Genomic DNA, 288,358 nt, shown 5'->3' with positions numbered 1-288,358 from the left:
CATCTATGTATCTTTCAAACATTCTTAAGGTTCCATGCACCTTAGTGGGCTCCAAACACCAATCCTAACAAACAGACCTAATGAGGGCTCTTCTTTGTAGCTTATCTTGGGTTTTTTAAGCAAGAAATCAAAAAATTTCAAAAAAACTAACAAAACTAAAGGGGGATTCAAATACCCAATACTAAGCTCTACTAAGCTTCAAAATCTTAGGTTTTCAACTATTCATTAAGGCATTCAAATTGCAAGCACTAATCTAGACTAATAGGCCTAAAGGCACACTCAACCCACAAAATCACAAAACTCTCAAAGAAATTGGACAAATGAACTTGCCTACAAATTTACCTTATCAAGAGTGTCCAAACTTCTGACTTTTGGGCACCTAGCTAATGTGGAGATAACTGAACATTCAAACCCTAGCCTTAATAAGGGTTTCATTTCTATTTTAAGAAACTAATTCAAACCTCCATTATCTTGGTTGCCTAACCCTTTCAATGGATTCTTCAGCATCCTATGAATGGTTGTAACCCTCCAAACACCATGCAACTTATACACAAGCCTCTGTCACATTTCTTGAATGTTGATACCTTTTATTCTTAATGCAACAACAAGTGTCTTATAGACTCTCGACCAACTCCATTATAAAGAGTAGGGGTATGTTATCAACCTACAATATGGTAACCTAAAATAAAAAATAAAATCTTTCAAGCTTTCCTAACTTTATACCATGAGAACATGCAGCCACTGTGGTACTTTACCCTGAAAACACATGCAATTTATTGTCCAACTAGTGGTTAAAGAGAACTATACAAATAACTAATGAGGTTAGGCACACAATTACTATTAGTATTGATTCTAGGATCCATTAAACTTGGTAGAAAGGTTTTGATCTATTACATATACAGGGTGAAACCTTTTCCCATCTATACTCCATATCCCACGATGTACTTGTTGTCTAGTGTGGAGCCTGATCAGTCCCCAAGTGGGAGATTGTTAGCTTGTGGTGACTAATCAGGAAATTAATGTACATACTTCATAAATTCTTTGGAAAAAAAAAATTTGGGCTACTATTTTCTATTCACCAATGGCACAAAATTTTGGGCTACTATTCACCAATTGGCTAATGTTTATATTCACCAATCTATGGCCGACATGTTGTAACTAATTTTAACCCTAGAGTAGGAAAAATACTTGTATAAAAGGGCTTAGGGTTAGGGATTTTTCAATAAGGTAATGCAAAAATTGGTCCTTGCAGTGGCATTGAGCTGTAAGGGATTATAGATTGTAATCATGTTGTAATCACTAGATCGTAATAATATTGAACTTTTTGTTTGGTGGATGTAGCCTAGGAATTGGGTGAACCATGTTAATTCTTGGTGTCTCATGTTCTTTTCTATGTGATCTATTATTTTATGATATTGTTTATATTTGCATGTATTTTTTATTTCTATCTATAGTTTAATCCTAACAAGTGGTATCAGAGCGAGGTTGTTTTTTAGTTATCCTCTACAAGAAAGTCTCATAGTTGAATGGGAGTCTCACGGTTGAGTGAGAGTCTCACGGTTGAGTGGGAGAAATGGTAGACAAGGGTAAGCTGAGGGTTGAAAATTTTAATGGGCAAAACTTTTAGTTATGGAAAATGCAAATGGAAGACTATCTTTATCAGAAGGATTTATGGAAGCCATTGGAAGGCAAAACCAAGAATCGAGGATCTATGTCAAATGATGACTAGGATCTTTTGGATAGAAAGGAACTTGGAAGCATTCAATTATGCATGGCACTATCAGTGGCATTTAATATTACAAAAGTGAAGACAACAAAAGAGTTGATGCAAACCCTAGCGAAATTGTATGAAAAGCCCTCCACTTCAAACAAGATATTTCTCATGAAGCATTTGTTTAATATGAAAATGTTAAAAGGTGGATCTATTGCAGATTATTTAAATGAATTTCATACTATTACTAGTCAATTATTTTCTATGGGTATCAATTTTGATGAAAAAATTAGGGCTCTCTTGATTTTGTGTTCTTTGCCTGAAAGTTGGAATGGCTTGGTAATTACTGTGAGTAATTCTATTCTTGGATCTAGTACCCTAAAATATGATGATGTGATCGGTGTTATTTTGAGTGAGGAAACTTGTAGGAAAACCTAAGATGGATCTACATTGGGAAGTGATTTGAATGCACAAAGTCAAGGCATGAGAGAGGAAGTAATTCCAGAAATCATGGGAAATCAAGAGGAAAGTCAAAGGAGAGGAGGTCTTAATCGAGAGGATCGAATGACTACTGGTACTATGGGAAACCAGGGCATAAAAAGAAAGATTGTTCAACTTAAAAGAAAAATGAAAGAGATAAACTAGATGGAGACAAGTAGGCAAATGTGGTAAGTAATAAATCTGAAGAGGATGCTTTGCTTCTGTCTTTAGAAAGTGTTGACGATTCATGGGTTTTAGATTTTGGTGCTTCATTTCATGCTACACCTCATAGAGGTTATTTCATTGATTATGTCCAAGAGGATTTTGGACTTGTTTATTTGGAGGATAATGAACCCTTTCAGATTGTTGGAAAGGGAAAAGTTAAGATTGAGTTACAGAATGGGAATCATTGGCTACTACATGAGGTAAGACATGTTCCAAGATTGAGTAGGAATTTAATTTCAGCAGGGCAACTTGGTGATGAGGGTTGTGTAGTTACTTTTAATGATAAAAATTGGAAGGTTTCAAAAAGTTCCCTTATAGTAGAAAAATGTGTTAAAGTAGGCACCTTATATCTTTGTATAGGTCATATTGTTCCTTCTACTTTAATTCTTTCAGAGAAAAATGAATGTTCAGGAATAGTTGTTATAGTTGAGTAGGGAGAACAAATAACTATTGTAGATTTTGATACAATAGACTTGGGCACATGAGTGAGAAAGGTATGGAATTACTTCATTCAAATTAAATTTTACAAGATCTAAAATGTGTTAATATGGATTTCTATGAAAGTTGTGTATATGAAAAACAAAAGAAAGTGAGTTTTGTGAAGACTGGGAAGGAAAATAAAAGGGAGAAATTAGAGCTTGTACATACAAATGTATGGGGACCAACTCAGGTATCTTCCCTTGGGGGTTCTCATTATTATGTTACCTTTATTGATGATGCAACTAGAAAAATATGAGTTCATTTCCTTAGACAAAAATCTGATATGTTTCAAACTTTTAAGAAATGGAAATGCTTTGTTGAAAATGAGACTAGTAAGAAATTAAAATGTCTCAAATCTAATAATGGTGGTGAGTATTGCAGTAATGAATTTGAAGACTATTGCTCCACTAATGGTATTTGTAGATAGACAACTATTCCAAGGACTCCATAGGAAAATGGAGTGGTTGAATGCATGAACAGGACTATAATAGAGCATGCAAGGAGCATGAGGTTGCATGTTGGGTCACCCTTACACATGTGGGTGGAGGCTATAAATACTACTATATATTTAATTAATAGAGGTCCCTCTACTACTTTGAGCTATGGTATTCTAGAGGAAGCATGGATTGGTAAGAAACTAAGTTATTCTTTTCTTAAAACCTTCGGTTATGAAGCATTTGCTCATATAGATTTTGAAAATAGAACCAAGCTAGAAGTTGAGTTAAAGAAATGTGTATTTTTTGGATATGGCATTAATAAATTTGGTTATAAGCTTTGGGATTTTGAAAATCATAAAATTGTAAGCAAGGATGTTATATTCAATGAGAAAGTGTTATACAAAGATTTTTTGCAGCAACATGAGAAGAAAGAAGATGATTATGTAGTGTTGGATGATACTCCAAAAGATGATATTCCAACAATTCCTCATGATGTGCAACAACCACAACAAAAAATAACACACACACCAATGAATGTTAGATGGTCAACAAGGCTAATTCAAGCTCTAGAAATATTTTCTCCCTCTTTGTATTCTATTTTACTAACAGATGTTGGTGAACTTGAATGTTATGATGAAGCTATGCAGGTGGATACTAAGATTCGGTGGGAGTCTGCAATGAAAGATGAAATGGACTCTTTGATGAAAAATAGGACATGGGATTTATGCAAGTTTCTTATAGGTAAAAGGGCTTTACAAACTAAGTGAATTTGTAGGTTAAAAGAGGAGGATGGAGGTAAGAAAATATTTAAAGCCAGTTTAGTTGTAAAAGGATTTGCATAGAAAAAGGGCATTGATTTTGATGAGATATTTTCTCCTATTGTTAAGATGACTTCTATCCATACTATTTTAATTATTGTGACTAATGAAGATTTGAATTTAGATTAGTTTGACATTAAAAAAACCTTCCTTCATGGTGATTTGGATGAAGAGATATATATGGCTCAGCCACAGGGATTTGAAGTCAAAGGTAAGGAGAACTCAGTGTGCAAATTGAAGAAAAGTTTATATGGCTTGAAGCAAGCACCTCAGCAATGATATTTGAAATTTGACTATTTTATGCATGAGCATGGATATAGTAGGTGTCATTCAAATCATTTTGTTTATTTTAAAAGGTTGGATGATGATAGCTACATTATTTTATGTTTATATGTTGATGATATGCTTGTAGCTGGGTCTAACATGGATCAAGTTAAGAGGTTGAAATGCCAGTTAGCACATGAATTTTCTATGAGGGATTTGGGGGCAACAAAATAAATCCTTGGTATGAAGATTTATAGAGATAGGAAGAACAAGAAATTGATATTATCTCAAGTTAATTATGTTGAGAAGGTGTTGCAATGTTTCTCTATAAAGAATGCTAAAGCTATTAGCACACTTTTACCTGGTCATTTGAAGTTGACTAAGGAGATGTGTCCCAAGATACAAGAAGAGGAGGATAAGATGTCCAAGGTACCCTATGCTTCAGCTATAGGAAGTTTGATGGATGTTATGGTATGTACAAGTCCAGATATTGCACATGGAGTGGGAGTCGTTAGCAAGTCTATAAGTCATCCAAGAATTGAGCATTAGAAAGCAGTAAAATGGATTCTCATATATTTGAGAGGAACATCTAGTAAGTGTTTACACTTTGGGGGCTCTACTACTGACTTACAGGGCCATGTTGAATCAGATTTGGTAGGGGATATTGATACTAGGTGGAGTACTATAGGTTATGTATTTACTGTTGGTGGGGCAGTCGTGAGCTGGGTTTCTAGGTTACATTAGGTTAATGCTTTATCCACTATAGAGGTAGAGTATGTTGTTGCTACAAAGGTAGCTAAGGAGATGATATGGCTTCAGTTCTTCTTGGAAGAATTGAGACGCCCTCAAAGGGATAATTATTTGTTTATAGATAGCTAGAGTATCATTCATCTTGTGAAGAATTATGCTTTGCATTCAAAGATAAAACACTCACAGTTATAGTACCATTTCATTTGGTCAATTTTGGATGATGGATAGTTAAAGTTAGACAAGATACATACAGATGACAATCTAGTGAATATGTTTACAAAGGTAGTAACAAGGGAGAAGTTGAACTCCTCTTCAGCTTTGGTTAGTCTTTTAGATCGAAGATGAATAAAAGAACAACAAAGTCCAGGGTGGTTTGATCCAGTGGGAGCCTCATGGAGTAGTGGCATAGCTATAGGATTAGTCTCTAAGTGGGAGATTGTTGTCTAGTGTGGAGTCTAATTAGTCCCCAAGTGGGAGATTGTTAGTTTGTGGTGACTAATCAGGAAAGTACTATACATACTTCAAAAATTCTTTAGAAAAAAATTTTGGGCTTCTATTCGCCAATAGCACAAAAATTTGGGCTACTATTCGCCAATCGGCTATTCTTTATATTCACCAATGTATGGCTAACATATTGTGACTAATTTTAACCCTAAAGTAGGAAAAATACTTGTATAAAAGGGCTTAGGGTTAGGGATTGTTCCATAAGGTGATGCAAAAATTGGTTCTTGTGGTGGTATTGAATTGTAAGTAATTGCAAATTGTAATCAGGTTGTAATCACTGGATTGTAATAATATTGGACTTGTTGTTTGGTGGACGTAGCCCAGATTGGTGTCTTATGTTCTTTTCTGTGTGATCTATTATTTTTGATATTGTTTATATTTGCATGTAATTGTTATTTTTGTCTATGGTTTAATCTTAATAGTACTAATAGTCAATTACTTCTATCCTTCACACACTTTTTACAAATATGATTTATTTATGAATTCACTTGGCTTATTAATTAATGATGACACAAATTCCTCAGTCTTTGTCATTATTTTTAGATTAGTTCATTTAACTTAGGTATTGCCTAAAGTCTTTTCGATGCATATGTATTTGGTACTTAAATTAGGACTTGAACAAAACCAATGATAAAAAAAAGCCCATATTCCAAAATCCAAATAATAAAACAATAAAACTCACTCAACCCATGCTAATTAACTTAGCTCAAGATCTTGCACAAAAATAATGCAAACCAAGAAAAATGGGAAAGAAATTTTAGAAAAACATATCATAGTAGATATTTTTAGAAAGAAACAAGTCATAACCTAGTTAAATTGGTCTAGTTACTGATTAGCTAGGTTGATTACAAATTCTTGAAGAACAACCATCAAATTAGGTACAATAAAACAAATAATTAGTTATTCCTAGCTAGCAGGATCAAATACAATTTTCCAAGGTGATAAAATTGCATATGCAAATGTATGTGTGTATGTATGTATATGTATGTATGTGTATATATATGTATGTATGTATATTTTTATGTATGTATATATGTATATATAGATAGATCTTGTGGATTGTGGAGATCAGTGGAGATCTAAGATTTCATTGTCATGCCCTTATAATCGTTGCATTTCATTGTCATGCCCTTGTAATCTCTACATCTTGTTGCCATTTCATTGTGATCTTTGTATGTGTATGTATCTATGTGTGTTGCATAAAAATGTAACTAAGGAAATAACACTAAGAAACTAATGCACATTCCTACATTATCATGCAAAACCTCAAAATATGAAAGAAAACAATGTAAAATAAAGATAACATGAACATAAAAATAGCACTATGCAAACCTCATGAAACCATCAAGTCTAGATGATTTCATTGCCCATGGGATGTGGTTGCTCACAAGTCCAGCAGCATAACAATAAGGTAGATAGTGCTTCTTTGAAAATGAGGAGAGGGCTCTCCATTTATACGAAAATGGATGCAACGGACGGCTAAGATTGAATGCAAAATGGAGGGCTAGGATCTCTCAGGATTGATGAGGTGTCAATGAGGTGGAGGACAAGTAGACTCCACATGGATTAGGGTTTTGACCATTCAAAGGGGGCAATATGCTCATGCATGTGTGAGCAACCTCTGATGGTGACATGATCAATGAGGTGTGAGAAGCATGGCTTCTCACACATGTGAGAGACAACTTGATTCTCATGCAAGAGGACAAGTGTGCAAGAGGTGTGAGAAGGCATGGCTTCTCATACATGTGTGAGACACCTTGACTCTCATGCAAGAGGACAAGTGTGCAAGAGACATGCAAGATATGAGGGATGAGAAAAGTGTGAACATCTCTCACACATGTGTGAGCACACACTTAGGATTAAGAGGGGATTAGCTAGGATGATTAGGAAAAGAAAGCATGATTAGGAAGTGAGTTGGTTTAGCATGATGGGTTAGGTTAGGGAAGTGAGGTTAGGTGAGGGGTTAAAGGTAGGAGCCATGTGCTCAAATAGGATTAAATTTAATATTTAATTCCAAGTGGGATTAGTAGGGAATTAATTAAGTAAATGACATACTTAATTAAAGTGAATGGGTTAGGATTTAAATAAACCTTAGTTTATTTAAATCAAGGAAAGGCTAGGATTTAGATAAACCTTAGTTTAACTAAATCAAGGTAAGGCGAACATAATTAAATAAATGTAAAATTTATTTAATTAAGGTAGGGGAATTAAATAAATAATAAATATTTATTTAATTGGTCACGAAATGGGTTTTGGACAAATTTAGGTGTCTACACTATGTATGTGTGTATATACATATGTGTGTGTGTGTGTGTGTGTGTGTTTATGTATGTATGTATGTATATAAATAGAGAGATCTTGGCACAACAGAAAAATAATAAAACTCACTCAATAGATGGCATGGCCATGGGAATAGTCACAAGATTTTAAAAATATCTATATAAGGATTGAGTTAGGACATATATAGGTTAACCTTACTTAAACTGTAAACTACAATACAAAGGTTGCACCAGGGTATTACAGTATTGTAATTATAGAAAACTATCTTATTTGCCTGAGTGGGTGTATGATGATGAAGAGTTGTATTAGGTGAGTAAATCTCACCAATGGTTATAAGAATACAAATACATCAAAATAATTAGAAACTAGAACAACACATTTGTTAGAGTGAGTAGTTCAAGGGTCTGGATCTCATGGATATGGGTATGTACGCAGTTTGGTAGGAAGAGTATGCCTCTAATATGCAAAAATCTTGGACATAGTTAGGTAGAACTTAACTATCTTAAGACATTATATGCTAACTCACGGGGCTTATATTTTAAGACATTATATGTACCTAGTGTACCTAGCTTTTGAAAATAGAAGGCTAAACTTTGCATTTCAGCATTAACTTGACTAGTCTATTTAGACCCATTGATATTTGTCACAAGATTTTAAACATAACTATATAAGGAGTGAGTAGGATGTATATAGGTTAACCTTACATTAACTGTAAACTACAACACAATGGTTGCACTAGGGTTTTATAGTATTGTAATTATAGAAAATTGCTTGATTTGCCCGAGTAGGTGTATGATGGTGAAGAGTTGTATTAGGTGAGTATAGATCACCAATGGTTATAGGAATGCAGCTACATCAAAACAATTAGAAACTAGAACTACATATTTGCTAGAGTGAGTAGTTCAAGGGTCTTGATCCCATGGATACAAGTATGTAGGCAGCTTGGTAGGGAAAGTATGCCTCCAGTGTGCAAACACCTTGGACATAGTTAGGTAGCACTTAACCATGTATGTATGTATGTATGGATGGATGGATGTAACTATACTCTACTTAATAGTGCTATCCACATGGGGGGGGGAGGGGGCGTGGGTAGGTGAGCTTGCACCTTCTGTAATACTTCATTTTCATTATTTACGCTCTCTAAATCAAAGGTATATTGCTTTATCACTTGTAATTGTAATTTTAAAATAGTACAAACCACAATAATTTCTTATAATTCTATGGTTCTCTTTTTAATTTTATAAAATTGAAGTTTAAAAATTAATTACATTTATATACATCTTTTTCAAGTTTGATATTTCTCTTTTTACTGACTCACGGTCCAAAAATAATTTTTCAAAACACATACTCACCAGTTGGAGACTGAGCCAAATTTTTTTAAGAATGATTATGCCAAAAGAGCTAAAACATATGATTGGTGCACGATAATCATCTTTTTACGCTCTTTTTGGCACAGTTGTTCTTACATTTTGTTGTGATTTCACAATGCATGCCCCATTTCTTCCATAAATGGGGACCACCTAGTAATTTTTTTGCTTTCCCAAACCCCTAGTCCAAGGTCTGAATCATTTTTGGGGCTCTACCTAGAGTCTAGGTCTTACCCAGTCCTCTACCTAAGAAACCCACTTGTCAAATTTGAGATATTTGGACCAGAAAGGTGATTAAGAGGTTAAGTTTCATGCTAGCACATGTACCGCACATGCACACCTATCATGGGTGCACAAGTGCACTAGATGTGGAAGAGTGCATGTGCACCCTTTGGAACTACGCACCTACACACATCCCAAAGGTGGGCATGGTCCCGGGTCTATAAATGCCCAAGACCACCCCCTCCCCTCATTCATTATTTTCCTTCAAGTATTTGTGAGTGCACCTCCATACCTACAGAGGTGCACCAAACATCCGCTCACCTACACACAAGACACTAAGTCAACAAACATAAAGGTGTGCACATGCGCACCTATTCAAGGAACACAAGTGTGTATGTTTATTCACATTTAAAACCTAATGTAAACCTAAGGAAAAGGTGGGCATATGTACACCTTGTAATGGTGCGAATATGTGCACCATTTTTTACCCTTTAACCTCAACACAAGTAAGGGTACCCTTGACCTTGCAAACCCTTTGCATCCCTCACATTGCACATTACAATGTGCACAGTAGTGCACATGCACATGTGCATACTCCACAAGGATGTGCACTTGCGCGAGTGCACCACTGTGCAATTAATAACCTTGTACAGGTTATTTAGCACACCTAGCACACCTATCAAGGTGCACAAGGTGCACTAAACTACATAAACAAAGCAAAAAGGGGGATTTGACTAGTTTTGTGAGGGTTTTAGGGTTATGGGTCTAGTTTTTTAGTAATTAGGGTTTAATTTTCACCCCTTCAAACTATGTGTGTATGTTTTATGTAGATTAAATGGCTTCCTTCTCATCCTCAGTCATAGAGAAGATGGCTTCAAAACTAGTGGTTTTCAAATTTCAAGGGGCACCTAAGAAATCATGTTTTTAGGATGAAGATTTAGAGATTAGAGATATGAAATTGGGACATATAGATTGGAATGTGTTCCTAGTACTTTGCAACAAGCCTAAGGCAATGACTTCGATAGTCTCAACACTTTTAAGATCGGGCTTGGTTAATGTAGCCTCACATCCCACATCAATGCAATCTTTAGATTTGGTCATGACCTTGATAGAGAATTATGTGTCAGAAGAAAGAGTTGTAAAGAGTATAACAAGGGAGATAGTCCTAGATTTAAGACTAGGGAATATTGAAAAAGTCTTCCATCTTCTAAGAGCATATCAATATGTGAAAATTACTTATCATCAAGCTAAAAGATGGTATAGTGAAAATGAAAAGGAAGCTAAAGAGATCATACAATCATCATTCTTGATTGAGAGAACACTAGCGGGAAGAAGAGAAAGCAAGGTAGATATGACTACAAGATACATGAAGGATGACATTGAATACTCCATTGTGCTTCTGAGTAGGGTTATGAGTTTATTGGTAGCTAGGCACCTGAATATTTGGATGGTACATTTCATTGAGACCGTCAAAAAAATAAAATGCTAATTGGTTGGGCCACAATACTAAGTGAAAACTTAGATGAGAAGTTGGTAGGAGTCAAAGGTGACCCCAGGTTTTACATGATATCATACTTGGTGTATTTACTAGCAGCAAGGACAACTGACTATCTAGGATTTTATAAGAAGGGAAGCATGCCAGATGTCTAGTAAGGAAGAAGCTCTCAAATCAGAGCAAAGAATACATAATAGTCAATGATGCTTTCATTTTTGTAATCATCTGATTCTTTGAAGGTGATTATGACAAGAGGATATTAGTAAAGGTAGCAGAAAGGATTGTAGAGATGGGTGCTTATTACATCTAGTTCAAGACATTCACCTACCTAGGGGTAGCAAGCACAATTGTGAATCCAAGGAAAATCTCAAGATATCGATCAGATAGGCTCATTTTATTGGAGATTGCAAGACAACTCACATTACATATGATAGAGTGAGGAAACAACATAAGAAGATCTAGGTATGGCCAATCACTATAGATCCATTTCAAGTTAAACATAAATAGGATATCATGACCTTTGATGTAGAATGGAATCAATATCCCCTGGAAGATTACAACTCTCCTCATCCATTTTTTGATAATATTGGCAAAGTTCAACTTTTGGCAAGAAAACAATTTGTTCATGAAGATGTAGTAGAAGATCATTGGATGAACATGATAGATGAATAGGATATCCATATGAGGGATTATTATAGGATGACTCTATATCTAGTAGGTAGCACCTTGAAGATAAAGATCTTACTTAAGGTTGTCCAACAAGACACTCAAGAGGTCTTGGATTCCTTGCACAATTGTGACAAGATATTTGATATGCCAATCATGAATGCAGAGGTTGATAGGGAAGAGAATGCATATATCAATCACAGGGAAAGACATATAATCCAATTAAAAAAGGGAAAGACATATATCAATCACATAGAATCTCTTTAAGCTGGAACCAATTCCTCATACTGTGATCTTTCATGCCACAACATGCCCAGTTAAGGGAAAAGGTGCAAAACTAACAGTACCAACTTTCCTTATGCAATCTCTAATCAGACTGAAAATGGTATATAAGCATGAAAGGGAATTTGGTTATTTTAGGGTGGACAAAAGGAATAATAAGAGAAAAAGAGCTTCTCCAAAGCAAGTTGAACCTAAAGCTAAAGAACCTCAACAAGAAGAGGTGACTCAAGCTCAAGAGGTAGCCTAAGTACCTAAGAACCAAGAGCCTCAAAATGTAGAGGCAACTCAAACTTAGGATATTCCACAAGTGCCTCCACTAGAACAAGAACATGAACAAGCCCTAGAACAAGAAGCATAGGAGGTATCCCTACCTACACAAGAGGAACAAGCCTCTCCTTCACCTACTAAGAAATCTAGAGTTGGACCTACTATCCAAAGGACTAGGAGGCATAAGATACAAAGATAGGTTACACCCATTCCTCTAGTCACATAAACCATCCCTAAAGAGGATGAAGAGGATAAATAATACAATCTCCCATTAAGTCAAAGGACACAATTGACAAGGGTTTCCCAAGAAGAGGGAAGGAGGAGCTCCACCATTATGCTACCATCTATTCCCAGGCAACCTATTGAGGTTACAAATTCAAAGGATGAGCAACAATAGTGGATAGGTAAGTAAGAGGGGCAAGGAACATATATCTTTAAAATATATGATTTCAACTTTACACCAGTAGGGACTGAAATTGTGGGTGAAAAAATATGAGATACAGTCACGAACCAACCCTTGGAAGAGGATTGGAATCAAATGCCACCTCTGCCACAAGGATCTTTGGGAACCTCAACACCACCATTTTAGGATTTGTCATTTTTGGACAAAGAATCAACCACATCCCTCCCTCCTATCACTAAAGAAGAGAGAGAAGTGTGTGATGAAGTATCTAACGAAGGACAAATACGTGAAGAACCTCAACAAACTCCTCAAGATATAGAGGCTAGGACTTTTGATACAATAGATGCAGGGACACCAAGTGATGAAGATTATAGATAAATTCAATAGAAAACATCCAAACATCACTCTGGTATAAAGGAGAAGAAAACCCAAAAGCTAGAAATTCATTTTTGACAATTGGGAAAATTTTGGATTTTTGAACCTGCACAGGTGTGCTATTCCAAAGGTGCACTGGAAATTTTGAAGAAGTCAGAGATGCATTGAAAGTTAATTGCTAGTTCCAAATTTAGAGCTTTCCATGCACTAGGAATGCATTCTAACGATAGTTTAACTCCTAGAAATGTTTAGAGAAGGCCAAGCTTCCATTTTTAGAGCTTTCAGTGACTCACAGATCCTCTTATAGCTTCCTTCTTCTTATCTACTGCTTCTTTCTTTATTTTAAGACATGTAAAGCCTCATGCACCCATCAATTGATATATACAAGGGTGGAGTCCTATTTTAGCACCATTTAGAGAGTTAGTTTGTACATAATTAGATTTTTTTTATTAGTTTTAAGCATATATTTGCATGAAGAGATCTCTCACTCTCAACACAAATTGAGAAGATGATTTCTTATAAATTGAGGAATGTAACATGTATTATAGGTCGTTACTTTGATGCAATAATAAATGTTATTAGTGCTCTCATTATGAGTATAGGTATTCTTGTCGAAGTGTGTTATTTTTGTGGATTCTTGTTCATGATAATAATGGAGCCAATAGTTTTGTTCTATTGATTTGATTGTGTGATATTTTAGTTCTAGTGTTCACCGTGTGTTGACAAATTTTGTTGATGTACCGATTTGGAGAAGAGATCACCCTATTGTTCCTACATAGCTTCTCATCTCGCATGAGCACAGTTTCCATGGCCTTGCAATTTGATAAGAAGTGAAACATCTTCCAATTTTACTAAATTCCCATCGACAATTTCATCAATAGATTTGAGGAAGTGTTGCTCCTATTTTTATTCATTTCCTACCTGATCTTTTCAATAATTTAACTTGCAAATGTATTATAACCATGGTTTATATCCATTAGGAATTTTCCTTTCATGTTATTTGCTTTCATTTCTCATTACCTTATCTTCGTTATTTGCTTTGTTGACCCTTGGTTAAATTAGGAATTCATATAATTGCATTGTTAGATTGCATTCATTTAAAGTAGAAAATACCAAAAATATATCTTTTTTGTATTTAATTTTGAAACAACAAGCAAATTGATCATCTTATCCAAAATTGGTTCAAACCAGCAAAAGCCTCTTTGTGAACAAAAACATTTATCTTCAATTAAGCAGATTTTAATAGGTTGCAAGATCACCCAGAACCTTAGAGTTGATCCCGAATCAGCTTTTCAAGAGAGGAGTTCAAAAGGATTCCTACTATTAAGCATCATGCAACATGATAGCTCAACACATTTTATGATTTTTGGTGAGAATAAAATTTGAAACTAATCGGGTAGGTGATCCAAAATTAAATCATAATTGGTTAAGGCATGTTTAAATACCTTATTTAACATATTATTGAATGTCATGTGTTTATGTGCTACTGTTAATGAATGTTAAAGGATGAAGTAATGTTAGATGTTAGCTTTTGACATTATGATATTATTTTGTGGATGCTCATGATTTTTTTAAACTTCATGTGATAATGAATGAATGCTATATTTTATTAATGAATGAATGTGAGATCCATCTATTCTTAGGTACTCTTTCTAGGCTATTGTATAATGAAAGAACATTGTTTTAAGTAATTATCTATGAATGTTGTGTATTAATATTGATTTTTATGTAATGTTAATGAATATTTTTGTACATGCATAGATTTTATGCAGATTATAGGTACCAAGTATCGACTTCCTTGAATTGCTAGGATGAGTGTACCCTATCGCAATATCTCAATGGTAAGAGAGGGGAGATAACTCTTGATTTTGAATCCTATCCTTAAATCATTTGTCCTAAAAAGTAGGACAAGAATCTAAGTTTTCTACCTTCTAAATTCATCATATGACATAAACTTGTGATTATAACCCTTGAGTTTGATCTAGTATGTTGTATTTTATGATGGGTTTTCATAGTTCATCTTGTGGGTCTATGGTGATTTCTCTGTTAATTAAATCAAATTTAAAAGAATATTTAATGATTTAATTTAATGGAAAATTATTAAGATAATTCAATATTTAATAATATTTAACTAATTAAGAAATTAATTAAATTAAAGAAATAAATTTAAAGATAAAGTTATAGTTCTAATTTTGGAGCGTAATAATACTTATTCAATTTATTAATATTATATTTAGGAGATCATTTTTAATAAATGCTAAATATTATTATTATGTAAGCTAATAAATATTTTTATAAAAAAACACTTTGAAAATTAATTAAAGAGAGAAAGAGAAATTAATTTAATAAAGATATTTTAAATTGCAAAAAGTGTGCATGAATATTTAAAAAGTAATAAAATATTAAAAGATATTGATTAACGAGTTTCCTCTCATGATTGCACAATCAGATGTTGGAAATACAAATGGGAAATGTATACTTTTGAGAGGGGGGGGTGAATTAGAAGTACTAAACTCTAACCAATAAAATTTTTAATCTTCACAACAATTGCATGCATAAACATATAGAAATAGCATGTAAAGTAAATGCATCCACATACACACTTGGCACCAGATATGATTACCTAGAAACCCTCCAATGAGAAGGTAAAAGTGGGGTGGGGATGACACCCACAATTCTTCACTACTGCAGCAATAAAGTTCACCTGTTAAGGTTACATGATTTGACCATTTTCATGATTTTCCCTATGAAAGGCCTGCCCTGTTAAATGCTTACAAAGGATTGTTAGATCCTATCCTATTAAAGGATTTTAACACCTTGTTAAAAGTGTTCCTGGCTAAAGGATTTTAGAGCACTCACTTGGAATGTCACCCTGTTAAAGGATTTCTCAATGATTGTTAAGTCAACTTGAATACAAAGGATTTCATCCTACTGATACAGTTGTTAGAAAGTATAGTAGAATGTTTGATCTAATACACTTAAAATTTGATATTATTGATTTTAGATCTCAACTTAGTCCTTCTTAATCCTTCCTAATTTGATATGGAATTGTTGTATCCTCGATCCTCTATTCTGAAAACTAATTCTGCAATTTTGTCCTTCTTCTAAGTCACCTTGAATGTATGTTGATCACTTCACCCCTTTCACTGCTATCATCACCTTCTCACATGCATTCTCTAATGATCTCTCTTTCTCACTAAATTATGGGGCTTCATCTCCCTTTAAATAGACTTTGGTGGCTTAGGGTTAGGTATGAATCTACATTTGAGATTCATCCATTTTTCTCGCTTAATTCCTTCCATTTTTCTGATTGGTTGCATGTTGATCACATAGGGAATCCAAATAGATTTGATCTTATCTTCAAACCTTCAAGATCTATCCATATGTCAACTCAGAAATGGTTTACATAGTTGTTTGTGCCATCACAAACAACTAGGTCAATTTTGTGTTACTCAACACTTGTTGATACTGATGCTCAACACATGCTATAATTCTATCTGCCTCAGCACTTGAACTTGCTTGGCATCATCTGTTCACTTAGCACTTGAAGTGCTTCAGCATATGTTACTAGCTTGGCATGAACTTAGTAAATTTCTTAAGTGTGTTGACACTCAATTGTCAAAACCAATCTGAGATCAAAGATCTCCCCTTTTGACATGAGTGGCAAAAATACTTAACTATACAAGATGAATCTAATCTCCTTGAATATAATATACATCCAATTTGGCATATATACAAGACTTCAAAATTGTTCAAAATTTTGTAAAGAACTATATACCTCATAAAAAAATTAACTCCCCTTGAGTTAACATGTCTTTTCTGTATCCAAAATCTCTCTTAGTAAATTGATTTGCCTCTGCTATTCCTCTTTGACTTCAATCATTCTAATCGGATACTCTTTATCTGATATGTTCTGATATGTCATGTTTCTAATTTCTTGTTGTTTTTCTTTTCTCTATTTATTTTGTAACTCCCCTTTTTACATGTCTCCCCCTTGCATATATCTCTCTCCTTTAATATTTCTCCCCCTTTTTTGACATTGATGTCAAAGGGTTTATACACTAAGTGTGTATTTATCTAGGAAGTTCTTATTTACTTCCATTACAATCTTGAGAGTAGCATCCCAGTTGTCTATTACAACATCTAGCGATTTAATTTGGATGGTTATCTCTACTACAAGGTCAACTAAGCCATCCAATGTTGAAAGATTAGGATCTTTTTGAGTACAGTCTCTGCATAGGCTAGTTCTTTCTATAGGATTTCCATGTGTGGGGTTAGGGAGGCTTGAATTTGGACTAACTTGGCTCTTTTATTAGCCTCTTCTACTTTTAATACAGCTAGTTCCTTCTATATGTGAAGCGTGGAATGAGAGTGCTTCTCACTTTGAGCTAGGTTTTGTGGTAACTGCATACCAGGTATTTTCAAGTTTCTCTCTAGACTCAAAATCCTTTGGCTCATTTCTTGTGTGAAGAGTGTGGGGTCACAAAATTTAGTGTACAATGAGAATATATTCTCAAGTACCTTCTTCAATTTTTCTATTTTTTTAGCCAATTCCACTTGTGACAGTGCTATTCTACTTGATATCTTCTCATTTACCTTTCCTTGAAACTTCTTTTCAAACCATTCCATGAGTTTTGCATTGGTTTCCTAGTCTTCATTTGTCACCTATTCAACAATATCTGACAATTGTTCCAATGTTGGCATGGTTTCAATAGGTGTTTGCAAGTTGAATGCATCTAAAAAGATTTCTTTTATCTCATGAAGTGTTTGCCTTTGCTTATACTCCTTTATGAGTATTTCTTGGTTCTTCTTCCTTTCCAATGCCTCCTACATCTCAATGATCTATTCAAGGTTAATGGTTGTATAATCATACTTTGGTATAACAATTTCCTCATCTAATGTTGGGTCTCCATAGTAAAGTACCCTTGCAACCTTTGTGGAACTCGAGCCTGGTGCAAAAATTTGAAGTGGCATTGCATTTGTGCTCAGCTTCTAAAGGATTTTTGTAGGAGTGCCAGTAGTTGGTAAATTAACCAATGTTTGAATTGCTTCCTACTCCTTTTCTTTTGGAATTTCCTTCTCTTCTTATTTTCTTCCTTGATCAATCACAATTATTTGAGGTGCACCTTGTGTTTGTGTAGTAGGAATGGATACCTTTGTCTGTCCTATTTGTTCCTTTGTGGGCTCCTCGACAGTTTGAGTTTGTTGTTTAGTCATGACAACTTTAACTATGGTATCAACCTTAGCTGGTGTATCTTTAGATGCTTGCTCTTGAGTTTTTCCACTGGTAGCTATAGGGATTGTAGAAGGTGGTTCTTGTGTTTTCATCTTATCCCTAGTTAGGTCAACTACTACTTTTTGCAACTCATCCACACTGACCACCACTTGATTATCACACAACTTTTCCTATAATGTTAATTGGTCAAGGATCTTCTTTAGATCCTCTGCAGTGAGTGGGTTGATGTTCTAAGCTAAGCTGTTAGGAACATCCTTTACTTTTACTATCTCTGCGGGTGTGTTTGTGTCATACGGAGGGCTTAATGGTGGCAACTATGTGTCTTGCACACTTTGATCTATTTGTAGCTCCTCAGAGTTGCCATTTCATCTCCCTTTTGTTGTGCCTCCTCCACTATACTATCTTCCTTTTCTTTCTCTATTTCACCTTCTTTTTCATTTTCTTCCTCTTCTCCATTATTCCTTCCCTCAAAGGGATCCTCCTTTCCTTCCTTAATAGTGGTCAACCCATATATCAACTTCCACATTGGAGTTGATTTCTTGACAACATCTTCAATCTTGTTTCGAAGTATGTTGAAGGCCCTGTACTTGGGTGCAAATTTCCTCCCATGTTTCTTGTTTGCCTTTGTTATTTGGCCTTTTGATAATTTTGGCATCACTTGTGCCAATGTGGACTCTCTTATTTCCTTTTCCATGTTTAGACAATAATGCCATTTATTCTCAACAATGGAATATAAATCCTTGGGCATTGTAGTGTCAAATTCAAGTGGGGTATTCTTGAATTTTTTCATCATGGCATACACTAATTCTTCAACCTTATTTTGATCTTTTATGTTTAATTTATTGAATTCAATAGTTTTCAAACCAGTTAAGTCTACATTATCCCTAATACTATCACAAAAAATTTCAACATTAGACTTGGGTGCATGACTTACCACATTGAACTAGCTTGTATCATCTAACTTGGTCCTCTCTTCATCAGATTCAAGTTGTGCAACATATTTCCTCCTTATTTTCTTTTGCATTGGACCTAGTTGCTCAATAGCCTCATTCTTCTCTTTTATTTTCTCCTTAGCATTCTAAGTGGTGACCCTTGTGGTTGCTCTTGCGACTGGAGCAATAGGCTTGGCAGGGCTAGGTTTTGCAATCTTCTTACCCTTGGGCTGAGCTGTAGGTTGTGTCTTAGCCTTTCTCTTCTTTGGCTCTTGTTCAGCTAATGCTTCCTCGGCTTGTTCCTCCTCAGCACCTTCTTCTTCATCTTCACCCATGCCTTGGGTTACGGAAAGAGGTTCTTGGCCCTACTCTTGTTCCTCTTCTTCCTCTCCATCATCATCTTCATTATCACCTTCAGCTCCTTCACCAAATTTTGCTTTAAGCTTATTAACCATTTTATCTTTCTTTTTGAGAGTTGAGGTATTTTTCAACTCCATTTCAACCTTGGATTTGACAACATCATAATTTCCAAAGATTTTTGTTGATTTATCAACTTGCTCTACAAGTAATGGAGTGGTGGCTGTTGATGCTTCATCTATATTGATTTCATACCCCAAAGGCCTTAGCCATCTTACTCTGGGTACTGTAGCCTGGATAAAAGTGTAGTCAATATCTACTAAGAAACATATGTCATTGTAGTACTTTTCCACCAGGGAAACTATGATTCTTAGTCTTTGTTTCATGGATTGCTTGAAATCCTCAAAGTAGCTAGTCATTACAGACTCAAAATTATCTCCCATTTCTTCAATATATTCATTTATTTGCACAACTATAGACCTATTGGTCTTCCATCCTACCTTACCAAAAGATGGAAACTCATTTAGAACATAGAAAAATATACATATCAAAATTGAACCAAATTTGCATTGAGCACTTTTGGATCTCCTTGTTGTTATCCATGATTTGCTGCAACTATAGCTCTACAAGATCATAAGTATGATCTTTCTTCACAATCTTGTATAATACATCAACTACAATACATGGCACACTATTTAGTTGGCTTGACTAATAGAATTTGTGAGATATGACCCTCACTGCAAATTCAAGAAGTGGATCCTTGATGGTATCAATGGTTATTCCTCTCTTATTCCACTTTGCCCCTGTATTTTTCTCAATTATTTCTTTTGAGTCGCTCCTTAGGGTTTTGGGCCATTCTAGGGTTGAATATCCTATAACCCTATGCACAATCCTTTTTGACAATTTGATGGGTCCTCCTTCCAACCATAGGCATCTGTCATGGATTCTGCTCAAGACAATTTGTATCCATTCAATCTTAAAGATAGTATGGAAATCTAGGGCATGGGTTAAGCCCTTCCTCTCAAAAATTTAAAATTCTTCTTTCAATACTCCATTTTCACACAATTTGTCATATGCCTAACAAATTTCCATGTCTCCTATCCCTCCAACCTTGTAGTTGTAACACTTTCTTACATCTTGAACCATTACGACCTTAGGTGGAATCATTGATATTGCATTTTCCAGGTCGTTCTTATATGTAACTTCAGGAATAGCTCTAAAATTTGGTTGCTTAACCTCATTTCTAACCAACTAAACTTCAAAAGGTTCTTTTTCCTTAGGATTTCTAGAGCTAGAGGTCATTTTACAAGCTAGGGTTTTAATAGATATTAAACTGCATAACTATGTAACTTGACATGTGAGGAATACCTTTAGATTAATGGAATGATGCTTGATCTTGTCTAGAATTTCCCCAAATGCTTTAATCTTTACTCACAAATCACTTCATTTCTCTACTTTCTCTTGCTTTGCATTTGTAATATGAAAAGTGGGTGAAAATCTACCTTATACCCTTTCAAAATATAGCATTTAATGCATGGTGCTTGTACAGCTATAAATTTGACTTCTATGCAATTTCTACTCTACTCGGCATCGATTGATTTTCCATCACTTGGTAGCTATTAGAATTACCCTTACTCGGCTTCAATAGGAATTACTTTCACTCAGCAAATACTACTGACTCAACTTCAACTGACTTTGGCTGACAACTCGACATACAGTAGAATTTACTTGATAATTGAAGAAAACTTTCTCACTCAGTAGTAAGATGAAAACTTAAAATTTTGACCTTGGTTTTTCCTTGTTGACTTGCATCTTTGTTCATGCTAGTTTATCCTTTTTCAAAAATAAACTTATCTTGGAACTGATGTATGATGAAACATTTAAATACTAGTCCCACATACCTCCTTTTTCTTAGTTTGATGAAGTGTGATCACTTCACCTTTCAAGTGAAGTGATCCCTTCATTTGATGTGTTGCATCCATCTTTCTTTTTCCATGTCTTGTTCATCTCTCCTCTAATGTTCTCAACATCTACCTTACCTTTTCCTTTGTTGAACTCTAAGTTAGGTGCCTTTGTCCTTGTTGGGCAATGCTTGCTAATATGACCAGTCTTCAAACAACTAAAGCATGTAGTTTGCCTCAACCATCTGTTGTAGCTACCACTGAAATGTGTTCTTATGCAATTCTTAGGAATGTGTCCATACTCTTGACAATAATGAAAGCTATTTCTTGTATTTTAATCCCAATCATAGGAATTTACATGGCTTCTTCCCTTGTTTGATGACCATGTGGACTTGGATCTGCATTCAAAGGCTTTGTGTCCAAACTTCTGATAATTATAGCAACATCCTTCAAATTTTGGTGCATGCTTGGTCTTTGTTCTGCATTAATGTGCCTGATGACCTTTTTTGTTACATTTGTAACAATGAATCATGTTCTTTGGCTTGGCATTCTGACTACCATTCTTGTTCCTACAAACATTAGTTGTGTGTCCTTTCTTTTCACAATGATGAACAAGTAGGTTTAGAGTTCTTACCTTTATTGTTTCTTTCCTCAGCAACTTTGGATGTTTCTCCTTTTTCAGCACTTGTGTAGCCCAATCTTAATGTGTCTTTACTAGATCTAGGGGATTTCAATAGTGGTTCAAAGTACTTGATGGGTTCATTTGGCTTGTTGAAACTTTTAGCAAACTCCTTCTCTTGTTTTAGGTTATTCTGCAATTGCTCATTCTGCAACTTTAATGTAGTTATATCAATGTCCTTGGCATTCAACTCATGATGGGTATTCATCATTTCACTTAAGGTGTCCAACTGAACGTTTGAGATCCTAGATAGCTCTGTTGATTTTTCTTCCAATCTATTTGCCAAATTTTTTTTGTCTTCTTCAATCATGGATTTGTCTTCTATGGCTTCCTTCTTTTGCTCAATCACCTCACATAACAATATTGCTTGTTATTCTTACTCCAACTTGAGATTTCTGATCTCCTTAGCTTGTGCTCTGTTCTTGTCCATGATATCTACAATTGTTACATCAAATTCATAGGAGTTACCATTTGCAAATAGCTTTGTGGTGTCAATCTCTTTGTATTGAGTGTCATTTTCAGCTAGAGCAATCTCTTTCCTTCTCTTTAGTGAACTTCTCAAGGCATTTCTGGCATCGTCCAGTTGTTGTAGTAAGAGATGTATCTCAATCTCCTAATTCTCAATGGTCTTTCCCAACTTGTAAACTTCCATCTCAAGATATTTTCTCCAAGTTGTAAGACTTCTCCTAATGAGAACTTGGCTCTGATACCAATTGTTGAAAATATAAATTGAAAATGTATACTTCTGAGGGGGGGGTGTGAATCAAAAGTACTAAACTCTAACCAATAAAACTTTTAATCTTTAAAAAAATTTCATGCACAAACATATAGAAATAACATGTAAAGTAAATGCATCCACATATACACTTGACACTAGATATGATTACCCAAAAACTCTCCAATGAGAAGGTAAAACTAGGGTGGGGATGACACCCACAATTCTTCACTATTGCAGCAATAAAGTTCACCTATTAAGGTTACATAATTTGACCATTCTCATGATCTGCCTTGTGAAAGGCTTGCCCTGTTAAAGACTTACAAAAGATTGTTAGATCCTACCCTGTTAAAAGTGTGCCTAGCTAAAGGACTTTAGAACACTCACTTGGAATGTCACCCTGTTAAAGGATTTCTCAATGATTGTTAAGTCAACCTTAATACAAAGGATTTCATCCTGCTGATACAGTTGTTAGAAAGTACAGTAGAATGTTTGATCTGATACACTTACAATCTGATATTGCTGATTTTAGATCTCAATTCAATCCTTAATCCTTTATGATCTAATATGGAATTGTTGTATCCTCGATCCTCTTTTCTAAAAATTAATTCTACAATTATGTCCTTCTTCTAAGTCACCTTGAATGTATATTGATCAATTTCACTACTATCATCACCTTCTCACATGCATTCTCTAATGCTCTCTCTCTCACTAAATTATGGGGCTTCATCTCCCTTTAAAAAGACTTTGGTGGCTTACGGTTAGGTATGAATCTACGATTGAGATTCATCCTTTTTTCCTGCTCAATTCCTTCCATTTTTATGATTGGTTGCATGTTGATCACATAGGGAATCCAAATAGATTTGATCTTATCTTCAAAGCTTCTAGATCTATCCATATGTCGGCTCAAAAATGGTTTGCATAGTTTTTTGTGCCATCACAAACAACTAGGTCAATTCTGTGTTACTCAACACTTGTTGATACTGATTCTCAGCACATACTATAATTTTGTCTAGTTCGACACTTGAACTTGCTTAGCATCGTCTATCCACTCGGCACTTGAACTGCTCAGCACTTACTATTTTCTCGACACTTGATTTACTCGACAAATTAGTGACTTGGCACTCATTACAACTCAACATCTAAATACATTATACTTGGCACATGTTATTAGCTAAGCATGAACTTAGTAAATTTCTTAAGTGTGTTGACACTCATTTGTCAAAACCAATCTAAGATCAACATTAGAGCCCCGAATTTAGGGGAGAACTCTTTATCAGAGAGGGAGAGTTCATTTTTAAAGGATCGAGGTTTTGAAGGAGCAATTTTGGGGAAGAAGAGTTTCAAAAGAAAGATAATTTCTCTTGTGCTTTGTGAGTTTGTGTATTAGCATCAGATTGAAGTAGAATCTTGTGGCTTATTAGCACAGTGATTTCTATTCTTTGAATTCATGTCTTCTTCATGTCTAAAAATTTGTTTTTAGAGTTTTATTTAAGATGAATCTTTCATTGTATATTTTTATTGATATTTGTATCAAATTTATCTATATTTGAGAAATGAGTTTTTAGAATCCTCGTTCTGTGAATTTTAATCAATTGGGTATTTTAATTCGATAGGATTTTGAAAAGAAATTGAAAAATAGCATGCAAATTCAATTGATTCATTGGGTTTTCCCTATCAGAGTAATTGATCACATTTTTTTAATTATAAAATAAAAAATAATTAAGGGGGGCATTTGTTTTGTTTTTTATACAATACAAAAAAATATAATATATGTTTTTGGGTGGGTGGGGCTACCAACCCCTCACCCACCCACTTCTCCCTACATGACGCCACATGGGGATTGTCATGGTAGTCCTGCTGTGACAGCAATAGGTATTGCTTAAGCAAGACCTACTGCAACTGTAACAGGGCCTGCTACGGAAGTAACGTCTACAAAAGCAAGCTAGCGGGCCTTAAAACATGCCATCTTTATTTGATTAAAATTTTATTTAAAATTTAAAAGTATGTAAATTTTAATATATTTAAATTTTAGTTTACTTAAATTTTAAGTTATTTAAGTTTTTAATTTATTTAAAATTTATGAGTAATTTATTTTATTAATAAGTTTTCTTTAATTATTAAAGTATTTTATTATTATTAAGTATTTTCTTTAGAAGAATTAAGCTATTAATAATTAAATTTATTAATTTAATTATTAATTAATTAATTTGTTGATAGGACATTAGAAGGAGATTAGTTAATGTAATTCATTTTATTATTTAATAATTTAAATAACTACCAATTAATTATTATTTAAGATATGATTTTAATAGAGACAATAATTTGTAAGTTAATGGTAATTGGGCGCTCAAATTTAAAAGTGAATATGGGTTCAATTATATGGGGATTTAATGAACTTTATCAAATCAAAAACTTACATCGAAAACTTTCATTGAAAGGAAAACTTGAACCTTACTATAAACTCAAACTGTGTGTTTTCAAAATCAAACAAAACTATGAAACTACACTGTCAATTGTATGTTTTCTTATGTTTTGGGTTTGGGGTTGACTTAGAGTATTGGCTGGTTTAGGACATCTACCAGAGAACGGGAGTTATTACTTTGATGATTACATATGATGACATGATTTGGTTTATGTATACTTTATTGGATCAGTCCTGTTAGGATGATTGTATTAGTGATGTTGTACTTTGACCAGTGATTTCAGTACTTGTCAGTTGCTTGTTTAAGAACTAGTGTATGGTGTGTGGTCTTTTGAGATCTTTTTGCTCTACTGAGCTTAGGGTAGGTTATCTGTATGTAATGTGGAGAAGTGGCTTGAAATGGAGGTTGGAGCCCAAAGATGCTGCCTAGGTAACCAATTGTAGGTTGTTTAAATAAGTGATAACATTACACTAAATGAGAGTAAAATGAATTAACAAGAGTCATTTTATTTCCTTTCCCATGCCTCAAGTTCCAGTACAGACTAGGATGGGAGTAGAAATGATGCTTGGTTGTGACCTTGCTTCATTAGTATACCTTATCATACGAAAGTATACTAGTGTCACATAGAGTCACTAGGCGCCCAGAGTCTAGTCAGGCTGCCAAGGTAACCTTGGAGTTGACTCATGTGATGATAGTTGCCCACTTACATAGTAGATATCCTACAAGTCATTGTTGCCTCTAGGTTTAGATGTCACTTGTGTCTTGGTACCCTGAGTTAGATTGCTTTCAGGTTTTCCCTTGACCTAGATATTACTTTTGACTTTTGGGATTGTTATCCTATTTGGGACTCGAGGCTATCTCCTTAGCACAGTGGGAGTGGACCCTTTTTAGGTTACCACAAGGTCAGGCAGGAGTGCTTTTTACATTTACCATTAAGATCTATCAGTTCGATGTCGTGGCTAGAGCTTCTTGTTCTGCATTTTCTTTCATTCTATCTTTGTGTACTATGATGGATGGTCAAACCTATTGTATGTATTTTCTATCATGGATCTTAAAGAGATGATGTAATATATTTTATGATGTATATTCTTTCAGCCTTTCATACCCTATGACCTATATAGTAGAATTTAAACTATTATGTATATCTATTTCACACTAAAAACTTGAACTAGTTAAATTGAAATGAAACTTGAATTGTCATATATATCTATTTCAAACTGAAAACTTCAACTAGTTGAACTGAAACAAAACTTTAACTATTAGTTGTATATTCTCAAACTTAAACACTTAAACTTCAAGACTGAAATATACTTAAACCTAAATTAGGAAAAACAAAAAAATAAACTTATACTATTTTCAAAACATGTGTCTTTTATGTATGCCTTATAGTAATAGGTCTTATGGTTAATATAACATCTTGTTATCTTGGATATTAATGTAGGATGGTATCTGGGATGAGATCTTCAGCTACACGGGTAGGTCCCAGAGAATGTTCTCAATGGAATCATATCCTCCTACAGGGGGAAAGGGTCCAATGGGACCTGCACAGTGAGTTCTTTAGTTTAACCATTCTTGTAGGCTTCCAAAAGCAAGCCTAAGTCTAGGAGGGGTGGATGTAGTGCCTGCCCCTAGTTTACATTTAGTTATTATTGCCAAACTCTTTTAGGCTAGTTTATGTTTATGCTTGACAATTAGTAGCAATGCTCTCCAGATTATTGGATATTGCTTTCATACTCAGTTGATTTTATGATGAGACTACTTTGGTACTAGTTACTTCATGTATGCATGATTATACTTTGATGATGATTATTTATAGTGATTTTAGTTATTTGATTATGTTAGTTAGATAGATTATTTGATGTCTTATATGGATACTTACCCCATACTATATGTGTATGGTGTTCGTGTATGTTTTCCTTATGTATGGCATTTCTGATGTGGTTAAGGAAGGGAGTCGTAATCACCTACTAGTTAGGATCTACACGATGCACCCACTTCCTGCCATTGCCTATTTAGTTTAGAATATATGTGTTTGTACATGTGTGGATTTTATGTAGATTGCAAGTACCGAGTATCGACTTCCCTGAATTGCTAGGATGAGCGTACCCTATCGCAATATCTCAATGGTAAGAGAGGGGACATAAATTCTTGAGTATAAATCCTAACCTTTAAACCAATTATCCTAGAAAATTAGGACAAGTATCTAAAATTATTACCCTTTTGACTTTGTTGTATGATGTAAATTCGTGATTATAACCCTTGAGTTTGATCTTGTATGTGGTATTCTATGACAAGTTTCCATATTTCATCTTATAAGTCTTTGGTGATTTTTCTATTAATTAAGTCAAATTAAAAGATTAATTAATGACTTAATTTAATGGAAAATTATTAAGATATTTTCAATATTTAATTAATTGGGAAATTAATTAAATAAAAGAATTAAATTTTAAAGAGAAAATTATAGCTCTAATTTTAGAGCGTACTAATATTTATTTGATTTAACAATAATATATTTAGGAGATCATTTTTAAATGAATACTAAATATTATTATTACTTAAGTTAATAAATATTATATTAAAAATGCTTTGAAAATTAATAAGAGAGAGTAAGCAATTATTTAATAAATTTAATTTTAATTAAATTGCATAAAGCTTATGCATGAGATTAAAATGTAATAAATTAATTAAAAAGAGAAAGTAAATAAATTTAATTAAGATATTTTTATATTACAAAAAAGTGTGCATGAAAATGTAAAAGATAAGTAAATAAAGAGTTAAAGGATTGTGAACAACCAGTTCCCTCGGTGATTGCACAATTAGTGCCCCGAATTTAAGAGTGCACTCCATATTAGAGATTGAGAGTTCTTTTCATAGGGACTAGGGATTTTTGGAGAAGAGAAATTTTTAGAGAGAAGGTTTTGAGAGAAAAGAGAATTCTATCACAATCTTTAGGTGGTTGTGTATTAGCATTAGACTCGGGTAGGGTCTTGTGTTTTATTTGCATAATGAATTATGTAATTTAATATTCTTCTCTACATCGTGCTTGTTGAACCTATCTTCTAGAATTCATATATGAGGAATCTTTCATTGTGATTTACTGATATTCATATCTAATTTCTATCTGTATATGAGGAAGGAAAATTAGAAAACCCTTGTTATGTAGATTAAAAAGTTATTAATTTAATTGAGAAGGGTTTGAAAAGAAATGGAAATTTTAGAATATAAATTTGGCTGGTTTGTTGTAGTTTCCCTATCAGGTTAAATTTGCAATGTTTATATAAAAATAAAAATTTAAAAAATGTTATTGGGAGGGGGGCTTGTTTCATTTTTTAAACAAATTTTTTTTAATATTATATTGAGGTGGGGGCAGGGCCATTAATTCCCCACACCCCAACCTCCCTGTCACGACCATTAAAGCCTGTGTGCAGCAAGTGGTACTGCTGCCTGCGGTAGGAGTAACACCTACGGCTGCAGGGGTCAAAGGGCAATGGGCCTTTTTAAAATAAACGCGTTCTTTTTTTTGTATTTGATTTTTTTAATTAAATTATTTAAAAGTTTTAAATTATATTATAATTTATTTATTAAAATTAAAATTTAATTTAGTTTAAATATGATTTAATTAAACATTAATTTTTATAAGATTTTATTAATGAATTTATTAATTATTTATTTTATTTTTTTGATCGGTAAGAGGTAGAAGTCGTGATTAATTATTATTATGTGTTGTTATTAATTATTATTATTTATTAAGCTTGAATAGAATCGAACCTAAGACTTGCCAAATAAGAGGCTCACAATTTACCATTGTGTTGTAGGCTCTTGCCTGAATTTATTAATTATTTATTAATATATGATAAATAAATTAAAAAGAATTATTATTGAAATATAGTTATAAACAATTACTTTAATTAATTTAATTATTAATTAATTAATTGTCGATAGAATGTTATAAATTGGTAATGGGGATTCTCTATTTAAAATCTAATAACATTAAATAAGTTGCCAACTAATTATGTAATAATTATTATTTAAAATTTAAGAAAGTCTTTATAGAGATAATGCTCATTTTAAGAGCTTATGGTAATAAGGCGTTCATATTTAAATGTGAAAATGGGTTGAGTTATACGAGATTATAGTAAACTTTATTAGACCAAAAATGTACAATGGAATGGAAACTCAAACTGTGTGTCTTCAAAATCAAATAAAATTGTGAATTACACTAGTTGTTAAGTGTTTTCTTGTATGTCATATTTTGGGTATGGACTAGAGTGTTGACCAATCAGGTTGTGTTACCAGAGACTCGAGAGCTCTATGTTTGTGATGTCATGATGATGATTTGATCTTGATCTTTTAAACTTAACCATGGCAATGTGTTTGGTATGCTCTACGATGAGTTTGGATTTATTGTTTGATATTGCTTTCAATGTCCTTGTGTGAAACTGAGATGAATGTTATGACATATTTGACTTAACCTTTGAGTCTTTGATCAGTTATTTTTTATGCTTTCTATTCACTTGTATAGGACTAAGATGAAAACTATGATTCTTTGATTTGTACTTTAATGAGCCTAGGGTAGCTAATATGTATGTTAAGTTGGGAAGTGGCTTTTAATGGAATTCGAGGCCCAAAGTGGCTGCCAAAGTAACTCATTGTAAGTATTTAATAAGTGAAAACACTACACTAAATGAGAGTAAAATGAACCTAATAAGAGTCTTGTCTTTCCTCGCCCATGCCTCGAGTGCTAGTACAAAATAGGATGGGAGTAGAGAGCATGCTTGGTTGCGACCATCCATCATTAGTATGCCTTGTCAATACAAAAGGATACTAGTGCCACATACAATCACTAAGGGGCCAAAGGATTAAAAGACTAGCTAAGTAACCCTAGAGTTGGTTCCTATGATGACACTTGCCCATTAGCAATATAGATTTCTTATGTGTCTATGTTTTGCCTCTAGGTCTAGATGTCGTATTATCTTGGAACCTTTGAGTTAGATCACTTTTAGGGTTTTCCTCAACCTAGATATTAATTTTGATTTTTGGGATTGATATCCTATTTGGAACTTGAGACTATCTCCTTAGTGTGGTGGGAGTGGACTTTTTTGGGTTACCACGAGGTTGGCTGGTAGTGCTTTTTACTTTTACTATTGAGATTATTTCGTAGATGTTGTGACTAGAGTTCCTTGTCTGCATTTCCTTTCATTCTATCTTTGTGTATTATGATGGATGATGTTATTTATTGTCTTTTACTTGTTTCATGGATCTGAAAGGGATGATGTAATTTATTTTATAAATGTATATTCTTTCAACCTTTCATACCATATGACATTTACAGTGGATGATTGTGCATTCTGAATTTTATTGCCATGTGGCATTTGAAACAAACATATATTATTTAAATGGACTTGGACTTGTAATTATTCTTTTATGTGGATGTGTTATTTATTTGACTTAGTATTAATTAAAATTTAAATGTAACTCAACATCTTGGGATCCTTAAGGAATGTAATCTATTATTGTTGCTTATGTATGATTGTATGTTATTGCTTCCGCTACTTTATGATTGTTGTACATGTTATTCTTTATAAAAAAAAAATGTTTGGCAAACTTAGTAAAACTTTAAGTTAGTTCTTTTGGATCCCTTAGTGGGGCGGTACAGTTGGTAGAGGTCACAAGAGAAGAGGGAGTGCTAATGAGAGGAATGATGCAAAAGATTGCAAGCTAGTGAATGATGGTAGAGGTTGAAAGAAGGCAACAATGTCCAATGCAGTAAGTTCCTAAATTTTATCTATTTATTAAAGTTTATAGTAGTATGTACATGATGGTTGATGAAGGCATATATGGTCTTGTAGAGAAACTAGGCAGGTAACTTGACACACCAAAAATAAAATTCACTTGTCTAATAGCAAGTTATCTTGTCTCCATAGAATTTACAAGATCATCTTCCTTTATTGTGGAAGTTGTCTAAGGGCATTTCTATAACATATTTGTCTTTTTATTTCTCAATGACCATGGAGAAGCCATTTGGGGCCAATTGTTATAACACCATATTTTTTTATTATAGATTACAACTACTTTGCATACACATCTTGAAGATAGTTAACACAGTTAAAGATAATTAGCTATGCATCCTAGCACTGGGATGAAATTTCTTAGAGCAATCTATATTCTTGTAATTGTCTTTGTATCTTGGGAATTATGGCATATTTAAACTAATTCAATGTTTGGTCTATTTATTAGAATTCTTTAGAATAACTTAGAGGGGGGGTGAATCAGTTATCCAAGGTCTTATAATGTCCAATTCTTACTTTTTGTCAAATCCTTCATGGCATATAATTGAAATTATCATGCCTGCAATTAAACATTAAACAATCATGAAAAGTAAACATGCATCACACCATATAACACAAAAGATTTTGATGACCCATAAACCCTCCAAGAATAAGAAGGTAAAACTGGGGTGGGCTGACACCCACAAAATAACTATGCAATTGATTTCAACCACTTCTGATAGTCTGCCCTGTTAAAGGCCTGCCCTGTTAAAGGCCTGCCTTGTTAAAGGCTTTATGCACTGTAAGATGTGACCCTATTAAAGGATTTCTACACCCTATTAGGAGTGTGCCCTATTAGAGGACTTAAGAGCATTCAACTTAGAATTCCACCCTGTTAAAGAATTTACATAGAGTTGTTAGGCCCACCCAAGTCCATGGGATTTATAGTCACCTTCTCAAAAGAATCTTTTATCCCTCTCTAAGGATCTCCTATCCTTATCCTAAGGATCTCTTATCCTTCTCTTGTGGATCTTCTATCATTTTCCTAAGGCTTATCCACCTAGTTGTTAAGCTAACCTAGCAATGTAGAATTTTAATGTCTAATACAATGGTAAGAAAGTATTAGAAAGGTTTTGACCTGATAAATATTGCAACCCTAACCTTGCAGATTTCAGATCACTCTTCAGTTCCTTTCTTTGCTTGGCTTTTCTTCCTTGCAGTGCTGACAGCTTGTTCACCCTTCAAGATCTATCTCCTTGAGTCCTTCCACTCGTTATGCCAATGCACTCTATGGTCACTTGATCAACTCAGAGTCTTGATGCTCTGTTCTTAGTCCTCACTGTGTCCTCTTCTTAACACTTCACACTAGCCTTCTCTTGGCTTCTTCACACGACAACTCTTCTGACCAACTCCCTCTCACACATACACTTGATCTCTGACCTGTAACTCCTTATAAAGAAGTTTTGTTCTTCATTTTTCGCTCATCAATTTGATTTGATCTTGAGAAAACCGTATTATTTTCCCTCCAAATTGTTTCTTCCAGAAACTTCATGATAAATCCACTAGCATTCGCCTTGAATTGGTTTCCATGGTTTACATAAAATTCTGTGACATCTACTCATCATCCTTATCATCCAACTAATTCACAAAATTTGATGTAACAAACTTATCGTCACTGATCTAGCAAATCTTTTGACTTAACAAATAATGCAGCAATTAGGCATTATTAGTTTACTGATGCTCGGCTCCTGTGTTACTCAACTTCTATTGTTGTTTTACCGACGCTCAGCACCTATAGCATTTCTACTTTTCTTGGCACTTGAAGACTTACTTGAAATTCATTACCTTTTTCTGATGCTCGACACTTGAAAAATTATGTGTTACTCGGCACCTGAAGGATTGCTCGGCACACACTAAAGTTGAACTTGCTCAGCTTCAACTAAGAATTTTCTCAGCACTAACTAGCTAACTCAGCTCTCTCAAATGAACTTAGTTAGGCTTTACAAATGACTTAGTTAAACCTTACATCTTTGATGTGTCTTAGTGTGTCCATTCTCTATATCTTAGAGTATGTCATCAATACACTATTTCATCAATGGCTTAGTTTATACTTATACTTCTTTACAACATCATAACTTCAACCTTTCTCTAGGTACTCTAGTTACATCTTATTGATTGCCTCCTCCTTGTCAATCAACCAATTGATAGTATTTGGATCACTTAAGCAATTGTCATTCCTCCAAGTAGCAAGTTTGACATCAATGAAAAAATAATGATTGAAAACATTCTTTACCAGTTCCATTATTCTTTATTCATGATCTTTTCAATAATTTCGAACAATCTGCCTCTTTGGCATTGATGGTAAACCAAACTGATCAATTGATTGAGCTGATCAACTTAGTTACCACCAAAATTATATACGTTTTATGTTTGGTATATAACTCCCTCTTTTGTTGATACAAATTGAATCCTTTGTTCTGCTTCTCCCTCTTTACTACTGCATCCTTACTCTATATTCCTGATCCTTCATAGCTGCTTGCTGATCAATTTCTTATCTCTTCTGAAGAATCTCCCTTCATACATTCTCATATATCTCCATATCTTTACCTTTCATTGATTAGTTTCTCATAAATCTCCCTCTTTGACATAAATGCCAAAGATGTAGCATCTCCAACATGCTAAATATAAGCTTTGCATCTTCATGTTTTCTCCCTCTGTCACCATGCTTGTGATTGATCTGGAATTTCTATTCTTGTTGTCATCCTCTGCATCACTCTTTTGATATTTCAATGATCTATTCTTGTTGATGTAGGGCAGCTTCTTTGTTGCTTTAGACTACTTGAGTTAGGGGCATTACCCCCAACTTGCCTCTAAGATATTCATAAGGATCCTTGGACAATGGTTTGGTGAAGATATCTGCAATTTGTTCCTTTGTGTGAATGTACTCCATCTTCACTTGTTTGTCTTCCACCAATCCTCTGACATAATGATACTTGATTGCAATATGCTTGGTTTTTTCATGCATTACTGAATTTTTGGATATGTTTATAGCACTTGTATTATCACAATATAGTATCATAGGTTTGGTTACCTCTTCTTTCATTCCTTTCAATAGATGTTTAAGCCATACAATGTTTGTGCAATTGACTACTGCTGCCACATCTTCTGCTCTTGCAGTGGACTGAGATGTGCATGTTTGTTTCTTGCTAGTCCAAGTAACTAGCCTTCTTCTTAAGAATAATACTCCTCCACTTGTGCTTTTCCTATCATCAATATTGCCTCCCCAATCTGCATTTGTGTATGCATTGAGCTCAAAATTCTCATTCTTTTTGTAATATAGGCCAAAATCATTAGTTCCTTTGAGATACCTCATTATCCTTTTTACTGCCATGAGATGATTTTCTTTAGGATTAGTAGAGAATCTAGCCACTATTCCAACTGCTAGTCCTATGCCTGGTCTTCTATGTATAACATATTATAGTTTTCCAATCATGGATCTGTACATTGTTTGATTGACTTCAGTTGATTCATCATTTTTCGATAGCTTATGTCCTATTGCCATTGGCGTGCTGACTAGTTTGGAGTCTTCCAATCCAAATGTCTTGAGTATCTCTTTGATGTACTTTGATTGTGTCATGAATAAACCATGTTTTAGTTGATGTACTTGCAATCCAACAAAGAACTTGATTTCTCCAAACATAGACATTTCAAACTCATATTTCATTTTGTCAGCAAAACTTTTGCAAAGTGCTTCCTTTCCTCCAAAAACTATGTCATCCACAAAGATTTCAGATACAAGGATATCCTTACCTTCTTCTGATTTGATGTGCATGTTGTTGTTATCATCAGTTCTTTCAAATCCTATTTGCACCAGATACTTGTGAAGTCTCTCATACCATGCACTAGGGGCTTTCTTTAATCCATATAGAGCTTTATGCAATTTACATATCTTATTTTTGTTATTTTCATCAACAAATCCTTCTAGTTGCTCTATGTAGACTTCCTCTTCAAGTATACCATTCAGAAATGCAGACTTACATCCATTTGATAGACTTTAAATCCTTTGAAGGCTGCATATGCCAGTAAGGTCCTTACTCCTTCCATTCTGGCAACTGGAGCAAAAGTTTCTCCATAGTCTAGTCCTTCTTCTTGTGCATACCCTTTACAGACTAGTCTTGCCTTGTTCCTTGTGATTTCACCATTCTCATCTAACTTTTTTCTAAACACCCACTTGGTTCCAATTACATTCTTGTCAGTTGGTCTTGAGACTAAGGTCCATGTCTTGTTCTTCTCAATTTGTTCTATTTCTTCTTTCATAGTATTGTGCCAGTCATCATATTTTATGGCTTCAATTACTATTTTTGGTTCCATTTTGTTGAGTAAGCATGTCTCACTTCTGAGTCTATTCTGTGTCTTTGGTCGTGCCTCTTTGTTTCCAATAATTTGATCTTTAGGATGATGTCTTCTTACATTCTTTGCTAATATTGGTTCTTTCCTTATTGGCATGTTGTCTCTTTCAAAATCTGAATCTTCATGTGTATTTTCATCACATATTTCTTCATTTCCTTCCTATTGACAGTTCTCGAAATCTAAATGAGCATTCTCTATATTCAGCAGCTTAGCTTCTTAATGTGTCTATTGTTTGGCATTTACTGTCTGTGACTCGGCAGTTACTGGATTTTGTTGCTAATTATCATTCTAAGTTGCAACTTCACCATTATTAGGTATACCTTCATAAAAGTATACAAAGGTCTTGTATTCTTTTGCTTTCTTGGTGTTCTCAACATTTTGAACTTCTGCAAGCTCATCAAATTTCACATTTATGCTTTCTACTACTTTGTTTGTGTTAACATTCAAGCACTTATAAGCTTTGCTTCTAGTAGAATAACCAAGAAATGTGCCTTCCTCACTCTTTGCATCAAACTTTCCATTCCTAGACTCTTTATATATATAGTATTTGCATCCAAATATTTTGAAATGTTTTACATTAGGAGAATGCCCATACCATAATTCAAAAGGTGTTGCATTTGTGCCTTTCTTGACTTGAACTCTGTTGAGTGTGTAAACTGCAGTACTTACAGCTTCTCTCTAGTACTTGAGTGCAACATTTTTCTCCATCATTAAGGTACCGGCACAATCAATAACTGCTCTATTCCTTCTTTCTGCTATACCATTCTGAGATGGAGTCCTAGGTGCTGATGTCTGCCTTCTGATTCCTATTTCATTGCAGAATTCTTCAAATTCTCTTGATGTGAATTCACCTCCTCTATCAGATCTGAGACATTTTAGGCTCTTTCTAGTCTCTTTCTCAACTCTGGCCAAGTACCATTTGAACATTTGGAATGCATCTAATTTTTGTTTCAGGAACATGATTGTCATCATTCTTGAATAGTCATCTACAAATGACATTATGTATCTATTACCTTTGTAGCTTTGCACTTCGATAGGACCACACAACTCAATATGGACTAGATCAAATACTTCATTATAAGTATAAGCCTTGCTTTTGAAAGTTGACTTGGTCATCTTCCCTAGTTGGCATTGTTTGCACATGGTGTTATCAAGTTTCTTCAACTTTGGTAGACCTCTAACTTTCTTCATTTTGTTGATGTTTATCAAATTATCAAAATTTACATGACATAGCCTCTTGTGCCATAACTGTTGTCACTTAGGTTTGCACCCTTGTCCAAAGCCTATGCGTGAGGACAAACTAGTGAAACATGGAAACAACCTCCAAGCTGTGGGACTTGAACTGTGAGGTTGAGTCTCCAGAGAAGGCCGACTTCCTCTTACTATCAGGATGCACCTAACTACTCTTGGAAGGGAAAAGAGAGAAGGAGAGCATGAAAGAAAATCTACCTAATCTAATCTAAAGAGGTGATGCACCAAAATAGAGTGTTCAGACCAACCTCTACCCATTTATGCACTATTGAACCAGAATGAAACTAAGGATATACACATTTAGACTTACTTTAATCTAATAATCACATGCAGATCAGAAGACCAAGATGAATGAAACAATGAAAGAGAAGATTCACTTATATATCATTCACAGGCCAGAAGAGATACATTCATGCAGATTATAGACTTCCATGAAACAATGGCGAAGGCAAAGAGTTCTTACACTTTCATACCAATGGCTAAAGGAGATAAGGTAGAGAATCATATAGTTCAGAGGCACAGGTGAATTTACACTGAGAATTGCATAGCAATAGCAAAGAACAACAAAGAATGATCTAACGTTTACAAAATCTACAAAAATTGCCTTTATAGTTCAAGCATAACTGAGATTTTCCCTCTAAAACTATCTTGCAACCACCGTCATCAAGGCTCTGTTAGGAGAAATCATAGGGATCTAAAGAAATCTGATCCAAGTATAGCTTTAGGTACCATAAAATCTGATTTTTAACTAAAACAAGGCCTTGAGAAGACAGAAGCGGTGCCATAACTATGCTTTGACCAAGCAGATGGATCAACTGGGGGGCGGTGGAGTGTTCTTCTTTGTTTCACATTCACTTATGGTGGTTGGGATTGATTACAGAGATCAAATCACATAAAAAATCTTGACTTCTTCATTCCTAAGCGCCTAAATCAGCAAGGTCAGCAAGTTGACCAAACTCTGCATCCAAAATGGGCTACGTGGGCCAATAACCCCTTTTTATTTTGCCACCTCGTAGAAGTCTAACATGGTTGACCATACTTTCTATTACTAACCATGCCATCTTCTCAAACTTGATCGTGAGAGTCACATTAACTGCCAACCCTAACTGCAAACCTTTTGTTAATACCTTGGCCAGGCCTGCCGGGACACGTGTCACTGAATTGCTATCTCGCTATACATAACCTTCGAGCTCCTTTCTATAGCGAGATAGCGATGGCCATTGATTTTTCTTTGATCCTATGGATGACATTTGATACGACCTAATGAGAACAATGGTGGGTCCCTCACTCGCTACCTCGTTATACATATCTTTCGCACATCTTTCCATAGCGAGTTAGCGAGTATCGTTGATTGATAAAAATCCTACGATCATGGGAAATGAAAACAATATAGCATTCCTCTTGACAAGCTAGCTAGTCAATCTAATAAAAACTGCCCACGTACCTCTCCTTCACTATTGACACATTTTTTACTTATTTTGAACTGGACCCACAAAACTCTGAGGACACGTGGCAAATCTTTGCTATGTTGCTACAGCTAAAGATCGAGCATTTCTTATAATGACATAGCAAGAAACATCGATCTTCCACCATCCGACAGTCCTGAAGATACACCCAATTTGTCAGTGTGCTGACCAATAGAAACTTGGCCTTTTTCCAACTTGTCCAATAAGTTCTTGCTTTTGCAGCCTGCCAAGGGAAACAGGACCCACAATCCATGTGTTGCCAGGTCGCTAACTCGCTATACCTAAATAGCGTGCATCTTTCCATAGTGAGTTAGTGAGGACCATAGATCCATGTTGATCTGACGATAGTGAAAGACTTGCTGAAGGGACTGGCCCACATTTTGCACTGTCATCACCCTAGCCAATGAGGAATCAACCAACTGCCAATGTGTCATTAATATATACACTCATTCTTGATGCATCACTAGTTCGGGGTCCACCCTGTGGCTTATGGAACAAACTTGGCCCCACAAAGACACATAGCAGCGAATCACTATCTTGCTATACATAACCTTCAAGAAACCTCCCATAGTGAGATAGCGAGGACTGTTGATTTTGCATTGATCCGATAGTTAGAATCCCCCTTGTGTTTACAAAGGGGGTGTGGGTCTAGGTACTGATGGCATCAAAAAAATTTTGCATAGCTAGCGAAAAAAAACCCCACTTAAGCACTGTCACCCTTCCACGTCGCATGAGGTCCCACCAAATACTCATTTCATAGTGAGTCGCTATGTCGCTAACGGCGAGATGCTTGAGTTTTCTGATAGCGAGATAGCAAGTATCAGGGCTTTATCAAAACTCAATGCCAGAGAAACAAAAACACCACCACTGCCAAACTGGGCCCACTGATCCACGTGGAAAACACTCGCTATGTCACTATAGCTAAAGGTCAAGCATTTTCTCATAGCGATATGGAAAGGGTCGTAGATCCTGAGAAGATCCAATGGTAGGAGAGTTGTGGATCTGCAAAAATGTTAAGTGCAGTCACTGTGAAATAAAGAAATAACCTAAAGTTTTGATCGTTGATTTTTTGGTATTTCCAGGGGATTAAATAATATTAAACTGGAAGTGGCCGTTGGACAGGCTAGGCATACAAATTTGATTTTTTGGCAGGGGAGCAAAAATGGGTAACATTTCTGGCGACTCACAAGGGATGCTAGCCTGCTATGCATAAGACCAATGGCCTGAAGCATCCATTGGGCTACAGAGTCAAAAGATGTAGATCCTACGTATACAGTGAAACCCTAACCCTACCCCTAAGAGGAAAATCTTGAAATCCCTATCTCTGCAACTAGAATCAAAGACCAAAACTTTCTTCTACAACCTTCAAAACTTCAAACTTGCTATCTCACAGAGATAATCTTGTGCTCGTGCACTTTTGGGAAAATAGGAAACCAACAGAAAGAAAACTACTCTAATATGTACATGGAACCTCAAACCCTATCAGAAACATGGCTTAAGATAACTCCCATTGACTGGGATGGGTAGAATTCCACCACCAGGCCTGCTTAACTGGAAAGCATTGGTCTGTTTACAACTTTTAATCAGGTAGGGACCACTCCATAGTGTGTCAAAATTTGAGTGGCTTCCTAGTTTTTCCCTATTTGCATACCATTTCAGAACCAAATCTCCCTCCCTAAAGATCCTGATCCTAGCCTTTTTGTCAAAGTCCTTTTGACCTGCTACTGGTGTGTCTCTAGGGTCTGAATGGCCTGAGTCATTTTCTCTTCTAGTTCCATCAGTTCTACCACTCTCACTGTCATGGCATCATCTTCAATTAGTTCCAACTGATGAGTTAGCTCTAGGGATGGGAACTCCAATGAAATTGGAAGCCTTGCCTCTCTACCATATACTAGCATGAATGAAGAGTTCCCTAATGATCTCTTAGGTGTTATCTTGTCAACCCACAGAGCTGTCCTCAATTTTTTATGCCAACACCTATGGTTATCTTCTATTGTCCTTTTCATGATTTTGATCAGGTTCTTGTTGGAGGAATTAGCTAAACCATTACCCTGAGGATAATAATTTGACGATGTGCTCAAATAGATGTTATGATCCACTACTCATGCACAGATCTGAGCTCCAACAAAAGACCTTGCATTATCTGAAATAATAGTTGAAGGGGCACCAAACTTGGTCACAATCCCATCAAGGAATTCAACAACTGAAGATTCAATGGCATCCTTCAATGCAACTACCTCTGTCCATCTGGTGAAGTAATCTGTAGTAGCTAAAATCCATTTGTGACCTGTTCTAGAAGGAGGATTGATAGGGCCTATGAAATCCAATCCCCATTGAGCAAAAGGTTGGTCCACCTGAATAGGATGAAGGGGGAGAGCTGCAAGCCTTTGCTTGCTAGAGAAGAAGGCACATTTTTCAAACTTCCTCACATACTTATGACAATCATGAAATAGAGATGGCAGGTAATAACCAGCCCTCATGATTTTCATTGTAGTTGTCCTTGCTGAGAAATGACCACCATCAAGACCATCATAAAGTTCTTTGATTATTCTTTCAGCCTAGTTTGCATCAAGGTATCTTAATAGGGCTCCATTAAAATCTTTTCTGAAAAGGATACCATCAGCTATGACATAAGGAATTGATTGTAATCTATATTGTCTCCTTTTAGTTCTACCTAAAACTTGAGGGTATCCATTGCCTAATAAGAAATGCTTGATATCATCCATCCAACTCCTTGGATGATCATTTCTTACCTCTTGTTCTTCTGTTAAAACCATAGCAGCCTCCTCATCTGATTCTTGAGATGATAACATTTGTTTACACAATCCCCTCCCTCTTACTAGCTTGGTAATCTGAATGTCAACATCATATTCCATTACCTTTGTAATCCAACCAGCTCTTTTCTCACTAAAATATTTGTTCAAAAGGAACTCCTTCACACTAGCATGGGGTACTAACAAATGAATCTTATTATGAGATAGGAGGTGTCTAAATTTCATTAAAGCTCTAATGACTACAAGGGCTTTCTTTTCTACATAGTTGTATTTATCTTCATATTCTTTAAGCCCTTCACTAAAGAAAGCTATGGGTTGCTCTTCATTCTCGTCATTTGTTTGAGTCAAGATAGTAGAGATACTTGACTCACCACCTAAGGTATAAAGAATGAAATCCTTCTCAAAATCTGGATTCATGAGAGTTGGGGTTGAGGCTATGGTTGTCTTGATCTCTTCAAAACTTTCCTTCCCTTCCTTGGTCCATGCAAAGACCATACCTTTCTTGAGCATTGCTATAAGAGGTTTCATCATAGTAGCAAGATTAGGGATAAATCTTCTCACAAAATTTATCCTACCTAGGAAACTTAGTAGCCCTTTCTTGTGTTTAGGAAGAGGGAGGGCAAGTATTTCTTTTGGTCTCTCTGGATCAATGGTTAAGCCATCCTTAGATACAATGTGTCCTAATAATTTTCCTTGGTTAGTAGCAAAGACACACTTTCTTGGGTTAAGGGAAACCCCAAACTCTCTGCATCTTAGGAATACCTGTCTTAGATGATCAAAATGATCTTCTACATCCTTTGAATACACAGTGATATCATCAAGGTAAATTAAGATAAACTTGTCAATCAATCTTTTGAAGGCCATCTCCATTGCCGTCTGACATGTAGCACCTGCATTGGTCAACCCAAATGGCATCTTACAATAAGCATAGGTATCCCACTTAGTGGTAAATGCAGTCTTGTACCTATCAGACTCTTTAACTAGCACTTGATTGTAGCCAGAAAATCCATCAAGACATGAAAATCTCTTTGAACCACTGACCTTGGACAAAATCTGCTCCATAGGAGGGAGAGGATGGTGATCTTTAAGGGAAGCTTGGTTAAGGTCCTTAAAGTCCACACACTATCTAATTTCTTTATTCTTCTTCCTAACAGGGACAAGGTTTACTACCCAATCAACTTGGATAGCTCTTTTCTCATTAGGGGTTCAATCTTGGGATTCACCAACCTCTATTTTTTTCTTACTGATTCCACATCATCAACCAAATCTATAGTATGCTGAAATAACCTTGGGTCAAAACCCTTTAAGTCATCATATGTCCAAGAAAATCTATCATTAAATTCTTGACATAGATGAATAAAATTTTCTTGCTCAATTTCAAAACATACCTTCCCCACATTTAAGGATTTTCCATCAACAACCATGACTGGAGTGTGATCACTTTCGTCACTAGCTAGGTTCATGGCTCTACCTCTCACTTGATCATCAGGATTAAAAACACTCTCTAGAGTAATGAGACCTTTAGGTAGCTTGTTGGAGCTGAGGTTGATGATTTGGTCACCATACTGATCCTGCAGTCTTGACTGATTTCTGCCTGAAAACTCTACTTCATTCTGCAAGAAGCTGACAATTTGCTCATCGGATTCAAACACTTGCCAATGGATATTGTTATCAGGGATAGTAGGCCTTACTACAACTTTGATTTTTTGCTTCTTCTCCTCCTCAAGATTCCCTGGCACATCATAAGATGCACCTATTGTTGCAAGTCTATCAGCATGTCTATTTTCTTTTCTAGGGATGCTTTGAATATTAAATGCATTAAAACCCTCAAGAAAATCTCATACCCTATTTTTATAAGACTTGAGAAAACCATTCTTGGTGGTATTCTGATTTCTCACTTGATTAACCACCAACTCACTGTCTCCATACACCCTTAAGGCTTGAATTCCTCTTTTTTGAGCAAGTAGGACACCTTGAATCAAGGATTCATACTTGGCTATGTTATTAGTGCAACTAAATTGGAGCCTAAAGGAGAAGTAGTACCTTACTTGTGCAGGAGAGACCAACATCACACCAGCTCCTGACCCATTTTTATTTCTTGAGCCATCAAAGTACATACTCAATATCCCACTTACATCTTCTTCAGTCTGCACAAGATTGGGGACTAGAGCATCTTTTTCCAATATACAATATGTATTGAGACTTGTCTCAAGGATTTCTGATGTAGAATCAAATTGATATGCATCAGCCCATTCATCCAAGAAAAAATTAGGTATCTCTTCTAGGGAAGTGGTGGGCTCATTCACTATGTCATTCTCATCCATCTCTAGAATAGGGAAATTCATGTTGATGGGGTTGGGGGTGTAAGATTCAATATGATGGAGGGCCTGAGGCTCTACTCTAATTGAAGCATTGGCTCCATATCTCGATTTTAAAAAAATATATGACCAATTAGAAGATACGTAACCACCTATTTGGACAGTGAAGTCTCTTGACAGACAGATGGCAAAATATGGCTTGACCTCAGCAACAGAGATATCTTTGGTTATAGTACAACTAGGGCATGCATGTAAGGCCATCTCCACATTCCCAAGGATCCCTATAGTCTTGACAGTACTACCATCCAACTGTAATACATCCCTAACAATGGGCTCATATTTCATTCCCAAAGCATCAACAACACACCTAGGCATCACTGAATTGCTAGCCCCTGAATCAATCATGCAATTATGGACTAGTTTGCCCCCTATAATTAGAGAAACATAGAATAGATGAGGTCTAACCTTTTTGCTTGTCTCTACCTCCCCTAATGGTTGTATTAGGCTTGTGGCACTTTCCATGCTGAGTGTCTAATCCTTTGGTTTAATTATTTCCAACTCTTGTTGCAGCAACCTCTTATGGATAGGTATAGTAGCAACAACATCCCACATGGAGATATTCACATTTGTCTTCTTCATTTTCTCTACCACACTGAATGGCATAGCAGGTGCTTTGATAGAAACCTTGGGAGCTGCAATTATATGAGGTTGAGATGGAATAACCTGAGGATCACTTGTATCTTTTCTACCATGGTTTTGTCTTTGCTGCTGAAAGGTACTTGATTGATTACTTGTTGCTTGCTCATGAGGTGTTGCATTTGAAGTTGAGGCCTTATTGAGAGGAGGAGGGACAACATCTTCCATAGCTCTTCTTTTGCTTCTAGTGTTATGAACAATGGAATCCTGGTTTACATTACAATGCTCCTCCATTTGATGATTCATAAAAGAGCAATCACCCTATTTTTGCATATCCGAGGCATCTTTAGATTGGTCCTCTTTGTATGATTGTTTTGCTGCAGATTCTTGGACTATTAAAGCCATAAAAGATTCAGCCTTTTGACACATACAATAGGCATAAGAGTAGTTACAGGAGGGACAAAAATCTTGATCTTGAGCCATATTTTTTTAAGGGACTATGGCCCTACTTTGGCTTACATTTGAGGTTGAAGCATGGCCGCCCTGCCTACTCTGATCAAAAGAATTATTCCAATGATTAGGACTTGGAGGCCTACCATCGTTTGGAGTTTGATATTGCAATTGATGAGGTTTACTACCTTGAGCTTGCTGTCTTTCTAAGGTCACCACCTTGTTGCTCACTTTCTGCATCATAGAGAAGTTATCCTCCAGCCTCTTTCCTTGATCTTCTAACTTCTTCCCTTGATCTTGCAATCTTTTATCAAGGTTCTTCTCTCTTTTATCCATGTTCTGCATCAGAGATTGCATCATCTCTTTGATTTCATCTATCCCATTTGAGGATGTGGAAGCTTGAGGGACTGGGACAAGGGATTGTGATGTAGAAGTTGTGGAAAGAGGAGCCATTGCTGGTTGATGATTTGGAACATTAGGAAAGAAAGGCATAGGAGACCTTGGAGCTAGTTTACCTCCTTGTATTAGGATGTTCTCTGATTTTATTGCTATGTCATAAGCGTTAGGCAAGGTATCTCCTCCCATAGTTTGGATTGTAGTGGTAATATCACTGTTAAAAGCTCTAAGGTAATGCAAGAAGGCATTACCAGGGGTAGGCTTCACTGAAGTAGGTATTCTATCCCATATCTTTTGAAATTTGTAATTAAATTCAGTCATACATTCATGGGGGGCTCTTTTTATAGTGGTCAACTGTTCTAAAAGTGACAAATAGTCACTTTTATCCTCAAAATGTTTGCACAATCCTGCTCCTAATCCATCCCAATCTGTTATAGAACCATGAGCTAAACCTCTATACCATTATAATGCTTTTCCTTTCAAGGATGAGGCTAGGAGCCTAACTGCAACATCATCCTCTATAATACCATGGATATTGCAGACATTTGCAACCTCTTGAATGTGTTTTGAGGGAGAGATAGAAGTTTCACCAATAAACTCTGGTATACTTTTGAGTGCAACTACTGGTATGTCATGTCTTTGGGCTAATAAGATAGGGCTCCCACCATTAAAGGTTGCAAAAGTATGAGTTCTAGGCAACGCAATATAGACAAGTGATCTATTTATATGTATTGATGGCAGTCTAGGCTGAGATCTAACAGTAGGAGGAGTAGAGATAGATCTTGTAGGTATATTTGTTACTACTGTACTCCTAACTGGTGATAAAGATATTCTAGTCCTCCTTCTTCTAGGGTTTGAAAATGAAAGCTCTTGATACTGAAACTTACCTCTAGAAGATGCCCTTGTTTTAGCTCTGGGCATGAATCACTGCAACTTTGGTCTAGAACCAGATGTGCTTGAGCCTCAAAGTTGCCAAGTACTTGAAGAATGAACCTCTTGAAGGCTTGAACACCAAAGCCAGTACTATCTCTTCAGTGTTAATCTTGAAATCTTCCTTTTTGACACCAGTAGGCTTGAAATTTTTTAAGAATTTGTCCCACCGGGCGTGCCAAAAATTTTTGTCACTTAGGTTTGCACCCTTGTCCAGAGCCTATGCATGAGGACAACCTAGTGAAACATGGAAACAACCTCCAAGCTGTGGGACTTGAACTATGAGGTTGAGTCTCCAGAGAAGGTCGGCTTCCTCTTACTAGCAGGATGCACCTAACTACTCTTGGAAGGAAAAAGGGAGAAGGAGAGCATGAAAGCAAATCTACCTGATCTAATCTAAAGAGGTGATGCACCAAAATAGAGTGTTCAGACCAACCTCTGCCCATATATGCACTATTGAACCAGAATGAAACTAAGGATATACACATTCAGACTTGCTTTAATCTAATAATCACATGCAGATCAAAAGACCAAGATGAATGACACAAGGAAAGAGAAGATTCACTTATATATCATTCACAGGCCAGAAGAGATACACTCATGCATATTATAGACTTCCATGAAATAATGGTGAAGGCAAAGAGTTCTTACACTTTCATACCAATGGCTAAAGGAGATAAGGTAGAGAATCATACAGTTCAAAGGCACAGGGGAATTTACACTGAGAATTGCAGAGCAATAGCAGAGAACAATAGAGAATGATCTGACATTTACAAAATCTACAAAAATTTCCTTTATAGTTCAGGCATAACTGAGATTTTCCCTCTAAAACTATCCTACAACCACCGCCATCAAGGCTCTGTCAGGAGAAATCATAGGGATCTGAAGAAATTTGATCCAAGTATAGCTTTAGGTACCATGAAATCTGATTTTTAACTAAAACAAGGCCTTGAGAAGACAGAAGTGGTGCCATAACTATGCTTTGACTAGGCAGATGGATCAACTGGGGGTTGGTGGAGTGTTCTTTTTTGTTTTGCATTCACTTCTGGTGGTTGGGATTGATTACAGAGATCAGATCACATAAAAAATCCCAACTTCTTCATTCCTGAGTGCCTAAATTAGCGAGGTCAGCAAGTTGACCAAACTCTGCATCCAAAACGGGCCACGTGGGCCAATAACCCCTTTTTATTTTGCCACCTCGCAAAGTTCTAACATGGTTGACCATCCTTTCTATTACTAACCGTGGCATCTTCTCAAACCTGACCATGATAGTCACATTAACTACCAGCCCTGACTGCAAACCTTTTGTTAATACCTTGGTCGGGCCCGCCGGGACACGTGTCGCTGAATTGCTATCTCGCTATACATAACCTTCGAGCTCCTTTCCATAGCGAGATAGCGATGGCCATTGATTTTTCTTTGATCCTATGGATGACATTTGATACAACCTAATGAGAACAATGGTGGGTCCCTCACTTGCTACCTCGTTATACATATCTTTCACACATCTTTCCATAGCGAGTTAGTGAGAATCGTCGATTGATAAAAATCCTACGATCATGGGAAACGAAAATAATCTGGCACTCCTCTTGACAAGCTGGCTAGTCAATCTAATGAAAACTACCCACGTACCTCTCCTTCACTATTGACACATTTTTTACTTATTTTGAACTGGACCCATAGAACTCTGAGGACACGTACCAAATCCTTGCTATGTCACTATAGCTAAAGATCGAGTGTTTCTTATAACAACATAGCGAGAAACATCGATCTTCCACCATCTGATGATCCTAAAGATACACCCAATTTGTTAGTGTGTTGACCAATAGAAACCTGGCCTTTTCTAATTTGTCCAGTAAGTTCTTACTTTTGTGGCCGGCCAAGGGAAACAGGACCCACAATCCATGTGTCACCAGGTCGCTAACTCACTATACCTAAATAGTGTGCATCTTTCCATAGTGAGTTAGCGAGGACTATAGATCCATGTTGATCTAACGATAGTGAAAGAATCACTGAAGGGACTGGTCCATATTCTGGACTATCATCACCTTAGCCAATGAGAAATCAACCAACTGCCAATGTGTCATTAATCTTTACACTCATTCCTAATGCATCACTGGTTCGAGGTCCACCCTGTGGCTTATGGAACAAACCTAGCCCCACAATGACAGGTGACAGCGAATTGCTATCTTGCTATACATAACCTTCAAGAAACTTCCCATAGTGAGATAGTGAGGACTGTTGATTTTTCATTGATCTGACGGTCAAAATCCCCCTTGTGTTTACAAAGGGGGCGTGGGTCCAGGTCCTAATGGCATCAAAAAAAATTTGCATAGCTAGCGAAACAAAACCCCACTTAAGCACTGTCACCCTTCCATGTCGCATGAGGTCCCACCAAACACTCATTTCACAGTGACTCGCTATGTCACTAACGGTGAGATGCTTGAGTTTTCTGATAGTGAGATAGCGAGTACCGGGGCTTTATCAAAACTCGGTGCTAGAGAAACAAAAACACCACCACGACCAAACTGGGCCCGCTAATCCACATGGCAAACACTCGCTATGTCACTATAGCTAAAGGTTGACATTTTCTCATAGCGACATGGCAAGGGCCGTAGATCCTGAGAAGATCCAACGATAGGAGAGTTGTGGGTCCGCAGAAATGTTAAGCGCAATCACTGTGAAATAAAGAAATAACCTAAGGTTTTGATCATTGATTTTTTAGTATTTCTAGGGGATTAAATAATATTAAACTGGAAGTGGCCATTGGACAGGCTAGGCATACAAATTTGAATTTTTGTCGGGGGGGGAATGGGTAACAATAACCATACATCATCAGTTTGAACAATGAGACAAGAAACATCTTCCATGTCTAGGTAGAACAAATTACTCCTAGTCTGGTCACCTTTTCCTATTAGACTTCCTTGAGAATCATAGATCTTGGCAACTCTATTTTCAAATTCAACCTTACATCCTATGTTGCCTAACTGTGAGACACTTAACAAGTTATAATTCAAGCCTTCAACATAGTATGCATTATCACATGATATCTTTTCAGTAAGCTTGATACTACCTTTCCCTTTGATTTGACATGTTGCATTGTTACCAAATCTAACACTATTTCCTTCATATTGAGTAGAGGAAATGAACTTACTTTTATCTCCAGTCATGTGATGAGAACATCCATTGTCTATGATCCATTTGTTATTTTTGTTCATGCAGGTTACGAGGGCAGTTGCTTCATCTTCATCTGATTCATCTTTCATAGCCACATAGACTACTTTATCATCATTCTCGTCATAGTCTTCTTCAACAATGTAGCATCTTTTGCCTTTACCTCTGTAGTCCTTGTTGTCCTCTTTTTTGTTCTTGAAGTTGCCTCCATCCTTGTAATTTTTTCTTTTGTGTGCATCTGGCTGCAATGTGACCAACTTCATTACAATTGAAACAAATGATTGGCAGCTTATCTTTGAATTTGCCTCTTCCTCTGTGAAATCTTCTTGCTAGTAATGCCTCCAATTAGTCTACATCATCTTCATCAGTGTTGCTATCACTAGATACATACTTTCCTTTTCCACTCTTTTTCTTTGTTTGCACCTCCTCGTTGTCTTTTATTGTAATCTTGGCTTTGAATGCAGATTCAAAGTTTTATGGCTTGTAGTTGTCAAAGTTGGATAGCTCAAAGGCAGTGAGTCTTCCAATTATTCCTTCAAATGACAATGCGTTGCCTGGTACACACCTTAGCTCTTGGATGGCTGATACTCTTATAGCATAGATGGGAAGCAAAGTTCTCAAGTATTTGCTACATACTGTTTCTTCTACTAACTATCCTCCTAGGCTTCTTATGGCACTTACCACTTCTTTCATCCTTGCACCGTATTGAGCAGCATTATCTCCTTCTTCCATTTTCATTTCATCAAACTTTCCTCTTAGGCTCTCTTGACATTATCATCTCCTCCATAGATTCTTGATAATGTTTCCCACATCTGATGTGCAGTACCACATTCTTTGATGTCATCATACTCGACATAGTTTAGTGCTGAAGCAATATCTAACATCGCTTGATTGTGCTCCTTCTTCTTGCTCATGTCATCTACAGTGAGGGGTCCTACAGGGTCTACATGATCAACTATAATTGAGGTCTATGCATAGTCACCTATTGATCCAAGGTGTAGCATCATTAGACTTTGCCAGGCAACAAAGTTGTCTTTGTTTAGCTTGGGAACTTCTCTCTTGGACATCTTGATCTTCCTACTGCTAGTACCTTGAAACAAATCAACAGTGTGCTCTGATACCAATTGTTAGAATTCTTTAGAATAATTGAGAGGGGGGGTGAATCAGTTATCCAAGGTCTTATAATGTCCAATTCTTACTTTTTGTCAAATCCTTCATGGCATATAATTGAAATTATCATGCCTGTAATTAAACATCAAACAATCATGAAAAGTAAACATGCATCACACCATATAACACAAAGGATTTTGATGACCTAGAAACCCTCCAGGAATAAGAAGGTAAAATTGGGGTGGGGATGACACCCACAAAATAACTGCGCAATTGATTTCAACCACTTCTAATGGTCTGCCATGTTAAAGGCTTTACACATTGTAAGATGTGACCCTGTTAAAGGATTTCTACACCCTGTTAGAGGACTTAAGAACATTCAACTGAGAATACCACCCTATTCAAGGATTTACATAGAGCTGTTAGGCCCACCCAAGTCCATGGGATTTACAGTCACCTTCTCAAAACAATCTTTTATCCCTCTCTAAGGATCTCCTATCCTTCTCCTAAGGATCTCTTATCCTTCTCTTGGGGATCTTCTATCCTTTTCCTGAGGCTTATCCACCTAGCTGTTAAGCTAACCTAGCAATGTAGGATTTCAATGTCTAATACAATGGTAAGAAAGTATTAGAAAGGTTTTGACCTGATAAAGATTGCAACCCTAACCTTGTAGATTTCATATCACTCTTCAGTTCCTTTCTTTGCTTGACTTTTCTTCCTTGCAGTGCTAACAACTTGTTCACCCTTCAAGATCTCTCTCCTTGAGTCCTTCCACTTGTTATGCCAATGCACTCTATGGTCACTTGATCAACTCAGAGTCTTGATGCTCTATTCTTACTCCTCATTGTGTCCTCTTCTTGACACTTCACACTAGCCTTCTCTTGGCTTCTTCGCGCGACCACTCTTTTGACCAACTCCCTCTCACACATACACTTGATCTTTGACCTGTAACTCCTTATAAAGAAGTTATATTCTTCATTTCCCACTCATCAATTTGATTTGATCTTGAGAAAATGGTATTGTTTTCCCTCCAAATTATTTCTTCTAGAAACTTCATGATAAATACACTAGCATTTGCCTTGAATTGGTTTGCATGGTTTATATAAAATTCTGTGACATCTACTCATCATCCTTATCATCCAACTAATTCACAAAATTCGATGTAACAAAATTATCGTCACTGATCTGGTGAATCTTTTGACTTAACAAATAATGTAGCAACTCGACATCATTGGTTTATTGATGCTTGGCTCCTTTTGTGTTACTCAGCTTCTATTGTTGTTTTATTGATGCTTGATACCTATAGCATTTTCGCTTTGCTTGGCACTTGAAGACTTACTTGGCATCCATTACCTTTTTTTGATGCTTGGCACCTGAACAATTCTGTGTTACTCAGCACTTGAAGGATTGCTCGGCACACACTAAAGTTGAACTTGCTCGACTTCAACTAAGAATTTTCTCGACACTAACTAGCTCGCTCGGCTCTCTCAAATGAACTTAGTTAGGCTTTACAAATGACTTAGTTAAACCTTACATCTTTGATGTGTCTTAGTGTGTCCATTCTTTGTGTCTTAGAGTATGTCATTAATACACTATTTCATCAATGGCTTAGTTGATCCTTATACTTCTTTACAACATCATAACTTCAACCTTTCTCTAGGTACTCTAGTTACATCTTATTGATTGCCTCCTCCTTGTCAATCAACCAATTGATAGTATTTGGATCACTTAAGCAATTGTCATTCCTGCAAGTAGCAAGTTTGACATCAATGACAAAACAATGATTGAAAACATTCTTTACCAATTCCATTATTCTTCATTCATGATCTTTTCAATCATTTTCAATACTATTCAATACAAACTATTATGATCTTCTTTGTTACAAAATCATTGATTTTGCCAGTTATATATTTTAGGAAGTTTGGTTGTTCGCTTTATGCTTCAAACATTTGAAGAAAGTGCATTTACAATTTTTGTGAAGGAAGCACAAGGTTAGCCCTCGTGTCCCTTTCAAGAAAGTTATCAACTATTCTACAGATACAAATAGTGGCCAGTAGGATTGTGTTATCTTTTTATCTTCTTTATCTGTGTTTGGTCAGTAAGCAATATAATTGTCAAAAATTATCATTATTGTATATCCTTAGATAATTCCACATTCATGTTTTATATCTTTTTTATTTAATACAAACAAATTAACCTATTCCTTGGAAGAAAAGTTAAATGTTTTAACATCCAGTTGATTGTTATTATACAATACAACAATGATAAAGTACTCCTTTTTTATCATAGGCAAATCATTACAGGGGAATTCGGCTTTAGAACATGTTCTACACTTGGGCTTAAAGCTTGTCATCATGATTAGTATGTATAGCTTTATGGCATCATATCTGATGTTGGTCAAATTTCCACAAAATTGCAATAGATGATGCATCTTTTGGTATAAATTCTTTTCTTATTTTCTATTTTGAACTTTATATTTATGTTTTTTTGGTAGATACCTAATGCAGAATGTTCATCTGAAAAACTACACTTTGCATTTCTTTTCCATGATTGATGAAGTTGCTCTTTATATCAGCTTTCAATATTTTATGTTAGAGCATGTAGTCAAATTGAAATGGTAGAATCTATTATTGTAAATCAGAGGAATAATTATATTCTTACAAAAACAATGGAAGTTTTATCACCATGTTGAGATATTTTGAATGTTTTTTTAAACTTATAGTTCATATGTGACTTCATATTTTAGGACTTTTCTTCATCACATTTGGCTCAAGATACTCTTATATCCTTGTGAGACTATTATATGGAAAAAATGGAGTGATGGTGAGGCTACAGTGGCATTGGGTTACTACTTCCTTTATGTTATGGTTGTGGCTACAAATGGTAAAGACATTTAATATACCTTTCCGTTTAGCTTTGATTTTGTTTGCAATAAAAGATAGTTGAAAAGGTCATTTCTTGTAATATAATTTATGATGTTAGATGAGCCTTGAATCCATTAGAAAATTAGAATGATTTCTTAAATGAAATCACAAAAAAGTAGAGGGTGAGACATTACAAAGGTTGCTCATCTCAATGATTTTGAGGTTACCCTTGGAGCCAGTAGACATGGTAGCTTAAATCTAGGACTAAGAGATACAAATAAATTGAAATGCTAAGCCTTCACTTTTGTTTAGGATTGTGTTGAGTACAAGAACTTGCACATTTTTCTATAATTACTACTCATTCATTCTTAATTCCTTACACTAGGGCCACACAAGTACTACAGTACCAAATGTGTGAGTTTTATCTTCACAATTTGGCAGTCCCTTACTATTCTAGCTGGAATTTCTTAATTCACATAGGAGATGTGCAACTCAAGGCTCTTGCATCTTACCTAAGGAATGAGAAAGAAAGGGGAAAGTTTCTTCACACATTCAAAGAAAGGGAGAAGTTTGCAAATGAATGGGTTGATTTGATTTATGGAAGGAAAGAGGCTGAAGGGTTTGTCCAATACAGAGCAGAGGACTATCATAGGGTCAAAGAATTGGTGGCCATAAAAAGCAGGGAAACAAAGGAACATTGTCAAAATTGATGGTGTGAACTTACCCAATAACTCAAAAGGGAGAAGCCTCACTAAATCTATAACTCATGTTTCATCCTCACTCCTATGTCCAGTTCCACAATGGTCAATAGGGAATTTAGTGGATATGGCCAAGGAAAGAGAACAACAAGAGGAGATTATAAAAAATAAAGGTTTATGTATGACACAAGATATCTCTTGGACTATGTATAAAGTCCATTTTTTCCAACAGTTTGTAGATTAGCCAATGCACATGTGATATACTTAAATTCTACCTTGATTTTTGATTCACTAAGTTGTTAGTACAATTGTCTACTATGTACCATTTCAGAGGAATAAAGTGAATGACTTGATGATGTGTTAAGGATACTTGTGAGTCTGAGGTTACATCTCCTCAAGCAATGACTACTTGAGGCAATGCAATTCTCTTGTAGTTAGATTCATTTAATTAAGCAATAATTTTTTTATATTTTTTTATGTGGAATAATTGTTATGCTTATGCTTCTTAAGTGATATAATCTAGTAATGAAGTTAGTAGTTAGAATTAGAGGTTAATTATTAGGTAGCCATTTGTCATTATTAAGCCTAATAATCTACAAATACTTATCCCCCAATACAAATGAATGTTGGAAATGGAGTGAATACATGTGCCTTAAGTTTGAGGAAATAAGGAAAGATGACATGGTGACTGCTACCAACTCTAATTATTGGATTGAAGATGATTCCATAAAAAAGTGAGATTTATCCTTGATATGGAGCCCCTGCAGATGTGAGTGGACTTAACTCTTCCTTGGATACATTGGGTACTTCCAAAAGTTCATTAAGAACTTTTCATAAAAGTCATATTGCTTGGATAAGTTGACTAGAAATGGCAAGCCATATGCATGGGAGATTGCACAAGGAGAGGCCTTTGAGGAGGCCAAACAAGGCTATTTTGTATGCCTATTTTGTCATATCTAAATTGGCACATGGATTTCTATGTTAGAGGCATCCACATGAACATAGAAATCCTTGTCCCAATTCATATGTACCAAAATGGATGTACACATGTAGTGCCTCTCCCATTTGACTTTTGTAAGTCATCCTGATGGATGCACCCTTGCTGATCTTTTGTTGTGTTGGATCATGATTGTGACCCTGAGTGGTCTACACCATTGAGGTGTTTAGATTTATGTTTCTGTATCAGTTGCTTTGATTATGCTTTTGACTGATCTTTGAGATTATGATGTGACTTTTGGTTCACTGAGGTTTGTGCCAGTGGTTACCAGGATCGATGTGGTATCATGAGGTTGTTTCGTGATTATCTTGAGATGTGTGCAGAGATTGCACTGTGTGCTATTACCATGCTACATGTGACTAGGTTCCTATAGTAGTGGTTAGTCATGTTTATGGTTGTGTTTTCTTATGTGTTTTAAATGCCTTTTTAATGCAGAGTAATCAATCATTATTAAATGCTTAAGTAATTAGAATGGATTGTTCATGTTGGATTCTTTGGTTATGTGCTACGGACATTTACCTTGTTATATTTCTAATTAGAGAGATATTTGTTACTCATGTTATGTTTTACATTTGAGATGACTTGAGGGTCAAATGTTACTCTTTGATTCCAGTATCATAGATATTAGACTACTATGTTGTTCAGTTAATCATATTGCATGATGATGCCATTTTGAGATGACAGTGTGTTTTATGATGATATCTAGTTATCTAGTTATCTGGTATTTGGACATACCTCTGATTTCACTATATGATGGATTTAATGCTATGGTTATTTACTTCATTCCTGCGTTGCTATGCCTTTTGCGAATGTGAGTGATGCAAATAGATTATTTTAATATAATTAAATAAATGGTTAAATTAGGTGATTTAATGCATTTATTGCTTCGGCTATGTTATTATATGCAATTGCACTTGATCGTGTTGTTTAGTGTGCAGGATTATATCCCTGGCAGTGGCACATGGAGTTAGTGATTCAGCCTTTCATATTTTACCAATGTCGTCCTTATATGGTCGACGTATCTTTAATTAAATGTTTAATTTAAACCTTTCATTGATTATTAAATCCGAACTCATTTGCATTATGAGATTAGACCAGTAAGCGTGTCTGTGCATTTAGAGTTTCGCTTTGTCGCGAAAGTTGTTCAGGAGATTTATGTGTTTTTGGGTTTTTGGGCTTTTTAATTGATTTATTTTAATTTATGGCAGCTTTTCCATAGATGAATTCCTATTTATAGGAATAGCCTGTTTTCGTTTGGGTCGATTCGGGTTTAACTAGTTTGGCTGGTTAAATGCCCTAATCGATTATTCACCCGAAAAGTGAATAAGTATCCAAAAAGGAATTTAATTCCTCACTTCTCACTTTTGAATTGGAAAGTTGGAGAGTAAAACCCAAAATCCTCTTCATGAGGATTTACTGTTTTGTTCGTTGTGGGAGCTACGGGCGTGGGATCGTCGCGAGGTTGGGCTTGTTGGATCCAGCTCGGGAAAACCTTGGATTGCCACGATTTTCAGCTACTTCTGCGAGATATTTATTTTATGGTTCAGATTTCCTTTTTTGCCCTTTTGGCTGTGAGGTAGGGCTTTCCTATTTTATTGTTTCTGCTCCATTTCTGCTTCTGTTTTTGGTAGCCGTTTGTTTGGAGGCTGAGAACTAGTGTTCCCCTCCGTTTCCGTATGTTAGTTCTACCCGATTGGGCAGGTATGAACATTTCCCTATTTTTTGGGATGAGGGTTTGGGATTTTATGCCGTTATGCTAGCTATTTTTGGATACGGTGTCCGATTTCATTTATTTTTGGATTTTTGGGGTTTTTGAACCTAAAGGCCAAATGGGTTTTAATTTTGTAGTTTTCTAAATTTTTGGAGTTTTTACCTCATTTTGCGTGCCGCCTTGTTTTCTTGAGTTTTCTTGGCACAATGTGGGTCTTGGACCTTGATGATCCATTTGGATATCAGTCATACCACTTTTGCACTTTTATGTTGCATTGGGATGCATGTTGCATTGGGATGCGTGTTGCATCCGTACTCCTGACGTTGTGTTCGGTTTAGTGATTTTATACCTGTTATGGTTTCCTTTAGACCTTTGCTTTTGTTCGTGAACACTAGGATTCGTGTAGAATCCATACTCTCGGATTGAGGCCGGTTGAGTGAGTTCATGATGTTTTTTCTTGTTGCATCATTGGGATTCGTGTAGAATCCATACTCTCGGATTGAGGCCGATTGAGTGATTTAATGATGTATGGTTTTATTGGCTTTGGGATTCGTGTAGAATCCATCCTTCACGTGTTGCTTTCTATTGGGTGTTTTCTTTGCATTGTGTTCTCATTCCTATCCTTGTGTTATGATCTTCGTGATGGTGGTGCGCCACACATGAGTACGTATGCGTACATTTGTTGGGTGACTTGCGAGGCCTGATCTTCCATAGATTTGCCGAAAGTTATGATCATTGGGGTTGGGATGGGAGTATGCATGCCCATGGGCACTCGTTGTAGGATGAGCATGGGTAGGGTAGGGTAGCATATGGAGGGGGCTTCTATCTCGCAACTCGGCGTTTATGGCGCTGGAGGTTGACGGAGGATATGAAGTTTTAAGTAAGTGATAACTAAATTTAAATGTGTGAGTGTTAATAAAATTTAAGATAATGAAAAGATCCTCATTCATGTGATGGTTCCAAGGGATTCCCTTGAGAGTGTTACCACACATGATCCGAGCTTGGGCTTTTGGATGCCAAGTGACTCTCCATGATGTCAGCCCCTACTTAGTAGCCTTTTGAGTGTCTGACCAGGACATGTACTCCTTGCATTGTCTTAGGTTCTTGGTTGCAGCCATCATACTGTCTGGCGTGAGTGTTAGCCATGGATGTTGTTTTGTGTGTTTGTGGTTGGATCATTATCTCCATCAGCATAGCAGGTGTGGACCTACGGGTGCCACGTGGTTGGGAGGCATAGCTACCTTCACCACTGCTAGGGACTGGTGTACAGAGACGGTCTCTTATCCTAGTGTGACCATTACTAGATGTTTTCACTTGGTACTTCAAGTTTCGGAGTATGCTTTCTTGTGATTTATGCTTTCATTGGAATGCTTGGATAGCATGTTTAGATGATGTTAGTTTATTTGATGCATTCCCTTATCATGATGGTTAGCATATGACTAGATGATGTTATTTAATTTAGTAGTACATCTGTTGTTTATTGTTGTTTAGCATGTAATAGGAGATGTTATCTACTATAGGATTATCTCATGCTTAACTACTAGCATGTTAGATTTCCTTATTCTTATATTGTTGCATGTTTTAGTAGTGACATCCCTATTACGACAGTACTGACAATCTAGTCGGTGGCTTGGGATGTTACGCGCAGGGGATGGCTAGGACCCATGATGGTCTTATGATGCTATTGACAATTGGGAGGAACCGCACATTTATTTGGTTGTTTAGTTCTGAAATGTATTTTGTTCATTGCGATGTTTATTTTAGTATGTGCTTTGCTTTTATGTTTTAGATGGTTAGATGTTCCTCTTTCCTTGCTGTTAGTGCTCTCAAGTGTTCATTCCTCGATTTATGTGGATCCGATACTCCCCGGTGTGGAGGTCTCCTTGCTTGTTTAGCTTTTTTATTATGTTTTGTGTTGCGCTGATTTGCTTCCTCACGCGAGATTGTATTTTCCTCGCACAAGACTATTTCTTCCTCGTGCGAGACTGTTTCTTCCTCGTGCGAGACTATTTCTTCCTCGCGCGAAAGAATACACTTCTTGCGCGAGAATGTAGATCTTCGCGTGGCGCGTAGGGAATCCTCGTGCAAGAATGTGAATCCTCGTGCGAAGCTTAGTATTTCTCGTGTGAAGTGCGAACTTTCTCACGCGAAGCGGTGAAAGATCTCGTGGAAAACTCGAGACCAGTTTTCTTTCTCGCGCGAGAAACAGGGGCTATCTAGGCTTGTCGGATGAAAGTTCGGAAGTTGGTTTTGGACACCCTTTTGGTTTTTACACCTTCCTGGTTCAAAATAGATTTCCTAGGGGTTTAAAATATATCGTTTAATTCCTTATACTTAAGATATATTTTAATATATGCAACAAATCGTTTGAGATAGGTTTCAGACCTCTCAGAGATAAGTTATGGATTCTAGGAAATTTCAGGGCTTCGGAAATCCAGACTTAACCAATTTTCAGGGCTTCAGGATTTCAGGCTTAGCCAAATTTTGGGATTCTGCATTTTACCCCAGCTTGGTGTTTTGTTGATGAGCGGTCATTTCTTGTGCCCTCATCTTGTTGTGGTGGTTGTTGGCTTTTGTTTGGGTGTGTCAGTTGGGTAGTGGCGTTCGGAGATTTGTTGGTTGCCGGGATTGTGTTGAAGTCTTCAGTTGCGATCTTTGTGATCCTTGTATGATGTTGTCTTGTGCATTCATACTTGTAAAAAAAAAATATCTTGGCTTGATTTGAATCCTTGTTTCCAAGGATCTCCGGGCGGGGCATTACAACACACTAGCCTTGTTTGAGCTCCTCAAAAACCTCTCCTTGTGCAATCTCCCATGCGTATGGCTTGTCATTTTGAGTCAACTTATCTAACCAATAGGATTTCTATGAAAAGTTCTTAATGAACTTTTAGAAGTACCCAATGTGTCCAAGAAAGAGTTAAGACCAGTGACATCCGTAGGGGGCTCCATATCAAGGATAAAGCTCACTTTTTTTGGAATTATCTTCAATCCAATTTTCATTTTTTTTAAAACAAAGCAGGTTGGTTGAAAATTCAACCAATGCTAGTATGAATTCATTGAAATTTTGACCAAACTTGGTCAAATTTTTGACAAACTCATCAACAAGGATGGCATCACGACCGATCAAGGATCACAATTAGTTAAAATTTCAACTAAACTTGGTTGAATTTTTTACCAACATATTGACATTGTTTCCCATTGATAAGGATGATATTTTTGACCAAATTGTGCGTCAATATTTCAATGCTCAAAGGACTTGGTCAAAATTTGAACAAAAAATAGCGACGAAACTATTGGTCAAAAATTCGACCAATATGAGTCAAAATTTTGACCAATTTTGGTCAAAAAAATGAGTCAAAATGTACTAGTGTTCTTTGTGTTTTGTAGGTTGTTTGGATAGGACCTCATGATGGATAAATCCTAATTTTCTTGGGCCAATGATGGTTTTCTTGTTGTCATTTTATTGGGGGTTTCTCCATTGTAAAACCACCTGTTATATTGTATCTCCTTGTTGAGAATGATCATGAAAGTGATGGTCTAAATGTTGTAATTTTAATATTGATAAATCAATCATTAAGTTATTGTATGAAATAAGAAAGTTATGTGATCAACTGTTACTAAATTGTAAATCATATCTTAATTTTAATTAGATTTCTTTGCAAAAGTTTGAGTTGATAACTCTCTACATTTCTCCATGAAATTCTTGTTTTAATGCATTGTATTCGAAAGATCTTATTATAGAATATGGATATAGGAGTTATCTAATTGTTAGATGTAATAATTCATCCTTTAAATCAAGTGATAAAATTAATGTTCTGTTTAGAGACAATCATCTTGCTTGTATCTTAAAGCCTTAGCTTGTATAAATTTTACTAAATTAAATTAATAAACTTTACCCTATGTAAAGCACTCCTAGTTGGATACAAATTTAACATCAATATTATACCTACAATCCACTGAAGAGAATGAACAAAACATTAATACATTATGCCAATATAAAAAATTCTAATAGGAAACCTATTACTATGAAGGGGAAAAGAGGACTTTAAAAAATTGAGAGCCAAAATGCTCTCTAGAAAATGTATGGGGAAGGTTTTAATTCCCTTTTTGTGATAGAGAATATTCTTTCAATATTCTCCTCATTGGGATATTTAATCTATTATATTTTATTGTTACTACAAACACTATGACTAAGTAAGAAAAGGGTAGATTTAAGTGTGGGAATCACCTTTAATTAAAACAATAAAACGAGTAAATTGTGAATTAATGGAGGAGGGAAAGGGACATCTCGTGGGTCCCACCTTCTCCTCATCACTTCACCCTTTAAATATCCTAAGTTAATGCATGTGGGAACATACCTTCCTCATTACCAAAAAGGGTGAAAAACCCCATCATACACATATCTCAACCACAAATACAACCCACCTTTATTGCAATTTGGAGAAGCTCTCCCATTGGGTCGCACATCCGCCTAGTGCTTGAGGAAGATTTGGTGATGTCACCCCACCCTGAAAGAGAGTATGCATGTATAGGGGATTGGTTAAAAAGGAACACAAGTCCACATGTAATAAAAGAAAAGGATTGCATTGTAGTTTAATTTCCCTAAGAACCCTCTCATTGGTTCTTTCCCCCGCCAAAGGTATCTTCTTCCCAAACCTACGTACACTTGGACTAGATAAGGGGTTGCTAAAGATAATGATGCACTCCCCAAGTCAGAGTTGATATTCCACATGGGGGTTGGTGCTCATAAAGGGAATGTTGGGCTGAATTGTTTCTTCAGAGTTTTAAACAATACAACTTGCAACTCAACTAATGTACCATGTCTAGTGTCAAGTTTGGAACACATGCCAAAGGCTTGGGCAACATAGAGGATGTTTGGGGTAGTGTGCTCCCACTTGGGAAGCTACCCAAGGTCTATGGGTAAGGGAGTAGGGTTGGAGTAAGGAGTTAGGATTAGTTAGTAGGAAGTGTTAAGGGTTAGAAAGGTAGGATTTTTAGGATGTTAGGAGAAGTTAGTTTGTAGTTAGTGTTAGATTACAGTTTATGTTGTATAAGTTTTGTATTTGAGTTTTATGTTAGGAATAGGTGCTAATAAAATGGTTGTCTATAGTTTAAATATTTAATTATATTAAATTGAAAGTGTTAGATTTTAGATAGGTTTAATTAGTAGTTAATTGGTTTTTAGTAAGTAGTAATGTGGGTTAGTATGCAAATAATAAAGTTGGTTATGTTATTAAAAAGGTTATTAAAAGAGAGATTATATTTAAAGAGTTTTCTTTATAGGATTATTTAGGTTTTAGATTTATTTTCTTGTGCTAGACTATTAGGTAAGTCATTTTACCAAGAAAGGTATATTATGTTTTAGATTACGGTAAAAACAAGTTTTGAAGGGACCCCGAAACCCTTTCACATCCTCAAAAAGGAAAAAGCAATATAACCATCAGGAAAAGAATCCTTAAACCTGCTAGAAGCAGCACCAAAATTAGGTTTTATAGGGACCTGAAACCACATACATAGTCCAAATAAAGTACCCAAGTTTTACAAGGACCTAGAACTCTAATACAGTTTAAAACTAAAAACTAGAAAACAAGACCAAACACAGGAACCAAATGTAACAACCAGCAAAAAGGACCTGAATAGGAACCCAACCAAAAAAGCAAACCCAAAGAAACTATTATAGTTATGTGATCATCTTAACTGCCTCCTTACCAATCTTAGCCGTATCCTGGATGGAGTTAGCAGTCGAAGAAGCAACAACAATCAAAGCTTTCTTCCTCGAACTTTGTCTTGTCCTCTTGTTAGGGCCCTCCGAAGATATGGTTCCTTCATTAGGTATATTATGTTACTTAGGCAAATAATCCTAGTATATTATGGAATTTAATATTTTATAATATTTAATTATGGTTTATTTATCTCAAATGGCTAAGATCTTAGGAATCAAATGTAAATGAAGGGGTCTTAGGTAGTTGACCCGGTAGTGAAATTTGAAAATGTCATAGAGATAAAATGAATGTTGAAGGTAATTAAATAATGAATAATAATGATTTTATTAGTTATATTAAAGTATGAATCTAAACAAGATTAAATATTAAAGTATTAGATCACTTCCTAAGAGATGTAAATTTAGTTAACCTAGGGAATTGAATTGACCTGACAAAATGAAATATGGAACCATAGAAAACCTAATGTGTCTTATGTGTCTTAGTCAAATATATTAATTCAATTTTAAGGAACTATAGAACCCTAATTCTTTGCTCAAATTTATGATGTCACACTTCACCTAGAATGTTATCAAACTAAATTGTGTAACCTAAATTAGGTGTACATGTAGCAACTGAACCTAAGGTTTCATCATGGTGCAGCAGGGTTGAGATGTCAACTTTGCATCATTATGAATCACAACTGAAACTCACTTCTATCCCATTTAAACTTTCCATAACTTATTCAAATTAGTATGTGTTAAACATGGTGTTATTTAAAAAATAAAAAAAATTTATTCATGTATTTTTTCCTTAATATTTGGGCATGATACTTTTAGAGGCATTTCTATTTTTTTGGAGCCTTAACCATAGAGAAGGTTAGCCCATCATCATTGGTAACAATATTATTGCTAGTAGGTTATATCACATTAGGGATAAATTTGAATTGGGTAGCCACTACCATTTATGCTCCCAATATCAAGGATGGTAGAAAAGTTTTTTGGAAAAAATGAGAATGCAAGGTCTTTATTTCCAAATGATGGCTAGTTGGTTATAGGGGATTTCAATACTACTTTAAAATAATTTCAAAAATAAGGATGTTTTTCTCCTAATATTGACATCAGGTTGAGTCTTATTATTTCATTAACAACCATTCTCTTCTTGATGTAGACCTCCAAGGACCTCAATATACCTAGTCCAATAGGAGATATGGGAAGGATGAAATTCAAATAAGGTTAGATAGAGCTCTTTCATCTCTATATTGGATGCCCTCTAACTCTTTTAACCTTTCATCTTTTCCTCACATTTATTCAAATAATTCCCCCCTTTCTTTCAATAAGGATCCCATGTCTAGTAAAATTAACCACCCTTTCCATTTTGAAATAATGTGGTTGGTTCAACTAGAATTGGAAACTAGAATCAAGGAATGGCAGAATATTCAAGTGGAAGGTTCAACAATGTATAAGGTTACCAAAAAATTGGGAAATGTCAAAACTGAGATTAAGAGATGGAATAAAGAGGTTTTTTAGGGAAATATTCGAAGATAAGGATGATACCATTGTCAAACTTAAAAATGTCCAAAATCATATTCATTAAATTGGTTTCTCCAAGCAACTAATGAAGTTAGAAAGTGAGATATTAGTTGATTATCATGACATAATATCTAAAGAGGAAATTGTTTGCAGGTAAAGATCAAGAGCTTTGTGGTTGGAAGCTAGGGACAGAAAGACCAAATTATTTCACATGACAACTCTTAAACATAAGGCTACTGATATGATTAACTTTTTAAAAACATTTTCAGGTAAAGTGGAAAAGGATCAAGACTTTAAAAAAGAGATGGTGGGATATTTCTCCAACTCGTTAAAGGTGGAATTGAACATTAATGATCTTTATTAGGATGACATGCTATCTCCTATTCTAAAAGGGATATGTGAATCTTATATTAAAATGCTAAGTGCTATAATTTGTCAAAAAGAGATCAAAGATGCTACTTTTTCTTTTCAAGGCGAAAAATCTCCTAGTCATGATGGTTTTCCTATCATATTTTTCCAAAAACATTGGAAAATTATTTCATGTAATGTTACTAATGTTGTGAAAGAATTATTTGGATCCCTCTTTTACTCAAAGAGATGAAATCCACTTTCATAGCTCTATTTTCTAAGTCCCTGAGAGTTGATTCAATGGATGGGTTTTAATTGATTAGTCTTTCCAACTCTCTTTACAAAATCATTTCTAAGGTTCCTACCTCTAGCTTATTGTCTATTCTTTTGAGTATTATATACAAACATCAAAATAGATTTTCTCCTAATAGACGAATCCTTGATTCTCTTAACTATCCAAGAAAAAATTCATTCTCTAGAAGTTTCCAAAAAATAATGATTTATCATGAAGTTATACCTATCAAAATCCTATGACAAAGTTGATTGGATTTTTTTTAATGTAAAATGATTAAAGCTTTTGGTTTTAACAATAGAGTTGTCAATCTCATTAGGAAACTTATTTTTACTTCTACTACAACAATTCTAGTGAATGTGGGGCCTCTTCTAACTTTTGGAAACTACAATTGGAACAATTGTTATGTTGTCATTGATGTCAAACCTTATTGGTGAGACATTTTCTAATAAAGTAGAGTGTCATATCAATTGATTGATGAAGACAATTTGAAAAGAAGAGATAGCAAGGTGAGCTAGTTAAGATGTTTAGTAAAAAAGAGTTAGTATAATGGAATTACAATGAGCACTTGATCGATTAGTCTTTGACAATATAATGTGTTATTTGATCATATATGAAGTAGAGAAGTTAGATGAGTTAAAAAATAAAAGAGTTGAGTAAAAACCTAAGCATGATTGAGTACCAGTATTACATGGTCAATGAAGCTAGAAAATAATATCATTTGAGTGACTATAGTGGTTGAGCAAGATAAAAGGAAAAATGATAGTAGTGACCAAGCATAGTGAAGACCAAGAAAACTAGTGTAAGACGAGCAAGATAGAATAGTAGATACCAAGCTACCCAATGATGACTGAGTTGAAGAACACAATGATGATAAAGTGTCAAAAATAATAGTTTATGAAAGAATTGAGATTTAAGGCTGACATAGGTGAATTTCCAGTTTGGTCAAAATCTGTAAATATAAGGGTTGACGAGCTGGCATATTTAATGCATAAATTGAGTTTGTTAAGTGATATATGGTGAGGAATCAAGGAGAAGTTTCTAGAAGTATCAAGAAAGGAGCAGAAGGAAAAAACAATGGACAAATTCAATGAATTTGATCAAACCCTAAGATCTACAGTGATGTTTAAGTGACAAAAGATCAAAGATACCTATTTAAGGAGGAACATGAGATATTTTATGGTGTTTGGTTGGTGAAGTGTGATTTCTTGAGGGGTTGTGAAGCAGATTATAGATGGAGAATATGATGAAATATGATTAATGAACCAGGAATGAGTTGAATAGAGATTTGAATTTTCAAAGTGAGCTATATTTTAATAGATCAAACCTAGTTGTTACAATGATATAGTAAATCCTTTAATCAAGGTGACATTCTAATGAAATGATCTAAAATCCTCTAACTAGGCCACTCCTAACAGGGTGATTAAATCCTTTAGAGGTGTCACACCATTAGTGTGTTTTGTAGCCTTTTATAGGGTTGGATCTTAATCGAGCTTACTTTAGAAGAGTGCAAAAGTGGTAGGATGTTACTTGGTGGTTTTTCCCAAATTGGGTTTCCATGTTAAATCATGGTGTCATACATGTGTGAATGTTTTTTTTGTGATCCATGATATTTACTGTTGTTTATTTTTGTTGTTTGGCATATACTACACAAAGAACAAAGTGTTAATGAATAAGTTAAGTTACTCATGAGTTGTTATATTGGCCAAGTGGATTTATGAGTTTGAATAAGTTACTTGAATTTGTTAAAAAATTAACAGGTACATCTAGACCTAAGGATATCTAATTCACCTCCCCCCTAATTCTAAATATTGTAATAATTGGTATCAGAGCATTGGTGCTTGTAAGGAAAGTTTAAAGGGACTTAAGCTAAACATAAATATGTACAAGAGAGAGGTACCCAAGTTGAATAAAGAGAACTTCCTTGCATGGCAATGCTTGATGAGACTACATCTATTTGGAGTTGCAGATTCCAAACTATACTACTTGGACAATGAATACATTAAAGTTCCTAGACCAATAACAATTGAGTAGATAAAGGAGAAGCATGAGAATAATCAAATGATGATAGATATGACATCTTTACTAAGTTATGCTAAGTTTGATGATGTAAAAGACTACACTACTACAAATAAAATGTGGGATAAGTTGGCACAAATTCATGGAGGAGAAAAAAATGTGTTAAGGGCTAAAGTAGAAAGTTTGAGAGGCAAGTTTTATGACATGAAAATGAAAGAAGGAGAAACTTGTGCAAAGTACATTGTGGCCAAATCAAAGAGGTTTTCAATACAATTAGAGGAGCTAGAGGAGACATATTTGATGAGACTATGATAAGTAAGGTATTAAGGACTTTACTTCCTATTTATGCAATTAGAGTATCCACAATACAAGAACTAAGATGTATACCCGGTAATGATTTGACCTTGGATAGTCTAATTGGTAGACTTACTGCATTTGAATTATCATTTTTTTTAAATTATGCACCTTCTAGTGTTGAACATGCTTTCAAGTCTCAACTAACCCTTGATGGACCTAAAAGAAAGAAAGAACAAGTAAGCTTGTGGATAGTAATAGTGAATCAGATAATGATATTGATGACCTTGAATCATTATTGGCAAGAAGGCTACTAAGAGGAAAAGGCATATACAAAGTTAAACTTCCAATTATTTAGTTTACATGTAAGAAAGTTGGTCATATTGCTACAAGATGTCTTGGCAGAGATGAGAAGGAGGAAATGAAAGACAAAAAATACTAAGAAACAAGAAACAATAAAGACAACCAAGGTAATAGAGACTACAAAGGAAAAGGTAAGAAATCTTGTTACATTGTTGAAGAAAAGGTTTTTGATAGTGATTCTAATGAAAATGATGAAGACATTATTTATGTTGCAATGAAAGATGAGTCTGATGAAGATGAGAAAACTACTTTAATCACACATGTGAGTAATGATGATAAATGGATAATTAATAATGGTTGCTCACATCATATGATTGGTGATACAAGTAAGTTTGAAAAGTTAGAACATTAGAATGGTAGTTGTCTTAAGTTTGGAAATGATGCACCATGTTATGTGAAAGGTAAAGGACCAATTATATCGAGTAAGAAGATCATATGTGACAATGCATATTGGGTTGATGCATTGAAATATAATCTGTTGAGTGTGGCACAATTGAAAAATTCAGGCTACTGAGTTGAATTCTAAAATAAGAAGGCAAAGATCTATGATGCTACTGGTGAACTAATTGGAAGTAAAGATAAAATAAGAGGTAACTTGTTCTATCTAGACCTATATGAAGATAGATGTTTGGTTATGGCATAAGAGCCTATGTCGCTTGAACTTTGATAATTTGGTAAGCATTAGTAAGATGAAAAGAGCAAGAGGATTACCAAGATTGAGCAAACCTAATAAAGTGGCACACAAACATTATCAACTGGGAAAAATGACAAAGTCTAGTTTAAAGAGAAAGACCTATTGTTCTTTTGATATTTTAGAGTTGGTTCATACTGATTTATGTGGTCCTATTAGAGTGCAAAGCTATTATGGTGACAAGTACTTTATTTTATTTGTTGATGATTTCTCTAGAATGATGACTATGATGTTTCTTAAAGAAAAAAATGATGCTTTTCAAATGTTTTAAAAGTGGTATTTGGCTAGAGTTGAAAAGGAAATAGGTAAGATTATGAAGTTCGTAAGATTAGATAGATGAGATGAATTTATATCAGAGGAATTCAATATATTCTACAATGACAAAGGAATCAAGAGACAAATGAGTGCACCAAGGACTCCACCATAGAATGGGATAGTTGAAAGAAAAAATAGATCAATCATGGACTATGCAAGAACACTGATGATGGAATAGAATGTTTCACACAAGTATTGGCATACAAGAGTTTGAATTCTAACACTAACAAAATTGTGGAAAGTGCAAACGTTAGAGTTGATGAATTTGCACAAAAGAATGAAAAAGACCATGATAAAGAACTTGCAGATTACATAAACTTTGTATGTATCTATGACGGAGAACCAAATAACTTATATGAAATAGAGAAATAGGTTGTTGAGCATCAGTATAGTGGCACAATCAAGCATTAATATAAAAGCTCTACCAAGCCTTAGTATGTTGTCGGGCATCAAGTTGTAGGAGTCAAGTCACATAGAGAGGAGGTCGAACAACATATAGACAATGTTGAGTTACAACTAGAGATATCTAAAGAGGATGAGTAAGTTGGATTGAATTAAATACAACAAGAAGAAATAATATCTGAACCTATCTTAGAAAAATATGTGAGAAGACACCACACACCAGATCAAATAATTGGAAACAAAGATTTAAGAGTAATGACAAGAAACAATTTGAAGATAAGTGATTCTAAATATTCTAACAACATCCCCCCCCCCCCCCCCCCCACACACACACACAAGTTATTCTAAATATTCTAACACTAACATCTTAAAACATAAATCAAAATTTTTGAATGAGTGTGAGATGTGAAATAGGTGAGCTTAAGAAGAAATATGTGTTTCGATTTGTAGAGTTGAATTTACAATGATTTGTTGAAACATCATGTCAAAATCATCTAAAATTCTAAGGAGAATATTAGAAGAAACATGTTGGAGGCTTATCAATTATTATTTATTTCATACATAAGGTGTTGAGATATTTAGTATCTTCTATAGGTCCTTCTCTATATCTTCCTTGGAGATAGTGAATTTTTTCAACAAGTCCTTTGTAACTTGCCTAAAAGACAATAAGTCTTGGATGTAACTCCTATGATGCACCTATTGTAATAATTTTTGACTATTGTGAGACATTTTCATAATCATTTTTCTTTCTTTGGGCTTCCCACATATTTTTCTAGTGTTCTCTTATGTATTGGTGTTGATTTTTGTTTTTTAAAAACTTTTATTACTTTTGATTAAAGTTTTATTTTGTGTAATTAAAGTAGAAGTTTAAGATTGTAAAAGTTAACTCACCCCAATCCCCTCACAATATTTTAGTGTATTAAAAAAGATAAACTATTTCCTTTCCATTTATAATAGTGTGTTTCCTTAATGTTTATGTGCCAAATCTCCATATTCTATCTTACCTAGATCTAATTAGCCATTTCATTCAAATACTATTTTCCTTTATTCCTTTCACAATATTGACCTCAAAATTTATTTTTTGGCTAATATTTTGAGGGGGCATCCTACCTCATTTGTAGGGATACAAGGGCATGATATTACCAACTTGTTCATATTTTCTTTGAAAAAAGCCTATAAAATGCATTATCTCAAAGAGAAGCAAAATGTAGACATGAACAATAACTAACATACTCCTCATCATATATCATGATTTATTCCTTTTTATTATTTAATTAGGGAACACCTCAAAACATAGTGGTAAGTTGTGAGCATTTCATTTGGGAGGTCTTGGGTTTGTGTCTACTCAAGCCCAATGTTGATATTGTTAGAATATATAGTCCACTAATATAACTGAGAGGGGGGGATGTTGAATTAGTTATCCAACTATTATCACAAAAATCAACCTTAAACAATATTAACCATATGAGCAATATAAAATGAAACCACAACAAGATACTCATACACAATAACACCATATATGTTAACTACGAAAACCCTTGATCAGAGCGAAAACCCCAGTGGGGATGGTACCCAAAAGTTGATGTACTAATATAAATATTCCTTGTTAGAGGATGGACCCTATTAGGAGTGTATGAATACATTCAATACATATGGCTCCCTATTAGGAGACTTTGAATCCCTGTTAGGAGTTGTTCCAACCCTTTTAGGAGTTGTGGAAGACAACTAAACCCACTGCCCAAAAAACTTCAAGGGCAAGACCAATGAACCCACTATCCAAATGATCTTTGTATTATTCCTTGCAAAATAATAGGATTGGTACTGTATTGTTCCTTTCTCTTCCTCTATCCTATCAACCAAACTTTTGCTTCTTTTGATCTTGTAAACCAGATCACAAATCTCACATCCAATAATCCCTTGGATCACTTACACACATTCCTCAACCACTCTACTTCTTTTCACACTTTGCACTTCATACAATGGTCCCAATATTCCAATACAATTTACAATCAAGGAAAACATCCTTTATACAATATCTTCACAATAATTCCTTGAGTCAACTTTGAGGCTTTCCTAATTAATTAAAATAAGATAATTAATTAGTTACAAATATAATTACACTATCAACTCACAGTCTATACAAAACTTCACACATGCGATACTAAGGCTTGTGCACTCGCTAACATCATCAAATGACTATCCTCTATCACTGCCCAACTGCACATCTCTTCATTACATCTCAGATAAAAGATAGTCAATAAACATTAGGAAATACTTTCCCAATATTGTGTCTCTAAACTACTCTCTGTAAATCAGGTACAACTTTTGTACATCTTTGACTCAGACTCTGTACACTTAATCAGGTCATCGGGACACTATGATGAACATGTCCATAACCATGCATCACCAGATAATCAAACCATTATTTGTAGCATCAAGATCTTTGTCTAATACTCTGTCAGTCTTTACAGAAACAATGCTATGTTGACATCAATGACAAACACAATCATGAATGCAACATATCAATATTCTCCAATGCTCAGGATACTCCCCCAATGTAGCATCATCAAAATTCATGCTAACAACCTCCCACTTTGGCATTGATGGAAACATAGATGAAAAACATCAAATTTCTAAGAATACCAAACAATGTTCTACTGTTGTTGCTGACCAGCATTAGTTGTCCACATACTAACTTCTAAATCTCTTTAAATCACTCCCCCATAACTTAGGATTTCTTCACATAAATACTATCCCCGATGCCTTAGGAGATGTTTTTCATGCATAGTCTCCCCCATTGACATCAATGTCAAAGGGTTCAATCTTAATGTTATAACCAATTGTTACATATCGATTGTTAATCAGCTGCTCCAAGTCATCAACCAGCTTGAGTGTCCAAAGACATTGTTCAATACCAAATACCAAGAGTCCTCAATGACTTAGTACATACTAGATACTCCCCCATATGGGAAGCATCAACATTTAGTCCAATCAAACAATAGTAATATGTACCATTGGACTAATGCATTCTTTGCATCACCTACTCAGAAGTAGGCAGGGGGAAAACCCCAAGCATGCCTCTCAAGTACCCAAATGTATCTTTAGGAAAAGCCTTCATAAAGATATTTGCAATCTAATCCTTAATACTTACATACTCCAATATGATCTCCTTTTCTGTTGCTTTCTCTCTCAGCACATGATACTTAATAGATATATGCTTAGTCTTAGAATGCAATACATGATTCTTAGACATACTCACTATACTTGTGTTATCACAGTAAATGATAACATGTTCTTCAATCTCAATTCTAATGTCCTTAAACATCTGCTTTATCCACATAACTTGATTACAGTTATTTGTTGTTGCAACATACTCTACCTTTGCTGTACTCTGTGAGATACAATCTTGATTCTTTCTTAAACAAGAAACTAATCTTCCTCTAATAAAGAATGCTCCATCACTGGTGCTCTTTCTGTCATCCATACCGCCTACCCAATCAACATTAGTATATGCACAAAATGTGAAATCAATCAATCTATAATACCAAATTCTATAATCAAATGTCCCCTTTAGATATCAGAATATTCTTTTTACTATTGAAAAATGATATTCCTTAGGATCAACTTGAAATCTAGCTACAATCCCAACTGCATTTGCTATATGTGGTCTGGTGTGAGTTAGATACTACAAACCTCTAATCATTGATCTATACTTCTTCTGCTCTACTGCAAGTGTCTCATTTTTGCTAGATAACTTGTGACCAATAATCATAGGTGTACCAACATGTTTATAACTTTCCAATCCAAACCTTTTTAACAAGTCTTTCAAATACTTAGCTTGTGAAATGTATATGCCATCATTATTTTGTATAGTCTGCAATCCTAGGAAAAACTTCATCTTCTATCATGCTCATTTCAAATTCATTTTTCATTTTCTTAGCAAATTTATCACTAGCTTCATCATTATCTCCAAAAATGATGTCATCAACAAATATCACAATAATCAACAAGCCATCTTCAACTTCTTCTAAATACAAGTTATTGTTTGTTGTACCTTTAACAAATCCAAGCTTTGCCAAGTAGCTGTCCAACCTCACATACCAGGTTCTCAGTGCTTGCTTCAGACCATAAAGAGCTTTCTTCAACCTACATACCATTTCTTTGTCTTCTGATAAAGGAAAACTTTTAGGCTACTCAATATAGACCTCTTCTTCTAGTTCTCCATTCAGAAAGGTTGATTTAACATCCATCTGATAAACCTTGAATTTCTTGTTTGCTACATAAGCAAGAAACATCCTTACTACTTCCATTTTGGCTAATGGTGCATAAATTTCCTCATAATCTATGCCTCTTGTTGTGAATATCCCTTGCATACAAGTTTAGCTTTATTCCTCACAACTTCACGTTGCTCATTCATCTTATTTTTGAATACCCATTTTGTTCCTATTACATTCTTGTCTTTTGGCCTAGGAACTAATTCCCATGTATTATTCTTTATTACTTGATCCAATTCTTCCTTCATTTCTTGGATCCAATGATTATCTTTCACTACTTTGTCTATGCATGTAGGTTCAACTTGAGATATCATACATATCTCCTCATTTACTTTGTTCCTTATCTTTACACCTTTGTCTTTACTTCCAATTATTTGATTAGGAGGGTGATTCCTTGCCAGATTCCTATTAGGGGTAGGATTTGACATCTCAACTCTTATCTCTTCTCTAGGTTCAGATCTCTTCTCTTCTCTTTGTTCAAAAATTTGTGTATCATTCTGCAAGTCATTGTTAGTCTTAAATAAAACTTCAACATTCTGTCTAACAATTACAAAGTTATCCTCTTCTTCATCTGAATTATAATCTACCATCTTTTCTTTAGTTCCAAACTTCTCATCAATCCTTACATTTGCATATTCAACTATTTTCTTAGTTCTATTGTTAAAGCATTTGTGAGCCTTACTTTTCAATGAATAGCCAAGAAACATGCCTTCATCGCTTCTTGGATCAAACTTACCAATGTCATCATCTCTCTTAATATAACATTTGCTCCCAAATATCTTGAAATACTTGACTGATGGTAAATGTCCAAACCATAGTTCATAAGGTGTCTTATCAATACCTTTTCTAATCTGTACTCTATTTAGGGTATACATTGCTTCTCTCCAAAATGTCTTATAAATAACATTCTCAAATACAAATCGCTCTAGTTACTTCTACTACAGACTTATTTCTTCTTTCAACTATCACATTTTGCTTAGGTGTTCTAGGTTCCGATAGCTACCTTTTGATTCCATTTTCTTCACAGAATATGTTAAATTCTCTATAGGTGAATTTTCCTCCTATATTTGATCTCAAAAACTTAATCTTAACACCAGATTCATTCTCAACTCTATTCTTAAATATCTTGAACTTCTCAAAAGCTTCAAATTTCTCTTTAAAAAATGCTAACCACATCATTCTAGTGAAATCATCAACAAAAATCATAAAATGTGTTTCACCATAGAATCCTCTTGTTCTAGAGGGACCACTAAGATTTGTGCGAATGATATCCAACTTCTCTGTGGTAGTGAACTTCTTGCTAGGGAATGATACTTTCTTCTATTTGGCCAAAATACATTCCTTACATACAACATTAGTAGGTTTAACAATCTTAGGCAAGCCTATTTTTGCAAAAGTGCTCATAATCTTCTATGCCACAACCAACTATTGTCGACTTTAGCTAACAAACATGTCATCTCAATAGGATTCAACTGAAATACATTACCTCTAGATCTAGTGCTAGTTCCAATCAACTTTCCATCTTCGTCTTTGATAATGCAGGTCTTCTCTAGTAAACTGCAACTAATAACCCTTGTCCACCAAGTATCCAACACTCAACAAGTTGTGCTTCAATCCATCAACAAAATAGACATCGTCAGTGTCAGTTTTACAATCAAGAGTAATGGATTCAATTCCTGTTATATGATAGCCTACATTGTTACCAACTTTAACAATTCCTCCATCATGATTCTTAAACTTAACAAACTTATTCATGTCACTAGTCACATGATGTGAACAACCACTATCAATTATCCAATCAGATTTCTTCTCCACTTGGGAAATTAGAGCTCTTTCTTCTCTAATCTCTCTATCAAGATCATCTTCCTTGATAGGCACATATCCTAATTCATCATCACTTTCACTTTGAACATTTTCATCAGATTCTTCATCTTCATTTGCATACAAATAATTTCTATCTCTATCTCTTCTAGGGTTAAAATTTCCCTTATATTTTTTCTCTATTTTAGGTCATTTAGATACATAATGACCAAATTCATTACAAGTCTAACATTTAAAGATTTTATTACCATCTTTTTCTCTTCTCACCAGAAGGGATATTCCTTCCTCAATCTTCTTGTCTTCATTAGATCTATTGTTGCCAAGAAAATCTCCTCAATTGCTTGCACTCCTTGTCAAATTAGGTCAAATTTTCAAGGCACTGAAAGTTGCTTTGACTCTTGCAAGTTCTCCAGACTATCTTAGATCTACTTCTATTGATTCCAATCTTCCAAGCAATGTCTCCTTTATGAAATCCTTAGTGTAGGGTATTATTAGCTGTATCATTTGAGCTATAGGCTTGAATGACAGTGTCAAACTTTTCAAGATCTTCCATATAACTTCATATCTTCTTTGGTTCCACCATGAGACTGAATTCCTACAACAATTTCTAATATTCTGCCAACATAACTTCTTATAGATTCATCTTCCATCATTTTAGCATCTTGAAATGCACATATCCAATTTTGTAATCTCATTCTCTTTGCATGATCATCATCTTCAAAAGTAGATTCTGATGCTTTCCAAATTTTGTGAGATGTTACAAGTGACTTTACGTGACTGTATTCATTCTCTAGAAGAGCTATCAATATGGCTTCTCTTGCTCTCATGTTACACATGAATATATCTCTTTCTTCCTCACTACATCCTTCAAGCTTTTCCTCTTCAATGATTGCTTTCTTTCCCTTTGTCAAGATCCAATATCCCAAACACATGCACGAGATGAGTCTTCACCTTCTCCTTCCAAATGTCATAGTTGGCCCCATCAAATCTAGGACTATCCTTTCTACGAAGATTCATCATCAATCTCTTAAAGTTGTTAAGCTTATCCTTCAAGGACCTAATGCTCTGATACCAATTGTTATAATATATGGTCCACTAATATAATTGAGAGGGAGGGGGGTGAATTAGTTATCCAACTATTATCACAAGTATCAACCTTAAACAATATTAACCATATGAGCAATATAAGCTAAAACTACAACAAGATACTCATACACAATAACACTAGATCTGTTAACCAAGGGAACCCTTGATCAGAGGGAAAAATCTGGTGGGGATGGTACCCTTAAGATGATGCACTAATATAAATATTCCTTGTTAGATGATGGACTCTATTAGGAGTCTATGAATACATTCAATACATATGAGTCCCTATTAGGAGACTTTGAATCCTTGTTAGGAGATTCCAACCCTATTAGGAGTTGTGCCAACCCTGTTAGGAGTTGAGGAAGATAGCTGGACTTACTGCCCAAACAACTTCAAGGGTGAGACCAATGAACCCACTCTATCCAAATGATCTTTGTATTATTCCTTGCAGAATAGTATAATTGGTAATGTATTGTACCTTCATCTTCCTCTGTCTTGTCAATTGAACTTTTGCTTCTTCTGATCTTGTAAACCGGATCATGAATCTCACATCCAATAATCCCTTGGATCGCTTACACACATTCGTCAAGCACCCTACTTCTTTTCGCACTTCACACTTCATACAACGATCACAATATTCCAATACACTTTACAATCAAGGAAAACATCTTTCATTGATACCATATCTTCATAATAATTCCTTGAGTCAGCCTTGAGGCTTTCTTAATTAATTAAAATAAGATAATTAATTAAGTACAATAACAATAACACTGTTGGCTCACAATCTATATAAAACTTCACACCTACGATACTAAGGCTTGTGCACTCACTGATGTCATCAGACAACTGTCCTCTATCACTACTTGACTACACATCTCTTCATTACATCTCAGATGAAAGATAGTCAACAAACATCAAGAACTACTTTCCCAATACTTTGTCTCTGATCCGCTCTTTGTAAATTAGTTACAACTTCTGTACATCTTTGAATCAGACTCTGTACACTTAAACACAGCATCATGACACTGTGATGAACATGTTTATAACTGTGCTTCACCATACAATTAAACCATTGTCTGTACAATCAAGATCTCTATCTGCTACTCTGCCAGTCTTTACACAAATAATGCTATGTTGACATCAATGACAAACACAATCATGAATGCAACATGTCAATACTCTCCAATGCTCAGGATACTCCCCCAATGTAGTATCATCAACTTTCATGCTAACAGATATTAGCTTAGGTTCATTACCAATCCAAAAACAATTATCATTTGATTCACTACCATTGTTTCTTTATTAATTGTTCAATTTCAAAATTTCTCTTAGTTTATACTTTAATTAAATAATTTTAAAAAATAATTCATTTCCATTTACTCTTCTTATTTATAGTGATTAACAAAATTTTAAAACTATTTAATCACCCAATTATTCTTTGGTGATTGAATAAAGTATTGTATTTTATTTAGTTATTCCTTTTCGAACTATATAAGTCTTCTTTAATAATATAATTATTCAACTTATTTTCCATATGCACACAAATTAAACAATATATTAATTTAAACATTTTATTAATTATTCTCATGCTCCACGTCAATACTTAAATTAAGACCTCATTTTCAATCTTCTATCTAATCTAATCACTCCATATACAATTACTCTTACATATGTAATCAATCAAATTTACAACACCTTTTGATGCAACTTGTTCACATAATCACACAACTAGTTAACTCCTTAATTCTCTCAATCAATTCCACTAATCAATTCTCAACCATTTATCTTCTTATAAGTTTCAATCAATCTCCACAATTGATCAATATTAGGAAAAATATATAAATGCAACCTTAATCTTTATTATTCTCTAAACATCATCTTTAGGCTTTAAGGTTGTCTATTGTTACAATTTCTTGTGCACAATTTAAAGAAAAAAACATCTTTATCATTTATTAAAGATACCTTATAGAGATAATGTAGAAAAAGCAAAGTTTTTTCATTAAGGTATAATTAATTATTTATGCAACTATCTTGACATCCTTCATTGATATAGATGATTTGATTGTGAATTTGAGGGTTTTGTGGTTGAATGTCTTATTCACGTCATTCATTTTGAATCCAAAAATACCAAATAGAAAATAAACTATGAACCACAATACCAACATGACTAAGAGCTCTAAAAGTTCTACCCCAATTCAATATCTAGCATATTATCAAAATAATTTTAAGAACTCAATAAGCACATTCTAAGAATGATGAAATGGTCTCTAAATGACCTATAAATATTTAGTAATCGTTTCTACAACCATCTAAAGACACATGTGCCTCCTCTTGATAGCATGAAGGTGCTCCAAATACTAATTGAATTGCACCTTTTCCATGTGGACCACGTCTCCAATTTCATTTTGGAGAAAGTAGGAACTAGATACTATTGAAAGATGCAATTTAAAGTGATTGAGTTGCATCAAATGAATCCTATCTATCTCATGATAACTTAATAAAAAAAAAACATTTCCATTACTGAATGTATAATCACCTCAGAGAACAATCTATTTCTTTGGCCGACTCTTATAGCCATTGACTTCTTAGTAAATATTGTATGAAGTCCACTAACATTTCTTCACTAGTCACTTAATGTTTCTATTTCTTTTCTCTTTTTCCCCTTTCCATGCTAACTCCCATTTCACCACTCAAATGAGAAACATTAGCTATTAAAACCACAAAAAAGTGATACACCATAGAAATCTCAACCATGAAATGATAAGTAATGCAAGACCATTCCAACACCTTCAATGCTCATACTTCAAACTATAAGGTCAATTACCTCATTGGCATGCCCATCATCACTCTATCCCATTACCATAGCGTAAAAGAATGCATATACTTCCAACTCTACCTAATTCCATCGATACACATTTGTAGGGACTAGTTTTGATCTACAATCCATCTACTCATTTCTCTAGATCAAATTTGAAAATGATGGAACTAGCCTAAGTTTTCTTTGTAAATAGTCAATAAATATAAACAATCCAACCTTAAAGTTTGAATGACTATTATTTACTCTCTTTGACTAGCCATTATAAGTTGAATTAAGTGCAACATTTGTTAAATTGTATGCTAGGTCATTCTATTTAAGGAAAAATTGTAATTCATTTAAAACTATTTAGGATGTATTTAAACATTTGTTGGGAGCATCGTAAAACATAAACTTCCACCAACATTCCAAGGTCTTGTACCCCACTTGCTATCTTTGATCTTTTGTATAATAGAAATAACTAAGTGAGTTATGTTTGTCCAAAGGAAAATATTCTTCTGCTTAAAAGTTTAGACATATTATCTATTTACATTGCCTTCTTTTAAAAACAAATAAGAAAAAATAACGAGAATATTCTAACTTAGAAATTTAATAGTATTTATATTCACATACATTAGTTCAAATCTCAATACATGAAAGTCAAATTTATAGTTAAAAAATAAATTGAAAAATAAATATAATTTTTTAATTTGAGTACATTCATCTCAAATCATTAAATGAACTACAAACACATCTACCTCAATTTTAAAGAAAGTCTACTCTTTACCTATCAAGCATTTAATCCAACACATTTATCAAAACCAACTCAAATATCTGAAAAATTAAATTGTTTTTAAAAATTTCTTACCTATCCACGTATATTCCCTTGCATAAATATTTTGGTACCCAATTAAAAATAAATAAATTTAGTTCGCCCTTTTTTTTAAAAGGAAAAAGCAAAAAAAAGAAGAAGGAATAAGAATAAATAAAAGGAACAAGAATAAATAAAAGAAAAACCTCCGAGAGGACTGTCATCCTGGAGTGAATTATTTTAATGAGCAAACTGTCATATTGAATTGAATTGGGAAAAAAAGGAGCGGACTGTCCACATAAATAATTAAATAAACAAAGATCAGTGAAGGCAGAGCTCGAGGTACAGCACTTTACCCTATCATACTGAATAAAATCCCATTTCTCGTGCTCTTTGTTAAAGCTTGCTCTTTGGAAACGCCACATGTGCATGCTTTTCATTCTAGCTTGCTTTGTTTGTTATAGAAAATTCAGTAAAATGGCATCAGGCTTGTAGTCTCTTTTGTATAGTGCTCGCTATCGCTAATAGCTGTAAATTGGCATCTGGACAGTCAATCAATCGATATTAAAGGCTGCATTTTCCTTATTTTTGATAGGTAAATCATCTGCAGACTTCGTGATAATCAAATTGAATAATATAATTAGAGCTATTTATGCATGTCCCGTTAACCAAAAAGACATGCAAATTAATGGAAGCCACAATGCAGAGCTACTGGGAATGAGGCTTCCAGGCTGACCATCTCAATTGAATGGTGTGAGAGAACCATGAAATTGGGTAGCCCTTTTCAGTCAAGCTCTGTTTTATTCTTAAGCTAAGCTGCTCATAAGCTAAACTCAGAGGAGTACATTAGATGCAGGTGGGTAGGGTTACTGATGGGCTCTGGTAATGATACAAAGATAAGTTGACAAATCTTATCGTGGACGTGCACAAATGGGTTTCATGGGCTAGAGAGGCGTTTGTCTTGTCAGTGCCCTAAAAAACAGTCAATTCACTTTGGGTGTAGATGGATTGCGGCGTATTTTCAAACTCACCAATGAACAAAGTAAATATTTAAAAAAAAATCCCTTGTAAGCTTTCTACAAGGGCGGTCTTATATGCCGACTTGCTGTCGATTTGGCTATGACCTATTAAACAACCTAAATAGGTGATAAATATAAGATATACTAGTGCTTGTATTTGTTCAGCAAGTTTCTGGAACTAACCTTGGAATTGATAAACATTGTGACACAATTAGTTCCAATATGACATAATTAGTTGTAGAAGCTTGCTTAATAAACCTAATAAACCAGAATTCCATCCATATAAAGAGGATAAACAAAGAAAAAGGTTCACGAAAGGTAAATAATTTAAATCCAGAGACTTCGTGCTTTAGGGTTTTAACGCAAAGGTAGGGGCATATAGTAGTAAATAGAATTTGGGATCAGGCGATTAAGAGGTTGATGAAGCTCATATTCCAGTTAGAATTTTAGGACACTGTTGGTATAGAATACAAAATGATTAGCCGGTGAAAATATTTGGGGGCATCCTTCAACATTGTAGCTTGAAATGACCCTTAGAAAGTGTATAAAAGCTTAGGATGTGTGGAACATGCTGGGAAGGACAAGGAAAATTGTTGGATATAGCCCTGCCCTGGAAAACTGTATCGAATGGATTGAAATTTGCAAAGTATGAAAAAATATATAATTATGAAAAGTTTGGAAAACTTAAATTTCGTCATCATGAAAGATCCCCTCAATTTTTATGGGGATTGCTTGTGAAATATATTTAGATTCCAAGAATTCTTTCACTCTCTCTTTGGAGGCTGTTCATTACCTATAGAAAACAGCTACGAAGTATACACGAATAGCCATCCGAATGTAAAAGTCAGAGAGAAGTTTTGTGGCAAAACAGCTCATCGCAGTGATTGCATTCCTTTAAAAAGATGCAGATGTGATTGTCAAATGGTCTTTCAGATTCTAGGTTTATTTGTTTAATTTTTTTAATTTTTGGATTGTTCATTTCCTTTAAAGATTGCTGTGAAAGAATAGCCATTTGAATAAAAAGTCAAAAAGGATTTTTGTTGCAAAACATCTCTTTCTAAAGATTGCTATCCTTTTCTAATATGCTAACAACATTAGAGAGCAGAGGGTGGCAGCTTCGCATTACTAATTAAAGATCGGTGCCTGATTTTATGATGGTATGTGAGAAACGACTTGCATCTCACCTTCAAGATAACAGTACACACCTCTCATGTGATTATAGTAGCAAATTATTGATTGACAGAAATCAAAATTCGGTATTCTGATCTGCAAATCTGAGACTAGCTTGTCTTCAAAGCTCCATCTCGCAAAATTTGTTTTTAAAATAACTTGGAATGCTTGAATGAACACCCAATTCCCTCTTTTATTTCTTTTTCTTGCCCTTCTAGAGTGGGTTCGAATTTCCTTTAGGGTTTCAGCCTTTATTAATATATGTAGGAAATACAATATATTATGATGCAATAAATGGATAATGCAATGTCTGTAAATGGAGATGGACAGTATGTATATATATTTACAACTGTAATTCCAATGCCACAATGGAATACGAGCTTCCAAGGCTATGCCTGCAATAGTTAGAATCTCAATGTGATTCTATGGCTGTCTCTAAAATGACAGTATAACTCGCGCACATTCCCCACTAGCAGTCTCTGATGAACAATGAATTATATGCTACTATTTTAGGGATGATCACAGGCAGTATGCCGTCTCTGATAATCTCTGTAGTGTATATGCAATCTGCTTATTTCTTTGAGCTGTTTCTAATATGGAGATGTGAATATGCTCTGTGTGGTGCCATCTCTGATATGACTGTTATGATGCACTTGGATATAAAAGGTTGCATCAGCAACCAGTAATGCTCAGTGAGAGCGATACGTGCACAAGGGAACAAATATAATATTTATTCTTCATTTGACATCTCTCATAGCTGATTGGCTTTGACTGTTTATATTATTAGGAAAGGCATGATGAATCGCTGGCACCTTTAGTTTATCATAATTGCCATGATCAGTGATAACATAATGACTGGATTGACTATTTATGAATTGCCTTGTTATGTAACCAAAAAACGATTAAGGACCAAATGCATTTAATGAATAAGTGCTGTAATGTTCCCTGCGCCACAGGCCAAGTTGACTCCTCAGCCACAGACCAAAGCAGCTATACATCAGTGGGAAGCAGGTCATATGGAAGGTAAGATGCCTGTATGGTCTGGTAGGAGATGTGGATGGTGTACGTCCTGGCTAATGATATTGTACAGTGCTCAATTCCGTATGGGGTGGCAGGTGGGATTCATACGATCCAAGCTGGATGCACACTACTGGTGTCTGTAAGGTGATAACAAGGAGTACGGTTGGTTGACAAGTTGGAGGATGGGTGTAGGGTATGCAGAAGAAAGTGGCATATGGTAGAGGAGGCTTATGTTGCTGCACAGTGGGAAGAGAAAGTCAATGGTGTACGCAAAGTGTTGTGGCATACAGAATGTGTAGCGGAAGAGATATGATGTCGAGTTAATGCTGCCACTTAGTAGAGAATAGATGGCCTTAGGACTTGAATGTGAGTGCGGTACTTGTATACTATCTTGCCGATGAGTGTGTAGAATCTTGAGTCATAAATTCACCTGTAGAAGGAGTAAATCTAGCACGCAAGAATTGAAATTTATTGTCGTAACAAGAATGATGTTTGCATGCAAAGATGGTGCCTAGAATTGCCAAATCCAAGCAAAGTAATCCACAAGCAGAATAGGGTAGGATTGGAACCCACCAAATTTGACCAAGCCAAGTAGGGAAGGTTTTTAACTTCCGAAATGGCAAACAATAGTGAAATTCCATAGAATTCGCAAATATAAAACAAATAAGTCGCATGTGAAAACAATTTGACCTAATGGACATATATGCCTCGTCGGAGAACTCCCAAGGGAGAAACCAAGTGCCAACACATGACACGACAAACACCTACAAAAAATTAAGATAGGAATGGGCCCTGTGATATACTAAAGCAATCGGTCCCACATTTAATATATTATTTATTTTATAACGGGGATATTGCAAGTGTCGATTGAGATAAGGATCCATTGCTTATATATTTTAATTAGTTTATTAAATTATTACTTTATAACTATTGGTAGTAAACCTACAAATCACACTTCTTTGTATTACAAATTGGTCCATCAATGATTATCATTTTTTATGGTTATTTTCCCCTTTTATTATTTGTAATGTTTACTTCTTTTGTTGTCGTTATCTAATGGTATTGGTCATCCATGTAATTCATGAATGGTCGTTGTCTATCCAATATAGTGGTGGTTGTGGTCGTTCTTTCTTCCCATGTCATTGTGTCTACAACTGCTCATTATAGGATTGTCGGCATTGTTTTGAAGCACTTCTTCTCTATATTATCATTCATACCTAACATTGAAAATGATGTTCTCGTGACCATTGATTATCTATTTTGACCATTTGGTATTGTTGTGCTATGAATTACCTTGTTGTCCTGCATTTTGTCACCACAGAATGTAGGTAACGGTATGAAACTATTTCAAACTATTTTCGCATTTCTCTAAGTTGAATTTGTTATTCAATTGGTTAATGTTGATCGATCAATCAACTCTAATTCATGTAGCAAATTCTTTTACTGAAGTCTTTTGTCAAGTCTTTTTCTTTTTCTGTTTGTCGAGCATGTGTTTGATTTTTAAGGCCTTCATCGTCCTTTCTTTTATTTTTGAGTGTGTGTTTGTTGGTTTTTAGTTCTTCGGTTTTGCTCAAATCATTGCTTTCAATTTCCCCTTCGATTTGATCTAACTTAAGGCTTAATCAAAGTTGTCAGTCAAAAGATATGGCCGTTTTAGAGCCCAAAAAGTGGACCTTTTTGATGCAATTGCACAAATCAAAAATATCATGTTATATTTTTTATTTGACATTCACTTTTTGAAAGTGGGTAAGTGCAAGAAGTTGGGTCTCACTTTTGGGCAAAAAGTGGAAGTGTTTTTCCTATTTTTGAAATTTCTTGTCAATTGATGTCAAAATTTGAGGCACTTAGAGATTGAATATAAAAAAACTTCAAAAATAATTTTTTTTGTGTTCGAAATTTAGTTTTTGAATATGTAATTTATTTGTATACTCATATGATAGATTTTGTTTTTGGTATGGATCTTTAAAAACCACTTTTTCAAAATGCATGTTTCAGGACCATACCACACTCGTGTACAGACATCGTGTACAGACACCATAATTTGACACAAATAAATGAATTTTCATAAATCCTTTTAAAGGGAGTTACCTAATATACCTAAGATTGATGACAATATTTTTTCTTAATTTTTTATTGAATAATTTATTTTTTATTAATTATTAATTGGCTATAAAGGTAAATTTTAAAACCTCTCGTGTATGGACACCATAATTTGATCAAAATTTCACTTTTTTCAAAAATTCTTTTTTTTTAATCTCAAAAGAATTGTATGTAGATTGATGACATATGAATTAATTTAAGAAAAATTATAAAATGAAAAAGTTATTAAAGTTTTAGTGAACTTTACTATTTTACATTTAGGTACCACCTTTCATTAAAAAATAATGCAAAAATAATAAATAAAATCATAGTGCTATAAAATTTATATTTCTGAAATCATGACAGTGAGAGCTCTAATGGGTTTTTGTTTCATAAAAAAATTTGATCGGGAAGACCTTCTAAAAATTATGGCAAGGCATAAATTTGTTAGTTCAATGCCTTAGCCAAATTTTGAGAGGTCAAGGCATAGGCTTGGTCTCACCAAACCTATCCCAAACCAAAATCCGAGGTAGGAGAAAAAAATCCTGCCCAATGTTGTAAGAAACGGGTACCGGTTATTTAAATTCAAAAAACGGGTACCAATTTTGAAAAAGTCAAATTGGCATACAAAATCCCCCCCAAAAAACAAAATTATAAATTTTTAGAAACGGGTACCCGTTTCTAAAAAGTACAATTTTTAAATTTTTTTTGAAAATTAAAAATGGTACCCATTTCTAAAAAGTACAATTTTTAAATTTTTTTTGAAAATTAAAAATGGGTGACATTTTTAATTTTCAAAAAAAATAAAAAAATTGTACTTTTTAGAAACGGGTACCCGTTTTTTGAATTTAAATAATCGGTACCCGTTTCTTACAACATTGGGCGGGATTTTTTTAAAATTTTGAATTGGGCGCCTGAGGCTAAAATGGGTACCCATTTCTAAAAGAGCATGATCCCAATCCACAGACTTCCGCAAAATTGAGACCCAACTCCTTGCTTCTACCCAAGTATAACTTAAATTCACTTTATGTTATGTTTTTAAGTTACTTTATCAATTAAATTTTCACTTAAAGTAACTATAGTGCACTTTATGTTATATTTTTAAGTTGACTTGCTTTTTGATTTTTTACACAAGTGACCATATCAACTATATTGTTCAATTTATTTTTTGACATTTAAATCAAATGCTCTAGTAAATATTACTAATTAAATTATATTTACACTTTATATTGTTAATATGATAATATAAATGTAATTTATGTCCCACTTAAGTAATATTTTATCAATATTCCCCTCTTGCTTAGTATTTTAATTTGAATTAATGAATAAAGTTATGTTATATTGATTATGTAATTACTGATGATGATGCTATTTCGCCTCTAGGTCATGTCTTTATTTCTTGATTAAAATTTTTCTATTATGGCCACTCATTTTTTTTGTTTTAGACTTTTGCATTGGATGTTTCGTTTTTGATGTTGAATTTAAATTTTTGAGGCACATTCTTCTGAATTTTGTCGACAAGGTGACATATGATAGGCCTACCAAAAGGGATTCCTGAGAATTAAGTGGAGGTATAACATTAGGGTATGTGGTTATTAGTGAGAGTATTCGTGCCCCACCCTCTCCCAAGACTTTGAGAATAGGACCAGTGTATATTTGTTGACTGTTATGAGTAATGAAATTTCACCCAAGCATACAACTGGTTAAAGTTACGAGTTAACCTAATAGATTTTTAGATGCAAAAGGTGCATTTGTAGTAATGGACTTGTTTTGTGGCCTGTTAAAGTTAACTATGTAGTTAGTATGTGGGATCAATCATAGGTTGAGCGACATGGTCATTAGACCACCGTCTAAAATCAATTCAAGATCCTTGCAATGTTATTTGAAGACCTAAGATTTTCCCTTAGATACTTTGGTATAGCCGCATTATGTCAGTAATGTAAATTGTGTAAGTGATTGGATTTATTTCCTTATTTGTCTAATTCCAGATTTTGGTATTTTAATGTTCTTTTCTTTTTGCCAGCAACATGATGTGGGGCTATTAAGCCAACTGTATTATTGATGTTACCCCAATGAGTGGGTGTGTGGAATATGGAATATCTATGATATTATTATTATTAGAGACTTTATAAGTATGTTATACTAGATTTGAATGTTGTTTATATGTGACCAATATGTTTTAAGGAGTATTTGACCCTGGAAAATGTAACCATATCAGAGCTATGGATTGAACTTCACTTTTAGTAAGAATAATTAGGTAAATATGTTATCGCCCCTGAGTATGTATATGAATTATTGATCATTATTTTTACAAGAGTAAATTTTGGTATAAGTCTAGACAAGGTCTAGCACAAGACGAACATTTTAGTTGTGCGACTTCCAGGAGGAAGTCAAAAGCTAGTGGGCGAGGATGTAAGGTCCCTCCTTATATGTAATTATCAAATATGAATTCTCTGTTAAAACCATTATAGAAGATTGAAATGGATATGAAGTAATGTTTTATGTTGTGAATGCCCTAATGAAAATTGAGATCAGTTGATACATCCATGTTTTGATACTCAGTGATTTGAGAGCTACTACATTATCTCGACTGTTTAAACTTTAAAATTTTACTAACGATGATACGAGGTGTTTTCACCCAATGATGATGACATTGATTATGGTACCTCGATGATTAAGTTATATGCATTCAGATAGTTTAGTATTCCTTAATTGGTGATGTCTATGATGTTTAGGTATATGCATGTCTAATGATGATTTTCTTCTTGTAATTTAGTTATATGTATGTGTGTATCAAAAAATGGATAAAATGATGTTTCACCTTCCTGCGGTATTCTTATGTTTCAAAATCGTATTCATTTGATTGAGGTTAATTAGATAACATGGTGATTTATATTAAGTTATGCAATTTAAGTTTAAAATATGTTAAGAAAATTTGCATTTGATTGGTACTTAAATTTCGTAATTATACATGAGTATGAGGAAGTTAAGTAATTCTATTCGAATACTTATGTATTACATTTAATCCTATTATCATTTTTTAAAATTTTTTTTTTTTTTTTGTTGGTGTGTTTTTGTCCTGTATTTTGGGCATGACATTTATCAAAATTAAATTGACACATGCTTATTAAAATAAGTTAAATGTGTAAAAATCACTTAAAAGTGGACCTTTTTCATGCCATTGCATGTAAAACTTGTTGGGTGGATATTTTGCAACCGACAGTCTTGGGTAAAAATCCATTTGCAAAATAGGATGACCAGCCACAGCGTGTGAGACAGAGTCTCTCCTACCTTAAAGGGAAGGCTCCCCCTTCTCACCATTCCTTGGCTCAACTCAAGGTAAGCAAGAAGTTGAGAGATTTTGTAAAATGAGTGTTACCAATATCTTTTCTTCTTAACTTTCAAGAAAGAATCCACTTACTCGTGGAGCGAGTAATGGGCAGGGTGAATCTCTAATTACACTTCTATCAAGAGCTGGAAACAGTGATATTGATAAATCTTCACTAACTCAAAGACTAATTGAAGATATACCGGTTTGGCTCTAAGTCCGGTCGTACTTCTATATAAAAAAAAGTCTTACAATTAGGGCACAAGACTCCTAAAAGTAAGAATAATTTAACTATTTTGCCAATTAATAAAAAAATATAAGCTACAGACAAAGCTTCTAGCTATACACTTTCACAATTGCTCCTGGTCAGAGCTTTAGATTCAATTGCTTCTTAACTCTTTTCTATTCAATTCATGGGATACAATACCGTTAACACAAGATAATATGAATCCAAGCTAACTTGAATGAATTATAGACAAAGCTTACAATTCATACAAATAACAATCTCACTTAATCAAAATTAAGTCCCAAATGCTCCTTTGTATTCACTTTCTCTCAATATAGTGCTCACACAAACAAAGTTCTGCCGACACAATTTCTCTAGAGCTCTCTTGCATAAAGATAATGATGATTTTACAATGAGGGGGCACTCCTTTATATAGGCAAAGAAGTTGAGAAAAAGGTGGAGGAAAAAGTGGGAGCAATTCAACCAACTTTGACCTAGTCTAACTAAAAGAGAAAATATAGGGTTACATGCAATTGCACATGCAACTCGCATTACATCTTTTACATACACATGTAACTCGCATTACATGTAATTACACATTTTCATGTAATACATCCTCTCCAACTACAAATATGAAAGAAGAAGAAAGAAGACGGAAAAGAAGGAAACAATCCTAGGGATTGTTCTGAAAGACTTTGTACTTGGCGATGCTATCCTGGATGATCACAGGATCGGAAGTTCCTGTACTTGTACTGTTGCATTCACCTTGGTAACCATGGTGTTGCATCTTTTGATAATCTCCAACTCTCTTTGATGAATTGTTTACTGTCAATTGAAAACTTGATGTGATCAAACTTTTCTCGTTCAAGTTGTCGTGAATTCTTCTTTGTAGATCAACATAAACTGGAGTCTCTGACACTTTGAAAACCTTCTTGACGATGTCTGGATGTACACTCGGAACAACTTTCCATTAGCAGCTTTAACTTTTTTTTTTTTGAAGTAAAGTTCTTGGCGCATGGAAATGCTTACAAATGGAGATTGTTGATTTTCAAATGTGACTCAGGGTCTTCAAGAAGTTATTGCATGAAAAAGGATTACATGTAATTGCAACATGTAATGAGGAATGAAAAGTGAGATGACATGCAAATGTGGATGGAGGACAAACTTTTACATGTAAGTGCGAATGGAAGATGAGGTACAAAGCATGGAAAGATGTGAAAAATGGGAAAACATGTATTTATTCATGAAGACACAAATGCATATGGAGAGATGGAAATAGAAAATGGAAGAGAGATAATGAACTTTATTGTCACCTTTGGTAAAAAGATGGAAGTCAAAGTACATGAAAGATGAAAATGACATCTTTTTGACTTTTCAGAAAGTGACTTTTAATCAATATTGGACCTTTTGGATGCAATTACACGTAACACATTTCGTGTAACCGTGTCGTCTAAATGGAAGCGAAAAGTGAGATGGGTGAAAATGGAAGTGGAAAATGGGATTACATGTATGTGCGGATGGCGAATGAGATGAAAAACATGTAATCACATTTTGTTGAGTGAAAGATGAAGTGTCATGACATGGAAATGAAATGTGAAAGATGACGATGCTTTCGCATGAAAAGAAGCAAAAACATTTATTTTGAGAAAAAAACTTGTAATTTCTCCGAGTGGAGAAAAACTGGCAAACAAGCACAAAACACCAAAAACAAAGGAAACAATGTACCTTCAAAAATAACTCAAACATACCAATATGCAATGCACTTCAAAGCTTGAATTCAAAATTTGGACTTGGGAAAGAACCAAAAACATGAAAATGAATGAAAACTTCATATTTAAAGGAAAAATGCACTTTCCATGGCAAAGATCTTCACAAATGGCAACCATCTAATAATTTTATACATAAAATCAGCAAGATAAGCATGAATTAAATTACAAGAAGGAAGAAGTCCACTTACATGAAGATTAAGTGCCAAATATGAAGAAAAAAGATGCTTTTTTGCTTGAAAAATTCTAAAAAAATGGTGAAACCTTTTCCAGCCTTGCAAATTCAAATGGGAGAGGGCAGTAAACAAGGAGAAATTTTTGCAAAATGCCAAAATGTGCCCTAAAAACTCTTCATATGCCAACATCTTTAAAGATGAAAGCTCATGGGACGTTTTTAGAAAAATGTGTTTCACTATGAATCTCCAAGTAAAATGTTTTGGTGTTTAAACACCAAAATGTGAATCAATATGCAATGTAATCACCCAAAAAGAGAAAATCGATTCATCTTCATGCAAAAATGTTGATAAAAAATGAAGATTTAGGAGTTTTCTACAAAAACGTGCCCTAGATTTGGGCTTTCAAAAATGATTTTCAGCTTGTTAAATTGATCTTTGATGCAAGCAAACTCATCACCAAGCAAAAACGCCTTGAATGCAAGAGATTTCGTGCAAATCCATGAAGAAAAACTCAAGATATGGCCAAAATCGGATTCTTAAGGAGCAAGTGCATATTTTCTTTCCAAAATCGGACCTTTTGATGGACATTACACATTTTAAAATACGCTCTCCTCCAAAATTGCACTTTTTGGAGTCATGCATGTTTTAAAATATGCCTTCAAGTGAAATCGCACTTTTTGGAGTGCATAACATGTTTTAAAATATGCTTATGGGTAAAATCGGACCTTTTGAGGTCACTTGCATATTTTAAAGTGTATCTCACCTTTTAGATGCTTAGGCATAAAAACTTGACTTTTCATGTCATAGCATCGAAAGGGTCCATTTTTGAAGCACTTTTGATGTAATGACATGAAAAGTTTCCTCCAAAGTAAATTTTATATGCAATGGTATGAAAAGTGTCCACTTTTCATAGATTTTACATGCAATTGCATATCAAAAGTCCACTTTTGAAGCCTTTTAGTTATGTAATTCACTTAAAATTATAAAAATGTCACCAAATGGGTCAAAAACAATATTCATTTATCATATTATTCAATATAATACATAAACATCATTTTAAAGTGATATTTAAATAAGTATTTGATTTTTTAAACTAAAAATTTAAAATGTAATTATATAGTTATATAGTTACTTTAAGTAAAAAATTAAAAAGTAACTCAACTAAAAATTATAACATAAAGTGCACTATAGTCACTTTAAGTTATAAATTTAAAGTAAAAGTAACTTAAAAACATAACAAAAGTTAAGTATAATGTTATATTTTTCCAAAAGTGAATGTCAAATTGAAAATATAACATCATATTTTTAATTTGTGCTCTTGCACCTAAAATGTCTACTTTTGAGGCACTAAAACGGGCATAATTCTTGATTGACAACTCCAATTGACCTCTAGGTTAGACTGAATCCAAGGGAAAATCGAAAGACATGACATGAGCAAAACTAAAGGACTAAAAACAAACACCAACTCAAAAGCAAAGAACGAACTCTGAAGGCTTCAAAAATCAAGCAAAGGCTCGACAGAAAGCAAAACGAAAAAGACTTGATGAAGGCCTTCAATAAAAAAATTTGATATTTGAATTGAAATGGATCGATCAATCAACATTAAGCAATTGAATATCAAATTCAAGCTTAGAGAAACGTGAAACTAGCTTAAAAAAGTTTCGTGCTGTTACCAACATTTTGTGGTGACAAAATGCAGGACAACAAAACTCAACTTAAAGTGTAAAATCACTTAGAAATGGACCTTTTTGATGTCATTGCATGTAAACTCACTTAAAATGTGCAATGACATAAAAAAGATGAGCTACATGTGTGATATGCATATGCACTAAAAAGGTGAGCTTTTGCCTTGAGTTGCATATGCATGTAACTTAAATGTTTTTACTTTTTACACCAAAAAGGTGAGTTTTTGCACCAAAGGCACGTATTTGCACTTCCCAAACCTATTTTTGGGCAAAAAACATGTTTTTAAAACATGCATATGCACCAAAAATGTGCATTTTTGCCTTGGGAGAGCCCATCACATGTTGGTCTATAAAAGATGCTATTGGGTCTATGTTGCATATTAAAAACATGTAATCACACAAAAAAAAGTCTGTTTTGCAGTCAACTTCATGCATTTGCCCTTCCAAAACCCGTTTTTGAAGAATTTCATGACTTTGGCCTCCAAGAACCTGCTTTATGGTGATTTTTTCTAGATTTTTCCATAGGATGACTTGAAATCTTTCCCACAAGAGGCATTTTTGCATCCTCATGCATTCCCATGCATTTGACAACTTCATTCATGTGACTCAAAATCACATTGTTAAATCCCGAGAGCAATATCACAACCTCATTCATGCTAAAAACATTTTATTTCAGCCTCATTTGGAGCTACGTTTTGGACAAAAACACCCAGATTTGAGCCTTCAATATTCACGTTTTGGCCAAATAAGGGGTTGTTTTGGAATGCTGATCATTGTATATGCATTTGGGAAAGTCATGTTTGCATTCACAAGTCAAAAATGACTCAAAAACATGCATTTTTTGGCCACATTTTTGCAAAAACGGCCCAGATTTTTGCATTAAAAAGTCATGTTTTTGTTCAAAAAAAAAAAAAAACCTTTCTAGCCCATACCTTTGATCAAGAGGGGTCGTTTTTGAGTTTTCATGCATGCTATTGTCTTCGAAGATTACATTTTTGGCATTCTCATGTCAAATTTGACCATTGAATGTCCATTACATGCAAGTACGAAAGACGTCAAAAAGTTATTTGAAAATCCGAATTGGAGGAAGAATTGGTCTTCAAAATCTATAAATCTTACTATTTTGGCTCATAACCTCCAAGTAAGTGGACATTTTCAAACTTGCTCATCAATTCATGCTTATCTTGCTATTTTCATGCATATTATGGCTTGTTATTGCACACTTGTCCAAATATATGCCATGAATAGTGCATTTTTCCTTTAAATATGATGAAATGGTTCATTTTCATGTTTTTGGTTTTTTCCCAAACTCCAAATTCGAATTTGCATGTTGATATGTTTTAGTCTTTTTCCAAAGGTACGTTCTTCATTTCGAGTTTGTCTTTGTGTTTTGCATGTTTGCATTTCGGTTGTTCTTCTTTGTAAAGAACTTGCAAGTTCTTTCCCAAGAACTCATTTTACTCCATCTCCCTCTTCCATTTCATGCAAGAGTATCATTTCATTCCATTTCCATCTTTCCATGTCACAACACTTCGCATCTCATTCGTCAAATGCAATTACATGTATTTCATCCCATCTATCATTCGCACGTACATGTAATCTTATTTTCCATTTCCATTTCCACTCATCTCTCACTTTCCGCATCCAATTGCACGACACGATTATATGAAAAGTCTTACATGTAATTGCATCTCTAAAACCTGTTTTCTACTAAAAGTCACTTTTTAAAAGGTCAAAAATGTCATGTGCATGTTTTTCCATGTACTTGACTTTACCTTTCCACGAAGACAACTATAAAGTTCACTTCTCATCAAGTTACATTGCATTTCCATCTTTCCATATGCACTTACATCCGCATGAGCAAATACATGTTATTCCACTTCCCGTGTCATTATGCGTTTCATCTCATCTGTCATCTGTACTTACATGTAAGCTTATCCTCCATCCACATTCGCATGTCATCTTACTTTCTGTTTCTCATTACATGTTGCATATACATGTAATCCACTTTCTATGTGATGACATCTTGAAAGCCCAAGTCACTTTTTAAAAGTCAAGAGTTTTTATTTATGCGCATTCCCATGCACTTTCATGTCCCAAAGCATATTTATCACCCACTTCATGTTTTCTCTCTCCACCTATCATTTTCCATCCTCTACATATGCTTTTCAGTTCATTTACAACCATTACATGTGTTTCATAAGTATTTAGTCCATACTTCGAATACCCACTCCTCATGGATTTGTCATTGTAAGTCAAATTTCAAAGCGTTCATGGGTTCAATCCTATTGAAACTTTCATGTTGCAACAAGTCAAGATATGCATGGATTCCTATAAAGAATGAAGACATGCAGTAAAGAAGGCGTGCTTCAAATCAAAGAAGCGATAATTCTTCTAGTCTTCATTTTTCCAATGTTTGTCTGAGAACTTGAGTTCATGATGGAATGTGCCAAGCACTTTGTGTCAAAACAAAAAAAAATGTTAAAGGTGCTGGTGGAAAGTTGTTCTGAGTTTACATCTGGACATCGTCAAGGAGGTTTTCAAAGTGTTAGAGACTCCAGAATGTGCCAATCTACAAAGGAGAATTCACGACAACTTGAACGAGAAAAAGGTTGATCACATCAAGATTTCAAATGACAACGGATAATTCATCAAAGAGAATCGAAGGCTATCAAAAGACGCAACACCATGGTTATCAAGGTGAATGCAGTGGCACAAAATACAAGAACTTCCGATCCTATGATCATCTAGGATTGCATCTCCAAGTACAAGGCCTTTTAGAACAATCCTTTCCTTATCTCCCGTCTTCTTTCTTCTTCTTACATGTTTGTAGTTGGAGAGGATGCATTGCATGAAATGATGTAATTAAATGTAATGCGAGTTGCATGCAACCCAATAATTTCTCTCTTAGTTAGACCAGGTCAAAGTTGGTTGAGTTGCTTCCAAATTTTCCTCCACTTTTTCCTCAACTCCTTTGCCAAATAAAGGAGTGCCCTCTCCTTGTAAAAATCATCTTTTGTTGTATACAAGAAAGCTTTGCCAAACTTGTGTAAGCAATACTTTGATTGTGTAGTATGAATTTGGGAGAAAAGTGAATAAAAGAAGTAATTGAATTTAAAGCTTTGACGGGAAGCAATTGTGATAGAGAAAATTAGAAGCTTTGACTCTAATTTGTGCCTATTGTCTTTGATTCATGTTATTATTGTGTGTTCAATAATAGAGCATAGTGATTTAAGAAGCAATCGAAGCTGAAGCTTTGATTGGGAGCGGTTGTGACAATACATAGACTAGGAGCTTTGATCGTAGCTTGTATTACTATCTCAAATTCACAAAAAATAGTAAGAATTCCTTACTTTTGGAAGTTTTTGTACCCCAATGGTAGAGGTTATTCTTATAGAATAGGTTAAAACAAGACTTAGAGGTAAACTTGTATGTTTTTAGCTAGCCTTTGAGTTAGTGTTAGTTTATCGGTATCACTGTTTACAACTTTAGATAGAAGTGTAGTTTGAGGTTTCATCTTGCCCATTACTCGCTCCACGGGTGAGTGGATTCTTTTCTGAAAGATAAGAGGAAAGAATACTAGTAACGCCCCTTACAAAATCTCTCAACTTCTTGCTTACATTGAGTTGATCCAAGGAATGGTGAGCAGGGGGAGCCTTCCCTTTAAGGTAGGAGAGACTTTGTTTCACATGCTGAGGCTATTCATCCTATTTTGTGACTGAATTTTATCCAAAACTGTCAGTTGCAAAATATCCACCCAACATACCTGACCATTCAAAGGTGTATAAATTTATTATTCTTGCCGATTAGACAATGATGTATAAGTTTAGGCTTTGGTGGTGTTAATATGACTGAGTCAATGGTCTCCTCTGGTATATGTTTTGATAGTTGTATTCTTCAAACCATAATTGGAAAACTCGCCAAATGCAAAAACTCGCCAAGCCCCCCAAAAGTTTAATCGGGAAAAACTCGGCGATTTAAAAAAAAAACTCGGGAAAAACTCGGGAACCTAAAAAACTGCTGAAATTTAATTAAAAATACATTTATTTTGCAAAATTTAATGAGAAGATGCATCTAATAAGTTAATTAAAGACAATACAAAAGAAAGAAACAAAGTTTAGATATATATAAATGCATAATGCGTACAAAATTGCATTCTCATGCAGAATGCTCATGGTAGGAAGCAAAATAGTAAATTACTAAATAGTTTCAATCTGTCAAACTAGAAGTAAATACTAAAAGTCTAAATACATCAATACAATGTGACAATGCCAATCACATCTTCCTCTTTCCACTTGCACTAGCAGGAAAGCGAGGGGGTCTAATCCTAGAAGAAGTGCCCCGCACTGGGATAGGGCGTGAGCTGCATGACTGTGAACTCTGTGGCTGTGCCCCCTCGCTCGACGTCCCTACTGACTGGCTCGGCGTCCTAGAAGAGGATGCATCTCCACCTAATGGTAATGTCTGATCCTCGCCTGAATCATCATCATCCTCGTCCTCATCCTCAATGTCATCCATAGTGAACTGAAAATCAGTGTCAACCTCCCCCTCCATGGCCTGCCTCTCCAAATCAGCGATCTCATCTGGTGTAAAAAATGGACTTGGCTCCTGTGCTGTCCAATCAGAATAAGGATCTATCTCATCTAGATCAAGCGGACCAGGTAGTTCTAAGAGCTGTGACTTTTTTATGCGCAACTTAAGATTATAATGCACATAAACAAGGTCATTAAGCCGTTTTTGAGTCATTCTGTTTCTTTTCTTTGTATGGATGGACTCAAATAAGCTCCAATTGCGCTCACAATGGGATGAGCTACAAGGTTGGGATAGGACTCTGAGAGAAAATTTTCTTAAATTGGGGGTATTGCCACCCCAACTTGCCCACCAAGCATCTGCAAAACAAAATTTAAAAAGTTGTAAAGCAATAAAAAAAAAAATCAGAAGCACAACTTATCAATTAGCAAAAGTTTTAAAGTTTGACGCTTTACCTGGTGCTTGAGTAGATTTTGCTAGCATAGAAGAGAACAAAGGACCCCTTGATTCCACATAGATTTGTTGTTCGGTCACAATAAGGTCTCTCTCCTCTTCACTTGATATCATTCTCTCAATGCATTTAGAGAGACCTTCCATGACCTCTCCATTAGGATTTGAGTAGGAATCATCAGCCCTAAAACAAATAGAAAATGATATCAAGTCTTACTACACAACCTTAAAAAGTAAAGTAAAATAAAGACTTATTAAAATCCCAACTTCAAGGACAATCAATTATCATAGTACCTGAATTTGGGATTGAGGAACTAGCCTGCTGCATGAATAGGTTGGTGGAGCATATTGTTCCACCTCCTATCAATTATTTCCCAAATGGGGTCAAATCTGAGACTGTCCCCGTGATAGTAACTTCTAACAGCCTCTTTCGCCCTATCCATGGCCTCATAAAGACCTCCCATTGGGGATTGCTGCCCATCACATGTGCGCAAGACTAGAACCAGGGGCAGAGACATCTACATTTGAAATTCGAAAAATACAAATTAGTTAATAACATAGTAAGTTATGAATTGAAAATGAAACTTGAATAAACTAAAAATATAATGAAGTTACCTCCACAATCTCCTTAGCCTTTGCAAAAAAGCTATCATCAAAGACTATTCGTGCCACAGCTTCTCCTTCGGGCTTCTTTGAGTAAGGTGAAGCAACCCAATCAGCACACACAAACATTTGCTTCAAAGCCAATATATGGTCAAGAATACTTTGCAACGTCAAGAAGACCGTTGCAAACCTTGTCATAGCAGGTCTCATCAAATCTTTGCCTTTAGTGGCTTTTCTCATCAAACTGAGAACCCATGGGTGATTATAGATATATTTCGTGACTCGCCTAGCATCTTCCACAACTGGACTCACCCAATCAAGTTTTCCTATGTCCTCCAAAAGAAGGTGAAGGACATGTGCTGCACAAGGTGACCAAAAAAGTGTGGGATGCCTCTCTTGGAGGATTCTACCTAAAAGATTAGCAAAAAATCAATAATCAGTAACAAACTTTCCATATTTAGTATTTACAAATTACATCAAATCTAAATTGAATAATACCATAGCATTACATTCATGATTCATATTGATTCAAATATAAAAAATTAAATCTACCTGCTGCCACATATGCTGCTGCATTATCTGTGATTATTTGCACCACATTCTCTATTCCCACCTCCATGACAACATTCTCTAACATTAAAGCCAATGTGGCTGCATTTTTCACTTTGTTGGAGGCATCGACAGATTTCCAAAACACCACATCATCTTTGCAAGCAATCAAGAAGTTAATAATGGTTCTACTTCTTCCATCTGTCCACCCATCAGATAAAATGGTGCAGCCATACTTCTTCCACTCTTTCTTTTGGTCTTCTATCAACAATCTTGCCCTACCAACCGCTTTGTCAAGCAACCTACAAAATTTAAGTGTAATATTAAATAAAGTGTAAGTGTTAGTAAAAAATTAGGAAATAAGTTATAACAATTAAGATTTAAAATATAACAATGAACTAAAGTGAATCTCAATTATTTACAATTACTAAATAGTAAAATACTAACCTTCCACTCATATCCTTGCGATTAGGCGGCTTGTACCCTTTGCCTGATATTGTCATTGCATTCACCATATTGACCCAATAGGGACTATCAGCGGCATTCATTGAGATATTGTTGAAAAACCAAAAATCAGCTGCTGCAATATCAGTTTGCTCATGCATCTCCTTAAACCATGCAGTGCCCTCTAATGATGGTTGTGCTCCAGGTGTGTTCCTGGGCACAAAATAACCACCTATCCCTGATGGGGATCCGGATGGTGATGATGAAGAAGTAGGAGATGTAGAAGAAGTGGAACCGGTAAAAGAGAAATTTTGTTTGCGGATCCGTGGGCCACGAAGAGATCCTGGTATGTTCTCAAGTGCTTCTTCTTCCTCTTGCATATCAAAAGGAGCTCCTTCAGATTCAGCTATGGCTGCCCTCATAGATAATTTTGCCCTCTCCCTATTCAATTTTTTCTCTTCAGCAGCTGCAAGTAGGGCATGGATGAATCTTTTTTCTTCATCAGTTACCTTGAGACAAGGATTTGAGTCATGTTTCTTTATGCCTGCAAGGTGGTATTTGAGGCGGTTTATGCCTCCAGAAATAATTCTCTCACAGGGAATGCATATCACCTTCCCAATATCATTTGGACTTGGAGCTTCATAGGCATACTGCCATGCCTTATCTCTTGCATTTTTAGGCCGAGTGCCTATATATCCAGATGGGCATGGTGTTTGTGGCCACTCTTCTTGCGGGTTTGTCATGTTTTCTTAATGCTTGTCCGCTGCCCTACACATAAATAATTAAATTTATAGAAAAACGAATAAACAAAGTTAGAACTTAGAGTTAAAACTTAGAAGCTAGAAGTTTAGAACAACTAGCCACTAGGGTTTCAACTTTCAAATGATTTGAAATCATTTACAAACAACAACAAAAACAATAAAAGCTTTGCTTAAAACTATAAAAAGTTTTCAAACAATGATAAGATGAACATACCTGGAAAGAAATTTCTCTTCTAAATTCGGTTAGAATCCTCCAAAATCCACTCCAATCTGCCTTTAATCACTTGCAATCAGCTAAAACCTTCTTTGCTCCACACAAATGAAAGAAACAATGCAAATTTGACCTATTTAGGCGTCTGGCCGCGGGTTCCCTGAACCGCGAGTTTTTTTACATAACTCGCCGAGTTTTTGACTAAAACTCGCCGATTACTCGGCGAGTTTTTGGACTCACGCCGAGTTTTTTGGCAGGCGAGTTTTTGGGCGATTTACTCGCCGTCCCAAAACACTCGGCGAGTTTTAAAAACTCGCCGAGTAACCGGCGAGTCTTCCATCTATGCTTCAAACTATAATTTTCAGTGTGGTAGTTATTTGTAACCGATAATTCTTAGTTTATAGTTAGTATTATGTCTATTTTTCAATAATAAGTTTATATCTATAATTTAAACTAATTAAATCATTTATTGATCAATATTCTCTGGGTATTGTAATGTGGATACTACAATCTAACTTGGCAAATAATTAAATTATTTTCCAAATTATCCATGGCTTGCTTATGTGGACCCCAATCTAAGTTTTATGTAATGTGGACTGATGTTGTTTGACCATTGCGAGCTAACCAATAGTCTTCTCCTAAAATTTAGGAAACTCCTAAAAAACTTTTCAAAAGTTCCTAGGTTGATCTTGGACGTCTCTTGGTGTGTCCTAGTAAATTCCAAGTTAGAGTTCCCTGACTCAGACTCGACAATGCCCACTTAACTTGTGACTCGTCGATAACTCAACAAAACAAATAAAAACCTTTTAAATTATATACATTTTAAATTTATATATAATTATATATCATATTCCATTACTTAGATCAAGTTATAAAACATCGTCCAGGTCTTCTTGGCTTGGCGGCTTGAACTACTCGCACGTCTTGCGGAGAGTCATGAAACTATGCTCCCAGTACATCCTTAAAAATCCTTAAAAATAGTGTTTCCTCCTAAAGTCTAGGAGACTGTTCTAGTATAGTCAAATTGGCTTATAAAGACTTGATATGTCTCCATAAACTCCTCAATGGGTCCCTTATGCAATCTGTTGGCCGAAACCATATAATAAGCCAGCCGTAACTATCAACTAACCTGCCTAAAGAGTGGACACTAAGTGTTTTTATGCTATAGTTATTGCAATTAATTGCTTTTGCCTATAAGACATCAAAGTTTCAACAATTTAGTTAGCTGCCCCTTGGAGCCTTAATCTAAATTTGGATTGGCTCAGTTCTCACCTCCCAACATCCATGAATATTTTGGGTTTAAGGAAGCAATTATAGATTATATGTTAAGGTCGAGAAAGTATAGACCAAAATTGCAGAGAGTAACTTTGACGAAAAGGGAAAGATGTTACCTTTGCACCAATGCTTAAAAATCAATCGTTGTATAGATTTTGGAGTTCCAATTGAGACCGGTTGAACCTCAAAGATACCCAAGTCTTTGAATACAAATAAGAATGAGAAAACACAAGCTAAAAAGCATTGCTCAAAGTTATGCACTTGTATAACCCTAAATGTGTTATATCCTAACATAGAGAAGTTGATGTGTAGTTACAACATATTGTGTTGATGATCAGCTTCAATGAAAATAGAGTGATTCAAATGAAAATTTATAATCATTTTGGTGCAAATATAAGGAAGTACAACTTTGTAGTGGTGGTCAACCTTTCATTATCTCCCATGAACTGATGAACATTATATGAATAAATGGTAGGGAGGATAACAATTCCAAAGGATCAAGGAGTTTCACTGAGTTTTGTACAAAATACCTTCTAGAGATGTTTAATTGGCAACATTCCAAACTCGTATAGGTTTAAAGTTCACATGCATGAAGAATGAGAACACCCAATTTTAAGACCTCATAGGTTTCTTATATTGCTAACCAAGGTTGCACTAAGTCAAGGGTACTTGGAGACTTTGAAGACCACTATTGGTATCAGTATTGTTATTTTTCAATATAGGAGATGAGGGTACTAGGATATGCTAATTTATTTGTCATTTAATAAATTAATATGTTTAGAAAATCTAGAAATGGGTGTACATTTGTGTAGTTAAACGTGAATATAGACAAAGTAAATAGGGAAATTGAAGGCAATAGCCCAAACTAGCAAGTTGAGTCTTTCAACACTACAAATCCTTTTGCTATTCTTTGTGATTATATATACGAGAATGTGAATTTGGATTATAAATGAGAATATGAATCTAGACACACAAAAATGAAGAAAGAAAATGTATATCATAGGAAAATTCCCGACTTTAGGGTTCTAATAGAATTCACACCCACTGTGTATACCACAAAGTCTATAAAAATGAATTTAAAATAACAAGAATACAAAAAATATGAATATCTTTGGAGTTTTGCATCGAACTGCAAATTGCTAAAATAGTAAATACTTGTGGTCTTGTTAGCTTGTGTTGATTCTTGTCTTGTGTTGGCTATTGTTTCCTCTTCTATGATGTGTTTATTTTCCAGCTTCCTAGTCCACATAACTTTTAACTTTTAGAGATTTTTGTTTTTATTTGTATGGCAGTTGACACCTTCTATGACGGAGACAACAAGAGTCTTTGGGAGACTGTAGTTAAAAGTCTCCTAGAATTGAAGACATCTTTGGCAAAGTCTCTAGTATTGGAGATGTGTCTTTGTCTTTGTCGAGTTTTAAATATATGCGTGTTAATTCTAAAAAAGATGTCATTATAAACTTGCATGCATTAAAACATATGTAAAAAGGTTTTAAAAGTGCGTTTGCATATGCAAAGTGATTCAAAAAGTCCGTCATTATGAACTTAAGTAATTAAAGACTCAACGGTGGCTTGTTTTGGTCTAGATACATGTGCGTTTGCCTTCTACCTTTAAAAAACCCGCTTTTATTAACTAAAAGGCAAAGTAGTGATTCTTCACCAAAATGCATGTGTAAATACCATCCAAAAGTGTCTTTATGATTTATAACTTGTGTTTTGATAAATAAAAGACAAGTGACGATTTCATGGGCAAATACATGTGTAAATGTTTTAAAACAACACGTCATTATTCATCCCAATAGCTGTTTTTTTCTATTTGAGAACTGGGTGGCGATTTATGAAGCATTTGCAGAGCTGCAATTTCCCAAAAAAAAGCCCATCTAGGTCATGTTTTTGATCAAAAACAGCTTGGAGATGAAAAATTTCAAGTTTTCAGAGCTGCTTTTGGAATTTGTAAGTCTGTCTAGGGCATGTTTTTGGCAAAAACGGTTTTGCTGAAGCAAATGCAAGGTTTCACACTTGAATTTGAAGTTAGAAACTCACCTAGGACACAAAAATGGGATTTCCAGCTTGTTTTCTTCATTCATACCCATATTTCTTCCTTCTTGGATGTTGTTTTTGTTTCCAATTGCATCTTGTATCAAGCTCAACAAATATATTCAAATTTGACTCTTTCAATCCTGTTGCTAAACTTATGCATTTTGTTTCTCCCTCTTAGTCTATATAAACATCTTTTGAGGATTTTTCTAAATCCGAAAATCATTTGGATTTATTTTGAGATTTTTTCAGAGATTTTGGGAAGAACTTTTCTCTTGTTTTCCCAAAAGAGGTAAATTTTTCTTGTGCAATTTTGGGGCTTGTTTTCCATGTGTAGTATATATTTAAAAATGCAAGTCTTTCATTTCATTTTTCAGATTTGCATGCTTTTAGTTTTTGATAATGATCCTCCTTTCTTCCATCCCATTTTCTTCAAGTTGCATATGTAAGAAGCTTTTTATTCTTGCATATGCAATTAGGATTAAACACCCTGTTTTTATTATATCACTTCAAAAAGAACAAATATTTCCCTTATGCAATGCAAGCTAAAAAGCCCACTTTTAAAGTCTTTTGCATGCACTTTTCCCCTCTTTGCCAAGGCTGTAAATGGACTTAAAAATCTCGTTTATATGCATTATGATCCTTCCAATTGACTTGTAGTGGGACATAAAAACCCCACTACCGAGCAAGATACCTTAGCTCATATGTGTGTACCAATCCAGCCTTTATATGCATTATGATCCTTCCAATTGACTTGTAGTGGGACATAAAAACCCCACTACCGAGCAAGATACCTTTAGCTCATATGTGTGTACCTAAAGCTTGCTGTCCACTCCTATGGAATGCCTCAAGAAAATTCTATTTTTGAGTTTTTCCCTCATTTAAAGAGAGTTGGTTATGCCTAAAATCCTTCATCCTTTGTTTCTCAAAGGCCTTCCACTTATATCCTATTCGCATACTCTTCCAGATATGCAAAGTTCGAGCTTGAAAGGTCATGTTATGGCTTTTTTGGTGACTAAAGAATGACGACATACAAAGAAAGGGATGAAAGATGGAATGATTGCAGACATAAAATACTTTCAAGATAGAGGTGGGAAGAAACAAATGTGATTTACAAGAAACAACCATCAGTATATTGCAGAACAATCAAGGATGCAAGTTCCTATTCTAGATCAAGATGCTTTCGTCAAACTTGAGCACATCAATCATAAAGCATCCCTTTAGCGGCATGAAGACCAATAAAGGATGATGTAATAAAAGTTTTCTTCTCAGTCACTTAGAATATTTTCATCATGTATTTGTAACTTGTATTTGAGTGACTGTGTATAGTAAATACAAGATGTAATTGCATGTGACAGTTTCATGTGCGAAGCTGTTTTATGTAATCATGTCACAAGTGCTTTAAGCCTCGTAGCATTCAGTATGTCAAAGTTAATTAGTTAGTTGGAGAATAAGTCAAGGTGGTTAAGAGTTGCCCCCCTTCTTTCTCCACTTTTATCTCCACTCTTTTCCTATATAAACGAGGGAGCTCATTGTAAATAATCATCTTTCGGTATGCAAGAAAATTTGCTAGTTTGTATAAGACTTTGAGCTCAGATGTAAATCTAAATTTATTCCAATAAAAGGGGGAACTTTCTTTCAAACTTCATGTTGATTCATGGTGTTATGTGACAACATTTTCTAGATATTGATTGTGAGTTTTGGAGCTTTTCTCAAGAGGAATTTGAATTCAATTGTGCAAACTTTGGGCTGCCTATTTTATTTAGAGCTAGTTTGAACTTTTGAAGACTTTGTACTATAGGAGGAATTGCTATATTTAACAGTGACTGCAAATTGCTAAGGGCTAAAGACTTTGAGCTTTAGTTTGAAGTATTTTTATTTTGAGCCTTGCAAAGTGTTTAGTTAAATCAGAATTTCGGGCTGATTGTTGGAGACTTTGGGTTGTTGTTGTTATTCCACCACAGTATTGTAGTTAACTCCTGCTCAGGAGTTGCTCTTACATCAACCACCGAGTAGTATTATCATTGCATTAGGAGATTTTTGTAGAGTTTAAAGTTTTAGCTACTTGTGAATCATTCTTGGAAGAAAAGCATAGATTGAGAGAACCACCCCCTTGTATAACTTCAGTTAAAATTGTGTTGTAGCCACCTATGGTAAGAAGGGAGCCTCCCTTATTGCTGAGAGGATAGATTTAACTCATTACACCATTGAGTAAAGTCATAATTTTGTAAGCTATGGTCTTAGCGACTTACAAAAGTGTCTTCAAAATACGTCCCTAGGGGTTGGAAACAGGTCTCTATGCGACTATGTTGCTAACTAGTAGGCGAGTGATATTACTTTGACATGGCTTTATAATTCATCTTATTTATAGCAATTGTAGAAGGGGAAATCTTTAGTTGGTGTGCATTCTTGTCCACTGAGTTGAGTGATTATTGAAGAATGCTTTGATGAGATGCTTAAAGGCTTTCTAGTGATCATTGCATGAAATATACCTTTTGAATGATTGAGTGCATGTGACAAGCATTGCACACCATGTTTTGGTTTACCATTGGGACTATTTGGAGATTAACACCACTTTTAACCAAATTTCAATTAGAGAAGATCAAAATTGAGAAGAAGATGCTAGAGATTTTTTAAGAAGACATGATTGCAATTTTGAGGGAGGTCAAGCACATCCGGAGTTCTTTTTCTTTATCTTAAATATAGAGTAAGCAAGTTATTGTATATGAGATAAAGTAAAAACCAAAGACCCATATGTCATTGTATCAAGCTTGGAAGCCAAGGTATCAAAACTGACAAAAAATACTAGTGTTTGTCTCCTATACAAATGATTAATACAAAAAGACTTGTAGGATTTGCAATTTAACCCATAATACAAAAAGATACAAGGATGATTTAGGAACCGTGGTTTTCAGTGTGGGTTTGCCACTGCCGATGACCCAATTGTAGTGAGACAACCAATAGATCGTCATATAATCTCATTGCTTCAATATCTGAATTAAAATCATTGTTGAAGTGAATTCTCATACGACCCTCAGTTGCTACTTCCTTTTCAATGTATTAATTATGCAACCCTGTAAGTTCTTTATGGAATGTGGGAAACGTATCTGTGTTGTAAGCCTGTGTTCGCTGTCACAATACCATTACCTAGCAGCTTCAAGAACTTCGTATTGGATAGCTCCATGGTAACTGTCACTTACATTTCAAAAATGAAACATGTGAGTCAAGGCCCCATTTCTAGTGCCATCATTATGTCCTCACTTTCATTGATGACTATTCTTGCTTCACATGGGTCTGCTTTCTTGGTCACAAGAGTGAAGTGTTTGACAAGTTTCTAGCCTTCAAGGCTCATGTTGAGAAGCAAGCAAGAAAGTAAGTCAAGATTTGTAATATCGTTTGCTGGGGTATGTGTACGAAATGAAGTTTTTTGCACTCAAGGAATATTGTCAAACACTTTGCATACACACAATTTCTATCATCAACTGTTTGGAAATGATATAGAAGTGATATACAAGCATATATGTAACCAAATTTCCAACAGATCTGATATAGGGATTTGGTCAAACAGTTGTCATGCAAACTTCAGAATAGGTTTGAAAACTCTTTGTTGCTTAAATGAATTTCTGATACAAATTTCGGACTTCTAACATGCAATATATCTTATATAAACAAGCAATGAGTGAAGTATGAAAGTGCTCTAATGGCCGCCCTAAAATCCGCTTACAAAGTACTCAGAAAATTGACAAAAAATGGGCAAAATGAGGCCAAGAACCTGATTTGATGATGCCAAATGATTACACAATGTTTGCCAATGAAATCCAATTTTTATGGAATTTTTTTGAGGCCTCTAAACACAAAATCTCCCCTCCTTTGTAATGGCCATCTCATCTGTATATGTGCAGCTCCAAACAAACATAAATGCGGTACTTAAACCCTTCCAACCTACCCTTGAAATAATTGTCTTGACGATAGGAATTGATTGCAAAAATACCCAGAGCCATAGGATGCTTCAATGATGAGGTATGAGCAAAAATGTCATGCCAATGGTGCCCTAGCTGTTGCAAGTGTGCAACCTTTATTAAAAATAAATACAGCCATAATCCCTCTCCTTCTTGATGTTGAAATGGTTGCCAAGGCTGTAGCAATTGATTCCTCAAGCTCCCATAGTTCTGATCCTTCAATGATGAGCTGTGAATGAAAATGCAAGGAAAGGAAATTCTCCATGGTTGTATCATATTCTTCAATAAAATCACAATTTCCATAACAAATTATTATTCATAAACCAACACAATGGCTAACCACCATATCACTTCCCATGAATTCATAATGAATAAGCATTTTCCAAGTTTTCAATATAAGGATATAGTAACATCAGAATGGTTAACTAACATGTCATCTTCACTTGAATCGTAACTAATTTTACTTGTCAACTGACATCACATGAAACCTCAATGGTTATATGAACAATTTTAAATTGAGCCAAAAGTTTGGATGTATCACATTTTCCTATCACATTGTAATTAGTGAGTCAGAGAGCTTATGTAGGAGCCAACGTATGCAAAGACATCATGTGACCAGACAACTGAAGGCGAGCGATAGTGATATCTTTTAAGCTCTTGAGCATTATGATGCTATTCAACAGATATTAGTTGTATTTGGTTGGGGTACTCCTCTGTCAGATGAACATGGTAGTAGTTGCTTTTCTCTAGTAGAGATTCATTCACTTTGAGAGGCTGTCAGGATCTTGAAGCATAACAGCTAATAATTGGTAGCTAACAGGGATTACCTTCTTGAGTGGGGTAGCAATTGTTATGAGGCATTGTTAGGGAAAAATGAGGTGGTTGAGCTCACCCATGAGCTTAAGGTGATGTTTGGGGTGTTGGAGAGCACCTAGTTGGATCTCCAAGAATTGCAGTTGCAGTTGAGAGAGGTGGCCATGGTGTTGGAGCGTTTATTGTTAACGCCAACCCCAGATCTAGTTCAACTACATATAGTGGTGGTTGGTGGTGAGTTGACTTCTACGGATAAGGATGATGGATGTGATAAGGATGCAATTGCATCCATCCTTTATATGAGTCCAGTAGTTACATTTGAGATGAATGCATAAGTGGAGGGTTGCAGAGAGCTTCTTGTTGTACTAGCTTCTCCATTAGTTAGCACATTGACAAATGATGCAGAACTGGTTAGTGAGAGTTTTGATCTGATAGTAGTGGATTCTTTAGAGAGTTGTGTGCCAGTTCTTGACACTACTCCCGCTTCTTCACTAGACTTGGGCAAGGTATCATATAATTTGGTGATGAGCTCTCATGGGGTTTTGTTTCCTTTCACCAGAGGCAAATTTACTACATCTCATACAATTGATAGCGATAGACAGTTGATAGTGCCACAGCTTCAGAGGGATTAGTTATGGATTGTAGGGGAACATGTTAATACTACACATAATTTCTACTGCAAAGAGTCATTTATGAAGTATCTGCTTGAGAGTCTAGAATTACAGGAGAGACCATATGCAACTTTTGTGGATACTCTCATCTAGGGTTCTTGCGGTATTTTTTGTTTCGTGGGAAAGATTGTAGAGACCTTGGCTACAAGCTCCCCAGGGATTTTGTGGTTGGGTTTGTTGAGAGGGTTACCTAGGATCCTGCCTGACCAATTGTTCGGAGTCAGAGATTGGAGCCATCTTTTGATTCCTGGTTTGGTACTAATGGGCCTCTGACAAAGATTGGAGAATTTTACTACAATTACATAGTAAGGAGTGCTCATCATTTCTCTTTTGACCCATAGGTAGAAGACTTGGTTTTGTGCCAATGTGGGTCAGCTCCAGTTTCTTACCATCCTTTATGGAATGGGTTTACTCCATCAATAGTCGACAAGGTTAATTATTGCAAGTTTGTGGTGGGCCACTTGCAGGGTCACCATGTCCATGATGGTTTTGCAGAGGATAGAGGTTTGAGTTCTAGCACAGTTATTTTTGGGAGTTCTTGTCCTTGTTGCATAGATGGGCTTCATCTTCAAAGTAGATTGGTAGGGTGTGCATGGAGATTTGATCTATCAGTTGATATTAGATATCCATTTTTTCTAGTTGTGAATGGATGTCAGTTATGTCTCTATAGGGAACCAGGTGGAGATCAGCTTAGCGCCTTGGATTGGTTGAGTCCCCGTCCTTGGCATGGTGACAATATGTTTAGAATAGCTCTGTGGATAGTGTTGTCATCATAGGAGTTTGTAGGTAATGCCAGGGACATTATACATATTCATCCTTCGGATCCAAGTGCATCATTGTGTTTTTTTGATTTCTGTGATTGCTTGAGGACAAGTAATCTTGGCGAGGGAGGACTGCAAAGTCCCCTTTTTCAGCATAACCATGATAGTGGATGGATTTAGCCTAGTTATTGGGTTCTTGTAGGCTAATTCCCCTGATTAGAGGACCTTGTTGAGGGTTATGGCTCCATTTGGTGGGACTTACTACTTATAGTAAGTCAATGGATGGTTCCGATGAGCTCAGAAGAGTTAGAGGAGTTGAATCATGCTCTCAGTTTTTATTTTTGGCTTGTGATTTGGGCTCCAAGAATCTTGGAGGGAGCATCTATTTTTAGTAAGTCCCCTGTCAAGTTCATTTATCGTCTTTCTTCATCATGATCACTCGTGCTATCAGATTTTGATTTTGATGCTTCTTTAGTCATTTTCACGAGATGGGTGATTTATGATAATTTTTTAATTAATTACGCCTAGGTTGCTATTTTTGGTGATATTATATATTTGCCACCTTAGTGTCATAGCTTGTTGGAACCGGGATGAAAACTTTTGGTCATGGGAAATAATGATCTTGGAGAGGATCAATCATTCTATTGCTTATGTTATTTATTGTGAACTTTGTGTTTGGAGATTGAAACAAGGGTTTCCAACATTGTTGGAGAATTGGGAATTCTTCACCATTTCAGCACTTTGAATCTGTTAAATACCAGGTGAATTGTGTTTTATTTACCGAGTATTTGATCTGTATTCTTTCTGAGAATTGAATGGTGCTGATGTATATCATTCAATCATATCTACTGCTACTTTGGAGGTAGAAGGTTTTTAATTTAGCATTAGCATTTCTTTGCAAACATACCATAAGTTTGGTGTTGTTTGAAGAGCTTTACAGTGGCAGCAATCTGCATTACATAGCTACAATTTCATACCTTAGACCTGCGTTTCAAGTCTATATGCTGCGTCTGGTTTGCTGCAGCATTTATCATTTACTGGTTGCATATTATTATCTGCTGTAGCAGCGTTTGGTTTACTATCAATCACTTCCCACATGGTGAAGTTACTCTTATGAAGACTGAGGTTATTATCCTAGAGGAAGCGTTTGCAATTCAAGGTTGCATTGATTGACCTGAACAATTTTCAGCACCCAAGTTTGATCATCTTTCTTGCCAGGTTCTTTATACAATTAATAACTGCATATTACATTTTCCATTGTAATAATTTGCAAGTGAATTATAACGAATAAGAAGGAGTTGAATTGTTATAGTTTCAGAGTGAGCCAACATGGTTCATTACAATTTTACTTGTTTCCTTTTTAGACAATGGAGGTGAGAGGTGGCATTTTTAGCATTACTTATGGGTGAACTTTATTCATTCACTTTGGTGTGTTTCTTTCGTATAGTAGAGGAGGCATTTGGTTCTCATCATATTGGAGGTATTTGACATGCTTGGAGGAGATGTGGACTTCTTTTCATTTTAGCTGGTAGGACTCTTTGTCTTTGGCAATTTTGGTTGGCAGCTTTTTTTGTCAAGTCTCCAAGTCCGGGTAAGGTTTGAGCAATTTTGGCTCGTTGGGAAGCAAGTTTTAATCTCAGGTTTATGCGAGCATTTTGACGCCACTTTAAGGGAATTTTCGTGGCCTAAGTCCAGAGAGAAAGTGATTTTTTTGGGATTCAGGAGAGATTGGTTTCTATTTTTGAAAAAAGGACAACATTTGTGCAAAATCTCCCTCTTGGTGGAAATTTTAGATCTTCCGAAATCCCCCCCTCGGTGGAAATTTTGGATCTTCCGAAATCTCTCCTTGGTGGAAATTTTGCATCTTCCGAAATCTCCCCCTCCTCATTTCTCCCAAAGAATCTCAAACTCGACCCTTTCATTTTATGGTAACTCAAGAATTGCAAAGTTAGGAAGGCGAGGGGAAGAAATTGACAAATTTTCCAAAAGATTTTCCTTTTGGTGGAAATTTCACAACTTCGAAGTCTCCCAAATTTTAACCCCCATAGGCATTAGAAAATTTGTTTGTGGCATGGAGGCAACATTACAATAAAGAATTGGAGAGGGAATTGCCAAGGAACGTTAGGATGAAGAAGTCTTAAGAACACCAAGTCTTGGTGGAAATTTCGGATCTTCTGAAATCTCCACCTCGGTGGAAATTTTGGATCTTTCGAAATATCCCCTTTGGTGCAAATTTCGCATCTTTCGAAATCGCCATCTTGGTGGAAATTCTGGATCTTCCGAAATATCCCCCTTGGTGGAAATCTTGCATCTTCCGAAATCTCCCCTTTGGTGGAAATTTCGCATCTTCTGAAATCTCCCCCTTGGTGGAAATTTCAGATCTTTTGAAATTTCCCTCATCCCTTCCCATCTACTACTAAGCGCTAAAACTGTTCAAAGGGAAATATTTTGCCTCGTAAGAGTGACAATTCAAGATTGATGATGTTAAGGTGACCCTAGCTCCAAGGGTAATGATTTTATTTTTGCAATTAAATTAAAAAATTCTAGGCGTTATCACCACTAAGATGCCTAACTTTGGATGATCTAAAAGGGAAATATGAATTACTTCAAGACCAATTGAATGGGTAGAATTGTGAGAGAATTGAATTTTAATGCAAAATGGGATGAATCTTGTTTATTGATGTTTTACTTTTCAGATTTTTTCATGAAATTAATGCTTTCTCCTTTGTTTTGCTAGGTCAATTCAAGAGGGAGAACGGTGGATGGAAATTCATTCTTGGAAAATCATAGCATTATTGGTGCACATACCCTCCATCGTTACACCTACAGGAAGGAGAAGCTAGAGGGGAAGGTGATGATTGAGGCCTCGAAACTTCAAGTGGATATTGCAAGGAGATGGCTCAAGCCCAAGGAATCAAGTGAGAAGGAAGGATTCATGATCAGGCTATCAACCCACAAACTCAATGCGGAATCAAGAAAATTCAAGCTCACGGGCTCATGAAGATGCGAGTGGTTCTAGTCAATTCCATGAGGAAATTTGGAAGGATGGAGAAAATCATAAATGTTGGGGATACGCTACAAGCCAAGACTCCAAGCACAAAATAAGGATGGTGAGGTGGCAATTGTTTGCCTCCTCTAATTAGAAAATTTTAGTTTCAAGCACAGTCAATCAAATTGCGCCGTGTCTTATTTCTTCATTAGCTATCAAAATCATTGTAATTTTCTTATTGGGCCATAAATTGGCGCCTTTGTGTAATTGGTTGTGAATTTGGTAACCCTAATTAGGGTTTGTAGGAAGAAATCTCGACCCTTGATCTTGAATTAATCTCGGCCCTTCATTATAATTGAGCAACTATAAAAGGCCAAGGCCTTCTCATTTGTGATTCATTAATTTAGGGTGTTAAATTGGAGGAGCTTAGGAGATTAGCTAGAGTAGAATAGGTTAGCCAAGGGAAAGAGTTGATGAAGTTGTTGCTATAATACTTTTCAAAGTAATGGATAATTCATTGTTGGTTTTTCATGGTGGATTACTTAATATTGCTTTGTAGTATTGCATGGTTCCCTCAATCTTTCACTTGGAGTAGATTTCTTTTCATGTTGAGGTAGTTTAGTTGAGTGGAAGTTATTGTGGATGTTTAGTTATTTGACTCGAACAAATCCGGGCCACTAGCCTCTGCTGATGGTAAGGGTGCCTTGTGTGGTAGGCTGATGAACACTTAACTTCAATTAATGTTCAATCTTTGGTTTGCATCTAGATGATGTGATTGGAGAGGGAATATTGATGTGAAAATCATTTGTGTATTCCTTAGAAGCTTGCACTGGGTGGGTGGAGCTGCTGGTGAGATTACACCTAGTAGAGTCTAAGTCCATCCATGATTCCTTCCATTCCTAGTTGGATGTAGAAGTAGTAGTAGAAGTTAAGTTTAATTTAAAGTGAAAAGGTGCAAAATCAAATTACATTTTCAATGCACATTTTAGAGCCAAATCCTTAGAGGTGGAAGAGTTGATATCCATTGGATGAATAGCGTAAGTCCCTTTGTGATAACCAACATATCACATCCTAAAATTGAGTGAAGTCCACGATTAAGAAGGAACCTTGAAGTCAATCCATGATCTTCCTTTGAAGCTTAGCATGAGAAATGACCTTATATCAAGAGAGGATTGAGTGTTTGATGTTTTTCCTTGAAACATTAAGTATTTGATTCTATATGTTGTAGTGGAACAAAACTCACATCAACAAGACTCTTAGAGGGGTGTTGTCCTCATCTATGCAATATTGAGAAGAGATTTTGACACGCAGATAAGTAGAGTTAATTTCTCATCATGCATGAAGGATGAGAATATTTGTGTTCTCTCATGTTATATAGAAGTTTGCACGTTTAACAATGAAGAGAACTTGTAATGAGTTTAGTTTGGTGTTTCATAAATGAGCAAGGAGAATTGAAGGCATTTCATCAAAGTCTCTAGAAAGGTGGCTGTGTTTAGGCCTTGTAACATAAGTTCCTTGTTAAGGTTGATAGAATAAGGAGAATATGGACTTGATTGATATTGTTAGCAGTTGTATAGTAGAGTGGTTATTTATGGAGATCCTTTCATTGCTAGAGTTTTTGGAAGTATGATAAATGGTGAGAAGTTCACTGAAAGAGAAACTGATATAAGTTCTTGTACGTAGGTGATCATGTGTGGCAAAATCCAGGTAGCAATATGCACACCTAAAAGTATGCATAAACATCTGATTGTGTTTCCAATAAATGTGATATGCTTTCTCCCATTCACACTGTGGGGTTGTAACAAATTAATTTTAGTGCTCAAATGTAATAGAAGTTCGTTCCACTAACAACTCATATAACTATCTCGGGTGTTAATTATTTATTAGGTTTCTTATGGTTTGTTAAATAGGATGTTGTATTGGTAGTAAGAATGTTTATGTAAATTAATAAAAAAACTTAATATATTTAGGCAGTTTCTTATTAAAAAAGACATGAGAATCCTATAAATATACTATATATTTGAGTGAAGAAAATATCATATTATTATTTCATGTATAATATTTGTTGGTTGCTCTGCCTAAATCATCACTAATGATTGCATCAACATGAACTATCCTCTCTTCTTTGCCATATTATATACCGTTTACTATCATTGACTTAGGTAGATTGCTGTTTTTTCTTTTCCGAATATATATTTTTGTGTTGAACATTTAGGTTTTCTGTTTCTCTGAACTGACTGAATTTGGTTATAATTGACTTAGGTAGATTGTTGTTTTTTCTTTTCCGAACATATACTTTTTTGTTGGACATTTAGTTTTTGGTTTCTCTGAATTGACTGAATTTGGTCCTAGAATGCTTTTAAAATCTTCTGAGATTATCTTATCCATTTGCTGAGAAACTATATCATCAATTTTTAGGTTCCAGACCAGAAATGTTTATCTGTATTTCTATTCTATTATAATAGTAATACCTATGATTACTTGAAACTTACAAAGAAGGTTTTTATACTTGACAGATTATTATCTGCTTTCTTAAGCACCTCTACGTTGATTTTGAGAAATCTCCTCCTTTTGAATTTTTATTAATGCCCTCAATCGCTAAAAAAGATATGATTAGTTATATTAACAAAATTTATGAGACTAAGTTGATAGTGATTTGCATTGATTCCAAAGAGCCTCTCATGCCTAAGTGCCTTTCTCCAGGTTGATAATGGATGCTCAGAAGTATGCTTGGTTGAAAGTGCTCTTGGATTAGGGTTTGACCAATGATTTTATGTTTTTTTTTTGGCATATACACTAGGTGACTACCATGATCTTCTGAAACAAAAATGTATTTGTATACTCTGTAAATTGGCATTGGAAGTGCAAGATTACACTAATAGTTTGAGGCTATTATATCATATTTTGAGCTCCAAAGTCGACCAAAGCACAATTGTTCTTCTGAGCAGTCTACTCAATGATAGCAGTCTGACAAGGAGGTCCTAAATATAGCTTCTGGTGGAATCTCTAAAACTCACAAAATTTTACTTGGTCTTAAAATGGCACCAAGTACATGATTCATATTAGTTGCACACGAATATCTGTGTTCTTTTATCTTTATCTATGGTCATGCCATCTTCTGGAGCTTTGTCTATAGCAGTGTGGCAATATGCAGGAAAAAAATTGTGATTATCCATGACTTGGCCTTGCTGCCGATTTGCGCCCCCACCCAATTAAAATATTTCTGTTGTTTTCAATTAGTTGGTCTCTCCCATATTTTGGTTAGGGAAATGTGATTTAAAAATGATTTTGTCAAGGGTTGTGACTTTTTCAAAATTTTCTTAGAAGTCTGGATTCAATTGTGATTAGTTGCAATGTTCTCTATAAAGCCTGCATTTTGATCCATCCTGCTTATTTTGTTTTTGAATTTTTTTAGATATTTTTTGGCACATCCTAACGAACTCAAGTTTCCTGATTAATTGGAAACATCATCTTCTGGTCTGCTGAGCTATCGTAAAGAAAGATTTTTGGTACTATGGTTTATACTTTGTAGTATGCTTTAGGCAGTGTTGCTATTATTCTCTTTCCGTGTCGAATGTATTATGGTCTTCATGAGTGTTAGAGATACTGTAGGCATTCAATGATTGTAATATTCTGCAGTCATGGACATATTATTTTAGTTCAGTTTAATATTTTCACATTTCTGCTACAATTTGGCATACAATGCCTTGCTTTCAGGATCTAAGTCAATGTTTTTGGAAATTCAATCTTTTGGTGTTCTGTTAGATTCTGCGATGCAATAGAAAGTAAGTTTATGACAATATTCAGGTGGGTAATGCATATGCTATCTGATATTTATACTTTTAATAACATTGTATTCTTTCTTTTGTCATGTCTCAACTGCAATGCTCACATCTCAACTGATTTGCATTGTGACAGATACTGTATGCAAGATTATGTTTTTTGATTGTATTTTATTTATCATAAATGCTGAATGCTATGTATTTGTCTTCCAGTTATTCAGCCTGCATATTTGTTTTTTTTCTGCAGATCATTGAATGGTCCAATAAATGTTAAAGTTGTCAGTTATCACTTTCATACATTAAAGTATATCATGAATAGTTTGAAGCACGGACAACCATCTTTAAGGCCCCCAAGATCCCATCCTGATAACAGCAAAATTTATCATCATAAAGATGGAGCAAAAGGTTCTGAACTCTGGACAGATGGGCTAATCTGTGCTTACGAGTTTATATCTGGGAAGAAGAAGAAAAGTAGAAGTGGGTTGCATTCTAAACATCAAATAGCAACTGAGAAAATTGTGCAAGATATAACAAGTGTTAGACAATCTGATCCAAATAACTTGTATAAAATCAATGTAAGTAGGGATCCAAAACTAGAGAAGACTACTATTGTTTCAACTGATAAAGAAGGTCCTCAATCAAGTTTACCAATTATTGAAGAAACAGATGGAAATAAAGGCACGGTGATGCTGAGGGAAAGCCAATGTGAAAGAACAAAGAGAAATGTGGATACACTTCAAAAATGCTATTGGATCCCAATTGGATGGTCAAGACTATTGGAACTCGTCCAGATGGTTCAAGTTGATGCAGAGTGGACTTCTCAGCCACCAGAATACAGTGATGAAGATGATACTCTTACTGTCGCGGATGTTGCAGCCCCATATTGGCAGAGACCAGCTGGGCCAACTTGGTGGTGCCATGTATTGGCAGGACATCCAAGAATTGATTCCTGGTTAAAGGATTCGCGGTGGCTGCATCCTGCAATCAGTACTGCTTTAAGAGATGAAACCCACCTAATTAGTGAGAGAATGAAGCACCTATTATATGAGGTAAATATCTCTTCTTTTTGAGTAGGTTTACCAGTTTTGCATTTGGGAATATGCTATTTTATTTATGTTCATTGTCAGAAATTTTATTCTCTGATGAGGCTCATCATTCAACCCATGAATCCTGTTGTGGAAAAGGTACAATGATGACTTTAGGACTATTGTTTGTACTTTGTTATCAGCACACCTTATTGATTGTATCACATTTCAGGTTCCAGTGCGTGTTGGAGGAGGATTATTGTTTGAGTTGCTAGGACAGACAGTAGGTGACCCTCGAGTTCAGGAAGACGACATACCTATAGTTCTTAGATCTTGGCAGGCTCAGAACTTTCTAGTCACAGCTTTGCATGTCAAAGGAACAGTGCCATATTTAAATGTTCTTGGAATTATTGAAGTTCAGGTAATCACATTCCATTGGAAGTTTTAGTCAGGAAGCTGATGAAACAATGATCCAAAATTTAAACACACTGGTCCATCTTGTTTTAACATGTGTTGTCGTTTTCCTACATGATGATATTAGAAAGTGAAGAGCACCAGATTATACTGAGGAGACGGGGTGGGGGGGGGGGGGGATCTGTACAATAATAAACTTTTCAATTCAGCACTTGCATAAATGTAATTTCAATGGTTTAAAAAAATAAAATAAAGCAATATAAACACAAATTTAATGTGGAAACACACAGTGGGAGAAAACCACAGAAAACAATTGCTTTTATATATAGTTCTTTTACAATGTTTGTAGGCACCAACCTGTCAAACTGTTTTTAAGCACCAACTCTCTTGGAAGCACCAACTTCCTACTTGAATGTAGGCACAACCTGCTAAAATAGAAGCATCAACTTTACACAAAAATTCTGCTGTAATGATAATCACAAAAATTTCCACTACCTGATCCCTATATTCTCATAGAATCTGCCACAAAAGAACATAGTCTCTTTTTCATAGTCCTCTCTAAAGAACCTTTTCAGATCTGCAATAATCTCTTCTTATGTCCTTGCAATTATATTTTCTTTATGTTATTCTTCTCAGATCTGCACTGATCTTCTTACATATGTATCTCTTCTCTTGGTGTATGCAACTTATTTTTCTTTATTAATACACCGCATTCATACGAACACTCTTCTAATTTAAAGTTTTATATCACATTTATTTTTTGCATTTAACTTGGAAAGGCATGCCCTTTTCACAAGTGCTATGTCTCTTCTTATAAACATGTCCCTTCATTTAAAAAAAATAAAAAGAAACAAATCACACCATTTCATTTTGATATACTCTGATTGTTCTTCAATATAGTTCACACCTTTTCCTTAGCAAACACTAATTACTTTACCACCAAGTATATCAGTGTCATTTATTTGAAGTCGACAATAATGAAGTTGCCATTGTTTTAAGCAATTCTTCTTCTTCTTATATATTGTAAACAATAATCATTGTTTATTAAAATTATCAATTGCTGAACTGTAATCAGTAATTGCTCTTTCACTAGATATATCAATCGCTGATTGTGTGAGAGTGTATGCAGCTATCATGTTTATCTATAGAATCGTTTTACTTACTAATTAGCCCAAATTTTTATCTAACATGTACACAATAAAATATGAAAAAACAACATAAAAATAACACTTTTACCATGATACTTACTCTTTGTAGCTTGATTTCATTGCTTTCTTCTGCTTTGAATTCTTGGTTACTGAGCTCTTAGATCTTCAACCAGCTTCACCAAGATGCCTCCAAAGTCATGAATGTAGTGGCTATGCGATGCACTTAAGGTGGACTCCTGAAATTCTCTAAATGGTATGATGGAAGATAGAAGGAATGCTTCTTCTCTTGCACTCTTTCTATCATCAATATTACTTGCCCAATCTGCATCTGTGTAGACTGTGAGAGCGAGGTTCTTCCTCTTGGATACCATAATCTAAGGTCCTTAGTAACTTTTAGATTCTTAGATATTCTCTTAACTGCTAGAACATGAGATTCTTTTGGTGTTTCTTAAAATCGTGCCACCAATCCAACTGCTTGCATAATGTCAAGCATTGTGCCTGTCATATATAAGAGACTTCCAATCATGGATGTATATTGAGTTTGATTGGCATTGGGAGATTCATCCTCTTTCCTAAGCTTGCAACCTGTGACCATGGGAATGCTGTCTGGATAGCAACCTTCCATTTCAGATTTTCTCAATATTTCTCTAATATTTGTAGTTTGAGATGTGAAAATTCTCTCATTTAATTGCTGAATTTCCGATCCAAGGAAAAAGGACAACTCACCAACCATAGAATTTTCAAATTCTTGTTGGATATTCAAAGAAAATTCTTTACCCATCTTTTCCGTACATCCACCAAAACTGACGTCATCCACATATACTACCACAACTAATAGATTTTCTCTAATATTTGTGGTTTGAGATGTGAAAATTCTCTCGTTTAATTGCTGAATTTCCAATCCAAGGAAAAAGGATAACTCATCAACCATAGACTTTTCAAACTCTTGTTGGGTATTCAAAGAAAACTCTTTACCCATCTTTTCCATACATCCACCAAAACTGACGTCATCCACATATACTACCACAACTAATAGATTTTTACCTTCTGATTTGATATATATGTTACTATCTACGACTCCCCTTTTAAAACCTTGGTCTTGAAGATACTTATCCAATCTAGAGTACCATGCTCTTGGGGCTTGTTTTAGCTCATACAGTGTTTCCTTGAGTTTGCATACTAGGTCTTTCGTTTCTAATAATATAAATCCCTCAGGTTTAAAATACACCTCTTCTTCTAGGTCGTCATTTATGAATGCTGATTTCACATCCATTTGTTAGACTTTGAATTTCTTATAACTTGCAAATTCTAGAAATATCCTGATTGCTTCCAACATTGCAACTAGGCCAAATGTCCTCTCAAAATATACTCCTACTTGAGCATAGCCTTTGTAGGCTTTGAATCCTGATAACCTTGGGTATTTCTCTTACAGCTCCTTTATGACTGATTTTGACTAAATTTTCAAAGTTCAGATGTCCTTGTCTCATATGCCACAACCAATTTTCATCTTCTTGCACTGAATAGAAACTTTCATTGTTTATTTCCTTTAAGTACAAATTGTTTGATGTTTTATAAGTAATAGCTATCAAATTTCAACCCTTTTTAATATCACTTCCTTTAGGAAGAAATGTTATACTATGACGTTGATCACAAAACTGACTTACGCTTATCAGATTTTCTTTTAATCCTTTAACATATAAGACATTTTCTGTTTCCGTTTTTCCATGATCTAGACTAAGTGTTCCTTTACCTTTTATCTCTTGTTTTGAATGTCACGAAATATTACTATTCCTTCATTTGCTGGTTCAAAAGGGATGAACTTGCTTTTGTCACCTGTCATATGTTGTGAACAACTGCTATCAACATACCACTTATCCTCTTTGTTTCAAGCATGTAGATCTATTTGAACAAATAAGGATTCCTCCTATTCCTTTTTCTTCTAAAGTTTCAATGGTTCTTTCTTCTTAGTGCATTATGCCAAATGGTGATCAATGATAGAACCCCTCTTTACACATACATTGGAAGGGCCCCTAAATGGCGACTCTTTTGGACTAAATCTGATTAGTTCAACCCAAATAGATGAGAGGATGCTAATGCATGATCTAGCACAAAAGTATGTGATTCTAGGTTCCTTTCCCTGCACAGACATAAATGTAGTGTATATGAAAAGTAAAGGAAACATTAATGATAGACAACTAGATATCAAATTTAGTGTATCAAAATATGTGCTAAGAAGGAATAAGGATGATGATGTACTCACCTTGAGGGCTAGTAGAGGCCAAATCATTAGATGTGTAGGAACCCTGCCAGAATCCGTCAGATCTGGAAATTGTTCAAGATTCAGGGTCCTGAATACTAAATTTGCCAACTTGTGAAAATCTCAAGGTCTCAGGAACAGACTGACTTTCTGGGTACTGGTTGAAACAGGTTCCACTTATTCTAGAGAGGTTTAACACTAGAGGTCTCTAATCTACCACTGTCACTATGTCTTCTAATTTGCAAATACTACTTTGTAGCTTTGCAAATTTTGCACCTGCAAACAAGAGAGAAAAGGAAATTGTTGTAGGAAGGGGATTGCCTTGGTGAATCCCCTGTTTAGGAATTAACTTTGAATTGAAATGAAGGAAATGCTATCATCTAGTAGATGATTAAATCTAACAATAATATATATCTTACCTTGTAGATGTAATTGTACTCACTGCTTAGTATGTGGACTCAACACAAAAACCAAAAGGAATTCATTTAGTAGATGTTGGATTGAAGAAAAAGAAGAGGAATATTTGAATGGACGAGGCATATCTCCTCTCTTGATGGCCAACTCCTTTGCTTCCTATGGAGAAAGAAGATAGATCGATGGAAGGAAATGCATGAATACTTGATGATGGATTAGTGTCATCAGTTAATGCTTGCTTGAACTCTTTGAATGCACAATAGTTTTCTTGCATGTTGGTAGCTTGCACAATGTAATATCCTTTAAAGACTTTCTCCTAAACTTTTCCTAAATTATTACAATTTATGTTAGATTACCTAATCTATAAGAACCCATTAAGGTACTCTGTATAGTCTAGGTGACTACTTACACTATGCATGTGTTTATTTCAGTTCCCTGATTTCAACATAGTAACTATTTCTTGTGTTACAAATATCAACCCTATATGATGAATTCAATCCACAGAAGATGAACTAGATTATGACATAATCAGTCTTTGTAGATTACCCAAATTGAATACTATAGCTACTATTGAAATGTAAGTTCAATCAAGATGAAAATCTTATTATTGAAATCACATATATTTGAGCAATATATTTCAATATATGATAACATCATTATTGTATTAAGAGACATATATATATATATATATATATATATATATATATATATATATATATATAATTTCATATTAAGCATTATACAATAAATGTCATTGACTGAACTATTTTGTAAATTGACTAATTCATTGGTCAATGGGCTTGTTTGTTTGACCAAGTACATTGACGGGTCTTTTGTTTGATTGTATGCATGTATTGTCGGTGGTTGTTATGTCTTTTGTTTTGTTTAGTTCCTTATTCTAATTGTTATTACTGGTTATCACACTGGCAAGTTTTGAGTACGTGTATTCCTGGAGGAAGAAGGGAGAAAGTTCTTCAAGCTCTACCGGATCATTTTGGGCTCAACGGGCTTGTTTTGATTTACTTACTACTATTCCCTCTCTCTCCCGTACTACAAGTTATCCTCCTCAAAAGAAGTCATCTGTGCCCAATGAAAATTCCCAATTTTTCCTCAAACCCTTGTTATCTGCTGCACAATTATAGCTAGCTACTACTAACGTTCCAGTTATCAATATGGCTGCTGGTCCATGGGGAGCAGCTTTTGGTCCATTAAATCTTGCAGCACCATTGCATGCATTACCTCAAGGTTCTTGTAAGAATTTTTCCAAATTCTACGGAGATGGTAAGCAACATCTCGATGAACACATTAAAGCCTTTTACATTGCTGTGGGAATCTTTGGTGTGGAACATGAAGATATATCTGTAAGACTCTTTATTGAGACTTTACAAGGTATAGCAGCTGATTGGCTCTATAATCTAGAACCTAATTCCATCACTGATTGGGCATCGCTGCATGCTAAGTTCCTTGAAAGATTCAAGCCTGCAGAAGATGAGCATGCTCTCCTAGCACAGCTCATGCAAATGATGGAATGAGGGAGTTTATCACTAAGTTTAACAAATTAGCGAATAGAATTCCAACTGCTTATTAGCCCACTGCTACCAATTTGAAGTGTTTCTTCATTAACACTCAACTTTCCGAAGTTAGCTTTTTACTTCGAAGGGCTGCTCCTGCAACATTGGCTCTTGCACAATCTTTGGCAACTGAGATTGAAGATGATCTGATCCTTGCAGGAAAGATTCGTAAAGATGCTAGCCGATTTAAGATTAATTCCGCCTCGAAATCCTCTTCATTGGGTACATCTGATCCACTAGTTCAAAAGCTGGCAAATGAACTTCTTGCTCTCAAGAAGCAGATATCTCAAGGTTCATATGCAGCACCATATAAGGATATTCCAAGGCGACCTTATCCTAATGCTGCAAACAATTATACAGCTAAGAATCAGAATAAGCTTCCTCCTCCTCCGGAGAGGCTTGTGCTCAAAGCACCACCAAGTAATACAACTACTGGTTACTTCAAAGCTGATCCACTGAATGGAAATCAAGATGAATATCCTTCCGAGGATAATGCTGCTCTATATCATGACGATCCTCAAGCAGTTGGCGACTCTACTATTGGTTACATGCATATAGTGCTGAAGATGATCATGAAATTGATTTTGCACAAGCTTATGCGGTGATGACATGTTCACAAACTAAGTTGGCTCAACAACAAGAAGAGGCTGAAAAGAAGCTGGATGCTCCTTAGATACCTGTTACCATTGCAAAGAGGGGGACACCATTGCCCAATCTGCCTAATGATCCTGCTAAAAATCAAGTAAGTGCTGATCAAACTATTCTTGCATCTACTGTTTTGAAGCCTAGTATGCCTAAGTCTCAGGTTGAAAATTTTAATTCTTCTTTAGCAAATTCCTTTCAAGCTTTTGATATTATAGATCATGCTAAGAAGACCAAGATTCCAATGTCTGAGGTAGAATACCTACAAGCTTATCCAGATCAAATGGAAAGACTTGCTAAATTTGTCAAAGAATCCCACCCTACTCAAACCTACTTGGTTACTCCTGAAGTCAAGAATATGCCAAATAACTAACCATTCCATCCTCTATTCTAGGGAAGATTGAGCCTTTCTATCTTTCCCTTTTGATCAATGGTTTCAAGTTAAGTAATTGTGTCATAGATTCAGGTGCCTCTGATAATGTCATGCCTGCCAAGGTCCCAGATGCCTTAGGTCTAACCTTAACCAAATCTTTTGGTATCTGTTATTCTATGGAGAACAAACAAGTGCCTCTGAAAGGGAAAATTAAAGATGATCAGTTTGCCTTTGCGTCTTTCCCAGACAAAAATATCAAAATGACGGTCTTAGTTGCTGATGTACCAGCCTCCTATGGTATGTTACTTGGTCGCAATTTTTGTAAGGATGTAGGAGGAGAACTTAACATGGATATGACTGAAGCTAGAATACCTGTTAAAGGTGTGATACAAAAATTGTATCGTGAACGAGAAACTAAGTATGTGGTAGTCAAATCCAATGATCCACATGCTCAAATTCTTTTTGAATCAGCAGGGATGGGAAATTATTATTTACATGCTGATGAAATATCTAAGTTTGCCAAAGATTGGACGGAGTCTGAAAGTTCTTCACTATTATCAGATATTGAGAAATTTGCTGATGCCATAGAAGAAGATGTCATTCTTGATGACAAAAATATCCCTAAAGATGATCCTATGGATTATTTAAAGGATGAAGAGATGCATTCCGAAAGTGATTCTACCGATTCCATTGAAGGAAGAATTATTCTAAATGATTTTGGTGCAAGTACAAGCAGCTCTAATATTATTTGGGTTATGAAATTTGATGGAAGTTGTGCTTCCATGAGATCCGGTGCTAGAGTTGTTTTTATTTCTCCTGATGGTGAATTCTTCCCTTTTTCGTACAAGTTGCAGTTTCCTAACACCAATAACATAGCTGAATATGAAGCCTTGATATTGGGATTGAACATGGCTCAGGCTAGAGGAATTCAAAACTTGCATGTTAAAGGTGATGCTGAATTGGTAGTGTGTCAGATTAAGGGTCAATATCAAGTCAAAAATGACCGACTAAGACACTATCGTGATTTAGCTTGGGATTACATCAAGCTTTTTCATGCTTTCAATATTTCAGTCATCCCTAGAGAATTGAATGATAGAGTTGATATGCTTGCAGTTTTAGCTACTCTTCTACTCCCACATCAGGATTTTGAAGATAACATCTATGAAATACAGTTGGTCTACCGACCAAGTATTCCTAATAATTGTGAACATTGGCAAGTGTTCAATGATGATAATCAGATTATCAACTTTCTTGAAACAAAAGAAGGTTTTGATGAAATGTATTTTGAAGGAGGTGAATGTGGTCCCAATGAAGTGTTCTCTGAAGTAGATCTAGAAACTGGTCATGAAGTTATTCAACTCAAAGGGAACAAGATTCCTAAAGGTTTGGTTTCTTTGGAAAAATTGTTTGATAAACATGATAGATATATCAAAGAACAACAACAGGCAAGAACCAAGTCTATGGAACATTATGAGAAACACAACATTGGAACGGATGAAGACCCAAAGCTGGTGAACATTGGACATTGGTGCACAGATGAAGAAAAAGAAAAATTCATTGCTCTTCTTCGTGAATATAGAGATGTCGTAGCTTATTCTTATGAAGATCTGAAATCTTTCCATCCTAAAGAAGTTCAGCATGATATTCCTCTGAAATTTGGTGCCACTACTTTCTGTCAAAAGCAAAGGTAATACAATCCTAAGATCTCAAGTACTATCCTGGCTGAAATTCAGAAGATGCTTGAAGCAGGTATCAATTTTTCTATTCATCATTCATCTTGGGTAGCCAATATTGTTCTTGTCAGAAAAGAGAATGGTGAAATTCGCATATGTGTGGATTTCCGTAATCTTAATCAAGCATCACTTAAGGACAATTATCCATTGCTAGTCATGGATCAAGTATTGCAAGCTGTCACTGGTTTTGAGATGTTGTCTATGCTCAATGGCTTTTCTGGGTATAATCAAATTGAGGTTCGTGAAGATGATCAATACAAGACAATATTTACTACCCCATGGGGTACTTTTGCATATAGGCGGATGCCTTTTGGTTTGATTAATGTTGGAGCGACTTTTCAAAGAGCAATGGATCTTGCTTTTGATGGTTTAATCAATGAAAGTATCGTTGCATACTTAGATGACTTGATTGTTTATTCCAAAAACCGTCAAGATCATTTCTCTCATCTATGACAAGTTTTAGAAAGGTGCAGGCAACATGGCGTATCTTTAAATACCAAGAAGTCAGTTTTTGGTTTGATGGAAGGAAAGCTCTTAGGACATATTGTGTCAAAAGAAGGTATTAAAATTGATCCTGAGAGAGTGATAGCAATTCAAAATCTATCTTTACCATCAAGTAAGACAACAGTTCATTCTTTCTTTGGAAAGGTGAATTTTCTCAAAAGATTTGTGCCAGATTTTGCTGAACTTAGTCGTCATATTGTTGAGATGATGAAAGGCAAGACTGCTTTCCATTGGAATCAAGAAGGAAAGAAAGCATTTGCGGAAATCAAGGAGGCTATAGCACATGCTCCTGTGCTGGTATGTCCTAATTACACTAAAGCTTTTATTATGTATACTTATGCTTCAGAGCATACCCTTTCTGCAATTCTGATGCAGAAAAATATTGAAGGTGTTGAATCACCTATTTCATTTATGAGTTGTCCTCTGAAAGCTGATAAATTGAAATGCAACCAAATGGAGAAGCATTCTTATGTTGTTGTCAAGGCAATGAAGCATTTTAGATTCTATATTTTAAACTTTCATATCATTGTTCTGGTTCCGAATACTATAGTCAAGACTATTCTGACTTAGCAGGATTTTGGTACAAAAAGAGGGAACTGGATTGCCAAGATTCAAGAGTATGATATGGAGATATGTTCTACCAAGTTAGTTCGTGGTAAGGGACTTTGTCAGCTTATGGCTGAAAATGAACCATTACAAGTAGAAGATGAGAACTCCTCCTCACTTCCTACTATATTGTTTGTTAGTACGACAGATGATTGGTTCTCTGACATGGCTTATTATCTAAGTTATGGCGAATGTCCTCCTCACTTGACACACAAAGAAAGAAAGACTCTCAAGTTGAAAGCTTCTAGTTTTATTCTTTGGGAAAATGGTCTCTTCAAGCGAGCATTGGATGGAACATTTTTAAGGTGTGTTGATAAAAGTCAACAAGTCTGACTTTTGGATTCTTTTCACAATCAAGCATGTGGTGGACATTTCTCGGCACCTGTCACTGCTCACAAGATTTTGAGAGCACAATACTATTGGCCCATACTTTTTCAAGATGCATATCAGTGGGTAAGGAAGTGTGAGTTATGTCAGCAGTTTGTTGGTAGGCAGAAACTTGCTGCTCGTCCATTAAAGCCAGTAGTAATTGATGAGCCATTTCAACAATGGGGAATTGATTTCATTGGTACAGTTAATCCACCTTCCAGCAAAGGTCATACTTACATACTAGCAGCAATGGATTAATTCACCAAATGGGTTGAAGCAATCCCGGTGAAAGGCTCTACATCAGAGATTATTTGTGACTTCCTGAAGCAAAACATCCTCTCACGTTTTGGTGTTCCAAATAAGATTGTCGCAGATAATGCAACTTCTTTTTCTTCTATGGAGGTTATTGAATTCTGTTTCAATCATGGAGTTACCTTGGCACATGCATCTGATTATTACCCTCAAGGTAATGGTCAAGCGGAATCAAGGAACAAAAATTTGGTGAACATTATGAAGAAGTTGATTGATTCAAATCAGCGAACCTGGCACAAGGCTTTGTTTGATGCTTTGTGGGCAGATCAAATTACTCCGAAGCGAGCAATTGGAATGTTCCCTTTTCAATTGTTATATGGGATCAATGCTGAAATTCTAATAACTTTAGAGCTTCCCGCTCTCAAGTTGGTATGTGCTATTGAAGATGAAACTTATTCAGATGCACTGGATAAGAGAATTATGTTTCTTCAGCAGTTAGAGGAACAAAGAAAAGAAGTGGTTGATACGCTTGCTACTCATCAACAACAAGTGAAAGTTCTGTTTGATAAGAAAGCCAAATATTGAGAATTTCAAATTGGCGATCTTGTCCTACTCTAGGACACGAGGCAAGAACGAAAAGGATTCCATGGAAAATTTGATTCTCTTTGGCGAGGTCCTTTCACAATTCATCAAATTGCGGGCGAAAACAGTTTCTGGCTCACATACCGTGATGGAACACCAATGCCACTGCCTTACAGTGGACAACATCTAAAACATTACTTCCAGTAATTATCAGATAAGTACTCCTTATACATAGTTTTGGTTTTTGAGTCTTTAGCTTAGATTTTTGTTTTTCTTTTGTCACTTGACTCTATTGCCCAATGGAGGGGATAAAGGCACTTAGAGAACTGGATTCTATGTCACTCTTTGTTTCCAAAAAAAAATGAGTAACATTCCCCAGACAGAGCCAACTGTTGTCCTGCATTTTGTCACCACAAAATGCAGGTAATAGCACAAAACTTTTTCACATATTTTAAAATATGCAATGAGCTTCAAAAGGTGAGATTATGTCTAAAGACATTTTAAAACATGCAATGGACTCTAAAAGGTCCGATTTTGCCTTCCAACATGTTTTAAAATATGTAATGAACATAAAAATGTCCTATTTTGTGAAGAAAATATGTTCTTGCTCTAAAAACCTCTGATTTTGATCATAAATAGAGATTTTCTCCATGGATTTGGATGAAATCACTTGCATTCAAAACATTTTGGAGTGGTGATCATTTTGCCCTCATCAAAAATCAGTTTATTGAGCCCAAAAATGTGTTCAAAATTTTCTATCTAGGGCACGAGTTTGCATAAAACTCCATAAATCTTCAAAGTTTGATCACGTTTTTGTGTGGAATCGAGTCGTTTTTACCTTATATACTGATCACATTGCATTGAGATCATTATTTTGGTGTTTAAACACCAAATCGACTTGATTGGAGAATCATGTTTTTTGCTTGGAAGAAGACGTTTTTGCAAAAACGTCTCAAGAACATGAAATCTTCAAAACATTGCAAGGAGACAATCTAGGGCACATTTTGGCATCTTGCACAATAATATCCTTGTTTGCTGCCCTTCATCATTCGAATTTTGAAGATTTGAAAAGTTCTCACCATTTTTGAAGAAGATTTCAAACAAAGAGCATCTTTTCCTTCATTTTTGGCACTTATTCTTCATGTAAGTGGACCTCTTCTTTCTTGCATTTTAATTCATGCTTATCCTTGCTCATTTTATGCATGAAATCGTTGAATGGATGCCATTTGTAAAAATCTTTGCCTTAGAATGTGCATTTTTTCTTAAAATATGAATTTCTCCTTCATTTTGATGTTTTTGGTTCTTCCCCAAGTTCCATATTCGAATTTCATCTTTGGAGTGCATTGCATCTTGGCATGTTTTGAGTTGTTTTCAAAGGTATGTTTTTTCTTTTGTTTTGGTTTTGTGTGCTTGTTTGTCAGTTTTTCTCCATTTGGAGAAGTTGCAAGTTTTTTCCCAAAAACTTGTTTTTCCTTCATTACATGCGAAAGCATTATCATTTTTCACATTCCATTTCCATGTCATTACATCTCACATCTCATCTTACAAATGCGATTACATGTTTTTCACCTCATTCGCCATCTGTACACGCATGTAATCCCATTTTCCGTTTCCATTTTCATTCATCTCATTTTTTGCTTCCATTCGCACGACACGATTACACGAAATGGTTTATGTGTAATTGCATCCAAAAGGTCCGATTTTGATCAAAAGTCATATTTTGAAAAGACAAAAAGATGTCATTTTCGCTTTCTATGTACTTTGACTTCTTCCTCCAAAAGTGACTATATAATTCATTATCTCACCTCCATTGTCTCATTTCCATCTTCATATATGCATTCACACTTACATGAATAAGTACATGTTTTCATACATGTTTTCACCTCATAACATATTTTACATGTTACCCTTCATCCGCATATACATGTAAAGTGTACCTTTCATTCGCACTTACACCTCATTTCACTTTCCACCTTCCGTTACATATTGCATTTACATATATGCATGTTTTATTCAATAAAGCCTTGAAAACTTTAAGTGACTTTTAAAATCAGCAACTTTCACATTGCACGCATTCTCATGCGTTTCACCTTCGCACATTTTCATTCCATTCCATTTCATTTTCCATATCCACACTTTCATTTCATTTCATTCCACTTTCCGTTCATTCCATTTCACTTTTCATTCTATTGCATATGCATATGCTTTCTCTTCGAAAGTCACTCCTTTTTGAATCTTCACTGCTGCTCCGAAATTCACTTGCATGGAGATTCCTTCTGATGATGTATTTGTGTTTTGGGATTTTTGTGTTGTAGTACGAGCACAAGAAATGTCCTCACCATCCAAATCCAAGAGCAAGATGAAATACCAATATGACAAAGAATTGGCTCATGTAGTTCCTTCTTCTGTTACATTTGTTCTCGATAATGTGCTAGACACCAAGATTGGTCACATAGATGTAGCTGATTTTCTACAAAGGATTGAAGCTCCAGCTACATGAGATGAAACGTATTAAAAGAAGCAACATCCATTTGGTTTCTACATTTCCCATGGCAACCATAGAACTTGATTTTGTCTATGGATGCGCTTGACGGTTCACTCCTAAGACAAGGAATATCAAAGACATTGACGGCAAGGTTATCATTAGCCTTGATCCTGAAGTGATAGAACAAATCTTCAAAGTTCCTCGAAAATTAGAATGTGCTGATTTGACCAAAGAATCGTCGTTGGCTTGTTGGAATGAACAAAAATGCAACTATTAGAAGAATGTCAACCTTTACTGGTTAGACAACAAAAGAAGCAATTTTTCCAAGTGGCCAAAGACTCTTCATCGTCAAATTTTAAACAGGAATACAAGGATCTCATCATCCTTCTCAGCAGGATTTGTGGTCTTAAGGATTCTTCCGATTTTGAGCCATGGATGTACAAATTTATGTTTCAAATTATAGAGAACAAAGAACACATCTTTTGGGGAGAGCTTATCAGTACTGCGCTTTGTCAGCAAATATGCAATGTAGGAACATCGGTAGCTTTTTACATGAATTCTTATCTAGTTTACATTGCTGCTGCTATGGGATCTTTTTCGGGTCTTTCCACCAAAGGTGATCGTCTTCAAGTACTTGTTTGGGAATACTATGAGCAAATCACTTTGGCTAATAGTAAATACCATTACAAAAGAGTCCAAGATGCCTTCTTTGGACATTATAGGTGTCTGTTCGACAATTAGTTGTGTATCAAAAGAGTATTTGATGCAACATGGGAAAAGGTAAACCAATACAGCTGCATTTTTCTTCAATTTCCCACTTTCACATACTTGAGAGTTGGGTATTTCAAAGGAGAGCCGTATACCTTACCTAGGTATGCTACAAATCGAATCATTCTAATGGAGTTAGCCAGACAACTCATGGACGTGCAGAGTGATTAGCATGCATCACATAGGCCCGGATTTGGCATCACCTCAGCTAGGCCTTTATCTATTGTCAATTATTCAATTATTTCTGTGCCTAAAACGAAGAATATGGAAGCAGAGTTGCAACTGATTACATTGAAAAGGTTCAAGGCTAGATTTGATTTTGATTATCGAGAGATGAACTCTTAGATAAAGAGGGCTTACACTCATGTTAATCACATTGAAGATATTTGGATTGACATGAGAACAGAGCTTGATATTATGAAGATGGATTATTGCAGGTTAACCTTGCAACAAATAATTGATCTTAATATGTTGGAAATCCCACCAAATTTCCAAGTTGAAGATGATGGCAACATCCTTGATTCGGAATTTCATCAAGCTGGTTTTGATAAAATGTGTCATTTTCCTATTCAATGGAAACAAAAGGAAGATACATCTATTATGGACAAGTTTCAATCCATCTTAGCAAACTAACAAGTGGTTGAAAAGTAAAGGCCTAAAAAGAGCAAATTCTAAGATGGGTCTGGATTGTGGAAGTTGTGGTCCTTTTAGCAAGAAGTCACAACTGAAAATTACAGGGAAAGATGGTGCTTCATCTTCAAATATCAAGAGTACTCTCAAATTCAAATTAAAGGGCAAAAAAGGAACTAAATCATCTCAAGTTCCTGAACCTTTCAAGAATCAGAGGCAGAATCAGAAGAAGAATTGGAAATAGAATCCGAAAAAGAAGATTTAGATGAAGAAGGAGAAATTAGAATCACATCTCCTCCAAAGCCTGCACGAGCTTGCACATCTTCTCCACGTGAAGAGCCCTTTTTGCATGAGGTTGATGATGATGTAGATTCATTTTTTACTGTTTTCACTCACTCCATTCCAGTCTTGGAGGTTAACACCATGGCTCTTCCAATTTCATCTGCTGCTCCTCGTGTTCCTGCACATGATCAATTTGAACACTTAGCAAATGTGTTTGAAGGTTTTCCGACTCTTACTAGTGGTCAAGTTTCCCAACTTGATACATCTTTGACAGGATTTGAACTTTTCATGACAAAATCTTCACAACATGTTCCTATGCCTACAGCAGTGCAAACTGAATCCTGTTTAGTCACTACAGATATACAATCAGGATCAATGTTAATGGTCTCCATTGTGCCTGCTTCTATGGATGAAAGTTTTAGCTTACCTTCATGGTTGAGTAAAATAACTAACAAAGAGAAGGAAAGTAATTATTCCTCCTGATGATCTCCCAGTGAAGAAGACTAAATCCAAATCTCTGAAAGACAAGATTGTTTCCAGAATTTTGGTTGATTCTGACAAAACCAAATATGTTGACGTTGCTGAGCCCTTAGTAGATAAACCTGTTGAAGAACTTACTAGTTTTGATTATAAGTTTTCTAAGGTTGAAGTTGGAAAGCAATCTCGTTTGAGTTGTTTACAAGATGCTCATGATGCATTGACAAATGTATCAAAAAATAGTCATGAGCTTTGGGAAAAGAAGAATCAGTTGAAACAGGAAATAGCTCATTTGAATGAGGTCATCCAGAAGCAATCTTCTCAAAATGTTGTTGTTACATCACAAACATCTAAAGAGAGAAGGTTGATTGAAGCTGCTCAGTCTTGGATACAGGAAATCATTGCTGAAGGAGTTCAAGCTATCACAGAAACACTTGCAGTTTTAAGGCGTGTCAAAGAGATGAACAGAATGGAACTAAGCTTAATTTCTTCTTTGACTCAAGAGGTAGATAACCTGAAGAAAATCCTTGAGGATTGGGATGAAATGATTAAGTTTGATCTGGATGCTATGGTCTCATGTGACGTTCTTCCGTCATGTGAAATGTTCTTCATATTTCAAAGACTTATTGGTTACAAGGAAGAGACCTTAAGAAAGTTGATCACAAAATTGCAAGTGGCTCTTGAAGATTGTCAAGCAATTGAAACAAGCCTTACTTGTGATTTGGAGCAATTGGGATGCCCTGTTACTGATAATCTTGGTAATCTTTTGGTAGCAGAGAGAGTAAATTCAGAATATACAATCAGGATCAATGCTGATGTAGATTCCAAAGATTTTGGTTCGCATACAATGGACAAGTTCGTTTTGTGCAAATCCTTGACAAAACACTTGTTGGATAATACAACAACAAATTCCAAAGTTGTGCAATCAGCATATGAAAATGTAGTGAGAATCAAAGCCATATCAAAGACTATGGAGATTGCTGATCTTCCCACAGTGCGTGACGTCATTGTGAAATTCAAGGCATTAAGAAGCAATCTCTAAGATTGTTGTGTAATTTCTATTTCATAGTTGTTTAGAATGCATTACATAAAAAAGTGTAATTGCATGTAATGCGAATTGTATGTACGTGAAAGATGTAATGCGAGTTGCATGTAACCCTTTAGTTTCTATAGTTGGACTTGGTCAAAGTTGGTTGAGTTGCTCCCATTTTTTCCTCCCCCTTTTTCTCAACTTCTTTGCCTATATAAAGGAGTGCCCCCTCATTGTAAAATCATCATTATCTTTATGCAAGAGAGCTTTGGAGAAATTTTTGGCGGCAGAACTTTGTTTGTGTTAGCGTTATTTTGAGAGAAAGTGAATACAAGAGAGCATTTGAGACTTAATTTTGATTAAGTGAAATTTTTGCTTGTATGAATTGTAAGCTTTGTCTATAATTCATTCAAGTTCTCTTTGATTCGTACTATCTTTTGTTATTGATATTGTATCTTGTGATTGATAGAAAAGAGTTAAGAAACAATTGAATCCCGAGCTTTGACTAGGAATAATTGCGAAAATCCATAGCTATAAGCTTTGTCTGTAGTTTGTGTGTTCGTCTTAATTCACAAAATAGTTAGATTGTTGTTACTTTTAGGAGTCTTTGTGCCCTAATTGTAAAGATTTTATCATATGAAAGTACAACAAGACTTAGAGACAAACTAGCACGTTTTGGCTAGCCTTTGAGTTAATTAAAATTTATCCGTATCACTGTTTCTAGCTCGTGATAGAAGTGTAATTAGAGATTCACCTTTCCCATTATTGGCCTTACGAATAAATGGATCCTTTCTTGAAAGTTAAGAAGAAAGGATAATGGTAACACCCTGTTTATAAATCTCTCAATTTCTTGCTTACCTTGAGTTGATCCAAGGAACAGTGAGAAGAAGGAGCCTTCTTTTTAAGGTAGGAGAGACTCTGTCTCACATGCTGTGGCTGATCATCCTATTTTGCGATTGAATTTTTACCCAAAACTGTTGGTTGTAAAGTATCCACCCAACAGGTTACACCTACAACAACAAACTCGCGGCTATAGGTTCATGTAGAGCAGGATACATGTCTGCAGTGTTCAATCTGCAGGGAACTACGTGGGACGAATTCCGCTTGGTAGAGGCACCCTTAACCTATATTGACCATGGCCTGAACTCTTTCATTCAAGTCTTAGCTGCCAGTTATCTTAAGAGGCAAGCATTTGATGAGAAAACACTAGAGGAAGCTGTGGAGGACTTGCACTTGGCATTAGGATCATCATTTTAGTCAACGTTTTCTGGCATCTTACAAACCTCTCGGGTTTGTTAAACTCTTCCCTTCTTTGCAATATACAGAGGTTGATATTTTCAGGTCTGCACCTATTTAATAAACCTAGCAATTAGCAATTTTGAACTTGGGCACTTAACTCTCATACGTCTGCATTTTTGGTTCAATAACTGTATCAATATTCATTCCGGGTAATTATTTGCTATGTCCATTCGTAACCATGACTGCATAGTTATGTGCTTTTTGATATTTCTTAAGCAATATAACAAATGTAGATAGTAGTTTTCCACAATCCATTAGAATTCTTAGCTGTGTTTTCTGGGTAGATTGTGTTACAATTTTTGCATCAACGTTGATGCAAAAATTGTAACACAATCTACCCAGAAAACACAGCTAAGAATATAACAAATTACAAGTCATTCCTGCATCTGCAATAGTATGTAGGCCAATTGTTTGATATAATACCTAGGATAGGAAACTCCAGTCTTTTATATACATCTAAGGATGTTTATTACAGTGGTATCAGAGCCACAAGACCTGCCATATTGTGGGAAAAAAACAATTTTTTTGCAGACCATTTTTGCCTAAAAATGACAACCAGGAATGAGTAGAAGACATCATAAATTCGGTCACCTACAACTAGAACAAACAGACTCGTCAGTTCATATTGACATTGAAGACAATTTTACTATTGATGAGGAAATAACTTTTCGAATAGGTGAACAAGCTGATATTGCTCAACAGGTTGATCACTTGGGATAGGTTGAACCAGAAATCAACATTCAAATGGCATATAATGAAATTGAATAGGACAAGGAAGTTAGGGAAATGTTACAGGCTATCAGAGATGGACAGAACAACATTGCCAATGCTCTTCAACAATTAGTAGGTACTATGCAGTAGTTGGTTGCGGTCCATAAAAGAGCTCCAAGCCATCACAGTGGAGGTGGTAGTATAGTTGGATCCCCCTGAGCAGCTAGAGCTCCCACACATAACACTGACAGGCCCTTGATGCCGGTTTTTAATGTAGAAGAAGCTGTACCACCAGCAGCTCCATATTTATTACCAAACAATGTTATGGCAACATTTGATGAGTGGGATTGGTTTCTGGATCCAATTAAATAGAATATGACCTTTGTTCAGTATCTAAATCAGAAAAGAGAGGTTGATAGGCAGCAGTAGGATCGGAGACCGAGATCACCTAACATGGATCTAAAACATGCTATGAACAAACTAACTCTCTCCACCTTTGATGGCAGCAGTCAAACATCCGCTAGAGCGTGGATTCACAAGCTGGATACCTATTTGACACTTAAGCCCATGGATGAAGCGGAAGCCATCAGATTTGCGACTATGCACCTAGAGGGAGCCATGTACGATTGGTGGCATCATGGATTAGTCACCCAAAATCATGGCCTCATAACTTCTTACGAGATTTTCAGCTCCAAGCTGATTACCCGCTTTGACAGGAAAGATGTTGAAGTCTATTATAAGGATTTGGCTTAGTTATGTTAGAGTGGATCTTTGGATAAGTTTATTGATGAGTTTCAACGTATATCAATTATGGTGCCAGATTCAGAATAGCGGGAGGTGATGTTATTCACAGAGGGGTTACAGGACAGGTTTAGGGGTTTGGTTAAGGTACTTAAACCAAACACCCTAGATGACACGATCAAGATAGCTCATAATTTGGATTCACCTTCATCGATATTACAACCTCCAAAGAGACCTTACAGGGGATTTACATCGAGCCAAGGAAACAAAAACCAGCAAAAACCAAATCCTCCTAGATTGGATTTTGAAACACGTAATGAACTTAGGAGGAAGAAATTGTGCTTTACTTGTAGGGAGCCTTGGACCCCCGATCACAGATGCCTTGGTAAAGGCAAGATGCACTATGTTGAGGTTCTCTCTGAGGATGAAGGGGAGCAATAGGAAGGTGAAGATGTTGAGGACAGCGAGGAAGAAGAAGTTGAAGAGCAGCCCCTTAAAGATAAAAAGAAGGCCGTCATGGAACAACCTCCAGTTATAGCCACTCTTTCTAGTGATCCGGCATGTCATCCTTTTAGAGTGAAGGGTGTGGTTAAGGGTCAATGCATTGTTTGCCTCTTGGATACAGGAGCATCTCATAATTTCATTAGTACACGGATGATATCTAGGAGAGGTTTGCAGACAGTTGACATACCCGAGTTTGAGGTGAAGGTAGCAGGTAGTGAAGTTTTGAGGTGTACAGAGAAAGTAGCTAGTCTTCAGATACAGTTTGACGATTATCTTTTGGAGACTAATTTCTATGTTGTTGATTTGGATGCCATTCTGGGTAGATAGTGGTTAAGGACTCTTCCCAGGTACACTTTTGATCACAAGACCATGCAGTTGGAATTCTCACAGGGTGATCGGTTAGTAGTCCTAAAAACCATACTAGATAGTGGACCCAGATTGATAACGACTCATAGGATGGAGGCCATTTTGAGACATGATATAGAGTGGGCAACACAGTGTTCCATCTCCTCAAAGGAGATACAAGATACAGGGCAGCAGTATCATTACGACATTCAAATAGTTTTAGACAAGTACAGGAGGGTGTTTGAGAATATACCTTCGGGAACCCCACCAGATAGAGGGTTTGAGCATATCATTGAGCTAGAGGAGGGTGCCAAACCCGTCATTACCACTCCTTATCGTCACCCTAGGCACTACAAGGAAGAGATAGAGAAGACAATCAAGATGCTTTTAGATATGGGACATATTAGACCCAACTCTAGCCCCTTTTCCTCTTCAATGGTATTGGTTAAGAAGAAGGACGACACCCTTTAGATGTGTATAGACTACCACTCCCTGAACAAGAGAACCATTAAAAACAGGTATCTGATTCCCTGCATTGATGAGTTACTGGATGAGCTTCATGGGGCAGTTTATTTCTCAAAGATGGACCTTCGATCAGGATACCACTAGATACGAGTCCGAGAGGAGAATGTGCATAAGACAACTTTCAGATGCCACTACGAACACTATGAATTCTTGGTGATGCCATTTGGGCTCACTAACGCACCAGCCACTTTTCAGTCATACATGAACTATATTTTAAAAAAGAAGCTAACAAAGAGTGTGTTGGTTTTCTTTAATGACATATTAATCTTTAGCAGGACTTGGGACGAACATTTGCAGCATTTGGATGAGGTCCTTAGTCTCATGGAGGAACATTTTTTATTCGCAAAAGAGTCTAAGTGTGAATTTGGGCTAATCGAGATTCTCTATTTGGGTCATGTGATTGGTGCCGAGGGAGTTAAGGTGCATCAAGAGAAGATACAGGCAATCTTGGATTGGCCACCACCGAGAGATGTATTTGAGCTGCGGGGTTTCCTTGGTCTTTGTTCCTATTATTGGCGCCAGAGGGTTTTCCCAAGTAGCAACACCCTTTACCGATCTAACACGGAAAGGGGCATTTAGCTGGACAGAAGATTTAGAGGCAGCCTTTGACAAACAGGTGATGAGTACATGTCTAGTGCTAGCACTTCCTGATTTTTTTAGGCCCTTCATTTTAGAGTGTGATGCTTCAAGAAGTGGAATAGGGGCCGTATTGATGCACGATCGCCATCCCATTGCTTTTGAGAGCAGGAAACTTAGGGGCAGCGAGTTACTATATTCCACTTTTGATAAGGAGATGCTGGCCATAATGCATGCCTTAGCCAAATTTAGGCGGTACTTGGTGGGAAGTAAATTTACAGTAAAGATCGATCATAACAACTTACGCTAATTCCTGGAATAGAAGTTGAATGAGAGGCAACAAAAATGGGTCAGCAAGATCCAAGCTTACGATTTTGACATTGAGTAGGTCAAGGGGAAAAATAATATAGTTGCTGATGCTCTTTCCCGAAGACCCCCTGTGCTAGAGTGTTGCGCCATTTCTGAGATTTCAGCAGATTGGAGGTCCTAGCTATTAGTGGAGTATTCCAAAAATGCTCACGCATGTCAGATTATGGATGGTATACTTTAGGACGAATAGTACAAGGTGATGAATAATGTTATATATTACAAAGATAGAATCTACCTAGTACTCAAATCTAAACTGAAGGGGGATATTATGCACACCATACACGATGCACCATCAGCAGGGCACTTAGGGTTTTTTAAAATCTATAGGCAGATCAGGAAAAGATTCTCTTGGAAGGGGCTAAAGGACGATGTATTGCAGCATGTTAGAGAGTGCCAGACTTGTCAGCAAAACAAGTTTGAACAGGGCTTTCCTGTAGGGTTACTATAGCCTCTCCCTATTCCGGCTCAGAGGTGGGAGAGAATCTCCATGGATTTTATTACAGGGTTGCCTAGAGTCTAGGGCAAGGATTGCATCTTTGTGGTGGTAGATAGACAGACTAAGTACGCGCACTTCTTCGTGATCGTCGCAGATTGGTTAGCCTCTCATGTAGTTGAGTTGTTCTTTTGAGAGGTTTTCCATCTCCATGGGTTACCCAAAACTATTGTGAGTGACAGGGACAATAGGTTTCTCAGCATCTTTTGGCAGGAGATTTTTAGATTGACAGGTACAACGTTGACTCCTAGCACTAGCTATCACTCGCAGACAGATGGTCAGACCGAGATAGTGAATAAATGGGTGGAAGGGTACTTGAAGAATTACATTGCAGGTCAGTAGAGAGCTTGGGTTAAGTGGTTGTATTTGGGGGAGTATTATTATAACTCCACTTATCACATGTCCATTCGGATGACTCCTTTCTGTTCCCTTTATAGTTACGAGCCTCTCTTTTATTGATTTGGCCTTACAGGACAACACGGCACCATTGGCCAAATATTGGATTATGGATTAGTAGGACATCCTCTGGGCTCTCAAGGATAATATTCAGCAGGCACGGAACCAATAGAAGTTATACGCTGATCAACATTGTATTGAGCGGAGTTTTGAGTTGGGTGATATAGTTTTTCTTTGTTTACAGCCATATAGACAGAGCTCCTTGAAGAAAAGTGGGTTAGAGAAACTTAAGCCTAGATTTTACGGACCTTATTGCATCACCCGGAGGGTAGGGGAGGTCGCTCATGAGTTGGATTTGCTAGGTGACAGCTGAATCCACAACATTTTTCGTGTTTCATGCCTCAAGAAGGCCGTGGGCTAGTAGATTGTGCCTTTAGAGAGTTTGCCCCCGCTTGATGAGGTGGGTAAGCTTATTTTGGTGCTGGAAGAAGTGATTGAAACCAGGGAGAGGAAGTTGCATAACAGAACCTTCAAGGAATATCTAGTCCGATGGAAAGACTTACCATATGAGGACTCCACTTGGGAAGGTGAGGCTATACTGCAACACCCAACTTTGAGATTGCTTGAGGGCAAGCAATCCCGGGAAGGGAGGACTGTCATGTCCCCTTCTCAACTCTAGTGCTTTGGTGCCAGGTTTATCTATCTCCACATCTAGATAGATTAATGACAGTAGCTAACAGGATGCCTACTAGTCACATTAAAGGTTTTATTTTATTTACTTCAACATTTATTAAGGTGTGTGGATAAAGTCACTTTATGTTATAAAGTTATTTACTTTATAAAGTGACTTAAGTGACTATTGGACGAAAATTGTGTTTTATCCCACATTCCTTGCTTCTTTGTTTCTCCCTCACTTCGAGGTTATAAATGAAGGAGCTTGCATTGGGATTTGGACACACAAGTATTTTATGAGATCAAATATTCGGAAGTTTTGGTTGCTTCAATGTGATTGGTCTGAAACTGAGGATGAAACCCCTCAAGTTTTGGAGTTCCAAGGAGTTGGACGTCAACCCAACCTCCTTTCTTTTCAATGATACACTGTTTGGGCAGAAAATCGGCAATGGTTAATGGATGATCAGAGGTTGAATTAATTGGAAGGTGAGTACAATCCAAAATACAGTAGAATACGATTTTGAATGAATTTCTGAGACTTCTTTTTAGAGCAGTAGTCTGGTGCAAGGTGTTCACAACCTAGGGTGGGACACGGCATACATTGAAATCGCAGGAAGACGTCTTAGAAGACATGGTTACACCTACAACAGCAAACTCATGGCTATAGGTTCACGTAGAGCAGGATACATGTCTACAGTGTTCAATCTGCAGGGAACCGTGTGGGACGAAATCCGCTTGGCAGAGGCACCCTTGACCTATACTGATTGCGGTGTGAACTCTTTCATTGCACTCTTGGCTGCCGGTTATCTTAAGAGGCAAGCAACTGACGAGAAAACACTTGAGGAAGCCGTGGAGGACTTGCACTTGGCATCAGGATCATCATTTCAGTCAACGTTTTCTGGCATCTTCCAAACCACTCGGGTCTGTTAAACTCTTCCCTTCTTTGCAATATATAGAGGTTGATATTTTTGGGTCTGCACCTATTTAATAAACCCGACAATTAGTAATTCTGAACTTGGGCACTTAACTCTCATACGTCTGCATTTTTGGTTCAATAACTGTATCAGTATTCATTCCGGGTAATTATTTGCTAGATCCATTTGTAACCATGACTGAATATTTATGTGCTTTCTGATATTTTTTAAGCAATATAACAAATTACAAGTCATTCCTGCATCTGCAGCAGTATGTATGCCAATTGTTTGATATAATACTTGAGATAGGAAACTCCAGTCTTTTATATACATCTAAGGAAGTTTATTACAGATAGGCTACTTTAGCCTTGTGGATGCCATTAAAATCTATCATATCATATCATAGTGATCTCTGCCATCACTGCAATTATTGTGAATTATAAAACCGTCATCTGAATTCTATTTTGTTCTATATTAATACTCATTCACTATGATTTAAAATATAATAGTATAAGAATATTACTCAACTTGACTATAGGTTACATATCAGGATTTTTGGTTTGTCACATCAAAGTCCAATAACTTTAACAAGGTATCAGAGCAGGTCTAGGAGACTTTTCTGATCAGACTTATCTATCGTGCACTCGAATATTGAAAAAAATAAATCATATTCGTCTTAATGGTGAACGGTATGAGACTAGAAGACAGGCTCAAAGGTGATTTAATTTTTGTGGGATGAAAATTGTGAATGAAGTTAACCTTAAAAGAGAACGGCTTAAAACAAATCATTGAAAAATCTGAACCACCACGCAAAGAAAGTACTGAATTGGAAAAATGGGAAGTGATAACACCAAAGCCATGAAGTTAACTGTGGATGGTGTTAAAATCCATTTACTTCCAATTATCTCAGAGCTAGACACAACACATGAAATGTATGAAGCTTTTGAAGAGATGTTTGAGATTAATAACACTATTAGAATTATCACATTCAGAGACAAACACTCCAACATCAAGATGAATAAAGGGGAGACCACTTCCTCATATTTTGATAGGCCAATACTGTTGTTATTTAATAGGATATCATTATAGTACTTGTTGAATATCGTTTAATTGATATTCTGATAGGCCAATACCCATATGATATCATATACTGGAAATCTTCTGATCAAAGATTTCCTTATTTGTTATTTCTAAATATTATTGATGATGTTCTATTTACAAATGTTCATCCTAAACTAGGAGGGAGTGTTGAAATGTTAGTTCAATAGGATGAAAATCTTGTTATTGAAATCACGTATATTTGAGCAATATATGTCAATATATGATAACACATTATTGTATTAAGAGACATATATTTATTTAATTTCATAGTAAGCATTATACAATAAATGTCATCAACAGAACGATTTTGTAAATTGACTAATTCATTGGTCAATGGGCTTGTTTGTTTGACCAAGTACATCGACAGGTCTTTTGTTCTACCATATGCATGTATTGTCAGTCATTGTTATGCATTTTGATTGTTTAATCTAATCCCACCAGTAGTCACGTTTCCGATGGGAAGTGACTCCACCATGGAGTCACATCCCATTGTGAACATGACTCCACTCCCAATTATAAATAACAATCTATCTCTGCGATAAGAAACAACACCGAATACATATGATATAGTCTTCGATGGTTTCTATTGTAGTGCAAACTCATTTCAACGTTTAAGTGATCTCTGCCATAACTACAGTTATTGTGAATTATAAAACTGTCATCTGAATTCTATTTTGTTCTATATTAATACTCATTCACAGTGATATTAAATATAATAGTACGAGAATATCACTCAACTTGACTATAAGGTTACATATCAGGATTTTTGGTTTCTTGCACATCAAAGTTTGATAACTTTAACAGCTACAAACTTCAAACAAAACTTTCAGTTGCTAAGTCAGATCAAGATATTAAGCCAACAATAGTTCATATACAGATTATGACAAGTAAATAAATTAGTATGAAAAGATTTTAGTTGCCATACATTTCTGAGCATTATTAACAAATCATGCAGAAAGTTATGAGCACCTGATTAGGCTGTTGGTCAAGTTGGTAACCCAGTTAGAGACCATGGTGATACCAATTTTATGTAGTTCATGCTGCTTGAGAAGCTGATTTCCAGCCTCATATGCGATAGCCCCCTTTACAATGGTTTAAGATTCAACTCCGTCTCTTTGCAATGCTACGTTCCCTTGAGAGTGTGACCAACTTTTCTCAACACAAATATCTCACATGACAATGTTATTAGTACTAGAAGTAATAGATGAATGTAGCTTGATTGTCTTCGGCTACTTCCCTTCATTCAAAGTTTCCAATCAACAGAAGTAGAATTGCCTATGTCGTCTGACTTTCAGTATTTGGCAATTGATCAATGACTCCAACCTTCAAACTGTTTACTCATTCCAGCACAAGACCCACTTTACTATGCGTGTCTCTCAAATATGTTTGGGTTTTCGTCCAAACTAGTGTGGTCCAGAGGTTTCTGTCTCTAAACTAGGCACCTAGTATTGTTTGCAATTCAATCTCAGTAAGTTTCCAAAATTTCAATATGCTTCTCCCTCCGTTTAGTTTCGTTCTTTTGTAAACGAGCCTTCTCAAAATAGTCACCAAGCATTACCTTGGTCTCGACATGCATCGATGCCTTCATGAGGTGTTACAAACTTATGTGGCCACCCAAAAAATTTGACATCGCCAACTTAGTGCCAAGTAGGAGAACATGTCACTGACTCTAGTCATCAATGCTATAACTTGTCATCGAGCTTAGAGTTGGGCACAAAATATAGTTTTTAAACATTAGATTAATGAGGCACTTGTAACTCGAAATAATAACATGTATATTTTGGCCCCCAAGACACCTCATGTTTAACAACATCAGCCTACTGGGATGTAAGATAAGCTAAGTGTAAGCTTTAGGGACACTGTGTGGTAGGGGACATGATAGTCCTTGCTTCCCAAGATTGCTTGCCCTCAAGCAATTGTAGTGTGGATCCTGCAGAACGTGCTCACCATCCTAAGTTGCATCTTCAATAGGCAGGACTTTCCAATGCACTTGATACTCTTTGACATACCTCTTCTTCAGCTGTCTCTATCTCTATTACAATAATAGATAAGTCGTCTATTATTAGTTAATGGTTATCTATTGTAAATATCTAATTAGCTTTAAGTTTGCTTTCATTTTTTGCTTTCTCTAGAATAGAATGTTTCTATTTTTTACAATCGTTTCCTAAGGAAACATTGACTCATTCTTTTGTATAAATTGACCGTCTAGTCTCTGTTAATAACAAGCAAGTATTTACCAATTACTTCCGTAATATGGTATCAGAGTTAATACTTAAATTTTTCCAGAAAAAATTATAATTTCTTCTTGAAATTATTTGTTTAAATTTTTACAAAGTTTTTCAGTTAATTTCTCTATAACCTGCCTAGGGTTTTCTGCCTGGAGAAATTCGAATCAGCCTAAAATCACGAACTCGGGCTTGAACCCTCTATGCAAATCACAATTTGGAGAGAACAAAACTTGCATTTTTTTTCCAATACGCGATCTATTTGCAAATTGTGGTCATCTTTTACTTGTGCACGACTGGTCAAAATCGTGCCTTCACTCTGCAACCTGTGTTTGATATCTATTGCAGCTCCGTCTAGCATAAATCTGCAAATCGCGTCTACAAATTGGGTCTATTTTGCAGTTGTTTTGCTCCCATTAGCGCGTTCGTTTTGAAGGATTCTTAGGTCAAATTGCCATTTTTCGGAGGCCAAACTGAACTCTCCAGCCTCATCTCTACCTACAAATCACAATCTGTGCAAAAAACAACCTTTTTAATCCACAAAATCGCCATTTTTCTGCCTCAAAACCTTCATTGGCCGCTGGCTAGGGTTTTTGCTCAAAACCCTAATTTTTGGGCTCATAATTTTATCACAGATTCTTGGTGGGTTTTTCAAGAGCTCAACTGGGTTGTCCATTTTTTCTGGGTGCATTGATTTTTGAGCGAGAAGATTAAAAAAATGACAACATATTCTTAGGTTTTTCAAGCTCTCTTCTGGGTCACTCCAATTTTTTTGGGTCTTCTGTATTTTTGCCTCAAAGAACGTGCCTTCACAGATTTTCATAGTTTTTCATTGAAAACCATGCCATGGCATCTCTGACAAACATTCTGCTCAAGCATAACTCCAAATTCAATGGTAGAAATTAAGGCACCTGGAAGCAGCGGATCATCGCAATTTTTGAATATCGGAACACCGATCAACTTGTTTTGGGTGTTACAAAGCGTCCGAATTCTCTGGGTCCTAATCAAGATACATGGGATCTAAATAATTGAGAGGCAACGATGCTTCTCAAATTATTCGTGGCTGATGATCAACTTTCTCAGATTACATCCAGCAAGATAGCTGCTGAGATCTAGATATATCTCAAAGGTCTTCATGAGGCTTCTGACAAAAGCAGAGCCTTCTTTTTGAAAAACACTCTGTTTTCTATTGTCATGGATGAGCGCACCTCGCTCAAGGGAAACTTGAATCGAATTCAGGAAATTCGTGATCAGTTACTTGCCATCGGTTGCAAGATGGAGGAAGAGGATATTGTGGTTATCACTCTTTGGAGTTTACAAAAATCCTATTAGCATTTTATCGAGACTCTCAACATCACATATTTTGGTGTTGATTTGAAGTTCACTGATCTCTACACATTGCTGCTTCAACAAGATCAGTGGAAACAACAGTTCGGTAGCAGCTCCAGGTTCCACCTCCATAGAGCAAGCCTTTGCTGCGAAATCCTTTCAGAAGGATAAAGGCAAGTTTCAACAGCCATCTCAGCAGAAGTCTTCTGCTCCAGCATCAGATGGTTCTAGAAAGAAGAACATTCAATGCAACTACTGCCACAAGTTTGGACACATGAAGGTTGAATGTTGGAAACGCTTAGCTACACAGTCTAAGCAATCAGGTTTGCAGCCTAAAGCGAATAGTACAGAGCACACTGAGCAGGCGAAATCTGCCTTTTACACCTTTCATGGCTAAAAGACCTGCAGATCATGTGAAGTCGTCTGCCTGGTACATTGATTCAGGTGCCTCTCATCATTTCACTCACCGCAGAGACTAGTTTACTGACTACCAGCCCTATTCAGACACTGTTATTTTTGGTGGTGGAGAAGAGTACACAATTGTCAGTAAAGGCAACATTCAGATTTAGTCTGTTGGGAGGAATCTCATATTTCTTGATGTGTACTACATTCCAAGGATGGAACTAAATCTACTCTCAGTCAGTCAATTGCTGCAACATTCTCTACACTTGGCAGTAATCTTCAATTCACATCAATGCACCATCACTGATCGGGCGACTAAGTCTACTGTTGCAGTGGGTCTTGAGGGTTATGGTTTTTTTAGACTTACTGATTTTGGTAGTTCTCAGGACTTAGCTATGGCTACTCAATGATCTTCTATAAGCACACTTTGGCATCAACGATATAGGACTTAAATGTGCATTATCTCTCACAGCTTGCTCAGGATGAGCTTGTTCTTGGATCGCTAGAGATTTAGACTCAACAACTTGGAGTTTGTGACGCATGCTAGGCTGGGAAGCAACATCGCACACCTTTCACTAGTGGTGATTCATGGTGAGCTTCTCAGGTACTTCAACTTGTTCATGCCGATATTTGCGGCCCTATGGCCACTTCTTTTGTTCTTGGATCCAAGTATTTTCTGTTGTTTGTTGATGATTTTAGTAGAAAAATGTGGGTGTGTTTCCTTAAAAAGAAATCAGATGCATTTCCTGTATTTCAGAAGTTCAAACCTTTAGTTGTAAAAGAGTGGGAAATCTATTATTACTACTAGATCAGACAATGGGTGGAATTTTGTTCTAATGCTTTCTCTTGCTTCTTGGATACACATGGCATCAAATGCCAGTTAACCACACCCCACATGCCACAACAGAACAAAGCAGTGTAGTTGAATGTTGGAACAGGACAATCACCAAGATGGCTCGTTCCATGCTCGAACATAGACATGTTCCGAAGCAGTTTTGGGCAGAAGTAGTTAACACTATAGTTTATCTGTTGAACCGGCCACCCACAGTGGCGGTCAAAATTAAAACTCCGGAAGAAGCCTGGTCAAGCCGCAAGCCCAGAATCAGTCACTGTTATGCCCAAAATTTACGGGCCAAAACACAACTATATATTTAAAAAAAAAAAAAAAGAAAAAAAAAGAAGAGAAAAATCTGAAGATAAGAAGCATAATCTATGCTTAAACTTGGAGATGATAAAGTAAGAGAATGGGATGAAGATTGTTCCACTCAAAATTTGGATTTCAAGTTTCCTACTAGTTGCTTATTATTGAAAGCAAAACTAATTTTAAGATGTTATGGTTATAAGCCCTTCACCTTTTGCACTTCAATTGAGACACTCTAATGTGCAAGTGAGATTCAATTTCGTGTTAATGTAGTTGCAAAGGTTCTAAGGATTGTGAACGAGAAGATGTTTTATATTTGTCCTAAGTGCTTCGACTACAAGTTTTCCTACCACAAGCATAACCCCCCCCATTAATCATCCATTTCCATTTATTTGCATAAATATATAACCCCTAAACCTCTTACACCACACCCTTCCTTGGCCTTGATCACTTTGATATGCTACTATTAGGTATTTTAATTATCTATTTGATTATCATTTATTTATTTATCTGATTCTGGTTTTAAAATTAATTATTATTATTATTTTTATTTGATTATTATTTACTTATTTATCGGGTGTTGGTTTTAAAATTAGGTATTGAATATGTATATGATTTTGATTTCAATTGATTCTTTATTTATTTATCAATTATTCAAAAGTACCAATGCCCTCAAATGCAAAAAAAAATCAATGTATTTAATTAATATTGAATTAACATGCCACAAAAAGGATATGAAATTTAAAAACTAACGTTGCTACCCATCATCATTTTTTTTTGTCCATTAAATTAAAATGCTAATAATTTTCCCATAAATATAATACATTCCTAATCATCCCTAAAAAACAACATACTTTATTAATTTTATTTAGCCCTCAATTGCACTTCCATTAATTAAATTCAATACCACTATTTTCCTACAACCTAGCTTTACCTCTACCTACACATACTTGAGATATCAAAAAAAGACAATTAATTAATACCAACATACTTTAAAAAAAAAAAAAAACATTACCTTCATATTTCTATGCCCCACCCATCTACTAATACTTTAAATCTAATATTCTTTTTTTAACTTATTTAATAGGAAACTATAATAATTTTTCCCCCCCTCCCCCCTCCTTAACATAATTTCCTAAGACTACTCCTATCTGCCCCTACCCCCTATCTCCTAGCCCTCCCTTTTCCCCTCTCTCTTCCCATGTGGGAAGGAGGAGGGAGGGAGGCGTGCTTTTTCTAGGCGCCCAAGAAACATTATATGTCACCCTTAATGAGTATGGCCGCCAAGTTGGGGAAGGGGGAAGGTTTGTCCTCCCCCCCCCCCAAGTTGCATTTTTAATTTTTTTTTTTTGAAATCCCTTCTGACATGTTTTATGTCCAGGTCGCCTCCTTGGATGGGGGAGTTAATACATTTTTATTTTTTTATTACTAATTTAGTTATTTAATTATTGTTGGCTGACAGGTACTTTCACTCCACCATATATCAATATATTTTTTTTTACTCCATGGGTAGCTTACATTATTGTGTTAGCTGACATATATAATTTTATATTGCTAGGGGGTAAAATATGCTTATTTTATTCTAAAACTATTATTCTGTTCACTGTATTTTTGGAAATGGATTTAGTTTAAGTTGCCATACATTTTCCAGCAAGTGAGCATGCACCTACAGGCCTCATTTTTGGAGTTAAACTTATTGTCTAGTTTTCTTCATGTGTTCTATATGATTATATATAATTGAGTTGAGGATATTCTATCCTAGTATAATGCCTTCCAATACATAATCTAAATAGCAATCTAATATATTGCATATATCCACTATCAAATTGTTACCAAGATTAGTTCCAAGATACTTTTATATGAAGCGCAAATGAAATCTTTGCATGCAGCTTTATGAACATCAAGTATTCCGATCTCATTGAGGATATCTACTTATGACTACATTCTAAATACGAATACAATGTCTATTGAATGCATACTTTACATCTATAAAATAGTCAAGATTGATCATAAAATGCATCTAGTTGCTCTATGAAGGTGAAGTATGATAGGTTAACAAAGAGATAAGTTCCTTACAATTTACTAGTGTCAACAATGATACTTGATTCTTTTATTCAATATATTCATGTTCAGGAAAATAAAACAACAATATCAACACAATGAAATCCTCTTTCATGTCCCTCACAAGCTTACATACAACACATTCATCAAACATGTACATTGGGTGGTGAAGTCAATATATCAAGATTTGCACAATGGAAACACTTTCTCTCAATGCATAGATGTCTCTCAACCTCTCTATTGGAAAATGAAATAGAACAAAGGTAACACTCTTACACTACAATATGATCACATAACAAGATGGAGTTGCCCTCTATTCAACACAAATACAATAGTGTCTTCTTCTCCTATGCAATGGGAAGAGTACATGAATCTCCAAGTTTCCAAGATCACCAAGTAAAACTTGCAAAAGAGAGACAAACAAATGGGGAACCATGGAGGCTCATCTCCCATCCTAGGCCTCAAGGAGGCCACTCACCGAACTTGGGGAAACAAGGCACAAACGGTTGCACACCTTCACATTCGCATATCATGCAAATTATAACAACACAATTCAACACAACACATTACAACCCATCCCAAGGCTTGCACTTAGATTCTACAATAGAATCAAGATATAGGGTGAAGGTGGGGTCTCACCATGAGGAGAATTTTCAATCCATAAATCCTATAAAATCACATATTCCCATAAGTAACATGCCCTTTCAAGGCTTATCAATATCTTCCCCTTTCATACAACTCCTTATACCTCCCATGAATGCAAGAAATCATGAAGTCCATACTCTATTGAAACACATCAAAATCATCTCCACACATGGGAGAATTTCTCAACTACATGGGTGAGCCCAACTAACCCCTTCACCCAAGCATCTCTTCCCTCCCAACAGGGAGTGATGCTTCACACCCAATTTACACAACAAACAACATGAACAAAACGAGATTCAAGGAAGAAATCACATAAAACTTTACACATTCAACATACATACAACAAGATTCTTCACAAACCACATCTACACCATATCAAATCTACAATGCAAGGAAGAAACACCATATCAAATCTGCAATGCAATGAAGAACACCATGGATCATGGATACCAACCTCACTCCAAGCAATGGCAAATGAAAGTTGTTGTAGAGCTCCTTATCCTCTTTCTCCAAACCCTAAATGTCTCTAAAGTTAGAGAGTGGGCAAGTGGGTTTCTCATTTGGCCATGCGTCTATATATGACTCCTATTTTCGGATTTAATATAAAATGCATTGTTTTTGAGGTCTCCTAGGTTTTCTAAGCACCCTAGTGGTCACTATTAGCCCCCTCACTTAAAGTATTATCATGGGTAGGGTTTATTTTCATCACAATTTCACCTTAGAGCTACTTTTTGGCCCTCACAATGCTAGGTAAAGTCCAATTTCAAGTTTCTATGATGGTAACCTTTGTTCCCCTTGCTAAATCAAGGCAATTAAGTCTAATTGTTAATTAAAGAATTTAACTTGAGATAAGGTGGCTACATGATCCATCTTCAGAGAACATGTCATTTTCACATAACGAGTACAAGTGTTAAGTGACACACAAAATTCACTATACAACACACATAATATGTTCTGAATCTACTAATGAAATACATACTACACACATACATCTCAAGTTTACAAAATAAACACATCACAATGAGGTTTACGAATCTTCTAAAGATTCACCTTGGCAATGTCATATTAACATATGTTTATACCTTGTTTTCCCGTTATGTTTCTATGGTTCCTTTCTTGCACACTAAACTTGAGCATCAGTAATTCAATGAAAAGTCACATATAAAATACATATGAAAGTAAAGATACATGATAATTTCGTTATTCTACAATTCACATATAACACATTTCATAATTAACTTCCTATTCTCCATCATTTGCTTACATACATTTAATCATTAAACCTCAAAAATCTAAATATTACTGACTTTCATAACAAGATCAATTTAAGCATTTGAAACACAACATAATTCCATTTTCTATCATAGTAGTGAAGTACTGAATAAATATCCATTAATTCATCGATTATGCCAAATTAAGTCCTAATATAGATCGTAATGGAAAATCACAAGGTAAATATCATCGAATAAGTAGCAAAATTTTCTGTCCATCAAGTATCAAAATATATGGCGAGATATCTAGTCCTAAATAGCAAAATGGAAATGTAGTATCTATGTTATGATGGGTCGGGGTGAAGCCTTACATTCTCCCCTCCTAGGCATGAACTTCCTCCTGGAGTTCATCAAAAAGGTACGGGTACTATGCTCTCATCTGTGCTGCATCTTCCCATGACGCCGTGACCTCATCATAACAGTCCCATTGGACTCTAACTTGGTTTAGTTGTTACATCCCAATTTTTGACCTAGCTTGAAATATAGCCGTTGAGGTTCGCATGAAATTAGTTGACAGTTTAATTTGTTATAATCTGGTGAAATGGTAAGATAGTCGTTATGATTTCAAGTGAAGATGACATGTTAGTTGATCATTAATCGTAGATTCAAGGAATTGAGATGAAGGTTAACTGTTATGATTATTTATGATTAAATAATTTATAATTTAATTACGGAGAAATTCCTTGCAGGAAGCATGTCAAAGGGGTGGAAGTATTGTCAGAAAAGTATTAGGCATGAGTGTTACTATCATTGGGCAGATGGGTAGAGGACCTAGCGACTTGGAACAAAATACATCTGTAGGACCCGCATGAGTTATTTAATAAATAATTTAAATGAAAATAATTGAGTTAAAATATAAAACGTATCTTGAAGGATTTTTAATTATCTTTCGTCATATTATTTTTAATAATTATTTATATACATGCATTTAAAAATGTGTTGGCATTTTTATATTTTGATAAAGTGATGTTTATAAGTACATATAAGATTTTAATAATATTCGAATTATAATAATATTTGAATTATTTTCAAATTACAACCTTCCAACCCTATTCTTTTCAATTTAATATTATTTGCTTTTTGATAGCACTTGGCATAATTAATCGATTTAAACATTTGGCAATTTGAGTTTTAATCTTTCCAACTTCTCTTCCTTATCTTTAATTTGAATTTTTTGAGGTATTCGAATGGCTTCTTGTAATTGAAGGAAGCCATAAAGTCTGGCTCATTCTATATTATGGATTCTTTGATTGATTAGAGGCATTTTTTCTTCCTTCTTCAGTCTTCATGTTCCTTGAGCATTCGAACTCCCTGCTAGTTATTATTATTTGTTTGCAAAGTCAACCCGAAACATATTGTGCTATCTGACTGAACAATCATTTTGCCGCAGGTCTCAAATAGGTTGGCGGATACAATCCAAAACACGAGGCTCTTTGCAGATATTCGGGTTAGGCTGATGTTGTTGTAGTTTAAGGTAGCTGCAAGACAGATCTTACCTATGCTAATCGTCTCTGCTTTTGTTAGTTCCCTTATGATACTGCTATGTGAAGTTTGTATTCTCTACCCTTGTTCTCAGTTGGTCTTATGAAGAGTTTCATAACTGTATAGAGATTTGGGTGCCTCTCTTTCATTTCTGTTGAAGTGTTGCATATATGACTTCAAATGTCAAAGTCTTTATTCTCCTTTTGGCATCGAGTTTCTCCTCTTTTCTATATTGTTCTTATGCAGCCCACTTGTCTCATCACATACGCTGATTTATCTATCGTCTCTGCTGGACTCCACATGGTTGCTGATTTGGCCTCGTCTCTGCTGGCATATTGTCTTCACTGTCTTCCTTTCTGGATTTGCCTTTGTTTTGGTTATATCAATGAGTCAACGGTTATTCTATTTACCACGACTCATCTATTCTTTGGTACCAGTTATGAAAGTGTCACTTCTTAATTGTTGGAAGTTGTTCGTATTCTGAACGATAGCATCGTAAGCGCTTAATAAATTTTGTGGTTACCATTTGCATGCACATTTGTTTTCTTGCATAGACGGTGTTAGTCTATTTCGTGCGTATCTGTGATAACTGCAAGAAGTCAGTAACCTTGGGGTTTTGTCTACGGAGATGTATATGAATTGAAGGGAATTCTGAAAAAAGATATATTTTTCTTAGGTCAGTGTACTGGCTATCGTTCTATGTATCTTTATTGTGTGTATAAAAGTTACATTCTGAGACTTCAATAATTTGTATATTGTGTGTTTTTCATAGCAATACTTTGGCTTAGTATAAACTATGATCAATGTTGATCATCAAGTATTGAAGGCCTTGAAGGAGTAGAGATTTTGTAATTTTTGTTGAGAAATTTAATCTAAGAATGGTGAAGAGGTGGAATTAATCTGCAAGAACGCGGAGGAGAATTTAGTTATGATTAAATTAATTAATTAAACTTTTGATTTTGAAATCCTTAAAGAACATTATTATGTAATCACAGATTGTGAAATGATGGATGCATGTATAAATGACAGAGCCGTCAGCTCTAAGAATTCCGAACACCTGGGACTCACCCGATTGTCTAGCCAAGAAGATGGATGATGAGGTGAGAGAAAGGAATCCTCAAGAATATGAATCAGTACCAGTGATGACAGAACAACGACTATTATTTTTAATATGAATTAATTAATAACTCATGCATAAGTTGTGATCTCCTGTTGCCAAGTTGCATGCTAAATTACCAGGAAGCCCAGTGGATGGCAAGATGTCCCCTGTTTATTCCGGGTAGGGAGGGCCTTTCTCATTAGAGATTGTGAGGGGATAAGATTTGGTCCGAGGTTGGGTGGTTAAGCCCCTGATAATGTTTCACCCCTTCCTAAGATGTCAGATGTACGCCAGACAGAGATAAGCTGTACATTCAATTGTTAATCGGAAAACAGGTAATATCACTTTCATTTATGAGGAGGTAAGATTAAATTGAGTTATTTCATTGTTACTGTTAATTTGCACCTAGATATAAGAGATAGAATCATAGATTGCTTTTCATTTATATTATAAGCATATTTCTAAAATTGAGATACTGTCATAGTTAAGTAACCGAAGGAAAAGGAATCTGAAGCCCTAATTGATTGAGAGATGACTGGAACCCTAAATGATATAGTGGTATTGGAAACCATAGTTGAATCCGTGGTAGCGAAAGACCTAAGTGAGATAGCGGTATTAGAAGCCCTAAATGAACCGATGGTAAGCAATGCCCTAATTGATACAGTGGTTTGTAATGCCCTAATTTTTAATTATAGTGGTATTTTATTGTAATTATCATTTGATTTTGAGATAGTGGTTTTTAGATGATAGTCATCATGTGAAACTGTTATAGTGTATTTGTGGACTAACCTGGGTGGTTGTAGAAGCATCCCTAGTTTGATTTCGATCTCAATTTTCTAAGGTATATGATTTTTAATTTCTGTAGTAATTTCTTTCGATGGTATTTCAAGTTTTTAGTTAAGAAATTTTGTTTAACTGATTTTAACGGTAAATCCCTTTCACATGAACATGATTGATTTAATCGTCTTCCTATGAAGTTGAAGTTATAACTATGTTATTGAGTATGTTAGATGTTAATTTAGACCCGGGAAAACTGGATATTACACCAGCTCTCTCCCTCGAAGTGAGAGGGTCCGCCGAGCCAATATGTGAATGGTCTCCAAGGCTATTTGTCCGTTTGACTCCACCTACAAGGCATCCCAATCTATGAGGTGAGACTCGTCATAAGTATACTTCAGCAATACAGAGACATGAAATACATTGTGGATACGCGACAGGCTAGGTGGCAGGGCTAGACGATAGGCGATTGGTCCTATTTGCTCGAAAATCTCGAATGGTCCAATAAAATGAGGTGCTAACTTAGAACCCCTTCCATAATGGATTGGACTCTTATGAGGTCGCACCTTCAAGAATACTCTTTCACCCACCATGTACTCTCTATCTACCCTCTTGGCATCTACATACTTCTTCTGTCTATCCTGGGCCTCTATGAGTCGTTGCTTAATCTGTGTCACCTGTTGTTCCATGACTTTGACCAACTATGGTCCAATGGATACTCTGTCCTCGACCCTATCCCAACTCAAGGGTGTCCAGCAAAGTCTACCATACAAGGCTTGGGAGGGTGGCATACCAATGGAAGAATGATGCCCATTATTGTAGGCAAACTCGGCAAGATGCAAGTATTCCTCCCACTTAACCTTGTTATCCATCACATACATGTGCAACATATCCTCTAAAATCTGATTAACCCTCTCTGTTTGTCCATCTGTCTGAGGATGATAAGCGGTGCTGAAGTTGAGCTTGGTGCCTAATGCTGCCTGTAATTCCCTCCAAAAGGATGATGTAAACAAAGAATCTCTATTTAAGATGATTTTACAAGGAATGCCATGAAGTCTGACAATGTCTTGCAAGAACACCTGTGCAATAGCAAGGGTGGTGAAGCTAGTCCGAACCAGTGAAAAATGGGTGGTTTTGGTCAAGTTGTCAACTGTCACCATGATGGCATCGTGGCGACGAGAAGACATCGAAAGACCAACAATGAAATCCATGGAGATAGTGTCCCACTTCTACTCTAGTATCTCATGGGGCTGCAAGAGTCCACTTGGATGTCCATGTTCTGCCTTAATCCTCTGACACTCAAGGCATCTAGCTACAATATTAGCAATCTGCATCCTCATACCCGACCAATGATATAGCTGTCTTAAGTCGGCATGGAGTTTCTTAACTCTAGGATGCGCTGCATAAGGTGCTCGATGAGCCTCTAGAATAATGAACTCATGCAAGTTTGTTATGGAGGGTACATAGATGCGCCCTTTATGTCGTAGTAATCCCTCAGAATCCAATGAATAATTAGCAAATTTACCCTCAAGAGGTCTCTGGGAGTGGGCTATCTGACAAAATTTTGCATAGAATTCATCCTCTGGTAGGTGGTGTATAATACGCTCCTTCAAATTTGTGCCTGTAACCATGGAAGTGAGCTCATGACGTCATCTACTCAAGGCATCCGCCACTACGTTCTTCTTACCCTTAATGTAATGTACATCAAAATCGTACTCACATAGGAACTCCATCCATCTCCTTTGCCTAGCATTAAGATTTGGCTGTGTGAAAATATACTGCAAGCTCTGATGATCTGAATGAAGTTCAAATCATCGCCCTAGAAGGAAATGATGACATCGTGCCAATGCATGGACCACTGTCGCGAGCTCGAGATCATGAGTAGGGTAATTGAGCTCATGAGCCTTGAGTTTCCTAAACTCGTAAGCTATGGCTCGACCCTCTTGCATAAGGACAACTCCAATTCCATCCAAGGAATCTAATGAGGGGTCAGACACTACTAAGATGGGTGCACTAGTGAGTGCCCTCTTGAGCTTCTGAAAGGCCTCCTCACACTTTTCTGTCCACTCAAACTTCTTCCCCTTTCTCTGAAGAGAGGTAATAGGGTGAGCTACCCTAGAGAAACTTGCCACAAACTGCCTATAGTATCCTGCTAATCCCATAAAACTTTTAACCTCTGTGACATTGGTAGGTGTTGGCCAATCCATGATGGCTCGGATCTTGGATGGGTCCATTAAGATCCCATCCTCTGATATCATATGACCCAAATAATGCACTTCCTGTTTGAAAAAGGCACACTTTGACAAGCTACCATAAAATTGATTCTCCCTTAACTGCTGTAATACCTGCCGTAGGTGCTCTTCGTGTTCCTTCTCATCACAGGAATAGACCAATATATCATCTAGGAACACTACTACAAACTTGTCTAGGAATGTGTGGAATACCCCATTCATGAGGCTCATAAATACAACTAGGGCATTCGTGAGGCCAAAAGGTACCATTGTGAACTCATAGTGACCATATCTTGTACAGGATGCAGTCTTGTGGATGTCACTTTCCACGATGCGCAATTGATGGTATCCTGACTTCAAATCTATTTTGGAGAATACTCGGACACCTTGTAACTGATCAAATAGGTTGTCAATCCTAGGTAGCTGGTATTGGTTCCTGACAGTTACCTTATTTAACTATCGATAATCAATGCACAATCTGAGTGACCCATCCTTCTTAACAAAGATCACTGGTGCTCTCCAAGGTGACACACGAGGTCGGATATGTCCCTTCTCCAAAAGTTCCTCTAGCTAAATCTTAAGCTCATTGAGCTCATGGGTGGTCATCCTGTAAGGTGCTCTAGTACAGGTTCTGACGCAGTGCAAGGCAGGAGAATCCCTAAAGGAGATGTTCTAGCCCCCAGCTATACAACCATGCAGCAGAAACATAATAACAAGGAGCAATAACACCAAGTCATAATAATATATTCATAAAATATAACTGATTACATGAAATGTACCGGGCTGTAAGGCCTTCTTGATTATGACCAGATACAAAGCAAGTAATAGTTCTGCAAGATCCCTCAAGATCCAAACCCAAGCCGCAGCTACTAGCCCTTCTCAAAATTTTCTCTTCCAAGCTCCTCTACTTCTCCTTGATGGATGGTTCATTCCTAAAGACTTCCCCACAACCCCTACTTATACCAATCTAAGCCACAAGTCGGCCCAACTAACTACAAACTAAATTAAATCCCTTACATTTAATATAGTTCAAGCCACAAGTCGGCTACAACACTAATTAAATAACCCATACAAAATTAAATGCCATAAGTCGGCTCACAGACAACTCGGCACCAACAAAAACCAAGACCGAGCCGAGTGTCAGCAGAACAAAGCCGAGTACCAGAAAATTCTAAGCATTGCTGAGCTCTAGACCATGCCGAGCTCCAGACCATGCCAAGCTGCATAGACCATACCGAGCTCCTTAGACCATGCCGAGCTCCCAAGACTATGCCGAGCTCCCTAGACCATGCCGAGCTCCATAGAACATGCCGAGCTCCCAAGACCATGCCGACCTCCATAGACCATGCCGAGCTCCCAGTGTATGCTGAGCTCCCAAGACCATGCCGAGCTGCCAGAGCATGCCGAGCACCAGTATTCACCAAGCTCCATAACCCTTAACCAAAATCCCTCTGAAACATGCAAGATTGCAAGCGAACCCAAGATGCTCTTGCATCAGGTTCAGCTCTTGGCACAAGATCAATATGGAAATCAATTGCCCTCGATGGTGGTATACCAGGAAGCTCTGATGGAAACACATTTGCAAACTCCTTTAATATCGGATAGTCATCAAGGGAAGATTTCTCCCCTACATCGTCCTCTCTACCACTGATGGTGATGGCAAACAACTGACACCCCTTCTACATGCACCGCTTAAGCTGCATGGCGGAAATCATATGGAGGGATACTGGCCTCTGAACTCGTGAAACCACCCTAGGTGTACCATGATCATCCACACACTCAACTCTCTTCTATTTACAATCCATCTTGGTGCTGTGGGCGCAAAGCCAATCCATGCCAATGACTACATCATAGGAACCCAAGGGAGTAATACACAAGTCTAATGTGGTAAACATGTCTCCAATCTGAATCAGACACTCATGGATCAAGGAATTAATTGACACCCTATCCCCTGAAGCTAACTCCACCTCCCAGTCAACATCTTGTCTAGCTACGACTAGCCTGCATCGCTCCACTACAAAAGGGGATATAAAAGAGTCTGTAGCCTCGGAGTCAAATAGTATAGTAACCTGATATCCTCTAATCATACCTGTAGCCTCAATCACTGTGGCCTAGTGTTCAGCCTGGTGGTTATCAACCGCTGCAAACACCTTGTGGGATTTGCCCATATCACCTACTATAGGCTCAGAGGTGGCTCCTCACTGATTGCCTGCTGTGGGACCCTATGGACACTCTCTTGCAATATGACCCATACCACCGCAAGTATAACATGGCCCACGGGTCTGAATCTGCACTCCCTATGGCCTAGACTGCTGCTGACCCTTGGTCCTGCTAGATCCACTAAAGCCTCCCCTAGTGGCTGACTATGTATATTGGGTCTGTGGCCTCTGATTACGCTTGGGGCCCTGTGACTGCCACTGTTTGGGCTTAGAGCCCTGATAACCTTGAGATGACCTCTGTCTAGTGTCTTGCTGGCCTCTCTGTTGTGTTTGTGGGGCCTTTGAGGACCCCGCCAAATGACTTTGATTACCCTTCCAAGAGGATTTCTGCTGTGCTGGTTGCTGGGAGGGGTTCTGGTTATGGGACCTATCCTGAGATTCCTGTCTAGTACGAATGTCTTCGGCAACCAATGTCATCTCAATTGCCTTTCTGAAAGTGGTAGGAAATTCCAACTGCACTGATCCTTGGAGAGATAAGTTAAGGCCCTTAATGAACCGATGGATACGTAGCTTCTCATATCTCATGTACTCCACATAAGGAAGTAGTTCCAAGAACCTACTCTCGTACTAGGCCACCGTGAGACCCCTCTGCTAAAGATCATGAAACTCCTCAACCTGCCTTTGTCTAAAGTGCTCTGACAAATATCTGTCTCTAAAATGATCCAAAAATGACTCCCATGTGAGTGTTTCTATGTCTACTCCCCCTATAGTCTCCTGCTTCCACCAGTTGGAGGCATCCTCTCGTAACAGGTGTATGGCCAGTCGTGCCTTCAGATTGCTCTCGTAGGTATGCAATTCAAAGCACCTCTGCAAACTTTGTAGCCATGCCTCCGTACGTTTTCCATCTGTGGTCTCGGTAAATATAGGTGGCTGGAGGCGTAGTAACTCTCTAATCTCATCACCAATATCCCTGGGCACCCTCATTAGTGCTTGCTCTAATGCAAGGGGTGGCTCTATCTGGTGTATTGATGCTTCCCCCCGATCCTCTGTAAGTCTAGGTGGGGGATTCCTACTTCTCTCCTTGATATCGGCCCCATGCCCCACTGCACCCTACTGTCCTAGCTGTGGAATGACAGGTGGTAATTTTTGCTGCACTACCCCAATAAGATTATTGATAGCATTCAAAACCTAATCAAGATTTGGAGGGTGCCCCGGTGGGGGTCCTCCCACATCCTATCTTGCCCCCTCTTGGCCTGTTGGGTTTGCTCTAGGACCTCTAGCCCTTTGACAACCATTGCAGGTGACTGCGGGCATCCTACACAAAGTTGTAGTTCATAAGTTAGACGTAATGGGTTAGGCTCTTAGTGTTGTAATGGGTTAGGCTCTTAGAGGTAATGGGTTAGGCTCTTAGTGTTGTAACCAAATGCTCTGATACCAAAATGTTATGCCCAAAATTTACGGGCCAAAACACAACTATATATATATATTTATTTTAAAAAAAAACAAGAGAAAAATTTGAAGATAAGATACATAATCTATGCTTAAACTTGGAGATGATAAAGTAAGAGAATGGGACGAAGATTGTTCCACTCGAAATCTGGATTTCAAGTTTCCTATGAGATGGTCACCTGGTTGCTTATTATTGAATGCAAAACTAAGTTTAGGATGTTATGGTTATAAGCCCTTCGCCTTCTGCACTCCAATTGAGACACTCTGATGTGCAAGTGAGATTCAATTTCGTGTTAATGTAGTTGCAAAGGTTCTAAGGATTGCAAATGAGAAGATGTTTTATATTTGTCCTAAGTGCTTCGACTATAAGTTGTCTTACCATAAGCATAACACACCTCCCCCCCCAAATCAATCATCCATTTCCATTTATTTGCATAAATATATAACCCCTAAACTTCTTACACCACACCCTTGGCCTTGATCACTTCGATATGCTACTATTAGGTATTTTAATTATCTATTTGATTATCATTTATTTATTTATCTGATTCTGATTTTAATTTTAATTATTATTATTATTATTTGATTATTGTTTACTTATTTATCGGGTGTTGGTTTTAAAATTAAGTATTGAATATGTATTTGATTTTGATTTCAATTGATTCTTTATTTATTTATCAATTATTCAAAAGTACCAATGCCCCCAAAGGAAAAAGAAAATCAATGTATTTAATTAATTTTGAATTAACATGCCACAAAAAGGATATGAAATTTAAAAACTAACATTGCTACCCATGTTCATATTTTTTTTTTGTCCATTAAATTAAAATGCTAATAATTTTCCCATAAATATAATACATCCCTAATCATCCCAAAAAAAGAACATACTTTATTAATTTTATTTAACCCTCAATTGCACTTCCATTAATTAAATTCAATACCATTATTTTCCTACAACCTAGCTTTACCTCTACCTACCCATACTTGAAATATCAAAAAAAGACAATTAATTAATACCAACATACTTTAAAAAAAAAAAAACATTACCTACCTATTTCTATGCCCCACCCATCTACTAATACTTTAAATCTAATATTCTTTTTTTAACTTATTTAATAGGAAACTATAATAATTTTGCCCCCCCTCCCCCCTCCTTAACATAATTTCCTAAGACTACTCCTATCTACCCCTATCCCCTATCTTCTAGCCCTCCCTTTTTCCCTCTCTCTTCCCACATGGGAAGGAGGAGGGAGGGAGGTGTGCTTTTCTAGGTGCCCAAGAAACATTAAATGCCCCCCTTAATGAGTATGGCCGCCAAGTTAGGGAAGGGGGAAGGTTTGTCCTTCCTCCCCCCCCAAATTGCATTTTTAATTTTTTTTTTTTGAAATCCCTTCTGACATGTTTTATGGCCAGGTCATCTCTTCGGATGGGGGAGTTAATACATTTTTTTTTTTTTACTAATTTAGTTATTTAATCATTGTTGGCTGACAGGTACTTTCACTCCACCATATATCAATATTCTTTTTTTGTTTACTTCATGGGTAGCCTACATTATTGTGTTAGTTGACATATATAATTTTATATTGCTAGGGGGTAAAATATGCTTATTTTATTCTGAAACTATTATTCTGTTCACTGTATTTTTGGAAATGGATTTAGTTTGAGTTGCCATACATTTTCCAGCAAGTGAATATGCACCTACAGGCATCATTTTTGGAGTTGATCTTATTGTCTAGTTTTCTTCATGTGTTCTATATGACTCTATATAATTGAGTTGAGGATATTCTATCCTAGTATAATGCCTTCCAATACATAATCTAAATAGCAATCTAATATATTGCATATATCCACTATCAAATTGTTACCAAAATTAGTTCCAAGATACTTTTATATGAAGCACAAATGAAATCTTTGCATGCAGCTTTATGAATATCAAGCATTCCGATCTCATTGAGGATATCTACTTATGGCTACATTCTAAATATGAATACAATGTCTATTGAATGCATACTTTACATCTATACAATAGTCAAGATTGATCATAAAATGCATCTAGTTGCTCTATGAAGGTGAAGTATGATAGGTTAACAAAGAGATAAGTTCCTTTCAATTTACTAGTGTCAATAATGATACTTGATTCTTTTATTCAGTACATTCATGTTCAGGAAAATGAAACAACAATATCAACACAAGGAAATCCTCTTTCATGTCCCTCACAAGCTTACATACAACACATTCATCAAATTTATACATAGGGTGGTGAAGTCAATATATCAAGATTTGCACAATGGAAACACTTTCTCTCAATGCATAGATGTCTCTCAACCTCTCTATTGGCAAATGAAATAGAACAAAGGTAACACTCTTACACTACAATACGATCACATAACAAGATGGAGTTGCCCTCTATTCAACACAAATACAATAGTGTCTTCTTCTCTTATGCAATGGGAAGAGTACATGAATCTCCAAGTTTCCAAGATCACCAAGTAAAACCTGCAAAAGAGAGACAAAAAAATGACGAACCATGGAGGCTCACCTCCAATCCTAGGCCTCAAGGAGGCCACCCACCGAGCTTGGGGAAACAAGGCACAAACGGTTGCACACCTCCACATTCACATATCATGCAAACTATAACAACACAATTCAACACAACACATTACAACCCATCCCAAGGCTTGCACTTAGATTCTACAATAGAATCTAGATATAGGGTGAAGGTGGGCTCTCGCTATGAGAAGAATTTTCAATCCATAAATCCCATAAAATCACATATTCCCATAAGTTACATGCCCTTTCAAGGCTTATCAATATCTTCCCCTTTCATACACCTCCTTATACCTCCCAAGAATGCAAGAAATCATGAAGTCCATACTCCGTTGAAACACATCAAAATCATCTCCACACACGGGAGAGTTTCTCAACTACATGGGTGAGCCCAACTAACCCCTTCACTCAAGCATCTCTTCTCTCCCAATGGTGAGTGATGTTTCACACCCAATTTACACAACAAACAACATGAACAAAACGAGATTCAAGGAAGAAATCACATAAAACTTTACACATTCAACATACATACAACAAGATTATTCACAAACCACATGTACACCATATCATATCTACAATGCAAGGAAGAAACACCGTATCAAATTTTCAATGCAATGAAGAACAACATGGATCATGGATACCAACCTCACTCCAAGCAATGGCAAATGAAATTTTTTGTAGAGCTCCTTATCCTCTTTCTCCAAACCCTAAATGTCTCTAAAGTTAGAGAGTGGGCAAGTGGGTTTCTAGTTTGGCCATGCCTCTATATATGACTCCCATTTTCGGATTCAATTTAAAATGCATTCTTTTTGGGTCTCTTAGGTCTTCTAGGCACTTTAGTTGTCATTATTAGCCCGCTAACTTAAAGTGTTATCATGGGTAGGGTTTATTTTCATCACAAATTCACCTTAGAGCTACTTTTTGGTCCTCACAATGCTAGGTAAAGTCCAATTTCAAGTTTCTATGATGGTAACCTTTGTTCCCCTTGCTAAATTAAGGCAATTAAGTCTAATTGTTAATTAAAGAATTTAACTTGAGATAAGGTGGCTACATGATTCATCTTTAGAGAACATGTCATTTTCACATAACGAGTACAAGTTTCAAGTGACACACACAAAATTCACTATACAACACATGATATGTTCTGAATCTACTCATGAAATACATACTACACATATACATCTCACGTTTACAAAATAAACACATCACAACGAGGTTTACGAATCTTCTAAAGATTCACCTTGGCAGTGTCATTAACATATGTTTCTACCTTATTTTCCTGTTATGTTTCCATGGTTCCTTTCTTGCACACTAAACTCGAGCATCAGTAATCCAATGAAAAGTCACACATAAAATCCATATGAAAGTAAAGATACATGATAATTTCGTTATCCTACAATTCACATATAACACATTTCATAATTAACTTCCTATTCTCCATCATTTGCTTACATACATTTAATTATTAAGTCTCAAAAATCTGAATATTACTGACTTTCCTAATAAGATCAGTTTAAGCATTTGAAACACAACATAATTCCATTTTCTATCATAGTAGTGAAGTACTGAATAGATATCCATTAATTCATCGATTATGCCAAATTAAGTCCTAATATAGATTGTAATGGAAAATCACAAGGTAAATATCATTGGATAAGTAGCAAAATTTACTGTCCATCAAGTATCAAAATATATGTTGAGATATCGAGTCCTAAATAGAAAAATGAAATGCACTATCTATGCTATGATGGGTCGGGGTGAGACCTTATAGTCACCTGAAGGTTTTTGGCTCCCTTGCTTTTGTTTGGATCCTTGATGTGTCACGCACCAAGTTGGATGCCAAGAGTTAGAAACTCATGCTTGCTGAATATAGTAGTCTTCACAAAGCCTACCGCCTGATCGATGTTGAGACATCTTGTCTCATCTACCATTGTGATTTAGTCTTTGATGAGCATCGAGGACCTTTCATGCCTGTTTCTCCTGTTCCTGATCCAACAGACCAACCTATGCAGGCTCATGATTTGGGGAGTTCGGCTTCCATTAGGTCACCAAACATAAGAGAGAATAACTCAATGGGAGTGGAAACATAAGTAGGATTAGATCACCGTATGGATGCCAATCGTAGACAAGAAATAACATGGTATTGGATGTAATCATCGATGTTAAGCATGGCCATATGATTTTCAACACGCAAGTATGAAGGTATTAACTGGTATGAAAGCAAATCGCAAGTGATGAACAATGGCTTGTATGTACACAGTCTCAAATATGAATCTTGAAACTATGAGCGCAATTCACAGAAAAAGAAAAAGGGTTTGCTATGGATGCAATCACATACATAAACCACGACACTTCGAATATAGAGTACTAATATGAAACAAAGGTAAATGTAATCACAAGTCTCAGTATAGGGGCAATATACAGATATCAATTGAAATCGCAAATAGCAATATGGAATCATAGAAATGGGTGTGCCTTCTGCTATGAAGGCAATTTTCAATGTATAGAAGGGTGGCCATATTAAAATAGGCTGCTGGAAATGTAATGGGCCGATGGCACAAAATAATAATATTAAAAACATTGCCAAAAGTTGGAAATAATAATAAAACATTGACATAAGATAGAAATAATATTTTTACTCATGTTTATCGTAATGATACTTTACTTTATTAATATATATTACAATTGTTCTTAGTTTATTTAATTCTCAAGTGAAAACTTTTATTAACTTACTAAATGTGTCGACCTCGTTAGCTCATGGTGATCACTTGGTATACCCTTGTTTGCCTAGTCCATTTTTCCCTAGACCAAGGTGGTTTGGGATCCATACCTATTAGCTCAATGGTAGGTGGTGTCCTCATGCCCTTTCCTTGTTTGGTAATGCTTCCTCCCTTCGTTGCGTTCCTGCAAAAGAAGTTAATGAATTAATAACATATTTTTTAATTGTTACTCAAAATCAAATATTTGTATTAGCTAAGCCATTTGCCATTCATATAACACCATAACAAAAACCATTATTCCAAGTTCCATGAAATGATCAACTCAACTTTGCATGAAATCTCAAAGGTTATAAGGAATATTTTATAATTAAGAAAAAACAAGGATGTAACAATATAGGTCAAAATATGTTTGACCTATATTGGAAAATGTGAGTCCTATTAAGTAGTGAGTTTTTCTTTTTGTAATACAACTCCTAATTGGGAAGCCATTTGGGCTATGCAATGCACCATTCACATTTCAAAGAATCATACTACATATCTTCGATGAAATGTTGGCAGGGAATTTAAAAGAGTTTGAATCTGTATTAAGTACCATGGTGGCTGGCTATGATAAGAAAACCAATAAATCCGTAATTCAATATTTGCAGCAAACTCTTAAAAATTTCCTACTCAACCAAGGAAATAAACAAGGTTTTTGGAATTCCCAACCAAGGCTAGGAATCAATGAAAATGCTAATATCAATGGAAGAAAAGAAAAAGTGGTTGAGATTAAGACAGGAATGATCTTACCAAGTAGGAATGGGAAGGAATTTTTGAAAAATAGTCGGGGCCTCAAGAAGGTTTTGATAGGTAACAAAGAGTGGCGATGCATCGTGGACTTGATTAAAAGCAAGCTTACAACACAAAGTCACACATTAGATATTTCCCTATGGATGTTACCTGTAGTAGACGAAATGAATAGGGGATAGGTGTATAACTGGGCACAGTTTCTCTCATAGAGGCTACTAGAATTTATGGAATTGAAACATAAGGCATTCTACATGCCACACCATGCAATAGCCTTATTTCTGGAAGCAGTTCGTACTTAAGTGGCCGTTGAGCATAGAGGGGCATTAGTTCCAGTAAACAGAGTAGAACCCTACAAGCCAACAATGACATACTGGGTTCACATGGACACCTTCGGAGTTGGGTTAGGTGGAGGAGAACCATGGAAAAAGAAACTAAAACAGGCAGTCACATAGGTATTACAAGTAGAATCTCTTATGAATGTTGAGAGTTCAAGTCAGGAAGAGATTAGAGAAGGCAGTTTAGAAGAGGATGAGACCAATACAAACACATACTCCTCTTTAGACTCCCAAGAGGCAGAAATCCGTCCGAGTCACCTGAAGGGTGCACCACGGGATGTCACTTTCCTACCACTAGTAGGAGGACTGTTGCCACATGGAGCCCCTGAGTATGCCCAGATTCACCAATCGGGCTGAAGAATACGGTGAAAGAGGTTGGAGTCAAGTGTACGTTTGGAAAGATTGGTACTATGCCTAGTATGCTTGAGGAATGCACCACCAGTACGGATGACGTCTGTATTGGCCCTAGTAAGGAGGAAGGTGTGGAGGATGGTGCCATGATTGAAAATGACGAGACTCTGACAAAAGGGGAGGGTGGTAACAAGCAACAAATTTCTCAATGGGGGGCAACAAAACTTTCATTAACAGGAGTGGCAAAATTGTTGCCTACAACTCAACAACCTTGTATTAAGGTAATAGATCTCAGGTGTCAGAAAAAGTGCAGGCACAAAGTCAGATTGCATACAACATAGGGTCTAGAAGTAGCACATCTTATTGCCCTGTTGGTGCAACTATAGGATACATCAATGGCCAGTAAAGCATCAATGGAAGATACCAAAAGACAAGCTAATGAAGACATAATAGGGGAGGATACAATATTGGAAGAGGCCGATAAATAGCTTCAGGAAGAAGGGATGGTATCTCCACCCTCACTGACTCCTCTAGAGGTAGGCGATGAGGACCCAACAGAAATACAAAGTGAGAGAGTGGGATCATCCAAGACATTTTCCTTCGAAGAAAAAGCTGAAATATTTTTGGAGTTACATGCTATGGAACATTCCACTAAAGAAGTGGTAAGGCAACCTAAGAGTCAGAATATGGGGCTATTAACCATTCTACAACTACCTTCTTCTTTCCTACTGCTGAAGCACTTCCAGAGCCTCTGAATGAGATTCCCTCTGACTATCAAATTCACTAGATATTTCACCGGCTAACATGATGAACACACCGAAGAACTACTTTCTCCAATGGAAAAGATGTAAACCCTTATCAGAGCTCAAAACCACAATAAGCAAATTGGCAAAGAACAATGGAGCACCTTTACTTTCTTTTCCTTAGCATAAACAAGCCTTCAAATAACTCCCAGGAAAAGCTGTAATTTCTTTCATTAAAATGCTTTGAAAAATAATTATTAAATGTATTTAATGACTTAAACTTAGGAAAGGCCATTAAATATTTCTCCTCCATTTAATTCAATCAATTGACCCCATTTGATGAGAAATAGACCCATACTTGAGTGATTTAATATAAAGTTAATTCAAACTTTAATATTAAATCATTAATCATTAATTAATGTTGGAATCCATTGGAAATGCAATAATTCTCTCAAGAATCTAGCCATACTGTTTGAAATGGGAGTTGGCATTAATATTTCCCATATGATCAAATGAACTTGCTAAAAATAGCAAAAACCATCAAAAGGAAGTGTAAATCATGTCTCTAACCCAAATCAAAGGCAATGAGTTGAGGAAGACAAATCACCGAACAACCAAACTCTCCTGTGCCCAAACTGACCCCCTATCCATATGTATTAATCTACGAGGGTCCAATGATAGGCTAATCAACAACTAGAATGATGGTCCCTAGCTAGAAGGGGACATCATAGATGCAAGCTTCATTGCAGACTAATCAAGCATTGTGATGTCAATATAGTTATTTTGATATTGTAGTTACTATCTTTGTAATTAGACAGCGAATCCTATTAAGCAACGAGCTTTTCTTTTTGTAATACAACTCCTAACAGGGTTGAGACCTCTAACAAGGGCAAGTCCTCTAACAAGGACTAATGTACTAAATGCAATGTAATGACTCCTAATAGGGTCAAACCTTTTAAATGCAATGTAATGTAGTGCATGGTTTTGGGTACCATCCCTAGTGGGGTTTTCCATTGGCGAAGCTTTACTCGAAAATAAATCATGGTGTTATGAGTTCTTTATGGTTTTATGCTTTACTTTCCTATATTGCTTTATGTGGATGTTTATGGTTAAGTTGCAGAGTTGTTGATTGGCTTGAAAGTGTTGCAACACCAATTCACCCCCGCTCTCAGTGCTACTTGATCCTAACACAACCTCATGGCAAGATTTAATGGCTAGGATTGAAAGGTGGAAATATCAATTGTTAAAATTGACTTGGCTAGATAGGTTGAGAGGAAACAGGAAGTGTTTGGAATGTGAGATGGAGAATAGGGGGAACGTTTCTCCTATAATGACAAGGTGGAGGGTCATGAGGGAAGGAGAGACACTTGCAATTTTCTTTCCATAACTCTTGAGAGGAAGAAGGAAGGACCTTTTCTGTAATAGGACTCTTTGCACAAGTGTCACTATGAGTCATCCTTGACCAAATAAGTTGGAGAGATAAGACACTAGTTTGTAGGCATGTTGGCATAAACCAAGTCCTATGAGGACATGTAGTCACGAGATTAATTCTCCTTAGGCTACATACCCATTTTGGACTCCTAAGTGATACGACTCATGGTTGAGGATAAATAGGCTAATTATAAAATAGAAAAACAAATTTTTTATCTTAGCCTATGGCGAGGTGGCATGTGAGGTGGACTAGGATGACCTAGTCATATGATGAGAGTGTAATTAATTAATTTTAGAAAATAGCCTAAAACAGGTAAACTAGAGGACTTAGAATTAGAAGAATAGGCTAAGTGAAGTGGAATAGCAGAAAAATCATATTAATTAAATAATAGATTCTTAATTAATTACTCAAGCCAATTTTAAGTGAATACAAGGAGTCTACTAAAATTTAAGACTATTAAACTACAATATAATTGTTGTATATCTTAAATTCCTCGTTGAATTAATATTAACTTTTCCTTCTTTAAATAATTCTTGCCTTTGATCTAATCACTGTTGTCTTCATCACTGTTCTATAAATATCTTTGCTATATGCACAAGGTTCCATCTTGATCGCTGCCTGTGCATCACTCGGTTGATGGTCTGGTAATTATGTACATTATCTATCGCCATAGAATAGATAATACTACTTGTATCAAACATATTTATGTCAATGTGTAGCAGGAGATAAGTGAATCACTGTTGTATCGTGAACCTTCAATATTGCCGTTACTTTGGAACATTTGTGGTTGAAGTGTATATTCCATCTGTTTTGTATTGCTTTTACTGAGAAATATATTCAGTTCATGTTTCTCTTTGATTGGATGTAGATTCAATTTGTAGTTCTCTTTGTTTGGATATAGGGTAGTTTCGTCCATCTGTCTTCTCACCTTTGATGTCCATGATAGATTTCAATTCCTTTGACATCAATAACAATATTTAACAGAAATAACACACTTTAAATAGACATCTCTTTTTCCATTTCTGGAATTGAATGTGACCTATATCTCTTTTGCAGGATCTTCTTGTAGCCGGAGGTGCCACAGTTCCCAAAACAGCACATGAACTGATTGCAAACTTAACTTGTCGTCTTGCAAGATGGGATGATAGGTGCTTTTCATTGTTTCCTTATCTGAACTCAGAATTCTATTTATACATTTCTAGAGAAATAGCCATTCCTTAAATGGATAGTTGTAAACAAATTAAGTTTTCAAATTGTTTAATATGTATGAGAGTTGATCAGCAGATATATGAATGCTCTATTTGTATTAAAAATACATATACATATACATATATAAAACTCAGCTTTATATCATGCACTTGTGTGCATTGGAAGATGACAAGTCATTAGCTTATACATTGTAATATACGTAATACGAATGCTTACATGTTAGGTCAGCTACACTTATTATGTTTGGAATTTTAAGGGGAGAGAGAGAAAAAAATTAATCAGGTTTGAGCAGTTAATACTCGCATCTAAATATGAAGATCTTCAACTGACAATGAGGGATAAGCTCTAGAGTGGGGAAAAGGTAGCTTGAGGTACACGACAATAGATGAGAGTTTGTCATAACTTTTTCAAATCTGCACAGCTGATTAAGGGTAAAAGGAAATTGTGCCTTGTAGGTCACTGTCAAGGGGATCTACCTTATGGAGGAATTTCAAACCTGAAATGTGGACAAGTCTTGATTTTATGTACCAAATTTGTAATGACTAGAAAAAAAACAGAAGAGCTAATGAGATTTTATTCATTTTGATTGGAGAGTAAATTCAGGTTCAGAAATCATGATATTTCAACCAGCTTCTACATTCTATGAAGAAATGGTATGTGATGATTATAAGATGTAATTTCCCCCTTTGCTGGATACCTTGAAAGTTTCATTTTTGATTTCCAAGTCCAGGAAAGTTTTCCTTGTCATGTAGCAGCGAATAATATATTTCAAGTGTGCATCAGTAAACAAAACAAACGTACCCTTATCAATGCTATTTCAGATATTGAAAATGCTCAGATAAGACAAAGACACATCCCTTGGTATTTACAACACTTTGAATGTTCGAAGAATGCAACTATGCAAATAAACTTATTGTAGAATAGTTTGTATTTCATATAAGTCAAATGGAAAAGGAGCGAATGTTTGAATTTTCTAAACACCGTTGAGTGGTCTGCCAAGAAGTCACAATATTAGGTATGTACAAGTTGGGATTTTGATGTCCCTGTGTTCTAGTGATGTTCCCTATTGGCCATGTGTCCATATGGGGTTGTCATAATTCCTTGGATACTTGGGTGGAATGCCTATGTGAGATGTGCCGCAGGGCCACACTTAACGCTTGTGGGTTCCGTCCTCATCATTGGGCCGGTTTTTGGTACTGGTTTGGCGTTAGTAGTATGAGAGCTAGGTTTAGAGGTCAAGACTTGTGGAGCATGGTGGGCCTGTGATATCCCTATGTGCTAGAGCTGTGCTTTGACGACCATGTGTTTATTTGGGGTTGTCATAAATCCTTAGATTCTTGGTGTAATTCTCATATGAGATATGCCCCAAGGCCACCCTTAATGCCTATGGGTTCCACACTCACCACTAGGCTGGTCTTTTGGTGTAGTGGTTGGTCCTCTCTTGTAATGCCCTTATGTGCAAGAGATGTGCCTCGGCAGCCATTTTTTGTATGGGGTGGTCATAAATCCTTCGATGCTTGGGTGGAATGCCTACAGGAGATGTGCTCCGGGCCACCCTTAATGCCTGTGGATTATGGGCCCATCACGCTTCCACTGGTGTAATGGGCAGTCTTGATATGCACAATTTTTCGCTTGTATTATCAATAATATTGCAATAGATGATATGGTTATGATTTCTAATATATTTCAACAAGAAGTAATTCCAAATATATATAACACCAAATTATGTTCAGGAATGAAACCCAATAATCTGAAACACCATTCAGTCTTATATTGACTTGTAAACATAATATTACAACTTCTTTAATAGCAATGTTGTATACCCATGCAAGCAATGAGCCTACAAGGCACTGCCATGAATAATCTACTCAGATTCAATTGATATTCTCAGCATGTACAGGTCGGTCTATGGAGACTGAGGCCACAAACTCTTTAAACAGCAGATGCACCTCCTTGTTGCCCACCGAAATAGTATTGCTCAGCCATGTAAAGTTTTAAAAGGATTTGACTGCAGCTTATAAGTCTCTGGCAATACAGACCCAATAATAAATAACCTAGCAATGCATGGCATCACTTAAAACGCAGACCCTCACTGTCCCCAAAATTTCCAAGTTGTAACTATGTATTTGAACCCTTGAATCTCATTCAATCCGCAGGTCTCTATAGTGAACACGTGTCCATATTGTTGTTCTAGCTTGTGTCAATTTACAAAGATCAATCAGCATTTTAGAATTTTTTGTTGATCTGGTTGGTTGGTTGGTTGGTTGATTTGCTTGAGTTATTTGACGAGCTTGAGCTTCTTGACATGCTTCACAAACTTGAGGTTCTTGGCATGCTTAAGTTGGTTGTGTGTCTGCATCAGCTGCTTGGTAGTCTTTTTCACATGCCAAATCATAATCCTTGCCAAGTCAGATGTGCCATGTTCTTGTTTGAATTAAAAAGGTGTATTCAAAGGTGCCATACTTAAATTGATTTAATGTAACTAATTTCCATACACTCCTAAATGTTGATGGCAGAAAACTTTATTTCCACATAATATATTACTATCCTTGAAGACCAAAGCCATGTGGATATTAATTTTTCATTTTTTATCCAAAGCTGTGTAATACTTGAAGACTAAGCTGTGTGGATGCAAACTTGAGTTATCTTATGTCACAATGTTTGAAATTTATCAAAAACATGGTGTGGCTTGGTGTGTGCATTACCAAACCATCATATCTTGAAATTTGAATAAGGAGTCACTGTTCAAAAAGAAAATGTGTTGGCTCTTGATTGCTGTGCTGGATGCTTTTTAGAGGAAATTGTGTTTATTTTCTCTCTTGTGGACACTACTAGTAAGTGTTATGCATTATATTTTTCTTATACAGTGCGTTATAAGTCAAAGCTGCTGTTTTTCTTATTGTAAAAATGAATGCTTTTGATGAGGCTGTTCATGGTGGAAGTCTTCCTCCTGTGATAGGTGCCATTTCACAATAATTGGGCTTTTCTTTATTTTGTGCTCAAGAAACAAGTTTGGGTTGTGGTGACTATGAAAATATAACTAGGTATTTTGAAAAAGACAATGCGTATGTGTTAGAAGTAGGTAGAGCATACAAAAAAATTTGGCAAGTGGTGTTAGTTTCATGTGGCAATATACCCTTATTATGTGATGGGTTTTTTTGATAGTGGTCACTTCTGGGACATACAAAACATTTGCTAAGGATGATTTAAAAAAGATTATTCCATTTGTTTAAAGCATAGTTATGGGACTCTACGAGTCAGAGCTAGAGTCCACATTTCCGAGGCAAATGGCCTTTGGACTCAGACTCGGCAGAGTCCACTTGGGTTTGAGAGAGTCCATGTGGGTTCGCCAAGTCCAGAGACTTGCTAGACTTGCTGAGTCCTGAGCTCAGGACTCCCACAAGTGGTTGAAACCATAAAGAGAAAAAATAAATTTAAATAAAAGGTTTGGTTATTTTTGTTTTGTTTTGTATAACATCCATTTGACCTAAAAGGTCATTCCACCCTTTGCCAATGCTTGTGATAGAGAAAAAGAGTTAGAGAAGGGTATTGGGGTTTTGAGAGAGAAATTAGCAAATCGGTTTGCTCTCCCATATCGATTGCTGATGGTTTGTGCAACTTTGTAACTTGCACTTAAACATTGAGAGGAGCTTAAGGAAGCATTTGGAGGAGGCTTCTACAAACTTACTTGCATTTCCATTGTTTGTGCAAATTTGAAGAGGTAAGAAACAAGTTGCATTTCTTTGTGTTGTTTTGTAAATTGTTTTACATTCATATTTTTTACTTTCCATTCTGTTTACATCACCGATTGTATTAGAGACTGCTAATCCACATGCAGAGTGGAACACAGAGATTGCTGATCATGTCTTCAGTGATGAAGACGTGGAGTGGGTTGATTAGGTGGATTAGCAGGTTGTGGCAGTAGCGATGGCAGTCGAGGAGGCTAGAACGTAAGGAGACAGAGTGCATGACCCTGAGGCTAGGAGTGATGGATCCGAGTGTGATGATGAGGATTATGTGGGCGAGGGTGAGGGTGAGGATCAAGATGCGGATGAGGATGCCCCCTGGGGTTCAGCCTCAGACTGAGGGGTAGAGGATGGCTCTATAGTCTTCCATGACTTATCGTAGTACTCATAGGAGGACATAGGCTACTATGAGCCTTAGTCTTCTACACTCTAGTTGTTATTTTGATATATGTTTTGAACTTTTGATACTATGGATTTTGTAATCCATGAATATTGTAGACATTTGACACTGTAGTAACACTATGTTTATTACTTTATATTGTTATTCAATATTTTTCCTTCAAAATTTTTCTTTTAAACTTATGTGATCTATGCAAAATTGTGTATTTGTATTAAGGAGCTTCTATTTATCTCAACTATTTTGTATTTGATTTTTATTGACTAAAAGATGCATGAAAAAATCTTAAAATCCTTAAAAATCTTCGAATTTCATTGTTCTTTCAATTTTTCGAGTCCTTGCTGAGTCCTTGCCGAGTCCGAGTCCGAGCCTAGTTTTGACTTTCCAAGTCAGAAGTGAGTTCGAGTCTCGTAAATTGAGAGAAATAAAAACATATTGTGGAAGAATTTTGGAGAGGATTTGAAAGCCTTTTTAAAAAAAAGTTGGGTTTTTTGATGAACAAATTTGTATAGTGTGGGAGATGAGAATTAGCTACTTGTGGTGATACATATACTGTGTATGAGATTTGAAGAAGGTAGAAGGAGATGTTTACTATTTGTTTATGAGCTGCTATTATATCTCTAGAATAATAAATGTGTTTCCTGAGCATTCAATGCATTGCTTCGCAATATCTTTGTAGGACATAATAAAGCATTTATGTAATTAAAGATAGTGTTTGGATTGGGTTAGTTAGGAAGCAAGGGGGTGCATCCGTTGGTCTCCCTAACCAACCGAGCACTATTTAAGAACATTGGAACATGAATAATGTACTAGGGATCTTGGCAATAAATAAAGAATATTATTTCCCTCGCGAATATTAGGTACAGTTGCCATTGGTAGTAATTGCTTAATTGGTATTGGTAATATCCAATTCATGTTTGATCTATCTTGTACTGTAACTATTCTACATTTTGGCGCTGTTGGCCTTCTTCCATCATTTGAGTTTGTTCTTCACACGTGTGTATGGAACCTCCTTCCCTCTGCTTGGGTTGTCAATACTTTTCCTTACCATTTTGCAATATTGTGCAACGATCTCGGTGGTTTTGATTCTATTTTTGATCGGACCTTTTGTTTCTGTGTCCTTGTGAGATTTTTCCAATTTCTCTTTGATGTGTTCTCCCCTTGAAGTGTGTATTGTACCACTTCTTCCACCACTCTTTGTCGCACATATACAGATGTATGCATGGCCTCTGTGCTTCCCTTCTGTACGGATCATACGACCTCTATACTTGCCTTTTGTACAGTTCGTACGATCTCTACTCCTTTTCGTACGAATTGTACGACCTATGTTGCTTCCTTCTGTACGGCGTGTACAGTCTCCATGTCTCCTTCCTATACAACTCATATGAACAACCCGTGTGGCCTCCTTGTTTCCTTGACACTCGTACGGACAATCCGTACCTTTGCACATGCGTACGAACTATTCCTTTCCTCCTCTTAGCCATACATGTTTGTAAGGCTCTGGTTCTTAGTAACTTGGTTTGTGTAAGTGATGGTTCCTTGTTCAAGGTGTTGTTGCCTTTTATAAGTCTTGGACTTCGTTTAGTCTGACCCTTATTCATTTTATCCGCTTTTTCTCCTGTCATGACCTTGTAGGAAAATTCCCTACCCTTATGTGACTCAAATACCTCTTTATGGTTTGTTGTTTCAGTTGGTGTTTCCTTTTGATTTCCCAAAATAAGTCCTACCACCCTTGGCTCTTCGTACTTTATCTCCTCGTCTTCCTTAAACTGGTGGGATGATGTATCATCTATCCGTACCATTCCTTCTTTGTACTCCTTGTACTCCTTAGGGCATGTGGCCTCTTATCCCTCCCCATCTCAACTATTTCTAGCATATTACAATTTGGCTTAAACACCTTGTACTCCTCCATTTTCCAATGGAACATTCCATTGAGAGGATATGGTCCATCCTTTGAACACTCTCCTAGCCGTAACACAGTGTTATTGCCCTTCCTTTCTTTTACGTCCTCCTTAGTACTGGTTCTATGTGCTATTGTCACCTTCAAATGTGGTAAGGTTTCCAATAGATCTCTAATCTTTACTGGTACAGTGGCCTCAAGGACTTGCTTCATGATATTATTTTCCCAAATTGATTTAGTGAAAGGAGATTCAGAAGTACTTATTTTTTCCTCTTCCATTGACATCTTGGATCACCTTCCTAGCCTCGTCCGACCTCTACTTTTCCATACTCATGTCAAGAAATGAATTTTTTCTTCGTTGCATCTGCATGATAGACAATACTTCCTCTTCTGGCTCTACCACCTCAAGTATGTTCACACTTTTATGTGTGGGGCAGTTGGCATCCTCGTGGTTGACCAGTTCGCACCACTTACAAAGCATCCCTCCAATTTGTCCACCACTCTGACAGTTATGTGTGAAGTGTCCCCATTCATGACACCTACTACATTGTATCATAGGCTGCCCCTTGGAGTCATACTGTATACTGCTATTTGGAGTGTTATTATTACTATTGTTGTTGTTGCCTTTCCTGTTGTTTCAACATCCTCCAAGTGATGCTTCCGTGCTTGTGTTATGTGGAGGAGTGGAAGGAGGTGTGGATGGTTCTCCTTGAGTAACCAATACTTGAGCACTGCGGGCCTTCAAATTATAGGGACAATCCTTAATAGAGCGCCCCAATACTTGACAGTCACATAATGCCTTTCGGGGACAATTATTCTCTGTGTGTCCTCCCTTTCACATTTTGAGCACCATTGTTCTTTTCCTTCTCTTTTCTCCTCCTTGCTTGCAGTTAGTTCCCGCATAATCCTCGTCGTGTCCTTCCGCAAAGCTTGGATAGTTTTAGACTCATCCCCACTTCCGAACTCTCACTTTCACTTCCATGTCTCCTTCCTTAGTAGTTTTGCTTTCACTCTCTATATCCATTGCATGAGTACATGCCTTGGCAAATGATGATTGTGGAAGAATTTTCATTTTCCTTGTTAGAGAGGGAGTTAGCCCTTCAATAAGCCACCTTTTCTTTAGCTCATTTGTAGGTTTGTAATCCAATTTCCCTATCAACTCTTTTAGCCTCCTGCTATAAGCTCTCACCGACTCATTTTTCCCTTGTCTCATGTTGTATATCTCTATTACAATATCATCATCCCTTAGGAGTTTGAATTCTTCCTCGAAGGTTGTGTAGAGATCCTTCCATGCGGCCTTCTTCCTGGCCTCCAATTCTGCGTACCAATCAATAGCCATACCCCTTAGGGTGGCAAGAAATGCCTTTAACCATTTATCGGTGTCATTCTCCCCATTCGCCTGCCATATAATAATACAAATTTTACAATGTTGTGTCGGATCCTTGGTTCCTTGCCCCATAAATTTAAGCAGTTTTTGCTTTCCTGTAGCCATTCTTTCTTTCGATATTTGTTTTTTTTGGTTAGTTCTGTTCGTCAAGATAATCCTAGTGTTCTTACAACACTTTCTCATACCTCAGATTTTTCGTACGATAGGTTCTGCTTACAACAAATGCTCGTACTACATATTCTCGTATGGCAGAATTCTCATACGCCAGAATTCTTGTATGACAGGATTCTCATACAATGAAATTCTTGTACAACAAAATTCTCGTACGTCAAAATTCTCATACGATAGAATTCTTGTACCTTGAAATTCTAGTACATCAAAATTTTGGTACGGGACAGATTCTCGTACAGAACTGATTTATCGTTCAGGATAGATTTTCTCGGGACAAATGCTCGTATAGGATGGATGTCTTGAACTCGTACTTTAATATCTCAATGCTTCTCTGACCAAGTCTCCAAGACTCTAACCACCGGGTCATTTTTCCACACAATTGTATGAGGCCGATAGTACTCGAAAGCTCGTTCCATACCATGTTTTGAGGAACTGCTCCCTATTGGCTTCCTCTTGTATGTACTGGCAACCGAAACTTCCCTCGTTTCCACCGACCCTTGTCACCTAGTCCTTTTTCTTTCCCCGTGGTTGCTTATGATGCATACTTGTGATAGTAATAGCCTGCCAATTATTCCATCCGCCTATAGTAGGACCTCCAGGTTCGAACTTAGGCAATGGTGCCAAAATGTAGAATAGTTACAGTACATGATCGATCAAACATGAATTGGATATTACCAATACCAATTAAGCAATTGTTACCAATGGCAATGGTACCTGATATTCATGAGGGAATAGTATTCTTTATTTATTGCCAAGATCCCATAGTACATCATTCATGTTCGAATGTTCTTAAATAGCGCGCAGTTGGTTAGGGAGCCCAGTGGATGCACTCCCTCCCGTACTAACTAACCCAACCCAAAGACTATCTTTAATTACATAAATGCTTTATTATGCCCAACAATATTTATGTTGGAGGATGTTGTATATGTCTTGCCAATGATAGAAGTTTTGTATGTATTCATAACAGTTTATGAATCATAAATTTGAATTTGTATACAGTTTGGAGTTGGTGCTTTAGTAGAACCTAAGAGTTGGCACTTTTTGTGAGTTGGTGCTCACTTTTGTAATCTGGGTTGCCCATTTTCTAGTGGAAGCTTTGCATCCTGTAGTTTTTTTTCCATGAGAAATCTTGGTGTCTTTATGATTGCTTATTTCATGTTTTTGTGTTTTGAATTTTAAAATTCCAAATGCTCTGAAATACTGATTCACCTTGTAATGTCCCCCTTTGACTTTGCTTAAGTTTTCAACTGATATTTTAGTTTTGTATCCAAAATTGAAAGCAACTTCTCCAGTCAATAGCTTGCACATAAATCTCTAATAGGTTGAATGTTATTATGAATATGACAAATATGTATCTTATTAATATCCCTAGTTCAATGGCATAGACCGAGGAAGAATTGATTGATGCATATGCCTGGTAGTTGGTACTATTAAAGAATGGTCTGCAGTGCTGTGAAGATCAAAACTGATTCTGACATGAATCTCTTATCTTAAACCAACAGAAAAATCCGGGGATAGTATAAATGCCTCCAAAAGATATTTCTTTTGGCCACTAGTATCGACCATCTATCCCATATATCCAAAATATTCTCGACATTGGCAGCAAGATAATTATAAGTATATTGGGAATCAACTTGTAACTTCAAATGGACTACAATGATTAGTTTAGAAGTATTCTTATTAAAATGTCCCCTTTTCATGTTGCTGTGGAAGTGTTGTTCGGTATATGGTATAGGCAAACCAAGTGCACTAGATGGTAATGAGTCATCATCTCTGTCACCTGTTCACAAGCTTATATTGTCTGCAGCCACAACTGGAAAATTCATTATGCTTGGAAAAAAGAGTTTACTCATAATAATACAATCTACTTTAATGTGCAAAGTTTATACAACGAACAAGTGGATCGCCATGGATCAATGAACAATGTTCGAACACATTGTTAGTTACAAAGGAAGTTAGCTGAATAAGAACAAACAAATGCCTTTATCAAATAAGGTCGAGTAAGACAAAAAGAGCAGCATGTACTCAACGTATACTTGGCGGGTGTGAGACCCAAGGCAATCCCAAGGTAACAAATACATGAAATATATACAGTGAGTATATAAGGTATATTATGTTCTATTTCTTCACGTTATTAAATGTTATATGACAAATAAATAAATATATATATATGTGTGTGTGTGTGTGTGTGTGTATACTAGTATTTGTCTATGTATAATAACATTTGAAATATATACTTATTTATAATAATATTTATATTGATATTATGTTTGTTAAATATAAGTAATCAATAGATATATTGTAAGATTTTAATATAATTCCCTATGAATCTTTGTAATTGATTAAAACTTCCATAGTGCCACTATAGGAGTTGTGCTCATCCCTATATGAATGACTATGTGCCATTTTACGGTTTGATGTCATCTCTATAATGGCTAGATGGAATCTCATAGTGCCAATGTGAGAGTTTAGTGTAATCCTTGTATGAATAGCTATTGTGCTAGTGCGAGAGATTAGTACAACTCCATACGAATGGCTAGATGAGTAATAGATGAAATCTCATAGTGCCAGTGTGAGAGGCTAGTGCATTCCTCGTATGAATGGCTATCATGCCAGTTCAAGAGATTAGTACGACCCCGTATGAATGGCTAGATGAGTGATTAGTGGAATCTCATAATGCCAGTGTAGGATGCTAGATCCTTGTATGAATGGCTATTGTGCCAGTGCAAGAGATCAATATAACCCTGTATGAATGGCTAGATGACTATTAGATAATGGCCAGTATATTCTTATGATGTCAACATATGCTAATGTGATTATTCTTGGATAGAGGATGTCTCATCCAAGAAGAATCTTAAGGGGTCACTTTAGAGAAGATGATGGAATAACTAAGGGGTAAGAAACCCGATCTAGAGGACATCTTTAAGGTTTGGGGTTGAGATACAGAGTAGAATAGTATAGTTAGATTTGTCAATATTGTGATTTTCACATTTATGTTGTAGGTATTACATGTCCTAAGTTAACCATATTAGCGGAGACATTACAGTGGTATCAGAGCTATGATCTTGCCATCCTGTAGGGTAGAAGTGAATTGATCAATATATCATTTTATCTTATTCAATCATCAAACACGAGTCAATTATCAATCATGCTCAATCAATCACCAAATATTAAAAAGAATCATTCTATATTTACCGACCTTATTAGCATATAACCAATTAAAGTTGAACCACTCGTAGTATTCAATCAATTTATCTTCAACTCTTGGTTGTATCATTTAATTCGAACTTCGAGATGGAACAAAGTGGTGTAACAAGAATAAAGGATTCATTTGGATCTAACAAATCAAATGAAAATCATAATTTCTTGAGGACACGCAATTTTGGGAGGGTAGGACTGTGATACCCCCTGTAATAATGAGATCTAATGTTAAATCATGATTGATGTTCCTATTCATAATTGATGAAAAGTATACATGAATGGAATAAATATATAAATTGGTTATGTTAAATGGAAAATTTGTCTATATATATATATATATAATCAAAGACCAATAATAAAATATTAATTAATTAAGTAATATTAAACAACTAAGAATATACAAATACATTCATTATATACTATTATTCAAATAATATTAAAATTAATAAAAAAACCGCTAGGCGGTGGGAATAATATAAATGGTGGAACACATTATCCAACCCTTCGAAGGGTCATATCCTTGACAACTCACCAAATTGCCACTTTGACCCATTGATATATAATGAGTGGAAGATATCATGAATAGGCATCGAATAGGTTGGTCACATAATTGATAGCTCGAATACCAATTTGCGCACATGATGGGAGTTCCAAAGTGGGCAAAAGATGGGGAGATAATAATACAATCTACTTTAATATGCAACATTTATACAATGAACTAGCGTATCGCCATGGAGCAATGAACAAGGACCAAATATATTATTAATTGCAAAGGAAGTTAGATGAATAAGAAAAAACACATGCCATTCTCAAATAAGGTCAAGTAAGACAAAAAGAGAAACACGTACTCAACGTATACTTGGCAAGTGTGAGACCCAAGGCAGTCCCAAGGTAATAAATACATGAATACACCGATCCCACTATTGTGAGTATCTAAGGTATTTTATCTTCTATTTGTTAATTATTATATGATATATGACAATTATATGTGTGTGTGTGTGTATAAGTATTTGTTTATGTATAATATCATTTGAAATATATACTTACTAAAAATTAAAATGATATATAAATTGATATTATGTTTGTTAAATATAAGTAATTGATTGATATATTGTAAGATATTAGTATAATTCCTTATGAATTTATGTAATTGATTAAAACTTCCATAATGCTAGTGTAGGGGTTTTGCTCATCCTTGTATGAATGACTACATGCCAGTGTAGGGTATGAGGTTATCTCAATATGAATGGCTAGATGGATACTCATAGTGCCAGTGCGAGAGGTTAGTGCAATCCTTGTATGAATGGCTATTGTGCTAGTTTGTGAGATTAGTACAACCCCATATGAATGGTTAGATGAGTAATAGATGGACTCTCATAGTGCCAGTGCAAGAGGCTAGTGCAATCCTTGTATGACTGGCTATCGTGCCAGTGTGAGAGATTAGTACAACCTCGTATGAATGGCTAGATGAGTAAGAGATGGAAACGTACAGTGCCAATACGATTGGCTAGTGCAATCCTTGTATGAATGGCTATCATGCTAGTGCGAGAGATTAGTACGACCCCCTATGGATGGCTAGATGAGTAATAAATGGAATCTCGTAGTGCCAGTGCAAGAGGTTAGATCCTTATATGAATGACGATCATTGCAGTACAAGAGATCAGTATAACCCTAGATCAATGACTAGATGAGAATTAGATAATGGCCAGGATATTCTGATGATGTCAACATATGCATATGTGATTGGTCTTGGATAGAGGATGTCCCGTCCAAGAAGAACCTTAAGGGGTGCACTCCAGAAAAGACGCTAGACTAGCTAAGAGCTAGCAAACCTAATCTAGAGATGTCTTTAAGGTTTGGGATTAAGATAGAGGGTAGAATAGTATAGTGCGAGAGATCAATATAATACCACAACCGTATATGAATTGCTAGATGAGAATTAGATAATGGCCAAAATATTCTGATGATGTCAACATATACATATGTGATTGGTCTTGGATAGAGGATGTCCTGTCCAAGAACAACCTTAAGGGGTGCACTACAGAAAAGACGCTATAATATATAAGGGCTAATAAACCTAATTTAGAGATGTCTTTAAGGTTTGGGATTAAGATAGAGAGTAGAATAGTATAGTTAGATTTGTCATTATTATGATTCTCACATTTATGTTATCGGTATTACATATCCTAAGATAACCATATTAGCGGGGACATTACATTAGGACAAGATTGAACATACAGGCACTTATGATGGGCCACAACAACCCACCTTTCTGAGACCTAAGTTTGATGTCGCTAGTACTAAGATGAAGGCTGCACCATTCGCTGATGATGTGGTGGCCCATTATGTTGAGTGAGATGCTCTACCATAAGCTATTAAGCAAAATCTTAATTTCGATGGGTTCTTGACACAAAAGCGAGAGCACACTAGAGGTAGTCCCACACCTAAGAGATAGAGGCCTAGATAGACTGATCTAAGGGAGGCATCCAGTAAGATGACCTTGACTTACTTTCATGGTAGTAGGAAGGTTACTGTGAGAGCTTGGATACATAAGCTTGATACTTATCTTCGTGTCCCATGATTGAGGAGGACACCATTCGTATTTGGACGGGATAGCTCATGATTGGTGGTATCATGGTCTAGTTTCATTGCATCATGACCAGATAGTATTCTACCAGGATTTTGTTGATAAGCTGATAGAGAGATTTGATAGAAAGATCCTTGAGACTTATTTTAGAGAGCTGACATAGTTGAGACAGACAGAGGATCTTGAGGCATTCATTATTGAGTTTTAGCATTTATCTCTCATGGTGTACAACATTTCAGAGAGGAGACAGGTTATGCTATTTGTAGAGGGATTAGTTGAGCCTCTGAGAGGGTGAATTTTGTCTTTTGATCCACCTACCTTGCTGGAAGGTATGAAAAAAGAAAGAAACCTTATCGATGTCTACTCCACAAAGCAAGTTTGCTTCCAATCCTACTACTTCATCATATGATAATAGGGCAGCCCCTAAGAAAATGACAGATCTGATTCTAAGCGTCGTCTTAATGATCTAAGGAGAAGGAGACTATGTTTTTATTCTAGAGGTCCCTATGATGAAAAACATGATTGCCTTTGGAAGCCTAAGGGTAAAAACAAGATGATGCAGTGGTTCTATGATGAGGAAGAGAATTCTAATTTTTCAGAACAGCCAGGCGATATTGAACAAGAGACATGCGAGGCATTAGACAAAGATGATGAAGTAATTGATGATTCTAACCTCAAGGTGGTATACTTTTGTAGCTTGAGAAAGGAAGGTAAATTTAGGATGCGCGATCTCTTGGCAGGGCAGCATATTATAACTCTACTTGATATAGATGCTACTCACAACGTCATTGATTCATGTTTAGTCTCTAAGAGAGGGATTAAGACAGGGGAGTTTGAGGGCCTTAGAGTGCAGGTGGCTGATGGTTACACTCTTAAGTGTAACAATATGATTTCAAAGCTTCCCATGAAGCTGAATAACTATTCTTTTAAGGCAGATTTTTATGTGTAGACACAGGCAGCACTGATGGGTTCTATGGTATGAGCTGGTTACACACCATAGAGCACAATTATCTCACCACCAAGAAGATGGAGATGAGGTTCATCAAGGATGATAAAACTCACATCCGTAAGGCTATTACAAATATCAATTTGAAGTTGATTTCTTTCAGACAGATGCAGCGTCTTGTTGATCATGACACAATTGATTGGGCAGTACAGTGTAGGATGTTGCCTACATTTGATGGGACAGAAAAACCAGACTATGATTCAGATATACAGAAGCTTATAACTAAGCACTCTAAAGTGTTTAGTGACTTACCAGTTGGTAGGCCGGCTGATAGAAGGATAGAGCACAGTATTGAGCTAGAGGAGGACACTAGGCCCATTATGATCACTCCTTACTGGCACCCTAGGCGGCTAAAGGATGAGATAGAGAGAAGACCATTCAAGAGTTGCTTTCTACAGGACATAATAGGCCAAGTATGTGTCCTTAAATAAATAAAAATTACGGATATCGCAAAATGCATACAAACTCATGTGCATGCCAAAAACTGTAGTCCTATTATTGTTGATTGGAGAGTGAACATAGAACCAATACCGAAATTTTGCCCACATTTCCAATCTTGAATCAACAAGTCACTTCTATTATTTGTACCTGGGTCTTGAATCTTGTATTTAACCTCACCACCATCACTAAAAATAGGAAAAACTTCTTCATCGAATTCGAATAGTGGATTGTCAAAAGTCATATCAGTACCTACATCAAGCAAGGTATTATCAGTCAGCTGATTACTATCATAATCCTCATGCTCCACCAAAACATTTTTGTGCTCCAAGCTCCTTCTAGGGGACGATGTGCAAGTTCGAACTCGTCCTCGTCCTGAATGCTATCAAGCTCCGTCATTACCTAGCTGATCTTGTTGGCCATTTCTCTATTCTCCTGCTTTCTGAAATATATGGCTTCATATAGCTGATCATTTGCTTCAAGGAGTGTCTCTTGGACTCTTGGACACTTTATAGAGAAAACTTAGTGGAATCAAGCTCGCTGACCTCTTCCCTTAACTTCTGAGTCAGAGACAAAGTCTCATGAGCGATAATTTGTGGCAACATCCCTATTATGCATTGGGTGTGAATAAACTGTTTTAATTTTCAAGCTCCTCCATTACTTGGCTGATCTTGGTGGCCATTTCTCTATTCTCCCTCTCTCTGAAATGTTTGGCTTCATACAGCTTATCATTTGCTTCTGCCTCTAGCACACTTGGACACTTTAGTAAGCAAGCTTAGTGGAATCAAGTTCAATTGTGAGCTCACTAACTTCTTCCCTTAACTGCTTAGTCAGGGACAAAGTCTCATCTGCAAACTTGGTGGCAACATCCCTCTCATGCATCATGTGTGAGTAAGCTGTTTTAATTTCTCCCATAGAATTACTCATTGTTTGTATTCCAGTAAGAGAAACATGAAGCTCATTTTGTCCTCTTGATGCACTTTGGATTATTTTTTCAACTTGCCTGTTTTCCTTTCAAACTCGATAAAACTTGCACTTCATTTTCAGTGGATATCAAGAATTGTCTTTTCCAACCATGTTCAAACCAAGGTCACAAACTGCCATTATGTTGCATGTAAAAACCAGAACTAGACCCATACCTATCACCAATATCTTCAAAATTGTCCCAAATCATTTGTGCCTCTCCCTTATCACCCTCAACGATGCAGTGTGAATCTAAATCAATAGCATGCAATGACAAAATATACTGCTCATGATTGGTTGCCTCTGTGAATAAATTACTTTCCAACTCACAAGTACGTAAGTCATCATAAGCAACATTATTGGAATGAGATAGAACTTCATTACATTAGCTGATTGGGGAGGATCAACATACATTTCTCTGTCTTTAGCTTCAAATATCCACATATCTTCAGATTAACTTGTTTGCAATGCTAGAGACCTCTGTCCAAATTCATCTAGGGGTCTTAGGCTGTCACATTAAATTTTCTGATTTGTCTCCATTTGTAGGAACAGTCTCACCATCTTTTTGAAACCATGCAATATTCAAGTGAGAAAAACGTGACAACATAATGATGAAATACAATAATATCAAGGGAATTCATCTCTTCATCATGATTATCTATAATGATCTCCAAGTTTCCTAACTTAGAGGCTTGTGCAACCCATACCTATTTTCTCTATAGGACATTGTGCCATTGAAATGAAAGGAAAAATCAGCATTATTGTATCCTACAATTCCCACAGTTATATCAACTTCATTAGATAGCTCTATGTGTGCATTCAAACTACTTTTTCATTACATTCATTTTCAATATGTATAGATGCATGCACATCTACAGAAACATCTTGGAAGTCAGTCACATCTTTGTCATGAGGCAAGCTACCCTCTTCAACTTCTTGATTTCTCTCCTTTTCTCCACCCGCTCTTCTTTATTCAAGAGAAGCTTCAATTTTCTCTCAGCTTTTTTGAACACACTATTGACTAACCCACAAAGTCAGTAGTAGGAGCATGTTCTTGTTTTCAAACAACCAATATCATGGAAAAGATAGATGGGGTAAAATGTCATTACCATTTATACACATGACAGTAATAGTCTTCATAGCTGTAATAATCTCCTTATCATGTTTAGTGTTTTTGTCACCAAAAAATGATGAAACATATTGTAGATTAGGTCATGCATTCCCAATTCTACAAAAAGGTTGCTCAATTTGTTTTTACAAAAATATTCAGTATAACTCTTTGTGAATAAAGAATTTAGCTGGTGTCATCAAGATCTTGAAAGCTATCCACAATTAGATACAATCCCTCCATTGTATCCTCATCTCAAGGAACTTGTGGTGCCAATATCCTCATAATCTTACTTAAACATGGAGTAACCATTCATCTAATCCCATTATCTGAATGCCTTATCAAACTATGTTGCCTTAAGGAAGTCACATAAAGAACACAAACTTTTGTGGGGAGGAAATCCGTCATGAGCAACTATCTCTATACTGTCAAAAGATATAGTCTGGGGATTCGATTGGTAATGCATTAAGGTAAAAACCTGATTGTTCAATTTTGCTGTTTACTTCCATTTGATACAGTTTCAGTTGTCTAGAAGGGTTCAATTTGAGAAGTTGAAGGCTGTGCCTGAGGCCAAATTGTTGTGACCAAACTGCTATTGCTGGTAGCACTTATCAATTTTTGGGGAGCTCATGAATGTCGAATAGGACTGAAATTCCTTTGTAAAGTGTCATGCAAGCCAGAAACAGGCCGTACATGCCTAGGATACAGCTGTACCAGTCTGAAAGACATCTGCAGTGAGTTGTACCAAGTCTGTAATCACCTGAAAATAGGGCTGTACAAAGGGTTGTGCAGGCCTGTAAGTATTAAGAGGAGTGCTGTACAAGTCCACAACCATCTAGAGGGTGTTGTACAGGCTTGAAGGGTGTTGTACACGGTCTGAAACACTCCTAAGGTGAGACTTCAATGCTTTTGGAGGAATATTATTGCTGTTAATGCACTTAGGGCTCAACATTGTGACTGGAGCAGCAATATATGGCAATCCATTGCATTGTAATCATTGATTGAGTAAGCATAGAAAGATAAGATATCAGTAAAGTTCAGTATTAGAATATAAATTGATTTTCAATATTGCTGTCATTCTATAGACATTTTTGTGTTTGGTCAATTCAATATCCATTCTAAACAACTGCAAGATTAAAAAAAAGAAGTGAAACAAACTTCTACTCCGAGGGCATCCATTACAATCTTCAGATCTTGAACAGTGTAGAATTCCTCAAATGCCACAGACTTGAAAACACATGAAAGAGACCCACTGATCACAAGGAAACAAAGAAACTGATAAGATAAGATAAGATAAATATATAAATGTCCAACAAAAGACCATCAAAAGGTCCATGGGACTGAAAGATTACAGCAAGATATCTGACAACAACAGGACCACCAAACGGTGTCCGAGAAAAGTGAACAGCAAAAACAAGAAGAAGAAGAAAGATTCAGGGAATGGAAGCAACAAGGACTAGGAGTCCTTTCAAGGCAAAAAGAAGTCAGCCACTGAAGGAGGACTGCGGATGGATAGAACCTCTAGTCTGCTTCTGTGATCTCGTGGATGACTATGTCTGGGGTCTGACAGATCTGGAGTGACCACCAGATCTGGTAGAACTGAAGAAAACGTATACATAGAGGACTCAAATCAACATGACATGTTGACAAGCTCACTTGTTCCACAAACAATATCACCAAATATCAACCCTTTGGTTAGAGAGAGTGAAAGGAAGAACTCTGGTGACTTGTCAGCTCTGCAAGCACTTATACTTCCATATTTGCAAATTTGGTGGCATTGATAGGCCTGAAGGTTGTCAAATTGCGTGAATACTTATACTTTCATAGATGCAAATTTGGTCATTGATAGGTCTGAAGGTTGTCAAATTACATCAGTGGTCAGTGACAATGTAGTATAATGTGGGATAAAAAGTGTTATGAGAAATTGATGTTGTATTAAGTACAAGAGATAAAAGCCCCTTATATAAATTTACAAAGACGATGTTTCTAAAAGAAACACTCGTGAACTAAAGACAAAATAGAAAGCACCTAGTAAACTAAAGACTAACTAAGATGACCGTTAAAGAAACATTACAATATTCTAACACCCTTCCTTAATAGACATCGTGTAACTACCCTACAAAAGACTATACATGTCTTGTGGTCACAAATTCTTCAAAATGTTTTGTTGTTAAGCCTCCCTGGATTTCCAAAACATTAATGACCAAGAGTGGCCAAAATCTGTCTAGAAAAGGTAAAGAAGGTCTTGCCCTCTTCTTCAAAACGCTTTGCAACAAAAGACAACAACCTACCACTGACGATTCCATTGAAATGAGTCTACCACTATTCCCACCAGAATTTGCAAAACTTTTGACTAAAAATGAACACAAAAACATCGAACTTAATGTTGGATAAGAGCCCTGTCCTTCTAGACTGAGACATGGATTGATAATAACTGTCATGATTTTAAGGAAAAATTGACAAACCCATTAAACTACTGCAAATGAGTAGGATGCCCCAAAACAAACTACAAGATACCATGATTTGAAGTAAACGAAGCATCATTTTTCAAGGAAAATGGTAAAAACCCTAAAACAAGAATCTTTAATAGAATATCCCATGCAAACTTTGTGAATTACAAAAACTAGAAAAGGTTTTTGATGAGAAAAATTGGAAAACTAGACATGATTTTTAAGGTGAAAAATCAATCAATACAAAAAAATAGAATTCAAGTCTCAAATCACAGAATACAAAACTTTGTTTTTGAGGAAAAAAATAGTAAAACCCAACAAATAAAAAATTATTTAATCCTTGCAAACAATTTTTGAGGAAAATGTTATTAAAACCCCCAAGATATTGAAGGGAAAAAATTATGAAAATCTATCAGAACATTAAATTTTAAGGGAAAAATTTATAAAAACCCATTAGAAAAATTTCAAGGGAAAAGATTACGGAAACCCACTAGAGAAATCTTATTCCGACAAAATGTGAGATTTCGCATGGTAAGCAACATGCAACTCATAAAATTCACATGCAAGAACATGTAACTCACATGCAAGTACATGCAACCTTCGAAAATTAGAGGTTTTTGCTTAAACCACGAAATTGTGTGATCGAAAATTCAAAACCCTTGACCAAGCTTGCCATTTTCAACAAAAATCTTCAAAGACGAACCTCAAAATTTTCATAAAATACCTCCAATGATTTTTTATTTTAATAAACCAAATTTATGGAAAAACTTCCCAATTAGAAGAGGCTCAAATTTTCCTAATTTGCCAAATTTTATGAAATCCCATCGCCCTACTTTGATACCCTGTTATGGTAAATCGATTTATTAAATAGAGGATATGATAGCTCCTTACATAGATTTAAAAAGACGATGTCTATAAAAATAATAATTGTGGACAAAAGATGAAAATTGAAACTACCTATTCAACTAAAGACTAAGACAACCATTAAAGAAACATTACAACTAATAAACAGGAATGAACATCAACACACAGTTGGATAATTATGAATGAACTTCTCATCTATGTGGTTCTCTAATATGGATTGATTTGGCTTAGGTTTGCATTTCTTGAAGGCCCAAAGTGAATTTTGAATTAATCTTGAAAAAGTACACATGTAATTTTGAGGAAATGAGCAATTGGTAACAATCTTTCTTATTCCTTGTCATGGAAAAATTCTTATAGGTGCATATAAATAAGCCAAACCTTTGTAGTAGTCCAATTAAACAGAAAATATTGTTTTTTAACATACCTTAGTACAACCACTTGTGAGGGGGTGTCACATGAGAATGGATTTTTGTGTGGAAAAGATCATTAATCAAGACTCAAGACGTTGTAGTGTGCGCTTATATTTCTTGTTTGGAATGACATGTAGAGAGGTGTATCTTTATGTTTTCTTCCAAATTTTTGATATTTTAGGAGAGATAAATGACAAATGTGAAACTTTCCATTTTGAATGAGTTCATTTTTCCACTTTTATATTGTATCTTTGCATTCCGATCAAACAAGTGGTGGATTGTTGTTCATTGACCATCAACCATGCTTCTATTCACATATGAATATGATACATGAGGGTAATTACTTTGTTCACAAATCTTTCATACATCATCGGTTGTAGTTCTTGTTGTCATGAATTACATTTTGGTGGTTGATTCATTTTATTTGACAGCATGAAATTGATAAGTAGGAGGTATTTTCCACAACAAGTCAAATTATGATATTGCTATCAGGATTTAACTGTGTAGTTTTTGAGTCAAACGCGATGACCCATGTATCATGAGTAGTGATTCACATGTGAATCCATCTCTCATGAGAATAAATGGAACACTTAGCACTCATTGGATCTAGGTGATGCTCATAGAGGTGAAGCACCGGGACTTCCCAGGAGGTCACCCATCCTAGTGCTACTCCAGCTTGAATGCACTTAACTACGGAGTTTCCTCCATGGCTAAATCCACGTTGCTTGCAACCCCATTTGCAAAACCTTCACCAAGTGTTGTGCCTCATGAACCATTCATTAGAAAGCCCCGTACGTTCATCAATTGATAAGTAGGGGGTATTTTCCACAGCAAGCCAACCATGGAGGAAACTCCGTAGTTAAGCGCATAGGAGCTGGAGTAGTACTGGGAAGGGTGACCTCCCGGGAAGTCCCAGTGCTTCACCTCTGTGAGCATCACCTAGATCCAATGAGTGCTAAGTGTTCCATTTATTCTTGTGAGAGATGGATTCATGTGGGAATCACTACTCATGATGCATGGGTCATTGAGTTTGACTCAAAAACTACACAGTTAAATCCTGATAGCAATATCACAGCATGAAATTCCTTTTTTTACCTCATCAACATATTATATGGTATGCCCTCAAATGATCAATTTTGGTCCATTTGAGGAACTTGATGAATTTCATCTTGTCAGGTTGTTTCGTAAATATATTTTTGGGCAAGCCGATGAGGTTGAGCTGAAGTTTGTTCACAGGTACACCAATTTCCAAACTCATTTCCTGCTCATCAGCCTGTAAATTTTGATAGATTTCTTTAGAATGTACTATGGGTAATTGTTATCAGTATTTTTCTTCATTTTAATTTTTGAGGCCACCTCATCGGGCTCTTGGATGCTAAAAAAATGTGTATTTTTTGGGTTGGAAACATGATGTTTTTGTGTGACAGAATAACTATATTCTTGTACAGGAGAAATTATGAAGATCTGACACTATTAGGTATCATATTGAATCAAGAGGTCAGGAGGCTGTCAACACAGGTATACATATGTCAAGAATGAATTAATACATAACTGTAGCACTTGCATACATTTTTCAGATAAACTGCTGTCTGAACATATATATATATATATATATATATTTTTTTTTTTAAAAAAAATTTCTAGTGTTCTGCTTTACTTATAGAATTTGCCAGTTTGAAATATTAAAAGTGGCTTGGGGGATTCAATAACACAACTATATTTCTGTCATGTTAGGAATAATAATTATAAGATTTTTGTTAAAATGCTATTTATTTCAAGAAGACAGGTTCTTCCCTAGCAGAATTTTCTTGATATGATATTTGGCTAGTGTAGCTGATTATTTGTAAGAAAATAACCTTTCTTGATCCATGTGGAACACTAAAAATTCTCCTGGGATTACAGTTGTAGTCCAGGTCCATAAGTGTGATCCTTCATATATCTCACTGGCGTTCAACTCAGCATTTCACCTCAATCATTTAACGCTGCAGATTGTGATGTAAATTTTTATCTGCATGCATAATCATGGGATAAATACCCCATTCAAAGCAGCAGGAACAATAAAATCTCAGGTTCTTCAATAGTATCCGGCTCACCACTTCATTTCATGCATTTAAAGTTGTGGCCTGTGATGTAAATTTTTATATTCATGTATACAGTATAATCACTTGATAAATGCTATATTTAAAACAATAATGACAATAAACCCTAAATATTTTCTTAGTAACATAAAAGTATTCACTCATTGCGAGATTAATGGCAGAGGTACGTAATTGGATAAAGTCTACAACAAACAACTTAGATACATGATGCATCAATAGACACCTAGAGAATATAATAGCTGGAAACACAAGAAGACTACGGTATGAATAAATAGGTGATAGTCACATCCTCTTAATTATACACCAATATAAACAATAGGATAGTGTAGACTGCCCCATCACAGTACGTATCCCAATGTAAATTACTCAAAAGTATACCAAAATCAGTTAAGGCAATGGGGTTGTCACTATGGTTTTTGTTATTGATAATGTTTCTTTTTGGATAATGTTTCTTTTGTTGTCACTATGGTTTTTGTGTTTTGAGCCTTTGATACTATTTCGATATTCATCACAACTGAATAGAAGTAGCTCAATCACAGTATTTGATTCCAAAATCTTGCACTTAAAGATGACAATTATGATAGAAATCTGACAGTCTTAGATTCCAAATTCTGGCACTTTATAATGTCACTAATTTCAATACACTAAAAGTTGCTTTTTCAATAATGTTACTTTTTGAGCAACTCAAGTTAAACTATTAAATTATTCCATTAGCTCAAAAAGGGGACACAACATTTCACTTTTCTCAAAGATTGCTTCTTCTCAAGCGATGGTGATTCAGCCTATCAACTCCTCTTGACTGAACTACCATATGAGTACTAGGATTTCAAATCAAACTTGAAACAATATCCAATTCTTAAAACCTGTGTTACAATTGCCTTTTGTTGCACCAGGCTGGTATTGTCAAGAGTTGAATTCAAACTATACAGTATCTCTGCATGTATTGCAGAGAGAGAGAGAGAGAGAGAGAGAGAGAGAGAGAGAGAGAGAGAGAGATTCATCTTTATTTGGTTGGATTTAAAAAAGGATTGAAAATCATTTTCTTTCTTGCTATTTAAATCATTTTTCATCTTCACCCAATTTTGTGTGCTTGTCCTATGAAGCCATCATTTATGATTCCCACCCCTTTGTCTCTTCCTAAAGTTGCTTTGTTTGTCGATCCACAATTCCTTGCAATTTTTTTTTACTTGTGCAAAAATTTCGATTTGCAACTTTTGGCTTCCCAAGAAACTACTCTTCATGAAAATTCATTTCACCATCAAGCTCCCACTGTACTGAACAGGCTGAAGTGAACATCAAAGAGAGTGTATTGAACCCTTTCCTTACTTTTTGTATGTGCAATTATGGCCTTCATTGTAGAGTTGATGATCATATCTTTGTTTTTAATCAAATGCAGATATTTTGTTTTCATTTTTTCTGCTATATTATTCACTATCAAACCTACAAGAGTGGCTGTATGTTTAGTGCAAAGTAACAAGAATCAGAATCAGCAAAGGCTGAATCGAATTGCGAATCGGCCATGAATTGGCCACGAATCGACAAATTTAAAAATCCTTGAAATTTAGAGATTTTAACAATTTAAAACTTATTTCATGCACCCTTAATTGAATATAACTTAAACACACTATAACATCATCAAATAGAAGCTAACATACATAAATGATAAATCCATCACATACATAACTACATTACACATAAAATGTTAATTGTAGCTGAAGTAAATAGAAATCATAGGATCATAATGAGTCAAATCATAGAATGTATGTAAGATGAAGATCCATAAGACATCAAATCATAAATGTATGTAAGATGAAGATCCATGAAATAAATGTCTATTAGTATTTGTAAACAAAAAAAAAAACATTAAAAAAAGATGTGTTTTTATTAAAATTTGACTTGACTTTTTGCCTACCCGCATGGCCGATTTTTTGCGATTCACAAAGGTGATTTTGGCGATTTTTTCCATGAATCGGCGATTCATGCGATGAAATTGCTGATCTGTTTCACCAGTTCAAAAAAATGGGGAACTATGAATTGAATTGCCAAACCGGCGATTCAAGCGATTTCATGGCAATTCTCATTACTGTGGTTTAGTTTTGGAAATATTTTCTTTATTTGTTATGTCTATTTTCTTTATAAGCTAAAAGGAAGTCAGAAGTGGTTAATTCTTATTACGATAATAGATAAGCTTCCATTATTAGTTAATAGTTATCTATTTGTAATCTATTGTAAATATTAGAATGTTTCTAATATTAGTCTATAGTTATCTGTTAGCTTTCTTTAGCTTTTTTTTAGCTAGAATAGAATGTTTCTATTCTTTACGATTGTTTCGTAAGGAAACATTGCTTTATTCTTTTGTGTATATAGACCTCTAGGTCTCTGTTAATAATAAGCATTTAACAAATTACTTTGCAATATGGTATCAGAGCTAATACTCTAAATTTAAAAAAAAATTATTATAATTTCTTGGTTGAAATTATTGGCCTTTTATTTTCGAAATTATTTTTATGCATATTTGCTTCAAAAACCTCTAGTTTGACTAGGGTTTTCTGCCAAAAAAATTGCGCCATTTTATCTGTAACTCTTGCAATTTTTTCTAATCTACAAACTCACGCCCTTCTATTTGCAACTAGCGTGACTGTATTTTTTGAAAATTTAGGGTTATTCTCTACTGTTCACATGGAAGTTTGTTGGGTACCATTTCTTTGCAACTCACGCCCATATTTTTTTGCCACTCGCATCCAAATTTCTCTAAAAATCATGCGTCTCTTTTGTGGCCCATTTTTTTCCATTTTTTATAAAAGTGGTCATGTTTTGCCTATTTGGAGGTGTCTAGGTTTTCAACAAACCTTTATTGGTTATTCGTGTCCAGATTCTACAATTTTTTCTACAAATCTGCCATTTTCCTAAGCTTTTTTGCAGCCAGGGCCGTTTTTGTTTGAAACCCAAAAGTTCTGTGCTAGATAAATTTTTTTAATATACACTTGGAAGGGCTTTTCAAGAGCTCAATTGGGTTGTCCGTTATTTTTGGGTGCCTTGATTTTTGTGCCTTATTTTTGAGCTAGCAGATCCAAAATCCGACAACATATTCCTTCTGGGTTTTTTGAGCTCCCTTTTAGGCACCTCTTCATTTTTCGAGGTCTTCTATTTTTTCCCCTTGAAATATGTGCCTTCAGATATTTTCACGCTTTTTCACTGAAAAACGTGCTAACAATCTTCAAAGTTCAACAATCACCATTATGGCACGTGGAAACAGCAGATGCTAAACATTTTTGAATATCGCAACAACAATAAGGTGGTTTTGGGTCACAGTTGTCTTCTCAGTAGAGGTCCTCTTCTCCAACTTAAGAAGGTTGTAGGAAAAAGAATATTCAATGCAACTATTGCCACAAATATGGGCACATGAAGGTTGAATGTTGAAAGCGCTTAGCTGTCCTATCTAAGCAATCTGGTTTGCAACTCACAGTGAATAATGTGGAGCACACTGAGCAGACATAATTTTCCTTTTACGCCTTTTGACTGCTCTATGCTCTGGATAGAATTCCGATATATTAACCATTAAGGGAGGGTATTATAATAATAGATAAGCTTCTATGATTAGTTAATGGTTATCTATTTGTAATCTATTGTAAATATTAGAATGTATTTATCTATTAGCTTTGTTTAGCTTTCTTTTAGCTAGAATAGAATGTTTCTATTCTTTACGATCATTTCCTAAAAAAATATCACTTTATTCTTTTGTATATAGACCTCTCAATTTCTGTTAATAACAAGCAAGCATTTTATCAATTACTTCATAATTAGTTTGAACTTATTCTTAAAATTGAGAACTGCTCTAAGTTAGAAAGTGAAATAATTGGTTTAATGAATGAAATCAAGAAACTAACTATAATTTTTCATAAGCAAATGAAATTCACAAAATGTTCAGAAATGGTAAGTGATATGTTAGCTAAACAATGAGACACTAGCATTAGAAATGGAGGAAACTGAATGCTTCTACGTCCCAACCAACAGCTTTAGGGATGCTGCTTCCCCACTCTTAGCTTGTTTTTCATATCTATATTCAACATTGTCCCTATTTTGTATTTTTCGTCAGGAGACAGCTTCCTTTTTTGGGGGGATGATGTTATTGGGAATAATTGTAACCTTCGGGAATAATTGTAACCTTCGGGAATAGTTGTTAGTTAATTGTGTAAGTTTTCCGATACCAAGGGTAGTTGGGACGCGACAGTTGAGTCGCACTCCTTCGGGTACTATATGTACACCGCTTGAGTGGCATCAAACATCAATCAGAAGCACATTATCTTATATTGTATTGTCATGATTATTAGTGGAATCAACAGTTCAGTTCTATGAAACTCAGTGTTACATTCTTTCCTTTTCTATTATGCATTAAACTTGTTTACCCATGGCGGTAGACATCCGTAGCTTAGCCATAATTGCATTTGATGCACCCTTGGAGAGCGATTATGTAAAGTCCAAAGGGCTCATTATACTCACCAAGTTTACAAAATGTGTTCAAAGCCTTCCTATAGTAACTCGTGCCTTCTCAAATTTGATCGATTGAGATAAAGCTTTTGCTTGCAAATTTTTGTACCTCATGCATGTTCCCCGATTTTGTGTTAGGTAGGCTTTTCTTCTTTCTCCTACTTTTTGGTTTTCTTTCTTTTTGCTTATGCTTTTTTAGCTTAGTTGTTTTCTTGCTTTCCTAGTTAGAATTAAGGAATTTCTTTGTGAAATCTAGTAGTTTAGTAGCCTCAAGTTGATCTTCGATGCTAAATCCTAGCTGTGCAACCTCTAGATTCTCAATACCCCTTCTCAATTAATCTAGGTTATCAAAAATAAGGTTTCTGGGATATTTGAGTTTTGGCCCATGCCCTAGGCCGTACAATCATAGGGTTTTGAAATCATAAGAACGATCACTCCAAAACTTCAAACTCTAGAGAATTCCTATACTAATTCCATAGTGATGAAATGACTAATTGTTGGAAAAGACTCCATAGTTTCAAACTCTGGAGCTCAACTCTACCTTCCATATCAAAAATTGAGATCCCTTTGTTAAAATGTTCATAAGTTAAAACCTTAAAGATTTCGGACTTCAGGGTTCCTATCCAACCTTCACCAATTAAGTGATGCATAGACTTTAGACCCAAACCTCAAAATCAAAAGAAATTCACTGAAAGAGAAAACACCCGACTTTGGACTTAAAGGACTAGTCCAATAGTTACTAAACTAGCACGCAATTACCAGTAACCTCGAATGCCAAAACTTGAAATCAACTATAAAGAAGAAACATTACACTTCAATGCTTTGAAATTTTGGACTTTGCAAGATAGGTACAACAATTACCCAAATGGTAAGGCTTTTCTTGTAGATTCATAGGAAGGCTTATGGAATGTTTTGATAACAAGATCCCAAAACCCAATTAAAGTAGAAGGGATTAATCAAAGAAAATATCATGGAGTTATGACAAATGATAATCTTAGTTACTAACATCAAAGAAAATATCATGGAGTTTTGGCAAATGATAATCTTAGTTACTAACATATAAGAAAGGTGATTAATAGTCCTATTCATGGAACGGACTAATGGATCCACTTAGAGGATGGGTTGAGACTCTCAACCTTGACTCCCTAGAAGAGGCTATTAAGAAATCGAGGGACATAGATCATGGAAAAATCAAGAACATAGCTCCACCTAAAGAGCCATCAAGCTTAGGGAACAAGTCAACCTACCCTTCTCAAAAGATGCACCTAGAAAGAATAAATTAGATGAATAATTTTAATAGGATTTGAGAAGAAGAAAATTGTGTTTCACATGCAAGGAGCTCCAGGTACTAGAGCATCAGTGCATGGGAAAAGGCCAAATCCATTATATAGAGGTAAGACCTAATAGCGAAGAAGATGATGATGAAGATATAATTAAATAATCATTGAGCAACTTGATGCGAAAGATGATGCCAAGCCACCTTCCTTTCATAGAAGTGGTACTCTAGCTACCTTAAATGGATCCTCCAACAATGTCACATTCAGGTTACAAGGAACCTTATAAGGGAAAATAATAACTATTCTCATTGATAGTGGGGCTAGCCACAATTTTATAAGCACTCAACTTGTCACTTTCCAAAGAATTCCTACTTGTGAAAAAGAGGCACGTGATGTAGTTTTGGAAAGTGAATCAATTTTTGAATGCCATATCCTAGCTCCAACCCTAGAAGTCACCGTAGGAAATAATGTATTCAAAGACAATTTGTACATGACGGGATTAGGTGAAATTGACATGATACTTGACATCTAGTGGATGAAGGCAATCGATAACCCCATTTAAAACTTTGAAGCCGTGAGTTTCAAGATCAAAATGAATAGTCAAAGATACATCCTTCAAGAACTACCTAATGAAACTCCACACATGGTATCACCTAAGGAAACATCAAGTTCCCTTTGTAATATCAAATGGAGATGTCAACACCAAGGGCTAGAAGACAAGTTCTATATAGGAACTAACCAATCACATCTAAAGGAAGCATCTAGCCTCATAACACCAAAAAAAACATCTCAAGAGATTCAAAGAGGGTGCCCAAGGATTTTTTAAAGGACTCCTTAGCAATTTGCAAAAGATCCACATCTATGCCGATCTATGAGGAATTGATTGAACATAATAATGGAAGCAAATTGCGATGTTTTACCAATCAATATGAGGAAGGAACAATTTGAGAATGCTTGTGTACAAGCATTTTTGAGGAGGGGAGATTGTGATGTCCCCATCTTTGTAGTAATGTTATATACCAATAGTTATGTGGTCAAGGGTTGGCAGACTTGGAGTACCTATAGATAGTTAGAAGGTAGGTAGTACCGATTGCACATAGCAAGTAGATAGTTGGAGGAATTAAAGTATCACGAAGATCCTGAAGTCATGTAAAGAATACAATTTTGTTTTATAACATTAAGAGATGAGGATGAGATATCTCCATCAAGCACCACCAAGCTTACAAGTTAACAAAGATGACATACTTAATGATAACCATTTGATCAACATATAAATCATGACTCTAGTATCCAATTAAAATACTAAATCCATGATCAAACATGTTGACAAGGTGACATCCTATGTCAATCATCATTTGAGCAACAAGGAAGAAGCATGGTACGTAATGAAGAAATAGTCCATCTGACCATCATAAATGCATCAACACTGTCATGATACAAAATGATGGTAGTAATTAACAAGCTTATCACATAAGGATGAGTCCTCTTCGATACTTCTATTATATGAAGTAATCATCTTTGTGTAAGGAGAGTTGATTTATCAAGCATATAATGATCAATTTTATGTGGAGAAGACATAAATGATCATTATACATCAGTCAACATGTATATGATACACCATTGTGGAATAAGCAGAATAGTCACATGTATCTGATGGAGAGAACACGAGGTTGATCAACACTACATATCCAAGTATTGTCTCACATGAAGGCCAAACAATGACTCAAGTAATCGATGGGATCATTTACCTTGATCAGACCAATAATGCATAGAGATGACATGTGACAAACTCAAATATTACTGATGGTATCAAGACACGTTAAGTAGATTGGCAGATTGACGGAGGCATAAATGATTGGAGAAACCAATGACATTGATTAAGGCTAAACATCTTTAATAACATTGACAACACTAATCAAACTGAGGGAATAGTTGACTAGTCAGAAGAATAGTCATGGTCATCGATAATGATCATCATTGTAAGGGGCAACAAGTGCACAACAATTACAATTAAAAATGGGAGCCTAGATGATGATAGTGATTAGTTATAATAACAACACTTCTGTTAATCGATATATTTTATGAAGAAGGGCAATGTGTGAAAGATTGTCCCATCAAACATGAAGAGATGCAATTCCTTCAAATTGGAAGGGAACCCCATCAATAATCAATTTATAAACCTTTATCTCTCATTTGTATCCTTTATTTGATCTGTTTGGAGAGCATCAGCCTTTTGGCATAGTACATTCACATAGTTTAGAGGTGATAATCAGAGACAACACCATTGTTGCAAGAGTGAATTGACAGGACTGGTAACGACATAAGTATTATTGTTGCAAGAATGTATGTACAGATTAGAAACAACTTATTTATTAGTTTTTTACTCATAAACCTTAAAACAACTGTAATGATCCTGGCTACGGATATTAGTTTTTTTTTTAACAGGAAAAACCACGAATATGCCCTAGTGTGGACTCCAGACGAATCAAAAATTATCTGGAGTGGCCGTACGATGATTAAGGATGCTGTAGTGGTTGTACGGATCGATCTGGAGGGAAACAATGGTGAAATGAGGGGGGTAGCCGTACGTGGAGAGGCCGTACGGTGGCCTGAAGCAGACCATACGGTATTAGGAGTGTGGCATACGGTGATACATGAGGAGCCGTATGGTGGTATATGTAATAGCCGTACACTTTTTATAACGGGTCGTACGATATCTATAAAGGTCGTACGGTGATAATTGGGTGCCCATACGGTGATTAATATGGGTTGTACGGCAATTTCAGCCGGTAGTACGGATATGCAAATAATGGATTTAGAGGTCCAAGCCGTACAGAGTTGAAGAATAGTGAGGAATGAGGTGTACGGAGAACACACGCAGAAGGTATCGAAACACAATGTTGCATATATGCAGACACAGGACGTTAATGGATTAATAGAGACACGATAGTGCACAAAACAAGAATAGATCAAATCAACACAATAGATAATTGCCAAAAGATGGAGCTTTGACTTGCGAGGTCCGAGCAAAGAAGTACAATGCAACAATGGAATAGGGTGAGGGTTGAATCCCACCAAAAGCGCACGAGCCAAATAGGGAAGATCTTTCACTTCCGAAATGGCGAACAATCCCGAACTCCAACAGGAATCCACAGTAAAGAGAAAATATCATCCAAAGCATGCTTATAGACTACCTACGAGCCGTGCTTAAATACCCGTCAGGAAAAAACTTTCTGAGGGTGTACAAAGTTAGTTGACGGCGACACAAACTACAAAAACAAAATAAAAAATGGGTTTGAGATAAAATAACGTAATTGGCCTGTTACAAAGATTAAATTATTATTTATTTTATAACGGGAACATTACAACAACTACTTATGAGGCGTTCGAAAAGGAAAAAATCATTTTGCCTCTTATTTTGCTCTCAACATATTTTCTCTTCATTTTGATCTTAAACTTGCAGCCGCTGAATATCCAACCGCAGAATATCCAACATATGATTTTTTGATAATCCTTTCTATGAGTGATGAACATTGAATCATATTTCAAGAACTACATTGTAATTCAGTAATTGTAAAGATTTTCATTTGAATCATGAACATTGATGGAGGAGCATCTTGGGTCTTTGAGCAATCTTGCATCAACCAAAAATATATTTTGTTTTCTGTACCAGTTTGTTGTTCGTGAAGTAGCCATTACTGTTGTTGGTGTCGTGTTATGCACGGTTAACATGATGACTAGGACCTATTCTTGATCCTCCTAAGAGTGCAAGCATTGATCGTTTGTATTTCTCGAGTTGTGAACCATTCTTTGCAGTCTCTATTTTAGCATGTTCCTTCTTTGCAATCACTATTTTAGCATGTTTCCTTCTTTGAACCATTCCTTTGGCTCGTTTCTTATGTTAATGTGATGTGTTTCAAAGTTAGGAGCCGACTCGTTGGACATGTGTGGATCTTGCTTCAAGGGCGCAATGCTTTATGTTTTAGTTAGCATTGGTTTTAGTTTACTCTTACTAGATTGGACCTATAATGCAATTAAATGCCTGACTAACCGACTTGTGGCTTAGCTGGCTTTACAAGAGGCTTTGTTAGAGATAGAAGTGGCGGAAGAGGATGATATGAGTTATGGAGAAGTAGGATAGGATGCAAATTTGGGTTCTAACTTCATAAATTCTTTGTGTGGCTGCCTATCGCCTAGCTTTATATGGATCTTGTTTCCATTGTTTTGTGTGATACTTATATTGCTTCTGTGTGCAACTCTGAGCAGGGTTTGTTGTATGTTTAAGATAGAGAGTTTCTGCTTGAATGTACCCTTCCCCTGCGTCAAACATAGACATATAAGATAATAGGGGTTTGAATTATATGAATATTTTTCAACTATCAATTGGCATTTGACATTGATCAGTGATCAAGTATCATGCTATGAAATGATTTGGTTTAATTATAATATATTTTTATTTAATTACTAAATATATTTATTAGTTCATTTCTCTTATATATACACGTACCCAAATTCCCTCTTAACCCCTAAAAAAATTCTCACACACCCATATACTCACATTTGTCTTGCACCCGAACTGGTAACTTAGCTTTATAGATATCTATAGATTGGAATATCTTAACTTTGCACAACCCTATATCATAGTTACAGAACTCTGCGAGTCCTGTCAAGACTCAGAGTCTTGCGCCGAGTCGGGCTTGCAGATATACAATTTATTAAAATATTCTTAAAATTGCACACAAAATGAATTATAAATAGAGAGCATTAAATAAATAAATTTTTATATTTTATAAATCTATTAAAATACTCAATTATGAATCTATTAAAAATCTAAATAATAGATTAGTAAATACTAAATAGTAAATACATTTACATATTGAAATTGTATTAAAATCTATTATGAATCAATTAAAATATATTAATTATGATTCATAAATCTATTCAAATATATTAATTATGAATCTATTTAATATTTTTTAAATCTGTTAAAATACAGTAAATATTGTTATATATTTATAGCTATCAAATGAGAATAGACTTCAATTTTGTACTGATGGTATCAAAATCAACTTTGTGCATCTTGGTAAAATGGTTGAGACCGGAAATAAACCTGTGTTGAAGAATCGACTTCTTGTTATTAATGTCGCATTATAACTTTTATCATCAGGCATGATGTGAGAAAACTGATTAAAGTTTTTGAGGCTGAGTTATATTATAAAAAAAAAAAAAATTCAACTTACAGAGCGGAGTTGTAATATAAAAACGAGAACTATGTTGTCAAATTGAAAGAGCCATCCTATTGTAGGAGTTGTCGAATTGAAACTATGCAGAATCGTCATTGTCTAATAGAATACCTAAATTGTCTTGACCTTTTAGAACTAAACCTAAAATTCCTGATGACTTTATCAACACTTTTTGACCAGTATTTGGATTTTAGCGCGAATATATCTGGCATAATCGCAGCAATTTCCTAAATTAATTTGCTGTCGTGTTTTGATGTGATTATATTGCTGGGCTTTTCCTTTCGTGAAATATCAATACTTAGGTGATATTTTGCCCTTTTTTTCAACTATAGATAGAACATATAATCACTAGTTGGGCAGAAAAAGAATGTAAACAGGAAAAATGGAAAGATGGTCTTAGGCCAAAACACTACCTTGGATCATTGGACCCCTCTTTAGACACTATCAGAGTGGTGGTTGTTGCACTAAAAGATCGACCTGTTAATGCCCAATATGACTACTAGACTTATAGAAGACACAAGAGGTTGTTAAACCATGTCATGAATCTCAAAGGGATCCCCAAGGGAGATGTTGGCAATTAGTCCAACAATCTCCCCTCAATGTCATCCGAGAGGATTTGAACCTATGACAAGGCTCCGATACCACTTGTTAGAGTGATAGTTGTAGTTGCACCAAAAAGTCGACCTGTAAATGCCCGAAACGACTACTAGACTTATAGAAGACACAAGAGGCTGTTAAACCATGTCAGGGACTGCGAAGGGGGATGTTGGCAATCAGTCCAACAAACACTTAATTGAAAATGTTTGGGACATGCAGAGTGGAGATATCTTTTGTTGCCTTGTGGATTTCAAAACAGCTTTTGACATTGTCCCTCGGGACAAACTATGGAGTAGAATGGAAGAACATCGGAATTCAAAGGAGTATAGAGTGGCTGCTTATAAGCTTTGTGAGCATGTTAGAGCTAAAACCAGAACTAAGGTGGGTTAATCTTTGTGCTTTTATAGTGACATTGGCATCAAACAAGGGTGTCCTCTTTCTCTCACATTGTTTGTTTTCTATATTGATAAACTAGAAGAATGGTATCTAGCTAGTGGGATGCATTGTGAAGCTGCTGTTATGTTCAGATGATCTTATTCTAATTGCAAAATTTACCTTGTGATTTAAATAACATTTGAAAGCTTAAGAGCCTTTATGTCAAAAGATTGGGATGCAAGTGAACACTGGCAAACGATGATCTTTTCCTTGAAAATGAAAAAGAAGCAAAAGTTATCTTCAATAGAAGATATTTGGATATAAATACCTAGGAATTGATTTTTACAATAGGCTCAGCTGGGACACATGTATGACAAAAAGGTTTTGGGGAGTGGGGTATGGAGCACTTCTTACCTTTCTTTGAATAGCTGTAGGAAAATGGAGTCTTGGGATTAGAAAACTAAAAGGACCCTTTTTGAATTGTTTGTTGTCCTGGTCGTCCTCTATGGATGTGAAATTTTGGCGAGTAGGATATCAAACCACAAGTCAAAAGAATTGAAAGACAATTAACTACCAACAATCTCAAAGTCAAGTGAATGGTGCCATATAAGATCCTTTTAGCTGAGCCTGGTATGTTCCCAATGCAAGCATCAACAATAACTCATTTGCTAAGTTACTTTAGAAAAGGTTGAAAGCATGGATAAGCACTGCTGGTCCAAATGATTGTGGAAGAGGAACCAAATCATAGGAAGAAGACTTGGAGGAAACAAAACAATAAGTGGATAAACAAGTGGGACATCAAGTGGCGTGAATCTCCCAGTGCTGACATTGAAATAAAAAAGATGGTGCTATAAAAGTTTAGAACTGCAATGTGGACAAAACAGAAGGGCAGAATAAAAGAATATTATGTCAAAGTTTTCAAACCGCATGTGGAAGCACGATGGAGCCTATTTGAGGGACGGAATAAAGGAGAAGGTTAATTTTTAATAGTGCAGCTGAGGAGTAGTACTCATCACCTTATGTCTGAAATGAGTAAAGTTTAAACAGACTACCTCCAAAGGAAGGTGGAAGGAAAGAACTTGTGTCTGTTGTAGCAAATACATGTTTGAAACCGAGTGATACTTCATCATAGAGTGTGTAGTATATGAGGATACCCATAAGCAATTTGAAAATACTTTGAAAGTGGACAGTCTAAATGAGCTCTTTGAGGAGACAAGGCTTCACAAATTAGCAAACCTCGTGGTCAAAATTCATAATAGAAGAGCTGACATATAAAGGAATATGAAAGTGATTCAATGTTGTGGCTTTTGGTCTATTAGACGTGGACTTCATTGAAATTAATTCATTCTTCATTCATTCATTGTGAGTCCTCTTTATTGACTGTGGCTTTCCATAATAAAAAGCATGATAACTTTTTTAGCTTTCTGGGTGAATCTTTTGGTCTTCCCTTATGCACTAATCCCCCTCTATAGTGACACTGCCTTTATAGCAGAAATGAAGGGATTCAAGTTGACTCAACTTGTCTTTTCTACTGGCTGGTGTAGTTTCCAAATTGGTTGTGGTTAATTACATTGGAAAATGAATTTTTGAGCATGGGTCTGAAATTTGAATTCTTCCTTGGTAGCTGAAGTTGCACCTGATGTTGTGATGGATAAATAATGAATTCAAAATTGAGAATCTTCTATTGTAGCTGGATGGAGCCATAGGACTTTGGTATTAAGTTTTGGATTAGTTTATGGTGATTTTAGGAAGTAGGTGAATTCATTCTTCCTTACAGAAAGTTGTGGAATTACATGGACATCAGAACATAGCTGTTTCTTCTATCAGAGGACCATATGAACTGAGAAGGAACAGCTGCCTCAAGAAAGATTGTTGATCACTAGTTTCAGATCTCTTCAGTTCTGCCATTGAAGGGGTGTATTTACCTTTATTATCAGTCTCTGTTGATTTTAAGACTACTATCAAACGTCAGAATATTGAATTCTTTCTTCTGTGATCTGTTAGTGTGCAACATGAACAGACAATTATTGAATTTTCATTATCTTCTGAACATAACTTCTGTTACTGTAATAACCTTCCTACTCATGTAAAGTACTCCAGCTTGTCATTGCTAGTTTGACTTTGCATTATCCATCGGCTTTATTTTCTATGTACATTCCAATATTCTTGAGCACTGCAATATCTTACAATCAGAGTACCTTATGAAAATGCAAGCAAACATGCCTTGTGCTAGCTATCAAACAAATCACCTATAAGGAGGAGGCTGTGAAAAAATTGGGTTAAAAACAGGGTAGCGTATTTCAATTTTTTTCCCCTTGCTGTCACGGAGCCTTCCAAAAGAGTATTAGGTCCCCTAACAATTCTTTTTCTTTGCATTGTATTTGTTGATTTGGAAAACTGTAAAATTGTAGCTGCTCCAACAGGAATAATTGACAGGGTTCAAGCTGATGAAGACTTCGAATAAATTTATAGCCTTTGAGATAAACATGTTTCTTAATATTTAGTTTTGAATACATCAACATAATCTTGATATTATAAGGTATATGATTGTTAGCTCTTTAGCGTGAAATTACCTTTTACCACAGGCAATGCACATGATCAAGATAGTGTTTATTTGATTTTTATGGCCCCAAACAAGACGATGTTGATCAACTCTGCTTCCTTAGTGGGTCTCTAGACAGATCTGCTAGTGATAGAAAGCATTAAATGCACAAATGATTATGATCACATACAGTGATGACCAAACTGAATGTTAAGATGATATTGGACATTTGATAATATTGATTGATAAATTACCTTGCATGAGAATCTTCTGTTTTTTTGTAAAGACACCCACAGCTGAACTGACAGGTATGGTTGAACAAAAAGAGTGCTATGATAAAAGTCATTCAAAATCAGCTGCAGTATGCGATAAAACTTCTTTAAATTTGAATAAAACTTTTGCCCTTATTTTGTATTACATTTTTCTATCACAAACAAAATATTTCTTGCTGCATCAATATTGCTATGATTTTTTACATGACGTAATAACGTGTCAAGTTGAACTTGAAAATGTCCTTGATTGGGAATATCTGGGCAGGTGATTAGAGTGAAATGGTCGTTGCATGCTAGAGAGGAAATTGTTTTCGAGCTTTCTGAACATTTGACTGGTAGAGTCACCCAAGAAATCTTAGACAAAGTGAGGAAAAGCACAAGGGAGATGATTGCGGAGCAAGAAGCTGTAAGAGATCGCCTATTCACGGTTCAAGATGTTATGCAGAACACTATGCGAGCATTATTACAGGTATATTTGCAGTGTAATCTCATGTCTCTGTGGGCTATGCCAAGTGTTCATTTTTATGGGATTCTTACTATCACAACTGAATCTGTATGCACAGGATAAAAGTATACGCATTACACATAATATGACGGTTATTGGAGGAGGGGGCCTTGTTCTTACTATACTCACAGGACTTTTTGGAGTCAATATTGATGGGATCCCTGGTGGTCAAAATACACCCTATGCATTCGCTTTATTTTCTGGAATACTTCTTTTCCTTGGCATGGCTTTGGTTGGGTTTGGAATTCTATATTTTGGGTTAAAAAAACCAATCACAGAAGAACAAGTTGAAGTGCGTAGAATGGAGCTTCAAGATCTTGTAGACACATTCCAGCATGATGCAGAGACACATGCAAAATTTCAAAATGCAAGCTATAGACATCAATTACAGTTACAAGGAGATGAAAGGGTCCTTGATAATTGTAATTATATTGTCATTAGATAGCTTCTTGTAGACAGTTGTGCTATGCAATATGGCTTGATGTACAATTCTTTAAACAAACAATATGCTATCTAAACTCCTAGTATTTGTGAAATTATACTGAAAATAATATGAATTTCAAAATCAGGAGCTTGAGATAAGCATTGGTTATCCTAATGGATCCTTGATTGAGAATATTACAAATCAGATGGGAATATTCATCTGTTAGTGTTGAAAACTACAAATATGTTTTTCCACAAATATTATGGCACGTGAAAAACATATTTGTAGGTTTTCACCTGCCATATTATTGAATGGCATGCACCTGTGGAAATTCTATTTCCTTCTTCTGCAAAGATATCAAAGATCTTAGGTTACTTATTTTCAGGCACAAAAACTGGGTGTTCTTTGAACTTTGTAATTATACCTTCATTTACAATGACTTGTTGAGTAGCATTTTATACCTTTGAACAATAGGAGACCTTGTACTATAAAATAATGGTGAACTACACTTAGGGCACTCTTGATAGATTTGATCATGACCAAAACATAAATGACTAAATATAATATTAAAAATACATCATGTTCAAATCTCTTTCTTAAGCTTTTAATTAAAGAATCTTGTATGCATGAGTATCAACCTTGTTTCTCGGTGATAGGGGTACAAATTGAATGAATTGAGATCTTCAAGGAAAAATTCGGCAATATACCATCTTTAGAGTGACTGTAATAACCTTGAGCTGGCACTCAACAGAATTGGCAAAATACTGATAATCTCTTTTTGTGTGTGTTTTTTTGTTTTAGATTGAGATATGTATAATTTTGAACTTTTCTCCAAGAAAATATATAATGCCAAAGGATAGATTAACATTCAAACTTATATATGCTGAAACTGGTAACTTTCACAATTCAAGGGCATTATATCTAATCAAATCAGATTGCAAGAAAGCTTATGGCAAGGTAACAGATTGGAATTTTGGAACAGAACAATCAGTACTTTTAATGCAACTAATGGAGTTATCACACTGAAACCTTTACAATATGTATATGTATATATGCAATTGTTTCATCCAGTACTGCTGCAATATTATTGTGGCAATTGAAAGCAGATATGAACCTGTACTCCTAGTGATTAGTAGTTGTCCCAGTCTTCCTTGTCTTACACGCCAAATCAGATAATTCTAGACCCCAAAAGAAAATGGTAATGACAGGATAGGGCAGATCACATTTGTTCTACGAAAATTATCGACCAACAACAACAAACTATTTTATATTGCCTTAAGGAAAAACACGCAGATTGCAGCACTAAACTAGAATTAGGTGGGGTTGCCAATATTAAATGCCAAGATCAATTAATTGATTCAATTCTACAATAAATGGACAATCCTCTAATCATAGCGAGCACAGTAAGGGATTGGAGCAATTTTCACCAAATAAATTCCAAGATGAGCGTCCAAGATCAAATATAACTTATGTTGCCGGATTCATCCCCTGCTGCCTGGATTTGGGTCCGGGTCCACACGGGTCCAGATTCGTTCCTGGGTTCGCTGCAGGTCCAGGCAGGGTCCTTAGTTTTAACTGTGGATTCGTCCGGGCCCTTGCTGGAGCGAACCTAGACGAACCCACAGTGAACCCGAGGTTAAAACAACTTTAAAGAGTGTGTTTTTTAAATTGTTTTCTTATGTAACTCTCAAAGGAACCTAATAAAAAACATTTCACTCATCTAATCCCTTATGTCAAGGAGGATGATGATATAGCAGCATATGGGACTAGTGGAACCAGTTTGGGTTCCAAAGATGAAGATCTAGATATACTTGCAGTTGGGGATGAAGCCATTGATCCCTCATTTTATGATGATCCATTTGACCCTTGAAGAGCATTTGAAACTATGATTATTGATAAACTACTAAACATTTGTCATCTATCATCATGTTTCAAACTTTATTATTTGATGAGCTAGTCTTTGTTTTGCAATTTAGTAATTCAATGTATTATTTGATGAACTAGTCTATGTGTTGCAATTTAGTAATTCAATGTATAATTTTTTTTACAATCATGAAGATAGATTAATGAGCGAGTATTTAATGGTTTTAGATTTAGGTAAAAACAAGTTTTGAAGGGACCCGAAACCCTTTGGCATTTGGCATTGATCAGTGATCAAGCAACAATTGTTCATATTGTGAAATGATTTTGTTTTGCAACTATGCATGTTTCTCTTCTGTGTGTGTGTCCATATATATATATATATATATATATATATATATATACTTACGAACCCATCCACGAACCCAAATGGGGAAATTTTTTTTTGCCCGAACCCACGAACCCGAACCCGTCCCCGAACCCGAATCGGCAAGTTAGAATATAACCCAATCACAACAATGGCTTCCAAGCGACAGTGAAAAAATAGCAATGGAAGACACCAAATAAATATTAGAAATTCAAATACCAAGTCCACTATACCTTAGCAATGGAAATTGAGTGATCACAAACTTTAACAATAGACTTCTCCTTAGCCACAGAAAAATACAGTAGGAGAGATGGCCAATTGTATACCTCAACACAATTGACAATGCAACTCAAAACAAAATCTCATATTTGAGTATATAATACTTCAATTGTAGATCTAATGGAACAACTCTGAATTCAAACCCTTATACTTCAATAAGGGCACCAAAATTCAGAACCTTAAAAAAGGCCACAAATGCAACACCAAAAAATAAATACACAAGTGTGCTTTTTCCAATGAAACAAGTTCATATTTATAATGTTTTGTTGATAAAAGTTTCCAAAAGAACTCAACTTTAGAAATTATGTAAGTTTCCCAAAAGAACTTAGCTCTTGAAACTTTCTAACACAAAAATTATAAATAATTAATACTCGGCTTAGGCATATAATAAATGACCCCTTCTAATGATGACTCAACCTTCAACTTAAGTGAAATAAGAAAGCTAAAATAATAACTTTATAAGAAGCCATTTAATAATTCAATAATAATTTAATCACTAAAAATATAATAACTCCCCAAATACTGATTATTTAAATATGTTGTTTGAAATATGAGTCGCACATATTATTTCTCCATGTTACCAAATACACTTTTCAAAAATAGAAGGAGTCCATCTCAATCAACACTGGATTTCGCACAAATAGTAAGTACACAAATCTAAGCCCAAATGAAGTCCAATATGAGCCAAAACAAAGACTAACCTATAGCTTAGTGAATTGTGGAGAAGACAAAACCCTCTCAAGCCAAGCCATTGCCTCAGAAGACCCTCCATTCACAAGAATTAGCCTATAGGGATCACAATAATATGTTAATCTCTCAAACCTTGATGCTGACAAAAATGGGGACATTATACTCCTCCCTCCCCGAGATTGCTTGTTCTCAAGCAATTTGGCAACATACTGAACTCCGGCCTCCACTAGTCTACCAAATAAAGAAGTAAGTGATAACCCAATCAACGTTGAACCAACTGCATACCACTAAAATCATTATGACCAACAACATGACCTATAGTATAGCACTCAAAATCTATCCTAATGATGTAGGAGTTAGGATATCACCAGAAGTCAACTCCACAAGAAATCTATTCTTCCTAGTCACCACCCACATCATATATACTGGAGTGAAATCTTGATCATCAACCCCCACAAAACAAGAGAACTTGCTGCAATGTGGGGTTCTCCGTTGATGTCAACAAATACACTCATCCTAACAATACCTGTAATTGCAATGGATGTAACTACATCCTCATCAAAATTCATGGCTACGGGAACATCACCAAATGTGGCAATAAGAAACTGAACCATGTCTCGAAATGGTGAAATTTGAGCCCCTCTACACTCAGGTGAGTGATCAACATCAATCTCAAGGGGATTACCATAAGACAATGTTGCATCAATGTCAAACATGGGATTGTCCACAAAGTGAAGATCAACATTGTGTTGATCACTAGTATACCATTAACTCTGTCTCTACATTACTCACCTCATCATCAATAACATGTGTACTATCATCAAAGCACACATCTACAATCACATGCATACCACTAAACTCCTTGGTAGATGGCTCAATTGACCCAAAGGTGGTTGTTGATATGGGAGTACCCTTGGTTGTTGATATGGTAGTATCCTTGCATGTTCCTACTCCCATCTACTATCATTGCATCAACATCAAATGCATGATCTTAGGAACTCATGCCAACAATTGCATCATTCAACACAACTTGACATGAATGCCCATCACACTCCACATCCACCATGTCCATCTCATGTAGTGTCTTATAAGAAATATTTTGTACATTTGTAGCCACCAGTATATCATCACATTTCACTTTTCGAAAAAGTTATATCACACTTTTTTCAAATCTCGGATTCAAAATTAGTTGGGTCATCTGCTTATGATTTTGTTTTGGCTCATTCTTCTTATGATTTTGTTTTGGCTCATTCACTAGCATATCCAACTATTTCACGATACCCCGTATTTCAAATTCTCCATCTCTAGGTGGAGAATACAACCTCTATGAGTATACTATCTACCCAGAATGAATCTCCTATCACCATTCATGTCACTGAATACCAATCATTGAATCAATCTTATAATTGAGCCCAATTCTAGGAGGATGGTAGGAAATCACTTTGATACCATAGTAATAACCTTGAGTTGACACTTAACAGAATTGGAAAAATGTTGACTCTTATTTGTTTAAAAATTAAAATAGAGATATGTATAATTACAAACTTTTCTCCAAGAAAATACAAAATCCCAACGAATAGTATAACATTCCAACTTATCTATGTTGAAACTGATAACTTTCACAATTCAAGGCCATTATATCTAATCAAATTAGATTGCAAGAAAGCTTCCGCCAAGGTAACATATTGGGATTTTGGAATAGAACAATCAATACTTTTAATGTGACTAATGGAGTCATCACACTGAAACCCTTACAATATCTACATGTATATATTCAATTGTTTCATCCACTAATGTTGTGATATTATCGTGGCATTTGACAACATATATGAACCTGTACTCCTAGTAATTAGCAACATTCCCAATCTTCCTTGTCTTACATGCTAAATCAGATAATGCTCAACCCCTCAAAAATGGTAAGTACAAGATAGGGTAGATCCTAGTTGTTCGAAGAAAATTATCAGTTGACAACAACAAAGTATATTATATTCACTTAAGGAAAAACACTCAGATTGCAACACTAAACCAAAATTGAGTGGGGTTGCCAATATTAAATGCCAAGATGAATTAATTGATTCAATTCTGAAATAAATGAATAATCCTCTAATCACAACAAACACAATAAGGGGTTGTAGCAATTCTCACCAAATAAACCCCAAGATGAGCATCCAAGATCAAACATAAACCAATCACAACAATGGCTTCCAAGCAACAATGAAAAAACAGCAATGGAAGACACGACATCAATGTCAGAAATTTAGATATCAAGTCCACTATACCTCAGCAACGAAAATGGAGTGGTCACAACCTTCAGCTAGTAGACATCTTCTTAGCCACAAGAAAATACAATATGAGAGATGGCCAATTGTATACCTTAGCACAATTGCCAATGCAACTCAAAGAAAAATCTTAGATTTGAATCTATAATACTTAAGCTATATATCCAATGGAACAACTTAGAATTCAAACCCTTATACTTCAGTAAGGGCATCAAAATTCATAACCTCAAAAAAGCCACAAAGGCAACAAAAGAAAATAAATATCCAAGCATGCGTTTTCCAATGAAATGAGCTCATATTTATAATGCTTTGTTCATAAAAGTTTCCACAAGAACTCAACTTCAGAAACTATGAAAGTTTCCCAAAAGAACGCAGCTCATGAAACCTTCCAACACAACATCACTTTAAATAATTAATACTTGGCTTAGGCATATAATAAATGACCTATTCCAATGATTACTCAACCCTCAAGTGAAATTATAAAGTTAAATTATAACTTTATAATAGGTCATTTCATGATTTAATAATAATTTGGCCACTGGAAATATAATAACTCCCAAAATACTCATCATATGTTGTTTGAAATAGGAGTCGCACCTATTATTTCTCCATGTGACCAAAATGAACTTTCCAAAAATAGAAATGGTTCATCTCAATCATTACTTGACTTACCACAAACAGTAAGTATACAAATCTAACCCCACATGAAGTCCAATCTAAGCCAAACAAAGAACAACTTGTAGCTTAGTGAACTGTGGAGAAGACAAGACCCTCCCAAGCCAAGTCACTTCCTCAAGGTTCCTCTCTTCACAATAATAAGCCTATGAGAATCACAATAATAGGCAAATCTCTTAAACTTCAATGTTGGAAAAAATGGGGACATTACAGTGACTAATGAATGGAAGACTAATTTTTGAAGTCAAGGATTGTATTTAGTACATGTAGTATAGAAAATGACTGACCTAGGGGCTTCCTTAATGGAAGTAGTAGAGATAGTAGTTTGGGCGTCCCCATGGAACACTAAAATAATACCTTCATTCTTATATACTCTAAGAAATGTTCTTTATACCTTCAAATTGCTATTAAACTATAGGTTGCTTAGTAAAATATTTTGGTAATTAAAAAACAAATTGTTAATTTAATACAAACTAGATTGAAAATTTATAGATTTCTCTTATTAGCAATCTTTGCAATCTATCAATATTAGCTTGAAAGTTGCATTTTCTTTTAGATATGGTAAATAACACCTTCAGGTGGCTCTTAGGCCAGGCGTCTTGAATGAGGCATCTTTGGCCAGAAGACATCCAAGACTTATTTGATCATATAGTTGAGATTATCTTTGTGACGAGAATCTAAGGGCTAACACAATCTCGCAACACCCAAATGTTTTTTCCTTTTTCCATTCATGCAAGTTTACCTTGCACATGTTTGGATATTTTATTGTGTTGGGTGGTTTTCAAGGATGTGATATCTCTTTCTTGAATGTGCAACTTAATTTCCACATGCAAGCCCAATGAACACAACCATCTTAGGTAGCTCAAATAATCAATCGGTGAACACACAAGGGAATCAAAACAATTATATTAACTTGAAGAGATGAAACTTTGTAATATGAGCCATGTGAAACATGTTACTCTATGTTACAATCTAACTAACTCTAACTTTGTTTTACACACTAAAGTTCCACACAAAAGACAATAGATTCAGAAACCCCAATTAAACCCTTACAACAGTCAAGTGCCAAAATACAAAACACAATGTGATACACTAAATCCGAAGATTGGTACACATTGTATCATCAATGATGTGGACACACCTTGGAGAAAATCCAATCCAAGAAATAAAGGCTATTGAAATTTTAAACAAGGCCTTTTATCATTAACTTTGAATCATGTTTTGATTATTGACATTTTAAATTTGATGGATCGATAATGACTTGTAGAAAATCTAATGGCTTTATTTTCTTTGTAATCAACTTGACAAATCAAGTACATGATTTGACATATTGACACTTATTTGAGACTTTAAGATAGTATGCTATTGTGTTGCATGAGTTGTTCAGGGAGCATGAGTGTTTCCTAACACATGTACATGAAGTGTGTTTGTGCATTGAATGAGAGTCAAGTGTGAAATTGTATATGAAAGTTTGGAAGGTTTCACAAAGGCTAAATGGGGGGTGTGTTTCACTGCACGAGAAGAAAAAGTGCTCCAAAGAGCTTACGTGAAGGTGAACGTTGATTGTGTAATGGCACAAGGTTGTTCTTCTACCATGTGCATTGTAGAGCACAACAAAATTAAGTGTAACACATGTAGAGACAATTTTAGGGTAATGCAAGACTATGCCAACCCTAGGACACTTTTGTACTAAATAACCCAATTGAAAATATTGTCGCATAGTGCTTACAAATATAGGACTATGTAGATAACCAATCTTTTCACCCATGTTAGTTTGTTCCAACTTTAGAGTCCCACGAGTCTTATTTTGGTTACTATGTCTTCTAATGAATAAAATATTCCTTTCCATCTATTGAGTCTTCTTGATAATATGTGGATCAAATATTAATGCAAGTCCTTATCAATACTTTTCTAGTTGTACAATGTTTAAGTCCTCAGGTTCATGGTAAGAAGACAAATCAAAGGCATTGGATATTAGAGACTATCCCTTCAATACTCAATCTCATATTCATCTCAAGAAATCTTTGCAAGATTTGATATGAACAAATCTTCTTTGGCTTTAGCATTTTGTATTATCATTTGAGGAACCACTATTTCCATACATGTGCCTTGACTAACTTAGCTTCTAAGTCTTCTTCATTTGATTTTTATTTCTACACAATTTAACCTTTATGTTACTCACATGTACTTGCTTCTTGACTTGTACATCAAGCGCATTCATGATATCTAGGTTAAATGTTTTCCATTACCACTCATAATGGTCCTTTGAGACCTTTTAGCCTGAGACCATAAACCCACATAACTAGTCTTTTGTGGGAGAAATGTAATATTTAAGTTGCACTTAAATTCCACACAAACTATCACTATGCAATCTTCTCTCCTACCATTCATTTGAGTGAGTCACTGAGAATCCAAGTGATAATCCATTTTGCCTACTTTTTTGTGGATGCAAACAATGGTTTAAGAGAATCATACTTGTTAATTTTTTTGTAGTAACCATTGCAATGATACTATCTTCTTAGAAAGAAAACTTATCATCCTAAATGCAACATTCAACTTCTAACAAGGAATGATACATTTCATTTTAAAGCTCTTGTAAGAACTATAAAGCTAGAAGTATTACCTTTTTGTGCCCTTGAAAATCAAAGGACAAGATCTATGTCTATCAACCAATAGTATGTTCAAAACAGAACAAATCTTATATCTACTAAAGTGGTCTCATGTTTTACCACAATGTAGATATCTAATTAGGTTATCCATAATTAAAATCAACATGATGCACAATTATTATCCAAAAAATGAGACTTACTCTTGTGCAAAATTGTCTTTGAATTTGCCTTTGATTCCATCACATTGCTCCATGCATGTGTGTCATACATATGCAAAATCGAGATCTTGGTATACAAATCATTTCTATCCAAACTAAATTGACTATCATCTCTACCTCCTTCTCAATGAACTTTGAACTTCCTTAGCCTTCTCAATGTGATGCTTTAGAATAAAGGAACAACCCAACAAACAACGTGTCCTCTTTATGTAAACCTTTGATTTAGTTTTCCATTGTAGTCAATAGACTTTAACCCTTGATTTTCTGTGTACACAATTTCTTTGGACAAAAAATAATTCCTGCACATGTGAAAATATTGCTCTATGGCATAGAATGCTTGAGAGTAGACAAATTATTTCTACCTAAATATTTCAATTTGCACATGAAATTTTTGACTACTATATCTTCTTGACCGAATACAACATTGATCATGATTCTACTAACATTACAACACACTTGGAAAACATTCCAATGTCTAGGGTCATCTACTTCTCTACTACATTTTTAAGGACTACATATGATATTGGTAAAACTGCCCTTCTATAATGAACCAAGTGTACACAATTTCTACTAGAGTTCCAAATAATCGTTATGAATCTCATAAAACCATGAAAACTTCTGATCTATACTATGCTTCTTGGATCCTCACTTGATGATCTCCTTGTCCTTTTCATGATCTATCTCTAGCCCTTCCTTAGATATAATGATCACAAATCCACAAACTACTTCCCAAGGACATGGATTTCTTCATGTTGATACATAGTTCATATCTTCTCAACAACACCAACACCTATTGTAGGTGTGTACTATGCTTCTCCCTCATGTTGGTAAACACCAAAATTTCATTTAGGGATATGATCTCAAATAGACCCATAATTGATTTAGAACCCACTTTCTAACCTCATAAAAATGCTAAAGTAATTTGTTAGCCTCAATGATATCATTTGTCTTTCATATAGTTGCTATTGTCATTAGGCGTGATTGACACTTATCCAACTTCAATTTAATAAAGATACACAAGAGGTGTATGAAAAGGGGTTTGGCTTTTCACTTATTGATTGATATGAATTGATTTGATGGACAAAGAAAAAGATATGAAATCAAACACTAATAAGAATAAGTAATGAGCTACAACTCTATGAAGCAATAATGGACATATATCTAGAAATAAGAGTCGTAGAGGACCTTGTTGCTGGGATTTGGGCTCAAATGGTAGGACTATGGCAACTAGTGTCATCGTGTTAGTATTGCAAATTGATATCATTTATGGAGTAGTACTGGGATGGGTGACCTCCCGGGAAGTCCCGGTGCTTCACCCCTGTGAGCATCACCTAGATCCAATGAGTGCTAAGTGTTCCATTTATTCTCATGAGAGATGGATTCATGTTGAATCACTACTCATGAAACATGGGTCATCGAGTTTGACTCAAAATCACACAGTTAAATCCTGATATTCATATCACAATTTGACTAGCTGTGGAAATTATCTCCTACTTATCATCATCTATGGATTCAAAACAACAATGTCATTTCAATGCTCTCTTTAAAAAAATTGTGAAAAAAATAGAGCAAATTGTTAATTGCAAAAAATGTTAGAAAGTTGGTGTTTGAACTGTAATTTTTGCAAAATTTAGGGCCCGTTTGGTGAGTGGAATAGGAATACGTATTCTGGAATAGAACGTATTCCTGTTCTCCGTTTGGTTCAGCGAATATTTGATGGGAATTCACAGACCCGAAAATTTATGTTTTCTAAAATAAAAAAAATGGAATAGGAATACGTATTCCAATACCACCTATTTTGGTGGAATTGCAAAACCCCATTTTTGGGCCAAAAATGGAATACGTATTCCATTTTTGCTTCGTATTCCAATCCCATTTTGGTGCATCCAAACAATGAATTCACAATTTTTGGAATACGTATTCCTATTCCGCTCACCAAACGGCCCCTTAGAGTTTCATTTAATATTCTTTTCTTGATAGTTTCATTTGCAATTTATTTAGATTACGTCGTACACGTTATAAAATATATTAAAGTGGTCTCTTGTAAAAATTAAAATTTTGCATCTAGATCACATCCATACCTAACCAATTGATAGATGTATTTTCCTATGCTACAAAGATCTCCTATGTAGTGTTTTAAGGTCATTGTGCCTCATTTGATATTTTTCCAAGGTCAAAACCAAATGGAAGTTTTTCAGTTTGTTATCTACAAAAAAAAGTCAACAGATGGTTAGACCCACTTCAAAAATTTATGTTTCTCAATTGAATCAGTATCACCTCAAATAAATTGATCCTTGCGATTCTCTATTGAATAATGTGCTCTAGTATTAGATTATAAAACTTCATCAATCAATTTGATATATTTTCAAGATCAAAAGAAAACATAGTGTATATAGGTTTATCAATTGAATTTTTAGAAAATAGTTGGAGGCCCTCTTGGATAGTGAATATCTCACTATCCTAGATAGATTTCTTGGAGCCATTTGTTGCAGTGCACTATTTGTGAGATGTTTGTTAGCACGCCAATTTTGAAGACATTATGACAAGATTTGAATAAACTTCCAAACAGATCCCTAATGCAATTTATGCACTCTAAAAATTAATATTTTTATATTTTAAATTATTATTTAAATATTTAAATGATTTAAATAGTGAGATGAATGATCATTTTATAGCAATGAAGTTCTAATAATATGATTAGCTTTTTCTAATATTGAAGTGGGTATTTCTGGGAAAGTGAAGGGCAAAAAATTTAAAAATGTAAATCATTGTTAATGTAGCTTAAAGTGAATACTTCACATACATATATATAACACTTAACAAAATAAATGGAAAGGAGTCTACACGTGTTAAAGATAGAAATTCATTCATAAATAAAATATGTAAGAATTACAAAGAGATATAAATCATTTTATCCTTAAATGATTTTAAAAGGACTATACATCTCACTTCAATAAAATGATTTTAAAATCATAGAAAAGATATTTTCAAATATGAAAGATAAATTGAGTGATAGGTTCATGTTCAATTGCATATGTTAGAACATTGAAAAGAAAAAGAATATCTATGGTCTAAAGAAGAAACACATCATCTAGGGAGAAAAGAATAAAGTGTGACAATTTAGGGTTTTCTTGCTTACCCCACAATGGATCAACCTTCACAAAACTTTCACAATTTGTTGATAAACATCCAAAATAATTCTCTAAATATATTGTTATTTAATACACTAATTTAATTAGTCTTAGCTTTGATCTAATACAAGCAAAAGTCCTCTCTTCATCATCTAAAACATTACATTATTTTAGTGCATTGTGGATGGATTGAGGATTGAACCAAACATAAAAGAACTCAAGTAAGGTAGGAAGCATTTAGTTGATTCATGAGAATAAATAGTTGTTAGGAAATGCATTTCATTCTATTTTAGAGCATATGGAGGATGCTTGCACTAAGTGTTAGTTTTGGTAGCTTGAACAATTGTTCACGCATATTAAATTCTTTAGTAAATAATTATTTTCCTAACAAATTAGTTAGAGTAGGGACAAATTTTTGTTAATTAATTGACATCTTTTGGAAGCAACCAGAAACCAATTTCGTTATTGGTTATTGGGTTGTTTTTAATCTCAACTATTGATTGAGAATCAATCTCGATCATTGATTTTCCAATGAGAGTAATATAAAATGGGGTCAAGGGTTTGGAGAACAAAAAAATTGTAGAAGCATTTGTAGTGTTAGCAAATGTGTTTCGATTGAGAGCAAATAGTCTTGCAGTGTTAGCAAGTGTACAATGATTGTTGATAATATGACCAATCGATCAAATAAGGTGAGATATGTGGTTGTCATTTATGGCAACATATGTTTTGTAGTACAATTATGATTGTTTGTGAAGGAAAATTGTCTAAGTATTGGACAATGTTACAACAACATGATGCGATTTATTGATAGCAGAATATTCGCTTGGAATATTCTCTTGTGTAGTTAACCATAGATGCATGATGTCACTCTAATGATGCATACAAGTGTGCATGTCCATACAGTGAACCAAGTTCAAGTTATGGAGGAAATATTGTTGCAGATACTTCATTGTGCAGAACAAAGCATGTTAGTAAATTGAGTTCTACAACTTACAAAATTATTTTGATTGCGAAATCTTGATGAGTTGACTCTAAGGATAATATGGGAGTTGACTAAGGAAGGATTTATTATTATGATTGATATAAGTAAAGAACTTCAAATGCAAAGTTATGATGTATAATGCGAAGTTATGATGTGTGATGCGAAGTAATGTTATGTGATATGATAATGCGAGATATGATGCAAATTGATATATGCATAGTTACTCCTTGTATGAAGAACTGACAATCAGAGCAATTGCGAAGTACAAGTGATCAAGTATTGTATGTATTCTATTATCTTGAAGAACTTATTATATAGTTTCATGTTAGGGCAGTGGACTCTTCTTGCACTCATTTGTATATGATCCACCAACTCGTAACAGGGTTAAAGTAACTCCTAACAGGGGTGAGGCTTCTAACAAGGCCTAGTCCCCTAGCAAGAACTCGAGACACTATACATTCTTCATAGATTCCTAATAGGGTCAATATCCTTAATTGGATTCTTTATATAGTGAATCATCTTGTGGGTTTCATCCCCACCAGGGTTTTCCCTTGGCTAGGGTTTCCCTAGTTAACAAAATATGGTGTTATGAGCTCTCTTTATATATGGTTGTTTATACTGTTCAACACTTTTGGTTTACTTCCTTATGCATGTATCAAAGTAATTAATAATATCCAGTTGTGGGCAAAAATATTGAAAATAATGATTCACCCCCCTCTTAGTATTATCTATTTCTAACAATTGGTATTAGAGCACAGTTATTTAGAAGATACTTAATAACTTGAATAAGATCCCTACGGATATGGAACAATTGAAGAAGAATCTTGAAGAAGCTCTTGAACAAATTGATCTCCTTACTGATGAAAGAGATGGCCTAAAAGACATATATAAAGATGCAAAAGCTTATATTGGTGAACTAAAGAACAAGATGGATAACCTGAAGCAAAAAGGACCTAGTGAGAAAATCGGTAATGATGATATTGAAGATCTAAAGAAAGAAAATGAGATCTTAAAACATGAGTTAAAAAATAGTTGAACTCAAGCGAGGTCTTAAGAAAAATGGAGGAAAGAACGACTCTAAAATAAAAGTTAAAAATGCAGATCTAAGACCCCAGTTAAGAAAAGTAACATCTGAATTAGAATCTATCAAGTTGGAGCATGCAAAATTAGAGAAATGCAACACTATTGTGAAAGGTGAATTGGTGCAAACCAAACATCAACTTGAGAAATTATATACCAGCAGTGAGAAGATTGAAGAATAAATATTTGTACAAAGACCTAGTTATGATAAGACTGGACTTGAATTCTTCCTTGGACAATCCACCAAGAAATCTATTGAGAGAAAATAACCTGATACTCCTGAAGTCAAAAAGGATCTAAACATAAGTAAAAAAGATGATACATCTAAAGAAAAAGAGAATTATACTCACTCTAAGAAATCTAAAGAATTTGATCAAAATGAGGATAATAGAACAAAGGAATCTCATGCCAAGCGAAATGAACCTGAACATACTAGAGATGATTGCAAAAGTAAGTCTTTTAAACCTATTTCAAATTTTTATTGTCATAATTGTCATGGATATGGACATCATGCAGTAGATTGTAAGAAACCTAAATTTGATAATGGTAATGCAAATAGTAGAATGTTTAGGAACACTAATTGTGTAGGAAATAGAAGAAGATCTCAATACAATGAAAGTGGAGAAAGAAGACAAATTGTTTGTTACAGATGCAACAATCTTGGACACATCAAAAGGAATTGAAAAGCACTTAACAACTAGAATAATGAACAAAGAAGGAATGTACCTGTATGTTAGTTATGTAATAACTTTGGACACAAAACAAAATTCTGCAGAATGGATAGAAGAAGCCTTAACAAGAATCTGAACTACAGAAGGAATAACAGAAGAAATGATGACAATCCGAAGGAAGAAATTAAGGAGCTGGTAGAAGAATTTAAGGAAACATTTGTAAAAGTAAAAGAAACTGGAAGTTTTCATATAGTTCAGGAAGAAGCACATCCTAATGTACCTGATAAGATAGTAAATTAACTTATTGTCTATGACCCATCCTACCCACATTAAGCATTCTTAGTAAAACAATGTGTCAGTTAATAAAAATTGATGTTAGAGATAATACCACAAGCTACACAATTAGTAGTATACACTAGACACTGAGAAAAGTGTACAGTGAAGTGTGCATTGCTTGATATGATCATTATGAGGCTATATAGAAAGTGATCTCTCTATTACATAGAGACAATATTTTAATCTGTAGTAGATACACACTTAATGCAAAGGATTGTAAAATATTTAAAGGACACAAATTGATTTATGAACATCATTTTCTTGTGTGAAATTTGAAGTGCAATATTGAAGAGAGATTTGAAGTATTGAAGAAGCATGCAGATACGCATGATCGTTGAAAACCCTAAAACACAAAATTGAGGTATTTTTCAAAAATTTTGAGCATATTTTCAGTAATGGCAAGACAAGAAGTGTTTAATATAAGTGATAGACCTAGATATATCTTCAAGAAACACCCATTTGTTTCCTTACTTGATGACCCCATTGGAGCATTTTTGCAAGTACCGAAAAATGTTCTTCATGTCGAGGACATAAGAAGTTATACTCATTGTAAAATAGAAAGCATAGGAGATACTAAGATTCATAAGGAATTGGAGAGAATGTGCAACAATGATTTGTCATTAAAACTAGAATATGCATACTTAGAACAACTTAACCTAGTTAAGCATATGTTCTACATGGACTTTGATAACCATGAATGGACAAGAATCATTCTGATCAAAATTCATGATGACCTTCTATGGTTGGGAGATTCAATTATATGCATTGATAATGACCTAATTCACAAGGTCACAGGTTTGAGCAATGAAGGATGCAATTCGGTGAACATAAAGAATGTGGGCAGATTAGTTGAAACAAATCTCAACATAAGTTTTGATGGCAAAAACATGAAGATTAACAACATTTAAGATGATGGAGTAAGACTCCTCAGTAAAATTTTGGGGTATAAGTTCAACCATGGATTTTTTGTGGTTTCACAACGCATACCCTGTTTTGCCTAGAAATTGGAACCCCCTACTTTTTTTTAAGCTTTCTACATCCCTAGTCTAGGGTCCAAGTCTTTTCTAGGGTTTTTCCTAGTGTCTTTTATTAGATCTGGGTCCCGATTCAAAAACCTAGATTTTGGAAATCAACATTGGAGAGGATAAGTCATTTTTGCAAAGAAAAAAAATAACACACCAGTGCACCTCCCCAGGTGCTCTAGTACGCCAAAATTCAAAGGAAAGCACATAAAAAGAAGGTGCGTAGCTACACACCTATTTAGGTGCGCACATGCACACCTTTATACTCCTCATGCATTAGAAAGGATATGTGAGGTGTGCAACCAACACACCCCATGAAGTGCGCTAGTGCACATTCTCATATATTAAACCATTGACAAGGACAAAGATGCACCTTGTGCACCTCTGAGGTGTGCTAGGTGCGCTCTTTTTTTCTTATCAAAGGCTAAAATGATGTTTTTGCGAGTTTTATGATGTTTTTACATTCTCAGTATTTTTTATCGTGTTAGGGCCTATTAATTAAGCATTTTCAACTTTCCAGACTAATGTTTGCTTCTTTTGTAGGTAAAAAGGACATCTTCAACTTGTCGGGTTCATAACTTTTGACCTAGAGCTCATAATTTATAACCGTTTACACTGTTGGAAAGAAGAACTAAAGATCTAATTTCAGTCGCTAAAATAGTGAGCCTTTAACAACCTAGTTTTAGGGACTGATGAAAGTTTAAACCTGATATTTTGAGTAGAAGACCTCCAAAAAAGCTAGTTAAAAGGACCTAGAAAAGCATGAAAAAGTTTCAAACATTTGATCATTTTGGATAATCCAGATCACTTGGTCTCTGATTGGGAAGGATCGGGCAGTCAGAGAGAAGAAAGAATGAAGCAATTTACACTGAAGATCAAAGATACAGAGGTCAGATATGTGAACCAGAATAGGTTTTTCATCTTATGCAATTATTAATGAGAAGATTCAGCACAAGTTCCTTCGGATTTTAGAAGTAGGAGTTTGGGTTTATCAAAGTTTTTGGCTATAAAGAGGGTATAAATCATCAAAAGGATCAAAGTAAGTACACAAAAGTGATCTAAAACATCATTTGAGAGAAAACCTAGAAACCGTTTTCAAAATCAAGAACTTTGATTTTTTGGTGATTTGAGCACCTTGCACAAATTTCATTGAGGTGTGTAGGTATGCATTTTCATAAGTGTTCTAGAAGTTTTTGAAGAATTCAGAGGTGCATAGGTGTGCAGGTGTGTATTTTCATACGTGTTCCGAAAGTTTTTAAAGAATTCAGAGGTGCATAGTGCGCATTTTCATAAGTGTTATGGAAGTTTTTGAAGAATTCAGAGGTGCACAGGTGTGCATTTTCAGTGGTATTCTAGAAGTTTTGAGCAAGATAGAGGTGCGCTGACAGTTAATTGCCAGTTCTAAAATTAGAGCTTTCCATGCATTGGAAACACATTTTGACAGTAGTTTAACTCCTACAAACACTTAGTGAAGATGGACCACCTATTTTTGAAACTTCCAAAGACTCCTACATCATCTAATAGATTTTGCTTCTTATTTTTTTCATGGCTTCTTTATTTTATGATATGTAAAGGCTCATGCATCCAATTAATCATATAAAAATGGATGGATTCTTACTTAGCACTAGTTAGATAGTTAGTTTGTACATAAATAGTTTTGTTTTATTAAGTTAAAAGCATATTATTGCATGAAGATATCTCTCACTCTCAACACAAATTGAGGAGATGATTTCTTATAAATATAGGATTGTAATCTGTAATCGAGGCCACCGTTATTTTGCAATAAAATTATGCTTTTGGTGCTTGCATTTGGAGTGTAGTGATTCTTGCTTGAATGTGTCATATTTTTGTGAATTCATGTTCATGGAATTATGACTGAGCCAAAAGTTTGTTTCTTTGTTCCTAGTTGTGCGATCTTTTAATTCCAGTGTTTGCTATGGTTTTATGAATTCTGCTAACATATATAGCTCGAGAAGAAATCACCAAATTGTACCTATATAACTCTTTGTCTTGCATGACTGCACTTTCTGTGGCCTTGCGATTTGATGAAGAGTGAAACATCATATGGTTATTAAGTTTCCCATCAACGATTGCATCAATGGAATCTAGGAAGTGTTTCTCCTATTCTCATTGGTTACCTACTAATTTTTTAAAAAGCTTAACTCACATACATGTTGTTTTCTGTAGCTTATGTCCATTAGGATTTATTTTTCAAGTCATTTACTTAAACTTCTTGTTACCTTATCTTTGTTATTTTCTTTGCTAACCCTTGGTTAAATTAGGAATTCATATAGTTGCATTATTAGATTGCATTCATTTAAAGACGGAAAACACCAAAAACATATTTTTTTTTGTGTGGTTAATTTTGAAATAGCAAGCAGATTGGTCATTTGATCCAAAATTGGTTTGAACCAGAAAAGGCCTCCTTGTGAACATTCACATTTATCTTCAACTGAGCGAATTCCAGTAGGTTGCAAGATCGCCTAGAACCTTGGAGTTGATCCTTGGATTAGCTTTTCAAGAGAGGAGTTTGAAAGGATTCCTGCCGTTAAGCATTGTGCAAAACAACAACTCAATAGAAGTGGCACTAGAAGGAGGACCTGAAAAACCATTTGGCTTGAAAAATCCAAGTTGCTATTTGAAAATTACGCAAAAAATAAATTAAGTCTAAGAATTTTCAAGAGGTGTGCTGGTGCACAGGTGCGCAAGTGCACTGTTTTGAGAAAGTGTGCTTCTTCAAAGGTGTGCTTTTCTAAAATAAACATAATTTCCTAGAACTCAGTCACTTTCACAAGCATCATCGTGATAAAGCGATACCAAGAAGTCCACCTAACCATCACTTTACATTCTACTTCACACATTCCCATTATTATGCACCATGTATTTCTTCAATGCCCAAAGTTCACCTTTGAATCTAACTAGACCATTGCATGACCTACCCAAAAATCCTAAATTTTTTTCCCATGGTTCATGTATGGAGAATCACGAAAAATAGAAGATCATATTAAATTTTTTAAGGAGATTCGTAATCAAAACTAGATTCAGCATATGGATGTGGTATGTCACCTTTTTCCTAAGACTTTGGGGAAAATGGCATTCAATTGGTACCTCAATCTTCCATCAGCATCAATAAGGGATTGGAACTCTTTTGAGAGAAAGTTTCTGGAACAATTCAAGATCTATATTGATCTAGCTCTCCTACATCATTAGTTCATTTCAATTAAGAGGGATCCCCACGAGACTATTTCATAGTTTAATTATTGCTTCTATAGGATGTATCGAAGAATGGATTTTCCATACACTATACCACAAGAGGCTGCCATCCATATCTATTTTGGAACAATGGATTCATTAACTTCTATTTTTCTAAGAAGGCTCCCACCCAAAGACATTTATACCATTGAAAAGGTCTTCAAAGAGGCTATTGCATTCACGAAGCAAGTTACTGCTACTCCAATGCTAACGATTACATATTCAAGGTATGAGTCCCAAAAGACCATTTTTTTTAGCAGAAGGTAGTTACATCCACTAAAGCAAAAAACAATATGGCTAGAGAGTTTAAGGCCATGAAGGAGACAATGCCTTTTTTATCCAATGAGCTCGTCAAAATAAAGTTGAATTCCTCAAGAAACCAAGGCAATAATCCAAGACAACTTGTTGTCTAGAATAATCATTCTCAAAATCAGAGCATAAATTTTTGCCTTTATAGTAACATCAATAATGAGAATAATGGTATTACAGGTATGAGATGAGGTGAAAATGGATATGGGAACAATGATTTTTTGGATTAGCCTTCCCAAATCATGGAGAAACAACCTTTGCAGTTTAGTGCAATGGTGTTTGAATCATGTGATAAATCGGTAGGAGGACAAAATAATGAAGATGATCAAGAGGTGTTTGTGTTCCCATTCAATGAAGAAATTATTCCAAGTGTTGATGTTTCAATAAGTGTGGACACAAAATTTTTTGAAGTTCCAAAAATCCATGAAGATGTAAATAGTGATGGAAATGAAGAAGATCCCGAGGTTGGTGAGATTTTTGAATAAAAAAGCCATCAAGATGAAGATACCAATTCTTCCTACTATGATATTGATTCCCCATTGAATAATGATAAGACACCTCCCTTAAAGCAAGCTTTGTCATTAGAAGAGATGGATAGAGTGCTCAATTTGGTCTTGAGCTTGACTGAGAAAATGTCTATTTATGGGTACTCTACACATATATCAAACCATGCAATAACTGAGTCATGTCAAATCCATCCATTTGTGTTCCATTCAGAAGAAAGTTTTCCTAATTTCTTGTTGGCTTGGGAGATTGCAATGGAGGGAAAGTATGTTTCTGAATAGGCTTCTTTGGGATACGAGGAAGAAAATATCTTGATCGATGATATTAATGAATTTTGTAATTCTAAAGGAAGGCTGGTGATTGATGTTTATTGTTCGAAGAAACCTAAAGTGTTTCCATATGCACGTGAAGTTGTGTACCATGAGATAAGACTGCTAGAAAGAGAAATTACAATGTGTGAGTGTACCCCTATGCTGGGGGACTTGCTAGATCAGGTGACATCTTTCCATTATCCCTCTAAATTTGATGATTTTCAATTCAAATATGATGCAAAAGGTAAGAGAACTTTTTTGTGGATTAATCATGGTCATAAAGAGTTACCACAACTTTTGATTTTGTGTGATTTGTGCTTGAAATTTGAACCAAGATTGTCCAAACTTTATTTTTCTAAGTACAAAGACAAGTCAATATTTTTGAGAACAATATGGGGTGGTTCATTACTATTGCACATGATGAGAAATCTATTGAAAACTACCCCATATTTTTTTTATTCAAGGTTTTCTATATATAAGTTTTTGCTTTTGTTTTTCTTAGTCTTTTTTAGTTTTTTTAAAGTTAGGTGTTAGTTTGCTTTGAGTCTAGTTTTTTTGTTTTGTTTAGGTTTTATTTCTATTTTCTTCTTTTTCTTTCTTTTAGTCATGTCAGTCTAGGGGTCAGGTGCAATCAAGACTCATTCTTGACGCATTTCATAAATCACTCCTTGTGGTTTCAACTTTTAGGAAGAGGTATTTCTTTGTCAAAACGCTTTAATGATTTTGTTTCTTATACCAACTGGGGAATGAATTTTACTTGTAGTAATAGGGAACTTTCAGTCTTGAATTTAGAATTGTAGATCGACAAATTCTCAGCACTTTACAAATTTAAAAATAGTCTATCTTAAGTGTTTTCGAACCAAGGTCGATGGCAACAAGGGATAGTCCAAACCCTAACGATTCAAATAGAAGGGTCTTCTCAAAGGAATTGCTAAGATCGTTGTTTGGTGTGAGAGTTTCTAAATGTTCTTAAAATGAGGAACACAAGGGATATTCACAAAAGATCAAATCCAAGAAATGACACCAATGTCCTAGCCACACAGTCTAAGTGTGGTAAGGATACAAAAAGAAAAGAAAGAAAGAAAGAAAGGTTTTAAGAATGAGGGATTCTACAAAATCTAAGAAAGGTAATCAAATTATAGGGATACACACTCCAAATAAGCTACCCATTTTCAAAACAATTGCTTCATCAAAGAATCAAATGGTGACATGTGAGTTACATGAAGCAAATATTCAAAAGATTACCTAGGACTTCAAATGAAAAAGTGATAACCTGTTAAGAGCCCTTAGGAATGATTCTCTCATCTGGTCAAACAAGGGATTGATAAACAACTTTCATGAAGGTTCCCAATGAATGGACTAGATAGGGTGGAAGATTGTTTCCAAGTTGATAGAAGTTTTGATAGACTACATCCTGGGTTGTTGAAGGAAATGGATACACTGAACACACACTAGACTTGGAGATTCAAGATTTTGAGGATTTGACTATAAAGTGACTCGAATTATGCTTGGAATATTTAGGATTTAGTTCATATTTGTCACATATCAGATGAATGTTTGCTGATGAATAAATGTCTTTGTCATTTTTTTTTATTGGGGCTATTTGTTGTGATTTCACAATGCATGCCCCATTTTTCCTAAAAATGGGAACCCCCTACTTTTTTTTTTAGCTTAGTCCAAGGTTTGAGTCTTTTCTAGGGTTTTGCCTAGTGTCTTTGGTCATATCTGGGTCCCAGTTTGAAAACCCATATTTTGGAAATCATTATTGGAGAGGATAAGTCATTTTTGGAAAGGAAAAAGTAGTGCACCAGTGCACCTCTCGAGGTGCACTAGTGCGCCAAAATTCAAAGGAAAGCACACAAAAAGAAGGTGTAGAGTTGTGCACCTATTTAGGTGCGCACCTGAGCACCTTTATACTCCTCATGCATTAGAAAGGATATGTGAGGTGTGCACCCAGTGCACCCCATGAGGTGCATTGGTGCACATTCTTATAAATTAAACCATTGAAAAGGACAAAGGAATAGCTAGCGCACCTTTGAGGTGCACCAAGTGCGCTCTTCTTTTTGCTTATAAGAGGCTAAAATGATGTTTTTACAAGTTCTGTGATGTTTTTACATTCTCATTATTTTTTATCGTGTTAGGGCTTATTAATTAAGCATTTTTAACTCTCTAGACTAATGTTTGCTTCTTTTGTAGGTAAAAGGGACATCCTCAACTTGTTGGGGTCATAACTTTTGACCTAGAGCTCAAAATTCAGAACCATTTACACTGTTGGAAAGAAGAACTAAAGATCTAATTTTAGTCCCTAAAATAGTGAGCCTTCAACTGCCCAATTTTAGGGATCGTTGAACATTTCAACTTGATATTTTGAGCAGAAGACCTTCAAAAAAGCCAGTTAAAAGGATCTAGAAAAGCATGAAAAAGTTTCAAACATTTGATCATTTTGGATAATCCAGATCACTTGGTCTCTGATTGGGAAGGATCAGACAGTCAGAGAGAAGAAAGAATCAAGCAATTTACACTGAAGATCAAAGATACAGATGTTGGATACATGAACCAGAAGAGATTCTTCATCTTATGCAACTATTAATGACAAGATTCAACACAAGTGCCTTGAGATTTTAGAAGTAGAATGAGTTTGGGTTTATAAAAGTTTTTGGCTATAAAGACAGTCATCAAAAGGATCAAAGTAAGTACACAAAAGTAATCTAAAACCCCATTTGAGAAAAAAACCCAGAAACTATTTTCAAAATTGAGAACTTTGATTTTTTGGCAATTTGAGCACCTTGCACAAATTTCATCGAGGTGCACATTTTTGTAAGTGTTTCAAAAGTTTTTGAAGAATTTAGAGGTGCACAGATGCAAATTTTTAGTAGGTGCACATTTTCATAAGTGTTCTAGAAGTTTGTGAAGAATGCAGAGGTGCGTAGGTGTGCATTTTCAGTGGTATTCTAGAAGTTTTGAACAAGATAGAGGTACACTGATAGTTAACTGCCAGTTCTAAATTTAGAGCTTTCCATGCATTGGAAACACATTTTGACAATAGTTTAACTCCTACAAACACCTAGTGAAGATGGACCTTCTATTTTTGGAACTTCCAGAGACTCCTACATCATCTAATGACTTTTTTTTTTCATGCTTTCTTTGTTTTATGACATGTAAAGGCTCATGCATCCAATTAATGATATGAAAATGGATGGAGTCTTATTTAGGACTAGTTGGATAACTAGTTTGTACATAAATAATTTTCTTTTAGGTAGAAGCAGAAAGCTTTGTCACCGTTTGTGATATCTTGTACCGTTTTGGCCGTAACGGCTCCGACTGTACACATGTGGCGGTTACGCGCGCCAATGTGGCACGTACCATTTCGGCCGAAACTCGTTCGGCCAAAAGGGTTTCAGCCGAAACCCTGAGCTGGTATAAAAATTGCCGCAAACCTCTAGCGGCTATCATTGTTACTATTGTAGTTCCTGGATGTTTGGAGAGTGGGTTAAGGGTTTTGGCCGTAACTGGTTAGTGGTTTTTTCCTCCTTATTTTTTAATAGTTTTTAAACATGTTTTTTGATTAATAGATGTTAATCGTACTTAAAATAGTTGTTTTTGATGTATTTTGTGAGTGAAATGCTTAAAATTGTTTATTTTTTAATATGTTTAAATTATTTTAGATTATTTTAGAATGGTATTTAAATTAATTTGTTAGCAAAAATGTAGTTAAACATGAGATAAAAATGTAGAAAAACATTAATTAAAAGTGTAGAAAAACATTAAGTTAAAATATAAAAAAATATTAGGAAAAACATTAGGTTAAAATATAGAAAAATATTAGTTAAAAGTGTAGAAAAACATTAGGTTAAAATTATAAAAAAACATTAGGTTAAAATATAGAAAAACATTAGGTTAAAATTTAGAAAAACATTAGGAAAAAAATTAGGTTAAAATATAGAAAAATATTAGGTTATGAGGTAAACATGTAGAAAAATATTAGTAAAAAATGTAGCAAACCTTTAGGGGACATTATTCAGTTTCTAACATAACCTGATGGATCTAGAGGTGAAACAATAATATTTAATGGTGAAATTAATTTTGACATTAAATACACCTTTTAACATAACCTTATATTAACTACAATCATAACCCATACCAGATTCTAACCATAACATAGGCCCTCTACTAACTGAATGAACCACACTTAGATATTGATGATGTTCATTTTAACAACTAGTTATTGTTAGGTAATAATGATTCTTACATTACCAAATGACACATAACGACCTCATGATACATTTCTAGGTATTTTTATCCATATATATGTTAAGGGGACCTAGGGACTCCTACTAGGTCATTACGTTTGTTATAGGTTGTAATAGGTATTCATATGTTTACTAGCACATAATAGGTATTGTCAGGTAGTAATGAGTCTTACATTACCAAACAACACATTACTTGATCACTTATGTCAACTACGTTTTTCAATACGTTATCCATACATGTGTGTCTTAAGGGGACATAGGAGTCGTAATAGGTCATACTATTTTTTATAGGTTCTAAGAAGTCTTAATATGTATTATTAGGATATAATAGGTCTTATTAGGTAATGATGATTCTTACATTACCAAATGACACATAATGACCTCATGATACATTTCTAGGTATTTTTATCCATATATATGTTAAGGGGACCTAGGGACTCCTACTAGGTCATTACGTCTGTTATAGGTTGTAATAGGTATTGTCAAGTAATAATGAGTCTTACATTACCAAACAACACATTACTTGATCACTTATGTCAATTGCGTTTTTCAATACGTTATCCATACATGTGTGTCTTAAGGGGACATAGGAGTCGTAATAGGTCATACTATTTTTTATAGGTTCTAATAAGTCTTAATATGTATTATTAGGATATAATAGGTCTTATTAGGTAATGATGATTCTTAGATTACCAAATGACACATAACGACCTCATGATACATTTCTAGGTATTTTTATCTATATATATGTTAAGGGGATCTAGGGACTCCTACTAGGTCATTACGTCTGTTATAGGTTGTAATAGGTATTCATATGTTTACTAGCACATAATAGGTATTGTCAGGTAATAATGAGTCTTACATTACCAAACAACACATTAAGATCACTTATGTCAACTGCGTTTTTCAATACGTTATCCATACATGTGTGTCTTAAGGGGACATAGGAGTCGTAATAGGTCATACTATTTTTTTAAGGTTCTAATAAGTCTTAATATGTATTATTAGGATATAATAGGTCTTATTAGGTAATGATGATTCTTACATTATCAAATGACACATAACGACCTCATGATACATTTCTAGGTATTTTTATCCATATATATGTTAAGGGGACCTAGGGACTTCTACTAGGTCATTACGTCTATTATAGGTTGTAATAGGTATTCATATGTTTACTAGAACATAATAGACTGACCTTACTATCAACCTTAATAAAACTATATCCCATTTACTTTATTAACATTCTTAACTCTAATTCAAACTGCTAAATTAAGTCATGAGTTCTAAATTGTAAACTAACATTTGCTAACTAAACTCATTTACTTATCTAGTAACAATTTTTTCTATCCCTATGTCCTAACTCTCATCTATACTCCCCATAATCATCAAAGCATTTACATCAAAATTTAGATTTTAGTCAAGAATTATATTTTTTTATTGCATGTATGTACATGTGTACACTTAGTTATCATTTAATCAAGAAATTTTATTTTATTTTTATTGCATATACATGTACATGTACGAATATTTATTTTTCACATTTGCATGAGCACGTTACAATGTAGATTAGATATGGTCTCTAAGATAATTTTTTTTAAAATACATATGTATGTTACATGATTGTTCATTTAGCACCATACATTTAATGTTGTGTATTTATATGTACATGTGTTTCAAATTAAATTTAACTTTTAATTATTTTAATTTAAATAGACTTGTATGTTTATATTTGTATATATATGCATGTGCAGATCTCTAGATATTTATCACTCAGATTGTAGCTTCACATTCATATTATCATATTTATTTTCATATATACATTATGGCATCCGGTTTTGGGGATCGTGCTCCTACATCCTCAGGGGATGCTAGTGTTCATGGTGGGGGTTAGAGTGCTGAGTCTGGTACAACACGTAGATCGACCTCCTCCACCCATGATAGACAACAGTTATTTAGAGATACAGTGGCGAGATTATCTCGTGCTATGCAGGTTTTGGATACCTCGATTTCCTCTTCTACCACCCTCCCTAATAGGGAGAAGGTCATAGCGATGCGAGAGGAGTTATTTCGTATGATTCAGATAGTTGAATCATACAACCCTTTTGATGATATGAGCATTGAGACATTTTATTCTTCTTTATCTCATAGTGTCATTGGCACTGTGAAGACACACAGATTGACACTGAGGTTTCCACCGGCATCGTGAAAACCATGTTTCCATCTTATGCAGATCGTCACAGAGTCAGAGGCTACTCTGCGACAAAGTGTACTGATCCAATCGTCACACCATTGATGTATCCTCATTGGTTGGCTACTCATCATAGATGGCCATAGAAGGATGAGTTCCCCCTATATTTCTGCAAACAATTGTTTGCAGAATTTCATTTACACTATGATGTTGACTATATAGATTATCCAGGGCATGTTGGGCAGGGTCAGGGGAGACTTTCTGATAGATTTAGACCCGCGGACACTCCTGCGCCCGTTAACAAACGAGAAATGGTGGGTCCAAGCCTTTTGGTTATGCTGAGAGGTCCATAGATGGCTACTGTAGGTGAGAGTGTTCCTGATGACACAATTAGGACACAAATTTTTTCGAGCATCGCCACCATCGCCACACAGTTACACAAGATTTCTTCTAATCAATGTAGTCAATATATGCTACAGTCTCGAGGTACCACTCCCATAGCTGCATCATCTAGCACACCTGTTGATGATGATTATGGAGTTGCAGACATACCTTCTCTTGTAGACATTTCTGCAGTCTTAGAGGTGGATGCATTGCATCGTTTGGCATCATATTTAGCATCTGATCTTTTAGATGCATATCAAGAATTATCTACACTCTCAGGGATTCCACTTCATGACATGAGCTCTCAGATTAGACATATTTTGTCACGTACAACAGTCCCAAAGGATTCACAGAGGCAAGAGGACATTCCTGCACCTTCTACTACACCTACTGTTACATAAGCCTAGGCTACAGCACCAGCCCCAGCTACTTAGGACCCTACAACACCCCCCCTACTCAGGATCTTAGTGGCACCATACAGCCTAGTCTATTTACTTCCATGCTTTTAGATCAGGGCCACACTATTGACTTGGATACTGATACTATTTTTTCATTACATGATTCAGATATCAGTCAGATCGGTAGAGCATTACATAATGCTACGGTAAATATCTCTATATGTTTAGATTTATTTTTATTATAGTAAATAATATGTCTATATGTTTAAATTAATGTATATGTGTGTGTTTGTGTATGTGTTATAGGGTTTGAGTGATAGTATGTTACGTTTTGCTGATCTGCAGACACCGACAGATCCTACACGTCATGAGTCCCAAGTATGTTACAATTTATATATATATATATATATATATATATATATATATATATATATATATATATATATATATATATATATATATATATATATATATATATATATATATATATATATATATATATATATATATATATATATATGATTTATATACATGTAGATCTTGATATAATTTTTCTGTACACATAATTAAATGGTTCACTTGTTATCATTTGACACAGGGTTCAGATGTAGCTGATAGACCCTTTTGGGGACAAGGCCCAGGATCAGGAGGGGGGATGTAGTTGATTAGATCATATGTGGCCTTTTATTTTATTACACACATATTATGTCTAGATACATATTTATATGGACAGTTTGATGTTTTATATGTTATTTCCATATGCATACATTTTATATCCAGACACTTTGATGTCTTATATGTTATTTTCAGATACATGGTTTATATAGACACTTTGATGTTTTATATGTTATTTCTAGATACGTGTTTATATCATGGACACTAAATGATGTTTTATATATTATTTCCAGATACATGTTTATATGGAGATTTTGATGTTTTATATATGTTATTTCCAGACATTTGATCTACATGATCTATTTTTATACATTTGATATGGGTACATTATATTCTCCAGATATATGCACATGTATGTTATTGATCTTTTAATGTAGACGTCTATTTTATTGATCTTTTGATGTCTTCATCTTTTATGTAACTTATGTATGTGTTATGCACATGTTTCTATATGTTATTCATATTTTCAATATTCAAGTTTACATGTATATGTATAGTTATTCATCTTAATGCCTTAATCTAAGTGTAATTAACTATATAATTTTAATGGTCGATGTACATAACAATATAACATATATTTAATGACATGTCTTAACTAACTATATAATTAACTATATTTAGTCTAATTATATTTAATGTAGATCATGTATTAACTATATTTAATGACATGCCTTAATTAACTATAATTAACTATATTAAATCTAATTATATTTAATGTCTTAATAATTAACTCTATTTAATGACATGCCTTAATTAACTATAATTAGCTATATTTAACCTAATTAACTATAACTAACTGTATTTAATCCTATTAACTATATTTAATCTAATTATATTTAATGTCTTACTAATTAACTCTATTTAATGACTTAATTAACTCTATTTAATGACATGCCTTAATTAACTATAATTAACTATATTTAACCTTTAAATTAACTATATTTAATCTAATTATATTTAATGTCTTAATAATTAACTCTATTTAATGACTTAATTAACTATATTTAATGACATACATTCTTAATTAACTATAATTAACAACATTTAATTAATAAAATATAATGTACATGTAATATGTAACATAGTTCATATAACATATACATTAAGAACATAACGATTATATACAAACATAAAGAATGTATCATATAAGAACATATAAAGATTATATGTACATACAAATACTAAAAAGGTTGTCTTAAGGGGAGGTCCTAAGAGACTTGGTCTTAAATGAGATATCCATGTCGAATTTAAATAAAAATAACAATACATGTCTAATTTTGCATATGCAAGATAAATGATCCAATGTACAAAAATTTATACAACAAATATCCTATCAATATTAAATATGAAAGTATAAGAGCTATACAGGCATAACTCAACTAGAGCTCCACAATAAATACATAGGTAAACTAGAGCTCCACAAACAATGTATTGTTAGGATCCTCTCTACTTTTTATTATCTCTAGAAGTTTTTCATGTTCTTCAATAGGCAATTTCCACTTTTGATTTCCATGATGTCCTTTTCTTTGTACTGCTTCAAATTGTAATTTGGTTGCTATAACGTGGTTACTGTAGTGTAAAACCTTTTCTCCAGGCTTGTATTCAATAAATTCAATACCACTACCAATTACCCTTGTTTGTTGATAATATGTTACTTCAATAACAACTGATCCAATTGGTTATGACTGCTCATCAGCATCTATAGTTCCTTCTAGCAACTTGTGTTTTGCTTTTGTGCATCTTAAAAGATAATAGTCCACATTTTTTGCATTATCTGGTAAGGCTTGAACTGCAAAAAATCTCCTGCATGTATATAAATAGATAAATATAAATTAATTTTAAAACAAATATACATGTATATTAATTTATATATATGTATATATGCACACAAACCTGCCACAACTAAATCAGAAATGCGCTCATAATTAGCTAAATATACAAGATCATGAATGTCAATGTCAATGTCAACATCTTCAAAAGGAGGCTTTCTAACTATCTCCTTCAAATCCCAATGTGAAACATATCCATTCCCAATATTTTCACATGCACTCACTACATTGTCCTTAATGCAGTCATCACAAAAACATGTTTTCTCTCTTACTTTAAGTACTGGAGGTTTATGGTTTCTTGTAGTCATCACTTGATGTAAACTTCTAATTCCAGGAATCGTTTGACAATTGTAAGGATTAGATCGATCTATATCTGTTACAAATACAAAAACTAATTGTCATATTTCAAAATAAATATTTAATTAAAAACTCAAGTTGATTTGAAAAAGACATTAAAAATAAATATAACTTAGTTCACCTTTCACCTCCCAAAAGTAACGCTTATTGTATTCAGTATCTCGAGTAGCAAAATGAACTTTGCACGATTCAACAATTTGATTTGCGCTCTCTATCCTATTCCCTGTATGTACATAAAATATGCATGTATATATAAAATTTAAAATATATGCTATTAGAGTATTAAACATGTACATTTAAAAAATGCATATATTTACTTGCAAGTTCATGTTGTCGAAGCGCACGTTTTATACATGCTCCTACTCCATCATGCTCCCCTTTTCTTTGTCCACTTTCAAAGAAATTTCATAAAAACTTAACATTGGTTCTAGCATGTTGCATTGCTAACCAATTAAATGCTTTTGCAGATTTGAATTATCCTGTGAACGTGAAACATGATAAGTATCTACAATTATCCAAGTACATATATCAAATATAAATAGACATGTCCAAATAAATACAAGTTAAAATAAAGTTAAATAAATGTGTAACTATTTCGTGTATACTAACCTGCATATCCATCAGACCAAATCCAATGCTTTGAAACATTTATTCCACGATTTCTGAGATCTTCAGAGAACATTGCAAAACAATGAGCCACATAACTCCTGTCATGAACTTTATCATCACTAATATAGAAATGAACCTCTTTGATGATGATGCGTTCATTTTCATCCAATCTTTCTGTCTGATCCACCTCAAATTGTGCATGTCTATAGGTCACTTGCATAAATATTGCAACTTGTTTAGAATGATAATATTGGCTTTGGAGCTCTGTATGAGGTGCAAATGTATAATTCTTAGAAAAATCTACAATTGAAAGTATACAACTAGGTGGAAAACAATTTTTGGAATCATGAAACTGTTTAGCTTGCTATCGTGCACCATGACAATGTTGGATATGTGGATATATCAATGGACAGAACTTGGCCATGAACTCACCATAATGCAATTCACTCTCCTTTAATACAATTTTTCTGGATTCATCCCCTCTATTATTTTGGTATGTCTCATATTCATATCTCATCCATGAAACTTGTGTGGATTCATTAATATTCTCAACTTGCATAATTTCAAAAAAATTGTGTAAATCTGCACAATCTTCACACTGATTTTTGATGCATTGCACTTTGAATTCATTTGAATCTTCTAATTTATCACATAATATGGACCTCACAAATTGTGTTGTATTGCTAGGGATGACCAAATTAGGATCAAGTATTGCCATAACTTTTTTAAATGATTGCAAGTGTAGACCAAATTCAACATGATTTCTACAACAACAAGTTTCTTGCATCTTATTTATGCGTACAAAGGAAGGACGTAAACTCTCAAACATTCTCTGACATATTTTGACATTTGAAAATTCTTGTTTGAATGCTTCAAAAAGTTCACTTTGAGTTATATCTATGAAATGTTTTGGATGTTCAATTTTGGCCCCTGTTTCTTGATCTTTAATTTGTATAGTATCATGCCTATTGGAAGAAACATGAGAATGTGTGGTCCAAAATTCAATAACTTGTCTTTTTACTTCTTCAGAAATCCTATCTTTTTGAGGAACTCTACAAATATTCACCCAGTTATTCTCAATGTTATCATCTAGCATATTTCTCCTCTTGATGTATCTCTGGACAGTTCTTCTAGATATATGTAGTACATCAAAAATTGCACGTACCTATTTTCTATGTGTCAATTTTCTACTAGATATAGTAGTCATCAATGTTATACGTGCATTACTCAAATCACCTCCTCGAGTTGTGTTGTCAATTTTGTTATAAGCATTTTGCAAATTTTCAACTATTGTTTTATTAATATTATGGGCATGGCTTTTCCTGTTATCAACACCCAACAACTCTAAAATAGGTCTCATATCTCTTCTCCTAAATAACTTGACAAATAATTGTGCCTGTCCAAATATATTTTTATCCTTGAAATATTCATCCCACATGTTCTGACAATGCTTTTTGATAGTGTTATCATTTATCATATCTTTAGATGGAATTTGGTTAAAAAGTAGTTCTTCATCCAAATCCATCAAATTTTTTATGCTTTCTAATTTGTCTCTATCAATAGAACTGCCAATTTCTTCCTCTTCATTACTTTCATTTTCTTCATGAATCTCATCATGTTTAGGAATTTCAGTAGGTTGGTTTTGAGCATGTTTTGTATGGCCTTTCATTTTGTGATCTCTTTTTCTATCATATTTCCTTGATCTTTTCCTTTTACTACCCATTGAATATTTCAATCTATAGAAAAAATAAATAAATTTAAATTTCACTAAATATCAGCTAATGGTTCAATATATAATACATAAAAATAAAAATAATTAGAAGAGAAAAAAAGCACCTTCAAAATATTCGATCCTTTGCAATATTGATTAAATCCACAAAACAGTTGTTGAAAATTGTTTCAAAATTAATTATTTTTTGCAAATCTTCTTCCAATTTTCGTTGTCCCTATATATTTAATTTTTTAAAAAAGGGAAAACAATATTTTTTTATATCAAATAGTCACATTAATTGCTAGCGGTTTCTCATGCCGACAAGGGTTTTGGCCAAAATAGTTACAGCCGAAACAGTCTATGTGTCAAGCCTATGTGGCAGCCAAACAAGCAAAAATCAAAACTTCTGTAAACATCTCACTTTGAAGGCCAATTTGACCTACTAAATTGAATTATTTTTTAAAACTAAAAATATACTTTCGTAGTTCTCGGAGTCACGATTATGATTGTATAATTTTTTTAAAGTTTTGATTATGAATAATATGTTATAATTTGAAAATTTTACAAGTAGGTATCTTAAGATTCAGGAAGATGTCTATTCAAAAAAAAAAAAAAATAGTAAATCATGTTAAAAAATTAATTTTTTTAATGGTGCACTAGAGGAGAGAGTCTTCTTCAAGAATATGTAATTTTTTTAAAAAAATATGTAGATTTGATGGAAAAAGTTTGACGGGAGAAAAAAATTGTCTATTTCTGATAACTTTGACTTTGACCAGTTATAACTTCAAAAATATTAACCGAATTTCAATTTTTCTTTTTCGGTGCACCAGGTATACATGTTAACTCTAACATATTCCAAAATAAAACCAAAATATGAACATTTGCATATATTTGTTTGACGGGAAAAAAACTCTATATTTTTAGTATTATTAAAAAATTAAAAAATACACTGTAAAATTAAAAAATAAATAAAATTTTTACTCAATTTTAAAAAAAAAAAATTATAGACATAAACTTCATCCAATTTTACACATTTCATTAGTTTACATCATCTTCAAATTCTAATCACAAATGCCACTTTTATTTCGTTAAAGTTGAAGACTTTAAATTCTGATATCACTTCTCCTTTATAAAAGGTGACACAGGTTTGTGCTTTTACCCAATGCAACTTATGTGATGGCAGTAAAGGGTGAAAAGGTTAATCTATGTGATATTATCCAAACTTATTTGTTGGATAACATATCAAAATCAAGAAGTCTAGGAGCCCAATCTTTAGGTTTGAATCCCTACTAACTCATATATTCTTCTATGCAGCAAAGAAATTTCTTGGTATTTCAAATTGGGATGGAAGTGAGTGCGTAATGTAAACTATCACTTGTGCTTATAGATCTAAATTAGAAACACTCAGGGATAATGATATTGACAAAATGGTGAAATCATTCTACGATAAAATGAAGCAAAGGTATAGGATACCTCCTGTGTTGATAGAAAAATATAAGGATGAACTATGTTTCATGGTAGAAATAGATTTCACATGCATGGAGGCACTAGTTCCTCAAGTGAAGTTCATTGAACCTATGGGTTATGAAATGAGTGCTGAACTAATTGAAGGCTATGCGTAGATAATTCCACACTCTGAAGTTGATTCTGGATGTGCTAGATGGGGTACATATGCTAAATAGATGAAAGAAGTTAATACAAATCTAATGGACAAGGATATCAAGAAGAAAGTAGACAAAGTAATTGATTCCATCTTAAAAGAATCTAGGATGTCAAGAAAGGAATTTGAAGAGGTGAAAGGGATAGCCTTGGAGATGAAGGCTAGTGGTCAAACTAAACTATTGACCCCTATACCTATTGCAATGGCCAGACCTATTGAAGAGGTCATAGTTGCATAGAAAAGTGTGTAAGTACCTATAGTTCCATATGTAGCAGTTGTGTAGCAACAACCTTTGAGGAATCCAAATAAAATAGAGGAAGTTCCAACATCAAGGTTTGAGAAAACTAAACCCCCTCTTGAGAAGAGAGTGAAGCAAACAAGAAATGGACCAAGTGAGAGGAGAAGAACCAGTTCCTCAGAATCTAAAGAAGAGACTGGTGATAGACCAATAGAGCCAGTAGATCAGGAAGAAAAGACTTTAGCAGGAAGGAAAGCATGGAAGCCTAAGGTAGAAAATCTTAATATGCAAATTATTAATGACAATAATTTTGTGCAATTGAATAAGTATTATGATTTGTACAATAATATGGATAGGAGATAGCTAGAAAATATTGTAGTTAGAAACATGATTCTGAAAGATAAAAGGTTTGATAACATAAAAGGTAAAATCCATGAAGATTTGTATAATAGATTGAGAAACAAAAAGAGTAGAGTAATTGAGAAAGATAAGAAAATAAGGATAATTATGGTGAAAAATCTATGTATAGTAAATAATGAGAAAGAGTTAAAGGAAATTTTGAAAGGAATAACACCCTTGCAAAGGAATAAGAAGATATCTATTCTCCTTATGGGAGGAAATTATGAAGAACTAAATGTAGAAACTCAAAAGGCAATGCTCACATACATGTCTACTATGCCTAAGGAGTCTAAGGAGAGTGCATAGTTAGAGAAGACAAGCCCTATTGTGGCAACAGTCAATCCACCTCATAGTTCTGAGCAACCAGCTGAAACTTCAATTCCAAGTGATTCACCACACATTACCATTGATAGAGAATCCATGCAAGTAGATAAAAAAAATGTAATAGCAGATAGAGCTGAAGATCCATTCAAAGATTTTGGCTTTGTCATTGTTGGAAATATTGTTAACTACAGTAGCTCTTCTAAAGAAGAAGAAGAGCGGGAGAAAAAGAAAGAAGATGTATTTTTTGAAAATAAATTTGAAACTATGTCAACTAGCACTGAGGCAACTACTACAAGTGCACCCTTAGAAAAAGCTATAGTGAAACCCTCTACACCACCTACACAAGTGGCAGTGGTCACCTCAACATTATTGTCAGATGATGAAGATAAAGAAAAAAATGTTATATCTTCTTTAAGTAAATTCCTTAAAAACAAGAAATCAGTTAAGTTAATTGAGAAGACTTTAACTTCAGTTTGGACAGATTGGAGAAGATAGTAAGTTCTATTGATACATCTATAGACATTCAGCAGAGAGCAACAATTGTGTGCAAAACCTTTGATAAAAAGTTTACAACGCTTACCGATATTGCTAAAATTCAAGCATAGACTGAGCATGATGGTAAACTTCTCAATACTATGTGTACAAATATAAGAAATGCTATAGAAATGTTAAATATATGCATTAATGTATTAAGGTAGAGTATGGAGGAAAGGAAGCAGTTATATGCTAAGTGCAACATGGTATACCTTCATCTTTTCAATTTTGATGAACATATCAAAGAAAAGGTAACTGAGCTATAAATGCTTCTTGATAACTTTCTGAAACAAGATAAGAAGTTAGAAAACTTTAAGTATTCAACGGAAGCAATCCATGATAGCATCTGGGATATTCAAGAAGAAAAAGAGAAAGACTTAAAAATATTTACTCTTTTAAAAGATCACTTATACCCACAAATTACATTGTTACAAAATCAGTTGGAGAAATGCTTGGCAGCTAAAACTTCATATGACAAGTTTGTGGCTATAGACTTGAATGCAACCGAGTTAGCTATGTACGCCCTATTTGTGCTAATAAGTGTGTCAAATGCATTGAAATAAAGTTGGAAGAAACATCTTGTGTAGTTGACAACTAACTTCAGTGATTGTTTTTCCAGATTTTGATACAACTTTCAGATTTTGACAGGATTTTCTTTTTGTTGACACCTTTGTCATTGATGTCAAAGGGGGAGAAATAAGGAAAGTTGTAATTGTAACTTATATAGTTGTACTTTGACGTATAGTAGTAATATTTTTTAAAGCAATCTTTGTAATTAGAGTTATAAGAGATGTACTATTTTTCAAAACATGAATATAATGTTTTTACTATGTTATGTATGGTTATTTACCTTGATTGGTATGACAAAATTTTTGGGACTTAGCCAATTATCCCAAAATTTTTCCATCAATGCCAAAGGGGGAGATTGTTGGCAATATGACCAATCAGTTAAATAAGGTGAGATATGTGGTTGTCATTTATGGTGACATATGTTTTGCAGTACAATTATGATTGTTTGTGAAGGAAAATTGTCTAAGTATTGGACAATGTTACAGTAGCATGATGAGATTTATTGATAGCGGAATATTCCCTAGGAATGTTCTCTTGTGTAGTTAACCATAGATGCACGAAATCACTTTGATGATGCATACAAGTGTGCATGTTTGTAAAATCAAACAAGTTCAAGTTATGGAGGAAATATTGCTGCAGATACTTCACTATGCAAAACAAAGCATGTCAAGAAATTGAGTTGTATGAATTACAAAATTATTTTGATTACTAAATCTTGATGAACCAACTCTAAGGATAATATGGGAGCTGACTAAGGAAGGATTTATTAATATGATTGATATAAGTAAAGAACTTCAAATGTGAATTTATGATGTGTAATGTGAAGTTATGATGTGTGATGCAAAGTAATGTTATGTGCTATGATAATGCGAGATATGATGCAAATTGATATATGCACAGTTACTCCTTTTATGAAGAACTGACAATCAGAGGAATTATGAAGTATAACAAGTGATCCAATATTGTATGTATATATATTCTCTTGAAGAACTTATTGTATAGTTGCATGTTAGGGCAGTGAGCTCTTATCACACACATTTGTATATGATCCACCAACTTGAATAATAGGGTTGAAGTAACTCCTAACAGGGTTGAGGCTTCTAACAAGGCCTAGTCTCCTAATAGGGACTCGAGACACTATAAATTCTTCATAGACTCCTAATAGGGTCAATATCCTTAACAAGATTCTTTATATAGTGAATCATCTTGTGGGTTTTATCCCCACCGGGGTTTTCCCTTGCCTAGGGATTCCCTAGTTAACAAAATATGGTGTTGTGAGCTCTCTTTATGTATGGTTGTTTATATTGTTCAACATTTTTGGTTTATTTCCTTATGCATGTATCAAAGTAATTAATAATATCTAGTTGTGGGCAAAAAGATTGAAAATACTAATTCATCCCCCCTCTCAGTATTATCCATTTCTAACAGTGATAGCACCGGGGATATCAACAGGAGGAATTGAGAGATTTTTGAAGTTCTTCCAGTGAGAAGCAAGGAATTTTATTAACTCTAAAAGTCTAATATATATTTTATCTGTAGATCTTGCTTTACCTTAGGAGTTTTCCCAAGGATAAATTGTCCAAAAATATTGGGTCATTATGTTGCAAATTTATTTCAATATTTTTTATCAGTTAAGTTGTAGTTGTATTATTTGTCATTATTAGTTGTGAATTAATTTTTGATAGTTAAATAATCTTGATAAGATAGAAGATTAATAATCTTTGACTGCAATAGTAATTTTTACACTAAACATTTTATAAATACATTATGAGAATATCTTTAATATTAAATGTTTAAAGTTTAAATTATCTTCAACTTGCAAGGTTGTGAAACCTTAGGAAGAGACAATTATCATTAGAGAATACTATAAGTTGTTGGGTATTATGCCTTTTAACAAATCAAGAAAATTCATTTATTTTGTGTAAAACTAAATACCACAAGCTTTGCCAAATTTTTTTATTTGAAGAAGCATTTGCAAATTAATATAATGGAAAATATGTATACAAATGTTGAAGTGTACACAAGAGATGAAACCTCATTGAATGCCTCTGATATGGTGATTAGAAAAAAATGAACAAAGTGGATTTAAAATACAAACAAATTTCATTAGCAAGTGCAAAAGACAACATTCCACAACCTATGCTAGCATCTATCCTACCTGTAGGGCATCGATAATCATCAAAATATATTTGAATATCGACATCCATCAAGATGTGAAATAGAGGTATGAACAGTTGATAAAAACTCCAAACAAATGCTATAATTACATAATATCTGGCTGTGATGAAAGCAAAATGTAGAATCATTGAAGTGTTTATGAGTTGTTAGAGAGAGCATATGAGGAAATACACTTAAATAATTTCAAAACATATGCTAAATGTATTACAAGGAAGTTTCCAAAATCTTTGTCCTGATGATTTACTTTGTCAACATTACTAAATAAGGAAATCAATGGACTTCTAAGATGAGGTTATTGATAGAATAATGAACAATCAATGTTGCATATGTGGCAAGTCAAGTTTGAGTTGTTGGTAGCAAGACTTTAGTTTAATTGTAGTTGTGTCATAGAGTTCTAGTTTGAACAAATAACTAATTGAACATCTTTCTCTTAGATCTAGTTAGTTGTCTAAAGTAGTCCACTTGGCTATTATTCTTCTTGTGTTGTCAAACTCTTAAAAATCTATTGTCAATCTCTGTTGCAATATTTTAGGAATGTAGGCTACTCGTTCAAATGTATAAATAGACTTTCATTATTCAATTATATCAAGTTACTATTTCTTCTTCTCTTATCTAATTTTCTTCTTATATATTGTATCTTTTTTTTCATGCAAGTAATATCAACTAGTGTGCCGATTTCATGGATATTATTTGGGAAGAGTACTCATTGTGATAGTTGGTCTCAAGTGTAAGAATTCTTTTTGGTAAAAAATCATTGGTAATTTTCTCTCGTGTTGTGATGGCCAAACTTGTAGATTCTTATCTAATTGAATCAAATAAGTTAGATGGTACCAATTATGTTAATTGGAAGTTCAAGATGCATATTCTAATGGAGGGGCAAAATTTTTGGGCTAGTGTAAATGAAAAATAGGCCAAGCCTACATAACCTACAACACAAAAAACTATTGTCCATGATTGGGAGAAAAATGAATTAAAAGCCAAGATTCTCATGTGCATGTCTGTAAACGACTTAGTTATCCCTCACATAAGAGACATTACTACTTCTAATGGTACATGGTCAACTTTGAAACATTTGTATGAGATTACAAACTCAAATAGAATTTTATTTTTAATGATAAAATCATAGTATATCAAAATGAAAGTAAATGAAAGTGTTAGTGAATTACTATGAATATGTCATGCCTAAAATTTGGGGCAAAAACACACCAACATTTTTTTTGAAGATAATTAAGTCACTATATAAATGCATGTTACACTGAAAAACCTTATGGAAAGTTTGACCAAGGATTAAAATGAGTTTCAAACACATACCATAAATATGTAGAGTTAGTATTCCAACATAATGCATAGGTTTGAAACCCTAAGTCCTAGTGTTACAGGAACACTTAGCTCAGGTTTAATGAGTTGATTGACTAAAATTTATGTTTAATTTACAAAGTTATGACTTCCAATTAAAGTTACATTTTAGGTTTTCCAGGTTCATAAGTTGCCTATGATGCTATCCCTTTTAACACTATACTAGATCAATCCTTTGGAGAATATAATTTTGCATTTAAAGGTTAACCTATCATAACATGTTAATACTTAATTCTAGATATTATCATGACCTATTTAGAAATAATTAAAAGCATTAAATATTTATCATTAAACTAATCGCGACATTGTCCTATCTTCTAATCAAAACCCAAACCATTCTATCAAGCTATCTAGACATCTTCAAATCCATTACACATTTAAATCTTGATATAACCACTTGAACTAATTAAATAATTTCTATTCATCATTTAATTTATTTACAACATTCACATCATTTTAAAATATAACCTAATTTCCTAAACAAGTTATCTAGTCAATTATGACTTGAACACTTAGATTGTCATATATTATCACTAACTAACTCAACAATACCTAGTATCCCAAACATTAATAAAATTAGGAATTATATTTAATTCATCCTAACATTTAAATCAACCTTGAACATGAATCTAAAGATAACCTACAAGCCACAAATACATGCCTTGTACTATAGAGCATACTAGTATCTGACATTACCATATACTAACCCAAAACCCTCTTTAAAATTTAGCTTTTATTATATTAATACCATTGTCAAAAGATCACTAATAAAAATTAATACATGATTCAACAAATATCCAACCATTAAACAAATTTAAATCATTGGTTGTCATTGTGGCTCTTTAGCATAAATAACTTGTCAACTAAATTAAATTAAACTCCAACATTAATAATTAAAAAATACTAACTAAAAGATAAAATTGATCAACAAAGCCTAATCCTAACAATTAACATTAACTAACCCATTTTACTTTATTTTAGAACAATTTGATTATTAATAAAACTTACCTTCATAACTTAGTTAAAAGAATTTTTAAGATAACTAAAACAATAATGTTTAAATCTAATTATTATACAGATACTTAATACTTAAATAAATCCTATGCACATACTGACTATCCTAACCCTATCACTTACTAACCATACAAAATAAAACATATTAATCTAACCTTACACATAATAATCTACTAAAATTTATTAATAACTAATCCTTACTAATTTCTAACATCTACCTAACTAACTTTAACATCTACTAACCTAACCTAACCCTATAACCTATCCAAGCTTAAACACATGGCACCCCAAACCACTTCCTAACCCCCTTGCCAAACTCCACCTAACCTCACCAACCTCCTAAGCCACTTGGAAAGTGGCTGGGTCGCTTCCCAAGCCCATGAGCACCTTTACAAGTGTGTTGTCCAAGGAGGATGTGCCCATAATGGCATGGGTATGCATGGAAGGTCGGCTCTCCAGAACACTTATCCCTCCAACCACTCTCTTCCACCTGGGTCCTCCCACTTGCCACCTCTTGCTTTTCTCCTCAAGTTACGAAAAGTTCAATAAGGGCGTCCAAGTAGGAACGTGGTACAAGACCTGCCATGTGAAGTCTTGCCCCCCATGACATGGTCTTGGGTGGAAGTTTGAGGTGATAAGATCATTCTGATCTTTTATTGGAGTATTCAACATTAATTTTATGGTATTTTTCCCTTGACTTGCAAGTCCTCCTCTTACACCTGTTAGACATGGGGCCACATGAGGAGTTTTTTTCATTGGTTAGGAGACCTTTGCAATGCCTATTTTGGAGGGGAGGGATTCAAAAGTTATGTGCTAAAAGATTGTTAGGTGAAACTTAGGATAGGTATGATTTAATCTTATAGTTTATCCTTCTCTTTTCTTTTTGTTTATTTATTTATTTAATGTAATGTATTTTATGATTAAAAACTATTAATTTAATAAATAAAAAGTATTTTAAAAAAAAACATCTTATATGAATATGCTCTATTCCAAGAGGATTAAAAAAAACATTCCCATACAAAGGGCATAGAGCATTTTTGCTCTAGGAAGATAGATTTTTTTTCAGGAGTCTCCTTTTTTTCTAAGTGTAAGATTTTCAATACCATTTAATTTATATGGCAAGGGGGTATTATTTTTTTTCAAGTTGATTTATAGCATAGATTTTGAGGTTATGTTTATTCATTAACATAGGAATATTTCTCTTTCAACAATTACGAAAAATACAAAGTGATACACCAATCATATAACTAAATATTTCTCTACTCCATGTTCAAGATCAAATTGCAAAAATTAAGTAACATCATTATACCTAATTACCATAAATCATACAAATACAAATTTGAATTATAAAGAATACTATATGAAAGGAAATTGCTCATTTTTTTTCAACACACATAGGCTAGCCACTTCTTATTTATTTTACTCCAACATCTGATTCAAGGACTCCCATAGGAAAGAACCAGAGAGAAAACCCAAGATCATAATCATTTTAGAAATAATTTTAATGATACATTTTTATGATAGGATCATTATCCCAAGGAGAAGTCTCCCATACATTTGAATTAAAACAACAACTATAAATTCATGCTTGGCTCCATATCAAGGTAGCTACTACAAACATCTGTAAATTACACCAAGGAAACCATGGAGAAACCAAAAAATTGACCGAGAGACTAACAAATTTACTACAAGGATACAAACAACCAAATACTCCCATCCCAGGCTTGCACAACAGGTTCATTAATGAACCAAACTAGGGAGAAGGTGAATTTTTCTAAGATAGGAGAAGTCAGTCACAACACCATAATAGATGCCCCTTCTGAGGCTATAATCACAAGAACTTTCATTCTTTCACTTCTCAATTTCTAAAGCACAAACATGGTTTGTACTAACAAGTAGGGGCCCATATCACGCTACTCTCTCCCTCTCCTTCTCTTGAGGAGAGACTATGCACTTCCTAGAATCCAACTAAAGCCCTCCTCCCATACATGACCACTTCTTCCCTATATAAGGGTGAGTAATGGAAACACAACCCTTATAGTTTCCCTCATAAAAAAAAATGTAAAACACACAAAAAAAACCACTAAGAAACCCATCACAATTCCATCCATTATGTGTTTCATTATACATATGAACACACACATGTAGAAAGCCTACTTAAGCAATGAAAACACAACATGAAGACACAAAATTGAAGGATTTCTACCTTCACAAATGGTTATGGAAAATTAAAATTTGAGAAGATCTATCCTTCTTCCTCCTTCAATCCTAACTTTACTTTCTAAATGTAGAGAGTGGGTGAACACTCTTCAACCCTCAAATTTGTAACTAAATAGGCTCCTAACTCAATCACCTAAAAATTGTAATAACTCTAGACTTGACTAAGGGATTCTAGGGTATTCTAACTTAACCCTATCATTAAGGAAAACTTTATGGTGGAGTATAAACTTGTCAGACTCATGGTGAAGTTCCAATTTTCTCACTAAAGTAAAAATGAGATATTTGAGTGGTCACAAAAATCAACAAAAGGGGCTAGAGGGATGGAAAATGCCCCCAACCCATACATATACCCCCTAAGCACTTAGTTTTCATAAATTTTGGCCTCTAGGACTATTTAATGACCTATTATATTGCTTAAAATATTGGACTTTCTAAAAGCCCTAGGAATGAAATCTTACACCTAAACCCTAATTAGGGCAATTAACCCATTTACTAAATAATTAGTATTAGGTTACTAACCTAGTCCATATTAGATTATTAGGTTTCTCAAGTAACCCTAATTATCACATTGAAATGCATATATGAATCATGAGTGTCAAGAAACACTATAAGATCACTGTTACAAACATTAAACACTTTACAATTATAGAATGATACACATATTCAATTTATGATACAAATAAAATATGAAACAATGGGGTTTGCATCTTTCATTAGACTCAAACCTTGTTTTCACAAACAGTACATAGAGTCAAGTTTTGATTCTCCATTAGATTTTTCAGCTAATAATCCTGTATACTTCATCTCACACATCAGTAGTTCAGAAAAAATCACATGTATATATATTTGAAACTCATTTGGAAAATTACAATAATCAAAACATCAACTTTTATTTAAATAAGTCTTTCTCATTTCTACATACATTTAATCATAAGTAATTACATAATCAATATAACATAAATTATTCATTAATTCATATTAAAATACTAGAATAATCATCATTAGACACGTATATACCTAAATATCATAAACATCACCAATAAGGAATACTAAATTGTCTGAATGCGTATGACCTAATCATTGAGGTACCATAATCAACATCATCATCATCGAGAGAAACACCTCATATCATCATTAGTGAAAATTAATTTTTAGACAATAGAGATAATGTAGTAGTTCTCAAATCACTGAGTATTTAAAACATGGATGTATCAACTGATCTCGGTTTCTATTAGGACATCTAAACCATCAAAATTACTTCATATCCATTCCAATATCCTATAAAAAATTTAATAGAGAATTTCATATTTAATAAGTACATGCAAGGAGGGACCTTACAAAGGAGTTAAGGAATTGAGGGATAAGTTAGTTGATGTTGGTGAACACATATCTAGTAGTTTTGTAGCAACCATTAATTTAAATAGAATGGTTAGTGATTATTAAGTTTTCATTATTGGTTTGGTTGTAAGAGAAAATATACATTCTTTCAAAAATTTGGCAAGTATCCTTCTACAAGAAGAGGAGAGAAAGAAGTGTGTCGATAAAATATCTCAAACTGTAGAGTCAACTTTGATGGTAAAAGACAAGAAGCCATATAAAGGAAAACAATGTTCAAAGAATAAAGGATGGGATAAATTTGACAACCAAAGAACAATGAATAAAAAAGGTATCATGATGAAGAAACATCAAACAAAATGTAAGAATTATATAAATTATAACTATTTTGGAAAACTTGGTCATTATGCATATGAATCTTACAAAAAGAAAAATAATGAGTCCAAAAAGAATAAATATGATGGTAATTTTGTGAATAATGATGATAAAATAAGTGTTAACCTTCATGATTTAGTGTTGTTTGTCTTTTATTGTGTTCTTTCAGCTAATGAAGTGATTGAAATGATTTGTTTATAGATTTAGGGTCATTAATCCACATGTCATATCATAGAAATTGGTTCAAAAAAATTCAAGAGAAAGATGATGGTAGAAATATCTATTTAGGAGATTATAGGTCACATGATGTAAAATGATATGGTGATATAAGTGTACAACTACATAATGGTCATGTGAAGAAACTTTCTAATGTTATGTATGTCCCAAGAATTAAGAAGAATTTGATTTAGTTTCAGTGATTCCTAAACAAGGTCTAAAAGTTGAATTCTTGAAGTTAGATTGTCAAGCTAAAGATATGAAAAATCACAATAATGCGATTGTTGAAGGAATTGGGATCAGGGGTTCATATAAACTTGATGAAAAAATGGAAAGTCACCATTCAATGGTTGCTATATATGTATCTATTAAAGAGCTATGGCATAAGATGTATGGTCATTTAAATTTAAAAGATCTGATTTCTCTACAAAGAAAAGAGATGGTGCAAGGTCTTCCAATATTTAAGGATGAACAAATTAGTTGTAAGGGATGTGCATTAGGAAAACAACATAAAAATGAATTTACAATAAGAACCAAGTTAAAGGAAAGAACTATTATTGAATTAGTAAATTCATATGTGTTTGGTCCTATTCCAACTCAATCACTTGGATCGAGTTTGGGGGGATCTTACTTTCTTATATTTATTGATGATTGCACTTGATACACTTGAATGTATTTCTTAAGGAATACAAGTGTATTGTTTGAATATTTCAAATAAATCAAAATAGTGGTAGAAAAAAATAGGTCACTATCTTGACTCTTAGATCAAATTAAGGGGGAATATACTTCTAATTTTTTTGTGAAATATTGCAAAGATAATGACATTCTTAAGAAATATATGGTTTCCCATAGTCTTGAACAAAATGATATAGCTAAAAAAAATAGAACAATTCTTGAATGTGCTAGGAGTATGCTAAAAGAAAAGAATCTACCTATTGATGCATAGGATGAAGTAGTTAATACAATTCTCTATTTGTTAAATAGAAGACCTACCAAGTATCTTGAAAACAAAACTCCTTATGAATCTCTTCTTGGATTAAGCTAGTTGTTAGTCATATGAGAATTTTTGGAAGCAAGGCATATTGTCATATTCCAAAAGAGAATAGAAGGAAAATTGATGCAAAGTCATTCAAATGTATATTTTTGGTTACTGTATTGATCACAAGGCCTACAAGATATATAATCCTACAAATCATAAGGTATTTTCTAGTAGAGATGTTATCTTTCATGAATTTGTAGATGATGTTCAAGAAGAAGAAAAAGTGGACAACATAATTTCACTGAAACTATTCAAAGAAGAAATTGAATGTTCATTGTAGATCAACAAACTCATGATCAAAGTTGTCATGAGACAAGTCAAGTTGAGGCCACTCCATCCAATAATGAAGTAGTAAGAACTACTAGGAAAATCAAGGCACCAATTAGGTATAATGATTATGGTTTAATGACTCAAGTAATGAGTGTATATGAAGCTCAAAATTTTGAAGAAGATAAGAATAATAAAGAATGGAAGAATGCAATGCAAGAAGAATATGTTTCGATTATGAATAATGTTACTTGGGAACTAGCTGAACTACTAACAAGTAAAATTCCTATTAGTTGTAAATGGTTGTTCAAAAAAATATTTGATGTTGATGGCACCATTGATAAATTCAAAGATAGATTAGTTGCAAAAGGGTACTCACAAAAGGAAGGAATTGATTATAAAGATGCTTTTTCATTAGTACCTAAAATGAACACTATTAGACTGATGTTGTACTTTCTACTAAATTTGATTGTGTTCTTCATCAGATGGATGCTAAATCATCATTTTCTAATTCGTGATTTAAGAGAAGAAATTTATGTCATTTAACCTAGAGGTTTTGTAAAATAGGTAAAAGAGCATTTGGTATGTAAGTTAAAAAAGGAATTGTATGGTCTCAAACAAGCACCAAGATCATGGTATGAGAATTTTTCTATAAATTATTCTTTCAACAAGGATATATTAAGAGTAAAAATGATCCAAATGCACATAAAGAATGATGAACAAGGGAATTTTGTTTTGATTTCTTTGTATGTGGATAATTTAATCATAACAAGAAGTAGAGTTGATTGATGAAATCAAGGTAGCTCCATCACATGCCTTTGAAATGAAGGTGTACACGGTGTGAATGCATATTCATGACACCTTAGCGTAGAATGCAAATAGACTATTGATGAATTAAACTAAACCTAAGATATCATCATCAGAATGTAATCTCTATGAGCGTCTCATGTTTTCCTAACTAAAACTCCTAAAATAGCTCTCAGATCAGCATCTTAGTGACAGTTCTAGAATGGGAGAATGCTTAAAATATAGATCTATGATCGATACATGCAAGATCTATGATTGAAATGCAGATTATATGCTATCAAAATGAATATGAAATGAACTAACAAGTGATAAATGATGCTAAATAACACAAAATAAAGCTAAAATGCTATGAAAATGCTACAATAAGAATGCTAAATGATGATTCAAAATGTGTCTATAGTGCAAATGCCTAAGACTTGGGTTCTTTTGCTCTTGAATTCTCCTTCTATTTGTAAGATTTTAGAAGGGGTTGGGGTAATAATTTTGATTTTTCCTTTTCACTTGGTGGGTAGAAGTGAAATTGAAAAGGAGCTCAAAAGTCTTGATTGGAGGCTCCATGTGATTTTCATGTAAAAAAAAATGTCTCATGAGAGACAAGAGAAGGATCTCAAAAGTCATGATTTGTGGCTAAATATGGCTTTATTTTCAACAAAGTATATGACTTTTATTTTGAACAAAAATGTCTCATGAGAGACAAGAGAAGGAGTCCAAAAGGTCATGATTTGTGGCTAAATATGACTTTTATTTTCAACAAAAATGTCTCATGAGAGACAAAAGGAAGAGCCCAAAAAGTCATGATTTATGGCTACATATGGATTTATTTTTAATTCTTTATATAAAAGGAGGATTTTTATTTTGTGAGAATAAATGAATTTATTGATTTAATAAAAGTTCCATTTATTCTCAAAAGTTTGTCTTTTCCCTCTCCTTTTTTTGAATTTCATTTTATGATTTTGAATTATTTTTCTGTTCTTTTGAAGTTGATTTAGGTCTTATTAATTTGATAGATAATTAATGACCTAATTTAATCTTTTGATTCAAAAGTTTTTTGTGTCGCTTCTAATTTTCTCTTTAATTTGCGCTGATTGATCAAAATTGCGTGATTTAGGTCTTTGCCAATTTTTGGGTGTCTACAAATTCCCCTCTTTGAGCTAATATGTGAAGCATATTAGTTCAAAGACTATCTTGATTTTTTGATTTTAGGTCAAATTTTGATGATTGGATGTCTATTCATTGATGTTTGATTGTTGACGATTTGATGATTCGATTGTTGTTGATTTGGTGATTGGATTGTCATTAATTCAATGATTTGATTGTCTTTGATTTGATGATTTGATTGCGATGTTGATTTGGTGTTGCAATAGTTTTGTTTGGATGCCTTGGTTTTGGTAGGCTAGGGTAGGATGTTTTTTATGTTTCAAAAAATTTTGATGTCCCAGCTTGGATGCTCTGATTTGATTTTTTTGATGTCCCGATTTGAATGTGGATATACTGCCCCCTTAGAAATGAAATTGGAAAAATGGATGTGCAAAATAGGGATGTTCCAATTTTAATTTCTAAAAATGTTGATGAGAACAATTGGTAGGGAATGTGTAGTCACAAAGTAATAGGTAGAATCAATCAAATAATGTTGATACATAGAAAAGTGCCCCCCTTAGTATACTAGTATACAGAGTAGGGAAAACTTAACATGTCCATCTTAGGATATAGAGTAGGACAAATAATTGGTTCAAGATAGAACCATTAGCTAAATAGCTAAATGTTGAGATTTGATTGATGTAGGATGATCACTTGTGATGAAAAAGTGATGTCACTATGTAGTGTTCGATTATTGAAGATGGGTGAGTGCTCCTAATGACAAGGGATCTTTAGATCATATACAAATAGATGATGTAGGTGGTGTGACACAAAGTTGATTTGTGGAGTTTCATTTTATTGGCTGATAATGTATGCCATTTATGATGAGGACCCTTTTGTGTTGAGACCTTCTGATATTGATGATTTAATCTATTTGATATATGAGATATATGAGCTTTTTGATGTTCAGACTTTTACACTTGAGATATCATGGACTTATACATGCATGTGATGGTTTGATGTGATGATTATGGTAGCAATGTATGTGGATGTGTATATGTAGATGGATCATGAATGAGAATAGATGGTATGTTACTGATGATGTAATGAAAATGTGATTTGGTAAGAGAACATGAAATGAAATGTTGGAAGATAGAATGTGAAAATGAAAGGAGATGGAGAATGGGAAAAGATGATGCAACAAATCAGAGGAGATGAAATGTGGTGAAATGAGATTGTTTGAGATTCAAAAGCCACACAAGGTAGTAGATGATGTGGTACAATCTGACAGTGACTAGAATTGTTTGAGATTCGAAAGCCATATAATGCAATGAGTAGAATAAGAAGGTGAATGCATGAAGTGTGATGCTAGTGTGAATATTGTGAAGAGATGAAGTCCATGATAGTGGAGTGCTAGAAGCTTGTCATGATATTGGTGTTGATGTTGTTGTCCATTTTTTGATAACCAGTCATGAAGTTGTGAAATAACATTTGCAAATTGTATCTTGATTTATGTGCCAACTATTTGTGTGCAAAGGAAACCAAGATGAATATGAAAACTAAATGAATGCAACTAATTATCACTTTTTTTAAAGAGATGAAAACTAATTTTCATCATAAAGTGTGTAATAAAACAAAAGTGACAAAGTACAACCACCACTAGCTCAGCTATAGTGATATGAATACTATGTCACACCTAGAAGTACCAACAAAGATGAACAATGTACAAGAAAACATGACAACCATTAAGAACCAGAAGCTATAGCCACATAATAATAAAAATAGGCATGCAAATAGTCACATGTTGGGTAAAAGATCTCACCTAAGATATCACACAAAATTGGTTGAGGTACACATGGCATTCCATACGAGAGGAAGCACTTATAAGTGGACACCAATAATGTGCAAAATCACAGGATCATTGAAATAAAATAGTGAAAAACCAATAAATGGTCATGACTTTATCTTGGTACCTCTAGTCAAGTACATCATCAAGGCACTAAAAGCACATGATAGCATAGAGAATCATTATTTGCAGACTAGGTGTGCTTCCAATTGTGCGAAATAGTATCGAGTTTGTTCAGTTCTCCTAGGGAGCAACTGATGTTGATTGTAATGAATTGTCATGTGTATTTTTGATATTTTTGAAATATATTTGGATTTTTTTGTTGATTTATCAAATATTTGAATGTTTTTGGGATGTTTGGTAGATATTTGAATGTTTTCGTGATAAATGTTGGAATGGTTTGACTCTTGTAAAAGTGGGAACAATACAATCTATAGAGTGAGGATAACCATGACTGGTAGTCGAGAATGTTTGTGTGTATATTAAGAACCATTATAGACACTTGAATAAAGCCAATGCGGGGCCATTTCTTTAGGTGTGTGATGACACAAACATTTTTGAGGCTTATGAAAAGGCATTTGGAGCCCAAAAGAGGACACTTGGGTCTCAAGTAGGTGAGACAGGGCCTTGAAAAGGCACTTTAACTCGAGAAAGACGTGTTGGGGGCCCAAAAGACATTGGGGGTCTTAAAAAAATGGCGAAACAAGGTCTATAAAAAGGTGTGTGGGCTGACAAAGTCATTTGAGGGACCTAAAAAGGACGTTTGAGGGGCCTAAAAGGCACTTCGGGTCTAAAAGGCACTTCGAGCCTAAAAAGGTGTTGGAGGGGTCCAAAAGGACACTTGGGCCTTGAGAAAGGTGTTTGAGGGGCCTAAAAATCTGCTCTGGGCTAAAAAAAGCACTGGAGGAGTCCAAAAAAGATGTGTGGGCCTTGAAAAAGGTGCTAGAGGGGCCTAAAAAGGTGCTTTGGGCCTAAAAAGGCACTAGAGGGGTCCAAAAAGGATGCTTGGGCCTTGAAAAAGGTGCCAGAGGGGCCTAAAAAGGTGCTTTAGGCAACAAAAAAAAAAAGCACTAGAGGGGTCCAAATAGGATGCTTGGGCCTTGAAAAAGGCGTTTGAGGTTCCTAAAAAGGTGCTTTGGGCCAAAAAAGGCACTAGAGTGGTCCAAAAAAGATGCATGGGCCTTGAAAAAGATACTAGAGGGGTCCAAAAAGGATGCTTGGGCCTTGGAAAAGGTGTTTGAGGGGTCCAAAAAGGATGCTTGGGCCTTGAAAAAGGTGCTAGAGGGGTCCAAAAAGGATGCTTGGGCCTTGAAAAAGGCATTTGAGGGGCCTAAAAAGGTGCTTGGGCCTTGAAAAAGGTGCTAAAGGGGCCTAAAAAGGCGCTAGAGGGGGGGCCAAGTTCTCACACTTACGCTTACTTATTCTGTTGACCTAGTTGTATGAGGATGAAAGAGTCCAATGGATATCTGGGCTTTCGAGATAGCATTGACATATTTGTTGAAGGAGGCTAGAGTAATCGTGGCCACTACAACTTAAATAAGACTAATCATTCATGGGGAATTGTTGCTCTTGACAAGAGGAGGGAAACTGGGGCACCTCTTGTGCTACCCGCATTGTGCTAGATTTTCCAAAGTCCTACGAAATGTTTTAGGACATTACCACACATCTTCTTAATATCGATAGGGTGTGTTGGGTTCAAATATCCAATGTCCTATTATATAGCCTATTTGAGGAATTGACAAGAATTTTGGGGTGTTGTTGATAGGAATTGCCCCCCTTTTGAATACATTTGGTTAGTTGTGAATTTTTGTGTTATTTTTAGATGATTTTTGAATTTTTTTGATAGTTTAAAGCTATTTTTGAATTTTTTGGTAATTTTGGATGATTTTTGAATTTTTTTGATAGTTTAAAGCTATTTTTGAATTTTTTGGCATTTTTGGACAATTTTTGAATTTTTTTGATAGTTTAAAGCCATTCTTGAATTTTTTTGGCATTTTTGGAGGATATTTGATTTTTTTTTTTTTGGTAATTGTAAGAAAAAATTTGAATTTTTTGGCATTTTTTGGATGATTTTTGGGTTTGTGGGGGTGAAACGGAGGATGTGAGTGAGATTTGGTGGAATACAGGGGTAACCAAGACCATGTGAGGTACCTAAAGAGGCAATGAAGGGAGTTTATGATGCCAAGTGGTTTGACTGAGGGCTAAAATAAATATTGGAGATCATTGGCCAAGGTGGATAGCAAAGATGTGCATTGATTTTCCTACAATTCATGTCTATGGTTTCTCAATACATAATCAGACTCCATGTTTCCTCTGAGCCACAACCTTCCTTCTCTCTAGCTACCCCTACTTCCATCCATTTCTAATGCCGAGGAACCACTAATTGGTAGAGTAGAACTTAAAAACTCAAAGTGTTTGTCAATTGGGTATTTGTGAAATTAATTCTAGATCAAATACCAGCCTAATAGACTACTCTAGTCTAGGCTATAAGCTTCTCAACCCTAGATAAACAAATAATCTTCTACCAAATACTTCCAAATAATTCTACTATAGATGCTACCCCTTTCTCTTATCCCTATCTTCTATTAATTGCAATGGAAAGACACAAAGAACCACAATTTGTCTCAGAGACAAAAAATCAACCATTTAACTATAGCCCCTTTTCAGCATTAAAGGCCTTGTGTTGTTTAGGGGAATCCAAAAGCACTGTCTCTCATCCCTTTTCAAACCAACTATGATGTTCTCACTTCTTTTGTACCATTTTTTTTTTGTATTTTTTTTTGATTTTTTGATTTTTTTTGGTATTTTGGATTTGTTTCTCAAAAATTTTAGACATAAAACCATTTGAGATGGATGACATTGATAGGTTCTGCTAATTCTGTACCATCATAATCTGAAAGTTGATAAGTAGCGGACCCAAAGGATTCTGTGATAAGGTAAGGACCGATCGAGTTGGCCTCCCACTTTCCTTTCTTTTCCCTTGCTGCTTGGTTCTTAGGATTTTCTCTGAGCACTAGGTCACCAATTTGAAAGACACAAGGTTTGACCTTTTTGTTATAATGCCTTGATAATCTATTCTGATACACTTTGAGATGTTCATGCACTATACACTAATGTTCTTCCAATAACTCTAGCTGTTCTAGACAGGCCACTCTATAATCCTCATTTGATAGGAAGTCTTGAAGAGTAACTCTCAAGGATGGGATCTCAAACTCTAAAGGGAGAAGAGCTTCACAACCATAAACCAAAGAGAAGGGTGTCGCACCTGTAGGTGTCCTAACACTTGTACTGTAGGCTGAAAGGGTGAGGTTCAACTATAAATGCCAATCCCTACTAGTATCATTGACAGTTCTTTTGAGGATGTTGATGATGGTTTTGTTAGTAGCCTCTACTTGGCCATTTCCTTGGAGATAATAAATTGATGAAGAATGGTGTATAATGTAAAATTTTTCACATAATTCATCAATTATTTGGTTTTTAAAATACAAGGCATTATCTGTGAGAAGTGCATGAGGTATGCCAAACTGACAAATGATATGGTTGAGAATAAAAGAGGAGATCTAATTTCTAGTAGAGTCAGCAAGTGGTGCTTCTTTGACCCATTTGGTGAAGTATTTGGTGGCAATGATAATCCATTTATGCCCACTAGAGGAGGGTGGATGGATGGTTCCAATCAATTCAAAACCCCACTAATAAAAGGGCCATTGCGTGCCCAAAGGATTTAGCTCTTGGGCTAGTGCATGAACAAGGTTACCATGGATTTGACATTTCTTGTAGGTTTTGACAAAATCAATAGAATCCTTTTCCATGGTTGGCCAAAAATAGCCCATTCTAAGAATCTTCTTTGCTAATGTGAAACCACTAGAGTGTGACCCGCAAATCCCTGCATGGACTTCTTGTAGAGTGACTCTAGACTCATCCTTTTCAAGACACCTAAATAAAGTACTATCAAGACCTTTCCTATACAGCGTATTAGCCACCAAGGAGTAACAGGAGGCTCAGCGAATGAAATTTCATTTTTGGTTATGTGAGAGGTCAGATGAAATGGTTTTATCATGGAGGTAACTGATAATGGGACTATACCAAAGGGAATTAGGGGCATTTAGATGGAAAATGATAAGGGAATCAGGTTGAGTAAATGTGGGTTGAACCACTTCTTCCACTAGGAACTCATACCACTCATGCTATTTTGGGAGTTGAAGTAAGGAGGCCAAGGTGGCCATAACATCTATTGCTCTATTCCTTTCTCTAGGAATTTGTTCGAAAGTAATGTAAACAAAACATGCCTTGAGTGTATCAACTATATGTTTATAAGTCAACAATTTTTCATCTTTTGTCTGATAAGTATCAGCAACTTGATTGATGATTAACTAGGAGTCTTCATAAACTTCTAAGGTCGTTAGTTTCCATTCCAAAGCCAACATGAGACCCAAGACCAAAGCTTCATATTTGGCCATGTTGTTGGTACAAGGGAAGAGTAGTTTGTAAGATTTAGGGATGGTAACACCAAGTGGTGCGATGAACAAAATACTGGCACCTAACCAATGGCGTGTGTAGGAACTATCAAAATAAAATTTCCATGTTACTAGCTCTATCTAAAGGATGTGCATATCAGGGAAGTCAACTAAGATAAGATTGGAACTTTCTATAGGTGCATCTACCAATTGATTGGAAATGGCCTGTCCTTTTATTGCTTTCCTATCTACATACTCAATATCAAATTTGCTTAGGATCATCACCCATTTGGCTAGTCTACCCGTTAATGCTATCTTGATAAGAAGGTATTTGAGAGGATCAATGTTGGAGATGAGCTTGACTTTGTGTGTTAGAAGATAATGACATAGTTTTTGGGAAGCAAAAACTATAGCTAGGAAAGCCTTTTCAATGAAAGAGTAATTAAGTTCATAGTTGACCAAGGTGTGACTGATGTAGTAAATGGCTTATTCTTTTCCTTGGTCATTTTCTTATGTCAGGAGGGCTCCAATTGACTTATCCATTACAAAAATACACAATAGTAATGGTTTGTGTGATACCAAAGGTACCAACATAGGTGGATTCATCAAATAGGTTTTAAGTATTTCAAAGGCCTTTTGACATTGATCATCCCACTTAAAATGTATGTCTTTATGTAGCAAGTGTGTGAAAGGTATACACTTTTCCACCAATTGAGAAATGAACTGACAAACTGATTAAAACCTACCTTGAAGAGAGTGTAACTGATTTAGGTTCTTTGGAGGTTGCATACTAATTATAGCTTGTACCTTCTCAGGGTAAACTTCTATCCCTTTGGCCGAGACAATATATCCTAGGAGTTTGCTTGATTTGACACCAAAAGTGCATTTCTTGGGATTGAGCCTGACTTTAAACACTTCTAAGCTAGTGAATATTTTGGCCAATATGGGAAGATGTTCTTCTTGACTATGGGATTTAGCAAGAATATCATCCACATGATCTTCCATGAAGATATGCATCATATCATGAAAGATAGTGGTCATGTCCTATTAATAGGTGGCCCCAACATTTTTTAACCCAAAGGAAATTACATTCCAACAAAATGTGCCCCACGTACAAGTAAAAGCTATTTTCTCTTGATCTTCTAGTGCTCTTTTGATTTGATTATATCCTGAAAACCCATCCATAAGTGAAAACATGGAGTGGCCCACTATGAGATCAATAATGGTGTCGATATTAGGGAGAGGAAAGTCATCTTTAGGGCATGCTTTGTTTACATCTCAGAAGTCAATACAGATGTGTATGTTGCCATCCTTCTTTGATATGGGGACAATGTTGGAGATCATGCATATGCTAGGGACCAGATGAAATTGGTATTGATTAATTTTTCCAATTCTACTTTCACTAATAGGGCTATATGAGGATGCATCTTTTTGAGTTTTTGTTTCACTAGCTTGATCTCTTGAGAGATGTCAAGATGGTGGAGGATTAAGGTTGGGTCTAAGTCAGGCATGTACATATAAGACCATGCAAAGTTTATTTGTCTTTATTTGAAAAATTTGATGAATGTCTTCCTTTCTTCGAGGCTCAAGGACTGTGCCAAATAAATGACCTTTGATTCTTGTTCTGTGTCGATGTTGATCAGTTTTGTTGGCTCAATCAAAATAGAAGATCGCTCCTTAGAATGTTCAGGTAAGGTAGCAATTACCCATTTATGGGTGCCACAATTGGGTTTTCACCTTGGAATACATCACTTCTATTTGTTTCCATTTTTTTAATTAAGATTAGCCACAACTTGGTGGTGGTTAATGAGGTTGTGGTATGCTTGTCCTACTCTAGTGTGACTGAGATGATTGATACCTAACCTGACCATATGCTCTTCTTCCATTCTTTTTTGATGAGATGGTTCAACCATGTTAAGGTAGATGAAAAATTCATGGTCAATGTCAAAATGAAGGAGGTGATGAGGCTCGATTGTATCCCAGTTAATGAGTTTAGGATGGACTAGGGAAAGTGATTTGTAGTATGGGAAGGGTTCAACGGGGTTTAAAGACATAACTTCATTAGATGGCTCATATTCTATATCCGTTAGATCTATGACATGGACTTCTTCTAGAGTGTTGGGGAAAGTAGAGCTTGTGAGAGTCTCGTAGTAATCATCTTTGACTTCTACTAGGAAGAAGTTAGGGAATAAGTTTTGAAATTGAAACCCTTCAATGTGTTCTATTTCTTGGTGAAGTGGATCTTGAATCATGAGTTGTTCTTTGTAGAGCCAAATTGTTAAGGGAGGGTATGTGGACAATGTCACATTCTTTGTTGTGGAGAGATTCCTTAGATAGTGACTCAAATTCCCACTTAGCAGAATCATCATCATCTTTATTATTGGAGGTATTTATGGGTGGTTCTTATGCAAGTATTGAACTTGAGAGGGCCAAATTCTTATTTATGATATCAATTGTTGCCGAGGTATGATTGTCTTTTTGTTTGGGTATCCACACCATGGAGGAAGGATCATTATGTTTTGGGCAAGCTTTGAAAGATGTTTGCACCTTGTCTTGTCCATCATACCCTACCCCTATTTTAGATTTATTGGACTTGAATTGTGCCATCAAAGGTTCGATGATCCCTTTCCCTTTCCCTAAGGGACTATCGACTCTCATGTATCCCATCTTTTTCATTAAGTCAAAGCCTTTCCTATGTAGGTGGGAGGAGATGTCAATGTTTTATTGACTGATGTCTTCCACTGGGTTTGGAGGTGTGCCACTTGCTTTGATAAAATGTGCATGATATGGTTTGGTTGAAGTCAATTTTCCATGAGACCTTGGAGAAAGTGGGGGATCAAAAAGGGAGACTGAGTACTCACCTACCCCTTTATGGTACAACTTACACTTTCTATCAAATTCTTTCATCAGTTTATCCATTTCTTCATAGTGTAGTTGTTTATGATCTTTTGATGATGATGATAGTGGAGGAATGAAAGGACCCTAACAAACTACTTTCTCTTTACCCTTAGTTGATGTTGATAAGTGGTTGCTCGTTTGGTTAGTGGAGTGTGAAGTGCCTATAACTGTGGACTGACTGCTAGCATCTGTCAGTGTATCAACTTCTTCTTTGTTATGAGGGACAAGTGAGTTACAATACTGGGAAAAGTGTTGATCTTTGGGTATGGTTATTTCTTGACCCATGTATGGAAATTTAAGGCATTGGTGGTAGGTTGAGGGAATGGTTTGCATGTCATAGATCCATGGTCTTCCCAGTAGAAGGTTGTAAGTTAATTGTAGGTCTAAGACCTGATAGATAGTTTCTTTCATGACTGGCCCTACTTTGATTGGTAGTATGACCATCCCTTTGGGAGATCTTTCTTCATTTTCATAAGCCTTGATGGTAATCTTTTTTCTTGGGTCAACAACATCCTTTGCGTACCTGAGGGCTTTCACTAAATTGAGTGTGTAGATATTTAGACTAGCCCCACCATCAACCAATGCTCTCTTAACTTAGTTCCTCTGAATGAATATTTAGTTCCTCTGAATGAATATTTCTATGTGTAAAGGAGAATTTTGTGGCTGCATGATAGACATGTCATCTTGAGCTGAAAAAGACACGTAGTGAGGGGCAACTAGATTACTAACCATGTTCTGAAATCTACTCACATCTAGGTTATTTTTCCCTAAGGCTTTAGTGAGTGTCTCTTTATGCTCTAGGGAGATTTACAATAGTTCAAAAATGGAGATTTGGGCTAGAGTCTTGAGTAATTGGTTAACCAGGTTGTACTTGGGCATGGAGGAACTTAGAGCTATTCGGTTAGGGTTTGTCACTAGTCTTGGTAGGATAATTTTGGAGGCTTTGCCTTAGGTGATGACATTTGAGGACTATTTTTTATTTTTATCTTTAATTATGATGACATTTATAGTTTCATCAAATCCATAAATCATGCCAATAGTATTATCATAGTGGTGCATATAATTAACTTTGGTTTGTGGAGGTACATTTTGATTGGTCTTGGAAGAGTCCCCCTTTTCATGAATCATGAAGGGGTTCTTGAAGGCCATATGGTCTTCATTATTACTAAGATTGTTTACTTCAATGGTGCCATCATTTATTAATTTTTGGATGACCCCCTTAAGGTTGAAACAATTGTTTGTCAAATGCCCCCAATTGTGATGATAGACACAAATGTTTTTGTTGTTCCACCATTTCGGCTTGACTTGGGGTTCATATGGTTTAGCCTCCAGTAACACAATGGGCTCATTGGCCAAGAGTGTTTGTAAACCACTCTCATAGGATACCCCTATGGGTGTATACTTCTTATGTATATCAAAAGACTAATATCTTCATGGTGGAGGAGCTTGATTGTAAGCCACTTGTTGGTTAGACATAGAGGGAGTCTTTGTGTTACGTCAGTAAAATGGGCAGGCATTATTTTATTGAGGTGCGACACTAGGACCTGGTTGATTTAAAGGGGGTTGAGTTTGAGTTTTGACATGATTGGCTTCAACTACCCCATCATCTGTGATGTTTTTATTATTGTTTCTCCACCACAATTTTTGTTTATTAGTGGACCAATCGGAGGAATTGTGTGTCTGTGTAGAATTGTTGGAGAAACCTTTACGATCATTTTTTACCAAGGTTTCTTCCACTTCAGCCGCATTTTCTAAAGTGGTTTAAAAATATTTAGGCCCTTGGAGTTGGAGCCAATAATTCATCAATTTTGAGAGACTGTTGATGAAGATATCTATCTTCTCCTTATTTGGTATGTCTCTATGATATTTAGCAAACATGTGCCTCCATCATTGTAGGAAGGTCTTGAATGACTCACCTAGGAGTTGTTTTGTGTTACATAGATCAATCATTGTAACCTCTCTCTCAATGTTGTAAGAATATGGGGTGATACAAATGGAGGCCAATTGATCGAAGCTTTTGATATTGGAGGGTAGTTTGGAGAACCACTCCATGGCTTGTTGCCCGAGGCTCTTAGGAAATAGACACATTAGGTATGTTGTGTCATAGAAAAACTCCATGCTTAGTGTATAGAATTGCCTTAGGTAATCTTGTGGATCCATCATGCAAAAATATTTGTCATAATTTTGTATTTGCACATTTGGAGGAAAAGATGTGAAGGTAATGTTTTTATCGAATGGTAGGAGACACACCTTTTTGAGGCTAAACTTTGTGGGTTGTGTTTTTCCTCTTTTCCTCTTTTCCATTTCTAGTTGTAAGTCTTGCAATTTTTGTGTGACTATGTCTATAAGGTGACTCTTCTTCATATCATTTTAGACTGGTCACATCAAAATTGGATAGAAATTTTACACCTTGTTGTGCTAATGCGAGGATGTATCGTTCTTTGTGTTTTTCTAGTATCTTGTCCATGATATCGACAAGTTCAGGATTTTGCTGAAAATCTTCCATTTTAGTTTCAATTCTTTTGCCATCCCATGCATCAGATGAACCCATTGCAACTAAGGATTCCAAATTTTGATCGAACAAGGGTAACTCGTAAGTAACTGTGTTCAGTGAGGAATCTGTTGTTGTAGTAGATTTGAGGAGGTTTAGAGGTTCTATGCGTTTGATGGTTCTACTTGCTATCCTAGCACTCACTCATATGGGTGACCATTCCAATTTTGTTGGAACACTTTTTTTGTGCAGTGGCATGAAAGGTAAATTGGATTCTTTTATTTTTTAGGCATTCTTCAAAAGGTGAAAGTTTTCATTGACCATGATTTGTTTGTAGCAACAAGCTAGATTGGACAAGGTGTTTGCCATATGTTGATAGAATAAGGTTCACTTTCATGAAGTTAGGTATGAATGTATGTTTTCGAATTTTCTTAGCTTGATGTGCAAAGTGAGGTAATGGTAACTATTGGGTTGATGATGATATAGCTTTGCTTATTTTTAAAAGATGTTTTCGATCAGACACAATTTTTTTTAGACTTTGTAAAATACCAGCACGAAAAAGGGTACCCAACTTTATTGTTTGTTGGCAAGTATCATGTTTGCATATAGCCTCTATTTCATGTTTTTTCTTAGATGCATCATAGGAATGCTCAAATGCACTATTTTAGTAATCAGATGTGTTGTTTCTTTGTTTATATGTGCTATTTCAATGTTTAGATGCACTATTTGAATGTTTAGATGCACTATTTTATCTTTTGTATGTGCTATTTTATGGATCACATGTGTTGTTTCATGGATCAGATGCATTGTTTGAATTCTCAGATGCACTATTCTATAGGTATATGCATCATAACAGAGATCAAAAGCATTATAGGGATGTTCAAAAGCACTATTTTATGTAGTGTATGTGCTATTTTAAGGTTTTGTTCAACAATGTCTTGGTTTTAAACTTGGTTTCTTGATATCGATTTGAAGTTCTTCTTTCTGGAAGGATTATGATCCATGCTGGTGTTTGCTATTAAGTTTTAAAGAACTTGCAAGCACAATAGCAGTAGAACAAGTGCAAGATGTAAAAATTGCACACACCTAGAAAATGGAAGAAAATGGCTTCCTGACAAGGTTATCTAAAGGCTGGTGACTAGTGGGTCATAGTGTTCCAACTGTGTTCATATTTATCTCTGCTATGATAGAGAGCTAATGCTAGGGAGGTTTGGCACAATCTCTTGCAGGACTACTAGAGGAAGCCTATGTTCCAAACATAGGTGGCTTGCATTCGATTAGGAATACAAGATTGGGGGCAATCCCTCTCACTAGCCCTGCTAAGGCAACTCAGGGGTAGCCCTTCTCTGGATAGATAATCCTACCTAGTGAAAAGCGAGAAATGGAAGTCACAAATAGGTCTGGGAATATGATCACTTGAAAAGAGTGAGAGCATATCCCTACCATTTTGGCTCCCTAAACACAACAAACAAAAATGATTAATTACTAGCCCTTATACTACTAAAGACAGAGGGGCTCCTAATTAGGCTATGTGTGGGTTCCTTTCCTTGTTCAATTGTGACTGATCTTTACAGAAGGTTGGGCATTCTGATCAACTCAAAGGAGTTGAGAGCATAGGTCTACTTCTTTATCAGATCAGTGAGATTAAACATTCTTATTAAGCTACATTTGAAAACTTAGAAGTGCCACACTTTTAATTAACAAGAGTCGAGGTCCACCTACTTGATTCAGAGCTAGCAAAGGCTAGGCACATTTATGAGGGTCTTCATTCCTATTGTGTGTTGTCTAAAATCTTTAAGATTTCTTTGGAGAGTTCTTCATAGCTTAGATGAGGCCTACAAACAACCAAAAATTAGATCTAAACATCAAATGTGAAGGTTAATAGATCAGATTAGATGTATAACAGAAAACATCATATGCGCACAGAAAATGCTATATGAGCTACAAGAATGATCAAATGCGCTATAAGAATGCTCAAATGCTCTATAAGAATGATCAAATCCCCTATAAGAATTTTCAAATGCTCTATAAGAATGCTCAAATGCTCTATAAGAATGATCAAATGCTCTATAAGAATGATCAAATGCGCTATAAGAATGTTCAGATGCACTATAAGAATGCTCAAATGCTCTATAAGAATGCTCAAATGCATTATAAGAATGCTCAAATGCATTAAAAGAATAGGCGAAAGTGTTAAAATAGTGCGTAAAAGCACTACTACATTAGGGGAATGGTAGATCCGATCTTTGTGAGCTTGGAAACATCTTTGAAAGTTTTATGATCTCAGTTTGAAGCTTCTCACATGCTATAAAACTTGTAAAAGATTAGATCTACACCAAACTAATGAAAAAAGAAGATCTAAAAGAAGAATAACAATTAGCAAGAAAACTTGAAGAATAGAGAGGCTTTAATACGAAGCCCCATGGTGGGCGCCAATTTGTACATGGTGTGAATGCGTATTCATGAAACCTTAGTGTAGAATGCAAATGGGCTGAAGATGAATTAAACTAAACCCAAGATATCATCATCAAAATGTAATCTCTACGAGCATCTCATGTTTCCCTAACTACAACTCCTAAAATAGCTCTTAGACCAGCATCTTAGTGACAATTCTAGAATGAGAGAATGCTTAAAATGTAGATCTATGATGGATACATGCAAGATCTATGATTGAAATGCAGATTATATGCTATCAAAATGAATATGAAATGAACTAACAAGTGATAAATGATGCTAAATAGCACAAAATAAAGCTAAAATGCTATGAAAATGCTACAATAAGAATGCTAAATGATGAATCAAAATGTGCCTATAGTGCAAATGCCTAAGACTTGGGTTCCTTTGCTCTTGAATTCTCCTTCTATTTATAGGATTTTAGAAGGGGTTGGGGTAAGAATTTGGGTTTTACCTTTTCACTTGGTGGGTAGAAGTGAAATTGAAAAGGAGCTCAAAAGTATTGATTGGAGGCTCCATGTGATTTCATGTAAAAAAAAATGTCTCATGAGAGACAAGAGAAGGATCTCAAAAGTCACGATTTGTGGCTAAATATGGCTTTATTTTCAACAAAGTATATGAATTTTATTTTCAACAAAAATGTCTCATAAGAGACAAGAGAAGGAGCCCAAAAGGTCATGATTTGTGGCTAAATATGACTTTTATTTTCAACAAAAATGTCTCATGAGAGACAAAAGGAGGAGCCCAAAAAGTCATGTTTTATGGCTACATTTGGATTTATTTTTAATTCTTTATATAAAAGGAGGATTTTCATTTTGTGAGAATAAATAATTTTATTGATTTAATAAAATTTCTATTTATTCTCAAAAGTTTTTGTTTTCCCTCTCCTTTTTTTGAATTTCATTTTATGATTTTGAATTATTTTTCTGTTCTTTTGAAGTTGATTTAGGTCTTATTAATTTGATAGATGATTAATGACCTAATTTAATCTTTTGATTTGAAATTTTGTTGTATTGCTTTTTATTTTCTCTTTAATTTGCACTGATTGATTGGAACTACATGATTTAGGTCTTTGCCAATTTTTGGGTGTCTACAAAAGGATCTTGGCAAAATACTTTATTTCTTTGGAATTGACGTGTAGAAAAAAAATTGTAGGACTTTTATTATTGAAAGTAAGTATGCAAAGAAGTCAATGCACAAGTTTAATATGCAAGATTGTAAAGAAGCATGTACTCCATTTGCAAAATTTAAAGTTCTCTTTTGATAGTGACACTTAAGAAGTCAACATGACATTGTATATGCAGATGGTGGGAAGTCTAAACTACATGACCATGACAAGACCAGATATTTCATATTTTGTTAGCATACTTAGCCAAATGGATAATCCTCTTGAATCTCATTTGAATGCAACAAAAAATCATTTGATACCTATAAGGAAACATATATTTTGGCATTGAATATACTAACCATTTGAGTTTTGAGTTGATAGGTTATTCTAATTTTGATTGGGCAAGAGATCTAGATGATCGTAAATGAACAACTCGTTATGTATTCAACATAAGATCAGGTGTTGTCTCTTGGAGTAGAAAGAAACACATAACTATTTCTCTTTCATCTATTGAAGCTAAGTATGTCTATTTCTAAATTTTTGTGAAATATTGCAAAGATAATGCTATTATTAAGAAATATGTAGTTTCCCATAGTCCTAACCAAAATGTTGTAGCTAAAAGACAAACAAAACTCCTTATGAAACTCTTCTTTGATTAAGCTAGTTATTAGTCATTTGAGAATTTCTAGAAGTAAGGCATACTGTCATATTCCAAAAGAGAATAGAAGGAAAATTGATATAAAGTCATTCAAATGTATATTTGCATTCAAATGTATATTTTGTGGTTATTGTATTGATCAAAATTCCTATAGGATATATAATCTGACAAATAATAAGGTATTTTATAGTAGAGATGTTTTATTTCATGAATTTGTAGATGATGTTCAAGGAGAAGAAAAAGTGGACAAAACCATTTCATTGAAACTATTTGAAGATGAAACTGAATGTTCAAACATTGTAGATCAACAAACTCATCATCAAAGTTGGTATGAGACAAGTCAAGTTGAGGCCACTTCATCCAATAATGTAGTCTAGGAAAACCAAGGCACCAATTAGGTATAATGATTATGGTTTAATGACTCAAGTAATGATTGTAGATGAACCTCAAAATTTTGAAGAAGATAAGAATCATAAAGAATGGATGAATGTAATGCAAGAAGAATATGTTTCTATTATGAATAATGAAACTTGGGAACTAAGTGAACTACTAGCAAGTAACTTTCCTATTAGCTATAAATGATTGTTCAAAACAAATTTTAATGTTGATGACACTATCAATAAATTTCAAAGATAGATTAGTTGAAAAGGAGTATTCACAAAAGGAAGGAATTGATTATAAAGATACTTTTGCACTAGTACCTAAAATGAATACTAGTAGACTAATGATTTTATTTTCTACTAAATTTGATTGGGTTCTTCATCAAATGGATGTTTTAAGAAAGCATTTTTAAATTGGTGATTTAAGAGAAGAAATTTATCTTGTTTAACCTGGAGGTTTTTTAAAATAGGGAATTTTTTTTTTGTATGTAAGTTAAAAATAGAATTGTATGTTCTCAAACAAGCACCAATATCATGTTGTAAGAAAATTTATAAATTCTTCTTTCAACAAGGATATATCAAGAGTAAAAATGATCCAAATGTACATAAAGAATGATGAATAGGGGAAATTTTTGTTTATTTCTTTGTATGTGGATGAATTAATCATAATAGGAAGTAGAGTTGATTGATGAAATCAAGGCAACTCTATCACATGCCTTTGAAATGGAGGATCTTTACAAAATGCACTATTGCTTTTTAAGTGTGAAAACAAAATTGGTAGGACTTTGATTACTCAAAGTAAGTATGAAGCATGTAATCCATTTGAACAAAATTTCAAGTTCTCTTTTGATAGTGACACTTCAGAAGTCAACATGGCATTGTATAGGTAGATGGTGAGAACTCTAAACTACATAACCATGACAAGACCTGATATTTCACATTTTGTTAGCATACTTAGCCAAATGGATAATCCTCTTGAGGTTCATTAGAATGGAACAGAAATATTCCTTTGATACCTATAAGGCAACATATATTTTGGCATTGAATATACTAACCATTTGAGTTTTGAGTTGATAGGTTATTCTAATTTTATTTGGGTAGGAGATCCAGATGATCATAAATGAACAACTAGTTATGCATTCAACAAAGGATCGAGTGTTGTCTCTTAGAGAAAAAAGAAGCAACCAACTATTTATCTTTAATCTACTAAAGATGAGTAGGCTTACTTCAATCAATTGTGACAATCAAAGTACAATCAAACTTGCTAGTGATCCTATTTATCATGCAAGATCAAAGCATATTGAAAAACAACATCATTTTATAAGAGAGAAAATTTAGTCTCAATAGATAGAGTTGAACTATTGTAATACCAATGGAAATGTAGCTAATATATTTACTAAGTCCTTGGGAATCATAAAATTTGTAACATTTAGAGAGATGCTAGGGGTAAAAAAAAATCATATTAATCCTTAAGGGGGAGTGTTAGAAAAATGAATAATCCATTTTTCATATGGGGCAACTCAAGTTTGATATTTTTGGAGCAAGACTTTAGTTTAATTGTAGTTGTGTCATAGAGTTCTAGTTTGAAAAAATAACTAACTATAGATATGTCTCTTAGATCCAATTAGCTATCTAGAGTAGTCCACTTGTCTATTACTCTTGTTGTGTTGTCAAATACATTTAATGTGTTGTCAAACTCTTAACAATTAGTTGTCAATCTTCTTTGTAATATTTTAGGAATCTAGGTTATTAATTCAATTGTAAAAATTAGCTTCCATTATTCAATAATATCAAGTTGCTAGTTCTTCTTCTCTTGTCTATTTTCTTCTTTTGTATTGCATCTCTATTTTTCAATAGTTACATTATTCCCGTGGCTTCATCACTAGGGAATATACTTGAAAACCTAGGGTGTTTTCAAATGGTGTTGAGATCAATTTGGAAATGTGGGTTATAAAACATTAAAAAAATGACTTTATGAATACTATGTATTAGTGAGATGATGAAGCATTAAAAAATAACTTAAATAATGAAAATTAAAATCTTGCAAATAGAGGCTTGAGGAAGATATTTAGTAATGACTATAGTCAACTTTGCACCTTCCATTGAAGTACTACATGTGTCGATATTTGTCAAATTTGTTTTATTATTTTATTATACAACATAATTATTTAAAGATAAGGTTTTAGTCTCTCACTAATAATGATGCACTCTATGTTATACACAAAAAGGTCAAAAAGTATTTCATAATTTTTTTTCATCAATAATTGACCCCAATTGTACCAATAATTATTCATTCAATCACCAATAGTGGTTCACAAAATATTCAGTAGTGCTTCACAAATCTCTACTAGTGGCTCAGAAATCTCCAATAATGGTTCATATATCACAAGTAGTGATGCAAAAATGAGCCAATCATGGATCAAAAAAGATAATTTTTTTTTTAAAAAGACCAAATATTGGTATATAAATGATTAGCTAATGGTATATTCAATGATCAAAACTGAGTGAACCACTATTAGACACATATTCACTACTGGGTATCTTCCCCTAGTGGCAAAATGTGAAGATTAAATCATTTGAGTAATCTTTTTTTCACCTAAAGCACATGGGGGCACTAAAAGGTAAAATATCTTTGTGGAGTCAATAAAGAAGATTTGATTTTTAATGTTTAAGATGAACAATAGATGATAATTTGTCAATATAAAATTTATTTATGCTTGTAGGAAAAAATGAATTATTCTTATTGAATTTGCAAAAGGATACAAGTTTTTTATACCAATGTAAAAATATTGCACAAAATAAACAATGTAAATCTAAAATGGCATATGCACATATAAAATTTTTTAGAGGCTGGAATTATTTTTAGTTAGTGGGATGAAAGTGTAACTAGTGATTATTGTTTTGCCTATGGGATGCACTATTTTAGAAATGATGCAAAGGTTGAAATTATAAAAGTTAAAAGTTCATATGAAAAACTTTTAAAATAAGGGAATTGTATATGTGAATTAATTGTTATTACTAGATCAAAAACTAAGAATTAAAGTTGTAGTAATAAAATTAGTAGACAAATTGTTATGTATTGTCCTAATTGGGTACCTTAAGCATTTTAATTCTTTGAAGCTTGTTGATTCCTCTATTTCACATATAAAGATGAAACAAAGGTTATTAAAAGAGGGGAGAATATCAATTATAGTATATCATTATAACAAAGAATTGTGCATGAAGGTTTTTTTTCTTCTCATTAGACAAATTCAATTGGGTACTTTCTAGATTTGGCTTCACTTATTATTTTGGTCAAATTAATGAAGGTTTTAAACTCTTATTTGTAATGATTTTTTCTTATCAAGGTGATTTGAATATCAAAGGTACCTTAGGTTGATCAAAAGAGGCTAAATTCCTTTATGTTAATGTTTACTTGGTTCTCTCAAGAAGATGTTAAATTCAAGTAAATAAGTTATATACAAGGTATGAATGTAAAAAATTTCTTACAAGTTGATAATAGATAACCAATGAAGAAGTAGAAGATTGACTCAGTTACCCAGTAGGAGGAATGTAACGCCCCACCAGGGAACCTAGAAGGAGAAGGCTAAAAGTTACTATTTAAGATGGATATATATATATATATATATATATATATATATATATATATATATATATATATATATATATATATATATATATATATATATATACTTTCACTTACTAGTTTACCTTGTGTTAGATGTAACCATCCTAGTAGGTTCCTTAACAATGTATTTAAATGAATTTCTTAGTTTCTAGATTCAAGAATTATGCTTACTCATCCAACTCACCAATTATTTCTCAATTATTTATGTTGGAATACAATAAGAAAGATAAACTTTTAATGGGGGTGGGGGGGTTGGGGGAGGGGGGTGAATCAGTAGTTAAAACTTGAACCCATAAAACTTTCACCATACATCCATCTCATTCATTCAATAGATAAACTAAAATAACATGTAAAACACATACATCTAATTCATGTAAACATGTAAGTAATCATACACATTACACCAGATATGATTACGCAGAAACCCTCCAAGTGAGAAGGTAAAAGTGGGGTGGGGATGACACCCAAAAATCTTTAGTATTGTAGTTGTAAATTGTATCTTATTAAGGTTAGAATGTTTTGATCAAAAATCATGATCTACTCTGTGAAAGGTCTTCCTTGTTAAAGGCTTACAAAGACTGTTAGGTCTTACCTTGTTAAAGGATTTCAACACCCTGTTAGAAGTGTACATTGTTAGAGGACTTCAACTTACAAATAAGTAAGCACCTTGTTAAAGGATTTCATATAGCCTGTTAGGACTAGTCTGTTTAAGAGATTTAATTGAAATCACTTATTAAAATGCCTCAGCATAGGTCCCACGATTGAAATTTCTTGCCTAATGATAGATCACCTCTAAACACTTATGTTCTCGATCCTTCTCGATCAGATGTCTCAATATTGTATTATTCTCTCTATCCTTTTTTCTTTTCTAATTGATTCTGTAATTCATTCTTTCTCCATAACTTCTAAGTCTCCAATGAATGCTCTTGTTTGCACATGCAAACTTCTCTATATTTTTCCTCAATTCCTTACACTCTCATATGAAGTTTAGGGTTTTGTCCTCCTTAAGAAGACTAGGAGACTTAGGGTTAGGTATGAATCTATGACTAAGATTCATCCATATTGCCACCTAAACCTTCCCATTTTTTGGTTGGTTGCATGTTATTGCATAGGGAATCCACATATAGATTCAATATTCTTATCTTCAAAAGATCATAATATATCCTTAAGTTGGCTCACAAATGGTTTACATAATTGTTTGTGCCATTACAAAAAAATATGTCCAAACTATGTCTCTTGGCATATGAAGTCTCTGATGCTCGACATGCACTGTATTTCTATTCTGATTCAACACCTATACTGTTCGACATCAACTATTTACTCAGCTCCTGAATCACTCAACATGGTCTATCTGCTTGGTACTTGAGTGACTCGACACTTAGTGTAACTCGACATAGTCTAATATTTGTATGTTGTTCTCAACATGTATTACTAGTTCAACATGAACTAAGTAAGTGGCTTAAGTGTGTTGACATTGACTTGTCAAAACCAATCTGACATCAACAATCTCCCTCTTTGACATGAGTGTTAAAAACACTTAAATATCATTATCAATCTTAATCTTCTCGAACATAACATATCCATGAATGGGCTTATATAAAAAACTTTAAAATTTCAAAATTTTGCAATAACCTATATACTTCAAAATTTGATAACTCCCCTTGAATTAATATATTTGGTTTTTATCCAAAATCTGTGATCCTTTCTGAGTAGGTGTGTCTCTGCTGATACTCTTTGACTTCAAATGAACTTATACTCTTTCATGCTCTCCCTTAGTTGATATCTCTTCATTGTGCTCTGTTTCTTCCTCAATGATGTATCTCCCCCTTTCTTTATTTTTTATTTGTTTTGAATTTGAATTCTCCCACTTTGTAATTTGAATTCTCCCCCCTTATATTGCTCTCCCCTTTTCTTGAAACTTATGTCAAATTAGTTATACACGTATAGTGTGTTTGTCCAAAAATAATTTTTGGACTTCTAGTATTATCTTGAGAGCTGCATCCCAGTTCTCACATGCAACATGCAACATCCAATGACTTGATTTGGATTGCAAGCTCGGTAGAAAGGTGTACTAGGCCATCTAGAGTAGAAATATTGGTGTCTTTCTTCAGTAGAGTCTCGGCATAACCTAGCTCCTTGTGCAATATCTCCATATGTGGGGTGAGGGATACTTGTATACATGTCAATTTGGATCTTATGCTAGCCTCTTCTACTGTTAATACAACTAATTGACTTTGGGATTGAAGCAATGTATGAAAATGCTTCTCACTTTGAGTAGGGTTTTGAGGTAACCTTGTACCTGATGTGTTGAGATTTCTCTCCAAGCTCAGAATATGATGTCTGGTCTCTTAGATGAAGAGTGTAGGGTCACATAATTTGGTGTACATTGAGAATATATTCTCAAGTACCTTTTTTACATCCTTAACCATTGTTGCTAATGCAACTTGAGTGAGTGCTATATCACCAGATATCTTTTCATTTACCTTGCTTTAGAATTTCTTTTTAGACCACTCTAAGAGTTTAGCATTAGTATCAATGTCTTCATTATTGACCTTTTCCACTATATTTGACATTTGTTCTAGTAGTGGCTTGGTCTTTGGAGTTAGTAGACTAAATACATCTTGAAAGATGTCCTTAATATCTTGAAGTGCTTGCTTTTGCCTATGTTCTCACCTAAGCATTTTTTGATGCTTTTTCTTCTCTAAGGCTTGCTCTAATATGCCTATTTGGTCTATTGTAATTGTATCATAATCAAAATTTGGTATTAAAATCTCTTCATCAAGATTGATATCTCCATAGTGAATTACCTTTTCAACTTTTGAATAGCTAGCACCTAGCACTATGATTTGCAATGGTATATCTTCTATGATCAGCTTCTAAAGAGTCTATGTAGGAGGAGTGCTAGATGTTGTTAGGGTTACTAGTGCTTGGATGACCTCTTGTTCCTTCACTTTTTGTGTTTCCTCACTCTCTTCAGATTTTCTCTTGTCTATCACAATGACATGACTAGCACCTTGTCCTTGTGCTTTAGGTACAGATGAATCTATCTGTCCTACTTCTTGCTATCCAATAGTAGTGTCTTTCTCTTCTTCTGCAATATGCATCTTCTTAACTATGTCAATTTTAACAAGTGTATCAACCTTAGTAGATGTATCTACTATTGTTTGAGTCAAAAGTTTTATTTGAGTAACTGAAGGGATGACAAAAGGTAGTTCTTGTGGATTCACCTTTTCCCTTGTGACATTAGTTACTGCCTTTTGGAGCCCATCTATACTAACCAAAACTAGATTATCGCATAGCTTAGCTTGCACTATAGATGTATCTAGAATCTTCTTTAAATCATCCATAGTTAGTGGATTGATTTTTTGTGTTGATGCATCAAAAACATCCTTTACAGTTATCATCTCAATGGTTATGATGGTGTCATGGGAAGGACTAACACTTGGCACTTGTGTGTCTTGCACACTCTATTCATCTTGCTACTTAGGCTCAGTTGTTTCCATGTCATCATCTTGATTTTCTATCTCTTCCCCAACTATATTGTCTTCTTCCTTGTCATCTTCATCTTTATCATCATCTTTACCCTCAAAAGGGTCAACTTCTCCTTGTTTCACAGTGGTCAGCTTATAAACAAGTTTCCATATTTGGGTTGATTTCTTGACCACATCTTCAATGTTATTTTGAAGAATGCTGAAGGCTCTATATTTAGGTGTAAAAACTCCATATTTCTTATTAGCCTTAGCAATATTCCCTTTTGTTAGTTCTGGCATTACTTGGGCTAAAGTGGTTTCCCTTATTTGTTTTTCAAAATTTAAACAAGAATACCATTTTTTCTCAACTAAGTCATATAGTTTCTTGGGTACTAAGTTGGAAAATTCTAATGGTGTTGTGTTAAATTTAGACATCATTGCATATAGGTCTTCTTCCACTTGCTTTTTCTCCTCCTTTCCCAAATCATCAAAATTTACACGTCTAAAGCCAGATAAATCTGTACTATTCTTGACATTTTTCACACAAATTTTCAAGATCAGATAGGGGATAAGTCATATAGTTTCTTGGGTACTAAGTTGGAAAATTCTAATGGAGTTGTGTTAAATTTAGACATCATTGGATATAGGTCTTCTTCCACTTTCTTTTTCTCCTCCTTTCCCAAATCATCAAAATTTACATGTCTAAAGCCAGATAAATCTGTACTATTCTTGACATTTTTCACACAAATTTTCAAGATCAGATAGGGGATTGTGTCTTACCACTTTAAATTGGCTTATATTGTTTGATTCAGTCCTTTCTTCATTTGAATCTAGTTGTACCACATATTTTCTTCTTTATCTTTTTGGTTGCTACCCTCGTTATTTTTTTTTGGATTTTTCCTTATCCTTTTGAATGATTGCATGTGTGGTATCTCTGGTGGTAGGTGCACTCAGCTTGGCTTTGCTAGGTTTGATAATCTTATTTTCCCTTGCCATTGGCTGTGCCTTAGTATTCCTTTTCTTTGGCTCGATAGAAGTAGGTGCTTCCTCAAGTTCTTCTTCCTTGGCACCTTCAGTTTCCTCCTCTTCCCTATCTTCTCCAATGCCTTGGGTTAATGTAAGAGGTGCTTGATTTTGTTCTTATTCTTCCTCTTTATCCTCTTCATCTTCTTCCTCTTCCTCATATGCTCTTGCACCAAATTTAGCTTTAAGCTTCTTAACTAGCTTATCTTTCTTCTTGAGTGTGGAGGTAGTTTTCAACTCCATTTCAATCTTTAATTTCATGACCTCATAATTCCCAAATATTTTAGTAGTTTTGTCCATTTCCTTTGCTAGTAGAGCTGTGATGGCTGTTGAGGCATCATCAAAATTAATTTAATATCTTAAGGGTCTTAGACATCTTACCCTTGGTATGGCAGCTTGCACACATGTGTAATCAACATCAACAAGGGAACATATGTAATCATAGTGTTTTTCAACCAATGAAATTGGTATCCTCATTCTCTCCTTTATTTATTTCTTAAAATCTTCAAAATAACTTGCCATGATGGTTTCAAAGTTGTCTCCCATCTATTCAATAAATTCACTAGTTTGCATTGCAATTGATCTGTTGGTTTTCCATCCAACTGTACCAAAAGAGGGAAATGTATTCTACACATAAAAGAATATGCAAACCAATATTGAACCAAACTGGCATTGTGCACTCTTGGTTTTCCTAATAGCTCTTAGGTTCTCCATCAATTGTTGTAGCTAAAGTTCTGCTAGATCATATGTATGATCTTTCTTTACAATTTTATAACCAACATTCATAGCTATGCAAGGTACACTATTCAATCTATTGGATTGATATAATTTATGTGAGATTAACCTTATAGAATAGTTCAACTATGGATCAGCAATAGTATCTATTGTCATGCCTCTCTTATTCCATTTTGCTGTAGTTTTTTTCTTTATTACTTCCTTGGAATCACTCCTTATAGTCATGGTATGATCTAGGGTTGGGTAGCTAGTAACCTTGTGAATTATCCTTTTGGTAATATTAATCAGTCCACCCTCTAGCCATAATGATCCATCATCTATTCAGCTCAACACACTTCTAATCCATTTAGTTTTAAATACACTAGGAAAATCTAGGGCACACTTTAAACCCTTTCTCTCAAAAATTTTATACTCTTCCTTCAAAATACCATTTTCACATAACCTATCATATGCTTCTATGATTTCTAAGTCCCCAATACTACCAATTTTACAATTATAACATTTCCTTACATCTTGAACCATTATTGTGTTTGGCGGGATCATGGATAGTGCGCCAGAAGGATCTTGTTTGTAAGATATGTTAGAATGGCCTTAAACATAGGTTGTTTGACTTCATTAATGACAATAGAACATTTATAACTTCCTTCCCTTCAACATTTTTTGAACTAGATGCCATTTGTCAAACTAGGGTTTATGTAAAGTAAAACTGTGTAGCTTAGCTTGTGATAAATACCTTGTGGAATTTGAAGAACTGGTGTGAGATTGCTATCAAAATCTTTGCAAATTCTTTGAACAAGTTTCTAAATCTCCTTTTTCTCTACTTGCTCTCGCTCAAATTTGAAATGATGAATAATGCACAAAATTGATCATATACCCTTCGAAAACCTTGCATTTAATGTCGAGTGCTTACACAACTATAAGCTCAACATCAACCAATTTTAGGATCACTCGGTTTCCTTTGATATTTCCATCACTTGGTAGCTATGATGAATTTGACATCCACTAGCTAGTCTTGACAACTTGTCATCAACTAAAATTTCACTCGGCATTCATGGGAAACATTTCATGCTCGGTGACATCATGAAAGACTTAAAGATTTAACTTGAGTTTTCAACAACATCTTGCATCTTTATTCATGCTAGTGTAGCCTTTATTATCTCCTTTGGAACTAATGTATAATATAACACTTGAATATCAGTCCCACATACCTCTTGATTGCCTAGTTTGATGAGATGTGATCACCTGACCCATTGGGTGAAGTGATCCCTTCTTTATTTGATGTGCTGCAATCATCTTTCTTTTTCCATGTCTTGTTCATCTCATCTTTGATGTGTTCAACATCTACCTTTCCTTTGCCTTTATCAGATTCACAACTTGGTGCCTTTAACCTAGTTGTAGAATGCTTACTGATGTGACCAGTCTTCAAACAACTAAAACATGCGGTTTGACTCAACCACCTTTTGTAGTTACCATTGAAGTGTGTTGTAATACAGTTCTCAGGAACATGTCCATATTCTTGAAAATAATGATAACTATGTCTTGCATTATAATCCCAATAATAAGAGTTGCCATTGTTCCTTACCTTTTCTTGTTTGTTTTCAAAAGCTCTATGCCCATACTTTTGAGAGTTGTACCAATAATCTTCAAATCTTTGTGTGTTCATGGTCTTGGTTCTACATTCATGTGCCTAATGACCTTGCTTGTTGCATTTGTAATAATGAATCATACTCTTAGGCTTAGCATTCTATTTTTTATTCTTGCTCTTGCACATATTAGCATTATGTCCTTTCTTACCACAATTATGACAAGTAGGTTTTGAGTTCTTACCTTTGATGTTCCTTTCTTTTGCAACTTTGGATGATTCTCCTTCTTCAGTACTTGTGTATCCCAATCCAAATGTATCATTGTTAGATCTAGGGAATCTTAGTAATTGTTCAAAGTATTTGATGGCTTCATTTGGTTTGTTGAAACTTTTAGCAAATTCCTTTTCTCTCTTTAGGTCACTCTGTATTTGTTCATTCTGCAACTTCAATGTAGTTATCTCCATGTCCTTGACATTCAGTTCATAGTTGGCATTCATAATTTGACTTAGAGTATCCAATTACATGTTGGAAATCTTGGTTAGTTCTATTGACTTTTCTTCCAGTCTGTTGGCTAAAACTAATTTATCTACTTCAATCATGGCTTTGTCTTCCATGGCTTTCTTCTTTTGTTCAACCACTTCACATACCAGTATGGAATGTGATTCTTGTTCTAACTTGAAATTTTTGATTTCCTAATCTTGGATTTTTTCTTTTCCATTAGATCTACAACTGCTAGATCAAATTCATTTGATTCTCCATTTGCAAATAGCTTAGTAGTGTCAATTTCTTTATATTGTGTGTCATTTTCTACAATAGCAATTTCTTTCCTTCTCTTCAAGGATTTCTTTAGTTCCTCTCTTGCCTCATTTAGTTGATGTAGTATGAGATGTATTTCAATCTCCTAATTTTTAATAGTCTTTCCCAACTTGTATACCTCCATTTTAAGATTTTTTTCCTCAAAGCTACAAAGCTTCATCTTCTAAAAACTTAGCTTTGATACCAATTGTTGGAATTATAATAGGAAAGGTAAACTTCTAAGGTGGGCGGGGGGGTGGTGGGTGAATCAACAGTTAAAACTTGAACTCATAAAACTTTCACCACACATCCATCTCATTAATTCAATAGATAAATTGAAATAACATGTAAAGAACATACATCTAAATCATGTAAAAATGTAAGTAGTCACACACATAACACTAGATATGATTACCTAGAAACCCTCCAAGTGAGAAGGTAAAACTGGGGTGAGTATGACACCGATAAATCTTCACTATTGTAGTTGTAAAGTTTATCCAATTAAGATTACAATGTTTTGATCATGAATCATGATCTACCTTGTGAAAGGTTTGTCATGTTAAAGGGTTACAAAGACTATTAAGTATTACCCTATTAAAGGATTCAACACCTTATTAGAAGTGTGTCTTGTTAGAGGAATTCAACCTACAACTAAGCAAGCACCCTATTCAAGGATTTCATACAGCCTATTAGGACTACTCTATTAAGAAGATTTAACTAAAATCACCTATTAAAATGTCTTAGCATAGTTCCTACAATTGGCACTTTCTTTCCCGATGATAGATCACCTCTAAACACTTATCTCCTTGATCCTTCTCAATCATATGTCTCAATGTTGTATCATTCTCTCTATATTCTGTTCTTTTCTAATTGATTCTACAATTTTGTCTTTCTTCATAACTTCTAGGTCTCCAATGAATGCTCTTGTTTGTGCATACAAAGTTCTCTATATTTTTCCTCAATTCCTTACATTCTCATATGAAGTTTATGGTTTCATCCTCCTTAAGAAGACTAGGAGACTTAGGGTTAGGTATGAATTTATGGTTGAGATTCATCCATATTGGCACTTAAACCTTCCCATTTTTTGATTGGCTATATGTTATTGCATAGGGAATCTGCATGTAGACTCGTCCTTATCTTCAAAAGATTGTAATATATTCTTAAGTCAGCTCACAAAAAAATTACATATTGTTTGTGCCATTACAAACAAATATGTCCAAATTGTGCCACTCAGCATATGAACTCTTTGATGCTCAACATGTACTATATTTCTATTCTGACTTGGCACCTACACTGCTTGGCATCAACTATTTACTCAGCTCTTGAATAACCTGACATGGTCTATCTATTTGGCACTTGAGTGACTCGACACTCATTGTAACTTGGCGTGGTCTAATATTTGTATGTTTTTCTTCATATTTATTACTAGTTTGACATGAACTAAGTAAGTGGCTTAAGTGTGTTGACACTCACTTGTCAAAACCAATCTAAGATCAACAATTTCTCATAAATTTTTCTTTAACATTTTGTTAATTCACCTATTAGTTTATATATACTTATGGAGTTCTTACTTGATGTAATATTTATCCCAATATTCATTTCTTTATGTCACTTTCTAATCTTGGATCTCATGTAGGACTTAGCCACTTCTAATCAATTGTTTCCACATCTATTCTTATCGGGGTTAGGATGTGGTAAAAAAAACTTACATAATCTTCCCTAAATATTTATTCATAAATTGAAAATGATATCTGTACAACTTCCATTTCCAAATTAGGAGCTAATGTCCTAATTCTTATAATTAAATGCATGCAATAAAGACACATGAAATATACTTTAATGATCAACAATACATGTAAAACAAATTATCTTCCATTGTTCATTTGATAATATTATGCAAAGTACATGGTTTTTTTATTCATCATACATATTATCATTATTATCTTCTAAGTACAAGGAAATATACAATGTCATGGTATCATCACAAATTCATTCATTTTTTGAAATAATGCATTATGTTCACATATTCCTTTATTTCTCCTAGAGATACCCTTTTCCCTTTTACAAAGCTTTTCACTTTATGATATATATACATACAATCTTGTACATTTGTCAAGATTTTAAATTATAATATTACATATATTTCTTTGAAGGAGATGTAACATAAAGACTTTAGGAAATAAACTTCAATCACTACTTAGCAAGGATCCATATAACTCCATCCATGAACACTTGAACACTACCTCAAAAATATTTGGCCACCCAATTGTGTGGAGCCATAAATGGTCCACTCCCTCAAGCAAGAAAATAAGACTATGATCCATGTAGGTTCTAGGAAAATATTAAGGCTTATATCTTGAGATCAACATACAAAGATAACATAATTACATATATATATATATATATATATGAAAGCATAATGCCAAATGAAGAAAAATAAATAAATGGATGACTAGAGGCAAAAACAATATGTGAGAGGTTTGACCATATCTAGGTGAGTGTCATCATACATTCCTATATGTTGGGATCAACTTTCTAGGGATCCAAACCATCCTCTAGTATAGAATATCCCTACCTGAGGACTCCCATGAGGACATGTCTAACATGTCATAATACATTTTTGTAATTTTGGGATCAACCTATTAGGGAACCAAACCAACCTCCTGCATAGAATGTCCCTACTTGAGTACTCCAATATGTACAATATCAAATCATCTTGATTAATGCCAAAATCCAAACCCTCATAACCAATAAGTTTAATTAATGATATCACTTATTAATCGATGTACATTCAGAGGTAGCCTATATAGGGATCTAGTCTCTAATGCATAGGATCCCTTGGTAGCCACTTGTGGGCCTTAGTGCCTATGGTGAGCCACTCATTTAGGGTCTTGACCCTACTCACCAAAAAGAATCTAAAAGCATAAAGAGTTTAGGGTATAAAAATCTAGGGTCCCATACCCCCAGTCCCTTAACCCTAATTCATATCAAATCATTTTCACATAAAGAAACATCATAAAATCATAACATTGTAAGGAACTTGTTCTTCCAAGAAGCAAAAAAATCTATAAGACTCTGGTGACCAAAAAAATCCATTTAGAAACCCAAACCAATTAGTAAGGAGAGAAAAATAGTTTAGTGTACATTCCTAGGGTCTCATATCCCCAGGACAATCCACTAAACCCTAATTCATCACATGGGAAATAGAATTCAACAAACATAAACTAGATACTTTGTATTCATAAATAAAATGAATATCACATCCTCAAAAAGTAAAATGCCTTAGAGGCAGATACAAAGTCACAAAATATGAATATGACAAGGTGAATTATCATTTCCCAAAATATAGCTAAGTCTCAATTTTTTAAAAAAACATCAAAAATCAAAAATATTTATTTTAACTCCCATGAGGATGAAACCTATCTAAAATGGTGCATGATTTATAACATGAAATGTAATGTAAACTATAAGTGCCACTTACAGTTAAATTTCAATTTATGTTATAGCTTGATGTTGAAGATAGGCTTTGGAGGTCAAAATGCGTAAGTTTCAATATAATTGTTCATCCATCTATTGCTCCCACTCTTTTATTTGGTATTCATGTTCATTCATGCATTATTTTTTCACTTCCATGCAATATGGTTGTGCTTTTGTTGAATTCTCTAAAATTGCACATCTATTTATTATTGTTGCACTTTTGTTTCATATAGTTGCACTTTTTTTTCATATAGTTGTGCTTTTGTTTCCTAATGTTGTGCTTTCATTTCTTAAATTTTTTCTTTTATTTCTTTAGTGTTGCACTTTTTTTCAAGGTGACATAGAAATTGGGAACACACATAATTGTGTATGTGTAGTATTCTTGCATATTTGTTCCATAGAATACTAAAGAATAAAAATTAAGTCTAATAATTCAATTTCCAAA

At 35.1% G+C, this 288,358-nt stretch overlaps 2 protein-coding genes across 3 annotated transcripts; one reads left to right on the top strand and one right to left on the bottom strand.

The window, feature by feature from the left end:
* Positions 1-79,170: 79,170 nt before the first annotated feature.
* On the top strand, positions 79,171-208,796 carry LOC149561828 (uncharacterized). Of its 2 annotated transcripts, none has more exons than XM_089825366.1 (8): positions 79,171-79,308; positions 115,518-116,319; positions 116,528-116,716; positions 169,723-169,814; positions 191,680-191,739; positions 191,952-192,021; positions 207,662-207,865; positions 207,960-208,796. In XM_089825366.1, exons 2-8 carry the CDS (start codon positions 115,582-115,584, stop codon positions 208,344-208,346), a joined length of 1,740 nt encoding a protein of 579 aa, XP_089681492.1. In that variant the 5' UTR covers positions 79,171-79,308; positions 115,518-115,581; the 3' UTR covers positions 208,347-208,796. The 2 variants fall into 2 exon arrangements, with proteins under 2 accessions (XP_089681492.1, XP_089681493.1); XM_089825367.1 differs by having other exon boundaries at positions 79,294-79,561.
* Positions 96,461-99,088, bottom strand: LOC149561829 (uncharacterized). Its single transcript, XM_089827909.1, has 5 exons — positions 98,987-99,088; positions 98,015-98,779; positions 97,031-97,869; positions 96,710-96,933; positions 96,461-96,599 (listed from the first exon to the last, which is right to left on the bottom strand). The coding sequence occupies exons 2-3, from the start codon at positions 98,752-98,754 to the stop codon at positions 97,530-97,532; spliced, it is 1,080 nt and encodes a 359-aa protein (XP_089684035.1). The 5' UTR covers positions 98,755-98,779; positions 98,987-99,088; the 3' UTR covers positions 96,461-96,599; positions 96,710-96,933; positions 97,031-97,529.
* Positions 208,797-288,358: the final 79,562 nt, after the last annotated feature.

This window comes from Cupressus sempervirens, chromosome 4, assembly GCF_028749045.1.
Source record: "Cupressus sempervirens isolate cs-2001-9-10 chromosome 4, ASM2874904v1, whole genome shotgun sequence".
NCBI lineage: Eukaryota > Viridiplantae > Streptophyta > Pinopsida > Cupressales > Cupressaceae > Cupressus > Cupressus sempervirens.
This window is presented reverse-complemented; position numbering and strand designations above follow the sequence as displayed.

What these genes read in the sequence shown, in the direction of transcription:
- LOC149561829 (XM_089827909.1), bottom strand. Translation starts at nt 98,754, where the DNA reads ATGACAAACCCGCAAGAAGAGTGGCCACAAACACCATGCCCATCTGGA. An exon ending in CGCAAGGATATGAGTGGAAG is followed by an intron (nt 97,870 to 98,014) that starts GTTAGTATTTTA and finishes TAAATTTTGTAG; the next exon opens with GTTGCTTGACAAAGCGGTTG.
- LOC149561828 (XM_089825366.1), top strand. Translation starts at nt 115,582, where the DNA reads ATGAATAGTTTGAAGCACGGACAACCATCTTTAAGGCCCCCAAGATCC. An exon ending in GAGCTGAAGTTTGTTCACAG is followed by an intron (nt 191,740 to 191,951) that starts GTACACCAATTT and finishes ATTCTTGTACAG; the next exon opens with GAGAAATTATGAAGATCTGA. An exon ending in CTATGCGAGCATTATTACAG is followed by an intron (nt 207,866 to 207,959) that starts GTATATTTGCAG and finishes CTGTATGCACAG; the next exon opens with GATAAAAGTATACGCATTAC.